The sequence below is a fragment of the Canis aureus genome, chromosome 19 (assembly GCF_053574225.1).
Source record: "Canis aureus isolate CA01 chromosome 19, VMU_Caureus_v.1.0, whole genome shotgun sequence".
Classification (NCBI taxonomy): Eukaryota; Metazoa; Chordata; class Mammalia; order Carnivora; family Canidae; genus Canis; species Canis aureus.
This window is the reverse complement of record NC_135629.1, coordinates 17,842,703-18,131,060: the sequence shown is the minus strand read 5'-3', so window position 1 is coordinate 18,131,060 and position 288,358 is coordinate 17,842,703. Positions and strand designations below refer to the sequence as shown.

The window sequence follows — 288,358 nt, the reverse complement described above, 5'->3', positions numbered from 1 at the left end:
AGCACTGGCTTGCAGTTAAAAGAGCCTGATCTAACCCACTTGCTGGCTGTGTGAACTTGGATAAGAAAGTGTTTGAGTCTATAAAATGGAGTTAAATCTATCTATCCTGACTCCATCAGAGAGTTGCATTGAGAATCAAATGAATTAACAGGTGGATTGCTATGTAAAATGAGCAGCATGATGCAAAGATGAAGCATTACCAGGAGGGACAAGGGATATGGAAACTGTGCCTATCACCAGGGCCCAGGCATGTCTCAACATGACTCCTGAGTGGTGGGGCAGTTCTCCCAGGAGTCGTTTGCATAAGAGACCTGGCGCCTGCTTGAATAGAAGTCATAATAAGAGGAGACTGGAGCGGGCATGACATTCTGGAGCCAGTTAAAAACCAAAACAAAACAAATCATCAACCAAAAAACAAAACAAAACAAAACCAGTTTTGCTCATTGGAAAAAGCAAATGATTGTGAAACCAGTGCAGGAGCTGTCCTTAGATTTCTTTTCTGGCTCCACCTCTTTGACCTCTTGTACGAGTCACATGGAAAGAAGGAAGGGGAACTCTCAGGAAAAACTTGTAGATCTGGGATGCATGGGTGGCTCAGCAGTTGAGTATCTGCCTTTGGCTCAGGGCGTGATCCCGGGTCCTGGGATAGAGTCCCACATCGGGCTCCCTGCAGGAGCCTGCTTCTCCCTCCACCTATGTCTCTGCTTCTCTGTGTGTGTGTGTGTCTCTCATGAATAAATAAATAAAATCTTAAAAAAAGAAAAAGAAAACTCATAGATCCAAGAAATATTTGGAGAAACAGCAGCTCTTGGAGACAATTTATACAGAGTGAAACTCTTTTTTTTTTTTTTTTTTTAATTTTTTTATTTATTTATGATAGAGAGAGAGAGAGAGAGAGACATAGGCAGAGGGAGAAGCAGGCTCCATGCACCGGGAGCCCGACATGGGACTCGATCCCGGGTCTCCAGGATCGCGCCCTGGGCCAAAGGCAGGCGCTAAACCGCTGCACCACCCAGGGATCCCCAGAGTGAAACTCTTACAGAGGGGAGAGGCATTCTTTCTACATGCTGTGACAAAACATCATTTACCTTTGACAATTCAGATGCTACAATTCATTATTGACAGCATTGCAGACATTCCGAGGACGTTACTAAGATAGTGGTAAGTGTCTGTGCAAGACCCTGGCAGCCACCAAACATATTTGGTGTAGCACAGTTCCCATTTAGGGGGGTTGCCTAAGTAACTTCCACGTATGTAGGATAGCCCTGACACCCAGGTCGGGGCCATCTGTGGCTATGTCTTTGCTATATGAGCCTCTTCTTCCTTCTTGTGTCTGTTACCTAGGTTTGCTATCTGATTCAGGCAGATAGTAAGATTTGCTTTCCTTTAAAATTACATATAAACTAATGTAAAATATTGAAGAGACAGATTGAAGGTCACCAAAACTTCCTCACCTAATTATCTGGGTTCTAGAGAGAGTCCAGAGACTTGGTCCTGAAATTCTCTGGATATGCTTCAGTTCTTGCTTTTACTGAAGCTGCTTTGTTCAGTGATTTCTTTTGATTCCCAAAACAATGTTAGAACTCTTTTAATAAATTCCATCAAAAAGAACTAATTTCTGTTGTTTCAAACCAAAAGAGGCTTAATTAATAATCATGGAAAGAAAATATTGGAGATGATAGGGTTTGAACTTTAGCAAGTGAGGGGAAAAGTTAGTGTATTATGAGTTATTTGATCAAACAGTATTCTGGATGCTTCTGTGAAGTTGTGTTTTTTTTGGATGAGATTAACATTTAAAACGGTGAACTTGGGATCCCTGGGTGGCGCAGCGGTTTGGCGCCTGCCTTTGGCCTGGGCACGATCCTGGAGACCCGGGATCGAATCCCACGTCGGGCTCCTGGTGCATGGAGCCTGCTTCTCCCTCTGCCTGTGTCTCTGCCTCTCTCTCTCTCTCTCTCTCTCTGTGACTATCATAAATAAATAAAAAATTAAAAAATAAATAAAAAATAAAACGGTGAACTTTGAGTAAAGCAGGCTGCCCTCCCTAATGTGAGTGGGCCTTGTCTAGTCAGGGGAAGACCTGAAGAGAACAAAGACTGACCTCTCTGAGCAGAAAGGAATTCTGCTATCAGAACACCTTTGGACTCAGACTGTAGCTTTTCTGTGAGTCTCCAACTCCTTCCTGGGTCTCCAGCTGGCAGTCTATCCCACAGACTTTGGACTTTGTTTTTTTTTTTTGTTTTTTTTAATTTTTATTTATTTACGATAGTCACAGAGAGAGAGAGAGGCAGAGACACAGGCAGAGGGAGAAGCAGGCTCCATGCACCAGGGAACCCGACGTGGGATTCGATCCGGGGTCTCCAGGATCACGCCCTGGGCCAAAGGCAGGCGCCAAACCGCTGCACCACCCAGGGATCCCTGGACTTTGAACCCTACAATCACATAAAGCAATTCCTTAAAATAAAATGATCTTTACACACATCTTGTTGGTTCTGTTTTCTGAAGAACACTGACTAATATGTGCACTGGCACCTATCTATATAGCAGACAGATGTAAATTTTTTATTAATGGATGTATGCCTATATTGGTTTCCTATTTCTGCTGTAATAAATCACAAGTTTATTAGTTTATTATTATTGTTATTATTATTTAAGTTTATTGGTTTAAAACAACATAAATGTGTTATCTTACTGCTCTGGAGGTCAGAAGTCTAAGATGGGTTAGCAGGGCTGTGTTTCTTCTGGAAGCTCTAGGGAAGAATATGTTTCCTTGATGTTCTAGCTTCTAGAAGCTGCTTGCATCCCTTGGTTCATGGCTTCTTTCTGGAATCACTCCAACCTTACCTCTGTCACCAAGTCTCCTTTGATTCTGACCCTCCAGCCTGCTTCTTATAAAGGCTCTGTGATTACATTGGACTTACATGGATAATCCAAGCCAATCTCCTCAGTTCGAGATCTTTTTTTTCTTTTTTAAAGATTTTATTTATTTATTCATGAGAGACAAGAGAGAGAGCTAGAGCCAGAGACATAGGCAGAGGGAGAAGCAGGCTCCATGTAGGGAGCCTGATGTGGGACTCGATCCCAGGACTCCAGAATCACACCCTGAGCCAAAGGCAGACACTCAACTGCTGAGCCACCCAGGGGTCCCTCAGTTCAAGATCTTTAACTTCAACGTGTTTACAAAGTCCCTTGTGCCATGTAAGATAACATTCACAGGTACTGGGGATTGGGACATGGCCATCTTTGGTGGGGGAGAAATAATATTTTGCTTTCCATAGTGCCACAGATGGAAATGTGGTCCTACAAGGATGTTATAACTCAGGTAAAGATTAAGAACAATATGTCTGTCTCTCTCTGTATCTGTCTCTATCTCTGTCTCTGTCTCTCTGTGTCTCATGAATAAATAAATAAAATCTTTTTTTTTTTTAAAGAACAATTTTTCTGGGAGCCAAAAGAGAGATGATCCATTGATTTCTTTGTCTATATGGATCTCCAAAAGTTGGATACAAAAGCCTCTTCTCTCCAAACTTGGAATAGAAGAAGTAGAAAAACCAATCAAAAGAGAGAAGGTATGTCACCAAGAATATAAGAATGCTTACTGATTACTGGTTATAAGTGCATAAACACTAGAGATGAAGTCCTTATTCATGTAGAAATTAAATTCCTTGTGAAGGAGAGAAAATAAGCATACAACAAATTGAGATACATTTTGACTCAAGCTTTACTGGAGCATCTGTTGAGTGGATGACATAGCATAGGCATTGCAGAGACTGTGATGACAAGGTGGAGATCAAACCCTCCCTCAATGATAAAAGTTTAGTAAAAGAATGAATTCAAAAGACCAAGAACAGTCATGGTGGTTGGGTCTTGTTACACACAAGAAAGAACAAATCATGTCCAGTACACATTGGTAAAGAGGCTTACATCAGTGCTCACCAGAGAAATATAAATTAGCTTTATGACTTTTTTTCACAAAACTGGAAAAAATAAAAGACTGGTAGTAAAAATTAACAACGTGGTGAGGCTGCCTGAAAGACTATCTCAGTCATTAACTGCATGAAAAAGAGATATCAAACCTTATATAGGCAGAGCTGTAGGAAAGCAAGTACTTTCCATTTTTGTTGGGGGGTTGGAACTTGGTATTATTCTTCAGGAAAAAAAAAAAAAGTGTTTCTTTATCTCTTAAAACTAAAGATGTGCATTAGCATGGCCCAGCCAGAACACATCTAAATGTAAAGGAAAATTACAGAAGTGTACAAATAGGTAAGTTCAAAAGGTTCACTGCAATATTGTTTATACCAGTGGAGACAAATCAGATGAAATTTAAATGCCTCTTAACAAACTGTTTCTTAAATGGACTATCCATATCCAAATAACAAATATTCCTAATGAGAAGCAGTAGGTAGATTTATGTGTACTGACATACACAGATGTTAAAAACGCATTGATAAGTGAAAATGTATTGCAAAGATTTATGCACAATATAATTTATGTCTGAAAAAAAAATTTATGTCTGAAATCTCTACAAACTGAGCTATATAGTCCTTACCTACATATATAAGTAGGACAGCATAACTATTGGTGAGAGTCAAAGAGGGCATTCACTTTACCTGTATTGTTTGATTATTATAAAATGATATTGTATTAATGTAACATTTGTATAATTAAAAAAATAAAACAATGACAAAAATAAAAAGGAGTCAGCTCAGTAAAAACAAGGACTTACTGTGCTGTATGGCTGCACATTCTCATCAAAGCTTTGTGCCTTGGATAAGCCCCAAATTCTCTTGATCATTTAGTGCTTCTCATATTGACATGAAAATCAGATATTTTTTCAGACAAAAGGCAGTAGAACATCTTTGAAATGCAAAGCAACATAACAGTGCAATACTTAAGGGTTTTATTCAACTGCAAGGTCAATATAAATCAACACCATGATAAGGCTTCCTGCAAAGCTATCTCCATCATTAACTGCATTAAAAGAGACATTGAATCTTGAACAAGGGAAGAAACAACCCATCTCTTCTCTATGCTGCTCACACTCTACCTGGAGTATTATGTCCAGGTATGTATGCATTTGAAGCATGTGCAAAGAAAGAAAGCATAACCGTTAAAGGGCTTGAAAAGATGAACTGTGGGGAATAGTAAAATGAATGGGGAATTATTTAACTGGGAGTAAAGGATACTCAAACGATATATGATGGTTGATTTTAAACATTTTAAGACTGCTGCACAAAGGACAAAAGGAGCTCATTCTGTTTTCATGCAAAGTACAGAAAATAATAATTGCTATTTTACAAGATACCACCATGTGTATGTCTTCTCAACCCTGTGAGTTATTACTGTCCTATTTGACAGCTGTGGCAGAGAACAATAGAATTCGTGTTTCCCTTTGCTGTAGTGTTATCTCTAAAAAGTGACTGCCCGTAGGGGCTATATTTCCTAGCCCTAGCTGAAGTTAGATGTAGCCCTATGACTGGGCTCTCTAGTCAGTGAAGCAATAGTGAAAGAAACAGAAGCCACTTCTATACATCATCACGTACACGCACACACAGACACAATCTCCTATGTGTGTGCTTCTGTGTGCTTTTCCCCTCTGGCTAGCTGTAATAAAGAGTTACAAAACAACCTTAGAAACTAATGATAGGGCACCTGGGTGGCTCATGATTGAGCGTCTGCCTTTGACTCAGGTGGTGATCCCCTGGGATCCTGGGATCGAGTCCCACATCAGGTTCCCTGTGGGGAGTCTGCTTTGCCCTTTACCTTTGTCTCTGCCCCTCTCTCTGTGTCTCTCATGAATAAACAAATAAGATCTTTAAAAAAAAATTATGATAATTATGATGTAGTCTCCATCAGCCTAGGTCCCTGACTGACCACGTGTAGAAGTGTTTCAAGAACTTGTTTATTAAAAAAAAAAAAAAAGAACTTGTTTATTCATCCTGTACTGTTATCTAGTAAGAATTCAATTTCTTTTTTTTTTTTTTTTAAGAATTCAATTTCTAATGAGTTTGAGCCATTATACACTTTGAGGTCTATTATTGGAGTAGTTCTTCTTCTTCATTCATTGGACTCAGAAAGTGAAACTTAACAGATAAGTGCAGAGTCCAAAAATAAACTATCAAGTCATTCAATAAGACTTGAATCTAAGCCACCTCATTCTTAATCCAAATCTTTTCCTCTTTTATCATTCTACCAGGCAACTGAACCAGAATTAATGGTATAAATGAAAGGGATAGAGATTACAGCTCAAGATAGAAGACATCTGCAACAGACCTATTCTTGCATTTCTTTAAGAGGCAGTATGTACTCCATCTCAGGAGGTGTTCAAAAGGGAGCATTAGAATAAAAAATCAAACCATGATAAGTGTCAGAGCTTGATGATTTAATGTTTTTTGCAACCTGAGATTCCATGATTCAGTGCACACTTGAAGCACTCAAATGATATTTATTATACAAACACTGTACACTCAGCAGCAATTTGGGAGCCCTGTGGTCTCCTTAACAAGGTATAATAGGAAAGCTAGGAACTGAGCCAGAAACAAAGAGTGAATAAGAACATTAACTGGAACAAGTTTCAATAATTTTTTTTCTTTTTTAAAAAATTGTATTTATTTATTCATGAGAGACACAGAGAGAAAGGCAGAGACACAGGCAGAGGGAGAAGCAAGCTCCCCATGGGGAGCCTGATACAGGACTCGATCCCAGGACCTCGGGATCATGACATGAGCCAAAGGCAGACGCTCAACCACTGAGCCCCAGACATCCCTCCAATAAATTTTTCATTTGGAAAGGTTTGTAAGATTGAGAGTGATAAAGAAATTCATTATAGACACATAGATTATTCTTTGAGCAAATGAAGTTCTTAGATAATTTGCTGACAATAGAAGAATTTACAGAAATCTAAAAACCCATGCTTCTGACCATTTGTCCTTCTTACTGAGATGAGGGCCATAGTCAGAGAACCATGAGTAAGGGGTAAACATTAGTTGATACTGGTGAGGGTAATATAGGAATCAGGGCTTCAGGAAGCAGATAATGATTTTAAGTCTGAGTGGCTTTACTGTAAAAAAGTCAACAAGTTCTTGTAATACTTAAAGGGTTAGGTTTGAAGCAAAGTCATTTGTGCATACAGCCTCCCCACCTTCAGCAAAGCTGAAATGGCAGCTACTTCCTGTCCAGCATTTTATTCACTAAGGGGAAAAAAAGGAATAGAAGAGAAAGCAAGGAGGGTATTCAAGTTGGTATGAGATAAACTTGGCTGACGTCCGGGTGACAACCCTAATGTTTTGTCCTTAAAACCTTACTGGCATTTGTCTCAAACTCCCCAATTAAGAGACAGATGAAAAAAGTAAGTTATTCATCTTAGTGCTTACTACATAAAACTCAAGGTGATTTGTTCATTTGTCAAATACTTTTCAGTCCTTTACAATATGTCAGACAGTGATCTGGGGAAGCAATAATAAACAGAAGAAAACTCAACAATCACTAACCTCATAGCTCTTACATTCCAGTAGAAGAGAGAATTGAATAAAAGATGTGTGATAGTAATTAGGTGCATAAGAAGAGCTTAAATCAGGACATGTTGGAGGAAATTTTAGTAAAAGTAGTCACGAAATGCCTTAATGAGACTGGAAATTTTGAGCAAGTTCTGAAGGAAGTGAAGTAGTAGGCAGACAGATGGTTCAGGAAGTTAATTTTAAGTTAGAGGAGACAGGTGCCAAGGTCCTAAGCTGTCCCTGGCATCGACGAGCTGACATGGTTGGAATACAAGGCAGTACAGAGAAGAGATGAGGCTATTATACTAGAAAGATAACAAGAGTCAGAACAAGTAGAACCTTGAGATAATACTAAGAACTTTTAGTCTGCAGGGGATCCCTGGGTGGCTCAGCGGTTTAGTGCCTGCTTTCGGCCAGGGTGTGATCCTGGAGTCCCAGGATCGAGTCCTGTGTCGGGCTCCCTGTATGGAGCCTGCTTCTCCCTCTGCCTGTGTCTCTGCCTCTCTCTCTCTCTCTCTCTCTCTCTCTCTCTCTGTATCTCTCATGAATAAATAAATAAAATCTTTAAAAAAAAATAAAAAAAAGAACTTTTAGTCTGCAATGAGAACGCTGGAGGAGCTTAAGCAAAGGGTTGATAGACTCTGACTTACTTTTTAAGGAGATCACTCTCATTACTGGACCAAACAGACTTGGCCACAGTGGAAGCAGAGAGATCAATTAGATTACTGTAAGAATCTGAGTGTAGTAGTTTGGTTCAGGAGGGTGGTTGTAGGAGCAGTGAAAGGGGGATGAATTTTGGATATGTTCTGAAGTTAGAATTGAGAGCATTTGCTGATTAGACTGAATATGGAGTGTAAGACAAAGAAAAGAGTTAAGATACCAAAGTTTGGGGCCTGAAACAAAAGAATAGATATTAACCAAGGGGAAAAACCCTGTTGAAAAAGAAATTTTGACAGGGAGAAAAGGAGTCTGAGAAAACTAAAGAGCTCAGTTTTAGTTACATTCATATTGGGGTCACCTTTTAAGTATTCAAGTGGGGGTGACAAATAGGTAATAGGATGTACAAATGCAAATTCCAGATGAAAGATTGTGAAGGTGATAGAAATTGAGAAGATGTCAGCACAGATAAATATTCAAAAGGATGTTACTGGGTGAGATCATCTAGGAGTGACTGTAGATTGCAAAGACAGAAGTGGCCCTAAGATTGCATGCTGGACTCTTCCAAAATGCAGAAGCTGGAAACGAAGAAGAGCCAATCTAAGAGATTGAGATTAAGTGATTAGAAAGGTAGGAGGCAAGTTAGAAAAGTAAGATGTCTTGAAGCTTTTCAGGAGATAGATCAGTTGTGGCAAATAATAGGTAGACTGTGAGGGGACCTTGGGTTAGTAACTGAGAGGTCATTGTCAGCCTTCAGAGGCCAGTGATAGTGGAGCAGTGGTATAAAAAAACTGATTGTAGTAGTGGCAAGAGTGATGGATGTAGAATAATTGGTCACATGGCATATCACTATCTTTTCAAGGGTAGAAAAGAAATTAGGTGATAGTTTCAGGGGAAAGGGAGGTCCAGGGAGAGAATTTTCTTTAGCATTGGATAAAGGGCAACATATCTGTATGACTGAGGGAATGGTCCTGCAGATATTTCCAAAATTGTTTTAAAACTGAGACAGGAGAATTGCCAGGGCAACCTGAGAGAGCAGAATAGAAAGAAAGAGGTCTAGATTTAGTGTATAAAGTAGGAAATTAAACATTGGTAAGGGGGATCCCTGGGTGGCTCAGTGGTTTGGCGCCTGCCTCCAGCTCAGGGTGTGATCCTGGAGTCCTGGGATTGAGTCCCACATCCGGCTCCCTGCATGAAGCCTGCTTCTCCCTCTGCCTGTGTTTCTGCCTCTCTCTGTGTGTTTCTCATGAATAAATAAATAAAATCTTTAAAAAACAAAACAAAACAAAACAAAACAAAAACAAAACATTGGTAAGGACCCTGAATAGTCCATCCTTACTAATAGGAGATAAAGTAAGTGCATGACCCAACTGTATGAATGTGGGAAAGTATGATGGGTACTGTTTATAGAATTTCTACTGTGATTGTTTCAATTTTCTAATAAACTAGGAAGCAAGGTCAGTGGTTGAGAGTGACGATGGGGAGAATATAATGGAATTTTGAGAAAGGAATGTGGAGGCCAAGAAAATTAAGGCCATTCCACTTTAAGTTCAGCGTTAGCACAAGTACAGCCATCCCAGGCCCCTGTGAAGAAGAGCTGAACTTTACCTTACTTCAGTTAGAGTAAAAAAAAACAGCTTACAGCTTAACGTCCTAGAAAGCCCCATATTAGAATAAAAACAGAGCCCAAGCCAGTGGCAGGAAGCCCCTATTAGAATAAGAACAGAGCTCAATGCCCTTGAAGGCCCCATATCAAAATGTAAACAGAACTTGAGGAATTGCTCCACCCCTTCTGGAGGTCCCCTAGACCAGCCCTTAAAACTAAGCTGAAAAAAAAAACAAAAAACAAAAAAACAAAACAAACAAACAAACAAACAAACAAACAAAAAACTAAGCTGAAACCCACCTCGGGGTCCAAGTCCCTGCTCTGCTGTGTCAGGTATACTTGGACTCAAGCTCGAGCTTGTAAATAAACCCTCGTGTGTTTGCATCGGTGTCGGCTCCTTGGTGGTTTCTCGGATTCGCAATCTTGGGCACAACAAGGAAAGGATTTGTAATTATCATTGGGCATTTCCTTCTTAATATGCCAAAAACGTTACTATCTAGGAGTCTACTAGAAATGCAGAATCTCAGATTCCACTACACACCAAAAAAAAAAATAGAATAGACATCTTAACAAGAGTCTCCAGGCGATTTTATTTTTGCCCATTAAAGTTTGAGAGGCGCTGATTAGAGGCTAAGAAAAAAAAGGACTAAGGGTATATACTATGCTTGACTGGCGGCAATAAAGGCCACCTTAAGGTTACTGATCTTAAAATGAGATCAATCAGGATATTTTGTGTGTTCTCCATCTAAGTTCAGCAGGTGTGATGGAGGCATTCAGTACATAATGAGATGATTTTAACCAGGGATATGGTTTTGTCAAGACATCAGAGAGGTGACATACTTGCAAGGGAATGATTATAATAATAGACTAACTCTAAAGGATTATAGTTACTGACCATGAAATTTGAGTGGAATATAGCAGGAAAAGAAGACTTAGGAGGCAGGGAAGAACAATGATAAATTGGTGGATTGATGCATTAGATATTCTGGAGGGATTGAAATATTATTAGAGCTTAGAGACTACAAGGAGAGAACTGAAAAATAAAATGGAATGTCATGCCATTATTAGTAAGTAACATGGCCGAGCATATGGCAGTGATTTAGAGTACCTGAGATAAAATGTAGGACAAAATCACTAGAGCAGAGAAGGTCAAGAAATTAGGAGGGCATTGGAAAGATCATCTGTGTGGCTACAGAAATGATCAAGAATTATCATATCAGTAGTGTCAAAGAAAGTAAAGTGTACCAGGAGAAAGGTTTTCTAAAGAAAGATGGAGGATAGCCTAGTGGATGGAAAATAAGAAGGAATGTTCAGAAAAGAATGGTCTTGAAGTGGCATTGCAGAGTAGTAAGACATCTATTGTGCCTCAAAATGTCTTGATAGGAAAATTGTAGGAGAAAAACAAAGCACTCCTTGAAAGTGTTTCAGGAAAAGTAGTGCCATCAGAAGAGAACAGACTTTTGAGCAGGAAGAAGCAAATATTTGCTGATGAGACTAAGAATATATGTCTGCTGCTGACTGACCTGGAGCTCCACGGAAGTGTCTTAGGAGATGGGGTGAGAGAGATAAGAGTCACAACAGGCAGTGGGGATAGAGTCTGGAGGATGAGCAAAAATGTGAAAATCCTGAACATCCCATGATGGTCAACCTAAACCCAGCAAGAGGCATGATGATTAGCCCCAGTGGTCTCAAGACGGAGGGAAAACGAGATTGCTAGCATTGAAGAGAGAGAATGCTAAAGGGGGCCATTGCCAGAAGGAAGAATTCTGGAGTTCCCACTTGACTCATGTCATTGGAAGCAAGATGTCCTGCTGCAGGATAGCCTTCATCTGAGATTTTGGGCACCTGCCTGGCCCCTACTGGAGCCCAAAGGAGAGTGGACCCTCTTTGGATCTATGCGTATAGCAGCCTACAAGGATCACGCTCATAGCAATAGTGTGTTTGACTCAGCTCTAACAAATTGGCAGAACATCAGGAAGAAAAATGGACTATCAAAAAGAGATATACCAAAATAAACTCATTATAATAGGAAAAAATTGCTGTACTTGGCAAGACTGTTGGTCAGTATGCTGAAAAGGAGCAGAACAATCCATTATAACAGTTTGTTATGCCTTGCCAGCTGCCTTGTTTTTGCCATTTGTTTAGCTTTACTTTTGACACCTGCCTTGTTAATTAGTTGTTGTGACACTGTTGACTCCGATATCAAAATGGACCTAAACTTTGTGATTAAAGCTGAGCCTCATGGGATTTTTTTTCTTTGCTTTTTAGTCAATCTCAGACAAAAGTCTCCGTTTCCTAGACACTCTCAGGAGAGCTTTAGAGTTTTCAGGATGCTAGGATGGAAAACAAAAAAACAAAACAAAACAAAAAATATTAGAGATGTGGAGGCCGAGAAAATTAAGGCCATTCCACTTTAAGTTCAGCGTTAGCACAAGTACAGCCATCCCAGGCCCCTGTGAAGAAGAGCTGAACTTTACCTTACTTCAGTTAGAGTAAAAAAAACAACTTACAGCTTAACGTCCTAGAAAGCCCCATATTAGAATAAAAACAGAGCCCAAGCCAGTGGCAGGAAGCCCCTATTAGAATAAGAACAGAGCTCAATGCCCTTGAAGGCCCCATATCAGAATGTAAACAGAACTTGAGGAATTGCTCCACCCCTTCTGGAAGTCCCCTAGACCAGTCCTTAAAACTAAGCTGAAACCCACCTCGGGGTCCAAGTCCCTGCTCTGCTGTGTTGGGTATACTTGGACCCAAGCTTGAGCTTGTAAATAAACCCTCATGTGTTTGCATCGGTGTCGGCTCCTTGGTGGTTTCTGGGATTCGCAATCTTGGGCACAAGAAGAGAGGGGTATCTCTAATGGAGGAGCAAAATAGAATGTGAAAGCCTTTCTCCTTTTTCTGTTTCTCTGAGACCTGAAACAACTATCTTTATGACCTTAAGTATGATCCTATAGGTCAAAAAGCTTTCTAACTCCTTCAAATTATCCCTTCATCAGACTGTCAGAACTTCTGTGGATACTTAGAATTCAAACAAAAAACCCCCAAAAAACTAGCAAACAGTTCCATCATCTATGCTTAAATCTCAGTGGAACTCTATAACTCCTTTCCTGGGAGCACAATTCATGTTTTTAAAGTTCAGCTTACATTTCATGTTGAAAAATTGGAACAAACACAATGCAGTTCTTTACGACCATATAAAATTGAAGGACCAAAGAGAACAGTGTGCATTTCAAAGTGTTTGATACAGTGTTTGATCATAACCTGAGGGAATCAGCGCACCTTTAAAAAAAACTCTTGGGGCTCCTCATGCAGCAAATTCAATCATTTGATAATCTAGTCAACCACAGTTCTATTGTACATTTACCATGTGCTGTGCTCATCTGAAGGAACTAAACCAGCTCTTAAAGAGTGGTCTGTAGGAGTAAAACCTAATCTGTTTGGAAAAGTCTGTATAAAAAAATAATATATCTCATCAACTATGTATTTTCCAGGTGTCTTTAAGGACATAATTATCAAGTTAAAAATATGTAGTTATCATTTGTGCATCAAAATAATAATGCCATACAATGAGATGAAGAGATTCACATTTGTCATGGAAAATTTAGCAGATGACAATATTAGAATTATTACTCACGTGTTATGAGGGATTCTGCCCAAATCTAGTTTAAGTGAAAATAATAATAATAAACAGTAAAAGGATATATTGGCTCATGAAAGTGAGAAATTCAGAAGTATTACAACCATAGCCTGATTCCAAAACTGAAGACCCTTTTTCTCTTCTTTAACTTTTCCGACAATCTTCACTGTTGTCTTCTCCTCATTCTCCCTAACCACAGGTAGGTTCCTCCCAGGAGACCTCAGAAGAGAGCTCTGGGAGTTCCTGGCTTATATCACTATAACTAAACAACACTAAGGAAAAGGAAGAGCTTCCTTTCCCTCAAACTCCTCGCTGACATCTATACACCATTCTCTGGAACGGCTCTGATTATACCTGCATGAGGTATGTCCTCAATATTAGGCAAATTGCTTTTCCCAAGAGGAAAAATTGGTTAAGCCAAGGTCCCTGTAGCCAGGAATGTGCAATGGATGGTGACTGACATTATGCAGTGGTAGTGCCCTCAAAGAAGTAATGCAGGGGAGAACATAAAACAACACATGAGCACTATAAGCAATATGGCTGGAAGGACTGAAGCAACCCAGTTCTCCAAGATATAAATTAATTGTGGTACAGCTAAACAAAAACGCCCTATGCCGATATTAGAATCACTTTATCTAACAATATGTCCCATCATAGAAAATATTCCCAATGGATGGTTATATTGAAAAGGTAGCTTACTGAACAATAAATGTAATATGATCCTATTTGGATAACATTTTAGACTTACATGACGAGAAAGGTGTATTTTATGTATGCAGAGAAACAATACTATAAGGAAATACACTAGAATGTTAACTGGACCATCTTTGGGAGGTGAGGTTATAGAGATATTTTATTCTTATTTTCACATAATTGTATTGGTTGCTTTTTCCATAACAAAATACTTCACTTATGAACTCAAAGGAAAAAAGAACTATCAATGTTAAAATGCAAACCTAGGAGTTTGGGCTTATTTCCAAAAGAAAATATTGCTCTGATAGAACCCTTGCAACAATTTTTCACGGACATGCAAGATGAGTACATGTCAGATTCTCCTGAGGCTGAATCACAATTCATTCATAGGCTCTGATCTGAGCCCTGAGAAATCTTATTTTCAATTTGACTCCCCACATATTTCAGAATGGCAGGATAAGATGAAAGAAGGATTAGAGGCATATCTAAAAATTGGCTTTAGTCAGGCAAGTTAGACCTTTTTACATTGTAATTCTCATTTTGAACTGCAAGACATTTTGGGGAGAATGCCCTTAACACAAAAACAAGATGTTTTTATTGTTATATTAGAGTCCCAATTTCAGCAAAATACAATGCATACAATAAAAAAATAGATGGAGAAGACAAAACAAAAACAATATTCAGAGTAGTTCTAGCACTGATTAAGGATTAATGTTCTCTCTGGGGTCTGAAGTCATCTTTTTAGAGTAAATAGTTGTCAAGACAGGTGACATAAAATCATATATTCTTTTTTATCATGTTGTATAAATGTTAAAGTTTTGATATTGTGGAATGATGCTGAAAATCTCCATTAGGTGTTAATAGATGTACACACATTAGTCCTGAGTGGGCCCAAATCTGTTATAGAGAAGAGGGATATTATCATTCACTTGACACATATTTATTGGCTACCTACAAAAAAGACGTACTCATCTAGCCACCAAAAGTACAATAGTGGCCAGGAAGCAAAATCGCTCTTCTCTCGAGGCTTATACAATAAACACACCAAACAAAAAAATTTGATAAATACATAATGTAACAGGATTTAATGATAAATGCTATGAAGACCAAAAAAGTAGTCAACAGGAATAGAAATTGAAAGAAGGCAGATTTTATTTTATTTTAGTTTTTTGGTAAAGATTTATTTATTTATTCAAGAGAAACACAGAGAGAGAGGCAGAGACATAGGCAGAGGGAGAAGCAGGTTCCCTGCAGGGAGCCTGGTGGGGGGCTCCATCCCAAACCGGGGATCACACCCTGAGCTGTAGGTAGATGCTCAACTGCTGAGCCACCCAGGCATCCCCAAGAAGGTATATTTTAAATGGAGAAGACAGGAAAGGACACTGTGAGGATGTGACATTTAGGTAGATACTTTTTTTTTTTTTTTTAAGATAGAGACTTAAATAAGGGAGTGGACTATGAGACTATCTGGAGGAAAAGCAGTCCAGGGAGGAGAACAACAAGTCTAAGGGATCTGAGGCATGGCCAAGCTTTCCATACTTGAGGACGACCAAAAATGCCAGGGTGAGGGGAAAAGAAAAATGAAGGAGAATGGTCAGAAGGAAGTCAGAACACGTAGGGCTTTGCCATTCAATGGTAAGGACTTTCGGCTTTATTCTGAGTGTGTAGGGAAGATATTAGATGATATCGTGCAAAGAAGTGATGTGATAAAATTATATTTCTCAAAATTGCACTGCAGCCAGGTGGAGAACTAGGGAACATAGAGGGGATGCAGAAGGATACAGAAAGACTAATCAGGAGATTCAGGAGTTCAGGTGATAAATCATGGTAGCTTAGTGTAGAATAGTAACAGTAAAGATCCTGAGTAATAAAACTTTAAAGATAGACTTGAGAGAACTTGCTAATATACTCCATGTGGAGTATGAGGAAAAGTTAAGGTCAGTGATAACTACTAGCATCTGAGTCCACAACCAGTGTTCTAAGTGCTCTACATGTATTCATAAACATAATCTTCATCACAACCTTATGAGTTGTGACTGTGATCGTCATCCTCATTGGACAAATGAGGAGTGTAAGGCAGAGAAAGGTTAATAACTTGCTGAGGCCACATTACTAGTACTTACAAAAGGCAGAATTTATTTTTTTTTTTTCTTTTTTATTTATTTATGATAGTCACACACAGAGAGAGAGAGAGGCAGAGACACACAGGCAGAGGGAGAAGCAGGCTCCATGCACCGGGAGCCAACATGGGATTCGATCCCGGGTCTCCAGGATCGTGCCCTGGGCCAAAGGCAGGCGCCAAACCGCTGCGCCACCCAGGGATCCCACAAAAGGCAGAATTTAAAGCCAGATTCCTGGCCCCAGAGTCATCATCTTGCCTTCCACCCTGTTCTGAGATGCCTGTTAAAGATCAAGTGGCAATATGAAGTAAACAGTTGCGTATACGAATGCAAAGCTCAGCAGAGAGGTTGAGATTGATGACAGAAAATTATGAATCATTAGAATGTAAATAATAACCAAAACCATAGGACAGGATGAAATCTCCTAGAGCAGAGGTTGGAAAACATGTTCTGTAAAGGACTAGATAGCAAATATTTTCGGCTTTGCTGGCCAGACTGACTATCACGAGTACTCATTCTACTATTGTAGCTTGGAAGGTCAGGGACAATAGTATGTGAACGGGTGTGGCTGTATTCCAGTACAACTCTCTCTGCAGAAACTGGGAGCAAGGGCAGATTCAGCTTCTGGTCTTAGTCTGCCATCCTGGTCCTGGGAGAAAGTGAAAGGGGCTTAGGATTTGCCCCATTACTGAGAAGAAGAGCCTGCAAGAAAAAAAAAAAAAAAAAAAAAATCAGTGAAGGAGACTGAAGAGGGGAGGTGACAGAAACCGGAAGAGAACCTGGAGAAACAGACGAGGAAGTTCCCTGGGAGCCAAAAGGAGAAAAGATATGGATTACAAGAAGCCAAAAGAGTGTGGCCAGAGGGTTGAATCACAGAATCAGAGAGGCAGAAAGGACTTGGGTGATTTGCTCAAAGATCCTGATTTTTATAGAGGAGAAAACTGAAGCTCATTGGAGGGAGGGAATGATTTGCTCAAAGTCACTTAGAGATTACAACACATTTCCTAAGGCATCCACTTTAACAGATAATACGGAGTTTAGTTCAGATAAAACAGAAATTTTCCCAACAACACTACCACCCCGTATGAGCACCCCAGTTTTGTTCAATGAATATTTGTTGCACACTTACTATACATCTCGAAGTGTATCTGACCTTGCAGTCACACACCTAAAAGATTCACAGTCTACCCTCAAGTCACTTGTATTCTAAAAGCAAGAGAATATATATGGAAAAGGGAACATTTATTCAGTAACTTAAGGTAAGATTTCTGGGAAAGGTTAGCCAGGTGCTATGGACTGATTTGTGTCCCCCCCAAAATTCTTTATGTTGAAGCCCTACCCTCCAATGTGATATTTGCAGATGGTGCTTTTGATAATTAAGTGAGATGAAGTCATAAGGATGATGAGATTAGTGGCTTTATAAAAAGTAGAGAGATTGCTCTCTCTCTCTCTCACCCATATGAAGACACAGGGAGATGGTGGTTCCCTGCAAGACAAGAAGACTCCCACCAGGAAACAGCTGGCACCTTGAACGTAGACGTCCAGCCTCTAGAACTTCGAGAAATAAATGTCTGTTGTGTAAGCCACCCAATCTGTGGTATTTTTATACTGTATCCCAAGCTGACTAATACACCAAAAATGCTCCGAGAACACAGGATAGGAAAGCCTAATTTTATCTGGGCATCAGAGACATTTCCTAGAGGAGGGGATATCTGCAATGCTTCTTCCAGATTGTATTAGTGTCCCTCAAATATGTTTTTTTTTTTTTTTAACCTAAGTCAGCTCCTACTTATGAGACATGCTCCATTTTCTTTTAAGATTTTTATTTATTTATTCATGAGAAACACACATAGAGAAAAAGGCACAGACAGAGGCAGAGGGAGAAGCAGGCTCCATGTAAGGAGCCTGATGTGGGACTCGATCCCAGGTTCCAGGATCATGCCCTAGGCTGAAGGCAGCGCTAAACCACTGAGCCACCTGGGATGCCCCTCAAATATGTTTATGTATTCTCTAGTCTGTTCTTCACCACACACACACTCTCCTGTAATTAAGTGACCTTGGTTATGTATTCATCCATTCCCCAGCGCCATCTTCCTACAAGTTCCTTAAAGCCAGAGGGCCATATTGTTTGTAGCCACCTTTCTAAAGTCACTATTCAACAAATTATAACTCAATTAATGAGTGAAGGCATAAGCGAATGACTCAATGATGAAATGGAGCATTGTTTGGAGATATTTACTCAAAGAAAGAGTAATTTTAATACAGGCAAAGGAAACAGTTTAAGGAAATGCATGGACATAGGATACGACATGGCTCATGTAGGAAGTGACAGGTAGACCTGAATGCCTTTTTCCTTTTTTTTTTTTTAATAAAGACAAGTGTTCAGATTTATTTGGAAATTCACTGTTTCTAATGGCACTACAGTGCCGTAGTTACATACTGAAAGTCATCTTTCCACAATACTGGGTGTGGCACACAGATTGTGTACCTTCCCACTCTCCCTGTACTCTCGTCTGGACCTCTTTTCAATGAGTTTCTGTACAATTAGGCCCTCTTACTCTGAATGGCTAATTGTACAGACTGGAAAAAAAATTCAAATCATCTAAAACATACTGTTAAAAGCAGCAACTTAAACAAAAAAAAAAAAAAAGGCTTTAAATAGGTCACATTACAAACAATACCACCAGAAAGGTACAAAGTTGGGGTCTGAGAAATATTTACAGAGTGCTTATTATGTATCAAGTAGTATTCTAAGTTATTTACTATATCAACTTCTTTAATGCCCTATAACAACCTTTTAAAGATAAGCAGTATTATAATCCCATTTACAGAAAAGGAAACTGAAGTACAAAGGTGTTGAGAAACTTGCTCAAGACTGCGCAACCAGTGAGTAGCAAAGTGGGATGGGAACTCAGTCTCTTGAGTCCCCTCTATATAGAGGGGACTATATAGATGAGGCTTGAGAGAGAGGCAGTGACCACACTCCTCGGGCCCTATAAGATCATGCCAAGGAACTTGAATTTTATTTTTTATACTTATTTATTTACTTACATATTTACTTATTTAAGAGAGACATGAATTGGGGGAGGAGAGTGGGAGTAGAGAGAGAGGGATAAATAGATCCCCGGCTGAGCACAGAGCCCAATGTCAAGCTCCATCGATCCCATGACCCTGAGATCATGACCTGAACTGAAACCAAGAGTCAGATGCCGAACCGACTAAGCCACTCAGGTGTCCAGGAACTTTCATTTTCGAACATAGAATACTGGAAGCTGTTCAGTTGTGAGAGCCACTTGGTCAGCTTTCAATTCATTAAAGAGAGATTTGAGAAGTGTAAGACTGAAGGTGTGATATTTCTTTTGAGAAATTTGGGAAACTGGGAATTATAAATGAGGAGACAGATTTCAGAAATACTTATAGGGTAAAAGTGACAGGGCTTTGTGCCCAAGGAGAGTGAAGAGTATAGCAATAGAATGCATCCAGGACTATACTGGGAATGATAACTTAGGTGACTGGGTGGACAATAAGGTCATTAACCCAGACAGGGAAACTAGGAAGAAAAGGTAGTAAAGAAGAATATGATACATTTAGATTTGCTTGTGTTAATTTGGAGGTGCCTTGGGACATTCTCATGCAGATGGCCAAAAGGCAGTTGATCTAGAAGTCTGAGATTCACTGAAGAGGTCTCTGCTAGAACTAAAAAGTTAAGAGTCATCAGCATGGGGATCCCTGGGTGGTGCAGCGGTTTGGCGCCTGCCTTTGGCCCAGGGTGCGATCCTGGAGACCCCGGGATCGAATCCCACGTCGGGCTCCCGGTGCATGGAGCCTGCTTCTCCCTCTGCCTGTCTCTGCCTCTCTCTCTCTCTCTCTCTCTGTGACTATCATAAAAAAAAAAAAAAAAAAAAAAAAAAAGAGTCATCAGCATGTAGGTAATAGTTAAACCATGAGAGCAATGAGATTGTTTTTGTCAAATTTATGTGCATGAATATTACCTGTCAGTGCACACACAACTTTGGAAGCTCAATTATTAAAAATTCTTCCACTGGGGCCTGCCCAGTTAGCTGAATCTGCAAAATATGTTACAAGATGCCAAAGTAGCTCTATTGCTTTCGGCCTCTAAATGTGTCTTCAAAGACCTCAAAAGGGACTAAGTAAGAGTCTCTCTTTATATATGTCCCCAGAAAAAAATTTTAAATTAATAAATTAAATTAAAAGAAAAATAAACAGCAATCCCTTCTCTCTCCCAAACACAGATGATGTTCAGATAGAGGATGAATTCTGATTGATTTCCAGTACTCTACTGCAGAATTTTTTTCTACCATGTACAAATATAGGTTGCTTCAGTTTGCCTCATCTCTTTATCTTTCATTGTCCCTTATAAAAACTTTACATTGGAATTCACATTAGGAGAGACCCTTGAGGAGTTTCTTATAAGGGTGGACTTAATTAATGTTTCCAGTTGTGTGGGACTTTCCATGCTCCAGGTAGTGAGGATGGATTTAGTAACCAGGAGCCAGACTGTCTTCATCCTTTCAAGCTTAACAGCTCTTCATCACAGCTTAGGAAAGTTAAATTTGGGTGAAAATGCAGAGTGTGTGTGTATGTTTAAAGTCTTTACCACTGTACCATGACTCACTTCTTTTTCAGCCATTTTCAAAATTAAATGTTCCAATCAATTCCTGGATAGTATATTTAGAACAAGGTACATGTGTACTCACAGAGACAGGGTACCAAATCTGGAAAGGAGGATGTGGAAATTTGCATTCTACAGTGTTGATCACATGGCTTTACTCCATTCCAGGGGCAAGAGGGCTGAGGCAGCAGAGAGGCTGAATCACATTGATAGATGTCTACCCTGAGGTTTAATACTCTTTAAAAATCATGCTCAATTTCTAGAAGGGCTTCTCAGAGTAAAAGAAGATGGGGTTTCAAAATCAAAAGATGTGTCTAAAGCCCAATGGAATGCTGAATTACAAGTGATTTTGAGTAAATCATTTAACCATTTGCAATCCCTGTATTGATTTTAGGAAACCATGAAGAGCACGACACTCCAGCTTTACATGCTACAGAATCTCTTAACTCTTGCTGCATAGCAAATCATGCCCAAATTCAGGGGCTTAAAAAAGCAATTATTTATTTTTATAGTGTGCCATTGCAGATCAGCTGAGGGCTCTGCTTAGGTTTGGTTTGGTTGGGAGAGCTTTGTGGGATATTTCTGCTCCATCCTTCTCCTAGAACCAACAGGCTAGTCTAGGAATGTCCTCTGCATGGTGGTAACTGAAGCCTAAAGGCAGAACCAAAAACCTATAAGGTATCCTGACGACCCTAGGCACAGATTATGCATATATGCCCTCCAGCCTGATTGTGTTGGCCAAAGGAAGCAACATGGGTCAAGTCAGAACCACTGCAGGGCCACATACCCAAAACATTCAGACTGGCATGCATACCAGGAAGGGTGGATAATTGGGCCATTCATTCTATCACATTTAGGATAATAGTTAAAATATAAAAGTACTTTGTTAATCTTGAAAGACGGTGTGAATATTGTGTACTATAATTGACCCAATTTCAAAGAAGTGTAATTAATCAGATTCATATATTTATCTTTTACCCAAACTTTCAGCAAACAAATAATACTCTAATTTTTAAAATCTATACTCTGTAGTTATCTGTTCATAATTAACTATATCAGGAGCAGGATACATAGTCTTTCATCATCATTATCATAACACCTTGAATTGATATAAAACAATAACAAAAATCCTCGGTATTTTTTTAAAGATTTTATTTATTTATTCATAGACACACATAGAGAGAGGCAGAGACACACAGAGAGAAGCAGGCTCCATGCAGGGAGCCCAATGTGGGACTCGATCCCAGGTCTCCAGGATCACACCCCAGGCTGCAGGCGGCGCCAAACCGCTGCACCACCAGAGCTGCCCCAAAAATCCTCGGTATTAAACAAAAAGTTTTGTGTCTTTTAAAAGGCCAAGACAAGGTTGTCAAAGGATATACAAAAACAATATCAGTATCTTCTGTGTCTGTTAGTAAATTACCTATTTGACACTCATTCCTAAAGAAATATCACCTTTTTAAACCCACTTTTTAAAGGCAGAGGATCATTGATACTTTCTTTCCCACTCTAATCTCAGAGGTGATCAGTGAAATCCTCTCCACTTTGGCATTCCAGGATCATTCCATAGACAGACTTGCATATGTGCATCATCCTGGTTAAACACCACTCAGAAACAAGTACACTTGCCTATATAGCCTTTAGCTGCAGAAAGAGTTATCTCTCCATCCACAAATTCTGGTGAAAGAATAGGTGTCATAGACAGAAACAGGTTGGGCATTTCTAAAGATAGTTAGAGAGAGGTTAAGCAGCACTCAAATTTCTATTGCTATTTGCAGCTTGTTTATCCAGCTTCAGGGCTAACTAAATGTGTAATTTTTTTTTTTCATTAAAGAAACAAGCAGTAATTCAATCAGAATTTCTTTATTTTTGAATCTTTAAATTCTCTTCCTATTCTCTCAGCTTGCTTTTCTGAGGGCTAAGGGATGGATATGGGTAGTTTTACCACCCCCATACCATCCAATTCCATTTGAAGATGGTCTTGGAAACCAGCCAGATTGCATTGTTATCCTTCTGTCAATTACAAATGTGCCAGACACCCAAAGCATTGGGGAGGAAGTGCAATTATTAGTAGTTACCCAAGAGAATATGCCCAATGTCATCCCTGACTTGCCAGGCGACCTTTAGAAAATCAGATGTGTAAAAGAGGGATGATAAATTGTTCTGTAGGCCAATCATGCAAATGAGCAGAAACACCAAAGATGGAAAGAAATTAGGGCAAAAAGAATTCCAAAGAAACCAATTTTTTGTTCATAACAGAATTGTCTTCTAATACAAAGGGAAGCTAGTCCAAATAATGGCTAAAGTCCTTCCCCAGATACTAGTAATAATTTACCACTCTACTCCCATTCATGTTTGTTAATCCCAAATGCCTTTCTCCTGCCAAATACCCATGTCTCTAACACCCAGTCTTTCATTTTTTGGTGAAGCACTAATGGTTTCGTAAAATAAGTTCTAAAATCCCTGATCCCATTGCCAGAAAGTCATTTGTTTTATCTTGGATGTAGAGCTGTGGGGATCAGAGTGAGAACAGACATGAGAGTGCAGACAAATCCATTTATAGTATATGTCTATGGTGATAACAACTCCTCTGATCTGATTGGGGTCCTCAATTGAAGATCTATTTTCAGAACAGGTGTTAAAAAGGGGGATTTTTTTTTTTAATCACTAGAGGATTTACTTTCTCAAAGTCTATGCTAATAAGAGATACTTTGAAAAAAGAGAGAGAGAAAGATGCTTTGAGCTATCAAAAGAGTTGAGAAATAAGAAAACCAACATGGAGTGCTGAATATATATAGAACACTTTCTTAGGCACCCTATGTATGTATTATTTAATAAGTACCAAAATCACTTAGTAATTAAATTCAAATAAGAAATAAAGGGCACTGGTTATAAATCTCTACCATGGACAGAGGCAATCTGGGCCTCATTGTACATTGTTCTCAAAGAGTCTTAAACTGCTTTTTAAAAAGTATGTGAAATATTGGCCATTATCTGGAATTATATATATCATTCATGGTACCAAACCTTTATCCTTCATATATGTATACTGGAACGCTGCAATTCAGTTCTGAAAGTAACCAATTGAAGTTAACATCAGATAACCAGGTTGAAGGGCATGGTCTCCAATAAGACTGCCTTCAGTTAAGATGCCAGCAGTGAAGTTGGAGGTTCCCAGGCCACTGCTTTTGATCAACTGGCTACAGAACTGGGAAGTTCCCACGACCTCCACTCATGTTCAATAATTCACTAGAATGACTCAGAACTCAGGAAAGCGTTTTCAACTACAGTTTCATTATAAAGACTACAAATCAGGACCAGCCAACTGAAGCCAACTGACACATAGGGTGAGGTCTGGAAGGATCCCAAATGCAGACTTCCGAGCCCTCCTCCCATGGAATCAGGGCACAGCACTCTCTCAGCACATTGATGTGTTCATCAACCAAGAAGTTCTGCCAAGCTTTTGTGACCAGGGCTCATACTGGGGCTTTGTTATATAGGGTTGATAGAATCATTGGCCATCTAGGTGAACTCATCCTGCAACCCCCCACTTTGATGCCTTCCTGTAGGTCAAGCTGGCTCAAAGCCCCTAAGCACAAGCTTGGTGTATAGCCCTATCCCACCCTTGGGGTCACTCCAACTACCATCTTAAAATAATTGAATAATGCGGCTCAAAATGTGGTTTGCAGATCACTTGCATTGGAATTACATGGTTATCTTGGTAAATGTGTTGCTAAATGAATCTACTCCCTGAAATTCTTGTTCAGTAGATTGAGCTGGAGCTCAGAACACTTCTTTTCAACATATTTTTCAGCAATTTGTATATCTATAAAAACAGAAGTTGTGCCTTAAATCCCATATTGGTAATTACCCATAGAAACAGTGGCACGAAAACTAAATTGCCCAGGTTGGAAAAAATCTGAATATGCAACAGTTATTGATTCCAAAGCAGAATAGGCATGAATGTGGTCATTTTCTTAAAGGGCATTACTTCAGTTGTGAAGATCATAGAGCACTGAGTAATGCTGCCTCTGATTCTTACTAGATGTAAAATGTTGAGTTTTTAAGCTTTCTGAACCCTAACTTTATCTTCCATATATTAAGAATAGAAATGCCTAATTTACAGCATATTTTTAAAAATCACTGAGACAGGGGCATCTGGCTGGTTCAGTTGGTAGAGCATGCAACTCTTGATCTCAGGGTTGAGAGTTAAAGCCCCGTGTTGGGCATAAAGCTTACTTAATCAAAAATCAATCAATCAATAAAAATAAAATAAAAATTTATAAGCTAATATATGTATAACATGTAACACAGTGTCTAATAAAAAGTAGCTTAGGAACTGACAAGAGTTTGATAGTGAGATTTTAGACGGGTAGAACACAAAGCCGGTAGCCCCAGTGGCTCAGCGGTTTAGCGCTGCCTTCAGCCCAGGGCGTGATCCTGGAGACCTGGGATTGAGTCCCACACTGGGCTCCCTGCATGGAGCCTGCTTCTCCCTCTGCCTCTCTCTCTCTCTCTGTGTCTCTCATGAATAAATAAATAAAATCTTTAAACACACATGCACACACACACAAAGCCAGCAGACTGACCTCAGACCAGAAGAATAAAATAAAATCAGAAGGTGTCTCATCACTTTTAAAAAATTAATTATTTTACTTTTTTTTTAGAGTAGTGTTTGCCCATAAATGCTTTATTTTAGAAACTACTTATCTGTGGCAAACTGGAGATGTTTTAACTTTCACATCCATTATGAGTTAATTTTTTAAAAGGAAAGAATTTAGCATGCCTGCCCTAAATCACCTGAGGGCTTTTATCCTTCGAGTACCATAACGATTCAACCTTCCTGTCTTTCTGTTTTAGTAGACTCCTCTTATATTATTTTATATTCATTCCCTATGAAGATGCGCATCACCTGGGTCAAAGGTCACATCTTGGTACTTCGCATTGCATTTTATAGCACTCATAACCCTGTACTGCAAAATCTCTTTCTTTTAGTTACTCTCACTGAGCTTCCTGAGACAGGGGCATTGTCTATTCATGTTTAAATCCTCAGCACATATTACAGTGTTTGACACATAGTAGATACATAATAAATATGTATTAAATGAATGAATACATTAAGAATGCAGGGTGTTCTAAGAAACATGTAGTCTGCACTGTGTTCTGAGCTGAGGAGGGGACTCCATTAGGAAGCTGTATTTTAAGACAAAGTAGGAATGAGAAGAGTTTCCCTTTTTCATCGTGTGAGCTTTCATCCTTTCAGAATTAACCTTTTTCCAAGAGTAATGATCTAAACCTATAGTGAGAACTTGATATAATTCACTTTTTTTTCTACCCTAAGAATTAGCACTTTTATGTTTTTTGTTTTTTTTTTTAAATTTTTATTTATTTATGATAGTCACAGAGAGAGAGAGAGGCAGAGACACAGGCAGAGGGAGAAGCAGGCTCCATGCACCGGGAGCCCGACGTGGGATTCGATCCCGGGTCTCCAGGATCGCGCCCTGGGCCAAAGGCAGGCGCCAAACTGCTGCGCCACCCAGGGATCCCAGAATTAGCACTTTTAAATTCACAGATCTGCCCAGCACTTTTACACGAGCTGGTAATACAAAGATAATGAGCCCAATAGACAGAAATCACTCCCCTCCTGGTTCTATCGCTGTAGAAACAAAGGAACAAAAAAACCAACATTGTATTTTTTTGGAAGATTTTTATGTATTTATTTGAGAGAGAAAGAGAGACAGAGATGGCGACAGAGAGCATAAATGGGGAGGAGAGGGAGAAGCAGCTCCCTGCAGAGAGCCCCTTTCGATGAGGGGCTCAATCCCAAGACTCATGACCCAAGCAGAAGGCAGATGCTCAACTGCCTGAGCCACCCAGGCACCCCTCAATATTGTATCTTGTAACAGCTCGGCCTTCTCTGCCTTAATCCCAACCTCTCTCTCTCTCTGTTTTTCCTGGTAGTTAAAAACATCGATTATGTCTGCTAGTCATTCTCAATATCTGGACCTTTTACATAAAAAACAAGTGAAGAAAAAATCAGCACCAGAAGAGAAAATATTGAGTAGGCTTTGTTTAAATCTGTGCAAAAACCTCAGGTTTTGTTATAATATAAAAGCCACTGATGTAAAGCTTGTTTGATTTGCTGAGCAGGAACACAACAGGAAAATTCCTTGAGCAGGGAAAACAGCTGGTTTGCCAAATCTGCACATTTGGCTGTACAACTGGCTGTATTGGTAGCTTCAGGGTATCAATATTTTTTCCTGACAATTTACCTGCTGCTCCAGCCCAAGGTGTCTGAAATGAAGTCTTTGCATGTACACAGTTGGGAAAAACAAAAAAAACAAACAAAAAAACCCCACCTTGGCTCGTAACCCTGGTTGGAACTCTGCTTTGAAAAAGAAAGTCACACTGATCCATGGTAATGTGATAAGGTTGTGCCTTTTCAGCACGGATTTGCTATGCAAGGCACATTGTTTTATCTGGAGTTATGTAAAACACAGTGTCAGTAATCCATATTGTTTGTCTTAATACCGTTATTCGCATTACGGTATCATGCCTACCTTAGCCTCTTTGTAATCTGGAACCCAATACACACATTAAGACAGAGATAACTGGAGGAACACGATTTTACACAAATTGTGCTGTGCTGGCATGGAGTTGCCTCTCCTTCACTCAGACAAAGCATTTTAATTCCCTGGGTTGTGTTTTCTTTCTTTCTTTTTTTTTTTAAGAAAAAAAAAAAAGATCATTTTCTTGGATCTCCAAATTTCCAACTGTTTGAAAGACAGATTTCATTGAACTAATTAAAATTTCTTTGTGGCTAATCACTTCGGGGGCTCAGTTAACTTCTGGAGAATATTTAAATATAATTTAAATTTTATCTGATTTCACTCTAAAATAGAATTAAATAAGCACATTTGAAGCCAAATATGAGAACAATATATGGTGTCATAGGGCCACTTTCCATTTTGTTAAACAGTTGATTTTCCACATTATCCTTAGGTTCCAGGGTACAATTTGTAAATACATCTCAGTGAGATATAAAATGAGCTAGAAAACAACTGAATTTTATAGAAATTCTCTAGGGTGGTAAAAAATCTATGACATCCATTAAAATTCAGTGATTGTAAAAACAATCAGAATTATTATAACTATCTTTAAATTGGGAGAAAAACAGATCTTACTCTGAGAGATTCCATACGAAAGATTTTATCATTTTTTTGCAAAAATTGAAACAACCCAAGACTTACAGAAAAAATTATGAGTACAGTAACAGAGAACTTTTTCTGAATCACTTGAGAATAAATTGCAGAGGCTATGCAATAGTATCACCTAGTAACACAGAAAAAAAAGACATTCCCTTACATCATCACAATATATCCATCAAAAGCAGGAAATTAGAATTGATACATAGCTGCCATCTCATCCTTAGATCCCATTCAAATTTCACCAACTGTTTCATTAATGTCCTTTATAGCCATGAATCCAGTTAAAGAATTAAAAGCCACATTTGAGTGTGATTTACGTGCTCTTGAGTTTGGAGTAGTCTGTCCAAATTTCCTTCAGTTCATGACCTTGACACTTTTGAAGATCACAGGCCAGGTATTTTAGAAACTGTCTCTCAATTTGAGTTTGTGTGATATTCCTCATGATTAGATTTAGGTGATGCATCTTTAGCAGGAATGTGATCAGAGCTAAGCTGTGTTCTTTTCATCGCATCCATACATAGCACATGATTTCTATTTGTCTCATTCTATTTGTTCATTCTAACCACTTGATTAAGATGATGTCTGCTAGATTTCTCTAATGTAAAGTTATACCTTTTCTCTTTGTAATTACTATTTTTATTGTGAGGTACTTAGACATTGTATTAATAGCCTGTTCTCATAAAACTTTCAATTAATTCATTTGCTTATATCTGTAAAAGGGGCTCATGGTTTCCTATTTTACTCAGCAGCATACAATTAGTTGCTGGTTTATTTACTTTGATGCTCTATTGTCCCATTCTGCTAGGGAGAATTCCTTCTAGCTGGCTTCTAAACCCTTTGGGCATTTCTTTTTTTCAGTGCTTTCATGTCTTCTGGCATAATAAGATGTTCCATGGTCATGGTGAACTTTATTTCCATCCTTCAGCCATGAAATCAGGTATTTCTCTAAGGAGCCCCAGAATGGTATTTAGAAGCCAATATCTGGGCACTAAAAGTGCTTATTTCTATTGGTGAGTCACTATTTCCAGGACCTTTAATGAACAGAACCAGGCAGTATACATATGTATACACACAGTACATTCATAATTATATTTATATTTATTTCCGTATCTACCGTATATACATTGAAAACCATGAGCTCATACCTGCAGTTTTAATCTAACACTAAAGAGTTCAATCTAGTTTTCCTTTTTTCCCTTATTTATATCTCCCTTTCTCTTATAATGAGAAATCTAGCTCCTGTTGTTTTAAGTTTACTTACTTGATCAATTCTCTGTATGTAACTAATGTCCTGTCTCAGCCAGCACCCTGTCCCCCAGATGAATGCTCTTCTCCATCCCCTGGGACTGAGACACCCCATACTTGGCATCCTTTATGTTAACACCCTCATTACCTCAAGTGGGCCCCCATACTCCTGCCAGTCTACCCTACTGTATTAATGCCTTCCTTACCCCAATAAGGCTCCAATGTACTCCAGAGTGTAACTAGCCGCTATTCTACTTTCCTTGCCATCCCCCTCTGGGTCTCTCTGGTCCCCTTCCAGTTTTGGTACACACACTTACTTTGTTCTACTCTACCAAAGCCTTTAAAGATTGAACTGTTCTAGAAGAGAGAGAAAAAAAAGGAGGAGGGAAGAGAAAGACAAGAAAAAGAGGAAGAGAAAGTGCTAAAACATCTTTTGAAATTCCAATTTATCTCTTGTTATATATTTACAGTATACAACACAATGTCAACTTGTATTTGTGTTCAAAACTTGTCATGTATAAAACTTCTATAATCTCATGTTTTTCTATATGTCCCTGAAAAATGACAGTAATGAGTATTGAACTTACTCTGATTGCTCTTATTTTTCCGGCTCAGCGTCAAAAAGTCATTCAAATGGTAGAGAGCAAGGAACATTTTAATAATAATAATAATAATAATAATAATAATAATAATATGTTGAAGGGCACTAGAGTAAGGCTAAGCTTATTTAAGGATACAACGATTTCTATAGTTCACATTGATATCTATCTCACAAATATTAGGAAACAGGTCTTCATTTTTCAATATAGGCTGGTAGTCATATGTAAAGAATAAGTAGTAATAATTAAAAGGAAACAGATTCAGCCATAACTTATAGCAATTTGATTTATTTCTAATGCACATTAGCAATCTGTCACATCAGAAAAAGCTATAACATTACAGAGTGGATCATACAGTATATTATATTATGGAATTTTACTTATTAGAGCTTTGAAACTATTAAGAACACTTCTCGATCAGCACTTTTTATTTTTGCAAAGATCTTTGGGGTGTGTGTGTGTGTGTGTGTTTCCCGTGAAGTGAATCTATTTCAATATTTAATCACTGTTAGAATTTAGCAGGTATAGAAGATTTATGATCTTATCTCATTTCTTTATATTTACAGAATTTTTTTTTCTTTTATGAGTGCCCTGGCTGAACAAAAGGGAAGAATAATAAAATCCAAAGTGGAGAGGTACTATCTTTTTTTAGTTTTCCTAGAGAGTTGGGTTATTTTAGGAGGAAATTAGATTCTAATATGATTAGTGTCAAGTTCATATCACTTCAAAAAGTGTTTATTATATATCAATTGTAACTATTCCTCACACACTTGGGTTTTTGATTTATGACTTCATTTTATTGGGTTTGGAGACCCTTACAAAACATGCAATTAGAAGACTGAAGCTTAAATCCCTAGACCTTCTTTCTAATGTTTTTATTCCAATTTAAAACCAGCACACAAAAGATCTCTGTTCTTTCACAAACAAGGAGAAATAATGACTTAAGATGAGTGTATTGAAAATGTGTTCATAGAATTAAAATGCTGGCAAGATTTTCCTCCCTTTCAATGCACTTTGGCAAGTTTAAAGAATTCCCCAGTCATTGAGAGCATTCAGTCACTTCTGGGTTTGTTCTGTCCCCCTCACAACTCACTGAGCTGCTTGTGGATTCATCAGCCATATCTCATTATAGCCCTAATGGGCCAGAGTATAACTAAAGAAGTGGCAAAATAGTATTTGATGAATGTCAATATTTCTCCCAAGCCACTGAAAAAATAGTCTATTAATGCACATTTCCTATACACTACCTCACTACTGTTCCAATTCAAAGTGTTGTCATTTTATTTATTTTTAAAAAGATTTTATTGATTTATTCATGAGAGACAGAAAGAGAGAGGCAGAGACACAGGCAAAGGGAGAAGCAAGCCCTATGCAGGAAGCCTGTTGTGGAGCTCGATCCGGGGACCCCAGGATCACGCCCCAAGCCAAATGCAGATGCTCAACTGCTGAGCCATCCAGGTGCCCCTGCACTGTCATTTTAAAACGAAGAACTTAAATGTGTTTTGGTTCCTCTTCTTCAGTCTCCCCAAATCTTCTGAACTCATGGAAAATATTTAGCCACACTGCAGACTTCATTTAGTATTTGTATTCTTGGTATATTGGTGTCTAAGAAATGAAACGCTATCAATGCCTTGTAAAACACGAGGGTTTTGCTAATCTGTAGCAGTGGGAAGGATTTGAGATGAGGAAGATTGGGTGTGCTGTACTTGGTGGATGTAAATTCTGGTCATTTTCTGCTGGGACATCCCAGGGCCTGATTTTCCTAGCAATGTTCCCCTCTTCCCATTTCTGTGCTCTCTCAGGACCCAGGGAGAAATCAAGCCTTATTTGCAATCTTTCTTATCTCTTCCATCAAACACTTGTTTAAATTCATGAGCACAATGACCCATTATCTTTGGACACTGTTTTCTAAAGCTATGGACAGGTATGCCCTGAGGATGTGCTAATGGATGTTAATGGATGAATGGATGATACTCTATTAACCGGGTTAGGTGCAAAGTGACCCTGCCTTAAATGTAAGAAGGGACACAAATAGTGGGCATTTCAGGCCAGGTAGACCTAGAAGGCCAGCACTTAGAAAATAAGATACTCCTATTAACTCAACTGCTCTGCTAGCAATGAAAGCCAGTCCAAGGAGAAAATACTTCTCTACCCCCAAACTAACCATTTGTGGGGGGGGAGGGGTGGGGGTAAAATTGTGGTAAAATACACACAACATAGAATTTATAATCTCAGCTATTTTTATGTGTACAGTTCAGAGATACTCTGTACGTTCCTGTTGCACCATTCACTTCCAAAACTCTTTTTACCTTGCAATGCTAAAACTCAAAAATGAAGTTTTCTTGTTGAACGGAAGATATGATCATGCTCTCAGCTGGCGCACAACCCCTTCTAGAGTTCAAGTCCTGGCTCTCCACTTTTGCTAACTGAGTGGCTTTGAACAAATAACTCCACCCTTTTGTGCCTCAATTTTCACACCCACAAGATGTGGAGTCATGAGATAACTTGTATAAGGATAATGTCAGAAACTATTATTTTTAGTGATAGAACAATGATTTAACAAATAAGGGAGAGGGTAGAGGGGATGCTAGAATAAGACTGCCTGATTTAAATTCTCATTCAACCACTACAATAGGTAAAGTGTTGGTAAATTTACTTACCTCTGCAGTGCTTCAGTTTCTTAATCTGTAAAACTAGAATTATTATAATACCTACTTCATAGGTTTACGGGGAGATTAAGAAAGCATATATAAAGATGTTTGACGTCAGGGCACCTGGGTAGCTTAGTTGGTTATGCATCTAACTCTTAATTTTGGCTCAGGTCATGATCTCAGGGTTGTGAGATGGAGTCCTGCATCAGTCTCTGTGATAGCACGGAGCTGGCTTATGATTGTCTCTCTCCCTTTCCCTCTGCCCACCACCCTCTCTCTCCCTCACATGTTCTCTCTCTCTCTCTCTGTCCCTCTCTAAAAAAAGAAAACACTTGACATCATCTGCCCCATAGTAGGAGCTCAATGAACATTAGGTATAACAGTAGAAACATTTTTAATCAAATAATACTACTATACTTCAGTAATCAATGTCCCTGAGCAGGTAAAAGAGAAATAATAATGTCTGTCTACTGCATTACTCTGTCTTTTAGCTCATGCTTTTTTGTTTCTTTATTTTTTAAAGCAAAAACAAATCAAACAAATAACTTTTTAAATGTAAAAGTTCGTTACAACAAAAGCAACTTTGGTGAAGAAAAATACACGTGAAATCCTTCCAAACACATTAATTTCAGAATTGGTTCTGAAAGGGCCAATTGTAAGTCGTTTTTCTACATGTGTCGTGTTCACAGGTGGTAAATGTGGCTTTAATCAAAAAAGGACCACATGCAAAGCACTATGGATTCTCTGCCAGAATGAGTTTGTATGGCCATAGTAATAGCTGAAGTAATAGCTTTAAATTTTGTTAAAGTATTTAAATAAGGAGGTCATTATAGTGAGTTGGCTGTAATGCCTTGCTAACCTATGTATGCTAACCAAAATCTAAACCAGAGTTGGTGCAATCAAATCCAAGAAAATAAAACTTAAGAGCAGCAAGTCAGAAAATGTCAATTCAAACAAGGCAAATTATTTGCTAACAACAATCAAATAATTGCTTTTCTTTTCTTTAGCGTCTTTTCTATAAAAGCCTCGCTCCTCGCTTCTGTTGGTGGAGCGCTCCAAATCACCTTTGGTTTGCTACTGTCCCTATTCGAACTGATAGATGCTCAAGCAAACTCTTGAAAAATTTAATGTGCCTCAGAGTATCTTTTAACTGTTCTCACACCTTGTTCGAAAGCAATGTTTCTCACAATTGATGGGCCAAAGGATATTTCTGTTTCCTGAAAGTAAATTATGACCAAAAGATAGGACTTTAAATGGAATATCTACCATTGACATGAACCAAAATTTTATTTTTTAATTTTAAGTTCATTTGAATGGTAGGATAGAAAAAGGCAGTCTTGCAATCTTAAGAATTTTTACTTTTATATAAAATATCCTTTTGGGGATCCCTGGGTGGCGCAGCAGTTTGGCGCCTGCCTTTGGCCCAGGGCGCGATCCTGGAGACCCGGGATCGAATCCCACATCGGGCTCCCGGTGCATGGAGCCTGCTTCTCCCTCTGCCTGTGTCTCTGCCTCTCTCTCTCTCTGTGACTATCATAAATAAATAAAAATTAAAAAAAATATATCCTTGGGATCGCTGGGTGGCGCAGCCGTTTGGCGCCTGCCTTTGGCCCAGGGCGCGATCCTGGAGACCCGGGATCGAATCCCACGTTGGGCTCCCGGTGCATGGAGCTTGCTTCTCCCTCTGCCTGTGTCTCTGCCTCTCTCTCTCTCTCTCTTTCTCTCTCTCTGTGTGTGTGTGACTATCATAAATAAATAAAATTAAAAAAATATATATATATCCTTTTGGACACAGGAAAGTAAAAGATAAAGTCCTATTGACTCTTCAAATTTATTTTACTTAGTATTCATTAGTCATTTATAACGAACTAGATACCATGTTAGGTACTTTACTTGCATTAATTTAATTATCATAACAACTCTGGTGTAGGATCCATTATTATTCCCATTTTACAGATGAGGAAACTAAGGAATCCAAATCCAAGTATTAAATACCTTGCCTAAGGGCGCCCATGAAACAAAATCAGACAGTCTGTATCCAGAGTATTGTTATGCTATATTACTTTTCACTGTTAAAGTTGGGATATGTTGAGAAAATAAATTTTCTGTTGTCCTTCATGATTTTCTTCTCTTATTTTTTCTAGCTGAACACACACTGTTCCTTTAAGAGTTATGTGCATGTGTGTATGGGTATAAAATTTATAGCTTGTGACAATAATGTTGTCTATTTGCTGTTCAATGGTATGTGAAATCAGCTGGTTGTTGTGGTCTAGTAACTAAGACACAGGTGCTCACATTACAAATAAATAGTGGCACAGATTTAATGGACATTAAGTTAGCAGGCACTGGGAAGAGGGAAAGGAAGGTGAGGACACCATAAATTGAATACGTTCACCCTTAGCAGCGGTCTCTGTTGTCTGGAGACATGGATTAGTGGAATAGGTTACTCTTCTTTTTGCTTTATGAAAGATTGCCTTTGTGGCTTTCTTTTTAAATTCTTAATTTTAAGAACTTTTTAAGGTTTACATCAAAATTGATAGGAGGGTACAGAAATATCCCTATATGTCTCCTATCCTCACACATGCATGGCCTCCCTGTTATCAACTTCCCCCACCAGAATGATGATCTTTTTTTTTTTTTTTAAACCAAGGATGAACCTACATTGACACATCATAATCAAAGTCCATGGTTTACCTTAGAGTTCACTCTTGATATTTATATTCCATGGGTTTGGACAAATTTAAAATAACACATATCCATAAGTACCTTTCATAGAGAGTATTTTCACTGTCCTAAACATCTATGCTCTGTCTATTTACCTCTCCTTTCCTTCTCCCAACTCCTACCAATTGCTGATCTTTTTACTCTCTCCATAGTTTTGTTCCTTTTTTTTTTTCATAGTTTTGTTCTTTTCCAGAATGTCACGTAGTTGGAATCATAAAACATCTAGCCTCCATACTGGTTTTTCTTTCACTTGGTAATATGTCTGCTTGTGGCTTGCTAGCTCTTTTCATTTTAGTGCTGAATAATATTCCATTGTCTGGATGTACCCAAGTTTATTTTTCCATTCACCTACTAAAGGATATCTTGGTTGTTTCCAAGTTTTGGTAATTATGAATGATGCTGCTATAAACATCCATGTGCAGGTTTGTGGGTGGACATAGGTTTACAAGTCCTTTAAGTAAATACTAAGGTGTGTGATTGCTGGATCGTATGACAAGAGTATGTTTAGTTTTGTAAGAAACCTCCAAATTGTTTTCCATTCTGTATCTTTCTTGATATGTAACTGTAATTATGCAACAATATGTCCCTATCTCAGAAATAAAAAGAATAGCAAGGTAGAGATGGAGGATTGAATAGCATCTCTTAGAAACTATTAGTGTCTGATTAGTTCTGAACAGAAAAATTTGTGAGGTCCTTCCCATGGGTGTCCAATATCTGTCTACTGCCTCATGCCAATCAGTATGACTCTGACAGATTAAAAATAAAAGCCTCTGTTTGACAAGGAAACTAAAGATGGTGAAGGTATATTGGCAAGCTACACCATTTCAATCTATGGGTTAATTCTGAAATTCTCTTATCATCAATGTAAATTTTTTCTTCTATAAATCTCTACATACAAAGAAAGGGCAACAGGAAGGAAACAGCCTTCTTAGAGTAATTTCTTAGCATTGCTCAAGTCTGTGCAAGAATGTAAACTATCACTTTTGTGAAATGTCTTCTAATATATTCAAATGAGTTCTTCCAAATCCTCATGTTCTTTCTGAGCTGATTTAGTTGCACACTGCTCCTGGGAAAAACCAGGAGGAGGGTTTGTGAACCGCATACATCTGTAATCCAAATGATAGCAATTTAGTGTGAAATGTTTGACAAATATTGGCAGGCTGATTATTTACAAAAAGCTATTACTGCTTTTGGATCAAAAGGGGACAATTTATTAATTAAATTGGAAGACAAAGGCTTCATTAGTCTGCTATTATTAAAATGTGAGAAACCACCTGTTTTTCCTGCATTTTAATCTCCTCCAAGGTTCTCATTAAGAATAACAAAAGCATTGTAATCAAGCTACAACAAAAGGGAATTGGCTAGTTCTATACGTGCCTTATAAATGATCAAATACTCACTATAAAAGAAGTGTGAAGGTTTAATTCATGATGCTATTTACCTACTTACATGCAAGAATTCATTAGTTAAAAAAACTAATTTTCAAAAGCCATCATTTGTCTCTATTTTTAATCCAATGACTAGATAGTATTATGAAAACAGCTAATACTTATTAATAAGCACAAAGGACATGGCATGTAAAAGCTTGACAGGAATAAATTCATTTAATCATCAAACAACTGTATTTGAGGAGCACTACTATTACCCCCACTTTTACAGATGATAAAACTAAGGCACATGGTAATTAAGTAACTTGCCCTAGGTCGCATGGAAATAATTCTCAGAAAAGGGCTTAGAACCACTCTTACTGTAAACCTCACTCTTTATTTTTTTTTTCTAAATAAATTTAGTTTGTTTTAATTTGAATATAGTCGACACACAATGATACACTAGTTTCAGGTATACAATGCTATGCTCACCACAGGGTACCTACCACCTGTCACCATACAATGGTATTACAATATCACTGACTGCAATCTCTATACCATGTCTATCATTCCTGTGGCTTATTTTTTCCATAACTGGAAGTCACTATCTCTCTCTCCCCTTCATCTATTTTGCCCATCCCCTTCCCTCTGGCAACCATCAGGTTGTTCTCTGTATTTAAAGGTCTGATTCTGCTTTTTGTTTGTTTATTCATTTGTTTTTTGATTTTGTTTGTTTTAGATTCCACATCTGAGTGAAATTATATGGTATTTGTCTTTCTCAGTCTGACTTATTGCACTTGGCATTATACCCTCCAGGTCCATCCAGGTTGTCACAAATAGCATGATCTCATCCTTTTTAAATGCTGCATAATATGTATAAAACACATCTTCCTTATTCATTCAACTATTGATGAACACTTAAGTTGCTTGCATATATTATTGTAAATGCTGTGATGAGTGTTTTTGGTTTCTTTGGGTAAATGCCCAGTAGTGGAATTATTGGATTATATGATATTTCTATTTTAATTTTTGAGGAAACTCCATACTGTTTTCTCCAGTGGCTGTACCAATTTACATTCTCACCAGCAAGGCAGGAAGATTTCTTTTTCTCTACAGCCTCAACTATAATTGTTATTTATTGTCTTTTTGATTTTAGCCATTCTGACAGACATAAGGTGATATGTCATTGCGGTTTTGATTTGCATTTCCCTCATGATTACTGATATTGAACATCTTTTCATGTGTCTTTTGGCCATCTGCATATCTTCTTTAGGAAAATGTCTATTAAGATCTGCTTATTCTTTAATCAGATTGTTTCATTTTTTGGTGTTGCATTGTATTAGTTCGTTACTTTTTTTTGGATTTTAACCCCATGTCAGATGTATCATTTGCAAATATCTTCTTCCGTTTAGTAGATTGCCTTTTTATTTTCCTGATGGATTCTTTCACCTTGCAAGAGGTTTTTATTTTGATGTAGTTCTAATAGTTTATTTTAGATTTTGTTTCCCTTGCCTTAGAAGACATATCTAGAAAAATATTGTTACCACTGAGATCACAGGAGTTACTGCTTGTGTTCTCTTCTAGGATTTATATTGTTTCAGTGTTCCAGGTCTCACATTTAGGTCTTTAATACATTTGGAACTTATTTTTGTATATGGTGTGGAAAGGTCCAGTTTCATTCTTTTGCATGTAATTGTCCAGTTTTCCCAGCACCATTTATTAGGGATACTATCTTTTCCTCACTCTATATTCTTGCCTCCTTTGTCTTAGATTTACTGACCATATAAATGTGGATTTATTTATAGGTTTTCTATTCTCTTCCATTGATCTATGTGTCTATTTTTGTGCTGCTACCTTACTGTTTTGATTACTACAGCTTTATAGTATATCTTGAAGTTTGGAATAATGATACCTTCAGTTTTGTTTTTTCTTGCTTAAGATTGCTTTGGCTGTTTGGGATTCTAAGCTTTCACTCTTGACTTCAAGCAAAATGTGCTGCATTCAACAAATATCTAATAAGCTCAATTACTATTTTCTCAACATGGAATGGGTAATAGCAGTCATTAAATTCATTATTCAGAACTCTGTTTAGACCTCTTCTGTCAACAGAATAATTTGCTTTTTTAAATCCATAGAACTATATTTTATTAGGTTATTTCCTGTTCAATGACTTCCTGGAGACCTAACAGGGAAAACAATAGAATTTTATAAGAATATTTAAGTTTCACAATGTTTGGGATAGTACAGAGTAGATATTGAGTTGGCCCATTTATTATTTTTCCCTGAACACCCATTTTTTAAGAAGACATTGGTCTCCTTTAAGCAAACAATTAGAATATAATTCAAGAAAAATTATAGTAAAGCACTATCAGCAATATTCTAAAGAAACAATATCATATTGGGGAGATACCTTAGAAATGAGCTGTCTAGGGATCCCTGGGTGGCTCAGCGGTTTAGTGCCCGCCTTTGGCCCAGGGAGTGATCCTGGAGTCCTGGTATCGAGTCCCACATCAGGCTCCCTGCACGGAGCCTGCTTCTCCCTCTGCCTGTGTCTCTGCCTCTCTCTCTCTCTCTGTGTCTCTCATGAATGAATAAATAAAATCTTAAAAAAAAAATGAGCTGTCTAGCACTTTTTATGCTACATTTAATCTCTAATACCTTTGACAAACTCATTTAGTCAATGGAAGCACTTCCCCCTAGTATAGCCATTCCTTCTTTGAATAGTTATAATTATTTTAAAGTACCCTTTAAATGAAACCAAACACCCCACCTGTTAGTTTCTACCTGTGATGGAGAAGCTCTGAGATGGTCTCCATGATCCCATATTCATATTTTTAAAAAAATATTTTATTTATTTATTCATGAGAGACACAAAGAAAGAGGCAAAGACAAGCAGAGGGAGAAGCAAGCTCCCCATGGGGAGCCTGATGTGAGACTCAAACCCAGGACCTCGAAGATCATGATCTAAGTCAAAGGTAGATGCTCAACCACTGAGACAGCAAGACACCACTCCCATATTCATATCCTTGTGTAATTTCACCCCTCTGGTGTGGATGAAACCTGTAACTTGTAACCAAAAGAATCCAGCAAAGGTGATGCGATGACCCTTCTGTAGTTGTGTTATTTAGGATTGTAACATCTGTCTTGCTAGTACATTCTCTTCCTTACTGACATTGAGAAGCAAGTTGCCATGTTGTAGGCTGCCCTATGGAGCCGGCCACGTGGTGGCCTTTACCAATAGCCCAAAATAAACCAAAGGCTGAAAGGAACCCAGTTTTGCCAATAAACACAAGAGCAGGGAAGCAGATCCTTCCCTTTTGAGATTGAAATGAGATGACATTCCTGGCCAGCAACTTCACTGTAGGTTGTAAGAGACCCAGAGTGGAGGGTCTTTTTAAGCTATGCCCTGATTCCTGACTCACAGAATCTGTGAGATAATAAGTGTGTGTTGTCTTTTGCCACTAAATTTATTGTAATATTGTTATGCAGCAATAAATAACAAACTACACAACCTGGCTTGAATGATAATTCTCCTAAAGAGGCTTCATGAAAAATAATAAAAGTATATTAGTATTATTAGTTTTACTACAATAACTACAGAGACTGCCCTTTACTGATTACCTACTATGTACCAGACACATTTGTTTTACTAGGTTCATCACATAAGTTATCTCATTTATCTTCATAACAGCCTTAAAATAAAAGCTTTATTATTTTTAAATAATTTAATACTCCGAGGCTCAGAAGACACAGAAACTGACCCCAGATCACACAGCTTGTATGTGAAGGAACTCACTCAAGGTCAAGGAGCACTGACTTTATCACTGTGGCACCCTTCTTCCTGTTTCATTTGGTAAGGGAACAACAATAACAAACAGTTATTTAATGTTTGTTAACATTTTTCTCTACGGCAGACAGCAGACATGGTTCTAGGACCCAGGTGGCTGTTGTCATATCATAGTCATGAGACAATACTATATATTTGGATTTGGATGGCTTATTTTTCACTTTTCCCATCCCCTCATCTAGTCTTTATCAACTATAAACTAAGCATTCCTAAATCTTCACCAATTTTTACCATTTTACATATAATGTGTTTTTGAATTAGTTTTACTTTCCTTTGCTGTCTTCTCATTGTTTTCCAGTTTTTATTTTTTATATCTCATTTGTAATGTGGAATCTTAATGAACATATAAAATGGAAATACTGTTTGCCAAACTAATAGAAATAAAAGAACTTGACCAAACATAATGAGAATCATTTCCCTTTTTAAAAATTGACATATCAAGTTGACAATGCAAGTAAAGAAAGTGAATATGAAAAATATGATATGCTTCATAACATTAATAGATGTAACTAGTTTTTTAAAAGATTTTATTTATTCTTTCATGAGAGACACACAGAGAGAGGCAGAGACATAGGCAGAGGAAGAAGCAGGCTCCCCCTGAGGAGTCTGATGTAGGACTCAATCCCAGGACCCCAGAATCATGACCTGAGCCAAAGGCAGATGCTCAACTATTGAGCCACACAAGATCCCCCATATCTAGATATTTTTAACTCTAAAAAAGAGACATAACACATAATGTTAAACACATGAAACAGTAGCTTAAAAATGCTCTTGTGTTAGGTATAAAGTAAAAATCTCAATATAGTCTCCAAAGCAGAAATTACATAGCCTAGATAATTGAATCAAGAGGTAATAAAACTGGGGCTTATGTGGGTAAGTCAGTTAAGTGTCTGTCTTCAGTTCAGGTCATGATCCTGGAGTCCTGGGACAGAGCCCCATATGGCTCTCTCTCCTTAGCAGGGAGTCTGCTTCTTCTCCCTCTGCATCTTCCCTGGCTGGTACTCTCTGGCTCTTCTTCTCTTTCTCAAATAAATAAGTAAAATCTTAAAAAAAAAAGAGAGACAACAATTGAGAAGTAAAGAATAGCCAAATATCATGCCTTGAAAGATACAAGTACATACTTCTAAGTAAGTCTTAAAGAGAAGATTAAATAATATGTTTACTTATTTATAGATTAAATAAATATGTACACATATATATATATTTCATCAACAAAGTAGGAGAACAGCAAAGAAAACCCGAATAAGGGAGTGAGGATGCGTTAATAAATTTAAAAGCATAAATTAATTACACTAAATGAAATGGGATGCCCCAAAAAGAATATGAGAGAGACACCAGCTGAACATTGACAGGGACAAATACCCATCTAGCTACTGAATTTGCTGGTGCTATTGGTCATATTTTTGTAAGATGTCAGAATATTACTCTCTTATATCTCGTACACAAAAGCAAGCACAGTGACCACTCAATTACTACTTCTTGCGTTATTTTAATATCAGTATATGAGGAAAGCTTAGAAAACAAGTGTTCTTTGTGTTAATGACTTTTAAACCCTAGGGATTTCAGTTGTTAAAGACATTTCTTCATTATCAGCCATGAAAATTAGCATTCAGAAAGAATTTTGAAAACCAATTATTTTTAACTTTGATGGTTACGAATTGGAAAATGAATTTTTAAAAATCGTTGTTCTAAAAATGTTTCCACGAAATACACTGGTGACAGTAAATACTTCCATGATTCTATCTCCTTTCTCAAAATGTCTTCCTTTGAGCCTTTTTTCTTCCTATAGAGACATTTTACTTTAACATGAAAGCCATATTGTGTCTCATCTAGAATATTTGCAGATGATTGTCTTCATTTATCAGGAAGCACATATTTAAGTAGTTTGCAGTATTTCAGTTTTCCTTGTGAAGCAGGAATATTCATCATACTAGTTAAGGTTTATATTACCCTGTAGCAAAGTAATTTATCATATCCCTACATCAGCAACTTCTTTGATTATTAAAATTCTCTTGCAGAGGTACACTTAGGAGCATACCAAGATGCTGTCTAATGAATTTTCTTTATTATTTGACCTGAAGTGCAGGAAAAAGATATATTAAGACATATGATTTGGAAACAGTGATAGAAGATGCAGAAGCAGATTAATTAAGTTAGTATCTGGAAATAGCTTACCAGAGTTTAACACACTGCATATGTCATGCAAACAACCCTTGGGAAGCATTTGCTAGTGAATCATTTTCCCTCCTTTAGATATGATTTTTATTTTCCAAATTTGGGCTGCTCTAACATGGTAGTTTTGTGAAGCTTCAGAATCATTAGTTCAATTTTGAATAGTAATTATAATTAAAAGGATCTATAGTTGTTTCAAGTTACTAATGACCACTTTCTTTTTTTTTTTTTTAATTTTTTTTTTTTAATTTATTTATGATAGTCACACAGAGAGAGAGAGGCAGAGACACAGGCAGAGGGAGAAGCAGGCTCCATGCACCGGGAGCCTGACGTGGGACTCGATCCCGGGTCTCCAGGATCGCGCCCTGGGCCAAAGGCAGGCGCCAAACCGCTGCGCCACCCAGGGATCCCCTAATGACCACTTTCTTCCAAGTTGTTCCCCCATACTTCCATGAATATTTACTCAGCTTTCTTCTGTTTGTCTGACATTGCTGGATTCTTTCAGAGATGTCAAAGAAGTTTATACAGTGCTTCTGGCTTCAAGGAGTTTGCAATCTAGTGGGAGGGGGAAGATATGCCCTTGTAATCCAGAAGATAACCATATAAAAAATTAAGTAATTAAATAGCAAAATATAACCAATTGGGAAGTCAAGAAAAGAAGTATCAGAGAATGCAAAATATCTTTTGCCCACAGAGCCCCTGTCAAGTAACCTAAACAATAAACAGAAGCAGTAGAAGTGAGGGAAGTGGCAGGAAGGGGAGGGGAGGATGTATGGACATCTGTAAAAAAAAAATGGGGGCTAGAAGGGGTGCCTGGGTGGCTCAGTCAATTAAGTGTCTGACTCTTGATCTCGGCTAAAATCTTGATCTCATGGTCATGAGTTTGAGACCCATGTTGGTTCCACAACTGGGCGGGGAGCCTACTTAAAACGGAAAAAAAAAAAAAAAAAAAAAAAAGGAGGATGATGGCTGTAAGTGTGTGTAAGGCTAGCTCTTGGCCACTGGAGTTTTATCTCTGTTTTCACTATCCTTTGTACTCATGGAGTCACTACAACTAAGTGGTTGCACAAATGATTGTGCATTTCCATATCAACAAAAATGTCTTACCGTTTAAGAGCAGTGGTTATCAATTTTTGCTGCATACAAGATTACCTGGGAAGTTTTTAAAAATTCTAATGACTAGTATATATCCCTTATCAATCATATAAGAAACTTTGGGGGTAAGGCCTGACTATCAGTATTGAAAGCTTTCAAGATGATTCCAGTATGCAAGCAAGTGAAAGGACAGATAATTTAGACTAGTGATACTCAAACTGTGCTGTGCATTAAAATCACCTTGAGAGCTTTTAAAACCCCAAATGCTCAGGTCATGCCCTGTATCTATTTATTGCTGCATAACAACCCATTCTAGAACTTAGTGTCTTAAAATGAAAACCATATTTGTTTGCTATTCCAGCTGAGTTCACCCGTCTGGTTCCTCTGCTCCTCTCACCTGGGGTCACTCATGTAGTCATCTGGCTGAATGACTATATATGGCCTCATTAACATGCCTGGTTGGCAAATCATCAGAGAAGTACACCTCATTTTCCCTCCACATCTCCTCTCTCATAGCCTAGTTTGGATTTGTTTGTATGATCTCAGGTTTCTGAAAGTTGCCAAAAAGAGCAAGAACCAATGTGCAAGGCTTTTCAAATCACTGCTGAAATCATGTTTCCTAACTACCTATTGGACAAAACAAGTCATATGATAAATCTGGATTTTAAGGTTGGAAGAGTAAACTCCACTGCTTCATTTGTAGAATAGTAAATGGTTCTGCACTGGGAGGGGAAACCCAGTGGATGTGGACCATTGCAGCCTTTTTGAGAACAATCTACTATACTTCCTACTCCAACTGAATTATAATTTCTGGGTATGAACACGGACAGTGATATTTTAAGAACCATTTTAGTTACCTTTAATTTGCAATTAAGTTGAGGATCAGTGATTTTGACTAGTGCTTCTCAAACTTCAGTGTGCATCAGAATCACCTGGAAAACTTGTTAAACTACAAATTAGTGAACCACATCTCCAGAGATACTGATTCAGTACCTCTGTAGTGGGGACTGACTCTGCAGTTTTAGCAAGCTTCCACACAAGGGTGATGGTACAAGTCCTGTGTGTACAGGTGGAGTAACATTAATTTAAATAATGGTGAAAATTAACTCTGTGTGTATATTAATATTTTATGTGTGTGTGTGTAATGTGGATTTTACTTATTTGGTTGGATCTATGTTCCCAGTTTGTCATTTCTACTATAAGTTGGAACAGTTGGACTTCCCACACCATAGTTTGGGACCAATCATGCTCAATAGTAAGGGGAAGAATAAGAAGTCCAAACTTGACAGATGAACGGATAAAGTAGATGTAAAACATATACACATATATATATAGTGGATGGAACTGGAGGGTATTATGCTGAGTGAAATAAGTCAATCAGAGAAAGACAATTATCATATGGTTTCATTCATATGTGGAATATAAGAAATAGTGAAAGGGACCATAAGGGAAGGGGGGGCAAACTGAATGGGGAAAAAATAGAGAGGAAAATAAACCATGAAAGACTCCTGACTCTGGGAAACAAAGGGTTGCAGAAGGGGAGATGGGTGGGGGGTGGTAGCTAGATGACAAGCACTAAGGAGGGCACTTGATAAGATGTTTTACTATATGTTGGCAAATTGAATATAAATAACATAATAACATAAAAATAATTTTAAAAAAGAAGTTCAAAGTCAGTAGCTCAAAGTTGAGCGTCATGTAAGCCTTGCTATCATTCCTACTATAATCTCTTGCCTGTTGCTTATAACTCACTGCCCAAGTCGCTTCCCCTTTATTTCACCGTTTTGGATCCTGCACTGAAGATTTCTTATTTTTAGTACACTTGATCCTTTACCTCTGTCTCCAGCCTGGAAATTGGGATCTTGTCTTGTTCCCCAAGTTCATTCAAAGAACTAAGACTTCTTAGTTATTCATGGAGTTCTTCCTGCTTTCTGCTACTAAATTCATACATGTAAACTTCATATTGTACAAACTTCATATTATATTTGTCGTTTGGGTTTCTTTCACACTTGCTGATTATCTCTCTCTGTGCTGGTTATTTTATGTTGGCTATTCCTAGACTCATACTCATCTCTCTGCTCTGTGCCTGTCTAGGGAGGATGATTGCTTATGCAAGCATCACCTCGGCTGGTTTCCGGTACACCCGTGTTCTCAGAGTAGAATCCCTACCCAAGAAGCGTCACTGTCACACGGGAACTTTTTGGTTAGCACTGACAGTTTCAGGCCCCCCATCAAAGGCTGGTAAATCAGGAACTCTGGAGGTGGAGTCCAGCCATCTCTATTTTATCAAGCCTTTCAGATGATTCTGATGCATGTTAACACTTGAGGACCACTGCAATAGGGTTTGGCTAGTGGCCAGTACTGTCAGGAAATCTATAGGCAGAATGGTAGGCTTTTTATTTTCTACATTTACTTCTTGTCCTAAGCCATATTTTTTGGCAAAGGCTGCATACCTCCATAATTACAATGCTCGTCTTGTCTGGTGTTGTTGCGTGGTTGTATCCCACGCTGTTCTTCAACAATGTCACTCCTCCTCTTCCTACTTCAAACCTATGTGTGCTAATAGCATCTTGGCTGTTGCTAGGCTTTAGGTCTGAACATCCAGTGTCCTTTCCACTAATCTCATCTGAACATTGGTAAATAGTTCCTTCCTTAAATCATCTGATTGGCTTCTGTTTCCTACTGGGATCCCTGCAGCCTGTAGAGTTCTCCTTCCTAGCCTTCCAACCTGAAGCCATCTCACCAAAGCCCTAGACCCCAAACCTTGACAGGTACTGGAACTGCAATAGATACCATTTACTTGAAGATTTAGTTTTAGAAAGTCAGTATCAAGAGCAGAAAGGCATTACAGTTTGTGGTATCTAGGGCCCTTCCTAGAGTTCCTGAAATTAAACACACAGGCAACTTCTCTGTTGCCACACACACAGTTATATACATATATTTGTGTATACACAATGTGTGTAAAGTGCATAATTGTGCATGCCAAAAGAAAGAACAAAAATATTCTTCTGGCAAAATAAGAAATGAAACCCTGAAAATCTCCTGGCAGCTGCTTCAGAGGTCAGAATACATTTGTCAAAGAAACAATAAAATCTGGTTTGGAGAACACTTCTGTTTGGAGGGGAGAAAAGTGAAATTTAGTAAGAATGTGAACTAGATCATAAACCCAACTGAATGTTAATGCAGATGATCTGTGTCCAAGGTCACTAGTCTCGCTTCCTCAGCATTGTTTGTACTTGGTTATTTGCTTGTGTCTCGGCCCATCCAAGCTGCTATAACAAAAGTCCACAGACTGGAGAGCTTATAAAAGAGAAATTTCTTTTTCACAGTTCTAGAGGCTGGGAGTCTGAGATCCAGGTGCCAGTATGGTTAACTGAGGGCCTCCTTCTGGGTCACAGACTTTTTCTGTTGTATCCTCATGTAGTCGAAGGGGCAAACTCTCTGGTGTCTCTTTTATAAGGGCATTAATCCCACTTATGAGGGTCCAACCTCATGACCTCGTCGCTTCCCAAAGGCCCCACTTCCTAACATCACCACTTTGGGCATTAGGTTTTCAACATATGAATTTTAGGAAAACACATATATTCAATGTATAGTAGTTTATTTCGTTTTTAATCTCTTCTGTATGAAAGCATGCAGAGCTGGTTAAATGTAATAATAAACATTCACACAGCAGATTATCTTTCCCAAGGCATGTCATCAGAGAGTGGCAAAATGAATGTGGCGCCATATGTAGAGAATAGTCTTAAACATACTCAAATTAACTATAAACCTGATCTTAGCTGAGGATCAAGATAAGAAAGTGCTATAGATAGAAACTGCGCCTTGTAAATTCTCTATCATCAAAGTAGACAAGACATTTTCCACCTTAAAAAAAAAAGGTTTTTTCCACCTAAAAGCAGCAACAATCCTTGTTGTGATGTCTCCTAAAAATATGGGATGAATTTGTTGCAATTATGAATCTCATTTCATAGATGAGGAATCTGAGAGCAGGTAAGGAAAGTCGTAGTAGCAAACATTTAGCAGAAATACACAGGGAAAAAAATTATTATCAACTTATCAAGGAATAATATCTCTGATAGGCTTGCCTGTATTTTTCCAGAACAATCTGTATGTTTTTGGGTTTTGGTTTAATTTACCAGGATCTTTATTTTAGTTTTACTCTGCAGGGATCCCTGGGTGGCGCAGTGGTTTAGCGCCTGCCTTTGGCCCAGGGCGCGATCCTGGAGACCCGGGATCGAATCCCATATCGGGCTCCCGGTGCATGGAGCTTGCTTCTCCCTCTGCCTATGTCTCTGCCTCTCTCTCTCTCTCTCTCTGTGTGTGACTATCATAAAAATAAAAAAAAAAAAAAAAAAAAAATTAGTTTTACTCTGCAAAAGTTTCTTATAAGAGTGTTCTTTTTTAAAAATATATTTTTATTGTAATAGAAAACACATGATACAAAATTTACCATCTTAACTATTTTAACTCTATAGCTCAGTAATGTTAAGTATATTAACATTGTTGTATAATCAATTTCTAGAATTATCTTATCTTACAAAACTGAAATTCTATACTCAGTAAACATTCTTCTCTCCCACTATGATTTTAAGCACATATTTTAATTCATATTATTTTTAATTCATATTTTGTGTTCTTAAATAACCCACCAAAATTAGAGTTGATTTTTAAGTAAATATTTCTCTCTACTAAGATACATTTACTTTATAAATATTTTTTAAACTTGAACTCTGCGAGACTCCGTGTCTACAATGGTGAGCAAAGCAGATGCATTGCATTCCTTCTCATGATGGGGCAAAATCTGTGATACAGTGATGATAAGAACATAAAAAATTACTGACATAACAGTATAAATAATAATGAAAAATAACAATTCCATAAATCACAGGGTTTGTTTTCTCAAGAGACATTATGAAATTATGCCTCTTAAATGCTGAAACTTATAATTGAACATATTAAGGACAGATTTTGCCCATCCATTTTAATAGCTCTTGCCGGCTTTAGAGACCTGGTCCCATATGACTCCCCAATCTGCACAATCACCAGCTGCCTTTGGCAGTTCCACTTTGCAAAGCTATGGAATTTAGGTTCTAACTGGGGCCAGATTGAGTTGAATTGCAGGCAGACATCATCTCTGCACAGGTATCTGATGGAGCCCAAGAATATCTACACAATCCTGAAATGACTCACCTATTTATTATCAAAGGCCTCTAGAGCTTCTCATATCACCATGGATAATGATTACCTTGCTTCTCCAGACTACACCTCATCTGCCTATTAAAAAGAAGAAAAAACAAAACAAACCCACAAAAAGCAATAAAACCCAGTCTTGAGATGTGTAAGAGCTTAAGATACTGGAGTGAGAACAGGTTACCATGTAGATCTCACAATTACCAAGTGTGTGACAATGGACAAATTGTTTAACCTCAGTTTCCCAAACTACATGTATAAGGTAGTTCATAGAAGTGAAGATCTTCAAATAATTCCTGAAGCACTACCTAAGTCTTGTAAGCATTATATAAATCTTCATTCCTGGAAGCTCAGTCACTTGGTGAACTAGATAGTAATTTGTAGCTGGCACCCGGCTATGACTCACCATATTCCCCAATTCCAGTGCATGCCTACCTACACTCTCTTCATAAGCCTAAGTTTACAAAGCTGTACATTCCACCGGGATGAAATTATACCAAGTAGAAAGAAAAAGCTCTTAGCCAGTAAAAGCATCCTTGAGACCAAAGAGTTATAAGCAGATAAGGCCAGATGCCCTCTTTAAGCCAGATCATTGTCACAGAAACCGCTCTAGAGACAACCCAGTTACCAAGCTCACAATGTTTCTTACCTATTCTTCTTCTAGTTACCCTAGGTACCTTGCAAGAAAGTTCTTGTGCTTTGCCCCTTTTATCACTTTCCAAAGCTTTGTTCACTGAATGATAGGAGCTACCAGATGATTTCTTCTGGACCTAGGCATAGTGTTCATGATTCTCATCTACTATGGATAATCTCCAACCTTTCTTTCAATTAAAGTTCCTTTAATTTTAGTAATTCTTCTTATAGCAAAAGGCTGTCACATTGCCTGTGACTTCTGTATATACATGTTAATAGCATTTGTGTCTTTGAACTGAATTTAAAAGCCATATCCTCTAAAAGCCTGTGTTAACTCTACCTCTAGCTTGGCTAGGTTTGGTTATTATGCTTTTCTATAGCTATCACTCTGCCTCTTCGTGGTTACACTGAACATATTTGCATTATTTATTCTACTCTGTCTTCTCTATTAGAATCTAAACTACACAAAGATACCAAGTTTGCTGATTTTATGGAACTTCTTTGTGCTGAGGACAACTCTAGCCTTGGTCATATTTGTCAGGAACTAAATCATGCCTTATTTTTTTTTTAAGATTTTATTTATTTATTAATGAGAGACAGAGACAGAGAGAGAAAGGCACAGACACAGGCAGAGGGAGAAGCACGCTTCATGCAGGGAGCCCGATGTGGGACTTGATTCCGGGTCTCCAGGATCACGCCCTGGGCTGAAGGCAGACGCTCAATCGCTGAGCCACCCAGGCATCCCATGCCTTAATTTTTATAAAATGTCAGTATCCTCAATTCTCCTAATTATTTTTTCTTGTGATTTTTATTAGTTCTTAATGTTCATAACCCTTATCTCTAGATTAATTATATAAGGCAGTCCAGACTGTGGTTAATTTTTGAAGAAATATGAACTGAATTCAGGTAACTCTTATAGAAAGTTACCTGGAAAAGGTCCAGTGGTTTTGCTATTACACTGTAATCTCTGTTAAACATCTTACTCTCTCCATTATGGGAAATTTACTTTGGCAGAATCCAAACAGAATGAACATAAATCCTAATGAAATATGTTCATGGGACTCATTAGTCCAGCTCCTTTGCCTCACTTAAATATATGGTGCCTGTTAATTCCTACTAGATTTTTTCACAGTCTTAAAGGTATCTGTGGACTCTTAATTTAAACTATATACTATATTCGTTATATACCATCTTTAAAATTCCTTGAGGTTTATGCCCTGGAGTTAAATAGAACATTTTTACAAGGCAATGATTTCTACAAAGACATGATTTTTTAAAACATTTTTCCCCCTCTTTTATGAGCTTTTTAGAAAATTAGAAATAAGAGGATTATTATTGTTGTTGTCCTTGGTGAGTTATCCACAACATTGTTTTATAAAATTATTCTCTTTTTTATTAAAAATAAAAACATCAATGATAGCAACTGCAAGTAGCCTTTACTGAGCACTGACTAAATGTCTAGGCTTTATTTGAGTTTTATATATGTTTTTAAAAGATTTATTTTTTGTTTTAGGGAGAGAGCATGAGCAGAGGGGCAGAGAGAGTGAGAGAGAGAGAGAGAGAATCCCAAGCGGACTCTGTGCTGAGCATGGAGCCTGATGTGGGCTCAATCTCAGACTCTGAGATCAGGACCTGAGCTGAAACTAAGAGTTGGATGCTCAACCACCTGTGCCATTCAAGCACCCAGAGATTTTATGTTCGAATCTCATAATTCTGTTGAGTATACATTATTGTTATTATTTATATATGAAGAAATTGAGCTACATACAAGGAAAATTCACTCAATATGAATTAGTTGGTAAATGAACAAAGGAGAATTGGTCTCCTTCAGGGCTACTATATAGGTATTTCTTAAAAGTTCCCTTAGGCATTCTAATATCAGCCTATGTATCAGTTATCTCTTGCTGCATAATGAATTACCCTAAAACTTAGCAAATTAAAACAACAAATATTATTATCTTGCATGCTTAGATCATGAATCTAGGTACAGCCAAACTGGATACCTCTGGCACAGGTTCTGGCAACTTTGGTACCAGATAACTTTTTCTTTTTTTTCTTTATAAGAAAGACTGAGTACTCCACACTGCACAGTAATTCCTCCCAGGGTTTTAACTTTGTTTTATTTTCAAAACCAGGTCCAATGAGCTTTCTGAACAGCTTGTGTAGCTACAGAGAAACCAGCTTCCTTCAGAGAGCAGTGCTTTTGGTGGGGAGGAGGAAATCCCTTCATACTTGAACATTTTCTAATTGCTTATTTATTGTATTCTGGGGTATGGTGTTAGTACAGAGAAGCCATCACCTCAGATGGCAGCTTTTAAAAGATTTTTCTTTTCCTCAACACCATGATTCCTTTAACAACATGTTTCCAGCATTCCCAGGTAGGCCAAGATGTCCTACAGAAAAACCTTGGGTTAGACCTACAGGGGGTCTGGCTGGTGTTAACAGAAGGGAGGGCAGAGCTGGTTCAGCTGGCCATGGAGAAGGCTGACTTGGCTGGTATGGTACAGAGAAGCCAGCTTGTTTACATGCTTATTCCATGACTGCTTGCCCTAAGCAGAAAGTGCCTTTCAGGATCTATTTTTGGCAGTTTATTACATATGGCTTGTTCTCAATTCCAACAGTTTAATGAAGATCTAAATAAAATGCTAGGTTTTACCTTAAAAAAAAAAAAAAAAGAAGACTCTACTTGGGGTGTCAGTTTGGGCTGCAGTCCTCTCCAGGTTTACCTGGGGAAAGATCTGCTTCTGAGTCCACTCACATGGTTGTTGGGTAGCCTCAGTCCCTGTGGGTTTGTGGCCAGACATCAGTGTTTTTGCCACTTGAGCCCCTCCGAAGAGCAGTTCACAATATGATCACCTCCTTTAGAGCAAGTGAGCAAGAGAGCAAGAAAAAGTACTCCATATGAAAGCCACAGTTATATGTAACCTAATCTTGGAAGTGACATCCCATCACTTTTAATATATTCTGTTCTTGAGAAGCAAACCACTAAGTCTAACTCACTCTCAAGGGGAGGAGATTACAAAAAGATTTGAATACCAGGAAGTGAAGATTTGAGGGAAACCTTAGGGATTGCCTACCACAGCCAGGAATGAGAACTGGCTTAAATAAAGAGGGCTTTTTCCTTTTCACATAACAAGAAACTAGAAAGAGGTTTAGTAGCTAAAAATTTTCAGGGCTGCCAAGAAAGCTGAATGCCAATCATCTATTGGCATTTGATAGGAACAAGATGACAGAAGAAGGAAAATCTATGCCAGCTATGCCTCTCCTTTTTATTAAGGAAGCAAATATCTTCTTGTATCTTCCTACAAGACATTTGTTTGTGTCACTTGGGCTCTGTTAAACAGAGGTGCAAGGGCGTGGTGGATATTTACCTTCAACCTTGGTGTAAGAGTAGCAAGGGAGCCTGGAGTTGTGTATAGCTTTTCAGTACCCGTCAACAGTGTGTATAAGCAGTGCATATGTTTCTTTGTTTTTTTGTTTTTTTGTTTTTTTTGCATATGTTGCTTTGTATGTTACTCTTCACTGTATACCAATTTAAGTTTGTAAATTGAAGTATGAACTAATGCTAGTAAGATAAATGTAATATAAAAACAAATCTGGAGTTCATTATTTCCCATAGCTTCAAATGTATCATAGAATACTCTTGAACCAGAGAGTAGCAAACACCTTTGATTAGCTGGAAGAGCTCTAGTCAAGTTCCTGTCCCTGAATTTACAGGAAATCCCTCAGACCTTCATTTTGTTTTATTTATGACTTTTTATTTCACAATCCTAACAGATTTAATGTTTAACTCATTCCACAGCTTGAAAATACGTTCATTTCAGTTTTCCCCCAACAGATAATCTCAATATTTTAGCATTTTAAAAAAGGGCCTTTCTCGTCTGGTCACAACCTTTGTCTGTGGCCTTACTCTTCACAGTTTCTTCTATATACTCTTCTCTCTGGCAATCCACGTGTTCTGAGCATAATATCTTCTTCTTGACCTTCCTGCTCCCTCTCTGCCTGTAGTGTCCTTCTTGACTCATCTTTCAAGGTCTACATCACATCAAACAATCTCAGATATCTACAGGGAGAGGGAAACAATGTAAATGAGAGGAGTGTGCTGGTGGATGCATATTAAACACATAGAAATAACACTTGCAACAAGAGATATGTTCTATCCCTCTTTTTAATATTTCTTCTATTCTTGGTTATTCTTTTAGACAAAAGAATTTTGATAGAAACACAATAATCACTCCAGGTTCATAACTGCCATGCAGGATATGGCTACAGTACTGTCATACCTTCTATTTCCTTTTTACATTTTTTCAGGAGCAGTGAGAAATCCATAATTTAATATGAGGCATCCCATTTTAAAACCAAGGTGTATGAATTTACTTATTTGCTCATTTAATTATTTCAAAGGAAAAAGAGAACATTCTTCATGCCATGTTAAATACATCTGCAGTCCGGAGGCAGACTGCTGATTGCTAGTTTGCAAGCTTATGTCAAAATAACTTCCTTTTTGGAGTCTTTCCTAGATGCCCAAACTAGCTTCTTCCCCTCACTCCAGGAATGGCAGGCTGACCTTCAAAATAACATTTGGTATACTATTCTACACCTGTGCTCTATATGTAAGTCTTTACCAGGACTGTGATATTTGAGGTCTGAGTCTCCACATTTTGATTGAATTCCCAGCATAGCACTTGTAGTTCATCTCATAGATGATACCTTGTAAATGCCTGATGTAGTAATGCATCTCGAATGAATAAATGAGTCTAATAAAAACATGTAGTTGATGTGGAAAGGATATGGTCTAGTTAAAGGACAAATAGGCTTTGGTCTAGCCCCAAAATACTTGGAGGAGAAATTTCCTGAATGGACTTCTTGGACAGAAGCATTGGATAGTAGCCCAAGAATCATGCATTTCGCATGTATGTGTTGAAAAACCATGATTCATCATGCACTCTTCTTTTCACTGGAAATTCAGAGAACAACAGAAAAAAAAATTCAGTGAGAAGGGACAGATAAATAAAAGTGAAAAATAAAGCAAGTCATGTTTTTAAGTGTTATCCTGTGTTTTGCAGGGAAAGGAAATGAAGGGATGGAGGGATATGTTAGTGAGAATCTGATGAATGGAGTTGTGTACAGATTTAAGTAGGCTAATCAGATTTAGTCTCTGTGAAAAGGGGAACATTTGAGTGAAAACCTGAAAGAAATGAGAGCCATGAAAGTGGATATCTGGGGGAACAGTGATCCAGCAGATGGAATACTGAGTTCAAATTCTGAGGCAAGAGTCTACCTATTCAAAGAATAGCAAGGTAGCTGGGGTGGGAGCAGGGGGAAGAGAAGGCAATATGGAGGAAGTGATATTAGACACATAACGGCAATAGAAGAATGAAGATCTCTTAGAACATTATAAGCATTTTGTGATAACTTTAACTCCAAGGTAGATGGAAGAAGAGAAGAGCTACATGATCTGACATGCTTTTTGTTTTTGTATTTGTTTTTGTTTTCTGACATTTTTTTTTCTGACATGTTTGGGCTTTTTCTAGTGGTTCTATTGGATTTGACTGAATAGGAACAAGAGAGGAGGATGGTCACTTAGACTTTGAGGTAATGCAGGCAAACAAAGTTTGCACCAGTGCTATGGTCACAGAGGTAAAGAGGCTAATAGACAACTTGGTTGTCAACCTTCTTATGTTATTCACATAAGACAAATCTTGTTGTTGAGTAATTGGGTCACAACATGACCTACCAGCTCAGTCCAAGTATATCTTCTCTGGATCCTTCTAATTTCAGTACAACCAAAATGAAAATGAAATCGCTTAATTACTGTTTATTCCCCCAACATTTCAGCACAATGTCTAGGACATATATATTGGATGGATGGATGGATGGATGGATGGATGCATAATCTGATTGACTTAGAAATTAAGCATTACTCATCTTGCTATTTCTCACCATTCAGTGCAATTTGTATTCTTGGAGGCATGAATGAGAACAATCGCAAGTGCTGATTGTTGCAAATGTGCTGCTGTAAAGCTGGGCTACAAAGACAGCCATTTTGTCCTGTCTGGTGATAAATAGGCATAGTTTGAGTAATGGCAATTAGAGCCAGAATTCAACTGGTGAGTCACAGCTAACACCACTTGAGTGAACTGATGGATTGTAATCATGACTATTTCTCATTTGGAAGCCTGGGGACTTAATGCTTTTGTTTGCCTGTGTTTTCTCCCTGGCACAGTCTGCGAGCCAGGGAATGAAAAGATTATTATCTTTAACCAACACCTCATATTATTTGCTTTTCATGAAGCTCTTCACATTTTCATATCAAGAAAGCTGAAAATGATTTATATATACCTAAAAGTAACTCACCGACAATTTTGCAATGTTGTCTTTAAAAAAATAACATGCAGACCTTTTCTAAAAAGTAGTCTTGTAATAACTTCATAAAGCAAGAATGTACTAGTTCTTTCTCTTCCAAAATTAAACTGAAGCCAGTGTCTCTATCTTGATGAAAATGATTTTATATACACTCAGATAAAATGTTTTCTTAAGGGGCTAAAACGAGATTCTATCATAAATCTTGAAACTTTATAAATTTTGTCAATACTGGACCACCCAATTGAAGAACAATGTCTTTTTTTTAGGCGTTCCTTATAAATGTTATCTCTTCATTTTCCTATAAACAGTGGTGTGTTTTGCTGTCAAGCAACTTAAATGTATATTTTTTTATAGGTCTTGGGGTCATTATTAAAATTAGGATGATAAACAGCAAAGGTAGTCAATGTGGATAAACCTTAGAAGAAACCTTAGGAACAAAGGGAGAAGAAAATAATGTGCATCTGCTGATAGGAAAGATACTGCTGAATACTGATTAGGAAAGTGGTCTGGGAGTTGTTGGAGAAAACCTCTAAAGCATGCAGCTTAATGTACAGCTGCATTGAAAGGGCAAGGAGAATGCTAGATCATATGGCTGGGGAAAGACAATATAAATCAGATTTGGCATCATTAGTCTAAACTCAAGTGCTAATGTCATCTAAAGAATTGTTCCCTACTTTGCTCCTGGTCAAGAGAGGTGCAAAACAATGCATTTGCTACTGAAATGGTGTAGTAAAGAGGCAGCTACAGGAATGTAGTGGTCTGAGGTTGGCAAGTCAGGGGGGAAAAAAAAGATTCACAGCCCTGCTGGTAACTGCAAACTAAGATGGGTGTTGCTGCCCTTTCTCTACAGATGGGCCATTGGGAGTTAAATAAACAAGAGATATCATGGAGTTCATATTAAACTAAACCCGAAGCCACTTAAGCCAGACTCAACCCCCAAACCCTCAGATTTCTACCCTTTCCAGTTTATCCAATCTTTCTCCAGAGGATACTTTGCTGCCTCCCTTGACGAGTAGTTCTCTTTGTTCAGTTTTCTTTCTTTCTTTCTTCTTTGATTTATTTACCTCTTCTCTTATTGGTTTGTTATGAGAACTAAGATAATAAGTATTTTAAAAACTAACACAATTCAAAAAAAAAAAAAAAAACTAACACAATTCCAGGTACGTATTAAATGCCCATTATTCAAACCACTACCCATTCTTACCTTTTCTTTTTTTTTTTTTTTAATTTTTATTTATTTATGATAGTCACAGAGAGAGAGAGAGAGGCAGAGACATAGGCAGAGGGAGAAGCAGGCTCCATGCACCGGGAGCCTGATGTGGGATTCGATCCTGGGTCTCCAGGATCGCGCCCTGGGCCAAAGGCAGGCGCCAAACCGCTGCGCCACCCAGGGATCCCTCTTACCTTTTCTTTATCTCATTTCAGTCCCTTTAACTCTGGCCATCCCTCCAGTGTATTGTAGTACAGAAACAAAATATCAGAGCTGAAAGCCTCTACTGATAATGTGTACATCTGTACATCTGTAAGATGTAAAAACTGAGTCTCAGGGAAAACATAATGAGCCCAAAATCTCACAGTTGGTGTTTCTATGAGGACTTCTCTCCCATTTTCCATAATGGGCCAACTTGAATCCTTAGTTTAGGTTTGGTGCACAGGAGATAAAGACACTAGGTTCTCTCAAATCTGTTTTTGAAGTGTTTTTTCCTATGCATCATGCCATCATGCTCTCCATCCCCATCCTGCCACCATATCAACATCATGATTAGATCATTGCAATATCTTCTTAGCTCATTTCTTGATTCTTCTCTCTCTGCAAATCTATCTTACTCACCATGGAAAGTCACACTTACAGAGCCATGCCACTTCTGTTGCTCCAATCCTTCATGAGTGCCCACTCGACATTCACATAAATCAGACTCCTTTGCATCATTCTGAATACTTATCATCAATGACTACTTCTCTTCCTGTTACCCTTCTTCTCCAACACATCCCTCAATGCTAGATATCTCACTGTTCTCAGTGTATAATAAATAAGCTACAATTGTGCCCATTTATATGCATGTGCTTAAGTGTTTCTGCCACTAGATTATGTTATATTTATTATAGTATAGTACATCACACTATGTTATATATATATATTATTATATATTATATTTCTTCCTTATCTTTTTTACATATTCATCCTCAATCCAAGGTAATATGGAATTGAGAAACTGAAGGAAAGTTCCAGAAAACCCCAGGAAGTTATGTATTTATAGATACAAGCATGTATGTACTTGTAAACAAGCACATTAGCATTTTTTCTCTAAACTATTATTCCAAAAGTAATATCCTTAAACATTTTGTAAGTAAAAACTTCATGTGAGGGTAAGTTCAAAACAAAACAAAAATCAAAGGAATTCTTATCTCTGAAATTTCCCTACTTGCAGGATCAGTTCTTTGTTATTAAAAAAATGGATTTATCTAACTTGATAAATAAGAGTTGGCTGTTACTAATACCTGATATCCTCTCTGTGCTTGCAAATTGATTTTTTAATGACTTGGTGCAAAATTTCTTTGAAGCTTTCTGGTAACATTAACGTTTTCACCTTTGCAAATTTGAGTTGATGATGCCAGAAAATGCTGCAGACAACAGGACACAGAGTAAAAAATACAGTCCTTGGACTGTTTGTCTTACTCATATAGAGCCTGAACTATCAACAGGTCACCCAAGATCTCCCTTTCTGGGGTCTGTGGCCCATAAGCTCTTCTTAGTGTCTTCCTAGTGTGTTTATAGTTTTCAGATATTGTGCAAAATATCACCGTGCTAGATAGAGTCCTAGAGGATGCATTCGATATCAATGTACCTAACACATGTAGGCAAATTTAAAGTGATCTTTAAAATATTGATAATATTGGCAAGGAGGATGGCTACAAGGTGAGACATGCCATGAGGCCTCAGGTGCCTCCACTGCCAACTGTGAGCAAGCAGTTGGTGTGGGGGGCAGCCTGGTGCAGTACTCTGACTGCAGTTGTGTCGTGTTGTTATGATTCTGTCTTCTACCAACCTGGTTACTGGAATCCCCAGTAGTAAAGTAAAATTTTCAAGGCTTTCCAGCACAGATGATGACTACATTGACCTTGAGTTTAAGAAAAACATTCATGGGGTCACATATGAGGTATAGTACTATTTTTGATTGACGTCTTTCTCATCATAGGCTGCCTCCTGCTAGCTGGCTATCTCAAAAAAGGGTGGTGGGCGGTAGGGGCAGACCAGGGTCCTTCAGTCCTGATCACTGGCATCCTGGTGTTCCTGCCAGAATTGTACCACCTGCATATCTCCTACTATGCATCCAAAGGCTACTGGGGTTACTCCTACCAATGACATTCCAGATTTTGATGACTAGTTCCCACCCTCAAGCCTGAGGAGATGAGTCACAGATTGGACTGAGCCCAGCTTTAAGATATTGAGAAGAAACTGTGACTAAGAGCTAAAGATTTCTGCCATTTGCAGATGTTAAACAAAAAATGGCCAGATTTTATGAGTCTAACCCCAAGATGTCAACTGAGCTTACAATCACAAATTAACTAATCAGGACATGCTCTATTTTTCATCTCCTTGCCCTGGCAAAAGCTGACAAGCTTTTCCACGTGCATATGTATCTTGGAAGAGTAGCGGTGTTAATGGTATGGGAAAGCCAGAGGTTATTCTGTAGCAGAAAGTATTAATACTACCACCCTTTTCATAGTTGAGCATTTTTTAAGTAATCCTCATTATCAGTGTGTTCTGGTGGCAAATGGAAGAATTCAGTATGCCAAATTTCATGTTACTGATAATTTGTTTTGAAGACATCTAAGTGTTTTACCCCTACACTCATCTCTAATTTTGTATTCTAGTAGAAGGACTTGGCAAAATCATATATGTGAGGGTGCATCTGTAACATTTCTTACCTGCTTTCTTATTAACAGCAGCCAGGACTTTATTTAAACCCCAGAGCAAATTGCCAAAAGGTAAACACTTTCTCCATTCACCAGTCATTGGTCAGCTTTGATTTGTTCCACCAGCAAATTGGCCAGCATATAATTTGGGTCATTCTGGTCTTTGTAGATTGAGATGTGCTATATAGCATGCTTTAAGTACTGGACTTTGGGCTGTTTCCTAAGGAACAAAAAATGTAGATAAGTGATAAGTGGTAATTATTTAGAGATTATAAACCCACTATTAGCACCTTGTATTTGATGTCCTTCTAGGGAAGATTGCAAGACCTGTCCTTGATCTCTACAGGATTAGGCTGCCTTAGTTTGATTTTGTTTTGTAGCTTGCAAAAAGTGACATATTCAAAAGAAATTAAAATTCTAAAATCTAAAAAATAAAATAAAATATTGATCATATTAAAGTTATTATTGGGGCACCTGGGTAGCTCAGTTGGTTAAGTGTCCGACTCTTGATCTCAGCTCAGGTCTTGATCTCAGCGTCGTGAATTCAAGCCCCACATTGGCTTCACACTGGGCATAGAGCCTACTTTAAAAAAATTAAAAATACAAATAAATAATAAAAAATAAATTCACGACTGACTTCTTCCTATGCAAAGACAGAGACAGTTTCACTTCACCTGAAAATAAAATTTAAAGGTATAATTTTTTAAACTTGTAAAATCCTCACGTGCTATAAAGTATACTCTGGGATAGTGTGCTAAAATAGCAGATCATTCTGCCTTTGAATGTGAACTACAACTTATTCTTGAAGTTCACTGCATGGGATACTCTCTTTCTAAGTTTTTTCTTGCCAAGTGACATGACCTTGAATTGTTCCCAGCTCCAACCTTGTAAAGAAAAAGGGACTAACTGATACCAAATGAACTCTGCAGTGATAAACTATTAGATACCTTTTGAAAATTCAAAGGATGGTTCTTAACATTTTACCTGACACTGAAGGAGGCATGCCACAATCTGCAAGTAGACCTTTTGGTCTTTAAACAGTAGCTATGAAATAATATATACATATCATTCCTACCAACTTAGCAAAATGTATTTTTATTTTGATATATGATGGTACTTTCTGGGCTTGTATTTCACACTGGACTGTAGCAATATCACTGGGATTTTATTGTGTGTTCATTAATGTTATTTATAACTAATGTTGGGATTATATTTTGAATTTATGGTAGAATATGACTGTACATTTTCTGGAATTGGAATTACAAATTACAAATTGGAATTACAAATGACAAATTTACAAGGCAATATTAAAGAATTATTTAAATATGTAAGATATAAAGAATCCTGATAGTTCATGGTGTATTTTTTTTTCTGAAGTAAATTAAGTAAATTCTATTGATGTCATATTTTATTCAGGAATTAAAGCCATCTGTGAGAGAGTATCATAGAGTCTGATGTCCTGGACTGAATCCAGGCTCAGTAATTTTATACTTATGTTACCTTACATGAGTTACATATTTTAACTCAGCTTCAGTTACTTCTTCTAGATAGTGTGCGAAATGTAAGTATCTGCCAGGTTGGTTAAATATGCTGCACATAATAGGTTCTCAATAAAATTGGCTACTATAATTGTTTTATTGTTATTGGTTTTTTTCTATTGCATGCAAACTCTCAACCTTGTTATTCTTCATTTGCACTTTGTTTCTACTCATTTGCTTATAATTCTGCATTTTTTACTTATTGGTTCCTAGTCTATTTGCTTATAACTCCTTAAATCTAGAGTAAAATTACATTCCTAAATTTTTATGCCTTTCTTGCAAGGTTTTACGTATAATACTCAATGATTTGTTGAATTCAAATTTAGCCATTGACATTTAGATGTGGATCATAACCTGATTCAATTGTCAACCTGTAAAGGACTGGTAGTTTTAGCACATTTTCCTCTTTCAAGAATATTACACATTTCCCTTGGTCATGAGGGTGAAATTTGAACTGGGCTGCCTTACATTTTTTTTTTTTTTTGGGCTGCCTTACATTTTGATTATGTTAGGAATTTAGGCAAATCAGGTCAATTAGAGATTTTCAAATTTTCTAATGGATTTTTCTAAGAAAATATTTTTCTTCCCTCATTTGTAAAATATGAAGAATAATACACCACTTCATAACATTCTTTTGATGAGGAATGAATATTAAAGAACTTAAAAATGTCTCAACATAAATTGTTTTCAGTAAATATAGCCGAATACCAGCTATTATTATTATTGTTATTACTATTGGTATCACCTTTTTCCAGGATTGCTAAGATGGTAGGTTATGCATCTGTAGCTTCAGAGACCATCTTGCTCATCACACAGGGAATGTCTAAACAAAAAAGCAAAAGCAAGCAAAGTAATTTCTTGGGGGTGAAGAAAGAGATAGTGGCCAAAGCTGACTACTTGAGTCCATTGATCCAACCATGCCAGAATGCCAAGATACTCTATTGGAATTCCAAAAAAATGAGCCAGTAAATTTCCTTTAAAAAAATTATGTGAGCTTTGTGTTTTCTCATTGTCATCAAAAGGATATTAAATGATATTTCCACTAAACCCTGTAGGCATCAAATGAGTAATTTTCTGGCAAATTTGATTAATTTGAAAGACAAACTTGATATGCAAGACTGGATCTTCTCTCTTTCACACAAACGCACACACACAAGCATATATGCAAGATTTCTTTTGCCTGCAATATCCAGATAATCTCTTCAGTTAAATACTTGACTCTATCTGGATAACCATAATGAAGTAAGAATGGAAATGAGGCTGAGATAGATGAAAATTTAGGATCATTACCATTGTTCCACCTAATTAGGAGACAGAATGACCAATGAAGACCTGCAGCTACTATCATCATGACTTGATATTCTGGATGTTCACATTCAGTGTAAACAAAGAAAACAGAAGCTTAAAAAACAAAACAAAACATACCAAACCAAAACCAAAACAAAAAGCATATGGGACTTAGATAAAGAATTACAGGCCTTGGGGTGCTTGGCTGTCTCAGTCCGTAAAACATGGGACTCTTGATCTTGGGGTTATGGGATTGTGAGTTCAAACTCACACTTAAAAAAAAAAAAAAAAATTAAATCCTTAATATCCCTGGTCCTAGTCTAAGTATGAGGAAGTAACTGGTCTGAGGGCATAAAATGGTGATTTGTATCTTCTGCATATTGCATAACTTGGGTCATTAAACAATTGAAAAAAAAACAAAACCCTTCATTTTTACTTTAGTTACTTGGAAATTTCAAAATTAATTAAGCCAAGGTAAGCTATGTTCAGAAGTTTCCTAAGCCAACAATTTTCTTAATAACTTCTACATGAATGCTGCTATATTTTAATTTGCATTTATGTTGGATTTATGGCCACTCAAGGTGAAAACAGATGATTGACCATTAGGTAATTTTCACGTAAACAATACCCATATTTTTTATTAGCATTCATATACTTTACAGTTCTTTAGTTCAAAGCTAATTTTATGAGATAAAGGTCTTTAAACAGGAATATTTCTATTCTGCACCATTTCTCAATAATATTTTACTCATACATATTCATGTAATGCCAAAAATTTCTTTGCTAAACATTTCTCTATGTAATATTTGGATATAGTCTGTAATCTGCTCAATAATAATCTGCTACATTGTAATCTGTAATAGCTGATACTGTAGAAAAGCTAATACTTATCAATATACCAGCTGATTTTTCTCCAAAATTACAAAGAATTTAAGTCAGTATTACAAATTGACATATGAAGTAAATAAGGAGCTACTTTTTCCTAGTAAGTCTTATTGTGTGTGTGTGTGTGTGTATGCATGTGACTAGAATCATTTGGAAGGTGGTATGAAATATCACCTTGAATTAATTCTTTCACATATTCACAAATCAGCATGAAAAATGTTTCCAATTATTTGTGAAAAACCAGTCTGCATTTAGCTTGCGGATGCCAGGCTAGCATATTTCTGAAAACATGCAGGAGCTTTTGTTTTTCGTTGCTTTCTTCCACTGATTCCCCTCTGTCTCCTTTTTATGCTGTTGTTATTCATTTCTGCTTTTTTCCTCAGGTTGCTTCTCTCTCTTTTTCTCTCGCACTATATCATTTTCTCTTAAGACAGTTGGTGGCATTTGAAGACAGAATTTAACTATTAGCACAATCTTGCCTTTGCATGGCCACCTTTCCCCCAAGGAACTGGCTTTCCTTTGAAATTGGCTTTAGATCTGACAAGGCTTCGGCAGTTTCACATTACTGCTAGCCCAATAGAGAAAATGAAGCCAAGAAATTTGATCAGGTTATCCTAGGGCAAAAGAAAAGGTTGGTTTGGGGAAATGCTTAATTTCCATGATCCAGCAGGGATTTATAAACTGATTCTCCTGAGGAAATCAGAATCTGGTTTTCCATTTATCCAACCAGCTTTTCCGAATTACCAGCTCTAGGTGGTTTTAAAGATAAGGAATTGGAATGGATTCTGAATGTCGAATTCAATTCCTGATATGAGATTATCTTAAAACATGGGTCAGAGCAGCAAGCCCCCTCACCTCATTCTCCCCACCTCAACTACCACCACCAAACACTCTGTATCTTTCTGAGGTTTTTAGTAGATTTCCACTAGAAAAATCTTGGAAGTAACTTAAACACTTCAGAGTAAGAGACTATGTTAGCCAAAGTCAAGAAACAGACACTAGGTTAATTGAGAAAGGATTTTCAAAATGTTATTTTCTTTCTATCTTGTGTCTTTTATTTTTTCTTGTTTCATAAGGGGAATGGTGAACAACAGGCTGTTTCTTTAAGCAATAAGGAGAAAATAAATCTGCACCTTTCCTTACATCATTAAGCATAAGATGAACTATTATGCATAGACTCTTGGGGGTTGTTACTGTCTTTGAAAATGATCAACATTCACCACCATGATTTTTCTGTTCTGTGTTTTTTAATGTTATATATCTGATGAGTAATAGATTCAAGAGTAAATAATTTAATTTAGTAAAGGAATTAGATGTGTTACGCTGTGTCCATTGTCTTGCATTCTTATGACCTTTTAATACAAATTTGAGTTACATGTGGAAAATTGGAAGCAACATCTCTTTCTTCATTTGCACAGAACCAATTTAAATTTGTCATTCTCGTGTCCTCAATGCAGCAAAGGAGCTTGCCTTTTGCATTACTCAGGCTATAAAGGCAAATGTGGGGGTGTCGCATCAAATGCAGGTGAAGAGGAGGATGCTAATTAAGAACCATCATTCAATGTCATTTCTACATTAGATTAAGAAAAATCCATTAGAACACTCTATCTTATTTTTCTCGAGAGGTCATGATCCAAGCTACTAACCTCATCAAAACAAACAGCCATAATCACTCTTTATCCACTTCGCCACCATTCAAGCTAAATTTAGGTCTCATTTGCCTTTCACCAACATGTTTTCTAAATGCATTGCAAGCATTTCTTCATTCTGAAGAACTTACCACAACAGCCCCATACATCTTTGCCCAAATGCATTTTTGTCAAACTAAGACAGTTCATTGGAAATGTAAGGATTTTCTCTTTGGGCCCAGAGACTAATTTTCCTTCTATAGACTGCCTAGAATACACCTGAGGAAAAGAAGTTTTATGGATGGAGTCTTTAGCTCTTGTTAACTTGCTAAGAACACCATGGAAAAAGTGAGATTCAACTGTATTCATGCAGATATAATTTTGTTGTTTCAACTAAATCAATCTGGATAATCATTTCAATTTTTTTGTTGTTACTACATTGATCTTAAAATTAGTCTTTCACGAGAGGCATCCCCTTAAGCACAGGTCACCACCTCACTGTGTAATTTCCTACTGAACTCAGAAAATATATTACTAATTAATGATTCAGACTTAATAGTAATATTGATTTAGAAATGATGCTATTTCTAAGTAAAGTGAAGTTCAGAGTACAATTAACAGGATCATTTACAAAGGAAAACTGTTTGAATATTGTGTGCTAAAATTTGGTATGAATTATTTAGATGACTACCTCTGTTATTTACTTTACTTGGTGTAGATACAGTCTAAATCATGGCATTAAAATGAATGGCCAGGATTTTTAAATGAATAAATAAGTGTATAATGCTTCAGATACTTAGTTTAGATGACTTCAAGTTCCTAATTTCATATATATATAGTTTTTAATTTTATATTTATGTAACTATATATATAGACATATATACATACATATCTATATGTATATATAGAGATATATATAGTCAAACATGAATGGGTAATTTATATAATTGGTGGCTATAGTACTTTATTTAATTTGTTCACAGCAGAACAAATTTTGATAGTCATATGTGTCCAACATATCCTATGCAAGGGGAGAGAAATGATTAAGAGTGAAATATATATATATATATATATATATATATATATATATATATATATCTCGAGTGGAACTTATACAGACTTCAATATTGGATAATTTTTCCTGTCTTTTTTTTCAGTAAATGGCTATTCATCATAATATGTGAGCATGATAGTCTTCTTGGATAAAGTCGTTAATAGTTACCATTTCTCCACTTGATTTGTGCATCATTTTGTGTAGTATATTATATACACATGCACCACACACTAGGTAGTCGACACGATGTGTGCTACAAAGAGGACTGAAACATGATTCTATCAATTGAAGATGAGCTGATGCTGACAACATGCAGAGACCAAGGTGAAACTGCATCATATACTGTCTGCTGGCGGCTGACAGAATTGATGTGCTTCTGTTTTGTGAAATGTCTTTGACTACATCCATGAAGTCCATAAGTGAAATGTTCACAAAGAGACAAGTTTCTATGCAAATATGCAGAGGTTATATACTGAATATTTAAAATCCCTAGAATCAGCAGACAGGCTCTGATTCAAGTGTGTCCTTTCTACTTTTTAGGTGTTGACTTTTGAGGAAGATATTCAATTCTTTAAGATTTTTTTTTCATCTGTAAATGAGGTATTTGTAGATATTAAGGATGAATTTGAATATTAAATGAGGTAGTATGTGTCATACATTTAACAGTACCTAACATAATAATCATTACAATAATGACAATACAAAATAGAATACAACTAGCATGAATGAAATCCAAGTTGCTGTGGAAGTTCAGGTGGGAATTTCCATGGAATACCTTGGGAGATCAGAAGCATTCTAGTGGAGAGCTAAAAGGTACCCTGACTGAAGATTGATCAATATGACAGCACAGGTGTTCCAGAAGCAGTGAGTGGAGAAATTAAATGCTGAGTGAGTGTTAGGAAAACCAGATGTGATTTGGGGGACTATGAGTGGAGAAATTAAATGCTGAGTGAGTGTTAGGAAAACCAGATGTGATTTGGGGGACTAAATGTGGTCAAATTTGAATGAAAGCAAGTATTAGGAAAGAAGACTACAAACATCAGTTTAAAACACAATCTTCTAGGCTCTTGAATGACAGGCCTAAAGCTATGATCTTTATTTTATAGATCAGTTGAAAGACTGTTGATTTTCAAAAAGTTGGTGGGATGGATTGGAGATGGAGAGAAGTACATACAGGAGGACAATTTAAAAGACAGTTACTAAAGCCTAGACTAAAAGCATGAGGTGACAGGCTAGGTGGTGATAGAAGTGGGGATGAAGAGACAGAAATGAAAGATAAGTCTGGAATAAACTTAATCAGACATGGCCAATAGGTGAGGCGATGCAAAGGAAAATATCAAGGGTGAAAGAAAGACTGGATGATTCTTGGTGCCAATTATGGGCTGAATTCATATTTTGAAACTTTAAACCCACTACCACAGAATGTGACTATATTTGGAGGTAGGACTTTTAAAGAGGTCATTAGGGGGATCCCTGGGTGGCTCAGCTGTTTAGGGCCTGCCTTCAGCCCAGGGCGTGATCCTGGAGTCTTGGGATTGAGTCCCACGTCGGGCTCCTTGCATGGAGTCTGCTTCTCCCTCTGCCTGTGCCTTTGCCTCTCTCTCTCATGAATAAATAAATAAAATCTTAAAAAAAAAAAAAAAAAAAAAAAGGAAAGAAACCAAACTCTCAACACATTAATTTGGGACTTCCCGCCTCCAGTACTGTGAGACAACAAATTTTTGTTGTTTAAGCCACCCAATCTGTTGTGTTTTGTTGTGGTAGCCTTAGCAAACTAATACAATGTCACTCACAGAAATAGAGAAAATAGAAGTAGAGCATATTTAGGTAAATGTAGATAATTACTATAAGCAGGGGCATCTCCATATGACTCATGCTTTACATATTAAAATATTTAATAACTATTTTCTTATGATACGAGTTATATTATAAAGGTTAAAACATAATGCTATCAATTTATTTTGGGAAGAAACTTATAGACTGAATTTGTTAGAGTAATTAATGCTGGCTAATACAACAAAACTTTCTTCTTCCAGTAGCTTCACAGAATAAAAATCTGTTCCTTGTTCACATAAAATCACTATAAATGTTCCAGGTTGTATTTCTCTTCTCTAAGAGTAAATCCAGAGAGTGTAGCCCCTTCCCTCTTATGGCACTATTTTCTCCTTTTCTTCCAGTCACATGGGTAGGAAGAGAGAAAACTTGAAAGATTGTGTTATGTCCATCCTTGGAAGCGGTATATATTTCTGACTCCAATATTCCATTGGCCAGAAGTCAGTTACAGGATTCCACCCAGATGCAAGGGATCCTGGGAAATGTGGTCTAGCTGTGTGCCAAGAAACAAGAGGAGAATAGAATATTAACACTTGTAGTCTTTGTGGACGGCTGACCAAACTTTTAGTTTGCAAACTTATGTATAATGGGGAGAGGGAAAGAATAGCTAATGTGATACACATTTCTATCAGGGTAATTCACAAGACCATCTGAATTTGGGAATTTACTCTTAACAATGTATATATTTGCTGGCAGCCTCAAAAACTCCAGGACCGGAGTTGAGGAACTTTTTCTGTATGAAGCCAGACAACAAATATTTCAGGCACTGAATACCATATAGTTTCTGTTGAAACTACACAAATCTGTCATTGTAGCTTTAAAGCAGGCACAGAAAACATGTAAATGAATATACATGATTATGTTCCAATAAAACTTTGTTTATAAAACAAGTAGCAGACCAGATTTGGCCTGCAGGCCATGGTTTGTGAACAATTCATACAGCAGATTAGGTAATCTGTCGTTTGCAAGAATTTCAGTCTTATGCTTAGCTAACTGTATATAGGAAGTGAGCCTAGCTGACTGCCCAGCAGTAACATAAAAACGGGCTTTTCTGTGCTCTAACTTGCCTATATTTTTTAAAGACTTTATTTATTTATTGGAGAGTGAGAATGAGAAAGATCACAGAGGGAGAAGCAGACTCTCCACTGAGCAGAGAGCCGGATGCAGGGCTCCATCGCAGGACCTAAGAACGTGACCTGAGCTGAAGGCAGATGCTTAACCAACTGAGCCATCCAGGTGCCCTAAGGGCTATTTTTTCTTGATTTCAGTATTCCTTCAGTCCCAAAGAATCTTATGTTCACCCTTATTTTCAGCTATCATCTCCATTTTGTCCATTTCTATTGGCCTATCTCCTTCACATTGTAAATGCCATCTGGGGGTATGGCTGTTGCTTCCAGTACATTTTTCAGATCTTCCAAATCGTATACTGAAGCATGTGTGAATCAGATGCAAATTCCAGTCCCTTATCTTTCGCTCTCTCGCCATATGCCTCAGCATTTCACTTTGTCTCCTAGAGGCCCAGTTTCTTCATACTTAAAGTTGGAATAATCACAGTATCAAACTCAGGATTTTTTTTGTGTTGTTTTTTTCCCCCTGTATAGATTAAATGAGTTAATCTATATAGACTACTAAATTCACTGTTTGGTACCTGGTAAAAGCTTGAAAATAGTTGATTAACATCTTAATTTCCTTCAATAATCCCATTCATAATACAATATGATTTCTAAAACTTTAATTCTCCCAAAATTCCACCAAAATCTAAAATTACTTTTTATTGAGGGGGGTTTCCTAAAGCCCTTTTATTTACTTGATATTGTAAAACATCATTTTCCTCCCATACTTTTCTGCTAAATGTTCATGGAATTGTACATTTCTGTTTGTCTCTTATTTTTTGACACTTTACTCTTCATATAATTTGAGAGTTTTCTTCTTCTGACTTCTAAAATATGATGGTAGATGTGGCTAATTCCTATTCCTTGTCTACCCACATTGATACCCTTGAGGATCCTTTCATAGCAGCAACTCTCCACAACCTCCAGAAAAACATAAAACAAAACTCTTTATTTCAATGCCTTAAAATCCCACATTTGCCACTTTGTGAACCTGTGATATTTTCATGAGCATATCATAGCATGTCCAAACCTATGACATGGTCTGGAATTTGACTCATGTTTCTTACTTACCACCATTGCTTTAGCTTTCTAGGCTTCAATTGTTTAAAAATTATTTATTTATTCAGGAGACACAGAGAGAGAGAGAGAGAGAGAGAGAGAGAGAGGCAGAGACACAGGCAGAGGGAGAAGCAGGCTCCTTGCAGGGAGCCCAACATGGGACTCAATCCTGCGTCTCCAGGATCAGGCCCTGGGCTCTAGGCTGCGCTAAACCACTGAGCCACCTGGGCTGCCCTAGGCTTCAAATTTTAAGTCACATTCTACTCTCCTGCTTCTTTTTCTGTCACATTTACTCAGTTCTCAAATCCTGGCCTTCTCTCAAAGTACCCTTTTTTCCCCCAACTTCTTTAGAAAAATCTCAGATCTTATCTCTGAATTCATTTGTGCCCTCAGTGTCTCTCCATTGCTTCTTCTATGTGTCTATCCATGTATTTATATAACAATCATTAAGGCTCTACTATGGTGCCAAGTAGTTTTTAGTCTTTGTTCTGAGGCACACACAAAATACCAGTCCCTTCCTAGCTTTTTAGAATACATGCTCTCATGGGGGACACTAGGACAATAATCATGGGTATATACTATGGAATCAAACTTCTGTTAAAATCTTGAATTCATCACTTCCTATAACTTTAGACAATTTAACTTAATCTTTCTATGACTCATTTTCTCATCTGCCAAATGTGGATTATAATAGTACATACTTGATAGAATCTTTGTGAGTATAAATTAAGTGGTGGTACATGCAAGCCTTAACATTGTGCAAAACATGTATAATGTTAGCCTTTATTATTGTCACTATCATTATTAATAAAAACTGAAAGCAAAATTGCTGCAACAAGGCTTCACATGTTTAGAGCCAAGATGAATCATCTAGAGTTACAGCAATTCAGAGAAATTGGAGTGAGTCATCTGGAGTTACAGTGATTCAGGGAAACTGGGCTTTTCCAGAGCCAGTCTATTGAATACCCTGATGCAAACACAAGCCTGGTGTTTGTGAGTGTTGATGGTAAGACTGAAAATGGTAGGTAATGTCCTCTAATAATAAACTAAGACACATGGACTTTCTCCCGTTCACTATGTGGAGACATTTTAGCTTTTTGAATGAGGAAATATGCAATATGATGGAATCAGTGTTTTATTAAATTAAATTAATTTATTTGAATCAGTGTTTTAAAACAACTTGAAGTCTTATAATGATTCCCTTATTCCTGTATCCATGTCTAACCTGCCCTCTATTAAGGCCAATTATATAATTTTTCCCATTTATATGTTGCATTGTCCCAAGTGGAATAAGGGTTCTTATTTTTAGTATATAATAAGTATTCAGCAAATACTTGATTGTTTATTGAAATATAACTTTTCTGATCAAAGCAAATGATTTAGGAATGTCTGGATCACTTCATTTTATGAGGATATATTCATGTTGTCACTTTATTCCATGGCAACATTCTGTACCATTAAATCAAGGCTAATTTAAAATGATGTGGTGCTTTGTCATAAGACAACAAGACTATAGATAATCAGCCAATTCATCTCCACTACTGTGAAACTAAAGTACAAAATCAATTGATTAAGATTCTGAGATAGTCTTCATAATGATTAAGAACTTGATTATTCTACTGGATTCCGCTTATATCTAAACATCACTACTGTGTTTTCCATTGTGAGAATAAATCATTTAATTTAAGTGAAAACATCTTATTTGGCTCTAATTTGGCGATTTTGTTGTTTTGATGAAATACTGTATTTATAAAGGCCAAGGAGATATTTAAAATCGTTTACCTCTCAGAATAAATATTTGTTTCATAACTTGGCTAGCTACTAAGCCAAGTCCACATTTATACTGGGCCTTAATGAAATGGTATTTGAAAGAATTGGACTGTAATTGTACCGATGCATGAGGAACAACAAATCAGCTTTAGGGGTTGTATTTTACTGGTATGAGTTGTATGTGCCAGTAATAGGAAAGATCACTTAATTTTTGAAAGTTTGGCATTGGCCTGGCAGATTGTTGAGGATCCCACCTGTGCTCTCCTCAGAGCAGGACGTTCTACTTCTATTCATTTTCTCAGTATCCTGCAAGCAGTACAGTTATCAGAGCTATGTTTGAGATGAAAGGGATCCCTATTATGGCTCATACTGAAAATCTCCACTGGATACCACTCTGGTAAGGATTAGGCTGTTATGAAGGCACTGAATCATTCCAACTTCAGATACAGAAAGGAAATATTGCTTCCTTATGGTATTCAGGAAGGTCTTTGCTATTTTCAACTTAACTGCTTTCATCATTGAGGACATTTAAAACATATTAAAGTTCCATTTATTCCAAATATTGGAAAATTAATTATACTGGTTCAGTGAGAGGTGTCATGTTTCATGTTTATCATATGCAGATTCTGTATGTATATACATATGTATATATATATGTATTGGATGATTCAGGTGACATCAAAGGCTATCCTCTTCTCTAAGAGAATTTAAGTGAACAATGGTATCATTAATACAATTTTGTCTGATTCTTCACTTGCAGCGCCCAAGAAATGCTTAAAGTCTGAGGTTCACAAAATTCATCTGGTTGTCAATTGCATGTGTGTGCATGTTATCCAATTCCCTTTTTAAACTCTTAATGATCTTTTTAAGTTTACCACTTTGACTCCAGAACACCACATATTTTTATTGGCAGGGCTATTTCTCAGGGAATGTGAAATAAAGGTATAGAAATTTGTTTTCTGGATGAAGCATTCTTTAGTATGCATGATGCGATTTTTCCCCCTCTTCTCTCTCTCCAATACATCTGTTTATTTAGGGAGGCAATGCTTGCTCATGTTTTAGTCTTGTTATTTTTCTGACTTTATTATGCACCATAGTTGCCCCATTTAACAACACTTTCTATATATTTTACTGAAGTTCAATCTCTTGGGAATCAAGAGCAAAAATAAAGTCATCCATCTCCAACAAATATACAAGATTACACCTACTGACAGTAGTAAGTACAAAATTGGTGATGCTTTCCACGAATGGAATTTCATTTAACTACCAATTCCCAAGCAGGCCAAGAGTATGAACAAAACCAGTCACTATTTCAGAGAATGTACTGCATTTTCCTTCTTTGAGATAATTCTAACAAAAGGCTGTTTCACCTTACATCTTAGATCACATGATGGTGAGAAAACTCTATAACTTAAAGGATAGGAGTTTATTACCGTAAGTATAAAATAGAACAAAACATTGGGCTTCTACAGCATTTTACGGGAAAACCTATTCTGACCCTTCTATAAACAATCCCTTTGGTAAAGTCCCCATTTTATGTTGGTTTGCTCTGTCATCAGTGTAGAGTTATAGCTTGAATAAATTCTTCTTGAGGGTTTGAAGGTTGGCATGGGAATGCCTTTCTTTTCTCGATCTTATAATGAATGTGTGTAATTCGTCAAGTGTGGAACATATGCCTTGCTTTATTCACAGACTTTTGGAGAAGTTAATTGTTAGTTATCACCTTCAAAATCTGATGCCAGATTTTGATATTTCAATAAGTTGAGTAAGAATTAGTAAGTAAACCTTTGCATTTTATTCCTAGTAAATACATTAATTTATTATCAAAATGAAATTTATTTCAATAGCATTTTAAGTTTTTCAAAGCTTATTATTATGCTTCATTAAATATCTTGGTGAGCATTTTAGATTTTCATTATCTCTAAATTTGGGAGTGGATATGTAAATTAAAGACAAAATTAAGTTGCCAGATAATATCAATTTATAAGAAACTTTATTTGCATTTTATTTGAGTAACATTTAATGGAAAATTGTTTTCTCTTTGTACATTAGATTTTTGGTATTTTTGGTCATGTTAAAAATCATACTATCCTCCAAATTTTTACTTCATAAAGAAAAATGTTTAGGACTACAAAATAAACTCACTTTTATTTATTCTACCTTATTGTCTCTCTCTCTTTTTTTTTTTTTTTTCTTATTCTCTCTTTTAACTGCAGTGTTGACACTTGTCAATGCCTTGAAAACTCACTAAAATGCATTGTGGATTCTGCTTTTCCTATTTCTGGTCATTAAGTCATTATGAAAAATTTAAAATATCATCTTTCTTCTGTTTGTGATATTCAACTGTTGCATAATAGAACAGATATGATATTGGATGGAATACTATAAGATAAACCTTTTCTTGATTCATAGTAATTGTTTCTGGTACTCATATAATCATTAGTCTCATTTTGAGAATAAAAAACGAGCTACCCTCAAATGTATTTTCATAGGATAAAGTGAAGAAAACATGTTTGATGTACAAGAGTTATTGTTAATTACCTTGTGTATAAGATATTTATCAGTTAATCAGTCCTAGCTGTTTTCACCAAAAACAGTTTTCCTCTGGGCACGCGTAATAGAAAAACTATATTATGCTGGGCAGAGAGTTGCTTTGTACTTCCTCTTAAGCAATTCATTCAAATTTAGATAAATTTCAAGTTCTTTTATTTTATTTTTAAGCGGACTAGCTATATTTATTCCACTTTGTTTTCAGATGCAAATGGTTAAGTATTCTGCATTCTAATCAGTAAAGAGCCTGGTGACTAAATCATAATTTAATGATCTCTTCCTAGAAAGATAGTGATGCAAAATTTAGATCTGAAAAGAGGATTCTCATTTTTATCTAATTGGGCTGATCCTTCTGCAAAATCTCTGCAGGCTTCTATAGTTGTACTAATAATGAAACACTAGATGAAACTGACATAATGAAATATGCTATATTTTACTCAGGAAATATAGATTATTAAAACATATCTTCATATGTGAAATGACATTTCTGTGCATGTCATAATGTTCACCTTTTCCACTGAATTAGAGGAATTGTCAGTTTTAATGGATGCAAGAGCTAGGTCTTTTTTGATTTAAACATTCTTAAATACTTTGAGTAAATTGAAAGAAAAATATTTTTTTATATTTACCCACCTACTTCTCATTTTCAGGGCTCTTTATTTCTTTCTAAAGATCTGAGTTTGAAAAAAAAAAAAAAGAAAAAAGATTTGAGTTTGATCTGGTATCATTTCTCCTCAGTTTTAAGAACTACTTTTAGCATTTCTTATAGTGCAGCTCTGATGGCAATAACCCTATTTAGTTTCTTTTATCTGGACCGATGCCTATTTTGCCTTCATACTTAAAGGATATTTTCACTGGATCCAGATTTCTAGGTTGTTTTCTTTTTTTCTATCAGCATTTTAAAATTGCTATTCACCTGTATGTAATGTGCTGTTTTACTCTCTGTCATCTTTTTAGGTTTTCCTCTTATCTTTGTCTTTTTAACAACTTGATTATTGTGCACTGAGGTAGCTCACTTTGTATTTATCCTGCTGAAAATTTGCTGAATCTTTGAATCTCTAAGTGTCTGGCTTTCACCACATTTGGTAAATTTTCTGGCATTATTTCTTTGAATATATTTTTATGTCCCATCTCCCTCTTCTGTTGAGATGTCAATTACCCAGATATTAAATATTTTGAGGCTGTATTCATTTTTCTGCCTCTAATCTTCTCTCTTTCTCTCATGCTGGAAAATTTATATTGATTTAGCTTCAAAACTACTGACTCTTTTCTCTGTCATCTCTATAAACTGCTATGAAGCCAACTGAAATTTTAAAGATTATTTTTGATCTTGTATCTTTTTCAAATCTAGAATTTCCATTTTGTTCTTTTTTTAGAGATGCTGTCTCTCTGCTTTGGTTTCCTAATTTTATATTCGTTGTGGTAATATTTTAATTCCATGAGTATAATTACAATTGTGCTTTATATTCCTTGTCCATTATGTCCAATGCGAGGATCATCTCAGGGTTGATCTCCTTGTCTCTTCTTTGAGTGAAGATCACATATATTTTATCATATGTTGAACCATCTTGGATTGTTTTCGGAGTACTATACAGATTCTGGATTCTGCTATGTTCTCCCACTAACATCAATTTTTATTTTTCTTACCAGGCAGTTAATGTAGCTAAGATCAAACTATAGTCTCCCTTGTAGAGGATGGTTTACATCTCAATTCAGTTCTTTTGGAACCTCAGCAGAGCTGTTTGAAGACTGTCCTATTAATGCATATTTCAAAGCTTAGCTGAAGATTGAGCATCATTAAAACAGAATCCGGGCCTCCCTCTCCCTGGCACGCTCTTCTATGGAATTCCTCCTCTTATTTTTCAGTTGGTCTGATTGTGCAAAATCTGTTATCTGTTTCTTTAAGACTGTAAGTCTGAAACTTTTCTTTCCCTCTTTTACCCACTAAGCATGGACAGACTGGGTCCTGCCCTTCAACTACAACTTGTAAATTTATTAAATTAACTACAACCAGTTAATTTATCCAGTGCTGTTTCCTTCTCCAAGTATCTACCCTCTCCAGTATCTGCCTGTTGGGGGTCACTACACAGTGCTTTCAGGTATTATATTTTGTCTATACTTTATAGTTTTTACCTGCAGGAGGATTAATTCTGAAAGAAACCATTACTAGAAGTCTACAACTTTACATTGGAAAGAATTACAAATCCTTATGCTCATTAACTACTTTATTCTTCTTCAGATAAATGTATCAGAATATTTTAGACCCTGGAATATTTCACATTATCATCATTAAATTTTCTCTTTTACTCATATTTGAGACGCCAAAATCTTAATTTTAGGAAACTTTTAAGATGGCTTCTATATGCATGATAAAAAATTTTGCAGAGTGTTTCATATTTATATTTGCATGGATATACTGAGCTATAGGAAATAGAATATGAGCTGATAAACACTATATATGGGCAATATAAGTGTTGTAAAACTCATGCCTGGTGATGTGTCCTTAAATGTTTTATTATGAGCTACCAAATAACTACCTGAGTGAGGTCTATGTTGAAAAAGGCAGTGGCAGCTGGGTCTCAGGTTCCTGGTCTACTAGGTCGGTCTTGGGCACAGCTGGGGTGGTCCATGACAAGTGGCCTCCATGCAAGGAGGGCTCTGCTGGCATGTGGAAGGCCTTCACCCACTTCATAATGCTCCCTGGTGTGGGAGTGTGCATGCTGAAGTTTTTCCTGAAGTCACACCAGGGAGAGTAGAAAAAACCAAAGTTCACTGTCTACCCCCATCTCCACATCAGGTTCAAGCCCTTTACCTGGGGACATGGTAATTGTACTCTATTCTATAACTGTGAATCCACTTCCCACTGGCTATCAAGATGAATAAAGAGAACCTGGGCCTAACTACCCAGTAGGGACCACAGCACTATTTTGGACCATGACTCTGCACACAGAGTAGAAAAGTATATGGGATTTTAAGCTCACCTTCCTTACTTGTATCAAATGATGACCAGTATATTGATCTTCCATCCCTTGCATGGCAGGAGATGGCTTAAGTAAATAACTTAGATTGGTCCATGGGAAAGAAAAAACAAAAACAAACAAAAAATACCAAAGAACTACCTGCGTGAGAAACTGGCAGAAGATAAAGGAACGAATGCCTATAAGAGAAGGCAAATATTTCTTGTCAATACAAGCAGGAGATTCAGAACCTTTGCAATGTAATTATTGTACTATAGTATGGAGGTGGGGGTTTTTTGTTTTGTATTTGTTTTTGTCTTTGTTTTTGTTTTTGTGGTATAGGGTTTAAATGACTTATTGGGTTTATCTGTATATGAATATGGTAAATATTCTGAAAAACAGCATGGAAAAATATATTGCTAAAAATACTAATAATAAAAAATAGATTGGTAGGTCTTATTTAACTCCTGAAAGACAATAAATCCAATGCAATGCCTAAAAACAATCGAGTTTGTGAAAGAGGATTTTTACCTCCGTTTTGACCTTAGTCTGTACTTTCTAACAGATTAAATTCTTTTTTCTAGCTAATCTTTTAACTCAAGCAAAAGACCTGGTGGGGAAAGTATCCCACGATGGGAAACAAAACTACCCCCCACACAATAATGACTGTCCTGAGCAAGACCCCACATGATTTACCCTGAGACAATGATCTATCCGACATTTACTGCTCACCTGCAAGTATGCACTGACCTTTGTTCTGCATTTTCCTTATATAAACCTAGAAGTATTTTCAGCACGTTGAAGACAGTCTTGGAGACATTACTTCACTGTCATCCTGGTGTTGGCTTCACTAAAATAACTTCTTTCGTGTTTCACCACCCCTTGTCTCTCTGCCTTTGAATTTTGTCAGTGGTGAGTGACTGATCCTGGTTTGTTTGGGACCCCTGGAACTAGGTGCTTTTGCACCCGTGGGCCCCAGTTACATCTTACCCAGATTATATATCTGAGTTTGTGTTAACACAGTATATGACATATTAGCAATTTGTGATTTAAGTGCATGTCTGCTAATTTATTTTGTGGGAAAAGTCAATTGAGAACATGAATTATGGCCCCTAATCATTGCATAGAAAGGACTATTTATTCCATCGTTCTTTTTATAACTGCTAAAAATATGTCCCCAAAGAATGTACCTTTATATTGTAATTAAAAAAGAAAAAATTGGAACGCCTGGGTGGCTCAGCGGTTGGGCTCCTGCCTTTGGCTCAGGTCGTGATCCTGGGATCCGGGATCAGGTCCCACATCGGGCTCCCTGCAAGGAGCCTGCTTCTCCCTCTGCCTAAGAATCTGCCTCTCTCTCACTCAGTCTGTGTCTCTCATGAATAAATAAGTAAATCTTAAAAAAAATAAAAATAAAAATAAATAAAAAAGAAAAAAATAAAGTCTGTATGCATTGTCTAGACTTACGCCACACTTTAAGAATGCAAGGATGGCAAATACCCAGCATACGAGAAGCATTTCTTCTGTCATATCAATGACAAACATCGTTAATAATCACTTTGTCTTTTCCAGCTGAACTCAGATACAAGATTGGAATCCCTCAGTCACGGTATTTCAAAGAGTCACTACCAATCAGATGAGTTATTTCATGAAAGAAAGACTTTTTGTCATGCACATCCCTTTTATTAAAGAAACTATCCATAGGGAATAATCTTATCTAGGAATCTATAGTGAATAAAAAGGATTTTGGGGGCAGCCCTGGTGGCGCAGCGGTTTAGCGCCGCCTGCAGCCCAGGGCATGATCCCGGAGACCCTGGATCGAGTCCCATGTCAGGCTCTCTGCATGGAGCCTGCTTCTCCCTCTGCCTATGTCTCTGCCTCTCTCTCTCTCTCTCTGTGTCTCTATGAATAAATAAATAAAATCTTAAAAAAAATGATTTTGGGAGGTGCCTGGGTGGCTCCATCTGTTAAGCAGCCAACTTTTGGCTCAGGTCATGATCTCAGGATCCTGGGATCAAGCCCCACATTGGGCTCCATGCTCAGTGGGTAGTCTGCTTCAGGAGTCTCTCTCTCCCTCTGCCCCTCCCCCTACTCACACACACACTCTCTCTCTGAAATAAATAAATAAATAAATCTTTAAAAAAATGATTTTGATGTTAGGAAACTAACTCAAACTATTTTGCTCTTGCTCTAATAGTTTTTCACTCACTTAGCTACATAGTTAAGATGTATTTCAGTTTTAGCTTTTAATAAACAATAAGCTTTCATCTATTTGAAGACCTAAGTTTTCAATTAACTGTCAAGTACAGTCTTCTTTTCTTTTCCCTGTGGTGTGTTTTTTTTTTTTTTCTCTAAGTGGTGATAAGCAGCCACCTTCTCCTATCTTACATCAAGCTTCCTGAGCAATTCTGTGTTATTTCCTAATAATTCAAGCATACATCCCAGGTAGGTCTTTCATTAGCTTGTCTTGAGTCTGTTGCTTTTCTTTGCTCTAATCACCATAGATGAAAAGATGAGGAATATGGATTTTATACCTGTGTCACATATCTGGACCTGTGGTAAATAAGAAGTATTGGCAGCAGCCTCAACTCAGCCACATAAACCTAGGAGATATTATTTCCTAGGATTAGTTGAGCTATATGAATGTCTATAAATGCTGGGCCAGCAAAAACAATGGATACTTACTATATCATCCATTCTTATTTTTCTTGACTATTTTGAAATTGTTCTGGTGACACAGATTACTTAGGGAAAAGACTAAATATTTACAATAAAAAGACCTCAAAAGACACTGGCTCAAAGAATAGGGAAGTTCGTTTTTTCATGGTAGTATGTGGGCTATAGTTCCTAGACTCATGAGGCACTCATGAGGGACTCAGGATAATGGGGGTTCTTTTGTCAGCTTCAACATGAATATTTCATTATTATAGGCTCACTAGAAGGAAATAGAAGAATGAATCTAGATTACCTTTAAGAAGATGACCTAGTCGTTGTTAATAGCATTTCTCCTCATGTCTCTTAGGTGAGAACCTAGCCATGGGGCCAATCTTGGTCACAAGGGTGAATGTGAAATGTAGTCTCTCTCTCTCTCTCTCTTTTAGTGAGAGTAAAGGAAAGTTGAGTGATAGTACAAAGAGAGAGAGGACACAAGAGGTTGCCCTGAAATGTAGTCTTTAGGTAGGTGGCTATGTGGCCAGGAAGGAAAAAAAAAAAAAAAAAAAAAAAAAAAAAAAAGAACATATTTGTGGGATGAGGGGGTCAGGACAAGGAGGGAAGCAACCAGCAGCCTGCCATAAGCTCTTATATTAAGGATACCCACTGAGTTTCTCCTTTCTCTCTACCAAATTTTCTTTATTCTAAGAGTGTGAAAACCAATTTCCAAAATCAATTGGACAAAATAGAAGAAAATCAACTAAGACCTTCATTTTGGCTATTTGTCTCTGTAAAGATCAGCCCTTATTCTTCTACTATCATTCACCATCTCACTATTTAACATTTATCTTGTTTGCTATGGCAAAATTGGAATAAATACAACTATCTTTCAAGATGGCAGTGTCCTGTCATATTCTAAAATCATACAAGAATATCTATATATTAATTATTAACAAGATTAAGTATATATATATGAATTCTAGGCATATATATATATATATATATATATATATATATATGAATTCTAGACCACTAACCTGGAAATCTTGAGAAAAAAAAATTTTAAATATTTTATTTATTTATTCATGAAAGACACATAGAGAGAGAGGCAGAAACATAGGCAGAGAAGTCGGCTCCCTGTGGGGAGCATGCTTTAGGACTTGATCCCAGAACCCTGTGATCACAACCTGAGCCAAAAGCAGATGCTCAACCACTGAGTCACCCAGATGCCCCTTGAGAAAATTTCTGAACCTTGCCCTTCTCAACTATAAAAGGAAGCTATTGGAAAATATGCTGCCTGAGGTACTTTCCAGATTGAAAAGATTTTGTATCATGTTGGATATAGAGAGATTTAAATGAAATTCCCATCCTCCAAAACTAGGAAGACTTTTCCCAACAAATGGATTCATACTCTAAAACTGTTCTCGGTCCACTGAGATAAGACTTCACTGCACAGGACTTTGGAGCAAACCACCAACAGGAGGGTAAGGTAGTTATAATGAGCATTTGAGCATTTCTGTTTAGAGGGCAAGAAATCTTCTTGATCTTTAGAAGTGATCAACAAATGCCTTAAAGCATGAGATTTGATAACAGTATGATCATAGCTACATAAGTATATTGTTATTAATGTCTGTAAATTACCTAGCCCTTTAAAAAATCCAGTGAAAATATGTGGTTCTGTGACCTGCTAAGGCTGAATCACATGTATTAATGATCCATGGGGTGAAGTACAAGACGTTACCTTTTTATTTGTCCCCAAATGATTGCCCTTTGATTTTTAATACATGTCCTTTTGTTCTTGTATTAAAGGACAAGTTAAAGGAGTATCGACACAAAGTTTACTCTGCAGAATTAATATGATCTTCTTTAGCTTTCTTAGTATCTAAGCTGAAGGTAGCTGCTATGTACTTCCAAGGTTGCCTTTGAGGACTTACCTCTCAGTGGAACATGCTGCTTTACTTTAGGACAGTAGTTGGCCAGAAAATCCCCATGGATCTGTGACTATTCAGAACTGCTAGACTGAAATGCCATTTCGAAAACTACAGCTCTTCCGCTGAACAATTTTTCTAGGAACATTGCCATATCACTAGCTACCCAGCTTTGCCAAAAGGCAATACTCCTCCAATGGTCCTGGCTCTGGGAATGATACCAAATGATGGTTCAAGCTGGGGATAGGCAGTAAATCAGCAGTAAAAGCTGAAAAATACCCCAGCTCTTAATACCTTTTCTTTTTTTTCCAGATGACTGGCCTATCTCTCTCACCTTCTGCTTCTATTCATGAAAGACCTCCTTTCTCCCCTTCATTTGTGGTCTAATAGTCATATTTTCATTTTACATGGCCTTCCTCAATTGTGAGAGATAAATTCACACCTTTCAAAGCTAATGCAACCAAATTTCCATGTGACTTGTAAGAAATCTAGTCTTTCTTTAGCACTCCCGTGCAACTGTGTGATGCCTGATAGATTAGGATTATTTGTTGAGTGGGAACTGAGTCTGAACAAAGTGTCAGACAGGAGGATGGGAGCCAAGGGAGGGTTTCAAAGCAGCAGCAGAAGGCAGTTTCACTGAATCTCCACTCTGGTTGAAGGCTGCCTTCTGGTCTCGGGTTCCAGCCTTCCAGGAATCTGAGGGAATGAGCTGTTTTAAGTTCTTTGGGTCAAGAAAGGCTGCATTTGTGGCCTGCCTTTGGAAATGTATTTAAAAAAGAAAAAAAGAACCTATCCCTGGAGGTAACATCTATGATGTGTTGGAAGTGGAAATTTATGAAGTTTGGATGTGGAAATTTAAGTCATTTGCTTCTATTTTGCATTTCTTTAAAAAGACCTCCTTAGCTGGCTAATTTTTTTTTCTTTTAAATACTGTTTTCCTATCTTGGTTAATCATTTGTATTCCTTCCTCCCTTCCTTCTTCCCTTCTTTCCCTTCTTCCTTTTTTCCTTATCTTCTTTTCCTTTCTCCCTCGCTTAAAATTTATTTGCCTCGAGTAAAGCATATCATGTATGTATAGACTTAATGGCTGCCTCTACTAAGTTTTGGACTTATTTTTGGGCTATTATTTCCTCATTTATATGCAGTGTCAGAGACTCAGAAATATGCTATTTTCCTTTCAAGAAAATTTGTATTTAAGAACTGACCCTTCATCTTTTTGTTTCAGATATGATGCCTTGGTATTCCTTGATATATTTTTGGATATTTGATTTTAAAAGAAGCAGCTAGTCTTGTTTGTTGTATTTTCTACTGTACCCTAGCACCTTGAACAATGACTGATAAATACTAGGATCTCTCTCCCTCTCTCTTTCTCTATATAGCTATAGGTATCTATATATCTTTACGACATGATCTATATCATCTCCTCACAATAATCCTAATGTCAAAAAACAAATCACAGAGAAAAGAAGAGTTGTATATGGAGGAGAAGAGTATTCTATCGGTCTGGCCAGGATTGAGTTCTGAGTCTTTTGGTCAGAGAATGTTTACCCAGAAGGTGGTCAACTTCTGAGTTCAACTCAGCTTTGTGTCTCCTTTACCTTGGAAATGTTTCCTTATATTTTCCCTGTTGGAATTTCATTCAATATCCTATCTTTGTTTCTACTTTAGAAAACATTCCGTGTGAATAATGATGCCTCGGGCAAAGAAATTACTCTAGCAGTACAATTTAAACTCAGGACTAATCCTGCCCTCACTTGCATTTGCAATTTGCAATGCAGTCAGTAAGAATTTAGCCCACACATGAACTGACAGAGTCATGGCTCCAAAGTTAGCAATTATTAAAGTTTAAAAGTCCACTAATTCATTTTCAAAATATTTTATTCAGTTGCTTCTGAAGCAGAATTCTGAATTGCCTTTCCTCTATCGGCTACTATAGTAGTATCCAACTCTGAGGGAAGCTCACAGCTCTAAATGTCCTCATTGTTCAATGCACAGAAGAGAACAAAACCAGACAGTAAAGTCAATTTTACTGCTTTAGAGGAGTAAAAATTGGAAGTCAATGATTCTCTTACCATCAAAGAGAACTTAAATTCAACAGAATTTTTTAAAGTGGCATTGTGTGAAAAATTTGGAAAATATCACGGTGTGAAAAAAAAAAAAAAGAAACGGAAAAAGAAAGGAGTGTATAAATAACTTAGTCTGCAAAAGCCTGTAACTTTCCCTCATTAATTTTGGAATCGTAAAATAAAATTTACATGTTTCGGTGGAATTGATCAAGCATCAGAAATGGCCTTTTGTAAGTGGAAATAAGCACACAGGGCTTTCTTCTACCCTATAATAGTGAATCAATACAAAATAAATAGGAAAAACTTTATGGAACAATGTGGTGAAATTGCAGATCCTAAGTATTAAGACAAAATTTAAAAAAAGGTTAACAGTGGAAGGTGCCCAAATTTATGTAGGCAATGATCTGTTAGCTTATCGTAGCAGCATCTTTTGTAAAGAGCAAGCCTCATCACACCTATAAATAAGGAAGGAAAGCAAAAAGGGTATTTTTAATAGGTACATGGTACCACACCCTTCCAACAGGCAGCGATGGAGGAAAACCAGACCGGCGACCCGTGTCTGGAATACGTACTGAGTGAAACCATAGGGAGGGGCAGGTGTTGTTTCTTTTCTTTCCTTTTTTTTTTTTTTTTTAAATTCGGTTTTGCAGATTAAAGGGACAGCCATCCTACCTCTTTTGACCATAGATGTTGAAAATGACGAGTGAAGTTTTGGCTTCGTCCCTTGCTTTTTCACCGTGAAATAAGTCTTAAGCCTGTAGCGCTCTCTCTCCCTCTCTCCCTCCCTCTCTCTCTCTCTCTCTCTGTGTCCCAAGGGAGTGTGCAAAGGGAGGGAAAATCAGCCGCGTGGGTGAGGGCGGGGCGCAGAAGCGAGGACGGGCGCAGAGGCGCTGGCCAGCCTCGGCCCGGAGGGCGTGGATCCGGGCTCAGCCAGCAGGTCCCGCGCGCTCGCGGCCACTGCCCGGGGCGGGAGGGGCCCGGGGGTCTCCGCCGGCCAGAAACTCCCTTGGGTCCGCCCGGAGCCGCTGGACACCGCACGTGCGTCCCCGGGCGCCAGCCAGCGAGGGGAGAAGTTTCCCGGAGGGAAGGTGGGCGCAGCTCGGCGGGCGCAGACGGCTCAGGGGTGCCTGGGTGGGGGTCACTGTGCACCTGCTCTGCTAGCCCCGCGGGTTCCCCCCGCAGCCGGGCAGCCAACTCGCGGGGCGTGAGGCACGGCGGGTTGGGGCTTTGCCGGTGGGAGGGGTCAGCTCCCCGGACAGGCGGGGGTGCGCAACAGGGCCCCATCCTTGCCTAAAGCGGGGGGTAGTCCGAGGTCTCTCAACCCCAACCCGGTAAGAGACACCCCCGTTCCCAGCCCCGCCCTCTGGTGGCTGAGGCCGGATTCGAACCCAGCGCCGGGTCCGCGGGATACAGTGAAGCGGCTCCACGAATCCCCCAGCTCCCACTCTCTCCGCCTGCTGACGGGTAGGTCAACCCTCTGCCTTTGCTCCAGCCTCCCCCCGCCCCACCCCCGCGCAGCGCCCCCGACCCCCTGGGGAGCACCCCAGACCGGCCCGGGGATTGCAGCCCTCTCTCCAGTAGGGCGTCCGAGGTTGGCCTGGGTTTGGGGTCAGCCCTGATGGCGCCCCTCCCCGCCCGTGACCATCTCTTGGGTCGTAGCGCTCCGTTTCCCTCCGCACCGCACCCCGCCCCCGTCTCGCTCCCATTCCCGGGGGAAGATTCCAGGTGCTGGTTGGGGTTCTGCGCTCGCCGCCGCCAGCTCGAAAAGGGAGGCTCCGAGGACCGCAGGGTTGGGGCGGGGGCAGCAAGAAAACGGGGAGGTTCAGGAGTTCCCCGGTGTGTGTGTGTGTGTGGGGGGGGGGGTAGGGGCCAGGCCGGGGGCGTGGTTGCCATGGCTCCTTGGTAGCAGAGCTGGGGGAGCTAGAGATGCCAGTCACGGATGGTCCCTTCTCCTTTGTGCCTCTCTCTCTCTCTCTCTTTCTCTCTCTCTCTTTTTTGAGTGAGAGTGTGCGTGGGGAGGGAGAAAGTGATTAATTTGGAGAGCAGGGATTGGAGCCTGGCGGCTGGGAGGCTGGGGAACGCCGGCCCCTGGACTCCTACCCGCTCGCTCGCCGTGAGAGCCGCACTTTCTGAGTCGGGGCCGGGGCTGAGGAATTCCTGCGAGGACCCCGGGGCAGAAGACGCCGCCGTGGCGCGGGCGCAGGTACCCACGCCCCGGAGCCGCGCCTTGGGGCGAGCGCGGGCAGGCGGGCCCGGGAGGTGATGGAGGCGAGCGGCGGGGGGCAGGTGTCTAGTGGCGCGGCGGGGGCGGGGGGGGGCTCGCGGCTCAGCCCTCAGCCAGGGGCCTGGGGCTCAGCCCCGCCCTTGGGGACCTCGGAGGGGCCCCCGGGGCCGGCAAGTGGCCACCTGGGCACGCGCGTGCGCGGCGGCGCGCCCTCCGGAACGCCCGCGGTGGGGGCGGGGGGGCACTTGTGCGCGTGCGCGCGGAGGTGGGCAACCGGGGAGCCACCTGGCCTCCCGCCAGGCCCACAGTCTCCCGCGGCGCCCAGGTGGGTCCCGGCTCCAGCTCCAGCGTCTCTGTGATGTGTGATTTTTGGACGTGCCATTTAACTGCTCCGTGCCTCGGTTTCCCCTTTTCAATACTAACGATAGTATCAGTTACACTTTGCTCATTGGGCTTTTGCAGGACTGGAATGAGATAATGCAAGAAGACAGTTGAGCTTCGTGTTTAATGCTTAATAAATAAACCCCCCTAAATTAGTTATGGTTGCTGATGGCGTTACTGTTACTATTAATTGATCCTCAATTTAATTAGATACGGTGCATTCTCATTTCTCCGCACCTTTATAGAAGGCAAAATACCGTGTTTCCTAATTTGGGAGAATATGGGTGGGTATTGAATATTACTGCCCCGTACAACTCCTACAGAGCTCTGGTTTGCAGCAGATCGGAAGATATAAAATGACCAATAGTTGGTCACGTTGGCTTGTCAGTAAATGGATGCAGAGAGAAGCTTAGAAAGCTATTTGGGAAAACTTTTAGTAACAAGGGGGCAAAAAAAAAAAAACCAAAACGAGTTTATTCTACAGCTTTGTGTGTAAGACTAGGTCCTCTTTCACAGGCTGAGGTTGCAGTTAGGTTTGTCTTAATTTCAGTATCTAGTGATGGGCCACTCTATGGCTTTCATGATTCAACTTGGTTCTGGAGTCTGGTGTATAACCCAGCTTTCCATTTTATGGCCTTAAGTGCTGTGGTGGATTTATCTGTAGTAAAGGCAGAGAGTATAGAGTATAATCATTCCTTGCAAGCTCCTGGATATTGTCAGTGAATAAATGAAGAAAAATAGTTATTTCTTGGCAAGTGTGAGTACTGGCTATGGCAGTTCATTAAAAATCTCTTTCTGGGCATGTTTTTACCCACATCACTGCAGAGGAGTAGGACTATGATGATTAATACATGTTTTTCAGATTGTTCTCTGTTGTATCTATACTTATGGGTCTTTTAAAGAAAAGACTGCCGATGTTTATTGCTACCTCATGGTTTTATTAGGTGCTCCAACTTATCTGGTGATGAGCAAAACATCCCATGGGCCTAATTGTAAGAATGACAAGATTTGATATTGCACATTATATATTTATTACCTTTAAGCTAATTAATTTCATTTACTGGATTGGTTTTAAATACAGTTTAGAAATATCACTTGCTTATTAAAATATAGGCGTGTCTTGTTGGATCTGAGGCAACTAAAACTGGACATGTGTCCCCATCACAAAGTTCCCTAAGACTTTTACAAAATAGACCTGACCTCGGAAAATATTTGCTGGATAAAATATAGCTTACTTTTGAAGATTTTGAAGATAGGTTGTTTGACCAAAAATTACTTTGTTGAAATAATTAGACTGGTTCATTTTTTTTTTAAATGGAGGATTAAATAAGGATAATGATCAAGACTGATTTGTGATTCTGCTAGGGGTTTTGGGGGTTTTTATTGTTGTTTGTTTGTTTTAATCTCATAAAGGAAAATTAAGTGATAGAGGGGGCTGGATGGCATCGTATTTGAAGGAATGAGTGTCAGGAAGCCCAAGGAATATCAATTCAGATAGTAGAGTATTGCTTTAAGTTTGACTTTTGCATGACAACACCCCCTTCTTCACAGTGAATATGTCATCTTTAAAAGGTACCTTGAGGAATTAGTGTGACAGCTTGCCTGAAATTCATATGATCATTTACATATTGTTTCCCAGGAGCATTGGCATTAAATGTTTCATTTGTTGGAAATTACTTTGCACTTTGATTTATGACCGCCTACAGTGCCATGGAGTCTAATGCATTTGAGAAACAAAAATTTAGCTTTTTACCATTTTGTATTTTCCCCCGAAAATCTAAGCAGTAATGCACATGGAAAGCTTAAGTTAGGCCAAAGACAAAGGGTGACATAGAAAACCATGACAGATCTGGAGGTATTGAGTCCTGAATTTGGGGAGCTAATTGACATGCAACGATATAAGCTAGAGGAGGAAGTTGTCTCTATACTAAGACTGTTTTCAATGATGTGCTGTATTATCTGATTTAATCAGCGTTGCTTGTTATTTTTTCAAACCGAGACCGAGAATACTATATTTTCAATTATGAACATTTTGATTACAGCTTCATTGTAACTAACTAATTCAGTCTGAAGAGAATGCAATTATTATGGTGATTTACATACAATATGCTAAGTTAACACAGCTAATGAGTGAAAGCATAATATTCTTTCTATTCATTCCTGGAAAAATATTGTGCTAAGCATTCTTTTAAGGAAAGGATTACATTATTCGCCAGTATTTTATGTCTACCTACAAGTAGAATTGGCATTGAGCCATTTTCTCTGCTATTGAAGTAAAATCTCTCATGTTTTGGTGACCATGCCTCTCCCCCTCTTTGGGATGCCAGGGAGAATGGAAACAATTCCCAATTTAATTAGATATGGTGCTTTCTCCTTTCTCTACATCTTTATTGGAGGAAAGATTCTGTATTTTCTAATTTTGGAGGCTGGTTAACACCTTAAACATTACTAATTACTGCAGTTTATTTTATGTGTGTCGCAATAGTGTAGTTAGTTAATTATAGCTTTCTCATTAGCACCATGTAGAGAATAATGAATTAACACATCCCTTTGATCGAAAGAACATCTAAGTTTATCTTCTGAGAATAAAAGTGTTATTGTGTTACCGAAAGTCACTATAATTTTCCCAAGAAACAAATTGGTTGGAATTCTCTAGCACTGGGATAGGAAGCTTGATGAATGAGTTGGATTGATCACAAACAAGAGGGAGTAGAGCTGTGGTTGCTTGGCAACCTAACATTATTCTGCAATTTCTTCTGGTATATTTATCCAGTAAACTAGAAAATTCTGTTTTGTTAACGAATGTTTTTAGTCAGTGCACAAATAGACCATAACTAATTGAGATTTTATGTATTGTGGATAAAAAATGATTCTGCTTACCTTCCTATTGTGTTTAGATAATACAAATACAAAGAAAATGCATATTCTGTTTTCAATTTTTGAAATTTTCTGTGAAAAAAGTATTATTTTCATTTTTATAATAGCTTGTTTATCTCTTTGAAAATGAAATTATTAGGAATACGTATGTGTGTTTATGTGTATATTTATACACAATTTTTCAGTAAGAATCAGAGATAGAGTTTGAACTGAGATGAATTCTTCAAAAATTGTAGTTTGCTGGTTAAACTGAAAATAGAGGTAAATTTAAGAAGGCATAAATATCCAATCCAAATGATGCTGCCAGATGATGGTAATAATAAATGTGTTGAATTTGGCAACTATATAAATGTACTCTCTTCTTTAAACAGAATTTCCTTTCCTGGTGATCTTAACTGTTCTCTCTTCTGATGTTTGGGTACATCTCATTTTCTCCATAGTTGCAAAGTAGGAGCTAAGCAAAACCATCAGCTGCCCATCTTCTAATCCAACTTTCCCTAACTCTAGGGACTACACAGTACCCCTTTCCTATGCAGCCTGTGAATTTTAGTGCTCATCAAAATTCCTTTCTCATATCTTAACATTCTTGGGGACACACGTTCCATTTTATGTATCTCATAAACCTTATATTGTCTGGCACAGTGGGAAACAAACTGGTGCACTGGCTATAGTAATCAGGCTGCCTGGGTTCAAGATCAAAGTCGACTAACTCCTTGGTATGTGACCTTGGCTAAGTCATTTTAATCCAACGCTGATTTCTTCTGTGGAATGGAGGTTGATATCCATGCCAGCTTGTATGCATTATTGTGAGCATAATATGAGGCAATCTTTATAGACAGCTTAGTAGAACTTACTGAGCACTCAATAAATTCTGGCTTTTAATTACAGTAATTATCTATGTATTCCATATTCAGTATATGAATGTATAAAGATAGATAGATGTGTGTGTGTATCCCTTTGTATGTGAATAAGTGTGAACTGTCATCATGGCACAGTTGAATGGAAAATTGTTGATACCTACATCAATTATACACACATATACTCACAGTGATTGTTACACATATTTGAAAGATCCTAAGAGTACTCGTTCTCAGGATTGACTGACATGAGAATCACCTGGAGAGATTCTTAAAACTACCAACTCAGATGATTAATAATCATAATCCCTGGGGATGGTGACTAAGAAAGACTTTGGGTTTTTTGGAAGCTTTGGTGAGAATAATGCACTGGAGGGTTGAGTACCACCAACTTAGGTTGGGGTAGTCTTTAAGGTCATGTTGGCCTAAGGTACTGACTTGCAGTTACCTCGGTGTCATGAAACGTGGTTGGAATAGAAAAAAAAAAAAAAAAAAAAAAAAAAAGCTTCAGCAAACCCCTGAGGTTTTTCTTACTAATCCCTCTGGTTTAAAAAGCATTTTAGTCTCTGAAGAGCTCAAATGCACTTTTCATTTACTGTGTATGATTTCATTTCTCAGCCAAATGTCTCTGTGAAGATGGTAGGCAAGAAGTCATTATCCTGATTTTGCAGATGAATGGAGTGAGCCATACTGGAATTAAATAATTTGATTAGATTCATACATTTAGAACAGATCCAGATTCCTGTGACTTTCGAGTCCGGATGTTTCTCTGTTTTGCCTTGAGATTTCAAATGAGAGAGAATTATTTTTTTAGGACTAAATAATTGTGTAAGAAAAGTTGTATAGATGTGAATTTCCATCTTTCTTGTAATTTCTTTCTTGTAATCAGGCACTGCAATGAAAAACAGATTTTTTTTTTTCTTCTAAAGAAGAGGCAGCATAGTCTAGGTAGGATCTAAACTAACGTCCTTTGGACTGAACCTAGCCTACATAGGTGTTTTATTTGGCCCAAGGAATGTTTAAGAAGTATTTCAGCCAATATTTAAAAACGAAGGATTTAAATAAATAAATAAATAAATAAATACCAAGGATTTCACATAAAAATTCATATTTCTTACTTATGTTTAAAAACTTGATATTCTCACAATATTGAACCTGAGTGTTCAGAGTGCCATTGGCTGAACGTGAAGAACATGTCCCCTTGGCAGTCTTCAAGGACCCAGAGTTTTGTGTCTTCTCTGAGTAACACTTGGTCTCCTCTTGCTTTTATTTTTTAAGCTTACTCAAAGAGACAATTGAAGGGAGTTTCGAGAAGGGACCACATCTTTTTGGGCAGGCTGAAGAGCTGTTACTGCCCCTCATCCAGTAGGACAGTAGGTAAGAGAAGTTACTGAGGAGGTGAGAGCAGCAGCTCCCGGAAAGGCTGCCAGCCAGGACCTGTAGTCAAGTGGCAGATGCAGATCTTCTGCTCCTTCCTTAGAGTGGCCAAAGTAACCAGGAGTCAGATGGCAGGGGAGCCTGGTAGAAGATGGTATGCAGAGATTGACTCCCTCTGCCCACAGTAGGTTGGAAGACTGTGGAGAACAGATTGGAATCTGGTAGGTTAATGAAGAATACCTAGCACACCTGGAGCCTTAAAATTTATGGAACACAAGCAAAGAGGAAGGAGAACCTTTGAATTGCCAAATGTGGAACAAAATGGAAAATCATTAAATTTGTATTCAGGGTCCTCTTCTACTTTGCTTTGTCATTCTCTATCATTCTCTTCTTTCATTGCCCTAGGTGGGCATGTCCCCATTCAGAGGTGGTTTCAGCTGCAGTCTCCAAACTTCCAGACAATTTTGTATGTTCTTCTTTTTTTTTTTTTTTTAAATTTTTATTTATTTATGATAGTCACAGAGAGAGAGAGAGGCAGAGACGCAGGCAGAGGGAGAAGCAGGCTCCATGCACCGGGAGCCTGATGTGGGATTCGATCCCGGGTCTCCAGGATCGCGCCCTGGGCCAAAGGCAGGCGCCAAACCGCTGCGCCACCCAGGGATCCCAATTTTGTATGTTCTTCTATATAATATCCTCTTTCCAAGATGAGAGCCGATGGCAGAGTCTGAAGGAAAAGGCATATTAAAGCCACTGTGGTAACAGGTTTGCATTTTTAGCAGATGCTCTTCCCTAACAAAAGCTTTTGCTGTAAGGGGTAAATCTGATGCCAGAGATTGCAGATGTTATGCCTGCAAAGTGGAGATGCCCTCAAATAACAACAGTCTTAACAGCTTAAAGTCACTGTAACCTGGACATTTGAATCTCTGGAGGGATCTCCCTCTTTGGTGTAGTGGTAGCAGGGTGAAGGATGAAGCAATAATCAGAGATGCATGGGTAGCACAGTGTTATGAGGCATCTGTGTTCCCTGGGGCTATGGGATGTAATCCACAGTGTAATGGAAGGTAAGTGGGTAAGAAAAATGTGGTGATTTTTGATCATTTGATGCAGTTAGAGTTGATTGTGAATTGTTTATTATTACATCGAAGACCTTTGCTAAAGAATGTAAAGTGATAGAATCGGCTTACTATAGAATGTTTTGTGGGATCCCTGGGTGGCGCAGCGGTTTAGCGCCTGCCTTTGGCCCAGGGCGTGATCCTGGAGACCCAGGATTGAATCCCACATCGGGCTCCCAGTGCTTGGAGCCTGCTTCTCCCTCTGCCTGTGTCTCTGCCTCTCTCTCTCTCTCTGTGACTATCATAAATAAAAAATAAAATACTTTGTATCCTCATTTCCCATGATTGATGCAAAGGATAATGTAATTAAAAAAAAAATTGTTTTGTGTGCTGAGGTGTTCAAAGGAAAAAACACACCTCATACATGCAAGATTTCATGGTGCAGACCTTTTTTTGACACACTCAACACTACATTTCCATCCATTCAGGTTACTTTTCAAGATTTCTATTTAAAAAATTGTAATGCCTTGCATTATTTGGATGCTTTCAGCATTTTGGAGATTTTTTTTTTTTTTTCCATATCAGCTTTGTTTGCCTTTTACAGTGACATGATGAACAAAAAGGGACAAGTTGTTAGGCCATTTTATAGATGAAAAACAAGCAAGGTCTAATAGTGAAATCAAAATTTAAGGCTCAGATATCCTGTTTGTGATCTAGTTCATGGCCCACACTACTGCTTTTAGATTTTATTTATTTATTTATTTATTTATTTATTTATTTATTTATGAGAGAGGGAGAGGACAGTGGGAGTGATGGTGAGAGTGAGAGAGAGTCCTAAGCTGACTCTGTACTGAGCGCAGAGCCCAGAGTGGGGCTTGATCCCATGACCTGAGCTGAAACCAAGTCAGCCACCTAACTGACTGTATCACCCAGGTGCCCCTAGATTTTCTTATTTAAAGCAAAACAAATATATTATAGTTGATGAAATTTTATTTTATTATTTTTTAAAGGTTTGATTTATTTATTCATGAGAGAGAGAGAGAGAGAGAGAGAGAGGCAGAGACATAGGCAGAGGGAGAAGCAGGCTCCATGTAGGGAGCCCGACGCAGGAATCGAACCCAGGACTCCAGGATCATGCCCTGGGCTGAAGGCAGGTGTTAAACTGCTGAGCCACCCAGGGATCCCTATAGTTGATGAAATTTTAAAAATCAGAGTTAATGTGTATACTGAAGGATGTAATGAGTCTAGGGGAAATATTGAAAATGTTACCAGTTATATATTTCCAAGGCTGAATGTAGCCCTGCCCAAAGTTAGGGAGATGTGATTTTTCTTTTTTTTCTTTTTAAAGATTTTATTTATTTATTTATTTATTTATTTATTTATTTATTTATTCATTCATTCATTCATTCATTCATGAGAGAGACACAGAGAGGCAGAGACACAGGCAGAGGGAAAAGCAGGCTCCATGCCTGCATGGAGCCTGATGTGGGACTCGATCCCGGGACTGCAGGATCATGCCTTGGGCTGAAGGGAGGCGCTCAGCCACTGAGCCACCCAGGCGTCCCTGATGTGATTTTTCCATAGCTTCTGTAATTGTACAGTATTGATCGATGGTTTGATTGATTGATTGTAGGTCCTATGAGATGTTGACCAGTCATTGAAAGAGCTTTTACTGAATAATTATTTTATATGAGAGACAGGACTAAGGCTGTGCCAGGCTGATACTTATATTATTTACTGACTATTTGATATATTTTGCACTCTCTGCATCAGTGATTTGTGTAGTGCTATTGTTATAATACCTGTTTTAAGCTGGATGACATAGACATAGGGGGCTTTTTGTGCAAGGTCATCTTGTTTGGCTTAGAAGTGGCAGAGCTAGGACTTACCAGGACTCACACTGAGAAGTAAAGTAAAATCTGAGTTCCTGTCCCAAATCCCTAAATGCTACCCTTTGAGTCTCTCATACAACTTCAGCACCCTGTGTCAATTCAGGGTGCTATAACAAAGTACCAGAGCGGAGTGGCTTAGAAACAACAGATTTATTTCCTATAGTTCTGGAGACTGGAAGTCTGAGATCAGGGTGCCAGCATGATCTGCTTGTGAGGCCTCCTTCTGGGTTGACTTTTCTTTGTATCTTCACAACAAGAATGGCAGAAGGAGCACCAGAGAGGTATGTGGGGTCTCTCTTCTCAGGGAACTAATCCCATTCATGAGGGCTTCACCCCATGACTTAATTATCTACCAAAGGCCATAGCTCCAAATATCATCACGTTGGAATTTGGGTCCCAATGTATGAATTTTGGGGGAGACTCAAACATTTAGTCCTTTGCACATTCTTTCTCTTCTGTATTGGACTTAATTTCCCAGGTGTGCAGCATCCATCAGTGCCCCGTTGATTAGCAGGATTCTCTAACTATAGTCTTCATCAAGGCCTCGTACTTGTCCCTGTTGTTTATCCAGATTTACCTGTTCTGTGTCTCATTATCTCAGTTAAACATGTAGAAAAGTAGATATAAAGGATTCCTTTTAAGGTATTACATGAAAATGCATACTTATCCCAGGAATGGCAGCATTTTTTTTAAAAGATTTTATTTACTTATTTATTCATGAGAAATACAGAGATAGGCAGAGACACAGGCAGAGGGAGAAGCAGGCTCCCTTTGGAGAGCCTGATGCAGGACTTGATCCCAGGACCCTGGAATCACACCCTGAGCCAAAGGCAGATGCTTAACCACTGAACCACCCAGGTGCCCCAAAATGGTAGCATTTAAAAAGACTGTTTAAAAGCCTTAATGCAAAGGATTAATGGTGAGGGACTTCCATGTGGGAAGTACATTGGGAGAGGAGGACATTTGTGTTCTCTCCGAAATCTTGTCATGAAAGCATACTGTCCTATCCTGTCCCTCGGCACCAGTGTATGTAAAATTCAACCTTTACCCTCCCCAAAGCTTTCACTTGCCTTCATTACCATTTCTTATTTCTTGGCAGATATGTTCCTGATGCTGTCGTATCAGTATGCATGGGTTTCCCTCACGTCTGGGTGTTATATATAACCAATTGCATTACACGGTTGGCATTTCCACAAAGGTGTGAGTATCTGCCACCCCAGATTAAGATAGAAATAGTTGGCAATGACAGATGTCATATGCCAGCCTGACTGTTCTTGAAAATGACATCTATCGTCATGATGGCACTATCTTTATTAACAGCTGTCAATTAAGATAAGGCTTTGAAGAAAAAAAAAATCAATGCAATTCTAGGCATGGCCAGTATGGTCTTTGATGTTTTGGTTTGGGGTATTTAGAATCAAGTATTACTGTTATCTTTTAATATGCAAAATATAAGTAGCATTCTCAGATGCTGAGGAATTCCAACCCTTTTTCTAGAACAGAGGCAAAAATGTTTGCTTTCTACTTTGGCTAGACAGCCGATCCCCTTTCCGTGGTTCTTATGGAATGGATTTGCTATAGGACTTTTATGTGGCCCATGTCTGCTTCTTTAGAGTACAGTACTTGGCTTCTCAAGAAATACATTTGTTTTGGTGTTATAAATCCAGAGACTTTCTAAAACCTGTTCTGTAAAATGCATCTGATGACACTGTGGAGAATTCATTTATTAGATTAAAATATTTCAGATGTTATACAATGGGCAGAAATTGAAAACATTGCCCACAGTGGTAAGCAAACAAACAAAAATAATAACAATTTTAAAATCTACAGAGTACATCAGAATGGATAATAGACTATTTGGATTACTTATTATTGTGCACTAATTTGAGATGTATACTATTTTCCGTAAAGGAGTTCTGAATGAACGAATAAAAATAGAAAACCCAAATAAATATGTTTAAATTTGACCTTGATTCCATTTTGCTTTGCAACCTCTAGCAATTAATTCTCAGTGGGGATAGATTTCAAAGGGTCGCAACAGATCACGTTTTCCATGCATAGAAGCTTCTGCATGTAATTGATTTGGGCTGAATTTTTTAACACAGTTGACTTGCTTGAAATAATACTAAAGGACCACCATTGAGCAATTCGGATACAACCCCTGTATGCCTTTGTGAATCAGGTTCAGATAAACAGGATTTGACCTTAACCACTAACCCCTCAAAGAAGGACTGGCAGTCATCACAGTGAATGCCATCCAATTATGTATAAAAATTGATATGAGTCCTCTCTTCCTGCGGAGATGGCAGCCATCTTCCACTTGGCATCATGGCTGCCCTCAGACCTTTGGTGAAGCCCAAGAACCAAGAAATTTATCTAGCACCAACCAGACCAGTAATGCAAAATTAAGCACAACTGGCCAAAACCCAGGGGCATTGACAAGAAGATGCACAGAACATTCAAGGGCCAGATCTTGATGCCCAGCGCTGACTGTGGTAGGAACAAGGAAACAAAGCACATGCTGCCCAGTGATTTCCAGAAGTTCCTAGTCCACAGCTCCAGGGAGCTTGAAGGACTGCTGCGGTGCGACAAATCTTATCGTGCAGAGATTGCTCACAATGTCTCCTCCAAGAACCTCAAAGCCGTTGTGGAAAGAGCTGGCCATCGGAATCTCCAATCTCAGTGCCAGGCCTCACAGTAAAGAAAATGAATAGACAGATAGCTTCTGAGCATATTGTAGTTGTTTTAATAAAAATCATAAAACTACAAAAAAAAAAAAGATATGAGTTGTTTGAATTGGAAATTGACCTCTATCCCCAAAACCTACTTTTGAAAACTTGGTTACTACCTCTATTTTCCTGTTTCACCAGCTGTAAACTAAGGATAGAAACATTTACCACTGCCTCCCAGTGGCAGTTGGAGGATTAATGACCTAATATTTGTAAAGTGCTTTGAAGATAAAAGTGCCAGCTATTATTATTACTAATAAACCATTTTTCTCCAGTGTAATTTTGGACAGCAGCCATTAAAAACTCATTACTGTATTTAACAGTAAAACAATCTGCTACAGCCTTGTATTTACTGCCTCAATTAAGCATGCATTCCACTTCCTTTGCCCCTCAAAATTCAGAGCTGATGAGGAGGGATAGAAAGGTGTGTGTCATCATTTCCCAAGTTCATTTAAATAATGGGTTTAACAGACTGGATGCTTATAGTGGAGAGTAGTTTGATTGTTTCTGCTGAAAACTAGACTATGTCCTTAATGGGAGGCTAATGTGGCTACTACACATTTGCTTCTGTGTTCTATGAAGGGAATGGAATGACCAGTTCTAGATTTTTATTCAACTGGATTTACTTCACATTTACTGCCTTTGAAGATTGTATTCCAGTGTCTTTATAGTTCAGGCTGGCTCCATCAATGACACAAGTTTATGTGGGTGGTTGTATGGTGTTTTATGTACATGTTTAAACTGGGGCAGGTGTGCACTGTTTAGAACTCATGCTAAACATGAAGTAGAAAACAGAAGGAATTATTTCAGCCACTTCCAGTCCACAAATATTAAAATATGAAAGTGAAGGTCTTGAATAAATCTGTAATTAATGTGGTGTTATAAATCCTAATTTATTTTTATTTAAGTAGATGTCCCTAAATAATCCGTGATACAGGTAGCATAGATATTTCTCACCTGTTTCCAAAACAGGTTTCCCCTTATGCTATTTTACTACTGCAAATAACAGTAAAAATTATAAAATAAATCAATGGCTGTAATCAGAACAAGTAAATCTGAAGTCAATTCACTAGCTACCTCCAGTCTCTAAATCCTAAACCAGTATCTAAAAGTTGAACAAAAGAGTCCACATAGCAATGTGAATTCATTGAATTCACTGTGAGCATTTTGGTATGGAAAGATCTTCCTCATCCAGTGACTGCTCACTCTTAATTTAGAACCATTCTAATAAGCATAACTGTTTTATTTTAGTGGATGACTGAGTATAAACTGCAAGTTAGAACAGACGATGGAAAATTTGCAGATTTGTTCACAGACAAAAGAAATTATAGCTAGCATCTCTTCAGCAAGGGAAGAGAATGGAAAGGCTAGAAAGAGACAACTCAGAAATCATGATGACCTATGGGTGGTCCATTAAGAAATTATGAAATAGTTTAAACTAAAAAAGATTTTGGTATTTCGCCCATAGGCATATAGTTCATTAATCTGAAAATCAAGTGAAATCATCTTTCCTGGTGATCTACCTAAGAATGTTACATACAGATACACAACAGCAATATTACAATCCCCAAACCTTTTACAAGATGTCCTTCTAGAAGCAACACATTCATAACTACCCAAGGTGCTATTGTTTGCAGATAAGATTTTGCGGTGCAAGTGTATTGCAGTGTATCTTTTTATTACTATCACTTAGGGAGGCCATGCTTTGTAAATACTATCACCATTCCATTGACTTCTGAAATTGAGCTCGCGCTATTTTCATCATTTATTTTGTTGAATTGTGCATGGGGAATTCACCATATGGCTTTAAACTGTTTAAGACCTCAGTAGGAATGTGTTTTGCATATCAGATTCTTGGGGGAAATACACAAGTCGTGTATCGTTTGGAAGATAAGTACCTGGAGACTTACATGTAGCTAAGAGAGGAAATGATGAAAAATTAGTTTGAATTGTGACTATGTAGCAATTTATGTAAAATGTGAGTAAAGGGGCACTGTTCGGTTATCTGTTGCCACATTACTAATGCATAACTTTAAAACAGCCATTTTATGAAATCTCATGCTTTTGTGTGTCAGGAATTCAGGCAGGGCTAAGATGGATGCTTTCTTCAGCCCCACCTGGTGACAACTAAGGTGACATGGTAGTGTGCAGATTGTAGCTGGGCTGAGCTAGTGTCCCCAGGATAGCTTCATTTGCATGTCTGGTGCTGTGCACATGCAAAAAAGGCTGAACCCAGTAGGTAGGTTGTTGAACTTCTTACATGATGGCTAAGGATTCCAAGAGTCCAATTTAGAATATTGTCAGTTCTCGTAAAGACTAGACCTGGAACAAGTTCAGCGTCCCTTCCACTGTAGTCCAAAGCATAAAACACCAGTCCAGATACAAAAGGAGCATTCGTGCAGCTACCCTGCTGTGCTGGAGGATTCTAGTAGACAGGGAAGGAAGAAATGGACATGCTAATAAAGAGGATTATCAGACCTGCCATGATACCATTTACTCACCATATGACTGATTACAAAGTGGAAGAAAACATGGAACACAGGTAGAACAACCCTGTGCCCCACAGGGACACTCCTTTCTCTTCCTACTTCCTAGATCTCTTGGGCCCAGGAGAACACACGACTTTGAGAAGGGAGTGTGACAGGACAGTGAACTTTGGATAGCCAAAGGCAGCTGTGTGGCGAGGGAGGCTAGAAGGAGAGAATGGACAGCTGAGGACCCTTCAGGCTGAGATTCCGTAGCAGGATGGGTTTTTTGGATGCTCTGTACCTCTCATCCATTTGCATTTATCCTTACTCGACCATGTAACTTGGAAGTGGCTTGGCCTTGGGAGAACTAGGGGTACCCTAGCTGAGTCAGAAGGACCATGGCAAAACTCAAATGCCAGGAAGCAGGAATTGACTACTCAGATTGCACAGGCACCAGTCTTGGGGGCGGTGGGTGGAGGAAAGAGCTTTTTCATGTCCTTCTATTGATCTGTCACAGCCAAAAGCACATAAAGAAGCAGGCTTCTTGCACCAAAATGATGATTGTGCAGTTGGCTTCAGTCTTTCTTTACCTGTAATTTTCAGAAACAGGATTATAAAGGAAGGGGACTGAAGGGGCGGGGTGGGGGGGGATCGAGTACCAACATTATTCTCCTGTCTTCCTGCAGTGTTGTCAAGCACAGAACAAGAAGCAGGTCAAGAATATACAGCAAGGGAGCTGTCCTGGGCTGTTCGTTTTCTCTTCAAATTCTCCCTGGTAATGGATGAAGAACAACCGCTGCCATGTCTGATAGGGGTTCAGTCTGTGTTCTCATTGCCTCTACTTCTCTATTTCCTCACACCTTCCCATCCTATTCTTCTGTGGCATGCCATTTTTCTCTTTGTGCTTGGGAACCATACGCACTATCATTCTTATTCCTCTGTTACATTTTCCCACCCTTCTGATAAACAGGAGTAGATGTTTTTCTCCTGCAGTCTTGCAAAACGCATGTGCAGAGTATTGCACTCTATGTTTCATATTTCAAAACTAATTCAGCAGGCAGAATGCCATATATGTAACCCTAAAATGCTCTGTTGTGGCAAATTTAATTCTATAATGGTAATGCTGAAAATCACCTTTAAGAGACACACACACATATCATTTAATGTGATGCTTATAAAAACCAGGTGTTAAATAAATGAATAAAATCAATAAAAACTGGGTGTTTAAACAAGGTAGGTATTAATCCTATTCAGGGAGGTTAAGGGAACTCATGGCACCATTTATGTGAGAGTGGAACTGGAAATCAGATTGTCTGATTTGGTCTTAAGTTGTTTAATGGCAAACCATTTAGCAGTTGATAAAATGTTCCCTTGTTCAGAAAACTTACATTTACAGAATAGATTTCATTTTTAGGTGATACAACCTATAAACCCATATTAAAAACTGTTGAGACTGTTGAAACACAAGCAATCCTCAGATTTTTTCCCCCATGGTTTCTTTTGTTAGAGCAAAATACATTTTTACTATAGCAGAGAGCACTTTTTGGGTAGTTTTGTTTTAGCAATTGTCCATCTTCTGTCTTATGCATCCTTTCTTGACTTTTAAGTGACCACAAAGCCTGTTCTAACGTTCTCTTTGACACACTGAAATTTATTTCTCATGAGCCATTCTGGATAATTCTTTGTTCAGTCTTTTAATCACTAGATCACTGCAACCTTCCCCTTACTGGATTTCTGCTTTTTGTAACCACTCTTATCTACTAAGGTCTAAATGTCACTGTTAAAATCCCTTTTCTCACTTGTCACTTTGACCATGATGTCATTTACTTCCCGAAAATTTCCCCTGGCTCTCCATTGCTTTGCAGGCCAAGTAACTGTCACACTTCGTTTCCACATTCAGCCAGATTCAGCCTTCATTATTCCCTTCTACTTTCCTGTATCCTTAGAGACCCTCTCCTTTTACTCAACTGCTGGCTGTTCCAGCCTTCTTAGAGCTCCTGTCTTCTCAGACACATTTCCTGCTGTTCTTTCTTCTTAAAACAACTGGTCACTCGATCATCTTCTATTTTCTAAGACTCCCCCAAATACAACATCTTCATTATTTTTTTTCATAATGTACTTACATTTTAATAGCACATTAAAAAAAAAGTTTTGCTGTAAAATGGAGGTTTTATTTCATTTCTGTGAATGAAACACTAGCGTCAGTGAGAAACAATGAAAGGTAACTACAAACATAATACAATGAAAACAGTCTAAGATCATTAATACTAGCTGGATACTATTAGCTGCCGAAGGCTCCAGTTTGAAGTCCTGCTTCCTGTCTCCCTCTATAAAATAAATAGCAAGATTAGTAAAGTTAAAGTGTTGTTAGTGATATATTAGGACCTACCTGAGACTTCCACTTTTTGTTTACAGTGAGAAGGACTGCAAGAAAACTCAAAGGGGTTGTTGACTTAGGTCATGCCCAAAGTACTTCCTAAGATGATCGCGGTACTAAGAATAGTGCTCTAGGACATGCAGCCCAACTTCAAGGGATGAAGACATCCTTTAGAAAAACTCATCACACTTCTCTGCCTTTGTCCTATTAAGTTCCTGCATTTAGTCCTTAAATGAAAATTTGTGAAGTTCTTGCTGTGTGAAAATCATTATACTAGCTGGATAAAGTCCAAGATGAATTAGACACAGAATGGCCTGAAGATGCTTACAGCTACCACCAAACACATGCCGATCGATTGATCGATTAATCTATCTATCTATGCATTTTCTGGGCCTGACAGTCCTGAAGTATTCTAAACCTCCAGTTTAATTAAGGTACTCAAGGGGCACCAGGTTGCTCAGTTGGTTAAGCATCTGCCTTCAGCTTGGGTCATGATCTCAGGGTCCTGGGATCAAGCCCATTATTGTCATCGGGCTCCCTGCTCATCAGGGAGTCTGCTTCTCCCTCTTCCTTCCTCTGCTCCTCCTCACCACTTGTACTCTCTCTCTTTCTCTCTTAAATAAATAAATAAATAAATAAAATCTTTTTAAAAATGAGATAAAATTGTCAGGAAAGAGGTAGAATTTGAATGTCAAGGAAGAAATTCCATTGCAATTACCATTTTCTCTGAAGCAAAATAAACATGCAAGCCCTATTTAATGAGCGATTAATTTTTAGCACTATTTATCACACTGTAGGTTAGTGCTGTTAAACTTCTTGGGTGATAAAATGTGATTTGATTACTTTTCTCAAGTTCCAAAATGCTTTTCCACAAATTGTAAAATAGGAGCCCTTCCTAATATGGTGTGGGCTTAGAGAAAGCCAAATCTAGGTGAAAGATGGGAAGCCAACCTAATTCCTACTTGATTGATAAGTCAGGAAGTGTGGACATCCAGAGCCATCATAAGGATGTTTGAGTTCTATGACCTTGGAAGGTGCTTTCCAATTCTGAGATGGCCAGGAAATCAGATGTCTCCAGCAGAAAAACACAGCACCTTTTGTGTTTTTCAGGTGAGTTAATTTCTTCTTTATGTCTCAGAGTACTGCTGACTCTGTGTTCTGTGGTCCCTTTCTAGGACCTGGTTCTCAGTTCTAGAAGCTTAGATAATGCAGATAAGGCTACTGTGTGTTTGGTTCTCTACACTTAATATGCTTGTGAAATGAAAAGAAGAAAAAAAAAGGTAAAATAATGATAAGGTCATTAAATACTAAGAATTAACCATGAAATACCAGGATTTTCTTATTTGTTGTGTATGTTTGTATAATATTTACACATTTTTTCAAGTGAAAATATTTTGTGCCTTTTTTTTTCTTAGAGACATTGAAGTCATGTGCTACATTATCAATGTCACTATTTTTTTTTTTTTAGTTTTATCTTATTTTATTTTATTTATTTAAAAAAATGTCAAGCTGTATTTATTTAGGTAATCTCTATACCAAGTGTGGGGCTTGAACTCATGACCCTGAGATCAAGAGTCACATGCTCTTCCATCTGAACTATCTGGGCACTCCTTTTTTTGGGGGGATATCACTTTCTTATTGGCCATCACATAACAATTGACTTGTTAAATCTTTTTATACATTGCATTTTAATTACATCAGTAATTTATTTAAAAAATAGGAAAATTAATATCCACAGTATTGATTGATTGATAATGGATATTCTTGCTTCTGATAGCACCTTGAATAATGCATCCCTCTCTTGATTACTGTAGATATTTCATTAATACCTAGAAAATACGGAAAATAGAGCTTCTTAAAGTTCAATAGGAAGAACTTGTGTGTTAGTAGAGTTGATAAACATTAGTTGCAGGGATGTGAAATATTCTAGCTTTATCTTCTGAACTTATTCCTTGCACATATTAATCATGTGCACGTAATAAATAATACTGACAAGGCATAATTTTGAGACCATAAAATTGAGAATTTGAACACATAGCATATGTGGGCATACACATACATATACATAACTGCTCTTTGGTAAATCTACATAACCTTACTTATGCTGAATTCACTCTCAGGCTCTGCTTTCTCATCAAGCATTTATCAGCAAAATGGAAACCTCTGAAAACTGTCATGGATTTGCTTATACTGCTATATGTTCAGTGCAAAAAGTGACTTTTATTTCTTGGCCACATACTAGGTGACTAATTATAAAACTGTATTGTGCATTGAAGCACATCTCTCAAAAGCTTTACAATCTGACTTTTGACAAGGATGCCATTGCCATCTGTTGAATGATATGATAGTGAAATTTACTTGAGGTGACCATTTTATGAATTATGAATTTTTTTTTACTTTCAGCATTTCCACTCATTTTTTTTTTTTTATTTGTTGGTTCCATGAATCAGTCAGTGTCATCAAATTTGTCAACTGCCATTCTAAAAGCTTTGGAAATTGGTATGATGAAAGTCTTTAGAGATATTTTAAACCCAAGAATGTGGGATCTGAGACCTGCCTGCCCAGATATGGCGGAAAATGTAAACAAAAATGATGTTTTGTTAAAAAAAAAAATGATGTTTTGGGATGCCTGATTGGTTTAGCGATTGGGTACCTGCTTTCAGCCCAGGGCGTGATCCTGGAGACCTGGGATCGAGTCCCACATCAGGCTCCCTGCATGGAGCCTGCTTCTCCCTCTGCCTGTGTCTCTGCCTCTCTCTTTCTATCTCTCATGGATAAATAAATAAAATCTTTAAAAAAACCAAAAATGATGTTTAAAAAAGCACTACTGTAGTTTAGAGGAACAATACTAATCAGAAAATATTTAAAAACTCAGCCACCTGACTGGCTCAGCCAGTGGAGCATGTGACTCTTGATCTTGGGGTTGTGAATTCATGTTGGGTGTAGAGATTATTTAAAAACAAAATTTTTAAAATACATGCATACATACATACCAATGTCTGATGATACAATTTGAATTGAGGTATTGTGGGGAAAATATTACTAGAATTTAAAGTTTTGGCTCTTTGAAAATATATGGCAGAATAATTCTAGATACTACAGTTGTTTGTTGTTGTTTTTTTTTTTTTTTGCTTTGTTTTCTTTTGATTTCTTGTGAATCCAAAGCCAACTTTCCTATATGACAGTTGAAAAGAATCTTCTTACTTCTTGTGTATTCTTTTTAATGTGGTCAGGAGAAGGATTAAAATGAATACTCTCTTTCATAAAGCAATTGGGAATTAATTCTGAAATAATGTACCGGAGAATGCTCTTATGAGTGAAAGAATAGCCTTGGAACCCTAAGATAGTCAACATATACCAGACCTGTCTATAAAAAAACCCATAAAATAGTTTGTGCTTATATATATATATATATTAAAGATTTTATTTATTTGCTCATGAGAGCGAGTACAGAGAGAGAGAGAGAGAGAGAAAGGCTGAGACACAGGCAGAGGGAGAAGCAGGCTTCTCACAGGGAGCCCAATGCGGGACTCGATCCTGGGACTCTGGGATCTCGCCCTGAGCTGAAGATGGCTCTAAACCACTGAGCCACCCGGGCTGCCCTAGTTTGTGTTTATAGATATCTTGTATAAGATGTGGATTTATCAGAAGTATTTGAATTTCATACTTCCCTATGATTGCTACCTAACCATAGATATTGGCAATATATTTGGGAAGCTTGTTTCCTCCTTAGGTTTAAGATGCCATTGGACGCTCTAAGAGCCTTGTGGAGGTGACCTTTAACATTGTCAAAGTGGAACATACATTTGGGAAAGGGCTGCTACATATGGCCTTTCACACCCAAAGAGCTAGCCTTTTCCCGTTTGCTAGCATTTTTCTAATTTGACAGTGGTTCCTGAATGCCACACCCAGACTTTCTTTCTTTAGCAATGTTGATTTATGAAAATGCTCTGATAGAGGCTCAAAAGCTAACACCAAATTCAGCAGTGCAGAAAGCCTCCAAATCATATTCTTCTTTTTTGTCAATATTTTCACTAGGGCAATGTAAGATATTAAATCACCTGGAATTAGTTATGTGCCATTTCAGCAGCCTTTTGTGCTCAATCTACTACAAGCTGTTTGTGCTGATTAGCAGTTTAAAAGTCTGCAGAGGAAGGGAATTTTCAGTAGGTTCTTTTCTTTTTCCTCTTTAGTCCTGTGTTCACTGGGGAAGGAATTACCCTCTGTGCAACTCCTGAATAATTTGGTTGACCAGATTCATGCTGGAAAAGAACAGTATCAGAAAAAATTTACCTACGTGTCTGTAGCTGTGCTTCCAGATACAAAACAGAAGAGCCAGTGGCTCCACGTGAAGTGTGTGTGTGTGTGTGTGTGTGTGTGTGTAGCTCTGATTCCAAGGAATCATTCATTCATTCATCAAATATTTATCGAGCTGTTTAGAAATCCCAGGCACTGTGCTAAGCACTAAGATGAAGACAAATTCCCTGCCTTCCGGAGTTTACCATTACTGAGAATGTCAGCCAAGAAATAAGTAAACAAAATCATTACAGGAAAGAAACAAAGGGCTATGAGAGAGAAAAATGAAAGAATTTACTTTTAGAAAGGGTTTTCTGAGAAGGTGACTTTCAAGGCAAGCCAGAAAGGGAAGAAGGCAAACAGGAAGAAAGCCAGAAGAGCAGGGTTCCAGGCGGAGGGGCAGCAAGCGGAAAGGCACTGTGGAAGACAGGGATTTGGCATGGTCTGGTGCTGACAGAAGGCTAGAACCTGGAGCGTAGGAAGCTTGGGAGAGATTGGCACAGGAAAGATTAGGGCAGATCTTGTGAGGCCTTACAGGTCACAGATGAGAATATGAATTTAAATTGCCATATAGGAACTTCAAAGGAATCCAAGCAGTTAAAGCAAGTTGATCTGATTTATGTTTGTAAAAAAAAATCACTTTAGCTGTTGTGTGAAGAGTGGATTGCAACAGGGAGCAGGATCAGTTGCTATTCCACATGGGGAATGAGTACAACTCGGACTTGAGCTAGGGTGCGATAAAGGGGATTTGTGAGACTGTTTATTGTACTTTTAATAAGATGATATGGGTGGTTTGGGGATTGTTGTGAGAAATAGCACACAGCCCTTGAAGGCAGAAACCCATGTAGGAAACAACCACAGAACATGGAGTTGTGAGACAAGGAGGTTTGAGATATGTGTTTCCATGCTGCCTGCTAGCAGAGGGGTTTGGATGAGCCCCAGGAGGGCTCAGGGCTGGAGTGAATGACATTTAGTGAGCTTCTGGTCTGAAGGAGGGCATGCACTGCTGAAAGAATATGATACACTGCACTGGGGGAACCTGCTCATTAATTCTTATAGCAGTTTTGTGTTGGGTATAGAAGATGAAAGACATTTTCCATTCAATTATTGATCACAGGCATGATATGTGTTGATTAAAATGGCAAGATAATTGTATCAAATAGAATTTGATTACGTTTTTTTCCCTAGCTGTATTTTAACATGTATTTGTTTACCCAGATAAGTAGAGAACACAGTACCCAGCTCCCCCTTTCCAAGGAAGGAACCAACCTATCATTAAAAGGGTTATTGAATAGCAAGTAAATTATGTTGATTTTATTTTTTAAATTTAATTTTTAAAAGATTTTATTTATTTGAGAGAGAGCGAGAGCAATGAGAGGAACAGAGGGCGAGGGAGAAGCAGACTCTCCGCTGAGCAGGGAGCTGTTGTGGGGCTCAGTCTCCCGACTCCAGGATCATGATCAGAGCTGGAGGCAGATGATTAACTGACTTATTCACCCAGGTGCCCCAATTACGTTGTTTTTAACCCAAATTCCCACCCTATTTTTTGTCATATACATTAATAATATGAAATGCTTCTAAATGTGTTCTTTTAGGAGGATTAAAGTTTAGCCTTTGAATGTTTATTTTCATATTTATGTGGAAAAGATATAATCTATTAGTTATGCAGTTAATGACAGAGAACAAAGAATAATTTTTAAATTTTAAGAAAAAAGACAACACAATGGAAAAACAAGCAAAAAGAAAGAACACATTTTAGAAAAAAGAAACTCAGGTGGCCAAAAATACATGTAAAGATACTCAACCTCATAATAATTAGGTCAGTGCAAATTAAAATCTGAGTGAAAATAAATTGTAGTTCATCCACATCATGGAATGCTACTCAGCAATTACAAAGAATGGACCATATGCAATAGCATGAATGATTCTCAAAAGCATCATGCTGAGTAAAAGAAGCCAAACACAAAAGGTCAAATACTGTGTTTCATTTATTAGGATATTCTGGAAAAGGTAAACTGGAGAGACAGAAATAAAATCACTGATTTCAAAAAAAAAAAAATCACTGATTTCAGGGACTAGTGGGTGGGGTTGGGAGCTGAAGTGATGGAATATTTTATAACTTGATTGTAGTCATTTTTTTTAATGTCTTATTTGTTTGAGAGAGAACCCAAACAGTGGAAATGGCAGAGGCTGAAGGAGAAAAGCAGGCTTTTCTGGGCAGGGAGCCTTATGTGGAGCTCGATCCCAGGATCTCAGAATCATAATCTGAGCTAAAGGCAGATGCTTAACCAACTGAGCCACCCAGGTGCCCCGGTTGTAGTCATGTTTAAACAACTCTATACTTTTGTTAATACTGGATTGTACATTTTACATTTGTTAATTTTATTGTATATAAATTATATCTTAGTGAAGCTAAGTTGAAAGCATTGAGGATCTGTGTAATTGGGCTACATATTGGGCTGTAACAGTGAAAATATCTAGGACTAAAAAAAAAAGAAAATATCTAGGACTGAATGTTGTAAAGATATCAGGAAATGGGAGCATTCATACTCTGCTGGTGTGAGTAAAAAGTATCAGAACCCCCTTTGGGAGAAGGAATTCACAGTAGCTAGGAAGATTAAAAACATTTATACCCTGGGATACCTCAGCTGTTCTGCACCTGCATGATTACCCAAGAGGAGTACTCACACATGTGCTCAAGTGGAACTATGCTACCAGGGAGGAAGAATGGCCTCTACTATTTAAGGTCTTTCTAAAAGCTGGGCTAAAAATCAAGTTGATAGGGGCGCCTGAATGGCTCAGTGGTTGTGCCTCTGGCTTTGGCGCAGATTGTGATCCCAGGGTCATTGGATCAAGTCCTGTATTCAGGCTCCTCACAGGGAGCCTACTTTTTCCTCTATGTTTCTCATGAATAAATAAAATCTTTCAAAAAAAAAAAAAGAGAATCAAATTGGCAAAAGACAGAGAATAATAGGGAAATCAGATTTAATTTCATATACATGAGAAATCCACACAAACATGGAAATAGCAAAGTGAGACATATATGTCCTTCTGACTAAGGAGAAGGGGTTAGGGGTCCACGACTTCAGAGGGAATGCATGCAGTCCTCAGGAAGATGAAAAAGAATAAATGCTTAGAAAACTGTTCTGAGCCACTCAATAACAGTGGACCTAGAGAACTTTGATCAAACAGACCATGCTAGTTTCCCCCTTGTCTATTATAATAATTCAAACATAATGTAGTTATCTATGATGATAGCTCTCTTCTTGGACCAGATCCTCTATCTGATTTATTCTTAGGTAGTTGAGGGAAATAAAGATCTTTTCCTGAATCTGCTGGGGTTTGACTGCTTTAATTTTTTTTTATTTTAACGATTTTATTTATTTATTCATGAGAGACAGAGAGACAGAGAGAGAGAGGCAGAGACACAGGCAGGGGAGAAGCAGGCTCCATGCAGGGAGCCTGAAGTGGGACTCAATCCCAGGTCGCCAGGATCATGCCCTGGGCTGAAGGCAGCGCTAAACCGCGGAGCCACCCAGGCTGCCTGGTTTGACTGCTTTTAACTCGAAAATAATCCTCATACCAAAGTGGTCCCTCCTAGGGCAGCCTGCCTTTATCCCCTACAATACAAGCATCTTCTGTGCAACCATTTGTTTTCTTTGTTTTTTTTAGTAGGCTCTCCTCCCGATGTGGGGCTTGAACTCATGACCCCAAGATCAAGAATTGCATGCTGTCCTGATTGAGCCAGCCAAGTGCTCCTTTGTGCAACCATTTGTAGGAATTAAAAAATGGAAACAACCTACATGTCTATCAAGAGGGGATAAATAGCTTGAAAAATATAAAATATTTAATATATGCCTGTTGACTTCTAGAGAGCAGTTCAAGTGAACTAAAGATGAATGTAGATTTTGAAAACAGTTTATGTGAAATAAAAAGCAAGTGTCAGAATGATAACTTGTATATGATGCTGTTAAAAAAATAAAACTCACCTGAGTAAGTCTTTAAAATCTTATGGGCATGGGATCCCTGGGTGGCGCAGCGGTTAAGCACCTGCCTTTGGCCCAGGGCGTGATCCTGGAGACCCGGGATCGAATCCCACGTCAGGCTCCCGGTGCATGGAGCCTGCTTCTCCCTCTGCCTATGTCTCTGCCTCTCTCTCTGTGTGTGTGTGACTATCATAAATAAATAAAAATTAAAAAAAAAAAGATAAAAATAAAATCTAATGGGCTTTATTCAATGATTCTTGACTCAGGCAGTATCCCATCTAGCAAATAATGAAAGACTTCTAGAGGCAGAAAGGAACACATACAAGGAGTAGTAGTAGCAAAAAGTGAATTATTTCAGGGAAGGTCATTTTCCTTTAGAAGGCAGTAGGAGGTCTATTTGGCAGATTACCTCAAGAGTGCTGATCAGATAATTCTTTTTTTTAATTAATTAATTAATTAATTAATTAATTAATTTATGATAGTCACAGAGAGAGAGGGGCAGAGACATAGGCAGAGGGAGAAGCAGGCTCCACGCACCGAGAGCCCGATGTGGGATTCGATCCCGGGTCTCCAGGATCACGCCCTGGGCCAGAGGCAGGCGCCAAACCGCTGCGCTACCCAGGGATCCCGATCAGATAATTCTTGATTGGTGTAAGATTCCATTTTTGGGACAGACTAAGTTAAATCTTGGTGTGTTTAGACTCAACATAAGCAACTCCATTTGGGGCCTATTGTCTCAGTGTTAACAATATCAATTATGTGACTTAAAAAATACTCGTGCAACATTATATTATCTTTGTAGAATAGTATAAAAATGTGTTGCTTACACATTAAATTAAATATATTGGTTCTTTGTAGAAGTAAAGGGTAATGGATTTAGAAGAGAAATTTAAGGAGCTTTCAATTTAATTTCTTGTATTTTCTTTATTTAAACAGTGATTTTTGGGGAGGCCTGACTAGTTCACTTCGTAAAGCATGTGACTCTGTGATCTCTGGGTTGTGAGTGTGAGCCTCTTATTGGGTGTAAAGCCTACTGAAAAAATAAATAAGTAGGGGATCCCTGGGTGGTTCAGTGGTTTAGTGCCTGACTTTGGCCCAGGGTGTGATCCTGGAGTCCTGGGATCAAGTCCCTCATCGGGATGCCTGCATGGAGCCTGCTTCTCCCTCTGCCTGTGTCTCTGCCTCTCTCTCTCTCTCTGTGTCTCTCATGAATAAATAAATAAAATCTTTAAAAAAATAAGTAAAAATAAAAAGTGAATTCTAAGGCAAATATGATAAAATGTTAATATTTAAAAATTCTAAATGGCAATTATATAAAAAATTTTAATTATATTTTCTGTATCTACATTTCTTTATAAAATAAAACCACTCCTAAGCTACATTGCAAAATTATGAACATAAATTATGTGTTTTTTGATCCTCAAGTGTAAACATTATCACTGAAGATAGGTAAGTAAGATGGTCTTAGCTCTTTACTGCAATATAGGCCTATCAGAGTGTTAAAGGTAACAGACCCTAACCTCATTCAAAGGTTAACTTGTAGGACAGCCCCAGTGGCCCAGCGGTTTAGCGCTGCCTGCAGCCCGGGATGTGATCCTGGAGACCCAGGATCGAGTCCCACATGGGGCTCCCTGCATGGAGCCTGTTTCTCCCTCTGCCTGTGTCTCTGCCGCTCTCTCTTTGAATAAATAAATAAAATCTTAAAAAAAAAAACAAAGGTTAACTTGCTTAGATCTAAGAGAAATCTCATGCCTTTCATTTTTAATTTCATGGTAGTTGTGAAAGACTGGACAAAAAGTCAACTCAATCTTCACAAGAGTAGAGATAAACCACATAGTCACACTTCAGTACTTAACATCCATTCAAAGATTTATTTATGTATGAGTAGTACTTGGTATATCAGGTAATCTTCCCAAGGATTATGTTGATTCTGTAAGTGTGCTTACCATTGGAATATAGATGAGCACACCATTGAAGAGTGAGTTTAAATTGTGTTTAATATTAAGTTAATGAGACTGAAGATACTAAACTTATGCAAGATACTAGTCTAGTGTACCTAAATATTTATTTATTTATTTAATTTATGAAAATATTTTATGTGCTCAATAATGATATGACTACATATGTGACAAATCTTATTTAAAAATTTAGGTTTCTATAAGAAGCAGCATAATTTTAACTTAGGTATATGAATATAATATTATTTCATCTCCTTGCAAAATAATTAGAAGGCATCATATATTATGTATGAACCTAAGAAGTACCAAAAATTGGCTCCCAAAATCAAAATCTAAGTTCTTATCTACACACATCTGCGTTACTCAACCTGTATTAATTTCCTGTTGTTGCTGTCAACAATTACCACCAGGTTAGTGGCTTAAAATAACACAAACTTGTTTTCTTGCAGTTCTGAATGTTAGAACTCCAAAATCTATGTGTCAGCAGAGCTATTTTCCTTTAGAGCTTCTAGGGGGAGAATCTGTTTCTTTGCCTGGGTTTTAGAGAATCCACCTTCATGCCTCAGTTTATGGCCCTATTCTTCATCTACAAAGGCAACAGTGTAGCATCTTCCAATTTTTCTTTCTCTGCTCTGCCTTTGTTACCTGTTCTGACTCGCACCCTCTGTCTTCTTCCTACAAGGAATCTATGATTATATTAGACCCATTCACATAATCTGGGATAATCTCTTAGTCTCAAGGTCCTTAATGTAATCACATCTGCTAAATCCCATTTACCATGTAAGGCAACATTCTCACAGGTTCCGGGGATTAGGATGTAGGTATTTTGTGAAGCCATTATTCAAACAATTACAACACCCTTTAAACTATTTTCTGGTGAAATATGCATGAAATTAAATGAACTTTTGGCAAAAAGTTTTGGTCCATCAACACATTTTGGTGATCACTGTATAACATAGTGATACTTAAGTGTTATGGGAATGCAAATCTGCATTATGATGTTAATATTATACAGTAAACCTCTGTAAGTATTGGCCCATAGAGCTAAAATAACTTTTGTAGGGACACTATACTATCTTTTGTTTTTAAAGGAGTAGTCTATTTAGAATGTGGTATTTTTGTACTGTAACTACATTGTATCATGGATAATGAATAGGACATATCTCAGAAGATTGTTGCAATTACTAAATGAGTTATTTTTAAAACTGTTAAAATGGTGACTGGCATGTAGCTTTTGCTAAATATATGCTTGTGGCATTTGTTAATATTACTAGATTCACTGAATTATCAAAAATCCTATTGGCTACATTAAGTAATAAAATTTAATGAAAGAGAAAAGTGCAAAAAATGGATTAAAATAACTCAAAAGGACTGTGTGAGGTACTAATTAACTAGAGGATTAAGATCATAAACCCTTTATTCTTTCAATAAGCAGTATTGGGCACTTAAGATACCCCATTGTCTATTAACTTCAGGAACAATGGTGAGCAACTGGAGTGGTACTTACCATTAGCCTACAGTCTAACTCAGGAAGATTGTTAACAGAGGAATAATAAGAATTGGGATGGAAGTTGTACAGGGTATCAAATTGTCTTTTATTCGATTCTTAGAGTTAAGCCAAATTTGACATTTTTAGAAATCTGAAAATGAATGTAAGAAATTTGCCCAGTAGACGGAGTCTAAATTAATTCTTAAAGCATATCTTTTTTTTTTTTTTCGTTTGTAAGAAGCTCATAAAGCCAAAGTGAAAGCTGGCTCAAATATAAAACAGTTCAGTTCCTTATGCACCTGCACACACTGATAGTCCCACACTCACACAAACATACATATTTTTTGCCACCACCATTATCTGGAAACTCAGCAGTGATTGTGCTTCTCTTGATATCTAAAATCAAGAGAGTGATTGTGAAATAGGTAATGAGGGAGATAAATAGTACTTTTATGCCCTTTCTTAAAGTGGAAATATTTCTATGACTTGTTAGAGAAAAAAAAAATTACCTTATAGTACTAGTAGTTTTTCTTTCCCCTCATTTTCCAAAATGTTTCCTCCTTTCCCCAGTGTTTAGTAGACAATCCAGTACAAGTAGGTACTTTCTGATAGATTTCACATAGGAGAGTTTTGAAAACATAACAAGAAGGGTGTCTTAGTCCTTGTCCAAAATATTTTCTTGTTGAAAATAGAGAAAATTTTTGTGAAAGCTGAAATGTATGTCAGTTTAATTCATGCCTATCATTTCAGGTAAATAATTTCACCAGGAATTCTTCATTAGTAAAATCAGTGTTTATGGGGATGCTTGGGTGGCTCGGTGGTTGAGCTTCTGCCTTTGGCTCCGGACATGATTCCAGGATCTGGGATCAAGTCCCATGTCTGGCTCCCTGCAGGGAGCCTGCTTCCCCCATTGCCTGTGTCTCTGCCTCTCTCTGTGCATCTCTCATGAATAAATAAATAAAATCTTTAAAAAAAAATCAGTGTTTATGTCACACAAGAAAGTAGCACATGTAGTTATTACCAGGGTTGAGAATATATAAATGTTCTTTATCTCCTCCTACCCATGCCCACCTTACTTTTACTTTAATAACCACTACATATGAATGTCCGTCTATTAAATCAAAGCAGGAAGTTGTCTTGTAACTCATTTTAAAAAATATTTTTTCTGTCTCACTTTTTACAGAAAAGTTATATGAGAAGGAAATGGGGAAACAGGAAATGATGTATTAGTCCCTCAAAGGTAGACCTGGAGCTCGTGTCCAGAATAGCACTGTGTGTGCAATAGTGAGCCATGCTCCCAGGACTGACTGGGAGAATATTATGCTTCTGAGCTAAGTGAAGAAAAACAAACAAAACCCCTGTCTTTTCTCTAACATTCTTAATTGCTTTATATGGAAATAAAGACCAAAAAGTTCACATCACTTTGAAATGTAGTAGGTGATAATATGAATGGAGAGAGGAAACAAAAGGCATGAATTGAAATCAAAAGCTTTCAGAAGCAGAGTGAATTGTGGTGACAATAGCATGTGTGGACACGGACTACAGTTACCATATAGACAAATCACACCAGAAATGTCAGCTTGTTTTCTAGTGTTTAGGGGCTTTCCAGCCTTTTAGACACACTGTTCTCCTTTGCGCATCTACATTGTTTTCTCCCTTGAGTTTTTTTTTTTTTTTTTTTGGTCTCACTGTCTACTTTTTACTATTTGTCTACTATTGATACCTGCACTCATTATTTTGGGCTTCCCGTTAGTGATTTTATTGCAGTATCTGCATTTTGTCATATTTGCTTCCAGCAATGAGGCAAAGGGAAGGAAACCAGCCAGTGCTCATCAGGGGAAGTTGTGGGCTCAGGTTGAGGTTCTTTCAGCAAATCATACTGGGTCAAGGAAGATGATTGACGGGACTTCTTATTTTCTCTCTTAGATTTATTGCAGCTAATGCCCTGATGTATCTATCCATCTATCAATTGATAGATTGATCTAAGCCGTGCATCTATTTATTTTGGCATGCAGCTTTGCAATCAAGATAAACAATGCCTGAACGGATTTGATAAATCAAGACTGCTATTAAGATGAAAGAATCAGGACTCAGAAGAAGTTGAGACCAAGTTTAATGATGTTTTTGGAATGTGTAGTTTTAATAATGATATGCTTTCTTCAAAGGAATTTCAATTCAACTAAGTATGTAATGAAAGCACAGAGGAGTGTTTGAAGAATCATTTAGTCTCCATCTAGGTGGCATGCTTTTGGATGGAATTACATACAATCTAAGAATTGAAAAAAAAAAAAAGGCCCTTGAAGACTTACCACAATCACTTAAAAAATATGTATGTCTGTGTGTGTGTGTGTGTATATACTATATATATATATATAAATATATATGCAACATATATTTATTTATCTTTATATATCTTATGTATCATATATATTATATTTATCTCATGTGTATATATATATATATATAGAGAGAGAGAGAGAGAGAGAGAATATGTGAGCTGGGGTAGGGCATAGAGGAAGAGGGAGAGAGAACCTTAAGCATGTTCCACCGTTAGCACTGAGCCCATTATGGGGCTCCACCTCATGATCCTGAGATCATGATCTGAGCCAAAATTCAGAGTCAGGCACTTTACCAACTGAACCACCTAGGCATCCCACCAGAAAAATATTTCAACTATGTTTCTGTTTAAATTGTGCATAATTGTCTATTTAGATGTTTAATATTCAGTGGGATACCTACACATGAATAAGACATTTTTACATATACTAAGTTGTATAAATATATGTACCTGTGTAACAGGGACAGTATTTTTAAAATGATCATACCTAAATAGTTGTCTTATTTCTATTTATTTTTGTAGTGGAATTAAGCGGATTATAATTTACATAACTAAATGCACATGGGACTCCATATCTTCACATAGTATATTGTGTGGTAATACAATTTTAGACTGGCTCATTAGCCCTGTGAGGCCCGGTGATACAGTATAGCAATAGATTGCTATCAAAGCCAAGAGGAAGATAAGGTGGCATCTTTTACATGGAGAGCTCTAAATCCTCTATTACTTTGAAATCACCTCAGTAGCATATTTTAAAATCAAGATAGGCTGCCTTTCTGGTTCCCGATGATTGTTTTAATGGTGGATTTGACCATATGTGTATCAGATATGGAAAGTAATGTCCATTAAATGGAGTAAAAATGTTCTTTTAGAGAGGAAAAAAAAGTGATTTAAATTTTTAGATTCTCATGGGATCTCATTAAAGTTCTCTTTCTTTAATAGATTGTGCAGCCTAATAGTTATCAGGAATCCTGCAGTGCACATGGCTGATAGGTTAGTTTACACAGGATTAATTGTGTAATTTTGCGTCCAACCAGCACAGTGAACATTGATTTTTGTATTAGTCCCATGTGTTGTTGGTAAGAGAGATTCTGCTTTCTATTTTAAGGTAGTGTAACATTTCACTTTTTATTAATTATAATTTCTACCGACATGTTTTATGCCTGATATAATTTATTATAAGTTTTTCCTAATTTTTTTTCCAATTGCTATGTCCTTCAGAAACTTCATAATTTTGAGCACTGATGTGAAACAAAGTGGCAGGAGAAAATGCCTTTCACAAAACATTTTCTGACTGGCCAATTTCCCCACGCCTCCATCCATAAGTTGCCCAAATCTTTCCTTAGAATAGAGAAGCAATTCAGGCAATTCAGTTGCATCTATTCCAGCTATACTGTGAATGATTCATGCGAGAAGTAACCTGAGGATATTACATTTCTCAAAGCCAAAAATGTGAGTGTACAAAGACAAGCAGGCTACTCAGAACAGAGTCTAGTTTCTAGAAAATGTAGATCTCTAGAACCTCATATTTCCTGAAATATTTGTCTATACGGAACAAATAGAGAAAAGGGTTTTTTGCTTGAATTTTCCAGGTAATCAGGTCAGCTCTTTAACTACTACAGTTTACCCACCCTTTGTGGGTATGAAATGCCTATTAGGATTTCAGTGGGATCATTATAGCTGGATTCAAAATATGCATTGTTGAGAAAACAGAAAGTGATGTTGATTGCATGCAATTTAGGCCTTAATCCTTACACTTTTCTTGTCTTGAACTTGCAAATCAATTACCTGCCTAGGCCATAGCTACTACCCCCATCCAAGACTCCATTAGATAAAATTTTCCTCCCTTCATATCACTGTGGTTCCTCCAATAAAAGGAGTTGAACACCTCTTAGTTTTTGCTGCTTTTGTTTTGTTTTGCTTTGCTTTGGGTGGATCCTCCCTCTCCCTTCTCCCCCACCGGGAGTTTCTGCAGCATTATAAAGGCCCAATAAGGAGCTGTACAAAGTGAGTACTTAAAGTGTGTGCTGAGTGACCAACCGGCCCCTCCTGGAAGAACCCTCTTAAACACTGTTACCAGAACTTCAAAAAGGGGCTTGCTGCTGAAGGATCAAAGGATCTCTTGTATAATAAATTTGGAGCATTCACTCTAAAATGAAGAGAATAAAATGTCTTTTAAGCTCCTGTATGATGCCCGGATTATGTGGAGAGACTAAGGAAGTGGTGGTTCTCTCAGGCTTTTGTGTCATGTTAAACAGAAATAGATGAAAGCAAACGCTTAAAACTGACAAAATCCTGAGTAGGGAAGCTCTGGTCCACAGCTCCTTCACTGGTTCATAACAAACCACCAGCTGATGATTTGCAAAAAAAGAAAAGAAAGAAAGAAAGAAAGAAAGAAAGAAAGAAAGAAAGAAAGAAGGAAGGAAGGAAAGAAAAAAGAAAAGAGAAAGGATAAAGATTTCCTTTCTTAGTGAAGGACTGAGTTTGTTTTGTGTCATTTTAAACTATGCACCTTCACAAAGTATATACACCACTTGTTTTTTTGACATAGAAATCAGGTCTTGACATCGTTGAGAAAGGACTGGAATTGGAATCACAATACTGGGTTCTACACTTGACCTTTGTCACTTGCTGTGAGTGATATTCAAGAAGTAACTTAACCCGCTACATTTTATTTTCCCTCCTTTTTACATGAATCTAACAAATTAACACAAACTTGTTTTAAGGATTAAATGAAACAAATCTTTGTTAGAGTGTTATAAAAAGTAAGGTTTTATATTAAAATATAGGTAGTTTGCAATAAAATTCAATTAGACAATTAGAACTGATTATAGTTCTCAGTTTTGAGGATGAATATTCATTTTTATATTGAATAGTTCCAGTAATCCAGATCAGAGGTAATTTTTGAAACCATTGTAATTCTGTTCAATACAGCATATGCATGAAGATGTGTGTATGCTTCTGGATAGAGTCCTTAGCTTTCTCCAGATTCTCAAATGCATCAGTGACCTTCATGGGGGTAAGAACCCCTTACCTAGGTAAATCATCACCAATTTCCATTTTGCATTAATTGCTAGCACTGGTACTGTAGAATTGGGTACCTGAAGAGTGAGTTTTATTTATTGGTTTATATTTAAGAGTTTTTGTCTAATGGAAATTCTACTGGGGAAGAAAATCAATGCAGATTGCAGATCTGAATAACTTTCCCCAATATTTTTAAAAAATATATTTTTGTTATTTCCCATAATTAAGGCAGATACTTTTTTTCTTTCCTCACCATCACCACCACCACTACCACCACCGTCTATTCCTCTTTTGCTTGAAATGTGTAGATAATTGCAGATGCACATTTATGGAAAACTGAAATAGACCTACCCCACAGGTGAACTTCTACATTTTATGAAATAGGACTGCATTAAATATAATATTTTTCTAAATGTTGACTTTTAGTATCTAAAAACATTTTTAATTAAAATTTTCAACTCGCAGTGTATCTTTAATTTTTTATTCTCTATCACCTCAAATGTATCTCATCACAAATGTGTTGGTGTCATCCTCAACTATTCTTTCAACTTACCTAACCCATTAGGAATTGTATTTTAATAAATACTTTCCAAAGTGTCACTAATGATATTCTACTCTTTATGTCAAAAATTTTTGAATCTCGTTATATTTCTGATTGACTTTCTTGGCAGGAGTGAAAGACCTGGTAACCTCTACTGGCTGACCAGAAAGTTATGCTTAGAATTCACATACTCATCTCTATAACCAAGAGTAATTGGCATCTATCCTGTACTGAACTCATTGGTGGAGGCACTGGAGAGTCATGGTCTCAGCCCACATATTGGCAGGATGTTGCAAATTATTAATTTGGTCTTGGGAGTAACACCATTATGTTTGTATATCATTCCATTTGCACACAGTTTCCTAGAGCTCTTCTTACAGTATCAATTTGATCCACATTAAAGATATTTTGAGAGTTGTCATTGAATTTGCATATTGTGTTCTGCATTACCTTTAATAGGAATTAGCATTTTATTGTAGTAAGTTAGAAGTTAAATAGTTAACACTTAGAGTCTATCAATAACTAGCCTCCTTCAATTTTTAGACATCTTATTACATCTTTTTGAAGCAGTTTTAGATTCTTTTAAGTTTATTTTTTAGTCATCTCTCTACCCAGTGTGGAGCTCGAACTTACAACGCCAAGATCAGGAGTTGGTATTCTTCTGACTGAGGCAGCCAGATGCCTCTAGATTTTTTTTTAGTTATTGAGTAACTTAGTCATGTTCTGCTGCTTACCTATTTATTTTCATAGTTTTACAAATTAGGTTTTGTACTTAGATTTTTTTTTATACAACAAACTCCATTTACTAGTGAGTGTATATAAAATAATGGTTATGTTAGACATTATCTATGTTTAATTAAAATGTTTTATTTTTTAGCTTTATTGAGGTATAATTGACATATAAAAATTGTGTATATTTGAAGTGTGCAGTATGATTTTGTTTACGTATACATTGCCAATGACTACCACAACCAAGCTAATTAACATATTCACCACCCCACGTAGTTACATTGTGTGTGTGTGTGTGGTAGAAATATTTAGGATCTACTCTCCTAGCAAATTTCAAGTACACAATAAAGTATTATTAACTGTAGTCACCATGCTGTACATTAGCTTCCCAGAACTTAATCATTTTATAACTGAAATTTTGCACTCTTTGACCAGCATCTCCTTATAAGCACCTCCACCCAAGTCCCTGGCAGCCAGCACTCTACTCTATGCGTCTGTAAATTTGACTTTTTCAGATTCCACATATAAATGAGATTACAGTATTTGTCCTTTATTTCTTATTTATTTATTTATTTTTGTCCTTTAATGTCTGACTTATTTCAATAGCATAACATCCTCTGGGTTCATCCATGTTGTTGCAAATGGCAGCATTTCCTTATTTCTCTCTCTTTTTTAAAGATTTTATTTATTTATTCATGAGAGACACAGAGAGAGAGGCAGAGACACAGACGGAGAGAGAAGCAGACTCCATGCAGGGAGCCTGATGTGGGACTCCATCCAGGGACTCTGGGATCATGCCCTGAGCCAGAGGCAGTCCCTCAACTGCTGAGCCACCCATGCATCTGTCATTTCTTTCTTTTTTATGGCTGAATCATATTTCAGTGTGTGTGTGTGTGTGTGTGCGACACTTAGGTAGTTTAGAGCTTGCTTATTGTGAATAATGCCTCAATTAACATAGGAATGCACATATTGCTTTGACATACTGATTTCATTGACATTATCTCTGTTATGTGGTTTACCATTTATAAAATCTTATTGCCACTCTGTGAAGGTGATGAGGCAGATTTTGTTAGCACCAATTAAAAAAAAGGAAGATGCAGAAGTTCAATGGTTGTGACCTACTCAAGGATACAGCTAGTGAGTACCACAGTTGGTGTTTGTGTTCCCTATCATTTAACTTTACATCATATCTAGAATTTTCTGAGCTATTTTACTCCCTTCTCCACTCAAAGACCTTCTCTGAAAGGAACTAAGGAACACTTAAAATTCCTCCTCTAAGGTAAAGGGCTCAACTCAACTGATTTTGTCTAAGATGTTGAGTTGAGCCCTTTACCTTAGAGGAAGAATTTTTCTCTTCTCACTTCTTTTCTCCCCTTTTTCTTTACTTCCCAATGAACCAAGACATCCAGCATCCTTGGAAACCTGAGTTTTATGAGAAATACAAAAATATGAACTGGAATTACCATCCTGACACATGAGTTTCCTACTAAAAATCCACAATAGTCTTCTGTTCCAAGATGAAATTTAATTATCTAGTCATGACACCCAAGGCTCTTCACACTGTCATTGTAATCCAACTTTTCAGCCTCCTGTCTGTTTTACCTGCTCTCAGCCCCCATGTTCAGCCTCTGAAACTTCACATATCTTATTGACTATGTCCTGATTTCCTAGGCTTCTCAGTTTCTCTCCAGATATTCCATAGTGAGTCCCCCCACCATGAATGCCATTCTTTATAGCTTCATCAACTGAGCCCCATTTATTTACCTAGCTCAAATAATTGTGCAGCTTTATTTATGCATGTTTATTTTGATGCAAAAAATAACTCATGATCATTAAAAAATATTTATTAAATTAGATCATCTTTAATCTCTCCTTGTCTCTTCTAGTGTTAACTTCCCATTAAGTTGTAGATACATATTTTTTGGGGGGCAAAACTGAGCTCATATTCCATCCAAAATTTTGTAGTGCTTTGTTTCATCTAATTCTGTAACATAAGACATTTCTCTCAGCATGTGATATTCCTCAAAAATACAGTTTTCTGGGCAGCCCGGGTGGCTCAACGGTTTAGCGCCACCTTCAGCCCAGGGCCTGATCCTGTAGACTGGGGATCGACTCCCACATCAGGCTCCCTGCATGGAGCCTGCTTCTCCCTCTGCCCCTTTCTCTCTCTTTCTCTGTCTCTACTCTCTGTGTCTCTCATGAGTAAATAAATAAAATCTTAAAAAAAAAATAAAATACAGTTTTTTGATCTACAAAGTCATCTAATACACAGTCTATTCTAGGTACTTAATTATTTCTCTATTACTGAGCATTTAGATTGTTACCAAAATTTTATTGTTATAAATAAAATGATTTTACATTAATGTTTGAGCATATATCAATATGTTATCTAAACACAAGGAAGTTTTCTATTTATGCGAAGATTGGCTTAAGCAGAAGAACATAAAATGGTGTGTTAGATTTTTCAATAAGGTAAAATGTTTATAATGTTATATGAAGATACACAGTATATGATGTTTACCTATTTATTTTTTTTTTACCTATTTGTATGTATATGTGCATATGTGAGTATAACAGTAGCTGAATATTGATATATTAACTGGGGGGAATGCACTTAGTTTTTGACAGATGATTTTTATTTTATTGTATATATGCATATGTGTTTGTGTGTATTTACACATACATACATACATATGTGTGTATGTATGTACATAACTTTGTATTTTACTAGATCTCTACAGTGGACATTTATTACTCTTAAAATAAAGAAAAAAAAGAAAGAAAGGAAACAAAAACATAACCCACAAGTTATCCACCTTAACCAACTCCCATGTCCTTCGGAGCCTTTCCAACATGAAATCATAGGTTAAAAAAATGAGTTTCTCATGGCTGGCATGTAAAATCACTTGAAAATTATTTGTATCCTAAAAAAAAAATTAAAAAAAAAAAAAAAAAAAAAGGGATCCCTGGGTGGCGCAGCGGTTTAGCGCCTGCCTTTGGCCCAGGGCGTGATCCTGGAGACCCGGGATCGAATCCCACGTCGGGCTCCCGGTGCATGGAGCCTGCTTCTCCCTCTGCCTGTGTCTCTGCCTCTCTCTCTCTCTCTCACTGTGTGCCTATCATAAACAAAAAATAAAAAAAAAATTTAAAAAAAAAAAAAAAAAAAAAAAAAGAAAATTATTTGTATCCTAAAGTTCACTATGGTGTGAGACCTTAAATAACTATCAATACTAAAATACAGACAGTACTGAAAAATATTGGGAATGTGGATAGAGTACTAAAACTTAGTTTTCTTTTGAGGGAGAGTATAGCCCTAGGTGTGCTTTGGGGATGATGAGGGGGAAGCAGAGATTCTGAGCCTCATAGGCCAATGGTGCAAGAACAGTGGGGGCTGATCAGGGGTTGAAAGCTGTTTGAGCAAATACTCTGACCAAAGCAACAGGTGGAATGGCTCAAGCAGGAAATTGGGAATAATATCCTGGGATTGGATTTGTTTAGACAAGTTCCTATTCAGGGACATAGGGCTCTCCATTCATGGGTGTGCCTTGACCACAGTGCCGGACTCCAGAGCAGTCAAGTAATGAATACTTTGAGTGAATGAACAAAGATGCCCTTGTATAATGCTTTCAGAAAGTCCTAATAATAGCGATATTGACTTGTTTTCATACTTAAATGTGCCTGAAAGACTTTCAGGCTAGTTTTCATATATACTTTAGTATGACTTTTAATGACTTGGAATTTCATTCTTTAGTCATGACTGAAAATATATGTGCTCACTAGGCTTGCAGCCCTAAAGAACAATAGTCTGGTTTGAAAATGTTCTATGGCTATGACAATACCTTTGGTAGTATTTGAGACTATCATGATTATAAGGCTGTATCCTGGAGAAATGGTTTTGTAATTATGTAAATTCTTTGTGCTTCAGTTGCCTTATCATTAAAATGAGGAACTTAAAAGCAAAAAGTGAAGTGCCTGTCTCATAGGGTTGTAAGGATAAAATGAATTCATATAATACAAAACAGAACAGTGTGTGACATACAGCAAGCCCCACATAAATTATCCTATTATCATTACTGAATGAGCCTGACCTTGGTATTAACTTGACCACAACCACCTGACTTGATCAGTCTTTAGTCAAAGGAGCTTTGCTTTTCTTATATATGAGATTATTATCCCATACATTTTGGATCATATACAAAAGCAAAGTGCTCCTCCGTCAATTGTGTTCAGAATTGCAGATTTGTTAGTGACATTTGTACTTCCTAGGGAGACAATCTACAATTGTAGTAGAAAGTAATATAAAATCAGAGCTAGATCCTGTTTGAGATCCAAAAGATTATTCAATTTCTTAACATAAAACATTGACATTTTTGCTTATTACTTTCAAAACCATTTCAAACATGGTTTCATTTGATATAGTATAATTGACAGAATTGAGAAAATAAACAATGCCTCTCTTCAGCATACAGCAAGATGACAAACAGGGAATGGGTAAGGTCCATAAAAGGCACTTCGGCCTCTGACATATAGGACTATTAAATTGTATGATTGGGAAAAATAGCAGCTTCTTCCTTGGTGTCATGGAGGTCTAATCCAAGCTTTGTGATTTGACTAGGTAATGTGGTTGAATCTTGGATTCCAGGATGGTTCCGCTACCTTCGTGTTCATGGTTGGAAGATGGCAGGTGGTGCCATGAGGGTCCTGTGCCTTGTAAATGTGGCATGTGACCTCTCTTCCTGCTCTACCACCCTGGTATAAGGAAGCTTCTTCTCTGAGAGGGATTCTTGTAGGGGATCCTTTTTTTTTTTTTCCACATAAACCTTTTGTTTTATTTATTTTTTTAAAAATTTTATTTATTTATTTATTTATTTATTTATTTATTTATTTATTTATTTATGAGAGACAGAGAGAGAGAAAGAGAGAGAGGCAGAGACATAGGCAGAGGGAGGAGCAGGCTCCACGCAGGGAGCCTGACGTGGGACTCGATCCCGAGACCCTGGGATCACATCCTGAGCAGAAGGCAGGTGCTAAACCTCTGAGCCACCCAGGGATCCCCAAACCTTTTGTTTTAATAAATAAGACATATTCATGGCTTAGGTTTTAAATCACATTTAAATCACATTTAAATCACCCCACCAGCTCTTCCCTCAGGCAGGTAGGATTCCTGAACAATTTGGACATCAACATCTTTTTTGGTGGCAGTTTTGTACACAGGAATCACTTTTGGCACTGCAGCCTTTACCAGAGGGAAATCCTGTTTCCCGCAACAAACCATCATTCTAGGCTCCAGCAGTTGGTACAAACCCTGGAGGACCAGTCCATCCAGCAGCACTTGGTACAGTCCATCCAGCAGCACTTGGTACCTGGCTGTATCTTTTACCACATTGCTGAGTCTCCTTTTTGCTTAATTTAGTAGGTCTATAATAAGGTCATCTCTTGCTCCTTGCATGATTCATCAAATTAGACATCTGAATTTTCTTCTGCTGCTCAATTTGCTTTTCTTTCTTCTCATAGTATTCCATAATCTTCAGTCTTTGGGTTTGCACAAGACGACCTTTCTCAATGTTGAACCCTTCCTCTGCCTTCGCATCTATTTCCTCTGCTTTCTCATTGGCTTCTTGTTCAATAAAAGCCATCATATGCTTAATCTGCTTCTGCACGTCAGCATCACTGAGGGCCATGGCCAAAGCTGTGCTAGGCCAGAAGGCCACTGGCTCGAGCTTAGCCTGGAAGGCGGCGGGGGAAAGCAGGAAAAGAAAATCCTGTGGGGGTTTTGGCTCCCTTTGGTTTATCTTGTAGGGTATCCTGTAGGGTATCAGTCATGTTGATCCTTACCTCTCAGATAGCAACAGAATAAATCCTGGCCACATTTGATTGCAGAGAAAACGAGGAGTTGCATAATTTCCCCCAAGGTGACACAGCCAGGAAGTAGCAGAGCTCATTCATTTAAATAATTATTGACCACCTGCTGTGTGCTACATGCTGGACTGGCTCAAAACCCCAAAGTTCCTGAGTGTAATTGATAGCATTGGTCAGATCCAGGTCATTGTAGGTCAGCCATCCATAGAGTAGGGAAGGGTTCTTGACAGGTGTTCTCCACAATGTTCTCAAATGGTGGAGTCTCAAATACTCTGAAAGTAGGATATAAACCCTGCTTTCTGTTTATAAACTTTGAGTGTGCTTGCCAAAAATAGGTCACGATGTTTCTGGAAGCTAGGCTTAGTAATATAATTCTATTGTATATGATTTACTCTCAATTTATTTCTGAGGAATCTCTCCTCTTTCAAGTTATAAAAGTCCAAGATTATAGAAAACATAACTATAGTCACCTCTCGTGTATCTTTCAAGATTTTATTCATTTTGATCTATCTGTTCTGTGTATTTATCTTTCCACAGTATAGATTTCTTTTTTTAAAAATATTTTATTTATTTATTCATGAGAGACACAGAGAGAGAGAGAGAGAGGTGGAGACACAGGCAGAGGGAGAAGCAGGCTCCATGCAGGGAGCCCGACGTGGGACTCGATCCAGGGTCTCCAAGATCAGGCCCCGGGCCAAAGGCAGGCACTAAACCACTGAGCCACTGGGGCTGCCCCACAGTATAGATTTCTAATCGTTTAATCTTGTATAAAAATTTGTGATGCCAGCCTTTCAAATATTTTGTCATTTTCTTTCTCTCTTCAGCTCCATTATTAGAGCAATATTTTCCTGTAATCATACACTTTTTAAAATTATTTATTTATTTATTTATTTGAAAGAGAGAGAATATGCATGTAACACACATCTGCTGGGAAGAGGGAGAGTGAGAGAGAGAATCTCAAGCAGAGTCCCTACAGAGCATGGAGCCCAACACAAGGCTCCATCCCAGGACCCTGAGATCCTGACCTGAGCCAAAATCAAGAGTTGGCTGCTTAACCAACTGAGCCACCCAGTCACCCCTCTCCTGTAATTATAAACTTTTAAGGCAAAAAGAAATTATAAAAAAAACCAATTATTATAATTTTCATATTGTAAATGAGGCTCCTGAGACCAAAATTGGTTAAGAAACTTGCTGTTAATAAGCAAAATTAATGATAGAGCTAGCAATAAAATTCAGATGGTCTTCTGACTTGCCCTGGAATATTCTTTCTAAATTTCTTCACATGATGCTATTAGGCTCCTTTCAACAGTTGGTTGTATGACTTTTAAAAATAGTAGGAGATTGAGAAAAGGACTACATGGTAGTTCTATCTCTAACTCAAGGTATATTATATGAATGATGGAATAAGGAAGTCTGGCTAGTGTACATTAAGCTATGGGCTTCCAGTTACATGGACATGTTCACATCATGGCTGTGCCACTCATTCTCATTGTGATCTTGTTTTTTTTTTTTTTTTTTTCTCATTGTGATATTGTACAGGCACCTAAATCTATTTGAATTCTTTGCATCTTTTATAAAATTAGGGTCAGTAGTACCTTAATTAGAGGGCACTTGTGAATAACAGATAAATTGTTTAGTGCAACATGCAGCACAAATTATGTCTTCAATTAATGTTAGAAGAAAAATCATATATGACCTTTAGCAGGGGGTCAGCAATTGTTTTTGAGTAAACACATACTGAAACTAGTGATCAGAAATAGAGACTATTTTCTTCAGAGTATTCTTTCAAATATATTAAAAGGAACAAATTCAATATTTTCCCAAATTTTTTATTTAAATTCTAGTTAACATGTAGTGCAAAATTCAACATTTTCATATTGCTTATATAAGGTTTTGCTTATAAATAATTTCCCAAAGCAACTTTTCTATTGATCATAGTTTTCCCAATAGTCATTTTATTGTGCATCATTTTATGTTAAGCATATTGAAGAATTTCTGTTGTGTGCTCATTTTTATTGTGGTACCAGCTTGTATTCTAGGGAATATTATATACATCATATATCATTTTCTTTTTAAAAGATATTATATTCATTTAAAAAAAATTGAATTGAGCATCTTGTACACATTTTGAGTGTAAAGACTTCAGTAATTTGAATCAAGAACTCATTCCTGCCAGGCAAATGCTAGTTGATGACAGAAAGAGAGATATTTTCTCTCCCATTTTTTTAAGAGTATTGACCCAAATATTGGCAGAAAGCTGAGGTGCTCTCATTCTGTTTTTAAAATCACTAAAAAATTTCTACTGTTTGAAGATTCATTGATATTAGGTACATTTTTAAAATAAAATAAAACAAAAACAAAAAATAGCCACTCTTGATTCCAAATACATATACTTCACATAGACAGACAAACACACAACACAAACATATCAAATAGGTATTTTCACTCAATGTGCATTTATTAAGCAACCAGTATTTGACAATTTGACAGCCACTGTGCTTGAGTCCCAGGGATGCAAAAATTTAAGATTTGTTTTTCCTTGGCCTTAAGGAACTTACAAGCTTGCAAAAAAACATTATTAAAGAAATCCTTTCCTGTCTTGTGAGAATAAGACATATAACTGCTCACACATGCAGCTTATATAGCAGTTGTCAAGTTTCCTATGTCACCATTGGGGTGATGTGGTTTCTTCCTGTTGGCTGAGTTTGAGTGATGTCTGATCAAGTAAGTGCTCTTCCTGGCCTTGTTGACTGCTTCTGGTTGGTAATGTTGATGGATCTGCGCTGCCCCTCCGGTTACTGAACACCTTCTAGATCCTGATCCTGAACTAAGCATTTTATACGTGTTACTCCTTATCCTTCAAACCTATCCTGCAAGGTAGATACCATTATCCCTTATTTACCAATGACACTGTGACATATTATCTCTAAATAATTCTTATGCAGCCAACTTTTCCTCCAGGATTGGAAAAGATCACTACTTCCTTTGCTAAGCACCTACTGAAGTCATAGGTTTGCTTTTAGGGGCCACATTGTGTGAAAAATATTATTTTCAAATGCTAAATAACCTGAGCATAAGATGTCTGTATTAGGAAGGCCTGAGGACCTGAGTTTACCTCATTCTGAACAGCTGCTGTAGGTGTGCTGTACATTGAGTGGACAAGTCTCACACGCCTTTAATACCTCTTGCTTTTGAGCAAGTTTCGTTTCTCCCTCTAGTGTGCTTTCTCTCACCTTCTGTGTTTTGTTTCCTTAAGTGAGTCTAGTTTCATTCAATATACCTACACTACGTATTTATGTTTTTTTCACTCATGATTCTTTCTTCACCCAGCAAAAAAGCAAACAACAAACAAGGACCCAAAGGCCCATTTTGCTTTAATATACTTCAAAATTCTTTAGATTTTCCTGTTAGTATTTCTATTATTCCTCCCTTTGCATTTGGTAGGTATATTTATTCAGATCTCTTAAGTAAAGAAGACTTGGGGACTTTGGAAGAAGAAACAACTACACACTAAGAATAGAAAATAAGATATTGGTATCTGTATCAGTGATGGTGGAAGAAAGGGTAAAGGCTTATAGATTAAATAATTCAAAGGATTATATACCCTGATAAATACCATAGAAGTAAAATGAGAAAGACATTTTCTTGGACTACTGTATTCTTGTGTGTGTGTGTGCATACCCTTATCATTAAAAATGTTTGAGCCTGTATCTCCAGTGTGTGTGTGTGTGTGTGTATACATATATATATATATATCCCAATTGTATAGATACATAGTATGCTAAATATTACTATAAGAAAACAGAAAACAAGAATTAGAATAAGATTATTTTAAAATAATGTGTATACACATATGTACATATAGGTATTGTGATATCAACATAAAAGTTTTAGTATATATTATAATTTCAAATATATGTATAATTGTTGCATTCTAAAGGTTTGTCCATGTAGCCCATTTTAGAGATCATACCTACAACATGAAGTAATGAAAGACCTAATAATAAGTAATCCTTTATATATACACCAATGCCATACACACACACACACACACACACACACACACACACAGTTGCAAAGAACTGGATTAGTTGCAAAGAACTTATATCCATGATTAATGGCAATGCTTTCTCAACCAAAGTTGAATGAAGCAGATGAGAGCTCAGCAGGCATATGCTGCTGCTGTGAGCATACAAATAAGTTTGATCAGTAGCTACAGTCTTCATGCCTAATGCCAAACAGTCTTGAAAATGCTAAGCAAGAGTGTGGATAATTCAGCATGGGCACTGGTCCCTGTTGTCATGGATGTTATTGACAGTGTTAAGAAGATGGGAGCCACTAGAAAGAGCCACCTGTGGTAGGTATATGACATGGATGGGTTTTGGAGAGATGTCTCAGAGAGATTTAATATTGGAACTATCAAAGTGGCTCACTGACTATAGAATGTACCTGACTTGTGACATTCTTTATCACTGGGATAAATAGAGGACATCTTTTTTTTTAAGATTTTATTTATTCATGAGAAACACACAGAGAGAGAGACAGAGACATAGAGGGAGAAGCAGGCTCTTTGCAGGGAGCCCGATGTGGGAATCAATCCCCTGACCCAGAATCTCACCCTGAGCTGAAGGCAGTTGCTCAACCGCTGAGCCACCCAGGCATCCTAATAGAGGATATCCTATATCACATCGTTTAAGTTCAGCTTCAGTCAATAGGGCAGGACATCAGCAGATTCCATTTGGAATCAACATGCAAATATTTCATTTCTTCTTGTCCCTGTTGAATGACTGTTGTAACACATTGAAGATGCTGGACACAACAAAAAGATGGAAATTTTCTGTGCTCCTCCAGTTTGGTCAATCTCTTCTATTAGTCTGTAGAACTCAATAAACACAGAAATACTCTAGCAATGTGTACCATGGATCCACTGATTGGGAGCCATATTAAATGTTTTATGCATTGTTAGTCTTCCATAAACAATCCTGTGTGTTATGATAATACAGAATAATAATGGTGTCAAAAGTAGGCCTAAAGGGTTTGAAATGAGGCCACTAAACAAAAAGTATATTGGGCACAGTCTGTGCAGTGTGTCACTTGGTCAATTGGACAGCAGTAGGGACTATTTTTATATATGCCAGGGTAAAATTTGTTCTTCAGTGTATTGGTGTGAAGTTCTCTGGAAGGCATTGCAATCTGTTTATAACTTTTTGGCAACAGCTTTTGGAATAAGGCCAAAGATACTGTCAAATAATGCAAAGAAACGGAAATGAATTGCTTGAATATTTTAACCATTCTTCTCTTTCCTAGGGCCAAAAAATGTAGTTTTATAACTATCTTTAGTTAGTAATGTCTACGAGAATGAGTTAGACTTACTAGATGGAATTTAGCTCATCTGAATTATGCTCATGAAGTTATGACAACTGGTATGCAAAACCAGTTCTTTGACTTTTTTTGACTATCCTTATGCTCAACAGAAAATCTTAGCTCTTCAAAGGTGTACTTATGGGACAGCATCTGAAAAAAAAAGGCTTATAAGCAATCTTTGAGGGATTGGGAGCCAATCCTCAAATTATCCAAGAATTAACAGTAAAAGGATTGTGTATATTGGTTGAAATTCTCTTTCTTTCTTTTCTTTCTTTCTTTCTTTCTTTCTCTCTCTCTCTTTCTCTTTCTTTCTTTCTTTCTTTCTTTCTTTCTTTCTTTTTCTTCTTTTCTTCTTTCTTCCTTTCTCCTTTCTTTTCTTTTTAAGAGGGGAGCCTTGGAAGTAGAGCGAGGTGAGAGCTAGTCTCTTGAATTGAAGGCTTATGTTAACTGTGTAATTCATAGAGTTCTGGTCTTAGAGAGTGCTTCCTGAGAGAGCTCTCATCAGTTCGGTCTATACTGTTTTATGCTGACACATTGGTCACAGCCTCAGACAAAAGCAAGTGGATATTGTAAAGAACAGTTCATAGAGGACTGCCAAGTAGAAATTCCTACAAACTGTGGTCTGTTGCAAAATACTTGGATTTGTGAGAGAAGACATGTCAATAATTTTTTCACTGAGAAGTATAATTATGTGGCTGTTTTCTGTGAGTCTGCCCTCTCTGCTTCATTTATTCATAGATAGGAATCTATAGGATGTTTTCTATAGTAACAGAACAATGTTATGATTTAGGAATTTGGGGATTTGGGGGGGAGAGTGGAGAGAAAGAAAAATTAAACCCATATTTTTTACCAGGGAAAAGATAAACATGAATTTAAAAGTGTTTTTAAATTTTTTAAGATTTATTTTAGAAAGATAGAAAGCGTGCATGTGTGCAAGTGGGAGGCAGCAGGGGAGGAGAGGGAGTAGGAGAGAGAGGATCCTCAGCTGACTCCCAGCTAAGCATGGAACCCTATGCAGGGCTCACTCTCACAACCCTGAGATCATGACCTGAGCCAAAATTAAGAGTCAGCCACTTAACTGACTGAGCCACCCAGGTGCCCCTAAAAGTGTTTTGTTAGATGAAAATTGTCTCCATAACTATAACTTTCAAATCTATCTCCAGGTGCTGTAAACTACAAACAATGATCCCATCTTAATACTGCAGACGTATCGTAGTAGAACTAAGAGGAACTTAACTTACTGGTAAGAATATTTTTCTTAATTATTTGCCTTAAGCATTTTTGAAAGCATTTAATCATTGCAATGCATGGTAGAAGAGTGTAGCCAGAGGGAGTGACACAAAGAATAGACCAGATATATGACATGTAAAGATGGTAGTGGTTGTTAAGTTTCATTAAAATGCCGGCTTATTTTTGAAAGGACAAAATTCTTAACTAAAAAATACTTTTCTGTTAGCTGACCTTTTGGCATATTTGAAGGTTGCATCCTGGTATTTATCCAAACATCATTTTTTTATAGAATATTAATTTCAACATTGGGATCTGAGAAGGTTGGCTTCTTAAGAGTTTTAGTGAGAAAACCTGTGTTTTCACTGGTCAAACAGAGCTCACCCCTTTATGGTCTGAAGGGCTTTCAGCTTCAGTAACTGTCCCTTGGATTTGGATCAATGTGAAATCTGACCTGAATCCTCCTTTGGAGTTTTTTCAAATTCTTTGTGCAGTACCAGGCTGAATAGTAACTAATTTCAAAGAGCTTGGAAGAGTGAGAAAAATCCACTTTCCAGGGCCAGACACACAGTGATGTGGTTATGGGGAAGCTATTTCAGCCCTTTTAAACCTCTATTTCCTAGTTCATAAAATTGAAATAATAATAATTGTAATTGCCTATAGATACAGGTTAAGTTGGATTATTTTGATAAACTTATTAGCGCTGTGAGTAGTCCATAACATTGTTTGATAAATGTTAACAATTAATATCGTTATTAGTTTTTATTTTTTTTATTATTATTTTTTTAATTTTTATTTATTTATGATAGTCACAGAGAGAGAGAGAGAGAGAGGCAGAGACACAGGCAGAGGGAGAAGCAGGCTCCATGCACCGGGAGCCTGACGTGGGATTCGATCCCGGGTCTCCAGGATCGCGCCCTGGGCCAAAGGCAGGCGCCAAACCGCTGCGCCACCCAGGGATCCCTCGTTATTAGTTTTTAAAGACAAAGTGATTTAAGAAAAAAGTGGTATCTTTTCCCCAATTATTGGGGGAAAGGACTCAGAATCAAGGTGTTTCATCCCTTTCCACTTTATTTTCAACTGCTTCTTCATTATTTTATAGTTACTAAGATCCTAGTTTATAACCAGCATATAGAAAGATTCTGCATACACCAGGTAGTATCTTAGTTCTTCAGGAGTACATAGTTTGTTGGTAATGAAATGTGCTCTTGAGAAACTAACAATAATATTATTTTTTATTGTCTTTGAGAATAAGTGAGGAAATCGTATGTATGTGTGTTTTGAATAAATTTGGTCTCTTTGTCTCATGTACTGGAGTGGCATTGTTCCTCTACCATATTTAGATCCTTCCTTTGGAGCTGGCTTCAAGAGGGCTATCCTGCACAGGGTTTCCGATTCTGTTTACAGGTCTACTGGATGATTAAAAAGCATCTGTGACATACACTCATATTCTTGGAGAAAACCCTTCCTGAAATCTAATTAATCAAATCCTTTGATGATTACTGGTAATGAGGGGTACGTTTATTGTGTTAAAACACTGTATGATCTCTACCTAAATAAATTTCTAATTTATAAGAAACCTTATGTAAATCATTTCAGAAATTAAAGGATGAAATACAATGTCCAGGGTATTAAATTTTTAGAAAGTTGTTATCACACTACCATGGGAAACCTTAATTGTGGTTGTATCATGATGATGTCTTAATAATTGTGTCTTTTGACATCCTGAAAATGGTTGGCAGCCTGCAAAACAGCTATTCATTAAAAACAATTCACCCTTCCCTCTATTTTATTGAAATATGTTCATTTCCTTGTTTTCCTTGATGAATGATCACATTATTACTTAGTTCTACAAAATCAGTTCTCTTGCCATCAGTTTTCATTGTAGTGCTTGAGAAATTTAGCTTTTGTGTCTTCCAGGAAGTATTTATGAAATCATAGTCCTTGGACATGTCTTCTCTCCCCCTGCACAGACATTCAAGTATCAATTTTCTTTTGAAAAATTTTTATTTGGAGTCCCTCCCCTTCCAGAGACCCTCTCAAAAATTAAAAAAAAAAAAGTAGTGAAATGATTTCCAAGGCCCTGATTAGACTATAATATATGAGTTCTAATTTTGCTCTTTTTGCTGTTTTCTAACACCCAGATTTATCTGAACTGGTTCACAGCCCAATCTGTGTTTAAGTGTTAGAAATTTTATGAGCTTGAGTTTGTACACAGCAGATTAAGTCCACCTATACATTTCAATTGTTATCATATCTATGTATAATTTATCTAAAGATGATATTATCCATACATCTTAACAGAAGCCTTAAGTAGTTGAATGACAGAGACTATATTTTTGCAGTAGAAGGTCACATAAAATATATGGGCTTTGTTAAATATGGTGTGTCATCTTGGGTCACCTGCTGAGACTGGTTGATGGTACTTATCTCTACACACCGCTCCTCCTACTGATTTATGGGCTCAGGTGGGTCCTATTATATCAAAGACTAGGCTGCATGCCCTGGGAAATAAGGGAGAGTAGTATTTTAATTTAAGTCCTAGCAAAGTGCTATTATGTGAGAGAAGATTAGAGCTGCCTCCTCTTGCTGGCCTGTGAAGTTTTCATAAAGGTGTTGATTATTTTCCAGTGACGTCCAGATCCACTGTCAGAGACCACTCACATGTTCAGTTATGTCACGACTTGGCTCCTATACTCTGTAGAGGACAAGATATAATGACCTTTTGTTTTTGAAATGTTCTCAGTGCAATGTGCCATATACACTGCATATGATGGTGAATTTTTTGTGTCAGCTTAACGAGGGCTAAGGGATGCCCAGACAGCTGGTAAAATATTATTTCTGGGTGTGTCTGTGAATCTGTTTCCAGAAGACATTATTAGCATTTGAATTGGTAGATTGAATAGAGAAGATCTCCCTCACCAATTTCTGTGGGCATCATCCAATTCATTGAGGGACCTGAATAGAACAAAAAAAAGCAGAAGTGTGGATCTATTTGTTCTGTATTTGAGCTGGGATGCCCATATTCTGTCCAATATTGGTTCCCAAGCCTTTGGAATTATACTGAATTGCACCACTGGCTTTGCTGGTTCTCCGGATTGTAGACAGCAGATCATGGGATTTTTCAGCTTTCATAATATCATATGAGCCAACTCCTACAATAAATCTCTTTATATTTATCTGTATATCCTGTTCATTGCGTTTCTCTGGAAATCCTATTACCCTGCACAAGCGCAGCTTACTTGGCTGATCCTACCTCTTTCTTGTTTTGTGTTTATATGCCCTCAACTCAATTGCAATTAATTGTTCACATATCTGTCTTATGAATATGTCTTTGAGGGCAATGCCCAGTTCAAATACCTACTTTTACTGTCAACCCTGAGTGTAGAACCTAGCACACACTAGATGCTTTATAAAGATGGGGGCAGAAAGAAAAAAGAATGAAGGGAGGGGAACATTATCCTGAGAGATCACTCCTTGGAAACTTTCTATGCTAAATTCCAGGGTTGCTTTTCTAGGTTCTATAATCCAGACAATATTCTTAGGAGTTTCTAGTCTCAAACTTGGTTTCATTTTTTTTTTTAAAGATTTTATTTATTTATTTGAGGAAGAATGAGAGAGAGATAATGCACAGAGGGAGAGGGAGAAGCAGACTCCCCACTGAGCAGGGACCCTCCCCCCACCCCCAGCCCAACACGGGGCTCCATTCCAGGACCCTGGGATAACAACCCAAGCCGAAGGCAGACACCCAAGCACCCCTAAACATGATTTCTGATGAATTTTAATTTTCCCTTAACTCTTATCTCTCTGATATCCCTACCTGGTCTGTTATTAGCATATAACTAATTCACTTCAGGACAATTAGGAAGTAGAAGTAAAAGCAGGGAAATCTCTCTCAAGAAAGCCTAAGTGGTGGGGCGCCTGAGTGGCTCAGTTGGTTAAGCATCTAACTCTTGATTTTGGGACAGGTCATTATCTTAGGGTCATGAAATCAAGTCCCAGTTTGGGCATCTCAGCATGATTGATCTTATCTCTCCCTCTCCTTCTGCCCCTCCCCCCTGTTTGCACTCTCTCTTAATTAATTAATTAATTAAATCTTAGGGGAAAAAAAAAAAAAAGAAAGCCTAAGTGGAAGATAAGTAAAATCAACCTCCTCAGAAAAAGTTCTTCTTCTTTTGCATAATTGTTAATTTTTCAGCATCTTTTGAAATGAGATATTCAAAAGTAATAAGATTTCTTTAGATGCTAGAATATTTTGCATTAATAATTTTCATATTTCAAAATGATGATACTAAACAGTATCCTGTTTCTTTTCCTTTTATCCCTTTCTTTTCAATGATATAAGCACATCAGAACTAACTCTGTGCCCTTGTCCAGAATTAATCATTCCTATCCATATTTGATGTTTACACCTTTTAAATATTTATGGGTTGTTGTGTTCCTTTATTGTTGTTTACCCACTCTGGGACATTTAAAAGCCTTACATTTCCTCCTTAGCCAAGCACTCCATTCCCTTCATCATTCTCTTGGCTGTTCTTTGGACCACCTCCAATTTGCATACATAATTTTGGTATTGAGGTGCCAAAAATACGTTTGTTTCAACTGGAGTCTTATTGGATTTGCTTTCACTCAAATTATGTACACAAATAAATGTGATCTCTAAGCCATGAAAACTCAGTAAGGACTCCAAAGAGAAGCTAGGATATATAGACATGCTGTTAAAATACTATAGGAAGATTTTAAGTGAATGAGGAAATGGCATCTCAAAATCAAATGATCAGGAATGAGCAGTGTGTGAAAAATTCTGTTTGTAAGTCCAGGTCTGTGTTGTTTTGCAGATTTTTGTTGTAACTGCCCGTCTGTTGTTTTTTAAGACTATAGTAGGGTTAGATTCAGTCTTACAGCCATTTCCTAATTAAAAAACATAGTATCTTTTTAAAAAAGATTTTATGTATTTATCTGACAGAAAGAGAGAAAGGGAGAGAGCACAAGCCAGGGGGCAAGGGTAGAGGGAAAGAGGGAAGCAGGCTCTGCTCCCCACTGAGCAGAGAGACCAATGTGGGGCTCTGATCCTAGGACCCTGGGATCATGACCTGAGCTGAAAGCAGATGCTTAACTATCTGAGCCACCCAGGTGTCCCCATTTCCTAATTTTTTAATTTATTTTTTCTTTCTTGGTAATTTCAGAAGGCAGAGTCCTTTATCAGTAGGAAAACAGTTGCTATTTCATTGCAGAGAGAAGACTGAAGTAAAATAACCATTAAAATATTCAAGGCAAAGAGACACTGAAACCCAGGGAAACTTGTGTGATTTTTTAAAATAAATGGATACTTTGAATCCTATATTGTTATTTAAAAGGACTTTTCAAGTAGCAATGTGACGCACTGCACAAATAAGATATCAATGGAATTATATAGCACAACCAAATAAATGACTTACAGTGAAATCCACTGAGGAGAGGAAATTGTGTTTTCTCAACAAAATGCCATTTTTGCCCTAAGGCATTTCATATTGGGGGAAAATATCCTGTATAACATTGACACAAATCATAGGCATCTCCCGTAAACAGCATTTTTTATTGAACTGCACACATGTGCGAAAATTTGAGGCCTTAGAGAAGAAACAAACCAATGAAATACATCACTGCTATCACCACCTGAAACTAGGGAGGGCGACAGGAGCAGACACATTTCAGAGCCTAGTGATGAAGCAGGGAATTAAGAAGTAAATCAAAGCTTCTGATCAAAGGCTAATTTAGTCTGGCATAAATGATCCTACAGTGGAAGGAAGCCTCATGCACAGAGATCAAAGATTAGTGCCACTACACACGCCACAACATTCTCTGCAAAGGGGCAAGAGAAAGCACGAGAAGGAAGGGGAAAGAAGAAATACATCAAAGCATTCTAAGAATCCCGTGCAATATAATCTCCCTTTCTCAGTACAGCATGCATTATTTTGAAAAATGAAAATGAATCTGGCTCATTTTTTATGGTATGTTTGTGTTCTACTTTTGAAATAGTGAGTAGCTGCTACTGTTCCATGTGTAAATTGACAGTGAAAGTAAAATAAATCTTATCAATTGCTTTTCCATTATCTAATAAAAGATGCTTCATTCATTTGTAGGAATTAGACATTTTTTACAGCATTCATTCATTCAACAATTACTTTTGTTTAACTGTTGAAAGCCAGTTGAGGATACAGTAGCAAACTAAAACAGACACAGTTTTTACTCTCATGAAGCTTACAATCCACTAAGGTAAGCAGATATTAATCAGGTTATTATGCAAACAAATGTAAAATTGTTGCTCTGAGACCTAGAAAGGAGTCAAAGATAGATTTGGCCTATGGTTAGAGAGTGATTCTTTGAGGAATTGGTGTCTGATCAGACGTAGAAAGTAAACTGGGAAAGAAGGTAAGGTAAGAAGGATGCATTTTGTTAGAGAACTTTATTAATGTGCTTTCATTTATCTGCGGGGGTGGGGGGTGTTGCTGGTGATGGCAGTGGAGAGTCAGTCCAGCTACGGTGCTGAGAATAGTGCTTAAATATTACTGCTTAAAAAAATGGATTTTAGTGCCAAAAGAATTTGAGTTCTAGCCCTAATTCAACATCTCAGTTGAATATTTTTGACATATTAGTCAACGTTTCTGAACCTCAGCTGCTGATCATAATCCTTGTCTCAGAATTGTCTTAATAAATGTTAGCTATCATCACCATCATCGTCGTTGTCGTCATCATCATCACCACTACCGTTCTTACCTGGGGGATTAGCACAGATTTGTGGTATGATTTTAGGCATATCATTTCATTACTTTGAGTTTCAACTTCATACTTCCATAAAAAGGGGGATGTTGGATTAAATGGCTTAAAGATTCCTTCTTGGTCTAAATATCCAAGATTTCCCATGCAAATCTACAGCTGGAAATTTCAGTCCATATATGGGAAGCTTATAACCTGGCCGGTTAGGAAAATTAGACTTTGTTTAAAAGCAGACTTTTTTAAAAAAATTCAATTAACATACAGTGTATTATTAGTTTCAGAGGTAGAGGTCGGTAATTCATCAGTCTTATATAATACACTTAGTGCTCATTACATCACATGCCCTTCTTAATGTCCATCACCCAGTTACCCCATCCCTCTGACACCCCTCCATCCCTAGCAGCTCTCAGGTTGTTTCATATGATTAAGAGTCTCTGATGGTCTCTCTCTCTGATTTCATCTTGTTTTATTTTTTCCCTCCCTTCCTCTATGATCTTGTTTTTTTTTTTTTTTTTTAATTGGAGTTCAATTTGCCAACATTTAGCATAACACCCAGTGCTCATCCCACCAAGTGCCCTCCTCAGTGCCCATCACCCAGTCACCCCAACCCCCTACCCACCTCCCTTTCCATTACCCCTTGTTCATTTCCCAGAGTTAGGTGTGTCTCATGTTTTGTCACCCTCACTGATATTTTCACTCATTTTCTCTCCTTTCCCTTTATTCCCTTTCACTAATTTTTATATTCCCCAAATGAAGGAGACCATATAATGTTTGTCCTTTTCTGATTGACTTATTTCACTTACCATAATACCCTCCAGTTCCATCCACGTTGAAGCAAATGGTGGGTATTTGTCGTTTCTAATGGCTGAGTAATAGTCCATTGTATACATAGACCACTTCTTCTTTATATGATCCAGTTTTGTTTCTTAGATTCCACATGAGTGAATTCATATGATAATCATCTTTCTTTGATTGAATTATTTCACTTAGCGTAATACCCTCTAGTTCCATCCACATCATTACAAATGGCAAGATTTTTTTTTTCTTTTCTTTCTAAGGGCTGAGTAGTATTTTATTTTATATATATATATATAATAAAAAATATATATATTTATATATAAATATATATATACCACATCTTTTTTATCTGCTCATCTGTCAGTGGACATCTAAGCTCTTTCCATAGTTTGGCTTTTGTGGACATTGCTGCTATGAACATTGGCATGCAGATGCCCCTTCAGATCCCTACATTTGTACCTTTGAGGTAAATACCTAGCAGTGACAATTGCTGGGTCATAGGTAGCTCTATTTTCAACTTTTTGAGGAACCTCCATACTGTTCTCCAGAGTGGCTGTACCAGCTTGCATTCCCACCAACAGTGTACGAGGGTTCCCCCTTCTCTGCATCCTTGCCAACATCTGTCATTTCCTGACTTGTTAATTTTAGCCATTCTGAATGGTGTGAGGTGGTATCTTATTGTGGTTTTGATTTGTATTGTGGAAGTAGACTTTGAAAGGAAACACAATCCCACTTTTTAGCAACTTTACTTACATTTCTTTAATACACATTTTAGAAATTTCTATTATCTTAGATTAAATGTTATAGCACACATTTCTTCTGCTAAAAGGCCTTTAAAGTGTTTCGGTGGGACATTTAATTTCCCATTACGGCTGGTTTCTCAAATCATTCCCTTTGTAATTGTCACATTTTTACAGTCCTATTTAAAATGAATTTAGTTTTCCAACTAAAAATATCAAGCTGAGTTGGAAATTGAAACCCAAGGACTGTAAAATCAAATGATAAAAAATGAGGCTTCAAGCCAAAGTTTTCAACCATCACATCTAGATAGACCACTAGGAAACTGTTCTTTTTATCTTATTAAATGCATAAGAGTACTTCTAAAGTTATTTTGGTCAAATGAAATTTCATAACATTTTTAAATCTAGAAAGGGGAAAATGGTTTATTCTATACCTTGTTAATTATTAAAATCTGTAAATATTTGGCTTGATTGGGGTATCTTCTTGAGTGAAGGCACTAAAATTACAATTCTTTCAGCTCTTTACAAAGTTTACTTTTGACTATATTTTGTTAAATATTTAATTTTTTGTAGCATCACAGATACGTATTTTTTTCCATGTAGTATTTTAAAACTTCATTGCTGTGCTTTGATTGATAAACAGTCTGTTTTCATGTTTATATCTTTACCCTTAAGGGATACATATTAAATGCATTAACTAAGTAGCCCAGATGCTACTGTATCTACAAGTTAGAGAACTGAGATGTTAACTGACTCAAGGTCAACTACATATTTATTGAATGAGAATTACATTTTCTACCTCCCAACTTTTGGAGTAGTACATACTTCACAGTACCTCACTGATTTTCAAATGTTCTCTAAGACCCTACTCAATTGAATGGAAGCATGCAAACCCTGACATGAATCAGATCTGGTTAAATTGGTCAATCATTATCTGATTGGCCTCAATGATTGTAGCATTAAATAGTATTTCACGTTGATTTCCCTTGCTATTTTTTCTTACAATATTTCCCATTTAGTCAGCCTCTGTATTGATATGCTTTTCATTTGTGAGTGTCCAATTATGCCTTCATGTTGGATGGAAGACTGATTAGCATGCATTAATTAAGGTAATGAAATAATTATACTTATTATGATATAACTATATAGTAACCACCATTAGTATGACCTAATTATCTAGTGGTTATGAGCATGTGGTTTGGATATCTGATTAAAGTGAGCTTGAATTTGACCTTCAGTATGTACTATTAATGTGTGCTCATGCAAGTTAATCTCCTTGAGCCTTAGTTTTTTCATCAGTAAAGAGATGATAGTACTTAGAGTTTGTTTTTTAATAGATAAGTTATTTAACTTATTATATTTTATACATGATAAAAGCTCCATAGTTATTACTAACATTAATTTTATTGCCCTAGTCATAAGGAGACACACACACACACACTCACACACATAAAATTATGAGACAGTCATGTTCCCATAGCACCACAGTTTTAGAGGTGGGAAGGTAATGCAAATTTGGTCGTAATGAGTTCTTCGCTGAGGATTTATTAAACTCAAGCTGGAATAACAAGCTGGTCACAACAAATAATGCTGTATATAAGCAAGACAGAAACAATAGTAAAGCAAGACAGCATTGATGGTGTTTGGATTCCAGAGTCCAGAGGTCCCTGGGGCTAATTCTTTCACTGGCTTTTCTCTAGTTTTTGTTTATAGGCCAATAAATTCCACTTAATTAAGTTAGTTTGTTTTGGATTTTTGTGACCCACTAATGGAATCCGATAATGTAGTATCTTAAGGAACACATTTCTTCATCCTTCAGTTAACATTTAATATTCCCAAAAATGTCTTATTACTTATTTATTTACATGCTTATTTTCTCTCTTCCCATTACTAAAATGTAAGCTCTGTTTGGACAAGAACTTGCAACAGTTTTCCTCAGGTAGTAGAAAATCCCTACCACCTAACAGGCACTCAGTAAATAGGTGAGTGAATGGATGAAGGGAGAAAGGAAGGAATAGTCTTTAAAAAAAGATGCTTCATGATCAAAATGGCACCCATATCCTTTCCCAAGTAGATTAGGTAAAGATGGATATTTAACATGTATTGAGAACTTTACATTGAGCTAGTCATCATGTTAGATATTGTACACCTTTTAAGATTATTAGTATCCTCCCCATTTTACAAATGAGGAAATAGAGGGACAGTGAGATAAAGCTACAGTGGTAGATTCTGTAATGCCCTGCCCTAATCAGCCTTTGAGAACCAGTTGCTCTCCATCCTGCTTGGAGTGCTGCCAGCAACCAGCCCTTACATGTCACCTCCCGACCCATTAGGCTGCCTCAGCTGAAGAGAGTACTCCCTTGCTCAAGGTCATGTCTCCTTTCCAGGGCAGCCCATATCTAAGGCCTCATGTGGAGGACAAAGGCCCAACTCAGGACAGCTCTAAGGATCATGCCCACTCCAGAACTCCCTGTAAGGTAGGCTGAGGCCTATCTTCAGCCTGTATTACAGCACCACTTCTCACTTCATCCAGTTCACCTTCCTTCATATTGTTCACTATGCTTTCATTTCTAATCTCTCATTAATAGACCAGAGTCTGCTTTTCAGGAAAACCAGCCTGCTGTGGTGACTTGTGAAGCTCTCTGCCCCAGCTAGTGAGGAGGCCTCTTTGAGGAGATAGAGCGGGCTTAGAGCTGCACTTGCTAGAAGAAGTTTATCTCTAAGTCTGAGTGGAGGAAGGGCTAGGCTAGGCATTCTCTAGGATCTTAAAGATGACAATTTTAGCTGGAACACAGGGAGCTGGGAGGGAGGAGGCTTGAGAAGGTAGTGGGCACCTGACCATGCAGGGCTGTGTAAAGCATGCAAAGAAGTTAGACTTTTATTTTTAATTGTTTATGTCCTTCTTTATACTCATGCACCAGGATCTGCCTACTACTGTCTCTAGCTACAATGAATCTGCCCTTTGGGGCCCATTTCTGCCCTATGAAATTTTACTAGAATTTAATTTTTCTTTCAGAATGCTATTTATAGACTCATTTTTTTTAGACTCTTTCATTTTTAACCTTCTCACTGGCTTCCTACTGTAATTACAGTCTCAAAAAGCAGTTGTTTTCTGGGAAAAAAGGATGTTTTGAGCTACTCATTGTGACTTAGTTGTCTCTAGTTTAAAACTTTCTTTAGCCACTTGAACAGACTTGATTCCAGTTGTTTTGATTCAAAGGCAACAGGGAAGATTTCCTAGAGATTCATGTGATTATAGAAACCTTTTCAGAAATTTTCAGTGATCATGGTTTATACCACATTGATTTACAGTGTGGGGTCATTCAAGTGGCCCTTGGAATTCAGTAACTTCTAGGTCACAGAGAAGCACAGATGAGCACCATACCATCTTTGTGTTTGGTAACTGATAGGTTGTGTGTGTGTGTGTGTGTGTGTGTGTGTGAGTGAGAGATACAGGCATAACACACACACACACACAGACACATACACACACTACACTATCTTGGTATACTGTCTGGATGAGGTCTAAATGCTAAGGGTTGGGCAGCCCTGGTGGTGCAGCGGTTTAGTGCTGCCTACAGCCCGGGGTGTGATCCTGGGGACCCGGGATTGAGTTCCGCATCGGGATCCCTGAGTGGAGCCTGCTTTTCCCTCTCTGCCTGTGTCTCTGCCTCTCTCTCTCTCTGTGTCTCTCATGAATAAATAAATAAAATCTTTAAAAAAATAAATGCTAAGGGTTTTCATCTATTTGAAACAAATATCAATGCTTGGAAGAAGCAGTGTGGTATCTGCAGTGTGGAAGATACAGAGATTAAATGGGTCATATGTGTACTGCAGGCCTTATTTTCCTGCCTTATTTTTCCCCAGTGTATCTTGACAACTTAGAACAATGGTTCTCACCTTTGACTGCTTATAATAATTACCTGTGGCACTTTTTAGATCTAAGGTTCTCTGGGAAGATCATCTAAAACTGTAGCTAGAGCCCACATAGCTGTTTTGGTGGTGGTGGTGTGGTGGTTTTTCTTTTCAGCTTATACCTGTGATTCTTTTGGACAGCCAGGGTTGAGAAGCATTGGTCTGTTCTAATATCTACATGTTCTCATTTCCAAAAGAACAGTGAATTATCTAGAATTCTACAGCAACCATTCAATAATACTTTTGCTTTGCTGCTTTCTTTGGGCTGCTGCTTAGAACCAAGCACATGTTAAACAAAGAAAGAGGGTTCTGGGCCTCTGTATGTGTCTCTGTATGCATCACGGAGAAAAGCAAACATCAAAGAGAAGCAGTATTCATGAATGCAATTTAAAAATACAGAAGAACTGAGACGCCTGGGTGGCTCAGTGGTTAAGTGTCTGCCTTCAGCTCAGGGCATGATCCTGGGGTCCCAAGATCAAGTCCCGCATTGGGCTCCCTGCATGGAGCCTGCTTCTCCCTCTGCTTGTGTCTCTGCCTCTCTCTCTGTGTCTCTCATAAATAAATAAATAAATAAATAAATAAATAAATAAATAAATAATTAAAAAAAATACAGTAGAACTTTGATAAGTATTCTCTACCCTAGCTTTTTATTAAACTTCCGAATCAACGTATATCACTCCTAGAGCATGTAAATCCACCCATAGCACAGAAAAGGAGAACTGCTTCTTTTGAGTGGTGTACAGTTGTTGCACAACTCTGAGCGGTAACTTCACACAGAATACAAATGAATGGTATTCCCTAGAGCGGTACAGTGCGGCAGTCTGCCTTTAAATGTAGGGAAGAAGGCATCAGAGCAGTGATTTTCAACCAAGGGTGATTCTGTCCTTCCGGGGATATCTAGAGAACATTTTTGGTTGTTGTCACGACTGGGATGGGGCTGGGGGAAGTGAGATTGTTGCTATGGACATCTAGTGATTACAGTCCCATTTTAAGTGCACAGGACAGTTTCCTACAAAACAAGAATTATCCTTCTCAAAATGTCCATCATAACTGAGGTTAAGAAACCCTGGCCTATTTGTACTAGCTATCTTGCCCTCCATGATACTGTGTACATTTGGAAGTAAGGGCAGGAACCTTGTCTCTCTCTCTCTCTCTCTTTTTTTTTTTTTTGCTTTGTGTTTCCAGTATCTAGAACAGTACATGGTACACAGTAGTTGCTGAGTATCTTTTTTGGATGACTGAATGAGTGAACTGTTTGAACTGGACAACCTTGTATTGCTGCCCTAGAATCTAGGCAAATGGGAACTACATTAGGAACGAGTCCTGCCTAATTCTGTGGTTGTTCTAACGTGGAAATTCCAGTTCAAGGGGAGCCTCATAGGTAGGTGATTAAAGATGTCTCCATGGATTTCCTGTGGTGCCTGCCATTCTTTGGTTTATTTTTCCTTGAAGTTTGGCCCACCTGGGTAATTTCAGTGGCTTGAGGCTTCATGTCACTTGCAACATGGGGATACTAACTTTGATCAGTATATCCCAAATTATGGAATACTACTGATGGGATAGAAGATGACCAGAGGTAATCTAAGATTAAATATGATTAAATAATAGACTTAATGTGAACCAAACAGTTTTTTCTTTTAAATTTTCTTCTGGTACTTCAGATTAAGTCAAAGGTTAGTTTTGTGCTAGCATAATTTTACATATTTTTAACACTTTTTACCATCTCTTTTTCATAAAAGAATCCAGACCTCAAAATCCAGGAGTCCACTGGCCACAATATCTCTTTAGAACTTACTTGGTTAGGTTTCAAGTGTGTTTATTCTCATGTAAAATGATGCTGATTTTCCATTTAGAGTAGTGAGAGAACCAGTGAAGACATTTTAATTTAAATAGGAAAATTAATTAAAAATACACACAAGTAATGCATTCTTATGGAGCACATCATGAACATATCATTTGAATGAGTTGAGATACATTGGAGTTGTTTATTTCATTAATTGTGGTATCTTGGTAAAGATGGAATCTTGGAAACACTTGCCTGGGTGGCTCTGAAAGAGGCAGCTTGCTCTGGGGATGTGTTGACAGATTAGTGGGGGCCATGTGGGAGATGATAAGGGATGCTAGAAGGGGGAAGCCCCACGGGAGGGAGAAAGCCCTGAAAAGACATGTGGAACCCTTGTAAAGGCCACCTGCCTCTGGTCACAGCATTCCTTTCCTCCCACATGGCTGACTGTCCAGGCAACATCAACGTCACTTCTGGTTTGAGAGGCCTCTGGGAGTGAGAGAGAGTATTGTTTCATAGGGGAAATCAATCATGCTATTATGAGTCATGGAACAAGAATCGTGCGTCACAGGTTTCCTTAGTAAACCTCAGTGGCCCTTTGATGCCACTGTGCTTTTGGGTCTTGAAGACCTTTGCATCCCTCCCCCCATGTGTGGTCACCAACTTCTACTTCTTCTTTTCTAATAAGGGGTCTTCCTCCTGAGGCTTTTGAGTCCATATTTGTATAATTGCAAACCTGGAATTAGGGATTTACATCTGTTTCTCTCACTTCTGCCTTGTGGGACCACAGACAACAAAAATCTCATCCTTTTCCTACAACCTTCAGACGTGTGAAGAGTGATTTTATGTCTCATGTGCATCATCTGTTTTCTAGTAAGAAACATCCTCAGCTCTTTCAACTTTTCTATCCATGAGATAGTGCTTCCTCCTCCCATCTTGGGAGCTTGCCTCTGAACAAGCTCACTTCGTCTGAATCAATTTTAAATCAAAGCCTGACCTGGACACAACTTATCAGGAGTTTCTTGAATGGAATAAAACAAAGTGTTACAACCGCATTCTTTATTCTAGGTACCTACCTCTTTTACCTAGGATCACCAACTTTTTGGCAATTTCTTCACATTGTTTATTAACAAACTCTTTATACTAGTTATTACAAACTTTCTTTGTTTTAAATTTTTGGCAACAGCTTTCTAATAAAAATGTTTGATTTATGTTGTGTGGTGGCTGGGGGGCGGATGGAAAGGGCGGGGATAGGAATTGCAGGCACATACGAGTAAACTGCTAAGTACCAAGAGAAATGGGAAATTTGAAAACGTGAAATATCTGATACCAAGTTCAAGCTGCAAAGCAAGGCACGGTTATTATTTTTCCTTAGCCCATTTAGAGAGAGTATTTCTCTAGGTTTGGTCTCTGAGTCACTTATATTAGCAGCATCTTATCAGAGAGGCCACCATACTCTCTCGTCCATCATTGCTTGACAAGTTGCTCTACCCTATTTGATTTCTATTCATAGCTCTTATCACTACCTATATTTTATATATTTTTATTTATGGGTTAAAACAATTTATGAAACCAGGGACTTTGTTTTTTTCACTACTGTATGCATACTACTTAGCACGCAGCATAATAAATGAATAACTGAATAAATAAAAGAATAATTTGGGATGTTGATTACATATGCAGATTCCTAGACCCCCCGCTGTACCCACTAAATTAGTATTTCTGACAGTGGGGCCCAGGACTGTAGGGATTCATCTCTGTTCTAAAATTTTAACATGGCTCTTTTTGCATAAGTGCACACCAATGTTCAGTACACCAAAACCAAAAACAAAGTATGAAGAGCACATTTTTGAAATACTGTAAACTGCCCATCTACCTTTACATTCTTAAAAGAAGACATGTGTGGGATGCCTGGGTGGCTCAGTGGTTGAGCATCTGCCTTTGGCTCAGGGCGTGATCCCCGGGTCCCGGGATCAAGTCCTGCATCAGGCTTCCTGCATAGAACGTACTTCTCCCTCTGCCTGTGTCTCTGCCTCTCTCTCTCTCTCTCTCTCTCTCTGTGCTTTCATGAATAAATAAATAAAATCTTAAAAAAATAAAAAAGACGTGTATATCAAGGCATAAGTATTTAGATCTTAGAATTTAAGGCATTTGCACATTAGTGACCAGTTAAGGATCACTATAAAATGCTGTTTTGACTATGATGCCATCATAGCTTGTGCATTCACTCCCACTTCCTAAATCCTGTTCCATTGCCATTATGACAGCAGAGATGTGTATATACATGGGAACTAGCAGACTACTTACTGTAGCTTACTAGACAAGACCCCAGCAGATCATTTTAAAAAGTTACCTCACTGACAAAGTGGGGCTACAGTTTGTGAAACTTGTTCAAAATGCTGATCTCAGAAATTCAATGCATAGTAGGAAGAAAAAATCTACATAAAGCCTTTCCATGGAAGGAGAAATTCTTATTTTCCTATAAACTTCATTACTAATAAAATAAGGGATAAGAGCAATAGGAAAAAATAAGATTAGGAAAGCCAAAATGGTTTTTAAATTAAATTATTCTTCTCAGACTTTTCTATGAGACATCAGCAGCTCTGCAACCACCAGTTTATTGGAAGTCAGCCTAGTTTTTTAGTTTGAGACAGTTTGAGAGGCCATTCTGTCTGCCCCATATTTTACTTATTAAATTAATTATACTTAATTTGTTTTTCAGAAGTAAAGGAGGATCATCAGAATGATGAGCTAAGCTGTTAAATTCCACGATTGGTTGGTCACTTAGTTTCGCCCCTCAGCTAGCTGGACATGGGTACACTCTATGTTTTTACCTTTGATCATTGTACAAAAAGAAAGTCCAATATTACATAAGATAAGCATAATGAAAAAAATTGTCTCCGAAATTACTCAGTGCAGCTGTCCACTGAAACACTGTCTGTTTACATGGTGTTTATATAATTCTTACCTTCAAGTAAACTATTGGGCCTTAAGAGAAGGAGGGAGAAAGAGAAGCGGGGAGAAAGACAGAGGAAGGAGAGGAAAGTAAGTAGGAAGGGAAGGAGAAAAAGGGAAAGAAGGAGAGAATGAGAAAGAAGAAGAAGAATGCTATATTTAAAAAATGGTATTATTTTTCCTTCATGAAACATCATGCAATAGGAAAGGCCAGTCACTACTAAAAGTAAGCATTGAACTGGGGTTAAAAAATCATATTCCATCCTTGAATTTCATATTCACTACCTGTGTGTCCTCAAAAGTTCACAAATTTATTGATTTCTTACTTGTAAAATATATGATTTGGAGGTCAGTGATATTGAAGAAACATTCCAGCCTTAAAGTGGTATAGCTCTTTGATTTTTAATATATCTGTCAAATTTGGAACACAACAAATAGAATATTTAAAAATATAAGTCACAAAGTTAAGAGTTGGCTATAAAAGAGCTAAATCAGTATTTATGAGGAGAAAAGAACTTTGAATAAAGTGATAATTGTGAAGTACAATTATTGCTGGACTAAAATTCAATCTTTAATATTTTCTTAAGAAATTAAGAAATATATGTTAATACATTCTTTAAGTCAGCAATTTAGTTTGAGAGTTTTAACAGCTTGAGTATATTCACAGCCATGATCTATGGTAGATATGGGGCTGGTATCACACATTTAAATGCAAAGGAGTGAGGCATCAGAAGAAATACAAGGTAATAGGGAGTGGTGGAGACTGGAGCACCGGAAAGAATAGTCTCTTCTAAAGAGACTACTCAGCTCATTGCCAAGTGCTAAAGCAGGACTGTCCTGTCAGACTTTCTATATATTTTTTAAAAGGACAGAAACCTGAATTTTATTGTTAAAATTCCTTATGTTTGAGAAATGGAAGCTGGTGTGCCTGAGTGGCTCAGTTGGTTAAGCATCTGACTCTTGATATCTGCTTAGGTCGTGATCTCAGGGTCATGTGATAGAGCCCCCACGTTGGGTTCTGTGCTGGGCATGGAGCCTGCTTGAGATTTTCTTTCTCTCCTTCTCCCCCATCCCATGCTCACACTGTCTCTTTGTCTCTCTCTCACATTCTCTGAAAGAAAGAGAGAAAAAAAGAGAAAAAGAGAAAAAGGAAAGAAAAGAAAGAGAAAGAAAGGGAAAGAGAAGCTAATAGGGCGCTCGGCTGGCTCACTCAGAAGAACATGGGGCTCTTGATCTCGCTGTTATGAGCCCAAGCCCCATGTGGGGTGTACAGATTACTTAAATAAATAAATAAACAGGAAGAAAGGAAGAAAGGGAGGTAGGGAGGAAAGCTAATTTAAACCTCCACAAAAACCACTGTGCGAGCTACATAAAACATACCTATGAGCAGTTTGTCGCCTTTGGTTCTAGGGTCTTTGGAGGTGCCTTCTACTCATTCAGCTACCAGGTAAACTACAGTCAGTTGTCAAACCGTAATGACAAAGTTTTAATGATCTCATTTGGATATTTAAATATTGGCCTTCCCTGAGGAATTCAGAATGGCTGAAACATGAAGATAAGTGTCATGCAAAGTGAAGGAAGTTTGGAGAATAAATGTTTTTGTCGATTTCACTGTTAAATGAGTTGCTCCCAAGCAGAATCCAGAAGCCCCAGTACCAAAGCTCCTTGGAACAGGAATGAGCTGTTCCATTAACCTGCTTCTGTCCACTCTAGTGCCCTGAGACTAATGGTAATTCATCAAATGAACTCCTAGCCATCTGAAAGAGCTAATTCAGACTCATCCCCAGGGTGGTATTGATGCATTAAGAGGTTATGGCTCTTGAAGTAGTTAATAAAAAAAAAAAGTGTAATAGACTTGCTGAATACTTCACTGGAAATTTCTCATTTATCCCATGATGATTCTGAATTTTGCCAGCTACTTCTTTGTACCATTGTGTCATCTTTCTTTTTTGTTATTTTGTTTTCTTTTAAGGAAGAATAATGTTAGAGAAAGGAAATGTTCATTTGTTACTGGAAACTTCCAATAATAGGATGTACTACATAGCACATCATAAGAGGTCCCTTGCCTCCAACTTGCATTTGTCACTGCTCCAAATCACTCACATATCTATGTATTTGTTTTTCTCTCTAGCCAAGATTTATTCACATAACTGGTTTATTGAGTCCATTTTCTCAAGGATGAGAATTATATTACATTTTTGATTTATGCATGTGTTTGCTTTTCTGCATCTTTTAAATGTTTGCTGCCCTTGGAACATATAGAGAACATGCACCACATTTGTATTGGCTTAGTGGATGTTGAAAGAGTGATTTTAATGATGCCACATATTTTTTCCTTTGTTCTTAGCTACACACAATCATGTAAGGTACATCTTTTGAATGGATCCATATGCACTGCTAGATGGTGGTAACACAAAGTGCTAATATTGATTTGAAAAGAATGAGCTTTTCTTACGTGTTTCTTCCCAAGCAACCAGCTTATCTAAGATAGATAATATCAATAGGCTGCACTATCAGTGCCTTAGGATAGACTTGCAAAAATATCCCACAGTTTTTTATTTTAGTTTTTTCTCCCTTGGGTGCTTTGCTCTAGTTCTGTCATTCAGACTTAACTATAAGGATAACCAATTAGTAGTTAAATGAGTTGAATGAGTCTTTTTATGTACTCTATTCAAATGGCACTAAATTCATTGCCACATGAATAGGACAAGAATTATTTCTTTATGTACTTTTAAAACAAGCCTACACAGTAAATGATACCGTTCATAACCCTTGCCTTTATTGCTCTTTACTATACCCTGGGAATCATTCTGAAAATGAACTTGTAGAGCTCCTATTTGTATTGCAGTAGAAGAAAGAACTCAGTACTAATAAGAATGTATAGTTTTTCAAATATACAGGAAGGGAAAAGTAGTCTTGAAAACAGTATTTGAATGGAACAACAATGAGAATGCTTGCTGGCAATTTACATCTTTAATAATGCAGGCATATCAAAATAACAAATGTTCCTGGCCTGTATCATTTGTGCATGGTATAGATGTATGCTATGGACCTAATACGTGCTGTACATTAAGATTGCCAAGGTAAATTCTCACTTCCTGTCTGAGATACTCAGACTCAGGGGCTATTTGGGAAGCTCAAAGTCAGTGGTCATTATTTAACTCTCAGAATGAATGATCCTTGGTCTTTTAACAAGGGACACTGATTAATAAAATAGTCTTGGGTTGTAGGAAAAATGTGTCATTCTGGGAAACAAAGACTTCTGTCTCTTTTCGTACAGGACCATTTGCAAAAAAGAGCAGAATGCTAAGTGAAATACACGTCTACAACTCTGTATAGACATTCCTTTCCAGTCATTGCTTCCTGGTCAGCAATCCTAACCACTTTGAAAGGCCTTTAGTTTGGATTTTAGGAAAGAACTACAAGGGAGATACAGCTTTTGGTAGTTGTTATTTAGTAATTTGCTACTAATGACATCATGCCATGTAATGGAAGCATAATATCTAATGTTCACTCTTGCTACTGCTACTACTACTGTTGCTGCTGCTGCTTCTATGACAGCTATTTTCTGGATTCATTTACCTTGTGCCAAGAACTGTGTTTTTCTCTTATTTGCATAATAAACAATTATTTAATTGACCAGTGGTTTATATATATTTTATATGTATATATAAATGTATATATATGTGTGTGTGAAAATGAAAATATGAGAACATGAAATATTCATGAAAATATGAGACTCACAGGCAGTCAGGTAATTAAGGCTTGTATACCACCTTGAGTTGAGAAGGGAGTAGGGTTCCAGACTTCAAAAGGGAGGAAGACAATTCACGGGAAGATGAGAAGAACAAATGTTTGGCAAATAGATGTTTGCCCTGCCATGCAGGTAAGTCTTTCTGATATTAAAAGTGTCTCTGATAATAGCTCTGTCTTCCTGGTATAGACCGTCTATCTAAATTCTTTTAAGCATGGGGGCCCCTGGGTGGCTGTAAGGGTTAAGTGTCTGCCTTTGGCTCAGGTAATGATCTCAGGGTCCTGGATGGATCCCCATGTGGGGGCTTTCTCTGCTCAGCAGGCAGTCTGCTTCTACTCTCCCTCTACCCCCTCCCCTTGTGGGCGTGCCTGTGCACATGGGCTCTCTCTCTCTCTCTCTCTCAAATAAACAAATACAATCTTTAAAAAAAAAAAAAGAAAAGTTCTTTTAGGCAGCAGTTAAGAGAGAGGCAAAAAACTTTTCCTGAGGCTGCTGGGTCTTAATGGCATTTAGCTCAAAATAATCCACATGCCAACATGGTACATTTTAGGATAGTACAGGCTACTGCCCCTCAGTGGCAACCTATGTGATAGAGACTGTGTGATGTTCCTGCATCAGGAGGTTAGGATGAGATAAAGCTTTATTATCATTTAGAACAAGTAAGGTAGGGCAGCCCTGGTGGTACAGCGGGGCAGCCCTGGTGGTGCAGCGGTTTAGCACCACCTGCAGCCCAGGGCATGATCCTGGAGACCCTGGATCGAGTCCCACATCAGGCTCTCTGCATGGAGCCTGCTTCTCCCTCTGCCCGTGTCTCTGCCTCTCATTCTGTCTCTGTGTGTCTCTATGAATAAATAAATAAAATCTTAAAAAAGAAAAAAGAGTTAAGTAGAGGGCAGCCCAGGTGGCCTAGTGGTTTAGTGCCACCTTCAGCCCAGGGCCTGATCCTGGAGAGTCCCACTCTGGGCTCCCTGCATGGAGCCTGCTTTTCCCTCTGCCTGTGTCTCTGCCTCTCTCTCTCTCTCTCTCTCTCTGTCTCTCATGAATAAATAAATAAATTCTTAAAAAAAAAAAAAACAAGTAAGGTAAGAGCCATTGGGATAGTCTTTGAAACCATGTGAGCTAGATGTAGATTCTTTAACCTGTCAGGTGGGCATGGAGGTGCTCTAAATCAGTAAGTCAATGCCTCCAGAGTTTTAGTTTAAAACTAAGTATGTATTTAAAACAATAGGTATTAAAGCAATAGTTATTAATCCGAGTTGTTCTCTAATTATTTTAGGATTTAGTGGTATCAAATTTATACCCCCCCCCACCAAATTCATATGCTGAAGTTTAATCCCCAGTGTGATAATATTTGAAAGTGGGGATTCTGGGAGATGATTAAGTCCTAAGGTGGGGGAGCCCCCATAAATGAGATTAGTGTCCTTACAAGAAAGACATTAGAGAGCTCTCTTGCCCTTTCTGCCACGTGCGGAAACAGCAAAAAGACAGCTCTCTGTGAACCAGGAAGCCAGTTCTTACCAGACACTTCCATCTGCTTGTGCCTTGATCTTGGGCTGCCCAGCCTCCAGAACTGTGAGAAGTAAATTTCTGTGGCTTATAAGACATCTACTCTATGGTACTTTGTTATAGCAGCCTAAGCAGACTAAGACATCCAGGAGAGGATCTCACCCTTCCCCTACTTGAAATGGTAGGAACTGAGTCTACTGGGACCTATCTGATCACAAAGCATGTGTGAGCAGCCCCATAGCATTCACCTGAATAATTTGTCCTTATTATTTTTCATATTAGTACATCTGGTTCCTTGCATTCATTCCTGTGTTAATTCCAGTATGTATCTTGTATTTTACAGCTAAGGACCCTGTGCTCTGTTTACTTTGTGTTCTTCCAGTGTATATGGCAAGATTCAAATAAATGGCTATTGACTAACTGAACAACCAAGTGATACCATTTTTGTTAAGGCCATTTTACTTGGCAGCAAGATCTCTTTTTGAAATTACACTGAGAAGGACTATCTTGCCACCATTATTTCCCTGGTGATCTCTGGGCACCGAATATAATGAGAATTTGTTTCCTTGCCCTGGTAGCAACTTCCTTTGCATAAGATCTAAATTAACCATTGTGAGGTGATTTAGGCCTTAGGGCGAGTTGGGATTATTCATTTTCCTCTATTTTATGTTCATATTTTAGTTCGTTTTTACTTCTTCTTAATATTGCGTACACCTCTTAAGAAATTTTTAGTTATTGAGATGTTTCTGGTGGCCGATATTACCTTAAAATCATGAAAATTTTTTTGTTATTATTTTGCAAGAAAGTTAAAACTGAAAGCAAGATCTGTAAAATCTCTTTTTTTGAGGATCTAAAATTACCTTATCCATTGTATCTCATGATCATTATCAGTTTAGCATTAAACACCTAATTAAACACTTCCATGTATGTCAGAGTCAAGGTTGGGATCATGCTGATTTCCTTTGTTATACTGTTACATAAAACTCAAGAAAAATGCTGAATGTTATATAGCTTTTGGTAACAAATATCCTCCCTATGATTTGAGTTATCTTGTTAAGAAAATATATTTAAAATGTAAATTATTTCTGAGAAACAATTAAAAGCAAATTGAGTACTTTTTTTGGAGAAAATGTAAGAGTTATCATAGAAGTGGATTTGCCTTGCTACTGTCATTTTTGGGCATGAGTTTGATTAAATCTGTTGTCGGTCAATTCTGAAATGATATCTTTCCTATGAAAAACCTTGCTTCAGTTTTCTATCACAGCTCGTAGCTTATTGAATTCCTATTTGTTGTCTTATCACATTGTATGTTTACTCACGCTTTGAATGTGTTTTGCCCTAGCATATGTTCAGTAGATATAATCTTTTGCATGAAAAAAGCAGGTTTCTCAAGCTTCCATATTATATTAATTTCAAATGGTGAGGAAAATAATTTGGAATAATAAAGCATAAGATTTTATGGAAGATCTAGTGGTGACATGAAAAATACATTAAGAAATGACGACTACCTTGTGCCGTCAGTACTTACTTTGAATTCAGTTCCATAGTTAATGATTCCATTATTATATGAACTATGTTCATATAGGTTCCTTTTCTTTTACCTTAAGATTATTAGACATGCCATAAACATAAGTTGCAAAATTTAATAATTATATAATTAGAGGCAGCCATAAATCTTACAGTGTCATTTAGCACACCAAAAACAATTAAAAAACAATCTTTGGAATTAGATTTGAATTTAAATTTTGTGTCTGTTATTGGTAGTTGGTTTTAGGAAACCGTTCATGCTACCCCTTTTGTCATGCTCTCAGATTTAGGGTCTGAAGACAAGAAACTGATTCAGGTGGTGGCCAAAGTATTAGCTTAATTTAGACTTCTTTCCTAATGATGAGTGTTAAAAGGATGTTAAGTGGGACTTCGTATTTCAATTATTGTTGAGGCCAAATGGCTAATTAGAATTCACAGCTGAAAACAGATTAGCCCAGTTAATCTTTAGTAAGAGAGAAATAAAGTGCTAGTAAAGAGAGAAATAAAATTTTAGGGCTAGAATCTTCCTCAGAGTTTTCCTAAGAGCCAAAAGAAGCCAAAGTTCCCCAATATCACCAGCTCTCCTGCCTGTGTACAGAGAAGAATTTGGAGGCAGGAAGATGAGAGTGAAATTGAAATTGTGCAAATTGTGCTTTGTTTGTGATAAGAGGGGCTCCGCTCCCTCTGTAGCACTCTAACTTTTGCAAAGCCACGTGCCAAATCAAGGGGTCCAATGTCATCATTTGAACAGCTTGATGTGCCTGAGAGATGTCTTCCCTGTTTGGTTACCTGAATCAGTGGTGGACTTCCTGGTCTGTACCTGTGCCGATGTGGGCAGGGCAGGAGACGTTTGTGGAGATGTCATAGGATGGGCCAGTAGAGCAGTGCCTACTTTTACCTTTGGGCCCAGCAAGGGTGCGTGAATGTCCCATAGATCAAGTAGACCTGGTGGTAAGTGGCTGGGTTTGAGCGGTCTTGAGGGTACCTTACCTTAGGTGGTTGCTAAGAGTACTTTGACACCACAGGCAGGAGGCTCAGATCTGGAGTGGTGGAAAGGGGGAGGGGTGGGAGTGGAGGTGGAAGGGCCTGAGACTGGTGCAGGGGCTGACCCAACACACGATCAGGCTAGAATTGACAGTTATAATTCCAAGATGCTGTAGAAAGAGGAAGAATACAAGAGGAAACTGCATTCCTCTCCTCATTTAATAATCCCCATCTAGCCTTAGTTCTGGCCAGAAATGAGGAGGGAGCATTTTGAATCAGCCTGAATTTTAGTGATAAAAAGTGACATGAAGCTTATGGAATGACAAGATATCATAGAGTGACAGGAAAGGGGAATTTGGCAAAATCGTGTTGAAAGCAGCGTTTGAGGGGAAAAATGGAATCATTTCAGGCTAATGCTCCACCTGAGGTGAGGATCTTTGATCAACCAATTTCAGCTAGATTGTAGAACTCCATGAGGCCTCCCATCTTATTTTCTCCGAATGTTGACCCTTCTGTCCACTAATTATTTCTTGTCAGTCCTAAGCAGTGAGGTTGTCAGGGAGATTACACAAACCTGCTCGATACATTTAACACATAGGAAATTCTCATGAGATGAAATGAGGGGAAATTTGTGAAGATGGAGAAAAACTGTCAACAATTTTTAATTTTGAATGGACATTGGCATCAATAGGAAGCCAGGGATGCAGAGCTGCAAAAGCTGATGTATTCATGCTAAGCTGTGGAAACCAGGAAATGTGCGATATGGTTATCTGACAAATAGATTCAGAGGAGCAATGGAGAGAAGAAAAGGAAATCGAAGTGAACATTGATGAATGTGGGGAGGATTATTGTACTTGAGCATGCATCCTGATTTCCTTTTAATACACATGCTGTGTTTGAAGCCCTCTTATGAAAAGTCATCTTTCATGTTAAGTTGAGATCATGTTTTGGTGACATTTCTACTTGGTAGTCATATCTCTAGCTATTAAAAATAGCATTGTGATAAAACAGTTTTGATATGTGCTGACTGAAGTCATATGGTAGATGTTTTCTGCAGTGTAGCAGGATTTTAACAGAATTGGGTAAATGAAATTTTTATACTCCTGAGTAACATGCATGTAAATAGTTTTAGCAATAGCTATGAATACAGGAAGTTCTTATATCCATTAATTGTTTTAAATTTTTCATTGTTTTGATGCTTTACCATAATATTGCTACTGTTATTTAACACGTTTCATTTAACCAAGCATATGTAAGCACTACCAAAAATATGAGGGAAATTATTTATCCTTTTGAAAGTCTTAGAGTGCATCTACATTTCTGTTATAGTTGTTGCTATAATTCTTTTATTATCTAGTTCTTTGCGAGGTTTGCACAGACTCTTCCATACCCTTCCAAGTCTTAGGGTACTGACAGATGTATTTCCAATTCTTAATTTGTTTGTTTTTATTCTTATCAACGCACTGTTCTTTGTCATTTCTGAACGGGCTTTATGATCTTCCAAGTGTTGGGTTTAGTAATATGCGCAATTCTAGTTCATAAATCTCAAGCCTTCTTTCATTATCCTTTTCGTTTTTTTTTTAGATCTTTTTTTTAATTTTTTAAATTTATTTATGATAGTCACACACACACACACACACACAGAGAGAGAGAGAGGCAGAGACATAGGCAGAGGGAGAAGCAGGCTCCATGCACCGGGAGCCTGATGTGGGATTCGATCCCAGGTCTCCAGGATCGCGCCCTGGGCCAAAGGCCGGCACTAAACCGCTGCGCCACCCAGGGATCCCCTTTTCGTTTTTTTTAAATAATTACCCTTTTCCTCTTTTCTCTCAGAGACATTTTAAAAACACAGGCTTCTTTTGTTACAAGGCAATATTTTTTTTTCCGTTCTGTGGAAATATGGAAGATAAATTGGACATAGATTCTTCCCTCATGTAGCTTATATAGTGAGCGCATTAGTCATGGCACTTTCAATGTCAGGTAGCTCTAGGCAAAAGAGAATTTTAGGTCTCACAACTAGAAAGACTATGGAGTTATTTATTGTGGAAATAAATTACAAGATCAGGTAAGAGTTTATATTGAAATGGTTCAAAGCAGCAATCAACACATGTTGTAGCATAAGTTCCAAAGATGACTGACTGCTGGTCTCCTACTCCCAACTTGATCCATCCTGTTATTCGTTCCATCATCCTTATATCCATTACTTGTTGAATTCCAATAATTGTCAGGCATTTGGTGCTGGGGAGATAGAGATGAGTAAGACAAGGTTCTGTCTTTGTAGGAGTTACAGTCTAATATCAGGAGGTAACAAACAGCCAAGTCAATAAAGAGGTAATGAGGTGCCAGGTGGTGATACTTCCTATTAAGTAAAAGTGAGGACATGGGCCACTGTTACACAGGCTAGTTGAGGAAAGCCTCGCTGAAGTGGTGACATTGGACCAGAGATTTGAATGAAGGGTAGCTCTGTGAATATCTGGAAAGGAGCCAGTCAAATGTAGGGAGCAGTAGGTTCAAAGCTAAAGGAAAGCAGAAGCTTAGCAAATATTGTAGTAGCAGAGAGGAATTTATAGTTTTGTGCTTTTTTATCTTAGTTTTTTTTTAGTTTTGTTTTTGTTTTACTGGGTATAAAATAGCTAGAATTTGCTCACTGGGTTTTTCATGACCGATAAAGAAGTTTGCCCCTCCTGTGACCATGTTACTGCACCCTCTGAAAGTGGTTACTTTGCATGACCCTGGCCAAGGGAGAGTTTCTCATCCAGGAACCTAAATCAATGTGCTTTAGTTTAGCTGTCTTTTTTCCACAAATGTTTAAGCTCTTTAATTTCTTAGAGATAATTGTCATTCCCAAACTTAACTATTTCCCTCTTAGCCTCTGTTATCTCCTGTTTTTTTAAAAAAATATTTTATTTGTTTATTTGAGAGAGAGAGAGAATGTGCAGTGCACATTTCCTCATTCTTCCTCTCCTGGGAGAGAAAGAGGGAAAGAATCCCAAGCAGACTCCTTACTGAGTGAATTGCTGTGGAGCTCTGACAGCATGACCTGATCCAAACCAAGAGTTGGATACTTAACTGAGTCACTCAGGTGCCCCTGTTATCTCTTTTAATGTTATTCGGGAGCTGGGTTCTCTAGACTTTTATTGTTTTGCCATTAAGTGTCACCAATATTGGTTTGTAGGTAAATTCAGCATATTCACATTCTTCCCTGTCTATTCCTTCTCCCATTGCTTCTGTGGATAGAAAAAAAAAATTACATATGTTATGAAATTATCAGATCCCTAAGATTGAGGTCAAGCTTGTATTCTATCATAATAACTCTTTTAAAAAATTAGCCATATGTGGTCAGTGACTACCATATCGTAAAGAGCAAATCTAGAAAGAGTATGATATCACATACAATTTCTTTTTTTTTCAACTTATTTATTTATGATAGTCACAGAGAGAGAGAGAGAGAGAGAGAGAGAGAGGCAGAGACACAGGCAGAGGGAGAAGCAGGCTCCATGCACCAGGAGCCCGATGTGGGATTCGATCTCCAGGTCTCCAGGATCGTGCCCTGGGCCAAAGGCAGGCGCCAAACCGCTACGCCACCCAGGGATCCCCCCTCACATACAATTTCTAAACCCTGTAAAACATTTTGCATTCACACACACACATTTATGTTAATATTAAAACATATTACTATTTCAGTATAAGTATGTTTCCTAAGATAAACCATCCTCAAATTAGGACATTCAAAACTATTAAGCCAACTAGAACTGTCTTTATTTTATTTTTTTTAAGATTTTATTTATTTATTCATGATAGTCACACAGAGAGAGAGAGAGGCAGAGACAAAGGCAGAGAGAGAAGCAGGCTCCATGCAGGGAGCCCGATGTGGGACTCGATCCTGGGTCTCCAGGATCGCGCCCTGGACCAAAGGCAAGTGCTAAACCGCTGCGCCACCCAGGGATCCCTAAAACTGTCTTTAAAGAGAATAAATGTGCCCACTACCCAGACAGGTTAAATAAGAAAAGATATGTCTTTCAAGTTAATCTATTACAATCTTCTAAGCCCAGATACTGCACTAGAATTTTCTGGTATATTGTTTGGTACAATTTTTTACTCTAGTGTGAGATGGATTGATGTTTATGTTACCAGTAGTTCCCTTGCATCATAAGCAGCACATTGGTTTCTCCCAGCATGATTTTCAAAATTTTTTTATGATTTTCAAAATTTAAGTAGAATAATTTTGACCATTTTCAGAAACAGCTAAGACATCTGCAATTGAAAATTGCTTCCCACAGTTTATGAAGGACAAGATAATATTCTGCCTTAATCAATGCACATTTTTTCTTTGTTTCTTTTATTTATATGAGGATTTACCCAATTGAAAATGTACAAGAGATATTATTAATGCTCTATTGAATTTTTATGCTTTCCATATATAAACCACTGTGATCTTTGCAGTGTCTTCATTTATCATTCTGGTGGACCATATTGCTTACCCTCAACATTTTTATGAAATAAGAAGCAATATGGGATCCCTGGGTGGCGCAGTGGTTTGGCGCCTGCCTTTGGCCCAGGGCGTGATCCTGGAGACCCTGGATCGAATCCCACGTCGGGCTCCCGGTGCATGGAGCCTGCTTCTCCCTCTGCCTGTGTCTCTGCCTCTCTCTCTCTCTCTCTATGACTCATAAATAAATAAAAATTAAAAAAATATATATATATAAAAAAAAGAAATAAGAAGCAATATCTTCCTTTTCTTTTTTCTTTAAAGATTTTATTTATCCATAGACACAGAGAGAGAGAGGCAGAGACACAGGCAGAGGGAGAAGCAGGCTCCATGCAGGGACCCCGACGTGGGACTCAATCCCAGGTCTCCAGGATCACACCCTGGGCTGCAGGCGGCGCCAAACCGCTGCGCCACCGGGGCTGCCCAATATCTTCCTTTTCTAACTAAGCAATATAGACAGTAAATTCTGTTAGCATGGACTCTAGCCTGGTCCTGTTCACCACTGTATCTTCAGTGCCTAGCATGGCAGCAGGCTTATAGTAGGTGCTTAAGTCTTACAACAGTGGGTTGGAATTATTCTACCAATTTACTAATGATGAAACTGCCCCTGAGATTGGAGAGGGTGTGGGGATCAGTGACTGCCCAAGTTTACATAGCTATTAAGTTGTGGGGCTGGCCAAGCTCTTTATCATTGTGTGACTCATTATCTAGTATCATACTAACATATTATGGATATATGATTCTATACAAATGATTTGTTATTTAAACTTTCTTGTCACTGGTCAGATTTCCATTGTCAGGTTGAAAAATAAATCTATAATCTGCAGGACAGAAGCAAATGTCCTACTTGTTTTCCGGTTATATATAGGTGCTTTTTAACTTCTGTATTATTTCTGTTGATGTGTATTGATGGCAATAGTGGTTTATGAAAAAAATCATCTCTAAAAAAAACCATATCTTATGAATTGTGTTAGTTGCTATGTAGAATGACAAAATTTTGCCACCATAGTGAAATATTTGGTACTTTGCTGCAGAGAGAACTAGCAGATGGTTTCTTTGATGTCATGAGCAGGGAACATTGGCACTTACAGACCAGGTGTATTGCCTTTTTCAAATACTCTAATTTTTTATGTATTCATGAAAATATTGAATAGAAATTTGATAAGCTTACTACCATTCTGTAATGAATAATCTTTATTTGCTGTAATTGAAAAAAAGGCCATTACTGTTATTCAAAAGCATAGTTTAGTCGGGGTGGGGGGGCGCATCTGGGAGCCTCAGTTGGTTAAGTGTCTGCCTTTAGCTCAGCTCAGGTTCCTGGGATGGAGCCCCACGTCAGACTCCCTGCCGAGCTTCTCCCACTCCCTCTGCATTTCCCTTTGGCTCATACACTCACTCTCTCAAACATTTTTTTTAAAGGATAGTTCCTAATCTGAAAAGAACACTAGTATAGAGATAAACTCATGTAAAAGGAAACATGTAAAATATAAACACAGTGAGCAATTATAAGGATACTATTAATTGAATGTATTTATTGTATTCCAGGCAGTTTTCTAAGTATTTTATGTAATTCTTTTGTTTTTAAAAGATTTTATTTATTTATTCATGAGAGACACACAGAGAGAGAGAGGCAGAGACACAGGCAGAGGGAGAAGCAGGCTCCATGCAGGGAGCCCGACGTGGGACTTGATCCCGGGTCCCCAGGATCAGGCCCTGGGCCGAAGGCAACACTAAACCACTGAGCCACCTGGGCTGCCCTATACCATTCTTTTAAACAATATTTAAAATGAATAATTACATTTCCATTGACATGACTACTGTTATAAACTTTCCTCCACTAATCTAAAGTGTTGTGAAGGTAAAGATTATGTGTCTTTAATTCACCACTGTTTTTAACATATATAGTATATATGATGTTTATACTTCATAGATACTCAAGAAAATACGTTGAATTAAATATATTGAGTTTTGAAGGCTGAAGTCATCAAAATACTAATATTTTTATAGCCTTCCTTCAGAAATTTCCTAGGATGCTGGGGGTAGAAAAGGGCAGAGTTTAGCTTGCTTAGAAGACACGTGAGTTTTATAAGGTTGATGGTGTCGTTACAACTACTGGAATCTAGTGACTACATTTTCTTTGACCATGAGTTTTAAATAAGATAATAGCAAGAAGAATGGAAGTCCCAAGGGAAACCTCATGATTAGAAAGGTTGTTGTACAGTGATCTGGAAAGGACTTCTAAAGCATCATGGCATGGAGGTTAATGATTATGGACTCTGGTCCAATTCCAGAGTATCCCACATATCAGCTGTAGACTTGTTAAAATGACTTATCATCTTTGTACCTGCATTATCTCATCTCAAAGTTGAAGATATTAATAGTACCTACCTTATAGGGTTGCTATTATTAAGATTAAATGAGTTACTTATAAAGTTCCTAGAATATTGCTTGGCACATGCTATTTGTTATATACTGTTGGTTACATACATAGTCATTTTAGGAAATCGCTTACTATATATGCTAATTGTTTACTGATCTTAAAGAATGTTTTGAACATCTGCTTGGAAATTTAAGGGTATTATTTGGTAGTTAAGATATTCACAGTCCTAGAAATAAATGATAATGTCATGTGCTAGGATCATAAAGGAATTCTGGGGAAAATTTATATTAAAAAAGCAAAATAAAGAATCAGGAGCTAGCAACTAGTGCCCAGATTGTGAAACCAGAGTTAATGGTCTATATCTGTATACACACATAACATTAATACACTTAATTTGTCTGTTGGCAGAAGAACATAACATTGAATCCCATGTAATTTCTGGTTCTCTACCACATTTATAGTCACATGTTCCTTTTATCCTTTTCAGGACTAACAATTGCTTGCATTTCAAGCTGTAATCACTGTACTTGTGTTTTATTTCTCTTACCTTATACTTTGAAAATTATGCAAAAAAAGTGGCATTCATAACTTGCATGTTGTTTTTATAATTAGGAATTCAAAGAAAATAAATACCATGTTTACATGACTTTATTTCTGAATGCTAAATTTGCCTATTCTCCCTTTTCTCTCTTTGCTCATTTCCTCCTATTATCTTTGACGTGACATTTGGAATTGATATAGAAAAGGCAATTAACTCAGAAGTCAGTAAAGTAAGCTGGTGACATATTTATTTATTATATGATGCAAATGTTTTGCTTTGCTCTTTTAACATCATCTTTTCTATAACAAAGAGTCTTACGGTTACTGTTTCCAGATTTTACATTTTTGCATGTAACCTAATTATAAGATTTAATTACAGAATGAATGTTTGTGTTTTATTTTGCATGGCACGGCTGTTGTGTGTGTGTGCGCGTGTGCGTGCCTGTGCACACGTGATGTGAAAAGGCATGGTTGCTCCAGTACTTCCTCAGCTCATGACTGAAACTCTTGTTCTAATTCAAGGAAGAAATAAAGAGCTCTTCAAAATTATAATAATGGATACTTTATTCATCTTCTCTGTGGAAATTAGTCCAGGAAGCAAATTAAAATTACAAGAGTATCCAAAACGGAATTATTTTTTGCTTAACTGCTACTTATTTGAGCCCCACCCTCTATAATTTTAACTTTCTACACATTTTCTTGGGAGATGATTTGTCTTATGGCCCTTAGGAGATCCCACTGAAATCATTTACTAGATGTCGCAGTTCCTCCCACAATCCCCACTGTGCTAAGTGGCAACTATTCTGGAAGCTGTCATGTCTGGAAAATACCATGATGCCACGAGTTAATTTCATACCTGTCATGCGATCTTTGCATGAGATCCCAGGGGGCTTTTCAGTGTGTCACAGTACTGCAAGCCATTCGTTAGTTCCTTTCAAAGCAATGACCCATGGCCAAGAGATCTTGTCGCAACACATGGCGACACCTGTCACCAGTTTTTGTGATTGGCATAAAATTAACCTGTTTTACTCATTGATTTGCTGCTTTTTAAATAATATCCATAAATAAGATGAGAAGAAATTGTATTTGGAAGCAATTTATTGCCACTTTCAAGAAGCATAATGGTAGATTTGGGATACTGGATCTAATGAATAGACAGACCATTTCCTTGCAGAGGTACACACACAGTTATTCAAACAAGGTCATATTCTATGAAGTTCTGAATGGCAGTCTGCAAATTTAAGATTAATGTTTCAGTATTTGAACTTCATCAAGGATTGGAATAAAGCAAGAAATGATATTATTTTGAATCTTGTTGTAGAAGAAAAATGCAGGAAGCTTGGGTTTCAGATATGTGTTTGCCCTGGTTTTCAATGGTTTCACGCACCTTGAGAGTCCTCTGATTTCTCTCTACATTTTTCATGCCCAGATCTTACTATTGTTATGGAAGCATGCATAAAATGGACCTGTAGAATAACAACATTTAGAATTATGACAGATATCTGAGAAAACTAGATTAATGATGTTTAGCCTTTAGATCCTTAGCAATTTATCAGTTACTTTTAAGGATAAGACAGAGAAGAAAATAGGCAACCACTTATCTGTGCCTTTCCACCTCACTGAAACAGTAAAACCCTTCTGATAAAATTATTTTATCTACAGAGAAAGTATCTGGTTCTGTGCATTACCATATTTTTTATCTTCTTACATCTTTAACTTCTCAAAAGGTATAGCTGGTGTCTTTCCCTCTTCTTGATTAAGTTAAATGCTGCTTAGATTCTGAGAGTTTGATATCCAAATACAATAAAGAACAAAGATGAATTTTAGTCATTTTCTCCCTTTTTTTTTTTTTTTCTCTTTACCAATTCTCAAGACTAAATGGCGTTCTCCAATTTGGATCGGTTGCTCTGTATTCTGGAGTAATCAATTTTTCCTGGCATTTCTTAAATGGTCTTTATTATTCAGTGAATTCCCTTTGAAAGTATAAACATTAGTCCTTGTTGTATGGCCTTAGAAATTGATGGCTGCTGTTCTCAAAGGATGGTGGACTTGGGATGATTGAAAGTGCAGAGCAAAGAGCTGAACTAAAACAATGGAATCAGAGGAAGATGGTACTAAAGACAAAGAGAGAAGAGCACAGCAATTGTAAAATAATCTGAAGTAGGGATTGGGGATTTAAAGCCTGCTTAGACTTGATTAATAGATGCTGTAAAAATGAAATGCTGAGCCAAGGGGAAAAAATGCACTTGAAAAGTCCCTTGAAAATGTGTTAATGCCTTTACTTGGCAAGCATTTTTTTTTTCCCCCATACTGAGTATAAAATCATTGCATGAAAATATAGATTTTTTTCCCACATTGGCTATTGTTATTTTTTTAAGTGCTTATTATGGTTATGTTGGGATAAAATCAGGTTTCTGCTAGACAAAAAGAAAAAAAAAAGGTCTATACTGATACTATGTTGGTCATAAGGCAGATCTTTGATAAGTCAAGGTAAAGATAAAATGTAAAAATATAAAACACATGTTTAAAATGTTATTGGTAAACTAACGGTATTTATTTTATTTTTTTAAAAGATTTTATTTATTTATTCACGAAAGACAGAGAGAGAGAGAGAGAGAGAGAGAAGCAGAGACACAGGCAGAGGGAGAAGCAGGCTCCATGCGGAAAGCCTGATGTGGGACTTGATTCTGGGTCTTCAGGATCACCCCCTGGCCTGAAGGCAGCGCTAAACCGCTGAGCTACCTGGGCTGCCCTAAAGGTATTTATTTTAAAGCCAAAAACAGTGATGGCAGTTTATACCTAAAAGTGTGGGAGATTTTTCAGGGGATTTTCAAGAGACTGTGATGTTGGTATGGCTGGTATCTAAATTATTTTCCAACAAAATTTGTCAAGAAAATTGAAAAGCATTCTTAAAAAAAAAAAAAAGAGCAATTTGTGACAAATAATTTTATTATTAAGAGCAAACTGAGGACCTATAAAATAATTTAGGTAAGCTTTAAAATACTGAAACATTTTTATTACTGATGAAGCTGATTCATAGCTACTTCTTGTATTTTTACTACATGTAAGCAGGATCTGACAAAGACACCTGAATCTGTTTAAAGGCAAGCATTTAAGAATGGGCACTGGAGTCAATAGTCAGGAGGCTGTGCCACCATAAACATCATCTTGACTACAATCAAATCATTTTTTTTTTTGATATGAGGAGTCAGTGAAGGGTAAAGAGATGAATTAGAACTTCTGTTTGTTGGTTGGATACGTAAACTTAATAAATAATCTTTTCTTACGCGTACTAGAATGGAAACCCTTCCTCCCTGGTTTTATGAGTTAACTATTAGCAAGTACCCCTATCAACACACACACACACACACACACACACACACACACACTATTGGCTAGGTAAGTTTCTAATTAACAGTATCACAATCTCTATCCAGTTGTTCTTATCTGGGTTGCTTTTGCACATCCCCTCCAATACCTGACAATGTATAGAGATATTTTTGGTTGTCATGACTTGGGGGATGGGGTGCCACTGGCCTGTCCTGGATAGACGTCAGTGTTCCTCCGAAAAATCCTACAAGGCACAGAATGTCTTCTCACGACAAAAATTTATTTGATCTAAAATTTGAATACTGTTCACGGTATTTTTTTGGATGAGATTAACTTTTAGATTACTGGACTTTGAGAAAAGCAGATCTCCCTCTGTGATATGGGTGGGCCTCATCCTATCAGTAGAGGCCCTAACAGAAGAGTATGACCTCCCCAGGGGAAGAAGAAATATTCGAGCAGATGGCCTTGGAATCAAATTGTCATTCTAGGGCAGCCCCGGTGGCGCAGCGCTTTAGCGCTGTCTGCAGCCCAGGGCGTGATCCTGGAGACCCTGGATTGAGTCCCACGCTGGGCTCCCTGCATGGAGCCTGCTTCTCCCTCTGCCTGTGTCTCTGCCTCTCTCTCTCTGTCTCTATGAATAAATAAATAAAATCTTTAAAAACAAAAGAATTAAAAAAAAATTGTCATTCTGCACTGATTTTCCAGCCTGCTAGTCAACCTGCTGTTGTTTCTGTGGAGAATTTTTTTTTTTAAGATTTTGTTTATTTATTCATGAGAGACACACACACACACACACACACACACACACACACACAGAGGTAGAGACACAGGCAGAGGGAGAAGCAGGCTCCATGCAGGGAGCCCAATGTGGGACTCCATCCTGAAACTCCAGGACCACACCCTGGGCCAAAGACAGGCACTAAACTGCTGAGCCATCCAGGGATCCCCTCTTTGGAGAATTCTTACTAATAAAGGTCTGTTTCATCTTGGTGCAGTGACCCTGAGGCTTTTATATTCAGTAATTCCTGGGCCCTCCCACAGAAGTCCATGGACATTTTTGGACCTGTCCATGCCTTCCATTTCCTTGTTGATCTTCTGCATAGTTCTCTCCATTATTGCAAAGGAAATCTTGGTCTTCAACTATTATTGTTGAGTTGCCTATCTCTCCCTTCAATTTTGTCAGTTTTTGTCTTGGTAGTTGGGGGCTTTGTTTTTAGGTATATTTATGTTTGTAAATCATTATATACTCCTGACTGACTGTTTACCATTATAAAACATCCCTTGAAAAAAAAAATAAAAATAAAACATCCCTTGTTGTCTCTAGTAACATTTTTTTTCTTAAAGTCTATTTTGTCTAATGGTAGGATAGCCACCCCAGATCTGTTTTGGTTGCTTTTTCCAAGGCATATGTATTTTTTCCATCCTTTTACTTTCACCCTATAACATCATCTTTGAACCCTAAGTTTTTCACTTCTAGACAGCATGTAGTTGGATCATTTTATTTAAACTATTCTGGGAATCTCTCCTTTTATTTAGAGTATTAAATCCACTTACATTTAATGTAATTATTGGTATGGAGGAATTGACATCTATTACTTTGCTGTTTTTTCTATATGTCTACATTTTTGTTTTTCTATTTTTCTATTACTGTCTGCTTTGAATATGTTATCCCACTGAAAAATATAGAAGACTTTATGGATTTGCATGTCATCCTTATACAGGGGCTATGGTATTCTTCTCTGAATCATTCCAATTTAAGTATATGTGCTGGTAAAGCAAGCACTTTGGATGCCTCCTTACTACAGTAGAAATGAAAAAGACTTGGAGGAAGCAACCTCTCTTCTTTCAATATAATTCCTACCTTTGCTACTTCTCACTTACTTCATGGAACATGCTATATAGAATGCAGCATCTCTCTAAGGAAACAGAAGATCTTTATTTTCTGTCCAGTGATCTAAGTATAAGCCCCACTCTTTGGGCCTCTGATTGTTTTGTAACAGCATCTACTCAAACTCTCTTTGAATTTCTGTTTTATTCTTCCTTACATACTACAGAACCATTCCTTCCACATAGTTAACACAGATCTCACTTGAACAGTAATTTTCATTTATGAGAATGAGACACATGCCTTTCATTTGAAGGAAGGCATTATAATATTTATTTTGTGACACACTTAACTAAACACTGGTGACTAGGTCTTACTTATAGCCTTCTATTCACAAATGTCATTAGCATTAAGGAGGGCATGTGATGTAATGAGAACTGGGTGTTATATACAACTGATGAATCACTGAATTCTACTTTTTTAAAGATTTTATTTATTTATTCATGAGAGATGCACTGAGAGAGGCAGAGACACAGGCAGGGGGAGAAGCAGGCCCCTCGCAGGGAGCCTGATGCAGGATTCAATCCCTGGACCCTGGGATCACGCCTTGGGCAAAAGACAGATGCTCAACTGCTGAGCCACCCAGGCATCCCTGAATTCTACTTCTGAAACTAATAATATACTATATGTTAATTAATTGAATTTCAATTTTAGAAAGTTATTAGCATTTAATTCCAAAATTACCATATAGTTTCTACCCATTGTTAATTGTATCTTATTACACAGTCCAATATTTTATTATTTAAAAAGAACAAAATCTGTGGATACATGATTAGATGATAGCAAGAGTATAAGTTTCTTGCAATTAAGCCATCACATGGTTTTAGTCTTACACAGTGCTGGGGTTACTTTCTATTCATGTATGTGTATATATGTCTATTAAGTCCATTAATCTCTCCTTTCATCTATCATCTATCTATCAGTCTAGCCAGCCAACCATCTATTAGTCAATCTGTTTGTAATCCATTCAGAACATGTATTTTTCTTCACAGGAATTCAATATTAGCATGTGGTAGTTGTGTAATATGTAATATGTATTAAATACATATAAGGAGTAAACAATAGTAGAAAGCATTGCCATTATTAAATGTTAGGCTCAGTAATTTTTTTTTCCTTGCACACTATCTTGTGCAATGTTAGGTCTTTAGTGCAGCATCCCTGACCTCCCAGTAGATATCTATATTACCCTCCCAGTTGTGACAACCACAAAACATAGTCTGTGAAAACCGTTTCACAGTCTAGATACTGTGAAATACCCTGTGGAGGGAACATCCCTTTCTCCCTCATCCAGTGGAGGATTCCTGGTAGAAAGGCATTTTCCTTCCTTCTTTTATCATAATATGCATATTCATGAAAATCACTTTTTAACAATGACTGATGATGGGCTATTTCTTTGATGAATTAATGTATCTACATCTGTGTTTTCCAGGTATTCATTCACTCTCTCACTCATTGATTCATCTAATATCATTCAGTAAGCACTTATTATATACCTCACTAGGAGTGAGGCTACATTAGGGAAATAGAAGTCCCTGTCCTTACAGGGCTTACCAACTTTGGGAAGAACCAGATGGTGGGGTGGATGGGGGGTGGAGAAAGAACAAATAACTAAACAAAAGATAACACTGACAAGTGTTTTGTTGATAATCAAGCACGAAAGTGTGAGGGAATGACTGGGGCTACACTGGATTAGTACTCTAGCAAGGACTCTAAGGTGGCATTCAATGTGAGCACCAAAGCAAAGAAGTGAATGGATTATTCATATTGCTTATTTTTTGTGGCACACAAACTTTGTTAGGAGTATAAAGAGATGAGGAATTTCTGGCATATTGACGTACTTATCTATATATGTGAACAACATTGAAGTGCTTGTGTGGGAATCTTTAGAAACTGTTCCATACTACTTGCAAAACCTTAGTCCCACCAAGGTAATACTGTTCACTGCTTTAAGGATCCTGAAAAGTGGACCATAAAAACAAAATGAAATGTGAGGTATACAGAATATATATCTGTAAATATCCCATGTGTCAAGAATGAGTAATTATTAAAAGAACGCAACTAATATCATTTCTACCTTCATAATATACCACTGAGGAGTTGGAAATAACCAGAGAAAGTTACTCAAAGGAAAGTCCTGATCTGATATATTTAAAATAAAGAAGAGAAATGATGTTTATCTTTACAATGGCACCTCTCAGGGCACTGGGATGGCTTAGTCAGTTTAATGTCCAACTCTTGGTTTTGGCTCAGATCATGATCTCATGCGTCTTGAGATCAAGCCCCACTTCAGGCTCTGTGCTTAATGCAGAGTATGACTGAGATTCTCTCCCTCACTCTAATAGGTATAATAGGTATATAGGTATGCTTGCCCACTCTCCCTCTCTCTCTCTCTCTCTCTCTCTCAAATAAATTAAAAAAAAAAAAAAGAATGGATCCTCTCTACCTTCAGTAGATTCAAAGCCATTACTCAGACCTTTCCAACTTTTCTATACATTTAAATTGGATTGAGATACCCATTTTAAGGTGGACATAATAATAGATAAGTTGATTTGCATTATGGATAATTATATGCCTTTGTGGTAATGGGGGGGGGGCTAACCCTATAAACTTCTGAGTATGTAGATTCATTTATAATTTCATTGGTAGTAGATAATTAAATTAAATATAAAATACAGCAGGACGCATACTGTCATTCTTTGACCAGTCATAATAATAGTTTGATTTTTATGCTCATGGATGTTTTCTGTATAAATAGAAATCCCTGAGTAAACCATTTGGCATATGCTTGCATTTTAAAAGCAGACTTACCTACTGGAAGTAAAAGGCTGTTTGCAAGCATGATTGAAATATTAATTAGAATAATGGTTTCATTATCAGATCTTCACCTTTTATGCTAGATGCTGGATCAAGTCAAAACCTCAGCTGCAAGTCATGCATCTTGATGAAAGGCATAATTCTGTAAAGGAAAGAGATGAATTACAAAATAAGGTAGTCCTCATTTGATGAAGACATCATTAAAGCTGAGTGGCTTGGGCATTTCAGTGAACTTTGAAGAAGTACCACCATTTTCTCTACAAATATCATTGACCTTTAAAAAGTAGTGTCACCAGAGAAACCAAAGTATATTTTTATACTGCTATTAAGTAATTGAGTGCAAAATTCAGTACAATCAGAAGAGTACAGGGAGCCAGAGAAGGTGATCATTTCAATTCTTTTCTTCATTTTCCTTTCTAACATGGTCATGGTAGTAGAAAATCTCAAAGGTGCCAACTGTGCTCTGGAGTGCAAGCCTGACTCCCCCACAGCTATGTAATCTTAGACAAGTTATTTACATCCTGCCTGTTTACTCAGCTGTAAAATGTAGATAATAACCCTTGTCTTCTATGGTTGTTGTGAGGAATAAATGCAATAGTATATGTAACTTACATATAACATAGCCATTGCTTGATAAACAATGGCTTTATTATTAGCAATGTTTATTTCCTCCAAAAGTGGTTTTAAAACAATGACAACAACAGAAATCCCAGGATCTTTCCTTGCTTCTGTAGTCACTACTAATTATATATGTGACTCTCTGCATTAGTGCTTGAGGTAGGAAAGGAAAACAGTTGCCGTGAGAGGGGAGCTAAGTTTTGGGTCTCATGGTGCTTTCATTAAGTTCTCCCCAGTAACATTGTCTCTGGTAGGTTTTTCCTTCCATTTTCATAACTGAAAATAATTAGAATAAACAACAAAAAAATTTTTTTAAAAATTTATGATAGGCACACAGTGAGAGAGAGAGAGAGAGAGAGGCAGAGACACAGGCAGAGGGAGAAGCAGGCTCCATGCACCGGGAGCCTGACGTGGGATTCGGTCCCGGGTCTCCAGGATGGGGCCCTGGGTCAAAGGCAGGTGCTAAACCGCTGCGCCACCCAGGGATCCCCAACAACAAAATTTATAGTGAAGATAATTTATAGAGTTATTTGCTTCCTTTTTCATAATTTTGGTTCCAAATTAGATATTTCCATCAAAGGAAGGCCTTCCTGAGCCCCGTTTGTGAGATAGCCATGCACACCCAACGCTGGATCATAGTACCCAGTTGGTCTTCTGCTTGGCACTTACCACAACCACTTTTTTTTTTTTTTTGTCTTTTCTCTCTCCCATAACTGAAATGTAAATTTTAAAGGTCATTGATAAAGTCTATCTCACTCATCACTCTGGCTCTGGCTAGCTATCTGCCAGGCACATATAGACACTCAGTTTATGGTAGATGTTGATGATCTTCTTTTCCTTCAAACCATAATTCTCCCCTGGCAAACTTACATCTTGAATTGCCTTCTCATTTTCTCTTGTATATACTTGTGCAAGTTGCTAAAGGCATGTGTTGTAGTAATTTGTTGCAATGGAAATGTGTTTCGGAGGTGAGGGAGCCATCTCTTTGTGATCTTAGAATCAATCCTAAAATTTCACCTACAGAGATTATAAGTGCCAATCTTTGATTTGATATAATTAACCCTTTACATTTTATTGATTACATGTGGAATTAACTGGATTTCTTATTGAGCCTTTATTGGTGTTCTTTAGTAAGTTTAAAAAACAAACAAATTTGGATTCTTTTTTTTTTTTTTTTAACAAATTTGGATTCTAATTGGAATTATCTCCTCCTCAGTATACAGGACAAAACAAACTTTTGGTTTGTTATTGTGCCCAAGTCAATACATTTAATACAATTTAGTATATTTTCCACCAGAAAGTTGGTTACTTCTTCAAGTTTAAACCTTCATTTTCCATTAAAGGGTGATGGTTTATCTAGTATCTCCTTTCCCTAAGTCCCATCATCTTGTCTTGGAAATTTTAAGTGCCAAAAGGATGTAGGATTTACATACACAATTTACATACATATACACATACACAGTTTATGATACAGCCATAAGGTAATTAGCAATTGGTTACAGTTTGTTGCTAATGAGGTCAAGGGTACAGATTTAAGGTTCCTCTATTTTTTGGCCCAGTTCCATTTCTACAGATTTTACCCTGACCCCTGGCCTGCTGTTTCACAAATGCTGTTTGTCACTGGGGGGCCATGTAGGAGGATGTGAGTGATTCCCTGCCAACCCCACACTTCTACTGGTTAAGGCTTTCAGCATTTTCCTGACAAATGGCATGCATGTGTTCTGTTTTAACTTTGTATTCTCCTTATGTCAGGCTTTGTCCACAGGAATGGACATTAAAAATTTTTTTTTAAATCAACAGGACCAGGAACAGCATCTTTAGATAGAGAAAACAGCTTATCATTCAACATGGCTAGAGTCAAGCTTGATTGTGAGATTGATAAGTATTTAATCAGGTTTACTACATTTCATCCTTTTCAAAACCTTTAATCACTATCTCTTCCATCAGAAAACAGATCAAATGACACAGTGAGGTGTGATCTAGGGGAAAATGTGTGAATTAGAAGCTTAGGATTCAAGCAAAACAAACAAACAAAAACCTCAAAAAACACAAATAGATAAATGATAGATAGACATTTATTTTTGCTTTATTTTTTTAGTCTTCTCTAAGAAAACACTATTCTTTCTTTATTTTTTATTAAGATTTTATTTATTCATGAGAGAAACAGAGAGAGAGAGAGAGAGAGACTGGCAGAGACACAGGCAGAGGGAGAAGCAGGCTCCATGCAGGAAGCCTGGCGTGGGACTCTGATTCTGGGTCTCCAGGATCATGCACTGGGCTGAAGGCGGTGCTAAACCGCTGAGCCACCCGGGGTTCCCATATTCTTCCTTTAAAAGGGAGTTTTGGAACAAATGCATATATAGTACTTTGGGGATTAAAAATGCACTTGCTGCAAAACTTGTTTCTTTTTTTCCTAAAGACATGAAAACTTAGTATCCTGCTTAATTCTGTAAATGTACTTATTAAGAATGCTATTTAATATTTGAATTTTTTTGTTTAATATTTTACAGATTAAGATAAGTGGTTTTATTCTGAAACTCATTCAGAATATAAGAGATGTTATGAAATCCAACTAAAAACCAAAACACTGGCAGCTGATTCTCATTATTCGTGGTAGTTATATTCTATAAAGTTGTCACAAATACAAAGTGAATGTTGAACCCTGGCTCCTAGGGGAAATACAAAGTTAGGTTTCTGTTAGCTCCTGGGCACAACGTTTTAGTCAAGTAATCAATTCATAACCTTGTTTTAAGTATGGTTTTGTTTAATGACACCTTATTTAGTAAATACTGTTTTATTCATTAACATCGGACTTGGTGCCAACAACACTATAACTCATTTCTGAATAAGACTCAGTGTAACTATTTTCCCCACAAGACATATCACAACCTTCTTGGACTTGGGAACACCAGGCAGAGCTTCAGCAATATGCTTTCAAACAGCAAACCTTTGGGATGCCTGCGGGGCTCAGCGGTTGAGCATATCTGCCTTTGGCCCAGGGTGTGATCCAGGGGTCCCAGGATCGAGTCCCACGTCAGGCTCCCTGCATGGAGCCTGCTTCTCCCTCTGCCTATGTCTCTGTCTCTGTCTCTCTCTCTTTATCTCTCATGAATAAATAAATAAAATCTCTTAAAAAATACAATAAAACAGCTTGCTGTTTATTTATTTATTTATTTTTAGAGATTTTATTTATTTATTTGAGAGAGAGAGAGAGCACAAGCAGGGAGGAGGGGCAAAGGGAGAGGGAGAAACAGGCTCCCCACTAAGCAGGGAGCCCTCTGTGGGGCTCCATTCCGGGACCCTGGGGTCATGACCTGAGCCAGAAAGGCAGCTGCTTAACCCACTGAGCCACCCAGGCACCCCAAACAAGCCATTTTAAATAACAAAATCACCAGTGAAAAGCATAAAAATAAGAAAAATAAAATAGGCCATGAAAAGGGCACTCAAGTACAATATGAGAATTGGAAGAAGATGGAAAATCGTCCTGTTCAACTTCAACTGAAACAGATGTGCTAGGTAACTTGAATTTTCCTGTACTCTGTACATGTTTGTACATGACCTTAAAAGTGCCATGAGTACTGATTCAGGGGGAACAAGTTAACTTTAGCAACTAGGTAAATTTATACATATAGCATCTGCAAATAATGAGGGCCAGCTGTACAAGTATTTTAAGTTAGAAAAGAAAATTAGTTGCTCTTAGTCACTTAATGAGTAAATTATCAAAGACCTTGGTTTAGTATTTCCTTTCTTCTCTTGATTTCTAAGTGGTTTATTTCAGTGTCAAATTCTAATTAGTTATTCCTAATATAATTGGGGAAGGAGCCATGCCCTCCAGATTCTCTACTTCCAGCCGCTGGCTTGTACCTGGAATATAGTAGGCATTCAGTTAAATCTTTTCAAGGATTGTATGGACCCCTTCCCTCATTTGTAAGGGGAATTTTGTGGAATCACTGTGAACTTCAAATGCCACTAAGATGAGTACAGCTGTAAGCACACACAAAAATGTTAGCTATGATGATAGTTGTAATTATTTTTAATAACAGTAATTCTCATTTGTATTAATTTATAGATGACATTTATATGGTTTAATGCATTAATATAGGATTTTTCATAAGAGGAGAATTGCGTGTTTAATACATGTTTAAAATATAATAATGAACTAGTGACTCTCTTAAGGCAAGGGCAAAAGAAAAGATTTGTTAACAAATGAAACTGTTAATTTTGAAGTTAGCAAAGACAAATGAGTTTTGAATAGCTTCATCCCCTGGAAATATAAAATGTAAGCTTTTAACAGTATAAGGAAATAACTAATGCTATTTCCTTATTTTTATGGATATGTTTACCTTCATCTTTTCATTTTATGCGGTCACTTGCAAAATAAATTGAATAAGTAAACTATACAGTTTTCCTCATGTTGATTTTGGTTTTGTTTTTTATTCTTTGTTCCTCAGAGGGAATTAAATACCCAGCAGTGGAAAGAAGCCCTACCGTGTGGCCATACAGTTGGTTTTCTTGTAACAGCAGTTTTAAGACCATCAATATAAACTTACAATAAAAATAATCTGGTTCATATAAGCAGTCTTATGTGAGAAAAAATTCTGAACATTGATAAATGCAATTACTAACGTATAATTACTCTTCAAATAAGAAAATTTTAAAGAACACCTTTTTCCTCCTTTTAGAAATTTTGACTGATCCATATTTGTACTGGCTGCCTTAGAAGTGTTTGGTCTGTGCTTTTTCAAAATGATTGTCAGCAAACATAATGAGCCTTGGACCCATCCAATAGCTTTGCTAACATATGTCTGCAGCAGGACTTTTAACATCCTGCTGACTGTGCTGGTCCTGTGGAGCCTCACAGCAGGAAAGTTGTCTTTTGCAGCTCAGCTTATGAATATAACCTTTACATGTTTGGAAATACTCCTTCTGAGGCAGGATTTATACTCATGCCTTGAATCCAAGTGCTTATTTTGATATCAGTGTTAAACAGAAGAAGGAAGAGCTGACAGTGATTCACCTTGCACTTATCATTATGTTAAAACTATCTGTTATCAATGTCTCATTCTCTATTGCATTTGCCACTGTGTATAAGCTCTGGAAATGATAAAGGCGTTCCTTACAAATTCACATTCCAGAAATGCTGACTCTGTATTTTAAGTGCTGGAAACATATCTAAGTGGCAGACATATCATTTTTATTAAAAGTGCTTTAAGTCAGGACCATAAAGGTTGTTGTGGTAGTGCAAACAGGGCAGCTGTTGCTTGAATGGGGGTCTAATCTTTTAGACACTGAGGGACTATCTGTGGTAAGTGCACATATTGAATCACAAAGCTTTGCTTGCCTTTACTGAAGACTTATTTAATTTGCTATTTTACTTGTGGAGATCAAGAGTCAGCTTGTATAAGCATTTAGTATATCCTTTTAAAATAATTATTTTCTAAGTATAAAATTATTACATGAGAAACACTGTCTACAGCACCACAGTGGAAATTAATATAGCCAACATAATTAGTAAGTTGGATTCCCCAAGCCCCAGGAGGTAAATCTTGTTAGGGGGGAAAAATTAATGTTCTTATCTAAATGAAGTACCAATGCTTCTTAATGATTATTATCAACCTGATTTGTGGGCTTATAGTAAGACCAAATAAATGTTTATTGATTGCATTTGGATATAAATATATAGATACAGCACAGTACTTCAGATTAGTTTAGAAAGTAAATAATTGAAAAAGAAAGTAAATAATTTTACTTCCTTTAAACAATGAACTATTATACAGTTGTTAATGTTTAGAAATGGTGAGGTAGAAACTATAAAAGAAAACTTGACTGGCTGGGAAAGAAATAGATTGTATTTTCAACCAGTTGGATCCTTCCCTGTTTTTCTGAAAAAACAAAACAAAACAAAAACAACAACAACAACAACAAAAAAAAAACAAATGTAAAACAAACCAACCCCCCCCCCCCATAAATGTGGAATATTTATTCAGAAATCAAAGGTCAAACAGAATGTGTTCTAATGTTTGTTGAGATGCTGGTGAATTTCCTACATCTTTCACTCTTGTGCTGCTGTCAAAGGTTACAAATGATTCTGAGCCACTATGACTTGAAGATGTCATTGAATATATTTACGTGTGTTACATTATGCTTCCTGATGCTAATATGGGGAAAGGCTATAAAAGAATTAACAATAATGGTTGGAATCAAGCAGGCTATTTTTTATCTTAACTATAAATATAAATTAATCAGAACTCATATTACATAATATTTATTTGTAGGAGCTTAGAAAAACAAACTAGGGTTACATTTTGAGTGATATTTGAAAAATAATGACCGTGTACAAAAGACAATTTGTTGTTGAAAATGGCACATTTTCATTCTTTTATATGGCTGAATAATATTCCAGGGAGAGAAAGAGAGAGAGAGAGAGTATGTGTGTGCGTGTACTACAATTTATTTCATTCATTGATATATAGTTGGGGTGCTTCTGTGTCTTGGCCATTGTAAATAACACTGCAGTGAACAAGGGGGTACATATATTATTCTTTTTTCTGAAAACAAAATTATTATACTAGCAAAAGTACACCACAGTGAAAACTAACATAATCATCATAATTACTAAGTTGGATTCACCACATCCCAGGATGGAATGTATTTTTACCTTCAGAAGTGAAGTTAACCAGAATTAAGCTTTCAGACTACTCACTGTGAAAATGCATGACAATATATGCCTAATTGGAGTAAAATTACAAGTCATTAATTTATTCATTTTTACTGATTTAATAAACATTTATAGAATGCTTGCTGTGTGCCACTGTCATGCCGTTCTAAGATATTTTAGATTACGTATTATTGTAATTATACTTATTAAAATGATAATTTATAGATAAATGGAACTTTGGCTTTTTTTCTCCTTCTAGTCCTCTCTCCCTTTTTTTTCTCTCCCTCCCTCTTTTCTTACTCTTTTCTTTCCTTTTCTCTTTCCTTTTCTTCCCATCTGTCTCTCTCTCTCTTTCTTTCTTTCTTTTTTCTTTCGTGTTTGCCATAAATATGATTCCACCAATTCATTTCTGTTGATAAGACACAATTTGCCTTCCAATCCCCATTCTGCATCTATCAGAGTGGAGAAACAAAGCTGGACTTCAACACATATTTGGGGAGGGTCTATTAAAATAATAAGGAGCTAAAGGTCCATGCAGAATTCCTTTCCTTACATAAACAATTACCACACCAAGAAGGTTAGAGAAGGCAAAGAGCAAACAGCATTTAATTTGCGAGAGTTTCTACTACTGCAAAAGTGCAAAAGGAGCAGCTGCTTAAACATCACTTGCCCTTTGACTAATGGGCAAAAGCACTAAATGGGACTTATGTGGGTAAAAGTTAAACAAAAGTAATACCACCATCACCACGACTACTATCAAAAACCATATTAAAAAGTAGCTTGAAGTTATAATAAGAGATTATGGATGCAGAATTTTCTATTGTTTTGTTCCTTGAAAGTGTGAGTGTAGAAAAATAGTTTCCCTCTACTCTCCTAGGTTCTTGATTGAAAAGCCCTGTAATAAAAGACAGATTAACAGGAGAAAAAAACAAACATAAGTTTAATAACCTGTATACCTTCTATATATATGTGAGATACCTCAGGAAAACTGAATAACTCTCCCAAATAGCTCAAGCCATCACCTTAAATACCTTCTTTCAGCTAAAGCAAAAGAAGATGTTGGGGGGAAGGGGATGCCTGTTTGGAAGTTTACCAGGAAAAACACAGTAAACAAAGGTCAGGTTGTTATGTAGATTTAAGTTGTTGCCTTCATATTGATAAGAGCTTCTAGACTTAGAGTCCTCCCCCTCTTCCTGGTACAGCCAAAACGACACCCTTACAAATGGAGATTTCCCTTATAAATGTAAATGTCTGTTACAAAAGGATAACTCCAAGTTTCTCATTTGCCTGCTGTTTCTTAAAGATAATAAGCCTAAAATAATCCTTAGGCCACTGAGGCATATTAGCTGGCAAATTCTACTTCTCTTCAAAAGTAATTTTTTTTTTCCTGTTCTGAATCATCCACTTCTAGCAGGGTCCCTAAATAAAAATGTAAAGGGAAATGTTAGTCCTATTCTAAAACAATGAAAAATAAATTATCTGCCTTTAAATGTGCAGTTTGAATTGGAAGTATTATAATGTCAATGAAGCACAATTTGCTGTGCAAATGAAAAAGGCTGATAAAGCAAAGCAATGACTTTGGCTTTTCTTCTGTACTTCCTTTACTATTAATTATTTGCTACTTACCAAATATCAGGCCACTTATCTAGTGAATGAAGTATGTTCTGTTCCATTGATCCCAGGCTTATGTTTTAAGAAATGATTGTAGATTGGTCATAAAATCATCACTAACTCTTAATTCTCATTTGATTTGAGTTTAGAAGATGGAGCCATATCATGTCTCCTTCCTGGGGGAGGGTAGGAATCAGAATCACAGTACAACTCTCCCCAAGGAAATACTCCTCTAATTTCCATTCAACATTTCATCTCTTTTTTTTAAAAGTCTTTGATTTGGGAAGGAGTTTCGCCTCTTTTTGGTGAATGCTGAGATTTATGTAGCATATTATTTGGAATTTATTTCTTGAGCTTCTGTTGTCTCAGCTGAAATTTCTACTTTAATATCCCATTATGCAATCAATTACTTAATTGATAAATACTTACCTGTTTTTTTCCAAATTGGAAATTATTCCTGGCCTATCACTGAGTTACGCTCTGTACTCAAATATACAGATTTTTGTATCTTTTATAGATATTGCAAGTGACCAAAACTTAAGTACTTAATACTAAATTCAGAATTCATTTCATCATATATGAAAACTATGTGAAAATATGGGTGGACCTGGCCTTAGAGATACCTAATACTAGGACTCACATGCTTTTAACCTCTCTCATACCCATCTCTGCTTCTCTTTGTGTGACTCAGGCCTGAGGACCTAAGAGCACCTGGCTCCAGAGGTCCCAAACAGACAAACTCCGTCATGCACCACTGACAAAATTCAAAGGCAGAGAGACAAGTAAGTGGTGGTGAAGCAAGAAAGGGATTATTTTAGTGAAACCAACACTGGGAAGACAGTTGGACTAATGTGTTAAAGGCTGTCTCCAAGGTGCTGAAAGTACTTCTAGATTTGTTAAGGAAAATGTGGGTGAAAGGTCGGTGGATACTGCAGCTGGGTCGTAAAGATCAGGTTAATCATTGTTTTGAGGTCAATCATGTAGGTAACTCAACAAAGGGTAGTTTGGGTTCCCATCATGGAATGATTTTCTCTCGGGTTTTGCCAGATTTAAACAAGAAGCTGGAAAGAAGAACTTAGAACATACAGACTGAGGTCAAAATGGAAGTGGTTAAAGTCCTCTTTCATTTGTGTACATTTCTTTTCTTTCTTTTTTTCCTTTTCTCTTTTCTTATCTTCTCCCTTCTTTTCTCATTTACTTCTCTGTGAGTGTAGAACCATGGTCATTGGTAGTTTCTGACTCATTCTTTCATAGATTCATGACCACAAAGGAAAAGAAGGTATAGAAATTCTTAGGGAATTGTTTTCACTGCCCACCCTTGAGTCACAGGTTCATCTCTTACACCTGTCACAGTAACCTGAAGAGGTCAGAGAGTCTAAGTGCTTTTTTAGACTATGAGCACACACCTGGGACAAAATCTGTTAGAACCTATTAAAAAAAATGAGAAGAGGTGGACATATAATAAAAATATATAATATTATTAGACATAAAAATATTATTAGACATAATGGTTGTCTATCCTGTCAAGAACAAAATACAGATAATACAGACTTAAATTAGAGCAGAGCAGTTAAACCAATGTACATGAGATCTCTTTTTACATTTCTTGAAATACATATGTGTATAATTACAACAGTAGAATTGATAGTGAATTCAGGGGAATATGGTGAAGTGATAGGAAGCATGTAGAGGAGAAAATGTGTATTAGAGAAAAATGAAAAGATATGTGGGAATCTGGAAATTAATATGTAAGACATGGATTGGAAAGGTACCAAGTGAAAGGACTATAACCGAGTCCTAGTTAGAGGATGGGGAAATAAATATGAGGTAGAGAGACAGAGATAATGAGATAAAAGAATCAAAGCATGACATGAGTACAAGAAGAGAGGAAGAAAAAAAATTAAAAAAAAGAAGAGAGGAAGAGAAGAGATCAGAAAAGTGTAATTTGTGGTAAGAAAATTAAAGTGATATTACTATCATTATTATAATACTATTAATGTTATATTTGCATTTGCTTTTTTTTTTTTTTTTTTTTTTTTTGCCATGTAGAACATTTTGGCTTTATAAGGAGGCATATTGTAATTTGAGAATTGTGAGTAAAATTAATTTTAGATTTGTAAGTGCCTTTCAATATGGTATGAACAAATAAAATAACAATTCTCAAAGAATAGTGCTATTTTCAGCCAATGGAAGGAAGGCATCATATATTTTGAAACCATACAATACTTCAAACGTTGTGGTGAGAGAACAAAGCCATCCAATAATGCATGAATGATCTGTATTATGGAAGTCCTTGTTCTGATGGAACACTTCAAATACCATTTGGCTGTCATTTCTCCCTGGTTTGCTTTATATCCCATGGAGATGATCTGACCTTAAGCTTTTGTTAGCTTCAAAGAGAGCTCCATTCTTGCCTCATCTCTGCGGGACTGGAGAAACAGACCCTTGGCTAACAACAGGAATCAAATTGATTGTAATATTGTGAATTCTTTACTCTGATGCAGGAAATGTTATCTGGGCCATCTCTGTGGTTTAGTGTTTATAGGGTTGCATTAGAGTTCAAAATACAAATCAACTCTTGGGATACCTGGGTGGCTCAGCAGTTGAGCATCTGCCTTCAGCTCAGGGCATGATCCCGGGGTCCAGGGATCAAGTCCCACATCGGGCTCCCTGCAAGGAGCCTGCTTCTCCCTCTGCCTGTGTCTCTGCCTCTCTCTCTCTCTATGTCTCTCATGAAAAAATAAATAAAATCTTAAAAAAAATACAAATCAACTCTGTAGATCTGGTATAGGTATAAGGTCCAGAGGTAGAGTATATTAGATGGCTCCTTGACAGTTACCTGTGATTATGTTAGTAAACCTCCTGAGTGGACTTGTTACTTCCATTTCAATGTATATAACTTGTCTTCTTTGCTATTTTCAGTAGTTATAATTCTGGAAAGGGAGACTATATCAATAATATAATTATCAATATATAATTCTGGAAAGGGACAACATATGAATGTCCATCAGATATATCCAATGAGGGACACCTGAGTGCCTCAGTGGTTGAGCATCTACCTTTGGCTCAGGTCATGATCCCGGGGTCCTGGGATTGAGTATCACATCAGGCTCCCTACAGGGAGCCTGCTTCTCCCTCTGCCTATGTTTCTGCCTTTCTCTCTGTGTTTCTCATGAATAAATAAAGAAATAAAATCTTAAAAGAAAAGATATATCCAATGAGGTCTAACTCGGAATTTCAGCCCATTATGTTAAATAGACATTAAAAAATGTGTTCTTTTAAGAAATACCTATTGGAGGCTGAGGTAATACAATGGGTCAAATTATTACAAACAAAATTAAACTCCAGCAAAAAATAACATTACAAACAGACTCCTGTAAATTAAGAATCTGACCAAATATCTAGATTTGCTAAAATTTTAATCATGAGGCACAGGAAGCCCTATAAAACTGGTCCCAATGCATGGTCTGACAAGAGAGGACCTGAGAATTTTATTCACTGGAGGTCAAGAATGTCTTCCTGTTTTTCCTGTGCCATATGATTACCTAAAGGAGAAGTCCTTGAATTCCGGTGAATGAAGCTTCCAAGTTCTTTCTTGCTGCATCAGAGCATGTGCTGGGCCCATTTTTACAGAGGAGATCTGTAAGTGATGTGTGACATTTTCATTATTTGCACAAATGGAGTTTAGATTATAAAAATCTCAATTTTATATTCAGATAATTGCATAACTTCTCCAAATCACCATGCCCCATAAACCATAGATTCCAAATTTGTTTGCCATAGACAAAGCTAGACAGTCAACATTTCATAAAAAAAGAACTTTCCCGTCAGTCAGTGCCATTACCTTACATTTCAGGAGGAGTGGTACCTTGATAAAGGGATAGAATGAATGGCAGTCTTGCTGGATAACCATATTTTTTCTACATGTTTTCTTGGTGATGTGGATGCAGAGAGTAGTTAAAAAAATCCCTTGCCCTCGGGCAACCCCAGGGGCTTAGTGGTTTAGCGCTGCCTAAAGCCCAGGCGTGATCCTGGAGACCTGGGATCGAGTCCCAGGTCGGGCTCCTTGCATGGGGCCTGCTTCTCTCTCTGCCTCTGTCTTTGTCTCTAATAAATAAATAAAATCTTTCCAAAAAAAAAAAAAATCCCTTGCCCTCACATATTTTTTTATAGTCTAAGGAGAGGAACACAAAATCAATACCACAGATCATGAATCTGAAACTATGAGCATGGTACATGGCACATAAGTCTCTTCATAGATGGTAATATTTAAAAAAATAGTATTTTCAAGGCAATAGTGAAGCTATAACATAGTTTAATATTATGAGAAAGGTAAAATCTTAGTATATAATATAATCGGTACAAGTTTCAAGTTTATCCATTCTGCTGACATTTACCAAACAATTGTTCATGTGTGAGATACTACATAAGGATAAGTAAGAGGGAACATTCCTGCATCCTGTGAGCTTTCAGTCTTGGAGGAGACACAGCTAGGTAAACAAATAATACACTGTAGCATCATGTTAAGTGAAATAAGTTAGAGAAAGACAAATGCTGTTCCAACCTTTGTGTGTATATTCTCACGTACATGTGGAACCTAAAAAAGCCTAAACTCAGAGATCCAGTAGAATAGTGATTACCAGGGGTTGGGGATGGAGGCAATGGGGAGATATTGGTCAAGTGTTCCAAACTGGAAAAAAACAAACAATATAACCCAAACCCTGTGATATTAGAAGGCTTCTTAAGGAAGTAAAACTGGGGGAAAAAATAAAAAAATAAAAATAAAAGAAGTAAAATTGGGTTGAGACCTGAAACATAAAAAAGTTATCTAGGCAAAAAGCGAAGGGAGTGAACAGTGCTTTCGATTGAGGGAAATCATGTGGCAAGAGATAGTGAAGAGTTTGAGGGCAGTTATGAGCAAGGAGGAGAGAGAGGGAGACGTGCGCAGGGCCAAGACCATTCAGAATTTGTGGGACATAGAACGTTTTTGATTTGTATTCTAAAAGTAGTGAGATGCTGTCAGGGAAGAAAAACCTACCTTGCCCTTTAAGGCCCTTCTAACTGGACTAAGAATCAAATTGACATGAGACAGATTAATAGGACAAAGTCCAATTTAATTTTGTGAGTATGGAGAATCCACAGAAATGTGCAAATTCCAAACAAAATGAGGCAAAATGAGGTATATACCTTATTCTGATCTAAGAAGAGGTCTGAGACCTTAAAGGGAATGAATGCAATCCTCAAGAAGATGAAAACGAGTAAATATTTGGTAAAGAAATGTTTGTGAGCCATTCAGAAACAATGGACACAGAGGACTTTGACCAAGACTCTGCCCTTGTCTACTGTACCAAGTTCATATCATAATGCAGTTATCAATGATAGCTCTCTTCTTGGAGCAAGTCCTCTATCTAGATTAGGTAGTCAAGTGGAGAGGTAAAGAGCTTTTCCTGAATCGACTGGGGTTTGGTTGCTTTTTAACATAAAATAATCTTCATTTCAAAGTGGCTCATCTTAGAGTGGCCTGCCCTTGGCTCTTACAGTGCCTTTGACACTTTCCTTTTTATTTATTTATTTTTTTAAAGAATATATTTATGTATTTGAGAGAGAAAGAGAGAGAGCATGCATGAGCCGGGGGAGGGGCAGAAAGAGAGGGAAAAACAGACTCTCTGCTCATCAGGAAGCCTAACATGAGGCTTGATCCCAGGATTGCAGGATCATAACCTCAGCAGCTACTTAACTGACTGAGTCACCCAGGCACCCCTGAAGATTTTCCTTTTTAAAAGATTATTGGCCTAGATCTTCTTTACCTATGTTAACCTTAAAATAAAACTGCTAGTTATTTTTTAAAAAGCTTTCGTTTATTTATTCATGAGAGAGAGAGAGGCAGAGGGAGAAGCAGGCTTCATGCAGGGAGCCGGATGTGGGACCTGTTCCCTGGACTCCAGGATCATGCCCTGAGCTGAAGGCAAACGCTCAACCGCTGAGCCAGCCAGGTGTCCCAAAACTGTTAGTTATTTTACCAGCAAAAGATGAACTTACTCAGGGACATGGGATCCCTGGGCGGCTTAACGGTTTAGTGCCTGCCTTTGGCCCAGGGCATGATCTTGGAGTCCCGGGATCCAGTCCTGCATCGGGCTCCCTGCAAGGAGCTTGCTTCTCCCTCTGCCTGTGTCTCTGCCTCTCTCTCTCTTTCTCTCTGTGTCTCTCATGAATAAATAAATAAAATCTTAAAAAAAAAAAAAAAAAGTTGAACTTACTCAGGAGGAGCAGAGAATGGCCCTCCAGTAAAACCAAGCGATGGCAAAACCATAGTCTGAGGAACAAAGGAAAGGAAGGCTTTTTTATGTAAGAAAAGGGGAGCTGGAAAAAAAAAAAGAAAAAAGAAAAGGGGAGCTGGGAAGGCTGTTATAATCAAAAAGTCCATTGGAGTAAACTGGAAGTTTAAAGTATAGTGGTTTTTAATTAGCTAAGTTATGATTGTTTCTTGTTGGCTACACTATTGCCAGCCTTTCTTCCTCCTGCTGAGAGAGTAAATCCAAGTGTGCACCCAAGTGTGCAAAGTCTGTCTCAATTGGGTCTGCAATTGACAAAAAATGACAGGACATGAGAGTTCCCCCTGCCAAACCTCTTGACTTATTTCTAGTGGGGCTTCCCTTTATTAATTTTCACACCTAGATAATACAGCCCAGATAGGGAGTGCTGAGGAACCAGATCATGAACAGATGGGATTCATCATCTCCCTGGAGGATGTGTGTTAGGAATGGGCTGAGCCTCAAGAAGGCCTCTGCATAGCTTTTCCTTCATGCACAAATACACATGGCTTGCTTGGTCTCCAGACCACTTTTTTTGGTATCACCTATTGCTTCAGATGGCGACGACTCATCTCTGGAGAATTTTTTTTTTTAAATCAAGAGAATGCAAAAACAAACAAACAAACAAACACTTTTTTCCTGCTTAAGAGAATTCATAGCCAACCTCCTACTGGCAATTCAAACCTGATAAACAAGCAAAAGTGACTTGTTAGAACCAGCAGTTACCTTTTGAGTACCATTATCCTCCATGGAATGATTCAACACTTAATGGAGGTGATTTTTGTTTGCTCAGAGAAGGGATTCTTCTGCAATTACATAGCACTTTGCTGAGACTCAGCCTTGTCTAGTTAAAAGTATAAGGAACAAAATGCAAAATTCTTGCTGTGAAAATCACTTCTTCTAAAGAAGTGCTTCATTGCCGTAAAATAGTTGTCATTGCTATGCTTCTACTTTTTGGAAATTGCCTTCCTGCCTGGGGATCTTCTTCCAAAAAGAAATCACTTTGGGTGACTGGGTGGCAGTTTTTATTTATCAAATTATTCTATAATACATTGTACTGTAATTACACCTGGTCATGGATTCACTTTACTTCCTTTTTGACTCTGTTGGCTATATTGAATTCAGGTTGCCTGACAAACCACAATATTTATGAAAACAGTATATATGCAGCTGTCATTTATTAATAGTATTTTAGTAGCAAAGAATGATAGTTTGAGTTCTCTCATTTAGGAGAAGGAGCTCTAGAACAAGGAACAAGTACCGAGGGGCTAAAAAGTCACTTGTAGTTCACATGAAGTTTGATCCAAACACATAACCCTTTTTTGGGGGGTCACTGTCACTTATTAGTGACTCCAGATATATCAATGAACATAGTAGTGTCTTTAGAATTATAAAATATAATGTAAAAGAAAATTGTTCCAGAGTGAATATTCTTTGTACTCAGGGCAATAAATTTTAAGCAAACAAAATTTAGTTTAGGAAATTTAAAGATCAAATTGGTTTTATTTAATGATTCATGAATGGGGCGACATCCCATCTACCAAGTAGAAAGGAGCTCTGAAATGCCGTACAAAATGGTAACCTCAGGCAGAAGAGTGCAGGAACAAGGGAAAAGTGGATGGATCTCATCTATGTGGTTTAGAATGGGTCTATCAGGCCAATTGCCTCACTACTGCTGACCAGGAATTTCCAAAATAACTGCTTTAAGATTACAATCCTGGAAGAGATTGAAACTACAGTTTTGTTAGGTATTAAGTCTTTTTTTGTTGATGTGAGGCTTAGTCCAAGTGACTCCATTTTGGTACTTAAAAAAAAGTCAGGATAAATGAATTAATGGTGAAATGTTGATGAACTTAAGAACATTCATAACACTGGCAGTGATCTCCATCCAAATTGTAATTGTATAGCCAGATAAGTTTGAAATCTTTCACAGTTATCTTTCTTTCTTTTTTTCTTTAATGATTTTATTTATTTATTCATGAGAGACAGAGAGAGAGAGAGAGAGAAAGAGAGGCAGAGACACAGGCAGAGGGAGAAGCAGGCTCCATGCAGGGTGCCCCACACGGGACTCTATCCCAGATCTTCAGGATCATGCTCTTGGGCTGAAGGTGGCGCTAAACCACTGAGCCACCTGGGCTGCTCAATAGTTTTCTTTCAATGATTTTTTCCTCAGCTGAAATTAGAATGACTAATAAATTCTGTCTTTCCCAGGAAGAGCCCCATAAACCTTACCTGCTCAATGAATATCACTCTGTAAGTTGCCTTTTTACTTAACAGAATATCATACATATATGGTAGCATTTATGTAGTAATGATAAATTGTACACTGTATTATATATTATATATATTTCTACAGAAAAGTTTCTGGACTTGTTATCCAGAGTGCGAAGGAAGAGGGGAAATGTGTAATCTTTAATTATTGTTTTTAATTAACAAGCTAAATTATAATTAAAGTTCTATATAGTAATAAGTTTCATTACTTTCCTTTGGACTTTTACAGGGATGTGTTTTTATTATAAAATAAAAACTAATTTAAAAATGGTATGTGATAAAAATTTAGTACAATTTCTAAAAAAATAAGTGTGTATCGGAATCAAAAGTCACGGGCACTGGGTGACTCAGTTGGTTAAGCATCTGCCTTTGGCTCCTGTCATGATCCCAGGGTCTTGGGATTGAGCCCCATATCAGGCTCCCTGCTTGGCAAGGAGTCTGCTTCTCTGTCTCCCTGCTGCTCCTCCTGCTTGTGCACGCTCTCTCTGTCTCTCTGTGTGTGTCAGGTAAATAAATAAAATCTTTTAAAAAAGGAATCAGAAGTTGTAAGATTATTTTCTACTGTTAACACATGAATTTAGGTAAGCTGTATAACTTTACCCCAGAAAATTGTATCCAACTGGTTATTATACAAATAAAAGAAGACAGTTCAGAATGACATATAAGGCTGATTCTGCTTTCTTATTCTTATTTCCTATTCATGGGAAACAAGTACGAGATCTGAACAGTTTAGCATCTAGGTCATTGGTTTAGGATTTTGCATTAATTCATCTCATAAAAGTATAAGGATGATCAATCAACTTTGTCAGGTCTAATGCCATCATCAAAGTGATGATGAGCTAAAGGAAATTATAAGCTATTTATAAATTTCTCTTTACTACCTAGAAATATCACTTTGTATTTTATGATTTTAAAGGAATAGGATTGCTTTTTAGGATTTGTATAGTGTCAAGCTTAAAATTTCTAACATTCTGAGGTATTCATGTATCAATTAGATTATTTATAACAAAACTGCTTATGCCTTTCTTTTGAGTTTGAGTAAAGACATACCACTTGGACAATACTTAGACTGCAATTATGCATGAATTCTATTTCTTTCATATGCCCTATATTTCATTGATTACAGTTGATTTCCTTCATTATGTTTCACCTTAAAGTTTTGAATTGATGAGAGATATTTTTATAAACTCCAAATTTCAAAGGAAAAAAGAAGTCTGAAATTTAGTATACAACCTTTAGCATTTTTAACTGATAAATTGCTTTGGATTTTGCCTCAAAGACTGAAAAAGAAAATGTGAGGATGAAACAGAAGAACTTAAAAAAAATAGTAAATGGTTGTAAAATAGTATAATGATAGAAATAAAAAATGAGATACCCCAAACCTTGAACTGGTTATCTTCATAATACAGCTTTGTCTTCCCTGAAGGAATACATCAGTGTCTCTGGTTCATGTGTTTAATATTCACTAGAAATCGTTAATGATGCTGGCCCTCCTAGTTATGATAAGATCCTTAAGTGCCTATGATGATTAAAGAAAAATAAAACCACACTCAAGGACCATCCAGTACCAATTGTTGAGAGAGAGAGCAAGAGAGCAAGAGAGCGAGAGAGAGCATGTGTGTAGGTTGGGAGCGGGCAGCGGGCTAGGGAGAGAACAAATCCCAAGCAGGCTTCATAGTTTGCATGGAGACCATCTCGGGGCTTGATCTCACCACCCTGAGATCATGAACTGAGCCAAAATCAAGAATCAGACTCTTAATGACTAAGCCCCCCAGGCGCCCCAATGACTAGGTTTAAGGTTAATGGTGTGTCACTTTTTCAGATTTAAAAAGTTATCTTTTATGAGACAAGGCCTCCAAACAGGAGTTTATATGGCATGTAATGATTTCTTGATGTTTATTGGATCACAACCTAATCTCATTTGTTCATTTTTTTCCATCATTAGGTGCTTTTTGTAAATATTGGTAGTTTCTAAGACTCAGAGGAAGATGAACATTTATTTATTTTATTTTATTTTATTTTATTTTTAGTTTTTTAAAAATATTTTATTTATTTATTCATGAGAGACACAGAGAGAGAGACAGAGACAGAGACACAGGCAGAGGGAGAAGCAGGCTTCATGCAGGGAGCCCGACGTGGGACTCAATCCCGGGTCTACAGGATCACGCCCCGGGCCAAAGGCAGATGCTCAACCACTGAGCCACCCGGGCTACCCCCGAATATGAACAATTTAGTTCTTGCTCATAACCCAGCTACAGGTGTTATCTGACAAGGGTAGTCTTAGGCTGACGTTCCCCTAGATGAACAAAAATTTAGTAGCCATTAAGTGTACACATGTGCTTATACACATGTGGGTGCACACACATGCAGACAGTATACACACATTTATACTCTATTCTTTCAGCTCACTGGAGTCCCAGACATTAAAATGTTGAGGTTCTGTGATAGAACTCTGTAAGAAAGTTTCTCTAGTGGCAGATGTGGTGTTCTAGCTACAGGATTCACTATCCTTCCAACCGGAATCAGGAAAAAAACAATAAAAAAAAGTCTCATGTGTGAATGAGTGGAATCCTAAGCCTAGATTTGCAATGGAAGTGTCTGTAGGTGTAGGGCTTGCTTGATTATTATACCCTATTCATGAAAGGGTATTTGCGTGTGAACAAACATTTTTAGTGAATCCACCTATATACTGGATACCACTGGTTTGTCTGTGAAAAATTCTTCTAACATTAACAAGCCACCTGATATTTTGAAACATAAAGATAGCTGAAGCACTTGAGGTAGCTGGTTCTGCTACATTTAATGGGAAGTTTAGCAAAGTCCTAATTAAAACCTTTCAAATATTACCTAACCACACTATGTGGTGGAATAAAATTCAGTCACACCTACATAACTCACACAGTTTATGATGTAAGTATTCTAAAGTAAATTTTAGAAAATGTAATGCTTTGCTTCCATTGGCACTTGTTGGAACCACTAAAACCTGTGAATATAGCTGGCTTCAAATAGACACTGATAAAATTAATGAGATTTATTGAAAGTTTTTTTTCTGTTATCCTTCATTATTGCAACTAGCCTAGCAATATTCAGATCAATGTTTTACATATTCAGACCAACATTTTCTTTAATAAGTATGGCAGAAAATTTAATTTCTGAGTTATCTTTGGGTGAACAAGGGGAAAAGTGTTTTTTTTTTTTTGGAAAAGTGGTTTTTAAAGTTTTATTTACTTTCTACATTTTTGCAGAGTATATTCTTTTGTGAACATATGTATGAAATTCATATATTCAGAAAAATTTAGCAAGTATCTCATATATTTTAGGCAGGCACAGTAAGGGTAAATAAGATCTGGATCCTGCCTCAGGAAGTGGACAGTCTCTTACATATATGTGTATAAGCAGGTGCAAAAACAACTCTTGAGCCCTCATTTTAGTGTTATAATTACTGTGTGCTCATTAAAAGCATTTGGTTAATAGAGAAAAGTGGAAAACTTCATTAAAATCACCCCAAACTTAGGTATATTTTAAAAATGAGTTTTCTATTTTTTTAAAACTTAATTGTTATTTTGATTTGTATATAGAATTCTCTCACCGGTCATAATGGCTAAAATTAACAACTTAGGAAACAACATGCACTGGCAAGGATGTGGGAAAAGGGGAACCTTCTTATACTGTTGATGAGAATGCAAGCTGGTGCAGCTACTCTGGAAAACAGTGTGGAGGTTCCTCAAGAAGTTAAAAATAGACCCTATGACCCAGCAATTGTACTACTGGTTATTTACCCTAAAGATACAGATGTAGTGACACAACGGACACCTGCATCCCAGGGTTCATAGCAGCAATGTCCACAATAGCCAAACTGTGGTAGGAGCCATGATGTACATTGACAGATGAAAGGAGATATATATATATATACACACACAAAGCCATCAAAAAAATTAAATCTTGCCATTTGCAATGACATGGATGAAACTAGGGGGTATTAGGTTAAGTGAAATAAGTCAGAGAAAGGCAGTTATCATATGACCTCACTTGTATGTGGAATTTAAGAAACAAAACAGGATTTTAGGGGAAGAGAGGGAAAAATAAAACAAGATGAAATCAGAGAGGGAGACAAACCATAAGAGACTCTTAATCATAAGAAACAAACTGAGGGTGCTGGAGGGGAGGGGAGTGGGGGGACGGGGTAACTGGGTGATGGACATTAAGGAGGGCATGTGATGTAATGAGCACTGGGTTATTATATTAAGACTAATGAATCACTTCTACCTCTGAAACTAATAATAAATTATATGTTAATTAATTGAATTGAAATTTAAAAAATGACATGGCCTTAAAAATTTTACATGAGGTCAAATTAAAAAAAAAGTAGTTGTTGTAAACAAACATTATATATAATTTATTATGCTTTTTAAAAAAATTCCAAATTTCTTGCTTTTAATTTTTATCATTGATTTCCAAACTCAATGAAACATTTTCACATGTGTTTGTATTACTGGTCTATTAAAAAGGAATAAAGAAAAGAGCTTTTAATTTGTCTGGAAGTACTCCATTTCCTTTTTGAATTTTTTTATACTGAGCCAAGTTGAAATATATAAGGAATAAATAAAGAGGAAGTAAATAGAGGGAATATTACTTAATGACAGGAGAAAAGTAGAGAATGAGAAAAGAAATTCTACAAATTGAGCTTTGATCTAATTGCCAGCTGGATATCAATAGTTTATTTGTCAAAACTGTTCACAATCTTCTGTAATTATAGGTATTATGAAGTGGGGCTGGGAACAAGAAAAAGAAAAAGGATCCAAGAGGATGCTTTCTGTAAGAACTCATTTCCTGAAGTTAATCTTTGATTATACTTCAGAAATCTCTTATAGTCTCTTTCTCCCATATATTGCAGTTCTTAAGTTTTAGACAGTTTGTTGTTTGATAATTTTAGATGAGAATGTAATCCATGAATCCTTTCTTTCAAATTAGAAGTGATGGGCCCTTCCTGGTTGAGACAATTTTGAATGGTAAAGTTTTAGATTATTTAGTCTCAGGATTTTTTTTATCCCTGAAAATAATGTTCCATTAGAGTATTTTAACTTATTTTCCTAGGAAATATTCATTAAGATCTGATGGAATTAATCAGTAGAAAATTTTCCATAATTGCTTCATATATTTCTTATTTGATTAATTTGATGTATTTTATTATAGTTTTATTCTGATGGTCAATACACATCTTTAAATCTTGAAAATTATTTTTTTTCCAAATAGTTATCATTATAATAATTAAGAACAGTGATTCCAGAAACAGATTCCATTGTTTCTAGATTGACTTCCATTCCATTTAAGTTCAACTCAACATTTTATTTGTAAGACTTTGGGCATTTTGTGTCCCAGTTTCCCTATATTTAAATGGATCTCAATTGTTATGATATTAAACCTACATCATGAAGATGTGAGAATTAAACAAATTTTTCACAATGAAAAGCAATTATGGCACATAGAAATAGCTCAATAAATGTTAAAGGCTGATAACTATCACTGTTGATATTTCAGTTGTTATTTGTTGATGATGACTCATAAAGAAGTTTCTTCCACATGTGAATTTTGGTAAAAGTTACACACACACAAACACACAGAGAATTTCATAGTCAGAAAAGTTTATGAAATCCTAAATTAAGTAAATTTGTCTGCCTTTATATGCTAGTGTGCACTGAAAATTTTTCAAAGCTGCATAGAATAGTGTGTATAGCCTATCCCTGGCTTATTGACCACACAGCCTTTTTTAACTTACAGTTGAGTAGTGGAGACCCTTCAGGTAGGGCACTTCTTCATTGGGCAGGACTGTGCTGAACACTCGGGGTCATTTAGGGTCTCTGGTTCCTGCATTCCTGCATAGCAAATGCTAGTAGCACTCTCTAGACATTAAGACAACACAAACTGCCCCCACATAATACAAACATCAGCTATGGGGAGAGATACTACCCTCGTTGGGATCCAGTGGTTTGGGGGAATGCAAACAGGTTTTGCTTTCTTGTTAACTGGTCATCTGGAGTTCTCTAAGAATGAAGCTGATGGAATGCTTTTGGTGACCAAAAACTCCATAAAAGATTTGAAAGGTGATTAAACAGATTTATATATATGTAAAAATTAACTTCACGTAAATTTTGTGTGTTTTGTACATCTGTGTTTTCCTCAATTAAAAAAAAATTCCTTGGATGACCATCATTGGTATGTAAGGTGTGTTAGAAATGATTCAGAATTTGCCTTATATGTTGGGATGTGAGATCATTTTCTTCATCCCTGCAGTCAAGTGATCTTGAGTTTTGGTGTGTTTTTTTCTTTCTTTCTTTCTCTCCATTATAAAATAATTCGAATTAGATGTCATTGCAGCTTGCTACTTGGTAAGAATTTAAGATTCATAGGTAAATGAAGGGCAAAACAAACAAAATATTGATTATATTCAGTTATATTCCTATCAGAGCTCAACCACACTATATTGTGCTATTTAGTTAAATAAATGGTATTATTAATAATATTACTTTATCCAACATAATTATTAATTAAAGCTGACATTTTCCCAATAAAATCAATTTGCTTATAATAAAAATCTACATTTCTTTGATCTTCTGCAGGGAGGATAAATTAACACTCTAAGCAATTCTTTTGTCTTGTCACTTGGTGACATGAAACAGAGTTTTAATGGATATGGCCATAACATACAATATTTCCTTTGTTTTCAGAGGGAAAAGCCATTAACAGTTATTTCAGGATTACTGTGTTTATGACACTTGTAAATTGATTTATGGTATTAGCCAAGTAGACGATTGAACAAAAGCCTTTGAATTTCTTTGTGTTTATCCTTTCTCAGTTTCCAGGTGTTGAGTGATTCAGATCACACTTCAGGCTTATGGAAATGTGCTGGACTTCCTCCCCATAAGACCTAATTCTTGAATCAAGGGAATAGTTTACACTAGCTTGACAATCGCATGAAAAGGAGTTTTATAAAGGGACAGCCGAGGTCAGAGGGAAGTGAAGGTGACATCTATCCCATCATGAAAATGTCAAATAGCCTTATATAAGACACTTGCTCTTTGCAGCTTAGTGATTCTTAAGTCCTTTTAGTGTGAAGAGAAAATAAAATTTAAACAATTTCAAGTTATAGCACTGTCCCAGACTATTACACAAATCCATTGAGTTATTTTTAAAACTACAATTTGGATGTCAGTGTCATAATATATCCTTTCCTGCTGACTATAATAAAAGTTGCTGATCTATTTCAAGCTTCCTGAGTAGAAAAATGTTGTTTAATGATTTAGCACGCATGAAGTTAATTCCAATCTCTAGAATTCATAGTGGCTGAAACAACTTAATGCTGTTTCTTACTGAACAGGAATGTCAACACAGCACTTTTTGGGGGGCTGTTTACATTCCATGCCTTCTTTAGAAATGGCAGATGGCCTGTCGCTGACATGGCTACTTTGTGTAAGCTGCTGCCATGGAAATGAGAGTTTTAAAAATAGTGATCCTAAGAGTTGCTTTTTTTTTTTTTTTCTTTAGAGTTGCCTTGTTATATTTTCTCTTGAGAAATTTGACTTCAAAATGTTTGTGAATAATTATTGACAGAAGATGCCAAGGGTGTGAAAAATATCACTAAGATGAAATTTACTATCCCAGACTATCTACCTTTTTAAGCTGCTTTTGGTCCGTTCACTACACCATCAAATTTTATTCTTTTTACAGTAAAGTAATACTCTCTTTATTTTTGAATTCAGAAATAATGTATTTGTGGTAATCTACAAATTACTTAAAGGGAAAAAAAAGATTTGTAATACAATGAAACCATTAGAAAACCATAGTGTCAAATGTTTTGAGTCACTATGACAGCATTACTGTCAAGTATAAAAAACAAGTGGTTATTAGGAATGATTATTATCCAGAATATATCAACAATAGCAGGAGACCTTTACACTTACTTTAAAATAATGTGTGTTTCTGTTCGATTTAGAGGCACAGCATGTATACATAAATATAAATAATAGTCCAAAGTGACTGTGTACTCTTACCGTATTTTATGCTTTTTTGCCTTTCTGTACTCTATTAATGGAATTTAACAGAATCTAATGAAAACATTGTATAAAATCAGTGAATTAAGTATCAAAGCATGCCATCCAGAGGATGTACTATGGCTACCCAGGTGTAAGTAATTACTGTAAGTTGGGCTTATATTTCTTCCAAAAACATAAAGGAACAAATATTGCATTTAATTATGGACTTGTGCTGGATATGTAGAACACATACACTTTACATTCAAAGGGACCTCAAATTTTCTGAATATAGTTTAAACAGAAGAGGTCTGATAGCATGGTAGCCTTAAGAGAGACCTTCTGTTTTTTATTAAAGGTATACCAGGAGGTGCTGTCCACCTTTTGCTAAAGGAGTCTCCTTATCATACTGGATTATTTAGGCTTTTTTCTGATTTCAGCAGACTGAATTGCTACATTATAAATGTCTTTCTTATGAAAATGTTCAAACATAACTGAAGATACAGACGGTAGTATAAAGAATCTCCATATGTATCTATTATACAGCTACCACAATTATCAATATGGTAGGAATGCTTTTATTCTTTTCTTCCTATATCATTTAGCTATTTCTACATTTCGAATCATACTAAAGCAGATTGCTTTAACACAAGAAACATTTACTGTTGTTCCTAAGTCTACTGTGTTTTTAGGTGCATAGAGTAGGAAAAATATCTTTTCTCCTTCTATCCTTCTAGGTTCTTAGCTGGGTCTCTGTAGCAGAAGATAGGATGGTGTGAGAAAACCATACAAATCTATTTAATGTAAGTTTTATGTGACACAGTAGTCTTCAGAAGGAAATGAAGACCCGAAGAAGCATTTTTATGCTGGATTTTATGAAGAGCAGAAAGTTGTGGAAAATGTAATAGAACAAAAGGGGCCTGGGCTAAGTTTACTCAGCATGGAAACCCTAGAAAGACCTGCTTTTTTGGATGCATCTCAGTGTCCTTCCATCTTCAGAGATAAGAATGCTCCTTATCTCTGGTCTAAGGAAAGCATCTATCACAGGAGGATTTTAGACCTACTTCAGAAGAAGGTCAGGGTCCTTCTAGTGCCTGCCATTTCTAAAATTTCCCCAGCTTAACATATATCATATACCATGGCATGGTGTTTGGGGGTGGTGACCCTGAAACTTGTCAGATGGTTCTGCTGATTCTAAGCAGTCTGGACTAATGTGGGTCAGGCTGGCTCTTACGCCTGTGTTCAGCTGGCAGGTTGTCTGGGACTGGCTCTTCTAGAATGGCTGCCCTTTAATGTTTGGTGGTTGCTTGCCTACTGGATTATAGGCGGTGATGAAGTAATGTCTCTCATCTTTCAGCAGGCTAGCTGAGTGAAAACTGAGCAGGGTTTTAGAAAGAGAAAGAGAGACAGAGAGCAAAAATGTGCAATTCTTGAGGCCTAAGCTCAGACATCATTTTGTTGATCAAAGTCCAGCCAGATTCCAGAAGTGAGGAAATTGCTTCTTAGTGGGAGAACCTGTAAAGTTATATGCAAAGCACATGGAGACAAAGAGGTGAGAAGAAGTGAAGACTTTTGTCATCAATCTACACATCCCCCACCTTTAAAAAAATAGAGTATTTTAAAACAGTATCATTTCACCACTAAATAGTGAACTAGCTTTTATTTTTCATTGGATTCTGTAACTATATTAGAATACGTACAAATTAACCATATTCTTTTGATCAGAATATTATTACTGGAGGCTTTACTCTACTTATTTATCAGTAACAACAAAATCATCATCACTGTCACTATTAGTAGTAAATTTCATTTCTTCTTCTGTGCTAACCATGCATTACCTCACTTAACCTTCTTAAGTGCACTATAGGACTGAACTACTCTATTCCTTTGTAGAAATGAGCAAGAGAGGTTGGATAAACTTCCCAAGGCCGCATGGTAGTAAGTGATGGCTTTGAACTTATGATATTCTGTCTTATTTTTCATGTTCTTATGCGTTATGTATCACTGTCTTCTGTTCGCTGACCTGTGGGCTCTAGCATCTTTGCATGTACTTGGAAGTCCAGGTAAAATAGATGAAGGATAAGCCAACTCTCTTTTCTATTTCTTAAAGCAGAAGATGAATTTAAGTTAAGGGAATACATTGTTTCTAGACTTACTCCAGCAGAGCTATTTTCAAAACATCAGAGGGATCTTTGAGGTCATTTTATAGTATTAGTGATATATGCATATTAGACAATATTATTTGGGAGAATAACATACATGCCTGTCCATGTTTCTGTTGTGTCTCAGAAGCAGTGTGTTCCTAATCCTTACCATACTATCACACTAGACAAGCTAAGGCTTGGGTCAATTGGAAAGGGTCAATTGTATATGATACTATCTGTTTTCTTTTGAGTTAGATGTCACAGATGGTTTTCTTCTTTCCAAGGATGAGCTAGGATAGAAGGAAGATTAAATCCATGAAAATTCATTGATTCTTTTTTTAATCTGAGTTAATGTCATTAACATAAGCAATCAGACATCAGCTTTATGTGACTAGGTCTCAAAATATTTTAGTGTTATTTTGTACTTGCCTTGCTGTCATTTCCATCCTAAGTTCCGATAATTGCTTTTATCTTTGAGGTCTGGTGTGAGGCATTATATTCGTATTCTTTGAAGAAAGATAAATGGGAATATAATTTTATTGCTACCTTACTGTTGCAAAACAGAATTACTAAACAGTATGCCCTTTTGCATTCTGACAATGAAATTATGACTGACATTCCCTTTTTAATATGAAAGCTATTTTGGAGCTATCAACATCACCTAATGGAGTCTTGCTTGCAAGGAGTCACATTTTAACTTCCAGTGACTTTTATGTAACAGCCTCCTAACATATAAGTCTCAGGTAAATTGAAGCTAATCCCTGCAGGAGAATAGGTCAGACATAGAATTAACCATTCCATATTCTGGAAACTGTTGGTGTCATCAATGTTATGTCTCTTAATTTATAACCTTATTTTAAGCCAGGGGTTCAATGTGGCATCCTTTTATGGGAAAGAATTTCTCTCATCAAGACCATGTAGTTAAGACCATTAAATTCCTAAGTCAGATCATCACTATTGAACAATTCATGTCTGCAAGCTATTTTACTATGGCAATTGTAGTAACCATTGAATCACTAGCCTAAATCAAGAGATTAATTTTAATTGAGTCTGTAGTCACTTACTGAGCTATCTAGTGTTTGTATTTTCTATTTCACTATAGTTTGATGTATGAATCTGGAAATATGGTCACCTAAAAGCATCGTATTTTTCAAAGTCTTTCTCCTAACAAATAGAAGACAGGATCATTAAACAAATTTATGAAATGCCCTTAAAGAAATCAGTATTAAATATCAATGGGACAGAATATTAAGTAATAGATTACAGGTAAAGGATGACATATAACTATAAATAATGAATTGAAATGACTATTATCAAAGTGTTTCAAGAACAGAGAAGGGGAACTCCTAGGTGGTTCAGTTGGTTAAGCATCTGCCTTTGGCTCAGGTGATGATCTCAGGGTCCTGGGATCAAGCCTTGCCTCAGCCTCGCTGTTCAGCAGAGAATCTGCTTCTCCCTCTCTACCCCTCCTGGCTCGTGTCTTTTTCTCTTTCTTTCTCTCTCTCAAATGAAATAAATAAAATCTTTAAAAGAGAGAAAGAGAAGGAAAAAGAAAGTTCAAAGGAAAGATATTAATATTTTCTTCTGATTTTTCATCTTAGAATTCTCTTTATGGTTCAGTATCTCCCAACTGTGTATAAATGTGCAAAATTCAATTACTGTAGTTAAGCAATGTTCTGATTTTTATAAGTAATTTTTCCACACTTTGTTTTGTTGATTCGAATAATTTATTTTATCAAGAAAATATGTGTCAACGCAATGGTACATTTGAAAATATTTTTAATTACCAACGTAAGTTATTTTTCATTTAGGGAAATTTTCTAAGCCACACAAAGATAATTTTTTCCCAATTCCCATTTTTTATAGATGAGTCAATTGAGATCAGAGAAAGCAGAGTAAAGCCATTGCTCTAATTCAACATTTTGTGGGGGAAGAAGCAGGGAATGGGATTATTTTTCTTTATGATCCATACAGAACTTTTCTCAAAATAAAATATAAATAGCATTTTTGTCTCTTTATATTCTCAATATTATAAAAAATAGCAGAACAGCAGGCTTAGTTACTATTTTTAAATGTATAGTATTTTATACATATATGAAAAATGCCAAAGCATAATCTCTCCAAATAAAAGTTGAAGTTCAGAGTATATGAACTTAAAGTATATGTCATTTTGTTTTTCTTTCTTTTTTTCTTTCTTTTTTTTTTTTTTTAGTTTCCAGGTGTACTACGTTCTTCTCAGCTTTAAACCAAAAGTAGGAGGAGACATTACAATTTATTCTTCCTGAGTTGCCTCCATCCTGAAGAGCAATGGAGATGCTGTTGGGTGGAAGAGGATTAATCTTATCTCTAATTTGTTTCCTGTTAAAATTCTCCACAGCCATGGAAATACCACTTTCAGGTAAAAATGACAGCATTTAATACCTACTTTATGGAATTTCATATATGTGTTTTAATTTTTAAGTAGAATACTTGTAGATTGAGGATGTGATTTTTCTACCATATTTCTATTTATTTTCCAGCAGTCTATCATCAGAATTCATGATTGCCTTTTAAAAAATGTGGATGTCTTCTATTTGACTACTTGCTATAATTATTTTGCAGCTCAGGCTTTTTGCCTCTTATGCAAACTGAACATATAACAGGAAACATGACCTATAGATCAGGTGTTTTGCCATATAAAATATTCTTCAGTATTACCAACAGCTGTTACTTTTATGTACTTCATTGGCTTATTTTATGAAGTGTTATGATTCAGAAATTAATAGTTTAAACCAATTATGATAAAAAGGAACTGAATAATTTTGTATCTTTTTCAAAATGATTGTATATTTAAGAATGAAAACAATGAATTAAGAAAATATTAAAAAACCATTATTATACAACTGAAATATAAGATAACTATTCTGAAAATCTAAGCATTCCATAGCATGAGTTTATATCAAGAGGCTATTCAATGGTTTGATGGAAGTATATATCTTTACATACCTAAAAAATAACAGACAAAAAATGATACATTTACAAATGCAGTTTATGTAATACTGCACCAGCTTTGTAATGTAGATTTGGAGAATTTGTGTTATAAGGAGAGGGGATGTAAAATACCCTTGAAACGTTATTTAGATATTTTTTTCCATATGCTTCCTCTATTATCCCTGCTGTCTTTATCATATGTAATTTGGAAACTTATAATACAAGAGGCATTGCTTGTTTATTTGAATCTTAGCACTGGAAATGACCTTTGCACATTATCTAGGCTCTAGACAATTAGACTTGAGCTTAGCAAGTTAAATAAACATTAAGAGAAGTGCTAACTCTGAACTTAAATAATTCTTCTGAAGTACTTTATCTGAATGTGAATAGAAAAGGCAGTTAAGTCTCTGACTATATAGTATAATGTGTTTTTAAGCCATTATTCTGAGGGCCACCTTAAATTACTTCACATAGCAGTTTCACATCATACACTTTGGGCAGCCCTGCCCTTTAGTTCAGCCCTAAGTGAGAATCCCTTTCCATTGTCCTTGACAGATAGTCATGTTACTCTTTGAATATTTTTACTTCTTAAGGAATTCTATCTTATTTGTAGATGTACAGATTTAAAGTTCTCTTTAAATCAAGCTGAAATCTCCTAGCCTACCCACAATATAGATCAACCTAGTTGTAGACATTCAGGTCAAGAGCTGGAAATAATTCATCTTCAGTAGATTCTTTTGGTTTGAGTGTGCAGTACCAAATTAAGAGCAAAGTTCTTGGTGATACTTGTGGAAAAGGGGCTAATAATCTTACATTCCCCCTCCCATAGCAACAAAGATGCACTGGGATTCCTGATCTGATTCCTGACCATATTCTCTTAGAATATACGTTTTCTTTCCATCTTTTCTCATTTAGGTCATCAGTGGTAAAGAATTTGAAAGTTTATATTAATCCATGGCACACATTTTTATTCTGGCTGTCTCAATTACTTATGTACTTTCATGCTGCAATGTCCTTAGACAACAATTGTTATGAAATATTAATGACATGTTTTCAGAACAACTGAATATTATCCATTTATTTCAGTACTCTGGAGCACTCACTAGCAAATGCAACTAAGGCAGGTATCCAATTTGAATGTCAAGGAGTCTGGTGTGTTAGTAATTGGCCTAATTATGGAGGAAAAGATTTATAATGTAGAATATATATTCTTATAAACACTCAAAGGTTATTAGTTCCATTCCCTGAGTAATTAGTTATTGCCGAGACTTTACAACCTTAGCAAATTTAAGGAAGAGTAATGTTCTAATAAACAAGTTGTTCACAAGTTATTAGCTGATATCCTAGGGACTGTTGCTATTGTGCATTATCCTTCACCTTTTATAACTGTAATAAAATTTAAATAACATGAATTTGCAATAAGCTCAAGACTTGCTGTACTTAGAAATGTAGATATCAGAAATAAGGTAAATGTGCATGAAGGTATGGATGTGTTCTATGCATGTTCTTAAAGTGTTTGTGAATATCCCATGGATAAAGACTGAACTTGGACTAATGTACCTAAACTAGGAAAACTCAATGATCAGATTCATCAAGCCAATTTTTTTTTTAGAATTGGAAAGAGCTTTAAGTTACTATTCTGGCTATCAATGCTTAAAATGTGACCATGGACCTCTCAGGGTCCATGAAACAGTATTTTTTTTCTAAATGATTATTATATGTTACAAAATTATACATGGTTAAAAAGAAGCCATGGATAGGAGCACCTAGCTGGCTTAGTTGGTAGAGCAACTCTTGATTTCAGGATTGAGTTTGAGCCCTGCATTGCATGGTAATGATTACTTAAAGAAATTATTTATTTTATGTCTTAAAAAAGATTTTATTTATTCATAAGAAATACCGAGAGAAAGGCAGAGACATAAGCAGAGGGAGAAGCAGGCTCTCTGTGGGGAACCCGATGTGGGTCTGGATCCCAAGACCTCAGGATCACGCCCTGAGCCAAAAGCAGATGCTCAACCACTGAGCCCCCCAGGTGCCCCAAAATAAGATCTTTAAAAATAACACTATGGGTAAAACATTTTAGTAAAATAGAATATGAAAAATTCATTGATATGATTTCAGATTCCAAACTGTAATAAAGAAACTACTGCTATTATAGTTTGAGAAACTACCACTTGTTGAGTTTTGGTGTATCATCAGAAAGGATGATAAAATATCTCACCCTTTTTCAAATACATACCTGTGTAAAGCTAGATTTTCTTCATATATTTAAGAAGAACAACTTTTGGAACAGATTAAATGTGTAGATGTGAGAATCCAGCTGCCTTCTATGAAGATATTAGAAATTTGCTATGATGTAAAAAAATGCCACTGTTCTCATATTTTGTGTTCTTGATAAAATAGATATTTTAACAAAGAAGGCTATTTAAAATGGATTAATACATGTTTTTTGAAGGTTTCTCAGTTTTTGCACAATTCAATTAAAAAATGGGTGGAAGACATGAACATTCTCCAAAGACTTAGAGATGGCCAACAGACACATAAAACAGTGCTCAACATCACTAATTATTGGGGAAATGCAAATTAAAACCACAATGAGTTATCACTTCATATCTGTCAGAATGGCTAAAATTCAAAACTGAAGAAACAACACATGTTGGCTGCGGAGAAAAAAGAACCCTTGTATGCGATTGTTGGGAATGCAACCTTATGCAGCCACTGTGGAAAACAGTATGGAGTTTCCTCAAAAAAGTCAAAAATATAATTACTATATGATCCAGCAACTCCACTATTGGGTATTTACCCAAAAAGTACAATAACACTAATTAGAAAAGATATATGCACCCCTGTGTTTATTGCTGCCAAATTATGGAAACACCCCAAAGTGTCCATTGATAGGTGAATGAAGAATTTATGTATATATATTGTATACACACACACACATATACACAATAGTATATTATTCAGCCAAAAAGAGTGAAATCTTGCCATTTATAATGACATAGATGGTTCTAGAGGTTATAGGCTAAGTGAAAGAAGTCAATCAGAGAAAAACAAATACCATATGATATCACACATATGTAGAATTTAAGAAAGAAAACAAAGAAAAAAAGAGACAAACCAAAACATAGACTCTTAACCATAGAGAACAAATGAATGGTTACCAGATGAGTGGTGGGTGGGGGGATGAGTAAAATAGATGAAGAGAATTAAGAGTACACTTATCACGAACACTGAGTATTGCAAAGAATTGTTGAATCATTATATTGTACACCTGAAACTAATAAGCACTGTATGTTGACTACACTGGCATAAAAAACATGACCCAAGGGCAAACCTCAAAAATTAATTAATAAAATACATTTTTCAAAGACAAAGTCAGATTTGTTCTGTAATTTTCACTTTTTTATAGTTCTTTTATGTATCAATATAGAGAGCATGTTTCAAGTGTTTCTATTATGGCTAAATTAAACTCACCTAGTTTTTGTAGATCATATTCTTTAAATACATATTTTGATATTTAGTTCAGCAGGTTCCAACAATTGTAAAACAGTCAAAAGTGCAAGTTGCCTTTCCCTTTGATGAATATTTTCAAATTGAATGTGAAGCTAAAGGAAATCCAGAACCAACGTGAGTATTCTTTCAAATGAAATAATTGTTTAAATATATGTAATCTTTTAAAAATTTCTTTGTACTCTATTATAAGCTTGTGGAACTATAAATCTTGAAGGTTAAGACTTGCCAAAAGAATGATAGCATGTTAGCAATGTTAATGAAAATAAAGTTTGGTTATTTTCCATATGTTCTTCTACAGGTCGAAATTATTTTTATCATAAAATAGATTGCCTTATGTTAAATACTTAGCATAGGTTTTGGCACTGTGGAAATATTCAATAATTCCTTACATTACAAGTGAACAACATAGCCAAAACCCAGAAGATCCTTAGTTCTACTTAATGAAAGTTAGCATTTGTTAATCCAAAATTTAATACATTGATAAATGACATTCAATACATATGTATTATTTCAGGTCTAAAATGTGACACATATTTTTAATGTGACACATATCTTATTCAGTGAATAGGTTATTAGTTGATATTTTTAAAATTATCATAGAAATATTTAGTCATCCTGAATGCTATCTGTATGATATTTTGTTATCTAGTATTTTACTAATTAAATAATTGTTACTGGGGTGATCACGATCAGTGATGAAGTATTTTCAAAATTCTTCCAATACTTTGGAAGGGAGAAAGAAATGTGTGTGCATTGGGAATGAGGAGAAAGAAGCTGTAGGGAGAAGTCTAGATTTTAATGTAGGTGATCCTAAAATGGGCAGCTAAGCTACATACTTGTACTGATTCACTTAATTCTTTTATATTTACTAAGAAGATATATATTTAATGAAAATTAATTACTTGGAATTTTACTGTGGCTGACATTATTGCTTGATAATTTGATATTTTAAAAATCATTCTTTAAAAAAATAAAAAATCACCCTTAGTGAATCATGTTAATGATTCATGTTTAACATGTTGACATGTTAAATTATCAATATTATCTGTATTTTACCAAATGGAATATGTTGAGTTAGTATATATAAATGTGGATAGAATTATAAGAAGAAGATTTAGTCAATTATTATGGCTGGATCAATAATATATATATTAATAGTAATGAACTGAATTATTATATCAAAAGATAATACCCTACAATCATCAGGGATGATTAATGATCAAAAATATCTCTTATGTCTGTAACCAGTACAAATTTAATTATGAAATAACTGCTAGCATTTACAATAAATTCAGAAAAAAAGATAGAATGCCTTCTGGTATCACTGTTACTTATTTTAGTAGAGCCATGTCCAATATAATTATGTAAGAAAATAAAATCTATATATATATGAGAAAATATGATTAATATGATGATGATGATGATTATTATTATATAATTTGTTATTCTGTCCACTATGCAAAAACAAGATTTGATAAATACAAAGGGTTACATTGAAGTTGTTGATTATAAATTAATTTAAAAATTAAAAAATAAATTCAATAAAACGTAATTGGATGGCCATATAGGCAGTTAGAAAATAATTGGGAATCAAGAAGAAGAAAATATCCCATCATAATAGCAAGAGGAAAAAAGTCCTCAGTCTTACCAATTAGTATTAGCAACATCAACAAAAACAGTGTCAGATACTATGTAACAAGAACTATGTAGTATTTAAATCGGGGGTGGTGTTTATAAAATTCTACCTAGAATCAGGAAAGAAGATTTAAATGAATGAAAAGACATAACATATTGCCAAGTGGAAATGTTTAATTCTGTATAGGTGAATTGATCCCAGTCAACATACTGGAATTTGAAAGAATAGATTCTCTGTGTTCTTTGTAAGTAAAGCTGATACAATATAAAACACATGGAAAGAGAAGACAAAAGAAATAGTGTGAGGGGAAGGCAGGCATGTTCCTAACAAAAATATGTGTCCCATAAAGGTTTGTTATTCCTGGTGAAATAATGTTCAGTTTAGTATAAGAATATGGTGTCCTAACACATTCCACAATTTTCATTGATAATTCATATATGAAATGCTGAATAAAATCAAATTGGAAAGTCATTACTGGATTGATAAGATTTTTTTTAAATGCTTTTTACAGCCTCATTCACAGAAATGATATGGTGGCATACTGGGGTGGGAATTTAACTACACGTATTTTTTTCTGTAATACAATTCTGCAACATTTATCAACATCTATAAAAATTTTCTTATGTTATTGGTCTATCAGTCTTACTTTTAATAGCTTGATCTAATGAAATATTTGGATAAGTACCAAAAAATAAATATGTTAAGGTTGTTTACCACAATTTGTTTGTAAAAGGGGAAAAATGCAAATCATTAAGTAACTTAAACAATAATCATATGACAGAAGATAATGTTGTCATAGAAACTGTCTTTAGTAGCATTGTAACAATTGGAAAAACTCAATTTTCAAAATTTTATATTTTTTTGTGATCTCAAATCCATTATTGTCTAAAAATGTAGGTAGGAAATATGACCACATTTAATAGTTCTTGTTTGTTTTATAATTTTGAACAAGCTCTTCACATACATACATGATGTGATGACATGTTATATGTTTTTAGATTTAGTAATCTTCAAAGTATTAGTAAAATACCTTTCCAATTAAAAAAGTTAAAAAACTTAGAACAGAACCTATCTTCAATTTGTTTTCTCCGTTATTACAGTTTCTTTATGGCTTGGTCTTAGTTCAGTGTGCTATAACAAAAATGGCACAGACTTGGTGGTTTAAACAACAAATGTACATTTGTCACACAGTTCTGGAGGTTGGGCTGACCAAGATCAAGGCCCGGGTTGATTTGGTGTCTGATGAGGAGGACCTGTTTCCTGGTTCATAGACAGCTGTTTTCTGCCTGTAACTTAACATGGCAGAAAAGGACAAAAATGCTCTCCTTCATGAGGATGCTAACCCCATTCGTGGGAACCCCACCCTCCTGATCTGATCACCTCCCCAGTTCTACACCTCCAGCTAATCTTACTTTAGGGATTGGGCTTCAACATATGAATTCGAAGGAGACATGAACATTCAGTCTGTAACAACTTGTAAGCTTTCTCAGACTCTACTGAGACTTTTTTGTCTATTATATAGTCAATTAAAAATATAGTTTTTTACCATCAAATGTCTTGGTTTTGTCAAAAATGACATTTTTGTTGTGCATTTTGTTGTCACCGCTTTAAAATTAAGAGATACATTCTGATTTTTCAGGGTTGTTGACTTGAGTTTTATCTTACAGGTTTGCATGGACTAAGGATGACAAGCCTTTTGATCTCTCTGACTCTCGGATAATTGTGTCTAACAACTCAGGAACCTTTAAGATCCCAAATGAGGGGCACATATCTCACTTTCAAGGGAAATATCGCTGCTTTGCTTCTAATAAACTGGGAGTTGCTATGTCAGAAGAAATAGAATTTATAGTTCCAAGTAAGTGTTGCAATGGAGATTTCACTCTACAGATGTTTCAGGGTTGAGCACAATAATGACACATTCTTATGTTAATTACCAGCTTATATATGCCTTATATTTCACTTATAAGTGAAATTATCCTGTAGATCTTGATATTTAAAAGTGGATGATTTTTTAAAAAGATTTATTTATTTGTTTGAGAGAGAGAGAGCGAGAGAGAGAGAGTGAGAGCTTAAGTGAGAGGATTGGCAGAAGAAGAGAATATCAAGTAGACTCCAGACTGTGTGGAGCCCAACTAGAAGACTGATCTCATGACCCTGTGTTCATACCCTGAGCTGAAACCAAGAGTCAGATGCTCAACTGAACCACCCAGGCACCTCAAAAGTGAATGATCTTTGAAAGCTACCTAATTTTGCTGTGTTTCAGTATTCTTATATCTAACATAGGGTGGAGAGGGGAAACCAGCATCTGCTTTGCCTTATAGGATGAGAATTAAGTTAAATACATTGGTTGGATGTGGCTAAATTATAGTTCAGTAACAAGTATTTTCCAGGCCCCTGTGTTTGTTCCCTGATCACGCAGTTGACTTTGGGCCTGGCAGCTTTGCAGGACAGATGTTCTGTTCCCTATGCAGCCTCTTAGAGGTCCAGGCTGATGAAGATGGCATCATCTTGTAGCTGTAGCATGCATGTAGCAACTGATGCCACATGGGTCAGAGTTTGAGGCAGAGAGCATGAAAAATTACTTCCAACAAGAAACTGTACAGGCAATTTCTACTCATAGTTTGTTTTGTGGGGGCAAAGCAAATTGTGTGTAGCCCTACTTAACTTCAGTAATACGAAGGCCCATTAGGAGAGGAGAACCAGCAATTAGTATATATTAGCAATGTTTTCCATAAATAATCATGGAAAACTATAAATGATTTACTGTGAAGGGTGTTTTTTATCAGTAACTATGATGAAGATTAAGAGAATTCCTCATTAGCATATATTGCCTGTGTAGCATGGGATCTCTGGTGACCAGATTCCACTTTTGGTCTCTTATTTTCCCTAATCTTAACATATCCAGGATTACATGACTAACTAAAATCTTTACTGAGTAAATTCTTATGTAGAACACTGCCAACAGCTTCTCTTTGGTAATTTCTTCCTGTATACTTGTAGACACTGGAGAGTCTCAAAGTCACAGACCTTCCAGGATGTGGATGCTTTATGCTGGGGGTGGCTGGGGCCGGTCAGTATATACACAAATCTTAGAAAAACACATACTGAAAAATATGTGTGTCTTATCCTAAAAATTGGGACAGGTAACTGGAGTGAAATTACAATATAAAATTCTCACATTATTCTAGGAGAGAGAAGATAGATCAAATTTAGAGTATTACAAGTAAAGTCTGCATCTTAAGATTCATAAAGCAATTACATTAAAAGTGTAGAATAAGAGATGAATGATTAACAGACTGTGTTGTTTGAGGGAGAAAAAGAAAAAAAGTAAGAAATGTGAGAAAAAGAAAGAAAAAAACTATGCAAATACAAATATATGATTAATTGAAGATGAAAGTAAATAGACTAAATGCTTCAAGTGTTTTTTGTTTTGTTTTGTTTTTTGAGAAAGATATAAATTGTTTACTGCATAACACATCTAAATCATAAAGCTACAGAATTGTTGAGACTAAACAATGGAAAAGATGTTCTAGATAAATGAGATTCAGAGCAAAATAGGAATATCTGAATTAATTATCAGTCAAAACAATTTATTTTTAAAAGGCTTCTTGAAGATTAATTCCCTAGGCATATGTAATATTGAAATATATAAAACAAAAATAAATTACAAGTGGAAGTGGACACATCTATCATAATAATGAGAGATATTAACAAATGTATTTCATATTTTGGTAGTTTAAGCAGAGAAAACAACTGTAGGTCTGTGGAAGATTTAAAGAACCTACATATAAGGTCCATTTAATGAACATATAGAGAACATTGTACCTAAACCTGCAGAATGCTTTTTTTTCAATACTTGATGACATGTTAGCTATGAAGTAAATATGACCCAAGGGCATTTAAATTAGAAATCAATAATAAAAACAAAATTAGAGAAGTCTTATATCCTTGAAAATTAATAAATAGATGTCTAAGTAACTCATAGGTCAAATAAGAAATGGCAAAAGAAAATAGAACATTATTTTGAAGTGACAGTAGTTGAAATTCTACATAACAGAACATGCTTGAAGCAGGTAAAGCATTATTTAGAGGGATATTTTTCATCCTAGAAACATACAATAGAAAATGAGAAATGATGAAAATTAATGATCTAAGCTTTTTAGGTAACATGCTTTTAAGATGAAAATGCATGAGCTGGGATGCCTGAGTGGTTTAGCAGTTGAGCTCCTGTCTTTGGCTTGGAGCGTGGTCCCGGTCCCGGAATGGAGTCCCACATCGGGCTCCCAGGGAGGAGCCTGCTTATCCTTCTATGTCTCTCATGAATTAAAAAAAAGAAATAAATAACTCTAAAAAATAAAAAAAAAAAAAGAAAATGCATGAGCTAACTTAAGGTAACATGATAAATTCAAAAGAGATTGAAGGGATAAAATAATAACAGAAGCAGAAAATAAATCCAACAAGCAGATGTGAAACCTTTGTAGTTGAAAAATACACACATTTATTGAAAAATATTTTAAAAGATCTAGATAAATAGAAAAAATATCTTTTTCTTGAATTTGAAGACTCAGTAAAGTTAAAATGCCAAGTCTCCAAGACTTGATATATAGAATAATTGAAATCCAAATCTTTAATTTGTTTTTGATCTGTTTGTGGAATGTAACCAGCTGATTCACAATATATTTGAGGAGCAGAGGGCAGAATTTGGTAGAAACTTCCTTATCAGATGACAAGGCTCAATGTAAAACTTTAGTAATTAAGCCACTATGGCTTTACACAGGGTTAGATAGATAGAACAGCATAGAGAAGCCAGAAACAAACCCTTGTTCATATGAAAGCACTATGGAAACACTAGTGTAGATTCCTTCCCCTCTCTTGCTCCTTCACTCTCTCTCTTTTCCTCCCTCTTTCTCTCTTCTTCTCTTTCCCTCCCTCCTTCCCTCTGCCTGTCTGCCTTCCTTCCTTCCTTCCAAACAAAATGGGGTGGAACAACTGATTGTCCATGTAAAGACACATTTATTTGGAGTCTTATACCACATAATATAAAAAAAAATCCATTTCAAGTGGATTGAACTTTGAAAGGCAAAAAATGTTTTTTAAAAATTAGAAAATGGGAGTGCCCGGGTGGCTCAGTCCTTTAAGCATCTGCCTTCAGCTCAGGTCATGATCCCAGAGTTTCAGGGTTGAGCTTCCTTATATCAGACTCCTTGCTCAATGGGGAGTCAGCTTCTCCTTCTGTCTGCTACTCTCCCTGTTTGTGCTCTCTGTCAAAAAATAAATAAAATCTTTTTTTAAAAATTAGAAAATGATTTGAACAGTGTATTTATAGTAGAGAAGTTTTCTTAAATAAGACATATTGATGCTCTGTTAAGGAAATCACTAAGGATTGTTTCACTACATTTGATTTTTAGAGCGCTTTTTATCAAAAGACCTCAGGAAGAAGAGATAAGCTACAACCTAGAGGGGAAAAAAATCATTGCCAATGACTGTAACTAAAAATAATGTTATGCTCTGGGAAATTAACAAGGGGTAATGGAAGGGGAAGTGGGCAAGGGGATAGAGTGACTGGGTGACGGGCACTGATGGGGGCACCTGCTGGGATGAGCACTGGGTGTTATACTATATGTTGGCAAATCGAACTCCAATAAAAAATATACTAAAATATTTTTAAAAATAAAAATTTATGTATTTATAAATAATTTTATAAGAAAATAATAAAGAATAATTTTATAAGAAAAAAGTGAAGTGGCAAAAGATATAAACTTGTTCCTCAGACTGGAATGGCCAGTGAGAATGTGCTCAACATCATTAGTAATCAGAAATAGATTAACTATAGCCCCAAATACTAAAAGCACTTATTTTCACAAAATTGGGAAATACTATGAAGTGTTAGGTGGGAATGTGCAACTACTATAATATGTATCTACCACTGTGGCAGGTGTACTTTTCTATCTGGTCTGTGGAAAATATTTTTCATTGCCTCCTTAACTGGGGATGCTCTCACCTGTAACCTAGCTATTCCATTTCCTTCATCATGCATGTGTGCCACTGATCCATGTCCATCAGGCGTATTTGTGGTACCATTGCTTTAATTAAAAGTATATTGGGAAAAACATGCGTCTATCCATGGTAAGAATGAATAAATCTATTGTGGTATAGTCATACAAAAAATGTTACTCAGCAGTGGAAGTCGATGAATCCTAGGAATTTGTTGAACAATAAAAACAAATCTTGGAAGAATACATACAGTATGATTTTATTAATACAGGTTCAAATATGTAAAGATAAACTATTTAGGGGTAAGGTTGTATGTGGTAAAATTATAATGAAAACTATTATAAAAAACAAGAGTGATGGAAACAAAATTAAGGATAATAGTTACTACTAATGGAATGAGGGGATGGATTTTGCAGCAGACAGAAAGGTAATAGTGATACTATATTTTTTGTATAATGGGTGGTAGATAAAAGAGTGCTGTATCTCTTTGTTTCTTTTTATTTTTTACAAATGGCCTTGTTATATATGCAAAATTAACAAGTAACATACTTATTTGTCTGAATTAGATATACTGGGTTATAAAATAAGACATTATAGTATGGTAATGGATAAAGTATTGACATATAAACTTGGAAACTGGACTCAGGAATTTAGGTTTGAAGTGATATTCACTAGGAGATGTTCATGAATTCAGGATCAGAAAGCATTACCATGAAATTTGTGGTCGTGATCATAAAACTAGACAGATATAATTATCCATATATATAGTTTATTTTATAAAACTATATATTGTAGTCTAACTATAACCATATAATCTACCATCTAATTAACTAAAAGAACTGAAATAAGATACGTATGTGAGAGAGCAATATTAAAAATCTGTTGTAGAAGGCAAGGCATTAGCGTGATCCCTAACCTGAACTCTGATGGTTGCTATGGAGACACAAAGGAAAAGGCAGTAGCTTTGCAGAGAAGCAAATGGCACATGTTAGTAGAAGATTCTGCAATTAAAGGGTTTTAAAAAATATTTTCTCTCATTATCTAAGCAGACCAAGTAAAGGGGTGAACAATGTGAGGATAATTCTGGCCTGAATCTGCTAGCATTGCAGTGAAGAGATGAGAGTTACATGTGAGCTATGTAGTAGGTAATTACCCTGTTTTTCTGCTGCTGTAGAAAAGAGCAAAATAAATTAGGTTTCTTATGCATCATTTCCAGTCTCTCCTGAAATTACTTCATCATCTAACAGCTTCCTGCAATCATTTCTATGTTGAATAAGACTGCTACCCTAGTTCTTAGGGGTTTGTAAATCAGAGACTGTTTAAAGCTTCCTACAACCTTTATCAATCGATTCTTTTCTTAAGCTATAGAGAATCTATTCTTCTTCTACATCGATAGAAAATTTGTGATTAGAATTTTAGAGTTTCATCTGATTTCTTAAAGTTTTCATTAGACCAGCCTTAATGGCTTTAGGCACCTAAGTTTTCACCTGAGGACAATAACTGAAAATCCTGTTATTACTCCCTACAAATGGAAACCTTTATACCCAATGTTCAGCTTTCTGCTTTCAATAAGACTGCAGTTGAGTTTGCTAGGAAATGAAAGAGTAAAAGAAACACCAACCAAACAAACAAAATGTACTGTTTTCAAACATGGAAAAAAATCATTTAACTAAATGGATTTTCCACAATATGGCGTGGAGAGTTAGTGAATTATTCAACAAATCTTTATTAAGCTCCTCTCATGTGCCAGCCACTTTTCTAGTAATTTGAGAGATAGCAGTGAACAAAACAAAGACTGTCCTAAAAAAATTTCTATCCCGTGAATGTGGCAAGTGAGTTTGGGGAGCAGGGAGGTCTTTCTAGCCTTCATTTTGACAACCATCAGCAGAGTTAAAATGATGATATAAATGATTCTGTTTGGGCTATTCAGTACTGCCTGTCCTTCCGAGCACAAATCAGCCTTTTCCACTTAGCATCCCTACTCTGTTTCAGCCTGTAGTGATTTTTCTTTCTGAAATTTTAAACCAACTTTTTGAGGCATCATATAGATATAAATTTTATCAGTTTTGAATATAATATCAGTGAGTTTCTAAAATAAATTTTTAGTATGACCATCATCAAAATTTAATATTAGGACATTTTCATCATCCTCCAAAGATTCCTTATCCCCATTTGTAGGTACTCTCTCTTCCCATCCCCATTAGCCTCAGACAGTCACAAATCTGCTTTCTGACTCAGTAATTTTTTTCTGAACATTTCAAATAAATGGAATCATACCATGATTTTTTCCATCTATCTCCTTTCACCTAGCGAGTTTTTGTAATTTATTCATGTTTTAGCATATATCAGTAATTTGCTCCTTCTTATAGCTAAATAATATTATATCATATGGATGCACCACTCTTTGTTTATCCATTCACGACCAGTGGATGTCCATTTGGACTGTTTCCAACTTTTGGCTGTTACAAATAGTGCTATCAGGAAATCCATATGTAAATTCTCTAGAGTTTTTTTTGAAATATTTAGTTATATACTATTTGGGAGTCTTCTGGTTGTCATGTGTACTAACTGTGATGCTTAAGAATGGTAAAGATGTGCTATGCTATTCTCCCTTCCTTGCATGCTTCCAGATGCTGCTTTGAATCCATATTATCAGTGACTGATTTATTGATTCATAGACCAAAGAATAAAAGAATGAATAAGAGTACCAAAAGCAATTTCCACACACTATTAAAATAATCTAGGAAATGGCAGGCTTAGGGATGCAATCCTCTATATACAGCCTTAATGGAAACCAATTAGAATTTCTGGTCTGCTGGGTTCTACATTTGTATAGTTTCCTCAGATTCCTCAGGACAATTCCCTTAAGACATACTCTGGCTATTTACTGCTCAGATTTGGGAGGGGTAGGATAGCAGAAGCAGAATCTGGTAGCATATGCTAATTTTGTTTACTCATATATGCAAATTAACTAAAGAAGATCAATTTGTTAGTGTTGATATTAGTGTTGGGAGTACAAGTTTGAGTTTTACAGGTTTAATTAAGACTGAGGATTTTCCTCTCATCTGTCAGATTGTGTGAATGACTAGAATGAAATGGGCTGGATTGGGTGTCCTTCCTTAGCGTGAATTCATTACGAGCTTATACACTGAAAGGCAATGTTATTTTTCTGTAGTCCTAAATGGATTAATAGGGTACTCTACAGGAAATGGAAATCAATTAAATTTCTTTACAGATGGAAACTAGACTTGGTGATGATACAACATGTGAGCTCAGTGGCATACATTCATGATAATGTTGTCAGACTGTAAGCAGTTCCCCAAACACATTCAGTGGAAATGTAAGGAACGCAAAAAGCTCACCAGTCCAGTGTTGTAAATAGAGAGATAAGTCAAAATAGATAAAGTTCTGTGGCATGGGAAGATTTGCCCAATAATGGGGAAGGGTATCATTAAACCATAGTTTCTATATGAAAAAAACATACTGTTTCTTCCTTCTGGCCTCCTCTGTAAAAGCTAATTCCAGATATTTACATAAAATTACAGAAGTTGTTACAGTGTAAACTACAAGAAAAATTAGAAGGTGCAGCAGAAGAACGTTCTATGCCCTTTGCCCGTCTTGTCTCTATATGGTGATACCATGGGTATACTGGGTATACCATGCGAAGTGAAAATACTTGAATAATAGCCAACATATATTGAGTGAGTTTTAAGTGCCCCATGCTATTTAATTGATTTATATGAAAAGGTTTATTTAAACTTTGACACAAATCAGTAAATGAGGTGTCCTTACAGTTTGAGTAATGAAATGGAAGCATATTAAGTAACAGGTTCAGATCACATAATAAGTGATGAAACCTGATTTCATCCTCAAGCAGCTGGCTCCAGGTTTTATGTGTATAACCCTGATGCCATACAGTGCTGCCTGTACTTTGATAATTCAGGTAATACATCCTCTAAATGAGCTGAGATATATTGTACTTTTTTGTTGGAAATACCTTGGCAATAGACTTGTTAGTGGTTAAGTTGCCTGTACCTTTTTCATTTAAGTGGTTTAGTTGGCACTATTTGTATTAAGTTAAATTATCCTGATGTTATTTCATGACTACCCTTCACTATTAAGCATATTGGCATGGTAAGACTCTACAACTTAGGTTTTATAATATCCTTGCCCTTGAGAAACTTCTAATCTAGTGAGACTTTTGAGGAGTCTAGAGTGATGGTTTCAGAGGACTCTAGGATCCCAGAAAAAAGTAAATGGGGACACAGAAGGGGAAAAATACTGATCTGAAGCTACATAGCCAGTTAGTTTTAGTGCCTGGGCCAGAACCTAGTTTATACTGTACTATAAATACAAAATATATTTTTTAGGAGTCATTTGCATTTCAAGTACAAAAATGTTACTTTTTCAATATCTTAGGTTAAAAGAATTGAATGGTGACTTTCAAAACTCATTGTCAGTCAGCATTTCAACTTGCAGAGGTACTAGAAATTTTATATTTGCTGTTTTACTTTATATTGATGGTTCCAGTAAGAAGACTGCTATCCATCTAACTGGTTTCTGAAAGAGTTTTTTCATGCTGGATTCTGGCTGGATTTTTAGAAACTTATGCCATTGGAGTTGTTACTACAAATTTGTCTACAACACTAAATAATAACTGTGAAAGCCTATTGGAGAATAGTAAAAAAAAAAAAGATGAGTATTATCAATTACTTGATTTCCTAATGCAGATAGATAGGTAGGGAGATTATACATAAAGGAAACTGACTCCATGTAGACTTGGTTATTATGGGATTTCCAAACATTCTTAAACTTTTGCTTAGGTAGATACTGATGGACAAGTGGATTCTGATTTCTTTGTGGAAAGGCCATGTCATGGTCAAGTCCAGCGTTAGTTAAACATAATTAAGTGATTGTGTTTTTACTGTTGATGGAAAATTCATTTAAAATATGTTGGCAAGCTAAAGCAATGTAGTTACCTTACACAAAAGAAAGATGAATGTTTACAATTCACTTTTAAAAGTATTGCATCTGTTCAAACTCAACAATGCTAATGTTTATCACTAGAGAAACACAATTAGCCAAAGTCATTGGCTGGAGTTATTTTTAAATGGAGTCATTTCTTTATTTGAATTAAGATAAACTTTATGCCTGCTGTTGAGTTACAGTAATTAAATTCCACATTTATCTGTCGCCATTAAATTGTTCACTTTCTAGCATGGAATCAGACTTACTAAATAGTTTCAAAGTCAAAGAAGACCATAAAAAAATACTGACAAATTAATGTCTTTTATAAATCTATTTCAGACCTTAAATTATTAAACATATAAATATCCTTCCCTTGTTTCCTGATATTCATTTAATCTTTGGTCAAACACTATTCCAAAGATTGATGGTATGTGATAAAGGGTTTGATAGAGTTATAAATTTTATTTTATTTATTTTTATTATTGATGCCTTGGAAGTCAGTTGAATTACATATTTACGTCTTTGGAATTAGAATTTTATAATCCAGATTTAATTAATGCATGGATGATAGTGCTTCACTGGCAGTACTATCTGTTTGAATCATTAGATCTTTCTGAATACTCTGAGGGGGCAGCTCTCCAATTAAGGCTTTATATATCTTATTAATTAGCTACTTTACAATAGATATCACCCAGGGAACTATGTATTCCTATAAGACATTGTAAAGTTTGCTTGTTATAAAACAGGATTACAGGCTCCTTTCTTTGTCTGTTCTACGTTTCTCTCCTCTGTTGCCTCTTGTATCTGAGTATAAACAGATTCAGTAGCTATCCAACACCACTGTTAGCTTCAATACCAAAGAACATGGGGCTTCAATTATAGCAAGTTACACTAAAAAAGTGATTTGAATTTAGAGCTTTGGGCACATAACAGTTTTGTAAGGTTCTGCACAATACTTTCAATGAGGTATACTTTGTACAAAATGATTTGTATAGCATTTGTTCTCAGTCAAAGCTAAGGCATTACCAAATAGGTGGCATTGATATTTTATCTATAAGATCTTACCATAGTGAATGCCCTAAACTTGCTTTTTTTCCAGTCTTTTGGTGGAAATTTCATGCTACCTGGAGCGAAAGCCTGATTCCAAGATATTTGCCATTTCAAATATGTTTCCAGCCTTGCCAAGAGAAATCTGCTTCAATGGATTGGCAAAGAGGGAATCCACTGAGGACTGTGACATTACTGAAGCCTGCCTTCTAAGTTGGCAAAGGCACTGTGTATAACCCACTGTCCTTGCAGTGCTAAGCCTTGAAGGGTCCTTGAATTTAGACAAAAAGCAATGCATTGTAACTAGCTGGTGCATCGATAAGAGAAATGTCAGCAAATTCCTTCAACCACTAAGGAATTGGGGTCAGGGTTGAGGGTCAAGAGAACAAATACATCCGAAATGCACAAAGCTCCTCAAGAAGAATTTGATAATAAATGAGTATATATCTTTAGACTTCCAAGAATAATGATAATCTTTTGTGAACCACCATTTAGGAATGAAATGCAAAGATAGAATACCCCATAATAAATTCCTTCAAGCCAGCAATAAATACCTTAAGGTCCTCATCTTCTATAAGAGCCTCAGTAATTCTATCACTCAAAGTCCCCTAATAAAATCTAAACATATCAATAGAGTGTTAAAGCAGAATACATTTTGGATATTCTTTTTTTTTTTTTTTTTAAGATTTTATTCATTTACTCATGAGAGGCACAGGGAGAGAGAGAGAGGCAGAGACACAGGCAGAAGGAGAAGCAGGCTCCATGCAGGGAGCCCGACATGGGATTCCATTCTGGGTGTCCAGGATCAGGCCCTGGGCTGAAGGCGGCGCTAAACCGCTGAGCCACCAGAAGTGCCCCATTTTGAATATTCTTAAAACTACCTTGTAAATAATTTCATAAAATAATCACACATTTATGCTGGATTTCAAATTCTGCATATTGTGACTTATATTCCTATTGCAATTGTGTTGCTTTTTTAGGAAAGTGTCTCCAGCATGGGAAACAATATGTTAAAATATTGCAAAGTCTCCTTTCCTTCATCAATTCCATTTCATTTGAAATTTCATTTCCTGGGAGTGATTCCAATGTGGAAGTTTCTCTTAGAAACTTAAACTGATCATGTTTGTCTTTTCATTGTTATTTGTACCATTTTCCTTCTGTGGGCTTTGAATTTTAATTTAGCTTGGTTATATTTTGAATGGAATATTTGCCCATCACATTCAAGTCTCCACAATAAAGCCAGAGACAGAGAAGATATATCTGCCTAGAAAATAAATCACAGTGTTTGAAGAAAAAAATATATGATATCTATCAGAATTTAAACTCACTTTTTATCTCCATGTAGAGAAACATGAACAAGCATATTGTTCCCAATCAATGTAACACAGCAAAAATATTTGTTGTCTACATTTGTAAAATGTAGGAGCACTTTTACTTATCTATTTTTTAAAGATTTTATTTATTTATTCATGAGAGACACAGAGAGAGGTAGAGACATAGGCAGAGAGAGAAGCAGGCTCCCTGAGGGGAGCTGAATATGGGACTTGATACAAGGATTCTAGGATCACGACTTAAGCTGAAGGCAGACACTCAACCACTGAGCAACTCAGGTGTCACTGTTGGAGCACTTTGAAAATTACATAAGGTTGTACCCTAGACTCTTAACAATATTTTCTTCTGCAGGGGAGATATGAAAACCAAGATTTGGGGCATTGAATTTATTAAAAATACTCTATTTTTAAAAAAGAAGGTTTTAATATATTACTTGTAACATTAAAAGTTAATTTTTAAAATATTGTCCCAAATTATTTTTTATACTAGATGTTCCAAAATTCCCAAAAGAAAAAATTGACCCTCTTGAAGTGGAGGAGGGAGATCCAATTGTCCTCCAATGCAACCCTCCCAAAGGTCTTCCACCTTTACACATTTACTGGATGAATATTGGTAAGTAACATTCTGTTCCATCGATAGGATTTTAATTTCATGCATCATGTCAGATAGCATAGGTGAACAAAGATTAAAAAATAATGTAAGATTATGAAAGTGGAAAAAAAGAAAAACATTATCAATATGGAATAAGTTTTAACTATCCTGTTAAGGATATATGTGAAAACACTAGAAAACTCTTAAATATATCTCTTGATTTTATCATATCTGAAAGAGAGAAGCTATTGATGTGGTAAAGTATGTCTATGAAAAAAATACTTTCTATATTCCAAATAACTTAATTTTGGGATATTATGTCAAAGTTGAGGATGGCCTGGGTCTGTGTTGCTAGCTTTATATTTCTATTTTAATAATGCTCTACCTGCTACATACAGTGACCCACCGAGAAACTAGCATTAACCTTTGTGTTTAATTCACCAAAAAAAAATTTATTAACTCTCGAGTTGAAATTCCAGCTTCTTATAAAATCCTGGCATGTGCCTTCACAATGTGTCGTAAATGTTTTCTCACTGTGGCCCGTGGAGAAAATGATAATATTTGTGCAATACTTGGAAGAAACTGAAAGAAACTATTCTTGGCTGCAGCCAGACATTCCAGACTCCAATCACCCTAGAACTCTCCAGATTGCATCGAGGAAAGACAGATTAGTATCTCAAGCACAACTTTTGGGTAGATCTGTTTGATTGGACCAATTGAACCAGTTTTCAGATAAGCCATTACAGAAGCAGAGGCTTCGATGGCAAGGAGAGGTAGATTGTAGAGCTGGTTGTCCACCAGTGGACTTCTTTGGTTAATGGTGGAAAGCATGCTCCCAGGGGGTTTGTTGTTTTATTGTTTTGTTTTTACTTCTCACTCATTGTTTTTATTGTAAGACCAGATTTGTGAGGAATAGGAAGAGCAAGCATGAAAAAGAAAATGAAGTGAAATAATAGGGAAGAAAGGAAAATGGAGAAGGAGGATGAGGCACAATAAAGGACCATTGCCCCTATTAATGACAAGATCTTTCTTTCCAGAATTAGAACACATTGAACAAGATGAAAGAGTATACATGAGTCAAAAGGGAGATCTGTACTTTGCAAATGTGGAAGAAAAAGACAGTCGGAATGATTACTGTTGTTTTGCCGCATTCCCAAGATTGAGGACTATTGTGCAGAAAATGCCAATGAAACTCACAGTTAACAGTTGTAAGTCCAAATAATTTATCGTTCCATTGTGAATGCTGAATACAAATGTGCCTGTAATTTCATTCTGGCTGAAGCCAGTTAAAGCTGGGTTGATATTTTCCACCATTGTTTAGTTCAACTCTAGAGACTTCATCCAGATGAAAGAGACATCTGCAGCTGCAGATCTACAGTAGCTCTGCCTCTCGGAGCCAGAAAATCAAATCTCAATTCACAGCACAAATATATATTTCATTTGACGTCTTCAGGATCTGGTCCTTTGCAGTGGGTGAAATACACAGCAATATTCTGGGGTTTCTGAAACGAGTCTCAGGCTTTGATGCATTGTGATCTTGAGTAACCAGCATGCTGCAAATGTGGAAGAAAATCAGAGTCAAAAATAAAAAGAATGACTATTACAATTTTTATCACATCAAGCTTTGTTGTCCTTCCCAAATTGGCAAAGTTATTTGAATTGCTTCTCTTCCCAACTTGATTCTGCAGATGCCAGTCTGGGTTCCCAAATGGGAAAAAGTCATTAGTGGGAGAAAGAACCGTAAGATTCAAAGGGCAGAGATAATCCCCAACAGTTCACTGACTGAAAAATTGGCTCCAGTAGAGTTGGAAGTTGGCATTACCATTCCATTGTCTAATTTGGTTCATGGTTTTTTCCATTGTTATGTGTAGATACACTATGCCAGGGCTTCACTATAGCATCCCTTTTAGCAGCCTCAATTCTCTTTAACAAAGCTGTAATGTATGTTCACTTGACCTGGATTCATCTGTGGTAGTTCAAGATTAAGTTCATTAGAATTTTTTTCCAATATATCCTCTAAGATGATGTTCTAGTGAAGCATGGTTATATCTCATTTTGTAATCTTTCTAAGAGAAAACTGTGACTTTTCATTCATTATTGATATCAGCATCTACCATTATGTTTGTGAGTTTTTTCTTTCATTTTTTTTATTTCAGTAAGGCATGCTAATGACTCAAGTTCATCCACAGAAATTGGTTCCAAGGGTAAGTTGATCACATGACGAGTGTTAGCATTTATTTTTACCTCTAGTAGCTCATTGTCATCTCAGAATTTAAATTTTTCCTTTAATACTTTCATTAGCATATTAAAATACTAATATTTCTGTAATGGAAAACTCCTTAGCATAGAGGTTTCTATTATCCCCTCCTTCCTTATACTTAAGCAAAGAGTGATATTATAAATTCATCACTATGTAAATGTATAACTATAACTATAATATAATTCATATAGATAAATATACATACACTCACATACATTATGCATATTTTTAATTGAGTAATTATTTTGCATCTCCCAAAATGTCTGTCATTGTCGGGTGACATTTTGATGGATAGCTGTTATGTGCAGAAAGAAAAAAGAAATGGTTGTGTATCAACAGAAGTAGAGAAACACTAGACTTAAGAAAGTGAAGTGGTTATTTTCTAGTAAGACTTCTCAGAATACTGAACATGGGACTGTCCATTGTGACTTTGAGAAAGAATACAGTCTGCAACATTTTCCAAACTCATTTGTCTGTGAAATGCTTCATTCCCCCCCCCAACAGAACATCTACTAGAACTAGTGTTTAATGGAAGATGCCTGAGTAAACCTGAGTTATATAGTAAGCTAGTTTTCCACGCTGAGAAGAACCCTTTACTTGAATGCAACACATGTCCTTTATATCACTGGGACGAGTGGTTTAATCTAGATAACTGATATACATACTGGCAACATCACAAGGGCTGGATCGGGGTCTTTTTTGCTTGCGCCCTCTGTTTGACGGTAGACTGATTATACATCCCCAACTTCATTACCATTGAGGTCAATAACCCAGTCATGTATGTTATATTTTTTACCATTCAGTAAAAATAATTGCATCAAGTGTATGTTCAACAATTATTTTTCAATAAACATACTTGTAAGGACCAGAGCACGTGTACCTTGCTACCTATGCCTTTCATTTCTCTACTCTGAATGTCAGCTGTTTACACTTTCCATATTATGTCAAATCACATCCACATTGGATGGAAAAAAACAATCTGAGTGAACATTTGGAAATATTGTTAAAATTTACATTGAAAAATCAAATTGTCATTTGCCGTTGTATTTGAAAAGTATTCTTGAGAAAGTAACAAATGGAACATTTCAACATGTAGTTAGTGAGAGTGCTCCCTAATCATTCCCTAAAACAGTGTTTTTCTTTGAGGAGCTAAGAATATAAATAGAGGCACTTCACAGAACTTGATACCTTCATAAGTACATGGTGTCCACTACACACTTCCTGCATCAGAATTTCTGGGAGCAAGGCCTTGGAAATTAGATGTATCATAACAAGAATCTTATCAAATACTTAGGTACATTAAATTAAATAAAAATACATATACAGCCATCAAACATGGCTAGGTATGATTCAAGCGTAGACTATAAATCATGGGCTATCAGTTAACTTTTAAGGGTCTTCATCAAGAAACCAATTATCTTGAACTTCTGAAATTTGAAGATGTGGTGTAAGTCATAACCTTCTTAAAACTTGGTGCTACCTTAAGTTAATGCATCTGAGGGATGACCCATGCTTCATGGTAAGAATGGAGACTATTTAAGTGGTAATATATTAAAAAATATATCTACGTATAGATACAGAGGTACAATATGTTTAAGTATGTTTTAAGGAAGATTGAGTGCCACAAGATTTTGTTTGGAACACTCTTTGTTTGGAACAAATATGGGACTTTTTTTTCTGTATTATAGCAAATTCGATCAAGCAAAGAAAACCCAGACTGCTATTGCCTCCTGTTGAAAGTGGCAGTGAGTCTACAGTCACCATCCTCAAAGGGGACACCCTGCTGCTTGAGTGTTTTGCCGAAGGCCTGTGAGTAACTTGACCCCTATTCATGACTTTGTCCATCCATTTCTGTAAAGAAGAATGCATCAGTTAAGCAGTTAATCCTCTGTACACGTTTTTAAATGATTTCTTTAAAAAAAAATTCTGTTACTACATTTCTGGAGAAAGTAATTTACACTTGACTTCTACAGACTTCAGGCTGTGACTGAGATTGATTTATAATTAGATTGCTCTGTCAGTTTGTGATAGTGTGAATGGAGGTGACAATGACAACATTCTCCTTACCTAAGTCAGTGGGGAGATGCCATCCTTGGAGCCCAAGGTTGTTAGTTGTCAGCCTCTTACTGTTGGTGCTCGGTTTTTGTCTCTCTGCTCTCACATTTTGCCCCACTCTTTCTTGTTGAGCTATGAGCTCTGATTCCTTTTCAGCTTCCAATGAGCCTTATTTATCTATTATTCCACCCTGCTGACCTTTCCATACAAGGAGGCCCCGACCATGTATTTTTTTAAAGATTTTATTTATTTATTTATTCATGAGAGAACACACACACACAGAGACACACACACACACAGAGAGAGAGAGAGAGGGAGAGAGAGAGAGAGAGGCAGAGACACAGGCAGAGGGAGAAGCAGGCTCCATGCAAGAAACCCGATGCAGGACTAGATCCCAGGACTCCGGGATCAGGCCCTGAGCTGAAGGCAGACACTCAACCATTGAGCCACCCAGGTGTCTCTGGACCATGTAATTTTAGAGAGCTTCACCTAATTATATAACTAACTCAACATTTTCATATCTGAAAAATCAATGCATATTACCAAAACCTCCAAAAAAAATACTAAGGAAATTTCACTTGATCATCTCTTGAAAATTGTTATGTTTGTTGAATAAGTATTTAAGTCTATGCAAATAAGGGCCATCTTTATTTATTTATTTATTTATTTATTTATTTTTAAAATTTTTTTTAAAGATTTATTTATTAGAGAGAGGCAGAGACACAGGCAGAGGGAGAAGCAGGCTCTATGCAGGGAGCCCGACATGGGACTCGATCCTGGGTCTCCAGGATCAGGCCCTGGGCTGAAGGCGGCGCTAAACCGCCTAGCCACCTGGGCTGCCTGGGCCATCTTATTTAATTCTTAGTCATGAAAGGTTGCCTCTTCCCTGCCACCATCCCTATATGTTTACCACCACCACATATCCTTTGCCATTACCATTGGGAATATCATGGCAAAATACATTCCACCATCCCAATACCCGAGTTTACATAATTAGCTTGGAGGCTAAGGGCTTCTTATAGCTGGGTGCCTGGTTAGTGAAGAAGAATTTGAAATGTTAAAAATTGTATTCATTCATAATTCAGCATATATTCTCAATGAGTGATTTTAAGTTGGTTTTTGAAGAAAAAGAGTCAATTTTAATGGTTTTGCAACCCCTAAGCTTTGCAAATGTCTCTTTCCATCTAGCAAAAATATACACGTTGCAGGGCACTTGGGTGGCTCAGTTGGTTAAGCACCCAACTTGTGATTTTGGCTCAAGTCATGATCTCAGGGTCATGAGATTGAGCCAGCATCATACAGCTCCCCTCTAATTAGGGAGTATGCTTGGGATTTTCTCTCTCTCCCTCATCCTCCACCCCTCCCCTTGCTTGCTTTCTCTCTCTCAAATCATAAATAAATCTTTTTAAAAAAAGATACAGTTTCCTTACTTGCTTGAAATTGCCAAAGTGTATTTGATGTTAATTAGTTAGATGTTCTTTATGATAATGGCTTCTGTTGGGAAAGTTTGATCTCTGTATTATGTGAGAAGATGAAAGCCTCAGGTTCAGTTGAATCATGATGATAACCACCTGCTCTGTCGTTCTTATTTATAAGTGTTTACAGTAGTAGCAATTCAGTTCTTTCAGGATTCATCACTATTCTTGGTTGACTCTTTGGGCAGTCTGAACATTTCAGTGATTCTTTTTTCTTTTCCCCACACATGCCTTAAATTACCTCTTAAGTTAGCTGGGAACTGCATGGATTTTCAAAATAACAGAAATGTTCTCGTGAGCTTTTTTATAAAATGCAGTGTCATGAAGCAATATATAAAAAGGAAGAGGACGTAAATATCTGTTGTTCTTGGGATGGAATGATTCCTGATGGATTGTTAGAGTTTTCACCTGAACTGATTTCTTCTTACACTGGGTTTGTGTTGAGTAATCTATCTTACCTGGTCCTCTTTAAGATTTTACATATAAAATTTTTAGAGTTCTTTAGAAATTGTTTTCTAAGAAGTTTTAAGCCATAAATATTCTGTAGTAACAAAAGTCATTATAACCTGGATGTTGTACTCTTCATTATGTGTTAGGCACTGTAATTTGTACTTTGCATGCATTAGCTCATTTTACCCTCACCACATGTCAGGGCTATCATTATTCCCATTTGCAGGTTAGGTAAGTAAAACCCAGAGGCTTGGATTCACTTCTTCAAACTCAGTGTAAAGTGGAGCTGGAATTCAATCCTGTCTTCCTCCAGACCTAAACTACCTCTAAATTTAACGATTTCAGTATATTTCAACCAAATGAACTGTTTTGTTCAGTTAAGGGAGGTAGGGGGTTGGGGGGGAGCAAAGATTGGTATTGTTTCTGAATCTGAAGAAGTAGACTGTAGTAGATATTTCAGTAAATGGTTAGTCATAATGAGTATGTTGATACTATTAATTAAAACAGGAAATACTAAACAGAGTTTCTATTCTATAGATTCTGTGAACAAGGCAGAAATTTTGAATCATTAAAATGACACTGTGAATCTCATTCAGAAGAAGATGCAGTGAGTGAAAAGTGCACATTAATGTGCCAGTTCATACTCACCCCCACCCTGTAAAATCTTCATTAGGATTAGAGGGGGATAGTGTCACTTCCCTCTTTTGATTATTGGGCTAAAACTATTTTGTCTCTCTCTTTCCTTTGTGTTTTGTAAAGTCATGAGTTTAAGCTAGGTATGATTCTGTTGCAAGATGTTACATTCTAAAAATGTAGGAAGTATATAAGGAAGTATACAAACAAAAATTGGCTGGACAAGGACCTGAACAAAAATTTGAGATTATGAGGTAGTGTATTTAATATTTGTATATTAAAAGGGATTAAGCAGTATATTTTCCCTCAAAATTTCATTACTCAAATACTGTTAGTAAATATACCTTAATTTTTTTTAAAAATGGAAAGAAAAAATTTGACAAGAATATAACTAGACATTCTTGGAATGGGATATGTACGTCCTAAGTAAATTAGGTCTCATGTTCACCTGATACTAATAGGTAATCATTTTATTGTTTCTTCAGGGGATAGGTAGAGAGGATTAGACTAGTTTTCAAGGCCTGGCCAAAGGGAAAAAAAAAAATCCTACGAAAAGTGAGATGCTTGCACTATTAAAGCCTGGACTCATGGAAAAACTGATTTGGAGGAACCGAGGTCCAGAGCAGCCTGTAATTTGGCAAACTGCCATTTTGACAGATGGTGTAGAAAGCAAGCAGTTAGGAGACTTGAGCCCTGCATCCTGTTAGGTGGTGTGCTCAGGAGCCGGCAGCTAATATCCTCTCACAGCTGCCTGTCTGAGCATCATTTTTGTTTCCCACAGAAGTGTGCCCTGTGCTTGCAGGCTGGTCAGATATAAAGTAGTGGTTCCCAATCTATAAGGCAGTTAAGCACTCAAGCCTTGAGTGGACAAGGGGAAGAGAGCAAATCTGTGTAAATTAAAGGATCTGCAGCTTTACCTCCAGTATATTTATTTGCATAATAATGGAATTATTTTACCTGTTGCCTTATCAATACAAACAATCTGAGATAATTGACAGAAACAACCTGAGGTAATCGTTCAGTTATCAACTAGTAGCTAATTAATTTGGCTACAAGCATATATTCCAAGAATACACAGGAAGGAAAAGGAGATGGAAAAAAACACAAAATTCACAAATAAAATAGAACACAGTGGTAAAAAGAACAAGTTTAGTGTTAGGCAGACTTAAGTTTTAACATGTCATTTATTACCCTACTGACATTAAGCACAAGAACTAACTTCTTGGAGCCTCAGAATCCTCATTGGTAAAGTGATGATAATAATGTCTGTCTTTGGAATATATCAGTTTCTTGTAGCTATTAATAATAAAAATAGAGTGAGGAAGAAAAAGCAGCATCAATAAAAATAGCAAAATAAAGTTTATTACATCCATATAGCCAACTGAAGAGGAGAAAACAAATTATCAGTTAAAATCAGCCATCAGTGCTTTCCATATAATTTTTAAAAAGGTTTTATTTGTTTATTTTAGAGAGAGAGAGGGAGAGAGACACAGGTGGTAGGGGTACGTAGAGAGAGAGAATCTCAAGTAGACTTCCTGCTAAGTGTGGAGCCCAACAGGAGGCTTGATCCCACAACCTGAGATCATGACCTGAGCTGAAACCAAGAGTTGGACACTCAACCAACTGAGCCACTCAGATACCCCTCCACGTAGTTTTTCAATCACAAGAGTCATAGAAAGTACCCATCCTTCATTTGTCTAGTTTTCCTGTACTGGGATTTTTCTTAAACCCAGCTGGGTTGATTCCCACTCCCATTTTCCTCTCTAAGGTGGAGAAAGTTATTCTTTTAATGTGTGACAAGTTTTAAGTTTTATTTTCATTTTGTTTTGTTTTTGTTTTTTTCTTTGTTTTAATTAGGTGATCTCATCCTTCTAAACAAGGTAGATGTGGTTCATTCCCTCTTTCCTCTGCTCCCCAACAGAGGCAGAAAGCCATCTGGGTAGCTGTGTCTGTGCAGAACCCACCTTGCCCTAAATCAGGCTGTTCCTAGATCCGGCCAGCACATTTGGGTGTCATGTCTTAGCCACGTTCGCCACTATCAGCTTTATTAGGATTAAGAGGCTTCCCTCTGCTTTCTGTTGTGTCCTACTTTATCTTGTTTTTAAACTCATACAGGGAGGAGGGCACTTATTATTAGCCACTTCAAATAACCCACAAGGAGATTTAACACTTGAAATATGTCTTGTATACATTAAAAATTTAAAAACTATCTTGTGATATTTCTGTGGGTCCAATTATCTATCTACCCTTTTACCTAGGCACACCTATTCAGCTATTACAAGTAGTTAGTCCTCTTAGTAGAAAAAACATGATTTCCACAGAAGATTTCCACAGAAGCAGATTATTAAAGGGGCTTTCAGTAAAGGAGATCTGATCCAATCTGATATTCACCATTGAGGGTGGTGTGCAGGTCTGTGCACTGGGAAGACTAAATTTTATTTACCGCAGCTCCAAGTGCATACATAAAAGCAATGTGTTAAGGGATATGTCCTATAAGTCTCTTTGAATTTAGTTTTGCACTTTAAAAAATGTTTATCATTCATTATTGTTTTGTAGACCAACTCCACAGGTTGATTGGAACAAAATAGGTGGTGATTTACCAAAAGGAAGAGAAACAAAAGAAAATTATGGCAAGACTTTGAAGATAGAGAATGTCTCCTACCGGGACAGAGGGAATTATCGCTGTACAGCCAACAATTTCTTAGGATCAACCACTCATGATTTTCACGTTATAGTAGAAGGTACATTCCCCATGTTGATTTATTTTTCTTCTATTAAAAAAAAAAAGGTGACTTGCTGTATGTAGTAGACCTACACTTCTAAAGCATATACGTTAAAACAGGTAAGCCATTTAAACTTAATTTTAGAGTGGGTACTGGGTTATATTATACTTCAATAAACCAGATTTGTCATTTATACCACAAAACCTTATAAAAGGAACAAGTGGTAAGAAAAGATCTCATGTCAGAGATTAGACACGGATGACTTCAACATAATTTGTATTATAATAAACGTATGATGCTGCATAATATTAAATCATAGAAGAAGTAAGCATCACAAAAGAAGGAATAATTATCATGAGTATTATCATGAGCTTGTTTCCCAAGCCTACATTAACTTGCTGTGTCTTTGATCAATTTACTTTACCTTTCTGTACCTCAGTTTCTTCCTCAAAGAAATGAGGGTGTTGGACAAATTATCTTAGTTCTCTCCTAGATACATTTTTTTTTTTTTGGTCCATATCTTGGGTTCACATGATCTTCATTCAATATGTCACTTGTGAGGAAAGAGTAGACTAGGTGCTATAAATACTAATTTTCTATCCAAATATGCAAAATACACATTATATTCAAGTCATCTCTGTACACCCAAGCCTTTTCATCAATAGAAGATTAGCTATTATATCTTGTATTCACAGAAATAAGTAGGCCATGATGTCATCATTAAAAAAAAAATCTAGGTATCACACAAGGTCATTATTGGAGGTATACCTGCCCTGCAAGTAAAGGTTATCCAGGCATCTCATGAATCTGATTGATGCAGACGTTTTCTGTGGGTCTGATTATATTGAGGTCTCCTATCTATGGTTTGGTTGGGTGTATTGATCAAATTAATGGATTGATTACTGCATTTGTACTTATTTAGTAATGTGCGAGCTTAACTAGGGAAAAGAATGGTCTTTTCCAAGGTCCCATTTAGTGAACTGATACTCTAGGGTTTCTATTTATATTCCAATAAAGTTTACCTCTTAAGCCTTCTGTTTGTGTAAGGAACACCTAAGCGAAAGTCTGACTTTTAATTAATGGGAAAAGAAAAATGAAGACTCAGACACAAATTCCACTTACAAGTAAATGTCGATGTAATTGTTTCAGCCATGCTGCAGTTTGGAATAACACTGCGTTTCCAAGACCTCGCCCACCACGTATATGATTAGTTAAGTAGTTAGAAGAACAGAAAACCAAAGATGAGAATATCATTTTCCTTGATTCAAAAGAAGCAAAACCTAGTTAGGAGAGAAATATTACTCATATCACCAATATTATGCATAAATATCAACAGCCAAAAGTGATATATTCCTCTGACTTTAAATTATTCACAAAGGAATTCGGAGAGGAAGGGTTTGAGAGGTTTACATATGTATTTTTCGTCATTATTTGATGCTGCTGTATAATTCGACTACACCATGCAACAGGGATATTTTTCTGTAAACTTTTACCCCCTTGCCCCAGTGCAAACACATCCCCACAAACCAGACATGTCTAATTGTTAACTGATCCAAGTTGCTGACTATTAGAAATCCTTCCAGATGGCTGGAACATTGCTACGGTAGCTGAATATTTTAACAATCTGGCCACGGTTTTCTTGACTGTAAGACTGAAGCTTTCAAAAGAATTGCAAGGGTTGCAAGAAAAAAAAAAAAAAAAGAAAAATCAAGGATGTAAACTTAATTATGCAATTTAAAATGTTGACTGTAGGACTCCAAAGGAATATAGGTTTCCTGAAGGTATTGTCCTCACTATTCATAAAACAGCTATTAGCACTATTGAGATGTAAATTATGTTTTTATTAGGAACATTTAATCTTTTCTTCTTAATGAGAAGCTACTAAATGTGCCCTCAGTTGTATGTTTTAGGAGTTTCTCTTCACACATACAAGTGAAAAGCAAACTGGGCCCAAGAAGTCAGTTTTTCTTTTTCTTTTTTTTCCTGGGAACACAGTTTCTAATTTACTGGCATAAAGTTATACTTAATATTTCCTTTTTTTTTGATATTTTTAATTTTACTTAAATTCAATTAGTTAACATATAAATATTATTGGTTTCAGAGGTAGAGATCCATGATTCATCAGTCTTATATAACATCCAGTGCTCATTCTATCGCGTTCCCTCCTTAATACCTGTCACTCAGTTACCCTGCCCCACCCACCCAAACTCCCGTCCAGCGACCTTCAGTTTGTTTCCTATGATTAAGAATCTCTTAAAAAAAAGAAAAAGAAAAAAAAGAATTTCTTATGATTTGTCTCCTCTGATTCCAGTTTTTCTTTTTTTTAAGTGTGAAAGCAGTAAATATAACCCTCATTAATGCATAAGCTTACTTTTATTCAATTGTCTTCTGCTTTCCTGCACCTTCTTCCCCTTTTCTGTCTCTTGTTTAGAAACTCAAATAACAAGGAATACCATATGATCACAGAGCAATGCTACTATGAAATTTGAAAATTAAGTCCATTCTGAAAACACTCATTTGTGTTTAAGTAAAAGCATGTTATATTCTCTATGTGATATTTCTTTCTTATTACTAAGCACAGTCAAATTCTGTAATTTAAGTTACAGCATCCTAAATATGAAAACCATGTGCATTTTCAAATTCTGTAATACATGTAAGCAAAATAGCCAGGATGTCTTGACTAAGCACAGCTATCCTTTCTAGGTGTCTATGATATAAATAATATACATTCAATAAGGAATTATATTAAAATAGCATCTAAAATATTCTAATTCCAAAAACCAAAATATAACCACAATCACATTTCAGCTAATTATTTAAAAATTAACTCCCACCAACAGCATTCATGTAGTAAACTTTTGAATCATTTAAGACTTTTGAATTTTAATATGCTAGTAAAATATTTATATGTAATTATATGCCCATAATTGTCTTGTAGTTTAAAAAGATATCATGAACTCAAATGCAATTCATTGATATACTTAAGAAAGCTTCATTTTCAAATAATCTGTTATTTCTAAAAAGTTACAAGTAAATCCAAGTTTGATGAACCTAACAATTTTGATTTAATAGAATATAGATATTTAGCATGCATCTATTACTAGAAAATAGCCTTTGTGTTGTTTTAGAGGTACCAAATTTCCTATTTTATTTCATTTTCCTTCCAGTGATAAATGTCTCTAATTAACTTGCTTATCATATTCTAAATGTTCAGTAATTTGCATCTCACTTTTAAACAGCATAGAGAAATTATTTTTTTATTACAATTATGACAAAATGAGTAAAGTTTCAAGGTAAGTAGTTTTCATCAGTTACCATATATGTTAGGTTAATAGATAAAAGAATGGGATTCAGTGATAAAGTTGTCTCTCAGAATTTTGCATTTTAGCCATTTTTTTTTCCCTTTCTCTTGAGCTTTTTTTCATCCTTTCCACGAGATCTTACCCTTCAGGAGTAGAGTTACATGCTCTAAGCTTTGGAAAAAATTGTTGTTCTCTGTTCCTGCCTGTCCCTAGCCTAAGTTCACTTACCAAAACTATCCTGATCCATATCCTGTTTTCAGGCTCCCAGTATGTTCTTTTGTAAACAAAGTAGCAGGTAGATAAATATGTTCAACCAAGACATGAAATTATGAGATAGTGAGTTACTAGAAGTCAGTGAGTGCCTCTATCTATGGTTCCTTCTTTACTCCCCATGCCTTTCTCACTGGAGTCTTGGGGATCAGTCATTTCAACTCAACTCATATTACTCCACCTGTGTCTGATCTCATATAAGGAGATGATGTAAGGAAGAGTAAGTTTCGGCCTTGGCTCTTTATTTGTCTGAGAAGCATAAAAACAAATGTCCAGGCGTTGTGTGTGTGTGTGTGTGTGTGTGTGTGTGTGTATATAGTTTATCCATAAGGGCTAAGGGCAAGTTTAATGATGATTCCTAGTGAATATACAAAATCTCTTGATATCAACCTCCAGTGGATAGAGTTGGCAAAGGTTGGATTTAGAAGCACAAAGTGAAAGTTGGTAAATTGATATGGCCCTGGTTTCTATCAGTGGCCCAAATTAATAAAATAGTAATTAACTAGGAATAACATCACATTTACATTGGAGTCTCAGTTCTGTTCACTTTACAGGTCTGCAGATTACATGGAATGGCAAGAACACAGAATGGGGCTTTTTTTCTTGTTGACACTGAGCAAGTTAGATGGCATCTCCGAGGCTCAGTCCTTGGTCTGCAAGGAGAGAGTTGAATGGGGTGATAACTTAAGCTTAATGCAGATACTTAGCAGTTAATAAATTTTGTAAGATGAGAATAGAAATAAAATCCTGATTTTATTATGCATGTATATTTAGAAAAATGTCATTATCACATGATCTATTTTATTATTTTTATTAAGATATCATTGATAACATATTAATTTCAGGTATACAACATAATAATTCAATATTTGTATGTATTGCAAAATGATCACCAGATTAAGTCTAGTTAATATCCATGGCCACATAGTGACAAATGTTTTTTTTTTTTCTTATGAGAACTTTTAAGATCTACTCTCTTAACAACTTTCAAATATGCAATACAGAATTATTGACTATAGTCAACATGCTGTACATTATATCCCTATGATTTATGATTTTACATTTAATTTTTGCTCTGAAAGCAGTTTACTGAAAAACAATAGTGTACTATAGTAAACATGGAAATTTTCATGTTCATGGAACTTTTCTTTCTAACTCAACTGCTTAATTTGATTGTTGTTGTGTGAAAAGAGAAAAAAAGTAACAATAACATCAGAAATGTGCGTATACATGCACATATACACATATCTCAGAGTCCTATGTAGTTTATAATTTGGACGATTGCATTTTAACCTAAACGACTAAATATTTACAGACTGTAGATTATTAATACACATATTTAATTTAAGATTTAGTAACTAAACTCCCATTCTATGGAAAAATTACTAGGGCACTTGAATTTGCCAGGGTTATTTGTATATTTTTGTATATTTGTATATTTGTACCTTTTCTTGGTGAATTTTTAAGCATTTTCTTTTCACATAATCCTTTGTTTCCCATTTTCTTAAAAAAAAGCAGTTTAAATGACATTTTTTTCATTTTACACATATGTGTATCTTTAAAAGAGTTTCTCTTTTGGCAAAAATGGAAATCCAAAAATGTCTTGAGGGAAATAACCAAGCAACACTTGATGGGAATTATTACCTGCAGATATTGTGCAATTTTCTTGGAATCAAATTATCCAAACCATCCACACTTTAATCTAAATCTTTTATTCACTCCTGACATTGTAATATACTTAGGGTGACAAGATATGGGAGTAATATTTGCACTAAAGACAAATGTCTCATTCTGTACTGAAACACCATTTAGAATTATAATATTGGAACATTAGGACATGTAAAGATGCAAGTAATTTAAATACATTTTTTCCTCCATTGTTTTGAGAACATGAAGCTAAATGTTGTTTTTAGGCTTCCTTCTCCCCACCTTATAAAAAATAATCTTTAGGAAAATAATGTTTCCCAAAATTTTAAGGTAAATAAGTAGATATAGAGATATATAAATGCCACAAAGTTACTAATTAAGAAATATTTAAAATAAATGCTGAACCTCTTAATTTCATTAAAAAATTCTCAAAATGTATTTATCAAGTATCAGTCTTTTTAGGTGTATTGCTGCAGCTTGAAAATAAGCTGTAGCCAGCACTAAATAAACATAACCATCTGCTTATCCCTCCTTCATTTTCTGTTAATGAGATAGATATGTGTGTTTCTGAATAAAGTGATTGTATATATGTTTATTTTATTATACATGCTAAGAGTCCAAATTAGATCACACACACACACTCACACACACCCTATATATAACACAAAAACAGTGCCCACCTTGCCTTATAGAACAAGTAGGAAAAGAGCTAAGGGAAACACTTATTGTGTCTGCCATCTGCTGGTGCAGTATAGAAATACAGGCCTTAACATTTTTGGAACTTCTGACATGGATAAAATTACTCATAATCTTCATTTTACTTCCAGAGCCTCCTCACTGGACGAAGAAGCCTCAGAGTGGTGTGTATAGCACCGGAAGCAGTGGTATCTTGTTATGTGAGGCAGAAGGAGAACCTGAACCCACAATCAAGTGGAGAGTCAATGGCTCTCCAATTGACAGTGAGTGAAAACACCACTTGTGATAGATGCAGTGCTGAAGGCAGTGGTGTGCAAGGACACTTGATGTTCAGACACCTGGTTTTATGTAAAATGCATTTGGGAAGTGGCTGGACAATCAGGACAGATCCAGCCAAGAAATCCAGAATTGCATCTTTCTAAGCAGTTCGATTTATGCTTAGATTTATGGGAAAGCCATAAATGATATTTGTATTTGTTGGGTCATTACATTAATTGTATATAAAAATATGGTTAAAAAATAAAGCAACTGAATGAGAAAGAGAATCCAGGGAAGAATTCTCTTTCTCCCTGAGAAGAAATAGGTGCAGCAACCTAGTGGTTGAGAGTGTGGGTTGGAAGGTAGGACTTACCATAGACCCAGGCAGCAGAGACCCTAGCCCTGAGTTCTGCTCTTTATAAGGACCTGCTCTGGCATGCCTGCCCCCATTATTTGAGAAATTCATAGGTCTGATGAGACCTGTAGAGCTTGGGCCCATGCCCCTTACCCCTGGCTCCCTACATGTTCTCAACAGAGCTCTAAAAGTACCCCAAACTAGAAAAATCTCTGTCTAGTCAACTGTGAGCCCTCCCAAATGGGCTGAGCATGGAAGGATCAGGATGCACAAAGGCTGAGGCTGATTTTCCCTACTCTGCCATGTTCCAGCACAGAACTCTGAGAAGTCCAAAAATCCTCAATTTTAATGTAGAGGTCTGGTCATTTTGAATGTTTTTGTGAAAGTAGGGTAAAACAAATTTTATTTGTTGACAGATTAGCTTAATTTTGAGCATTTACATTATTGTTGGTTTACATTTACATTATATGTTGGTTTCATAAGTCTCTTTTGTCCTGAACCCACTCATGTCAAGGATAGACATGCTAGTGGTCCATAGACTTAAGGTTCCATCTAGGCTATGCCACCTTCTCAGGTGTATGATCTTGATCTGTTTACTAAATCTCCCAAAGCTTTACTTTTTTAACAGCACAAGGGAGCTAATGGTAGTTGGTTGAGATTGAATGAGGTAAATGTGGTCAACCACCCAGAATAGAGGCTTATCTGTAGAACACTGTGGTAGTTTACAAACTCTGGGGTGAGAATGCTGATGTTTGCATCTAGGCTCTCCCATTTACTAGTTGTGTGATTGGGCCTGTTAATGACTCTTTTAAAACCTGCTTCATCAGTGAAATGGGAGGAAGAATTATACCAACTCTTGGGTTATTATGTAAGTTAAAGAAAACACCATGCAGAGAATGCTCAAGACAGTCCTAAATTATTGTTTATTATTATTGTCACATAGCAAGCATTCAGGAAACCTTAGCCCGCATTATTGATATCCTCAATTTTGAAGGTTTTTTTGTCATCTCTTTAGAGAGCAGACTAAGAAATGAAAGATGAGTTTTCAGGTAGATCCAAAGGAAATGAAAACAATTGTTGTTTATAAAGAATGTTAAGGACGCTAAAATAAGGAATGAAGATTCTCTGAAACATAAAATCATAAAATTGTATATCTGAATGGCACCTGGCAGTTTATGAAGGACATTCGCATATTGCTTTGAATCCCCAAATGAACATTTTTAATGCAGGTACGATTATTCATATTTAACAGATTGATTCTTTCAGTAATATTTATTGAATGCCTTCTTTGTGCCAGACATTGACTGGCCTTATTGCATGGGAGGTAGCAGTGAATAAAATGAACCCAGTAGGGAGAGTCAATCAATAGGCGAATAAGCACATAAACCTGTGCTGTAGTGTGGTAAATGAAAAATAGCTGAGTAAGGGCTTAGTATAATGAAGTTCAGGACCTAGAGTTACTATTTGATTTTAAGATAATAATAGTAAGCTTCTCGCAGTAATTTACTTTTAAGTAGAATACCTGAAGGAGGTGAGGGAGGTAGCCATGTAAATATGTGTGGAAGAGCTTTCAAGGTAGACAGGTCAGTGAGTGCAAGAACCCTGGGCTATGTTTGGAGTGTTGATGTCAAGCAAGGAGTCCAGTGTGGTTGAAGCTGAGTGAGTTGGCAGTGCTAGACACACGATCAATCAGCAGGTGCAGGGCCACATTATCTATAAAGGTGAAAGTCAGACTGGAGACTTGGGATTTTATTGTAAATAAGACGGGCAGCGCTTGGAGATTTTGGAGCAGAAGAATGACATGATATAACCTATTAACAAGGATCTTCTGACCTCTGAATGGGGAATCAACTGAATGACTGCTTCTACTACTTCTATTACTTCTACTTCTACTACTGCTAAAAGCCACCTGGAAGACCTGGGAACCTAGGTCTACGTTGGTAGTGGTAATGATTAGGTTCTGGATGTATTCTCAAAGTAGAGCCATAGGTTTGTTCATGGATAAGGAGATGTGAAAATAAACTTACAAAAGAGAGCACAGCTGAATCATGGCAGGTGTAGAACCAAAGCCATATCCCTGGAGTCTGAGCTCAGTGTTCCTTCCACAGCTCTTGACCATAGCTCTCCTTGCTCCCCTGCAGATGGATTGTAGACATTCATAGGTTGGGATGTTTGATGACAGTAGGCTGACTAAAGGTTCTGAAGTCTTTCTCTGAGCTTGTAGTTTTAGCAACTCCATTTCCATTCTATGTAATATTTATATATCTGATTCAGTCCTTTGCAGCCTTAAAGAACTTCAAAGAGCAACTCATCCTGAGCATTCTGAAGAGATAAACTCCCCTACAGGATTGTATTAATTTTCTGCTGTTTGCTATCAAATTATCACTAATTTAGTGGCTTAAAACTGTCTACATTAATTATTTTACAATTCTATGTGTTAAAAGTGCAACCAAGCCTCTTTGGGCTGGGCTGAAATCAGGGTGTCAGCCATGCTGTGTTCCTTTCTGGAGGGAGTAGGATGGACCCCTTTCCGTGTCTTTTCCAGTTCCTAGAGAGCCCACATTCCTTGGCATATGACTCTCCATCTTCAAAGTCAACATCATTGCATATTTGACCATTCTTTCCTAGTCCCATCTCCCTTCCACTAACCATAGCCAGGGAAGGTTCTCTGATATTAAGGAGCCTGTGATTACATTAGGTCCACTTAGATAATCTAGGATAATCCCTCCATCTCAAGGTCCTTAACTTTAATCACCTCAACAACGTCCCTTTTGCCATGGAAGGTAAAATATGTTCTAGTGGTAGAGATTAGAACATGGGTATCTATTGGGGGCCTACCACAGAGATCTTCTATGAATAAAATGCCACCCAACATAAATGGTTTTCAGACATTTCAGGAAATATTTACTGACTACCTCCTCTGTGCCTGAAAAGCAGGCACTGGAGACCAGTGTACAACGTGCAGACAAGGTCCTGCCTATATGGAGCTCACAGTCAGGTGTAAAAATATGTTCATTTTTGACTGTGAGAAGAAAAAAAGTATAGGGAAAATCTTCTATTGTATTTTATTTTTTAAAATCTTCTATTTTAATAAGTGGTACTCAGTGTTTTCTATAAACCAAAACTTAGTATAGTCACTGTTTTGTATAATAGAGATACAAGAAATAAATAAAAAAAAATAAGAAAAAAATAGTTTTATTGGTAATCTTGTAATGTCATTTTTTAAAGGATTTTATTTATTTTTTTCGTTTGTTTGCTTGTCTTTAGAAAGAGACAGTGTGAGCAGGGAGAGGCAGAGAGAAAAGGAAAGAGAATCTTAAGTAGGCTCCACACTCAGTGCAGAGCCCAATGTGGGGCTCTACCTCAAGACCCCAAGATCATGACATGAGCCAAAATCAAGAGTCACTCAACTGATTGGGCCACCCAGGTGCCCCTTGTAATGTCATTTAAACTAAAAACTTTAACATTTGTGCCCCTCACTGGACATTCCTGGCTAATATATTTCCTTTACACTGCTTGGTTGTATTGTCATAGCAAGGCCACAAGGTTTGGCATATGGCCAAATGCTGTGGCATGTGTCATTCACTTCTCCAAAATCCAGTACCTCCTTCCACAATAGACATATTACTACTGATCTAGCAGGTTCTGAGCAGCATTAATGAGACAACACATGTGCCACTTCCAACAGAGTTCTCTGGCCCTTAATAAATGCACCAGAAATGTTAGATTTTCTCATTTCCCAAATATATTTCCAGAATTATACCTGAATCAGGAGTAAGCTCAGATTTATTGCCAAAAAGTAGAAAATCTAGTCCTTGATCTCAAGAAGGGTTTACTCTTAGCGTGAAAACAAAATATATGAGCTGTTAAATAGCAAAGCAAGAAAATTGAAATGAATGGTATAGATCAGAAAATTGAACAAGGGCAGAGAAATCAAATAGAGGAACAAAATTGTCAAATGGGGAACACAGGAGCCAGTGTTGGTGGATTGGGGGGATCACTCCATGATGATCATGTCATTTGTGTTGGCAGTATCAGGACCTAAATTTATGAGAATAAGTGAGGTTTAGTTCTAGTGTGACTTGAATGCTGAAAAGAAAATCTGAAATTTTATTTATGGGTGTGAAAAGGGAAAGGCAGTGAGCTAGACATCAACAAATATTTTAGCAATAAATATTAATTTGAAGAAAGATTGAAGTTGGAGAAGGGTCTGGAAAGAAAAACCCATGGTTGATGAAAAGAAATTCTACAAATTTGCTTCAGTGAACTATTATTCACCCTAAACTGGTCTTAAAATATAAATACTGTGTGACACATTTAATAAATGGTATATAAATATTTTATGTCCTATTTTTTATCAAACTGACATTCTTTAATCTCTTGCAGAAAATCCATTTGCTGGTGATGTTGTCTCCCCCGGGGAAATCAGTTTTACCAACCTACAACCCAATCACACTGCTGTGTACCAATGTGAAGCTTCAAATGTCCACGGTACTATCCTTGCCAATGCCAATATTGATGTTGTAGGTAAGCAGACTGTTTATCTTCTGTTTCCTAAAGGAAGATGTTCAAGGTCATATACACAAGTAGATTGAATTCCAGATAGGTAAAACATGGGGGGAACATCCAAGTACCTTTCACCTAACATTTGGGCATTAGCCTTCATAGTAAAACTATGCCTTCTTTTTTATTTGTTTATTTATTTACTTATTTATTTGAGAGAGAGAGAGAGAGAGTGAGCAAAAGTGCATGAGCGGTGGAGTGCAGAGGGGCAGAGGGAGAGGGAGAGAGAGAATCTCAAGCAGGCTCCACACTCAGCATGGAGCCCCCTGTGGGCTCAATCTTAAAACCCTGAGATCATGACCTGAGCTAATATCAAGAGTTGGACGCTTAACCAACTGAGCCACCCAGGTACCCCTAAAATTATACTTTCAAAAATGTATTGAATTTGGATATTTTTCTACTTCAAGAATATGTACCGCAATATTCAGCTGTCTCTTGTTTTTGTTAATATGACTAGGATATAGAAACATCTAGGGTGTGCATATTATGTTTTACACGAACATTTACAGTTGTATTTATGTTATTTTCAAACAGATGTTCGTCCACTGATACAAACAGAAGATGAAGAGCACTATGCTACGGTGGTTGGGTACAGCGCTTTCCTACACTGCGAGTTCTTTGCTTCACCTGACCCAGTGGTGTCCTGGTAAGCCAGTACCAGGTTTTCTTAAAAGAATGTCAGTGGTAGATTTCACCTGTGTCTTCATCCATCATTTGACAGGCTGTTGTTATATGTAGCCAAGACCTCTGAGAAATAAGGTAGCAAATTTGATTACCTACCTCTTCCAGAACTGTTGACTAGATATGTGGAATTTTCTCTCATGAGGAGATTAGGGAGAGCCATTTCTGCTTACAAAGGAAAGCAAAGAACTGAAGTTGATTACTAAGACAATTTTATAGATAAATTTGGGTTTTCATTATGAGTGGATCGAAAGTCATATATTGCAGTTGACCCTTGGACATTGTGGAGGTCAGGGCTGATCCCCCATGCAATTGAAAATCAACGTATATTTCTTTTGTCTCTCCCTAAACTAACTACTAATAGCCTACAGGTGACCAGAAACCTTACCTATCATAAACAGTTGATTAACACACATTTGGTATGTTATCTGTATCATATACTGTATTCTTAAAACAATAGCTAACGTTTTCTTAAATGTTTTTCTGTATTTCTAGGCCACACAGGTTATGAGTTCTTTTAAGTTGTTGCATATTTCCAAAAATTTCTTGGATATATTTATTGAAAACAATTCATATGTAGTTGGACCCACACAGTTCAAACCCATGTTGTTCATACTTAACTATACTTTCTTGTTGTTTGGGGTCTTTTCTAAATAATAATCTAAGCATGCATTCGATTCCAAACATATATGCTTAAAACTTTTCCAACATGTATTTTGAATTTAATTTCAATGTATCAGTTGGTGTAGTAAGTCCAGATGCCTTGTGTGGATCTGCCATATTTGTTACTTCACCAGAAAAACTCAGATGAACTATTCTTAAGTAAGTCTGCTGTGATTCTGCAGGGCCAAAATTAGAGTGACAAGTGAGAGCCAGGGTCACGCAAGTGCAGGGTTAGATCCTGTCTTTATTTAAAAATAGGATATTTTGCTCATTGTGGATTTTTTTGTGTTTTTATTTTTAAAAATACTCTGTTAAAATAGTATTTATCTTGAGCCCTGAGATTTTTTGGCAATCCTTACATTTTGTCTCGGAGGCAAGAGCCTTGCTGGCGTTACCCTAGTCCCAGCTCTGAAAAATCCTATGTGAACAGCAGCCAGAGTTTACCCTTTGAATTTTTTTTTTTTTTTTTCTCCAGCAGAGCCTCTTATTGTGAAATGTACCGGGTAAATCAAGCTTTGGCAGCAAAAGCTTAGAAAATGGATGAATGTGAGAAAATGACTCACATTGGTTGATCAGGGCAAATGTAATCCATGTCCACAGGACAGGAACTACTTCCTGGCCTATAATATTTCTGAATGACCAATGTTCCCCCAGGAAGGCAGGAGGTTCAGAAGGTTCATTATCTCTTTCAATTACTAGCTTTCCCATTTGGTACCCTGAAGCAATCATTAGCTAAAGAGTTCACCATCAGTATACCAGATAATATTTATTAAGCTGTGAGGATAGATGCAAAAACGGCTCTTGTAGCTACGAGAAATACAGCAGAAGCATAGAGCATGGACCGAGATTTCCTCTAGCCACAATCTATTTGGGTAGATAAGATAAACACCAAGGCTAGGACCCATTCTGGGAGAACTATAAGCCCCAATGGAACATTTCATAAGGTCTATGGAGCTCCTGAAGAAAGGGGGAGCCTGAATGCCATCAGCAACCAACTTCAGAAAGAGGATACAATTCTTTCACTTCTTAAATGGATTTATGCTTTCTGTGTTCATAGGCAGAAGGTGGATGAAGCGAAACCCCTTGAAGGCAGACGGTACCATATTCATGAAAATGGCACACTGCAGATCAATAAAACCACAGAAGATGATGCTGGCTCATACTCTTGTTGGGTAGAAAACGCTAAGGGAAAAACCGCAGTCACAGCCAACTTGGATATTAGAAGTATTTTTATTTTGTTTTTACTTTGCATGAATTTTCACATGGGTTCAGTTTGTCTTCATTTTCCCAAATGACACAATATGATCTAAGTTTCAGGGTCCGTTAAAGATTTTAGATCGTATTTCAAACCTCCCAGGTTGTGTTCCATTGAAAAGACCATCACAAAAATTATAGGATGTGCTGACAATGTGTTCATGGCTTTTTACAATTTTAAGAGGGACTTGGGTATTTTGGGGGATGGCTGGGAATGATTTAAAATGCTCTATTTGGGGATATTTCCGTAACTGTATTTTATTTCAATAACAAACTCAACATAGTGTCAGCAGCAGTCAATTCTGTGAGCTAAAAATTTCACAAACCCTTTAAAGTTCAGCTTCATAAAGACTAGGGCATTATAGGACAGGAGATTTTTTTTTTTGTCTTCTTTTTACATCATAAACAGCTTTGTTATTTTTTTCTCTCCTCAGAACAAAGTTCTGGGTTTCACTAATATTTTGATTTTAAAATTTCTCTGAGAATCCTTTTCAGGAAAACATAATAGAGAGACCCTACAGTAAGTGCAGAGAGGATCTATGTTACTGGTGACCTGTCATTATCATAGCCTACTAGTACTACTACTGAGATGACAAGTGTGTTTGTTTAATCACCATTTTCATGGATATACTGATATTTCTCTCCTCTTCACACATACTCTCCCTTCCTTGTTTTTCTTCTGTCTTATATTCTTTTACAGTATTTGTTTCTTTCTGTACCTTAAGTTATCCAACACGCCAAACCTATGGACTGCATTTTTTAAAGTACATAAATATTCTCTTAACTCTCATGTCTGCCTGCACATTTATGTGTCATATACAATTTTCAAAATGCCATTGTGAAGTCCGTGAAGATGATTCTTTTTATACTTTATAAAATCAACCTATATCAAAGTTTAGCAATTCAGATTCAAAGTCAAAGGGGGAAGTCTGGAATCCAAATGAACCTTAACATTCCTATTGCCCTACTCAGTTCTTGGCCCAGAGTGGACCTCAGAACTGCCATTTGACAAAGAGATGGACAAGGTCATGAACTTTTCATCTGCTGTGAACACCTACTTTATGTGTAAGACATATAGAAATGTTATCAGTGAAGGATAAGAACACAATTGTTGCATATAAAAAAGAAACATTGAAAGTAGAATGGATTAAGAAGTTATATAGTACAGTGTTTGAAGGAAAGAGCTTTGGTCTCTACCAAATTTAGGTTCAGATTCCAGCTCAAACCCCTTGTTGGTTAGGACACAGTATTACTTAATTTCATTTTAGCCCTATATTCTCTATAAGGTGAAAATACTAATATTTGTAGAATTATAATTATAAAGTATGTGACTGTGAGCTTCTTAGCAGAGGTCCTGGTCAATAGGATAAGTGCTTTATTAAGTGGTATCTGTTATTATTAGGGAGACATCTGGTTTTAAATTTAGAGATAGGAGTAGATGTTTAATAATTCACTTATAATTAATTCAATTAAATAATCTTCAAGATTCAGGCCTGGGATACTGAATGATCAATTTTTTTATTACTTTCAATTTTTAATCTGTTCATGGAGTGACATGTAGATAGTGAATATTAAAATGTCTTGTGGAATTGGAGGTCAGCTCATGAGATTTGGTCTCTGAGAGGGTCACCAAATGGCATAGCAGGGTAAATAAAGTATATCTACCCTTAATATGGCCTCTAAGAGTAAGGATCCTATGTTCTGAAATAGTCATACTGAGCAAACACTTTTAAGACAGCCAAAGACGATTCTTTTTATTTGAATGGAAATTAAATTTTATTTATTTGATATATTTTAATTTGAAGCTAAATTTTCCAACTTTACTAATTTACTTTTATAATATCACTTACCATATCTCATTCAACAAGAAATCCAACAAATATATGTTGAGTGCTTGCGGTGTATAGGGTCCTTTCTGGGCTGTGGGGATACTTCATGTAAAAAAGAAAAAAAATAGACACAGCCTCTTCTTCATGAAGCTTATGTTCTAATTCCCACTTTCATGTTAATAAATCACATATACATGGGCTTTACAATTTAACCTCTGGCTCCTGAATTATTAATAAACACATTAATAGAAAGTCAATTAATTCCCCCCGCTCCTTACAGTGGTTTGATCACAGGGCCAGAAGTACTAGAAAGAAATTATATTTTTCTCAATATCTAGAGACATTTGTTTGCTCCCACTCTTCTTATTCCTTTTGCCTAAGAAGTAGTAAGGGGGAATTTCTAAGATATTAATTAGTACTTCCAACCTAATTTCTCAGAGGTCCAGGCCTGATGGAAAGAACATAGTAATGAAATATGATATTAAGAAATTATAGTGCAACAAGCATTGCATGAAGATATGACTATTCCATCGACAATTTGGGTTGATTAAATTGCAGACCCTTGATTGCAGAATAAGCTGTGATTTATGCTTCTAACTAGTCTCTATGTTTGGTAAAAACAGATGCTACAAAACTTCAAGTTTCTCCCAAGAATCCTCGTGTCCCCAAATTGCATACACTTGAATTACATTGTGAAAGCACATGTGACCCACATTTGAGGCATAGTTTGAAGTTGTCCTGGAGTAAAAATGGAGAAGCCTTTGAAATTAATGCCACAGAGGATGGCAGGTAGGAAAAGTATTATGCTATGTCATCATGTTTGCTTGGGATGAACACCTAGCACTTGAAAAAAAATAGTTGTAAAAGTATTTGCACTGAATTAAAAATACAAAAAGTGATTAATACATTTCAGTCTTTAAGGCAGGATTTAAAAGGTGGTACAAAGCACTGTTTCAGTTTTCTCTTGCATGGTTATCTTCTTTTTGCTGCTGACTTTTTACAGAATGTGTATCATCCTGTTAGTACATGAAACAGAGCCTACTCCAGGTATGTGAGGCATATCTGCTCACATGGCCCCAGAGGAGAGCCTGCCTATCACCCTTTTACATCCCAAACTCAGATGAGTCTGTATCATGAATAGACAGAACCTGAGTCATACCTACTGTCCTTCTAGTTAGAAAGCTTTGGCAACTACACTTTTAAGCCTCCTCATCTCTGTATGGAGAATACAGAAAAAAAATACAGAAGAGAGAAGGTAGAAGGAAGTGTGAAAAGAAGCTGAATAGCATTAGACAGTATTAAGTACATCAAAGAAAAAGAATCAGTATTTACTGAATGCTTACGCTATTTTTTGAAAACGTACAGAGGTTAGCTCTCCTGTCTTTTGCATTGTGACTAGTAGGAGTTAGACCGTCCTTAGCCAAATCTCTCCTCTAGTTTTATGTTGTTATTCATCATTCTGAAAAAGTAAATCTGAAGGTAGGACATGCATTGCTTGGTGAGACTGTGACAGGGTGATAATTAAGAGCATGGACTTGAGTCCAATGGCCTGGATTTAACTCTCAACGTGATCACTTATCTTGTCTATGATGTTAGACAAGCTGCTTACCTTCTCTGTACCTTAATTTTACACTCCTAAGACACCTTCATAGGGTTATTATGAGTTAATATACCAAGAGCTCAAAAAATACTAAGTCCTCAGTCCAATTTAGGTCTCATGATTTGTACTAATTTCTCCAAATTTTTAATGGCTTATCTCATTTCTCTTATCTGTGTGGACCCTATGGTATGTTTGTGTGTGTGTGCACGCCATGTGTGTGCTTGCACCACCTCTATACAGAGGCATTGGTTTCGGCTTGGTACTGAATTTATTCCATCTTATCCCTTTTATATACATAAGAGTTTGTGGAAAGGGACATATGTATTACAACCAGTTGTCACTGAAACGTGAAGAGATTAATTATGGCCCTAAAAGACTACACATTGTAACAAAGATCTTCACCCTTTGGTTAGTTCTTAGTTGATTTATCAACTGCTCAGATCTCTCCATATCCTCCCTCTTTTGTCACTACTGCCTAGTTGCCTTAGGTCTTGCATATGGTCTCTGGGCTACAGCCAAAAAGCGAATCAGACTGGTGCCTAGTTGGTGATATGACCTGTATATTTAGGCCCTGATCCCAGAAACTCCAAACATCCTCTGTGTGGCCCAGTTGAATAGTTTCTGTAGGATACTGAGGCTGACACTCAAATGAGCCTCTGGCTATCTTAGTAAACTAAGCAAGTGATACTTGCAAGTGCAAGTTTTCCTTAGGGTAGGGGTGAGGAACAGCAATCTTACCCTCTCTTAGAAGAGATCTCAGGAGTTGGGAAGTCTGGGAATAATTCTTGCTGCTGGGGTTGACTGAGGTCCAGAGCTAAGATCACAGGAATCTGCTAAATTTCTAGGGAACCATTAGTAAGCTCCCATCTCTCACCTCCTGCTGGTACACCTTCTTATTGGTAGGTAGGGTGGGGGCCAGAGGCTTTTACATAGGAAGAGTTTTAGTGAGTTTTACATCAGAGATGTCAATTATATAAGAGTTTCTCTCCCTTTCTGCAAGGACACTATTTATTTTGACTAAATAGCCAACTGTTGTAAATATATTTCAAATTTAGTGGAACTGAATTTTCCTAAAAGTGCTTAAATAGTCAAGTTGACAATACATAGGGGTAGGGTAAAAAGGTATAATTTATAGTAAAGAAATTTTCATGTACTCAACCGGATTACAAATTGGCAAAATAGAACAAATGATAAAAAGCTAGTGGCAAAGAATTTGCAAAAATAGAGGTACTAGTCTGCCCTCTGCTGTTCAAATAAATCACAGTGTAGTTATTATCAGATCTATTGAATGTGCATCCTATTTGTGAAGTAAAGGTGTGGAGAAAAAGGACTCTTGTCAAGAAGACAGATTATCAGACTCCAGGTCAGACAGTCTGGCTCTGCTATCTGGAGTGTGATTCAGGAATGTCTCTTTGTAAGAAGCACCCCAGCTGATCCTATGTAGGGGATTCCCTTAAACCAGAAGAATTATCCAAATGTGCCTTAACTCTTATAATGTATAGTACAGTCTTTAGAAACACCAGGCAGCACAGTTCTATCACTGACCCATGCATCATGGATGGTTGCACTTGGTATTTAAAACAAAGCTAAACAAACTGTTAGCTTTCTTGGCTGTATAGATAGTTGTGTATGCTCAAGTAGCACTTCATCTCCAGTTTCAACCATGGTACCCCCTCATAAAATTTCCATTATGTAAAGCTGTGTTTTGTTTCCTTTTTTTAAAAATTCTTTCTTGAATATTTTTTCCTATGGGGAATATAATTTTTGGATATGTGTTTCTGTTGTTTTCATCCTCATCATACTCTCTTTTTTTTTTTTTTTTTACTGGTAGGATTATTATCGATGGAGCTAATTTGACTATATCTAATGTCACCTCAGAGGACCAAGGTATTTACTCCTGTTCGGCTCAAACGGCTCTGGATAGTGTTACTGATGTAACTCAAGTATCTGTTCTCGGTAAGTGCGCTAATGAAAAATCTCTGTTCATCTCTTTCCCATTATGGATTAAATTCCATTGTTCTTGGACCATTAAATCAACAATTATTTGAGCCCCTGCACATAGACTGTTTGTTTGAATTTTTCATTTAAATAGTTACTCCACTTTTAAACGCTCTCTTCTCTTCTGGCTTTAAAGAAATTAATTAATGCTTAATTTCTTTTCCTGCATGGGTAATGTTGCCAGTAGCTGTGGGAGGTAGGCGATGTATTAGCAGAACGAAAACTAGAGCATGCTTCAGTTGTCAGGGCACCTGAGCTGCCCTTTCCTAGCACGTGGAGAAATAGAGCTAAGGAATGGAGGTGGGTTAGCATGGGGGGAGCAGGTGAGGCGTCCTGTGGGGGTGGTTCAGTGCTCATGTTCTAAACCAGAGGCACGGATGAAATTCTCAGCATTTGAGGAAGGGCGCGAAGGAACCTCAAGAGTTCTGCAAAGGAATGCCTTTGATTTTTTTTTAATGATAATGCTAATGAGAAAATAATGTCATACTTCACTAGTGTAATCAATGTAATCAACATGGTTAGCCCTGCAATCACTCTTGTTTAATGTGCTTAGACCATCCTGGAGCATCTCTAAGGCCACTATTAGCTCTTGAACCATCTCCTAGACCATCTCTCCTCCGGTTTCCTTGCCAGATTCACTCTCCACAAGCTATCTGATATGGAAACCTGGCCAATGTGGGCAACATCAACAAACCGCTTACTCTCAAACTTCCATTTGATTGAGCCAGTGGGGAGCCTGGCAGTAGAGGAGGATGCGTGTGGTGTGTTTATTCTCCATATTCCCTCCTGACAGGCTGTGTACAAAGTCATTGATTTCTCCCAGGGAGGCTCTCTTCACAAAATCCTCTCTGATAAGATTCTATTAACTGCTCCTTCCACCCTCAACCCCAGAAATTCTGCCAATGATCTTTTGAAAGAGGTTTTTGTTTGTTTGTTTTGTTTTTAAACTCTTGGTACGATCCAAATTGTGTAAACTATTTAATTTCTGCTGGGACCCTGACTGGTATATTTTTTAAATAGTTTTCTCTTATAATAACCTTGTCTCCATGGACACCATTTAGTCTCTCTTTTAGTTTTCTGATAGTTTGATTTTGCCTAAATTCCTTTATTAAATTGTAGATTAATCATTATTGTTAACAGGCATTTGTATCTTTAGCTCTCTGGTTGCTGGGATCCACAGGTAGGTTGCTAACAGAGGGTACAGACTGAAAGGAAATAATTCCATTTCTTTGGAGGTAGGATGTGAAAAATGAGTAAACAGGCTGGAGCTCTTCAAGTGAAGCAAATGGCCACTGTATTTCAAGGAAAATAAATGACCACCGTGTTCAAGTGAAGCAAATGGTCACCAGACTGGGTTCTTTACACACATTTACACACGCGTGCATGCGCGCACAAGGAGATTCCCAGGTAGTAGAGGGTATCAACTTGGTTCAGTAGAATTGTACCTTTGGGTGAGATGTATAGCCTTAGGAATTCAGCTGCTTCAATGGACTACAAGCAGGAAGGTTCAACCCTCTAATAATTATTTCACTAGTAACTCATCAAATAAAGTAATAGAGCTTCAGATAATGTAGAGTTTATCCCAGGCAGCACAAGTATAGGGGTAAGTCTAGGATCCATGGACTTTGTCCCTAAGTATTTTGAGCCATGGAGCCAAGCAAAGGGATTGGACACCTTACCACTTGGTACAAGCTGTCAAATTTCCTTGTAAAATTTAATATTTCAGTCTTGGTGATTAGGCTACCATCTTCTAGAACCATTAAATTTTGACAATTTTAAAGAAATAGTTGCTATAATTATATGTAATATTCACATGTGAAGTTCTTTTTTACCAGTTTTTTTAAGAATAAAAATAAATTAATTTAAAAATATTCTGTGACACATAGTTCATCTTCTTAACCAATTCTTGCAGCTTATCTTCTAATTTTTTAGGCCAACCCCAGTCTTAAGAACCGCTATCTCACTAATGGACAATAATAAATATATCCCTGTGTAGTTTCTTTTAAAAATGGCTTTTCCCCGGAAAACAATTTTTGCAAACATGTGCTTGACTGACTTCAATTCCAAGTAACTATCCTTGACATAACTACCTTTTAAGAGTATCAGTCTTTTAAGTAGCAACTGCAGCCCATCAGTTCTAGTTCCATATGATTCTGAGAGCAGATTTTAATGTCAGATGCCACAGGCTGTATTGGTTCCTTCAGGTAACTTTAAAAATAAGTGATCTGTTTGTAAGTGCTGAAGACAAATGTAAATTCTCTGAGCTCACAGATGTGAAAACAGTTGAGGAAATCATTTCTTATTTAAGGCCCTAAAGTTTTTTTTTTTAATTTTTAATTTAAATTCAATTTGCCAGCATATAGTATAATACCCAGTGCTTGGGATCCCTGGGTGGCGCAGCGGTTTAGCGCCTGCCTTTGGCCCAGGGCGCGATCCTGGAGACCCGGGATCAAATTCCACGTCGGGCTCCCGGTGCATGGAGCCTGCTTCTCCCTCTGCCTGTGTCTCTGCCTCTCTCTCTCTCTCTCTGTGTGTGACTAACATAAAAAAAAACAAAAAACAAAAAACAAAAAATACCCAGTGCTCATCCTATCAAGTGCCCTTCTTAAAGCCCGTCACCCAGTTATCCCATCCGCCTACTCACCTCCCTTTCTGCAACCCTTTGTTTCCCAGAGTTAGGTGCTCTTAGGTGCTCTCATGGTTTGTCTTTCTCTCTAATTTTTCACCAGTTTTCCTCCTTTCCCTTATAATCCCTTTTGCTATTTCTTATATTTCACATAAGTTTTATGCACTGGCAGTGACCACATCTTAAAAATAAGTCTCTTTTGAATCAAAAATATATTTATTTTTTTTTTTGCCAATGTAAATTTCCAGCATGGATGATAGATGTTGTTTCCCACTTGGAGAATAAAGAGCCCTGGGAAGGCCCAATGAGATATTATTTGTCTCCTCTGAGAAAAGATAAATGTCCTGAATACAAGAGAGAATTCAAACCAAATTTTGGAAGTAAAGACCATTAGGGATAAGTTTTATTTCTTTCTTTATTTTGTTTTACCGTTGCTTTGATTTTAATAAAAATTTCCATGGAATTTAACACTCTTAAAGTCATTACCTACTCTTAGCATCCAGAATATCTAAAGAACTTACAAAACTCAACAACCAAAAATGAATAATCCACTTAAAAATGAGCAGAAGACACAAATATACATTTTTCCAAAGAAGACATGCAGTTGGCCAACAGACAAATGAAAGGATGTTCAACATCACTTATCAGGGAAATGCAAATCAAAACCACAATGAGATATCACCTCATATCTGTCAGAGTGGCTAAAAATGTTAACTAACTGGAATTCAAATAAAAACTTAAAAAAAAATGTTATCACCTACTCAATTTTCTAGTTTCTGACATAAGATTTATCAGCACCATTTTTTTCCTCTTCCCAAATAAACTGCCTTCCTACTCTTTTTCAGAACTCTAAGCCAAGAGTGTAGAAGTTGCTATAATATACTGAGAATTCATTGTTAGAAATTATAATAAAAATCCAGAGCATGCAGAAAAGAAACTGAGTTCATGTTCTTTATCTTATTTTCCTACAGTCAGAGGACCTAATTTTATTACCTTAATATGTTAATTACATGCATGATTAAAGTGATAATATACTTTTCACTTATTCATTTAATCACAAAACATTTATATGCAAAGCACTGTGCGTGATGCAAATGTTAATAAAATGTAGTCCCTATTCTTAAAGATCTGTCATATACAGGAAATGAATCAGGCATATAAATAAGCATATGAGCTGAAAGATACTGATCCACTTGAGATAGATAATGTTTCTCAAAATTGTGCCTAATTATTACCCAGGGCAATTGTTTAGAAATGCAGATTCCTGGGCCCCACTCCATTAGTATGCCAGAGAGGATAGGGCCCAGAAATAAATCCTCAATTTTTAAAAAAAGATTTATTTATTTATTTATTTATTTTTGAGAGAGAAAGAGAGAGAGAGAGAGAGAAAGTAGGGGGAAGGGCAAAGGAGAGGGAGACTCCAAGCTGAGCATGGAGCCCTAGCTCAATCTCACTATCCTGAGATCACAACCTGAGCCGAAACCAAGTCAGCTGCCCAAATGACTGCACCACCCATGTTCTACTCCTAAAAGAATTTTGATAAGCATGGTTAAAGATGCCCTTTGAGAACTGGAATCAGAGTAGAGGAAGAGAATACTTACAGGAGAGAGTAGATGTTCAGAAAGCTATACTTGAAATAGAACCAGAAAGGCTGCTGAAATGTGGACAATTGGGCATGGAGACCAGGGCCCAGAGAGAAAGGGGGATGGTACTGGGCCTCAGTGAGGAAATTAGGTAGACAAAGGCATGGTGTGCATTCTCCTTACCTTTATTTTTTTATTATTACTTAGATGTTCCGGATCCACCAGAAAACCTACACTTGTCTGAAAGACAAAACAGGAGTGTTCGGCTGACATGGGAAGCTGGAGATGACCACAATAGCCATATTAGCGGTAGGGAGGACTTGGGATAACTATGTTTCTTATACTCTTGAGTCAAAATTAATATTAAAGCCTTTTAAAAAAAATACAATTCCTAGATTATCCTTTTTAAAACATTCTTTAAAACTTTTTGTACTGTGTGTGTTAGTATAACTTAAACATACTAAATCCTTTCTAATGTTTTTATATGCTTCTATTGCCAGAGTATATTGTTGAATTTGAAGGAAACAAAGAAGAACCTGGAAGATGGGAAGAATTGACTAGGGTCCAAGGAAAAGAAACAACAGTTATGTTATCCTTGGCTCCATATGTGAGATACCAGTTCAGGGTCATAGCTGTAAATGAAGTAGGGAGAAGCCAACCTAGCCAGCCATCAGACCATCATGAGACACCTCCAGCAGGTATGTGGCTTCTCACACCAGGTTTCTGAAAAAAATATTTTAGTTTTGCTTCATCTTTCAACATCTTTAAAAAAATTGATAGTATGGTGTAGGATTTTAGATTTCTCCTAATATAGCACCTGAAAAGTTCTGTGAATTGACAGCACACAAATAGTCAAAGTACATCAGATTCATAAGTCGTATACAAATGTTTGATAGAGAGCAGGAAATAACAGGGAGGTATATGAGCAAACATTACTTTGTGTGATTTGTGATAACTAAATATGTTTAACAGATATCGAGTAGGTTATAAACTGAGGTTCAATATATAGAAGGTCAGCTTTCTCCTTTTATTTTTCTATTTCAACTTCCCAAAATAAAACACTTTATTCATTGTAGGCACCTTGTTAACACTTTAAAATATTTAATGTCATTAATTTTTTACATTTAGTATATTTGTTGTCTCTCAATATCTAAATAGATATCTGATATCTAAATTTCCAGGATTTTTTTTCATCTCAAGAATTATAATACTAAAATTTGTGTTACTTTAATTGTCATTGGTCAACAATGTGGTCATAGCATGGTATTTTTTTTTCCTCTCGGGCAAAATAAATAGGCTAGGGTATAATTTCCTTTTTGGATTGAGGAAAAAACAAGAAGGGATCGTAAATGAATCAGATACTTGTGTGACTGAAGTGTAAGTTGCACTTGGCGCTAAAACCATGCTTAGTCCTTTCTTATTACATGGATTCATTTGAATATATTTCATGAGCACATTACCTGCTATTACCTATTTGTTGTCCCTAACAGTTGGCTGTTGAAATTAATACGTGATGTTTAATTTTATTAGCTTAGAGGCAGATATTCACAACACACATTTCTAACAATAATTCTAATAGAAAAAGGAAAGCAGATTTAAAATTAAGATACATATTTAAAAGTAGGTTTAGGTTTTTTAAAAATACAGCTTGAAAAATTTAAAGAGCAGGTTTAAAATGAAGATATCTAAAATAAATCATCTACTTTCCACTGAATAATAATTGTATCACTTCAAGCAAATGATTTTACTCCTTTAAATAAATTATATATTTAAAACCTGCCTTATGTGAGGTCATGGATGTGTTAACTAGCCTTATGATGGTAATCATTTTATAATATATATAAACATAAATATAAATATAACAGATAAATATAAAATATGTATCTATATAATGGAGATATATATATATATATACATACAGATATGCATACATATGAAATTATTACATTGCATACCTTAAACTTACACAGTGTATATGTCAATTATATCTCAATAAACCTGGGGAAAAAATAACTGCGTTAATAAGTCCTCTTACAAACCAGGCCAGAGAGAAATAAATACAATCAAAGTTCTTTAAAAATCTGATTTAAAAGGGAGGTGGGATGATATGCTGATTTGCCTATGGACCATAAAATTTGAAAAAGTAATTTTAATACTTATGATTTTTCAGCTCCCGACAAGAATCCACAAAACATAAGGGTTCAAGCCTCTCAACCCAAGGAAATGATTATAAAATGGGAGGTGTGTATTCTTTAATGTGTTATACACTACTCTGTGTTCTTTTTTTCTTTTAGGTCTATATGCTAAGTGTAATGATAGAGAAATATTTTTTAAGAACAAAGATATAAGACATATGTTTTATAAAAATATTTCAGTTGTATATCTCATAGGTCATTGGGATTAGAATGTTGTGAGATAGAATTAAACACTGGTAAATAATGTAAGGAGGGTTATGCAGGCTAATTTAGTTGCAATCCATTATCAAAAGTTTCAGATTCCTATTATTTTTATAGCTAATATTCTAAATCCTCTCTTGTTCAAAAATACCAAAAAGTTTCCTAAATGTTAGTACATGGTCTAATAAATTTTGCATATCAAAAGGATGTCTGCCAAACAATAGCCACTAGTTAAGCACTATTAAGCATTTTGTATACTCTTTCTGAGAATACCCTTGTCATTAACACTTTTTTTCTAGATATAGAAACTGAGGTCAGGATGATGGGCAGTTTTGCCGGTCACCATACCATTGGAATACCACTAGAAATCAACAAACCTGCATAGATATCTTTGGACTTCAAATTGCACTTTTCACCCCTTTACATATTTCTATTAAAGATTATAAAATAGACTTTTGTCTTTGAATTTTGTGTAAAATTTTACATCTGCTCAGAGGACTTTCATTGTTTTGATTATCATTTCTAAGTTACTTCTGTAACAGTAGATAACATTTCCCCATCTCTGTTTGGACATATTCATGAACAAATTATTTAACCTACTTGAAAGCAGATTAGCATTCAGACATTCTGATTAATAATATACTTCTCACATTAAATTCATTGAATTTTATGTAAATGTAGAACATTTTTTAATGTACACTGGAATGTACTAATTTACTTCTAAACCTCTTTCCCAATATGATTTTGGGAAAAATTTTAAGATGTATTTAGTTTGAATTTTAAATCAATATTTCTATATCAAAACTAACCCATTGGGATGCCTGGGTGGCTCAGTGGTTCAGGTCATGATCTTGGGGTCCAGGATCAAGTCCCGCATTGGGCTCCCTGCATGGAGCCTGCTTCTCCTTCTGCCTATGTCTCTGCCTCTCTCTCTGTGTCTCTCATGAATAAATAAGTAAAATCTTTAAAACAAACCAAAGCAAAACAAAAAACTAACCCATTATTCCTATTTCAGTGAAATTAAGTTTTGCAAATTTAAAATTTGAAAAAAAATTGGTAATGACAGAATCGAAGTATGTTTAAGAATATTATTTCTTTCCTTGAATCGGTGGCCGTACATATTTGCTACCACACTGTCTTCATAATTACTTAATTTGTATTCTTAAATTATGGTAATATTTTAAACTTGTAGAATATGTCTTTTTCTCTCTTAAGTTCCATAGCAATTTCCATAAGATAGATGACATAACTGGTTAGATGAAAATAATAGTGTGTAATTATCAGGTCAGTTCCTCAGAAGCACACCATGTTCAACATCAGCTCAATAATCCTCACCAGCCTTCTGAAGGGCAACAGTAGCTAGAGTATCAACCGTACAGTTCATATAGAGACGCTGGGAGTCTCATTTTAATGACCTTACCCAGATGTCATGCACTATGTCAGTGATGAAAAGAGGACTCCCACCCACACCTCTGCTTTTGCTCCTCTGGTCTGCTATCTTTGTTGGGGGCCTATTTAAAAAGTTGCTATTGGTTTTGTTGCCAGTTGTCTGAAAACCAAATACAAAATACTCCTTCTGTTTCTTCAGGGGTCTAGACACCAAAGAGCATGGTAGTTTAGATAAGATTTTTCTTAAAAAGTGTTAAATATGGTGGCAGTTTATTTTAAAATTTGCCAAAGAACTTTATCAAATGTAGTTATTTTCCTTGGAACAAAGGAACAAATGGATAATTTTATTTGTACTCATTTATTGTTAGTGGAGGCTGAAGGAAATTGTAATTCCAGATTGCAGTATGAAACTAAAAGCTTGTGGCCTGAGTCATCTGGGCACTGCTAAAGCCCCTGGTGAATTTATATCCTTATGGTAGTAAAAATTATCTTGGTTGCAAAACTTAGAATGCAGAGTATAAACAATGATTGTGAAATCTCAGGAAGGTTTTGTTTTATTTTCATTTATTTTACCGTAGCTGATTTAAATATTTACCTTGGCATTGGCTTGAACTTGAAATCATTTTGCTGATACAGCACTAGTTTCAACTTAATTCCAACTAATCCATCTAAAGAGTATTTTAGTAACTTAGACTGACTCAAGATGCATTGCAAATTCTGTAAGAAAACACTGTATATGACACTAATTCATTAATATATTCATTAATGTATTATTTTATTCATTTTTTGAGAGAGCAAGCATACAAGCAGTGGGAGAAGGGGCAGAGGGAGATAGAGAATCTTAGACTGGTTTCATGTCCCCAGCACAGAGCCCAATGCGGGGCTTGATCTCACAATCCTGAGATCATGACCTGAGCCAAAATCAAGAGTTTGACACTTAACCACGCTTCACCACACTTACCGACTAAGCCACCCAGGCACCCTCATATATATGGCATAATTAAATCTCTCATATATACAGACAAAATTACTGTTTATATAAGCAAACATTATAATCTAGGGCTAACGTCACAGTTTTTATGTATTCTATATAATTGATTCATTTAAATGCATATTCCTATTTTTGAAACGAAACAAGTGGTTTAAATCACCTTAATGCTTTCTTTTTTAAATTAAAGTACTGCTTGATTAAAAAAAAACTAGAGTGGAAGTAACCAATTCCCTCTAGTAGAAATTCCTCCACTAAATTTTCCTATACAGAAAAATACAGTGGAAGCTGGGGATGGGATTGGGTGGGGGCACTCTCTTTTAAAGAAGTAGTCAAGAAGCTGGGAAATTATTTTATTAGAGAGAAGAGCTACATCTTTTAGGCACAAATGTATAAACATGCATATTATTGAGAAATATAGATTTACTCGATCTCTCTCTTCTCTTAGAAGGCAGGTGGAAAAGATGGATAGAGTCACGTGGAAAGAGTTCTGACTGAAAAGTCATGGATATGAAATCCCTTTCACAACTTACAACATGTCTTTTTTATATCTTCCAGTTTTTTGAGAGTGAAAAAGTAGAGTATAGAGGAAAATGTAGACAAAAACAAAAATCCTCTGTGGAATTTCTTAGTAAAATTCTTTCATGTGTGAACAGTGAGACTCAAGGGAATAATCAAGGCATCTAAATTGTGGGCTTCTTATGACTTAGGGATGTGAGGAACTAACTTTCAAACTTGTACTTAGAGAATGACAAAAATTTTCACAAGTATTTCAAAACCGAAGAGGGGGATTTAAAATCTTCCAAACACCATCCCTCTATTGCAGTGTTTCTTATTGCCATTTAGAGTGGTTTGCCACTATCTCTGAGTCAATGTATTCATGATCACACTAGATGAGACTTGCCTTCTGTCTTAGCCTTTGAAATCCATGGAGCAGAATGGACCTGGACTGGAGTACAGGGTGACCTGGAAGCCACAGGGAGCCCCTGTGGAATGGGAAGAAGAAACAGTCACAAACCACACCTTGAGAGTGATGACACCTACTGTCTATGCTCCTTATGATGTCCAAGTCCAAGCCATCAATCATCTTGGCTCTGGCCCTGAGCCTCAGTCAGTGATTCTCTATTCTGGAGAAGACTGTAAGTGATGCACTTGAAACTGCTAAGCACTCCAAGAGCAATTTCTTTCAAGTATACATTGCATTTCTGTTGATGATCATTTTTGAGCAACTACTGCATGCAAAGAGGATGTACTAGCTGTGGGAAATAAAAAGAAATTTAACACGTGGTTCCTACTCTTAAGGTTGACAGCAGGATGGCCAATCACTATAAAGTGGTAAGGAATTATGTTAGTTTTAATTTTATTCAGTTTCCCAGTAAAGCTATTTCTTAAAAAAAAAAAAAAAGAAAACTATTTCTATATTAAAAAATCAAAGGCCGGTACTCATCACTGCAATTAGTTAAGCAGCATAACTGTCATAAGGTTTCTGGTTACATTTGTCCTTACTTGTCAAAGACTTCCCAACAGCCTCCTGCTGTCATGCCCTGGCCTCAGTTGTAGGTCTGGAACCTTCCTTTTTTTTTTGGTCTAGAACCTTCCTAATGCAGACAAGATACAGACCAAGATTTGTCTATAGAATTACACAGACTCATACACACACAAACACACACACACACACACACACACACACACACACACACACACTGTTTTGAGGTATTAGTGATATGCCCATTATTAGACTCTTATCCCATAAGAACTATTACAAATAGATTATTAAAGGAAGGAAATATGCTGTATTCCATGTCACTACACAGGAGTTATTCTCATTGTTTTTCCCATATCCAAAGGAATATTTTGATCCAAGAATGGAAAAAGGTTAAGAATCTGAAATTCTCAACCTCCTTATTCATCAACTATCTAAATTTTTCTACCCAAATAAAATTACACAGGGCATATTACTGTGAGTTGAGATATTATTAATCTTGGCTGCTCTGCATTTGGTACATTCTTTTGCAGTTAGATCCCCTGTAGAATGGGGATAATAATACCACTTTTTAGGGTTGTTCTAAGGATTATGTGAGCCAGTCCCTCAGAACAGTGCCTACACACAGCATATGCTCAGTTAATGTTAGCTGCTGTTATTAATAGATTGATCAAACTCTCAAGTAATTATAGTTACATTATTTAGTTCATTTGCTTCTAAAGGCAAGTTACCCACAGTATGTTTCACTGGCCCTTGGCTACAGTTCCATTGCCCGGACTATATCCACCTGGAGAGCTGCATTTCTCAGTGTGGTGCAAGCTATCCTCTTCTAGAAACCTCTTTGGGCTCTGAGAACTCCTCTGTAATGAGAAACTCTCTTGGTTACATTTGGAATTGATTTCAAAAGAGTGCTTTGCTCAGATTAAGCAATAGGAAAAAAAATCACCTTTGAAAATGATCCTAATAATCACATTTGGGGGTTATTGAAAGCTCATCGTTTTTATGTACTTAACAGATCCTGATACAGCTCCAGTGATCCATGGGGTGGACGTTATAAACAGCACATTAGTTAAAGTTACCTGGTCAACGATTCCAAAGGACAGAGTACACGGACATCTGAAAGGCTACCAGGTTTTTATCATAGATTTTCTTGTTGTTGCTGCATTAATATCTTAAATACAAATAAGAACTGATCTCAGAAGAAGCTAGAAGAGAATCTGCCACTGTGATTGATCTGTTACAGGGTTTCTTTCTATTTCCTTTACAGATAAATTGGTGGAAAACAAAAAGTCTGTTAGATGGAAGAACACATCCCAAAGAAGTAAACATTCTGAGATTTTCAGGACAAAGAAACTATGGAATGGTTCCTTCTCTGGATGCCTTTAGTGAATTTCACTTAACAGTCTTAGCCTATAATTCCAAAGGAGCTGGTCCAGAGAGTGAGCCTTATATATTTCAAACACCAGAAGGAGGTAAGAATAATAGTGAAGAATAATGCCAAATTAAACATTTCCCTTCTTATTAGCAGTTAATTAATATTTACTTCATATGAGTTAGCTTCTCAATTTCTATGAAAAACTGGAATCTAATGGAGCTTTTTTTTAAAGAAATTTACCAATTTATGGGTATGTCTTCTTGGTCTTTTGCTTTCTAGTACCTGAACAACCAGCTTTTCTCAAAGTCATCAAAGTTGATAAAGACACTGCCACTTTAACCTGGGGACTGCCTAAGAAATTGAATGGAAACCTAACTGGCTATCTATTACAGTATCAGATAAGTAAGTAGAAATTTGAATTGGATCCACCTATTTATTTTTAAAGGTTTATTTGTTTATTTGTTTATTTGAGAGAGAGAGAGAGAGAGAGAACAAGAGAGAGAGAGAAAGAGAGAATGAGCAGGAGAGGCAGAGGGAAAGGGAGAGAGAATCCCAAGCAGACTCCACACCAAGCATGGAGCTCAATGTGGAGTTTGATCCTATGACCCATGAGATCACAACCTGAGCCGAAACCAAGAGTCAAATGCTTAACCAGCTGAGTCACCTAGGCATCCCTGGATCTACTATTAATATTTCATTTTCTATTGAGTATTTGATTTGCTATGCTGAGAATCTAATGATCACAGTTTATAAGCTGGCATATTTCCTTACAACAAAGGGGTCTGTAAACCGGCTTGCAGACCAAATCCAGCCTGCTGCTTGTTTTCATTAAAAGGCCACACATGTTATTTACATTTGTCTATAGCTGTCTTCTCACTACAGTGGCCTAGTTGAGTAGCTGTGACAGAGACTCTGTGGCTTACAAAGGCTGAAATATTTATAATCTAGTTCTTTTTAAAAGGATGGTTTGCCAATCCCTGTTTTAGAAGAAAAGTCAGTAGGTACCAGAAGACATGTGTTTGATTCTTATATATAAGAGGCCTTGAAAATTAAGAAACACGCCAAAGAAAAGAGTAGATAAATGATGTAACAGTGATTCAAAGCGTGCATAACTTCCACACTACATTGCCTCTTTTGTCTCCAGCAAGTGCTTCTAGTCTCAACCCTAAATGTACTTCTGCTTATAGAATCCTCTATGGTTAGCCCACTGGTGTAGGCAGGTTGCTTCGAGAGCATTAAAGAGTTGTCTTTGGACCATTACTTGGAATGGACTTTGCTTTGTGCTGCTGTGCCATTTGGTTGAAAATAACATGTTTAGGGAAAATCAGGTCATTTTTCATCATAGTGCCTTCCATGTCTAACAGTCTTCACATCTAGGCATCATCTCAAAATGGAAATTAGGGAACTAAAACCATAGAAAGTTTTAGACTTTGAGGACATGAGTTCCAAACAACAGAAACATTAGGGCTATGCTGCTTGCCAAAGCCACCCTGATGTGCTACTCTGCCTCCAGGTAGTTCAGAGCTTGTCACAATTCAGGTTATGTATGAGTTTTAGCTTCTGATGGCTTGTTCTGAGTTGGGCCATATGATTAAATAGATACAGGCATAATCCCAATAGAGGTGGCATTTTAGCATTTTTTGAGTGTTTGCTATGTAGCAGGATCAGTACTAAGTGCTCGCCCTATATTTTTTCATTAAAATAGAAAAGCTAGGAGGGATGTATTTTCACTATTTCATGGATGTGAGAATTGAGGCATACAGAATTTACTTACCTAGAGCCATGCAGTAAAGTAAGTATTAAGCAAGATTCAAACCTAAATCAGTTTTATTCTCCATGCTGAGCTCTTAAGCCTACAGTATTCCATGAAGTGGTTTTCAAATATGTAGAAAGCACTGAAGAAATATTTGAAGACTCTTTAAATGTTAATTTGTTTGGTAAGCTGATTTATCTTTATCCTAATAGTAAAGAAACTTAGCATTAATTAAATTCCAACCTTTGTGTTGATCTGTATGTAAGATTTAAATTTATTTTAAAAACAAGTTCTTAGAATATAGAGAGAAAAGTCTGGGAAATAACAACTGCAGTGATTATTGTACTGCTTAATATATGCATAATATATGGATTTTTAAATGAAATCATATAATCATATACTTACTTTGCTTTCTATTAAGTGATTGAAATATTTTTAGGTAGTTTATCTCTTTTTTTAAGATTTAAAATTTTTTTTTTTTGAGAGTGAGCACATAAGAGTACGAGAGAGAGAGAGAGAACATGAGCAGGGCGGGAGGGTCAGAGGGAGAGGGAGAAGCAGACTCCCTGCTGGGCAGAGAGCCCAGCATGGGGCTAGAACCCAGGGCCCTGGGATCAAGACCTGAGCTGATGGCAGATGCTTAACCGACTGAGCCACCCAGGCACCCCAATAATCTATCTCTCTTTTGTTGCTTGGTATATTCTAAATAGTTGTTGAGTATGTGTATGTGTATTTCTCTCAATTTATAAATTATTATAGTTTTTCAGTTGACTTTGTGGTATTTTATAGGAATGCTCTCAAATCTATAAAGAGTGGTCTTCCTTCCTTCCTTTCTTTCTTTCTTTCTTTCTTTCTTTCTTTCTTTCTTTCTTTCTTTCTTTCTTCTTTCTTTCTTTCTTTCTTTCTTCCTTCTTTCCTTCCTTCCTTCCTTCCTTCCTTCCTTCCTTCCTTCCTTCTTTTTAAAAGTTTTTATTTATTTGAGAGAGAGAGAGAGAAAGAGTGAGAGAGAGCATGAGTAGAGTGAGGGGCAGAGGGAGAAGCAGACTCCCTATTGAGCAAGGAGCCTGATGCGGGGCTTGATCCTGGGACTGTAGGATCATAACCTGAGCTGAACGCAGATGCTTAACTGACTGCACCACCCAGGTGCCCCAAGAGTGATATATCTTTCTAATTTTCTAATTTCCAACATTTGGATCATTTGTTCATTTTTCATTTGTGATGTAATTGCATTATATAGACCAAGGAAGGCATTTTTATGTGAGTGTGTGTGTGTGTATAATAAAACTATATATATATATATATAACTATATATATATATATATAGTTTTTCAGCTGTATGATATATTAGATTGAGAGTCAAGAGGATTTATTCTAGCCCTTCCCTTGTCACTAAAAGTTGTACAGTTTTGAGACATGTTTCATTTCTTGGACTATTCTTATGGTAATCTTACAATATGTTGTGCTCTTGCACAAATCCCGTGATTTTGCTGGTTGCAAGTTCATTGAAAGGCACTGTCTAATTTATCTTTTTTTCTGATTAGTACCTGCCATAGTGCTTAATATATAGTAGATATATTAAAATATGTAATGCATTAATTAGTTTATTGATCCTACATATAATAAGTAGTTATTTGGTGCCTCATATTAAATCAGAAACCATAGAAGACACAAATTGTTGTCCAAACTTATTACACTAAAAGATTTAAAGTGCTGGGGCACCTGGGTGGCTCAGTGGTTGAACATCTGCCTTTGGCTCAGGGTGTGGTCCTGGGGTCCTGGGAGCAAGTCCTACATTGGTCTCCCAGCGGGGAGCCTGCTTCTCCCTCTGCTTGTGTCTCTGTCTTTCTCTCTGTATCTCTCATAAATGAATAAATGAAATTTTAAAAGAAGATAAAAAGTGCTTAAATGAAGGATACAATGAAAACATAATATGGGGAAAAGTCCATCAGTTTTAATAGGTGATGGCATAGTGATTAAGAGCATGGGCTCTGGAGTGGAAAAACTATAGTTAGGATTCAAATTTTGGTTGGCCATTTACTGGCTCTAAATCTAGACAGAGTGTTTATTCTTGCTAGACTTCAATTTTCCCATGTATGCTATTGTACTAAAATTCCATTTATGTCATAGAACTGAAGAAATTGATGGCAATGAATAATTAAGACAGTACCTTGCATACCACAAGCATACACAGAATCAAAAGTAAGGGCCAATGTAACTTGAATTGCTAAGGGTATGAAATCTGAAGCACTGTTGTTCATGTTTATTTCTTTAGTAAATGACACCTATGAACTTGGAGAACTAAATGATATCAACATAACCACTCCATCAAAGCCCAGCTGGCGTCTCTCAAACCTCAATGCAACTACCAAGTACAAATTCTACTTGAGGGCTTGCACTTCGAAGGGCTGTGGAAAACCAATCACAGAAGAAAGCTCCACGTTAGGAGAAGGGAGTAAGTGCAGGGTGCTCTCGCCTGCTGTTTTTCTAAACCGCTCTGAAGGGATTTTACCATACTAGTCGCTGTAAATTAGAAATGACTGTGATCTCAATCTGTCTGACCTTTTGTTCTTCATTGATATAGATACAGAATTTATTTCTCTTGTTTGTAAAGTTCACGTTGACTCAATTTATGGATTACTACACAACAGCAATGAAACTATAGCCTCAGTGTATAGAAGGTCAGGAACTATAATTTTACTTAATTAAAATTGGAGTACATAAGGTCATGAAGTTATTCATAAGGTTCCTAGAGGGATATTTTTCTTTTGGAAATGTTTTCACATGGAAAAAATATTTGCTTCTTGCCCTGGTAGACATTTTATAACAATAATCTAATACATTTCACTTCCATGTCTTGACTCCATACTGGCTTGGAGATGGCCCATCAATCTCTGGTTTAGTTCGTATAATTCTCCAAATTCATCTGCATTTCTCTGTGTTTTTTTTTTTCAAACCTAGACCGATTTTCCTTCCCCAAATTTTTTGACAATTATGATTTTAGCAGTGTTCTTGCTCAACTTAAAAGGAGAGAAATTAAGAAGGTAGAGCCTAAAAAGGTAAATGAATCAGAGGAACCGCTGCACACACTCATAAGTTAAAAAAAAAAGGAGGGCTTTGTGCTGGATGCAGGTTGATCAGAAGGATATTTGAGGAAGGGGACAAGGAAAAGTGAGATGGCAGGAAGGCAAATCAAATCATTTGCTTATCTTGTACTATATGTCAAACACTGCTCTGGATGTGTTTCCATATTTTAGATTAGAAAAAAGAATCAATGGCAAAAGAAAGTAGTAATGAGAAAAACTAAGTCGTCACTCATAAAATATTATTATAAAATATATTCAAGTGTATGTGAATCACTGTAAAATCAGTGTTTGTGTGCGAATGGATATGCTCTGATCTTTATTGTTTGTTTTTCCTTATTGTCCTTCCTGTATCTACATAATGAAGAATTTCTGTAGTCCTCAAATACCCTAAATACTCAAAACTCCCTTTTATGGGAAAACTATGTATATTCAAAGAGTTTCTCCCAAGAAACCCACAAATTACTCCCAAGAACAAATGAGGCACCAAGTGAGATGAAGAACTCATTTACCTACTCAAAAGAGAGATTTAAAGATGATGATTGAAAACTTTTTAGTAACTACAAGAATCTTATTTCTCAAGAGTTCAAAGTGGCATCAGGTGTTCGATACAAAGAAAAGAAGTTAGAATAGTAGCAATGTAAATATAGAACTTACCTTTTTTTCAAAACAGAGTTTGAGGCATGGAGAGGGTTTCTATTTTGTTAGAACCAAGACCATAATATGCATGAGAAAGGCTAATCCCATTATTGCTAATTTGGAGCTGATAAGAAAAAAATATTCACAAAATTCTCTTACAATAGTAGTAGCTACCATATATGTATATGGAAGTATTTAGAAAATCTGGGTTTAGTCACTTTAGTGTTTGAAAAAATGTTTTTAGCAGATGAGAAATGCTGTTTGTGTAATTTGATAAATGATGCTGCATCTTCTTTGCAAATTAAAGATGCAGCTAATGTGCTTGAGTGTCTTACAGCATATTTCTTCACTGCCCTGTGTCTCAGTAATTTGAAACTGTTCCTTACTAGTATGTTTGTGTTCTTTTTCAGGATTCTGCATTTTCAGCTTCTGCCCCTTTCCCACTTGACACTGATTTCTCTTCTGTAGGCATATCTCGCTGTATTTACAGGAAAGAAACTATAATCTCTTTTGCCACTGGATTTCAGCAATGATCTTTGAGAAAGGAAAAATATATATTCCACTAAGGAGATAGATCTTGATATCACAAGACACTCTAACTTTTGTGCAAATTGGAATCTATTTCTGTGTGTCTTTCTTCTCTTTGCTCTGCCTGAATGGCACTCTTTAAGGTCATCTGGCATTTATTCAGAGAACAGGATTTGATACACAAGCTTTTTTTTTTTTTTTTTTTTTCTCTCTGATTGTTTTTAGTTGTCACTCTGATTTTTAGGTGGCTCACATTCCATAGTAAAGGGTGGGGGAGATGATGGAGCTAATAAAAAATATTTGTGTCATTGCCAGTGTGGACAAAACACTTGATTTGCTCTATTTTTCAAAAGCTTGCACTACTTAATGTTATACTAATATTTCTGTTTTTCAAAGTCAAAACTAATTGTATTCTATTTCAGTGGTGCTCAATCTTAAAGGCTTTGCTCAACTAATATAACTGGCTATATTTCTCCCATGGTAACATTTTTTAATGAAGCCCTTTTGTTACCAGTAATTATATCATCAATTTCTAGTCTAGGGTTGAAAGTTATAATCAAATGATAATGTGTGACATATACCCATTTGAAACAGGGTTTTGTAACTTTTAATATTCTCAACATGGCATGTATTATTTTATTTTCAGTGTAAATTATTAACATTTTATGGCTTACATTTATTATGTTGAATTGATTCTTAGCAAAACTATGGATCAAATACAAAAATATTTTACAGATTTTGTTGCAACATCAGAAATTAAATGTATATTTAATTACACTTGACTTATTTGTATCTGCTACTATGAGATTCTAGAGTTAATATATTGGCATATTCATGTTTCTTTTTTAAAGTATTAATGTCTCATAACATTTTAAAAATCTCAGTGCATTTTATTTAAATGTGCCTCGAAACCTGTACTTAATTTACCTATAAACCTGCTTATATTTCTACAAATTTCAAGTATTTAATATATGACCATATTATGATACTTTTCCATCAATATTTGTAGGGAAGACCAAGGCAAAAAAAAAAGTAAAATATATTTAAAATTATAATGATATTTGCTTTCAAAAATAAGCTAAAATGGCCACGTTCAGCTTCCTGCTGGGTCTGTAAAAGTTCAAATTGCACAAAATGACATTGCATAATTTTTGAAGCTGTGTTTGGTTTTTAACCATTCATATGACTGAGCAGATTTATAGTATCATTTCATCAAGAAGTACATCATCTTTAAAGGACATGAAATAAGTTCATTTCATTTCCGCAATTTCAGTATATTAAGAAAGAAAATCTTGAAATGTTGCTTTTCTTGATGTCCTGATAATTCAAAAACTATATGAGGAAAAATATGCTACAAATGGCTCTCCTCTCAAATAACATTATTTATTTTATTTTATTTTATTTTATTTACTTTTCATGTCCTGCTTTTCAATGATTACAATTTATATGATTTAACTGTGTACATTTCTTAGGTAAAAGTATCGGGAAGATATCAGAAGGAGTTAATCTTACTCAAAAGACTCACTCAGTAGAGGTATTTGAGCCGGGAGCGGAACATATAGTTCGCCTATTGACTAAGAATTGGGTTGATAACAATAGCATTTTTGAAGATGTAATTGAGACAAGAGGGAGAGGTGAGACATGAGATTGTATTGGGGGCATTCTTAGACAATAAATCTATGTTTTGTAGATTATTTAATTTTACATACTTCTTGTATTAAAGAAAAATACATAGTACATTATAAAGATAATAGTTTCAGTTTGTTTTGGCTTAGCATTTTAAAATTATCAAAATGAAAAATGTTCCACAAGGATCCAACATATCCCTTATTGTTTTTACCAGAGTAGTTGACTAAAAAAAACAAAACAAAACAAAACAAAAAAACTCCTGTCAATTAACACATGTTAATAACAAAAACTAAAAAGAAAAACAAAAGAAAACCCACAGAATCTCCATGGACATCTGCATATAACCAAGGCAGCTTGTGCTTTTGCTTGCTTGTGCTGCTTCTGTATTTAACTTGATCTGCCTCCACTATCCCTTGGTTTTCATTCTCAGAGTCAAATGCAACTTGAGGAGCCCTTTCTAAATAAAGAAGGAATGATCTATCAGTATTCTTCCAACGAAATGTCCTTTAAATCACATTGCCTCTAGGGTCACTGAAATGAAAAATAAAACTGATACTATTCTGTATGTTTAAAAATTATGTTTCATTTTCCCAAAAGGGGCATAATCCCCAAAACTATTTCCAGCATTCAATGTGTGACTTCTCTTCGTATAACAGAATACGCTGGTTTATATGATGACATCTCCACTCAAGGCTGGTTTATTGGATTGATGTGTGCGATTGCTCTTCTCACACTAATATTGTTAACTGTTTGCTTTGTCAAGAGGAACAGAGGTGGAAAGTACTCAGGTAAAGCTGTTTCTTAATATAGTAATATACTTTCACTTTATTAAATGGTATTTTCTAGGAGGCAGTCTTCAGAAACATCTTTTGTTTTTTAAATTACACATTTAAGTTAAATTTATGTGAGCACAATAGACATGCAATGAATGTACTGAGAGGAAAAAGAATTCTATATTAGCTAACTAAAGGATTTGTGGTCTGGAATATTATTTCCAGGTGGCTACTTGTTTTCTACTTTCTAGTACTTAAATAGTCTCTAATGAGGCTTATAATACTTCCAAGTTTCTATTTTTCTGTCTGTAAAATATCAGAGATGTGAAGAACACTAATCACTAAACCACACATGCATATTTTAACATCTTAAGAGGAAAGGACATATTTACAGCATGGCTTGTCATGCATTTGTGATCCAGAGAATATTTGCACTAGTACATTCTAACAGTACTGGCTCCACTAGTCAGCTTTGCTAGAGTCAACCATTGCTGGGAGTGCATTTATTACCATGACATATATTAGATACACTGTCTCCTGAGTTAATGTACTTAAAATGTAAATAAAAATCATCATAGTTAGTATAACGGTTGGCTTTAATTGAATTCAATTTCCTAATTTATTTTATCTCTTTTAGATATACATATTGTGTTTTTGCTATTATTGTTGTTATTGCCTAGTGTTCAGGATGCTTTTATATAAGGGGAAAGATTTAGATCCCACTGCTATTAGTTTGATGATGTTCAGATTAGTGAGAAATTCTTTTACTGGCTTATTATTCATTCATCGAGTATTTATTGGGAACCTATATGTATTTTGAACAAAAAAAGCATAATTTCTAAATTTTTATAACATCTATGCAATTTATGCATGGAAATTTATGCAGTCGTAGATCTCATTTTTTTTTCATTTTTTTTTCCTATAAGGACTGAATTATTATGAATTAGATTTTCAATTATTAATGAATGTCCTAGTTAATTAACTGGAAAATTTAAAAACATGCAGCATTTCCTTTTCAGTATCCCCAACAAACAGTCACTTGTGAAGTGTGGCCCTATTGAAATTCTAATGATGGAAAAGAAAAAATGCCAGCATTTCACATTGTAGGACAAGTAAAAGAATCTCTTATGTCTCTGTAAGAAGTAGTAAAAGATGCCATGAAAAAGGATTGTTACAGGGTTCCTGGGTTCTTGCCTCACAGAGTCAAAGAATGAATCTTGCAGTCACAAATGGGTGAAGTGAAAATTTATGAAGTGAAGAGGAAAGCAGAAAGGAAGGAAAAAAGCACTCTAGAGTGAGAAGTGTCTGAATGGGTTGCCACTTAGGGCTTTTACTGGCAGTCTTTTATTGAGAACTGACTGGGAAGCTCATGGCCTTCAGACTCTTGTGGCAGCTTGGTTTGATCCCTTATCTCTTGTTTGGCTCTGTCCCGGTGTCTCCATGTGCCAGGAATAGTTTTGGAGCCTGCTCAGGGGAGTCAGGGGCCTCCTATCTCTCCTGCCTAGACTTTCATTCCTTCCCTACTCATGGGACAGGATCTGTGGGCAGAAAGAGCTGTACTGGGATTGTGAGGAGTGACTGATTAAATATTTTTTAATTGGTGGGGGTGAGGGATAGCTCAGTTCTCCAAGGAATCTGAAAGCAAGGCTCTCAGAACCATGAGGGGCCAGCTACTGCTAAGATAAATTTACTTTGAAACATGAAGGCACTAGGGCAGCCACATGTTCCTTGTAGAGGGTCACTCTCTGCATGTTTCAGGGATCTATCAGCGGGGCTGCAAGCTGTAAAAAGATTTTAACGTAAGCTACATTTCTTTTGCCTTTGTTTCCCACATCAGGAAAACATTTTTGAGTTTTCCTAGTAAAGTGAAACAAAAGAGCCTCCTTGTCCTATGTCCCACCCACTCTGGAATAAATCAAATTTAAAATGTCACTACAGACTTGAATATTCTGATTATTGAGGCAATTATGAGTAAGAGAGAGACCAGAACAACCAAGGAGTTGACTCTTAATCACTTTGGCTTTAGTGATATATATATCTGGTGTGAACCTGTGACATCTTCAAAAAGTTTTGGATAGTAAAATGTGTACCTAGTAATTTGGTCTCCATTGAGAAACCATACCTAAGTGTGACTCTTGCAGTAAGATTTATTACCCACACAATACTGACTAGCCACACGAAGATTTGCAATATGCTGTAATTTTGATGATAAATCGGGAGAATCCAGGAGATCCTTTTCCCTTTTTTCCTTAAAGAGGTAACCGATGGGTTGTAGATACAATCACAAAAAACAAACCAAAGCAAAAAACGAAAACAAAAACAAAAAACAACCCACACTTAGTAGTATCAAAAAATTGGAGGAATGCTGTTCTCATTGATTATCCATCTTTAACACCATTAATATATCTTTAAAAATTATTTATATCACTTTCACTGCTATTTGTTTTTCAGTGAAAGAAAAGGAAGATCTGCATCCAGATCCAGAAGTTCAGTCCGTAAAAGATGAAACCTTTGGTGAATACAGGTAAACAGTGTTCCATTTTAAAACATATCAAAACATGTATTCATCAGATTATAAGCTTAAAAATACAAAAACAAACAAGTATTTATTCTTAAAATAAAGATTACACTACTCTATTATAATACATTTTTAAGGAATAGTTTATAAAAATAGGGCCTACTTAAGAAATAGCAACCGACCTCTGGGTGCAAGGATGTGTGTAACTATACTCTAGGTAGATGTGTGCGTGCTAGGAGACTTTTCTTAAAGCTCTGTGTGCTATGCAAAGTACACAATTTCACTATTTTTATTTAAAGTATCTATTTGGAGTATTAAAACATCTTGAAGTCCTCAGCATGGACATCATGAACCCAGGTTGAATACATAAACATGTATTCTCTGCACCTACTGTGTAGACATACAAAGGTGAATAGGTTTCAGATCCTGTCCTCAAGAGGAACTTAGTCTGCAGAGGAAAAAACTTATCTCTGCAAATCACTACAATTAGATAAAGAGAATAAGAGAGCATAAAGGGGAAGGGATGCTGATAAAGGATCAAACAAAGAGCTTAGATAGGCTTTGAAGAACCAAATGGGTTGTGTAACTGTTAACGACTGTATGGAGCATGGCCAGACTTAAGATAGGGAAGTGTGCCATACCCGACCTGGGAGAAATTGCGAGGTATCTGGTATGAGGGAGGTAGCTCTGGAGGTTATGTTCAATATCCCATTCTCCTTGTTTTTGCTCACCATCTTCCCCCTTCCACTACCCTCTCCATTTCTTAGCCCTTCCTGTTTGGGATGTCCATGTTTTCCATCAGGTCCTATGCATATTGCAGCCAAGAAAGTTTGCAATACCTGGGCTTATACAGCCTTTAGCACCCAGGAGGCCAGAATTCATATTGGAAAAGAGACCTGATTGACGCTGACTGGCCCATCTCTGGATCCATTACTATAATTAGTGACTTGGAGCAGCATTATATTAGCTGTCCTGAATTAACTGATGTGCATCAGAGCCTCATTATAGGCTCTACTTTGCTCTATATTAATTCTTCTTTTTTTCCACTGGTTAAAAGCTCTTTTAATATTTCTTTACTAATCATGTTAAGTTCTTTCCAGAATAAGGATCATTGAAGAAGAAGAAAGGAGAAAGGGAAGAGAGGGAGGGAGATAAGGAAAAAGGAAAGAAAGGAGACTGGGAGAGAGAGATACTTATAACTTCACGAATTTACAAATTGTAGCTGAACTTCTATGAGGCAGAAATCATTAGGGGCTTTGGCAACTGTTTAAAATATATTTGAAAGACAGATATTAATAGTTCAGTTTTATAGGCAAGAAAACTATGATAATGCCTTGTTCAAAAACTCATTCCCTCAGACTCTGCTGCCTCTTTAAAAAGATAAAAATAAGCCCCTGCTCTATTTCACCTGGCATCCCATTAATATAATTATCAATAGCTTAATTAAATTTATTTAATACCTTAATGTTTTCCATCATCTTTTCCCAAAACTACATGTTCATCCAGAAAATTATCTAGTCTCCAAGCTATCCCAGGATACAGTTTTACTGGATGCTGCTCTCACGCATGACATAAATTGTCACTTTTCCAGCTTCTGGCAATAGTTTTTTCACTACTTGTTGCCTGGTCTCTAAACTAATGCCACATTTTTGTTTTTGTTTTTGTAACTGTAAGCATCCCACTTCTGGAACCAATTACTGTAGGAATCAGGATAGCCTGGGTTATGCTGCTGTCAAAAACAGCTCCGAAATCTTTTTCTTTCTCGAACTATGTGTCCAACACAGATGGCTCTGTTCTTCTTGATCATTTAGGAGCACTGGCTGGTAAATGAGCATCTGGGATCACCACAGCAGAGGAAATAGAACATAGCAAATTGAGCACTGGCTCTAGGGTGACACGTGCTACCTTTGTTCACTTTTCTTGGGCCAAAGGAAGTCATATAAAAATGTGTAACTCAGGAAAGTCAGGGAAGTGCCACGCTGCTCTGCTCCCAGAGAACCGAGAGATGGACCTATTTGATGAACAACACTGATTACCAAATTATACAATGCTAATCACATTCTAGTCATGCATTTTTTTGATCAAATTCTTCTTTTTTCAAATTGTATAAAAACATTTAATTTGGTGTACAGCTTTATAGTGTGATAGTAGTTAGTACTTAAAAAAAATACAGATCCAGAAATTTAGAAGACCATATCATTTTATAGACATTTTACTAACTCAAGAGTCATTTTTGTTGCAGAATAAAACCCAAGCTATATATTTAGCATACTTGTAGTATTTCTGTTCTAAAAATGCCAGCCAACTTTTAAAAAATTCAACAAACTTGAGTTTATAAACTATATTAAAGGAAGTTCTTCAGTTACCAGAAAAAAGAATTTGACTGATTAATCAAACGAGAAATTTGGGGAAGGATTTAGCAGTATGTACAGGATCAAAGGTAAAGACAAAAGATCAAGACTCGATGACTGTGAGTCTTAAAAGTTCATGAAATCAAAGGGAGTAAAATTATCCTCTATGTATGTTAGCATATTGAGTGTCTGTATGTCTCAAAACTCCCAATTTTAAAGGGAGGCTGAAGTATCGTGAATAATAGAAAAGAGTTTCTCAATTACTCAGTATGACACAAATTGGTTATTACTTTTTAAACATTTATTTGTGAAGGGGTCATTTAGGGTTTATATGTCTGCACTGCTAATGTGAATGTCTTGAAATTTATAAGACCTATTAACACTTATGAATGCATCTTGTTTTCTGTGAATATCCCATATTAGATTTTGTTGAACTATTCTTTGTTTTGTAGTGACAGTGATGAAAAACCTCTCAAAGGTAGCCTTCGATCCCTTACCAGGGAAATGCAGGCCACAGAAAGCGCTGACAGCTTAGTCCAGTATGGAGAAGGTGACCATGGTCTGTTCAATGAAGATGGATCATTTATTGGCGCTTATGCTGGATCTAAGGAGAAAGGATCTGTTGAAAGCAATGGAAGTTCTACGGCAACGTTTCCACTCCGAGCGTAAATGTATCACATGTAAACAACATCAGTGGTTCACACCAACCTTCCATATTTATCTGTTCAAGGGAGCAAGAACTTTGACATAGGAATAGAAATGTATTGACAAAAGATTTCATCCAGAATTCGAACATCTTGCAGTTATGTTGAGAAAAATAGCACTGCCTTGAAAAAATAAAATACCAAGCACTACAGGCCTATATTGTTTTTTGTTTTGTTTTGTTTTGTTTTTCAGGTGCTGAAAATTCAGAACACAAAACAAATCCTGTATTTAGATTCACCTCAACTGAATCCAAAGTATCCATTCTGTGTACTCCATTTTTGCCTGATTTTACTGTTCACTGTGTTTGCATAGTTGTTGCTACCTTGTGGGTTTTTCTCTGTGTGCACATTTGTATTCAGTCTCTGAGAACTGTCTTAGTGACTTTGCTTCACAACAGGTAAAAAGATGGTAAGCAAACTGGTTATTTAAAATGTAAAGAAGGATATGAATGTCTTATTAAAGCAGTTCATTAAATCTATACAGTCTTAAATCTATTATTTAAATTTTTAGTAGCAGGAGTCTTAGGTGAACAGTCAGCTAGTATTTATTGAGCACCTAACTATTTGCCCAGAGATGGTCATGTTTAAATAGAATTCTAACTTTTTCAGTTTCAACATGAATTTTTTTATGTCTATCAAAACCATCTTTGTTTTTTTGTTTTTTCTTGGACTAAATTCAGCTGCAGAGGAAGTGGTGGTCAGAAGGTTATCTTATGAAAGAATAGGCCAAGGTATCCATGATGCTGGAGTCTAATAGCTATACCTATTTAATATTTCCCATTTCTAAATTGACTGCTTCTACCTTTTTTCTATGTTTATATAATGGTATGCTCGCATATATTTCATGAATGCATTGTACATATTGTGTTAATATTTACACAGTTTAAAATATAGATGTGTTTTATTTTAAAGTGAGAAAAAGAACATTAACAGGCATGTCTGTACAGCTAGAATATATAGTAAGATAACATTTTTCATCGTTCCAGAGCTGCAACCAATAACATGAAGACTTTGTATAAAGCATTTGCATTTTGTTCTTATATTGCTTTTTCCAACAGTCTCAAAATAAAATATCATATAAATATTGAGGGAAATGTTTTCATATTTTTCAAAATAAGTTTTTATTGTTGAGTGTATTCTTACCCCAGCCCCCAAAAGAAAAACTGTTTACAGTAGAAATTTCTATACATATGTTTGCCTTTCACATTTTAGACATCTTCAGAGTGGGATCTCTCTGTTCTATCAAAGTCAGTACAAATTCAGGGAATTCATTTCCTGGCGTGTGGGCTACTAGTCCTTCTAAAATTGTACATGAAAATGGTTTAAAAATATTATGAAGGACTGTGTATGCATGCCAATAAAATTCAGTGTTCAACTTCTCACTTTATGGAAGCATTTGTTAACTTTACCACAAAACTCTTAATTATGTCTGAGTGAAAGTGACTCACAGATTTTACTTTATTTTTTGAACTGTAGCTATCAGTCATATATTGTTAAATCTGGACTTTGATTTATGCAGCCCACTGTGTTTCTTGTGAACCAAAATTAGGAATGTTTTTATAATGGTCAACGCAGTAATCTATATGGAGTATCTGTCATTTTAAACCTTGTGTGTCCTCCAAAATACATAGGCAGCAAAAGAATGTCTTATTTAAAACAATGCGTCATGGGCTCAGGATCTGACCAAACTCCCAGAAGTAAGAGCTTCCCAAGGGGATGGTATCATGGTCCTCACCCTGTGTGAGGATCCACACACCCCTCAGCGCACCTTGAGCTTCATCCCATCTGATTTCTAAAGCACTTTTCTGAAGGAAGAATAATCAAGTTTTGACTTCTCTGGGAGGAGTTTCTGGTACTCAGCTACCGATGAGGCCAAGGTTGGGACTTTTGAGTTTAGTTCTGCTGTTATTCTAGTTCCTCTTCTTTGTCATCAGCCAACAAGGTTTGAAGAGAATCATGAAGGTTGGAAATAATCTCCAAAAAGCATCAGGTGTTGATTTATTATAAGTTTGATAATATTTAAGTTAGAAGTTTATGCATATACTGAAGTGTTTGATTTTCCTAGACCTTGGTGTTTCCCTTTAGCAGACTGAGAAACACAGATGTTCCTGCTCATATTTTCTCAATGACCAAAACTTAACAGATATAAAAAATGACACTGAGTTATGACTGCCTTTTGCTTTTATTCTTCGTACCCTTTCTTAATAGTCTCTGGCTTCTACTGGGAATCTTCAGTGCAGAAGAAATTGGTTCATTACTAATTTTCTCTGTTAACTGTCAATATTATTTTAATGTAATAGGTTGTATATAATCTCAAGGATTTTTGGTGGGGATGAGTTCCTAGAGAACTGTCCAAGGGTTGGGAAAATCTAAGTTCTCTTCCTGGTTCCAGCGCTGATTTTGTACATAAACCTTAGGCACGTTGACCCCTTTGCTTCAGACTGTCTGAACTATAAAGTGCTAATGATGATCTCAGTTACCTTATCTTTGTCACAGGGTGTTCTTTTTTATGAAGAAAAATTTGAAAACAATAAAAGCTAAGATGCCTTTTAACTTCATAAACTAACCTTTAATCGAATGATGTATCAAAAGTCACCCCACACATACCAACTCAACTTTTTTCCTGTGAACACATAAATATATTTTTATAGAAAAACAAATCTACAGGAAAGAAAAATCTACTGTTCAGTGAGCAGTATGATTTGCACATGCCATCAACAATTATTAATCAGAAAACAACTAAGCAGGGTCTTTGCTATACGGAAGTGTTTTTCACTGATTTTGCATGTGTATTTGTAAGAAAATGTGAATTTGGTGGATTATTCTATTGGTATAAAGGCATCTGATATTTTAGATGTACCCATGTTTATAAAAGTGTAAAGCACAATGAAATTATGCTGGAAGTCTCAAATAATATTTTTTCCTATTTTATATTCATGGAAGAGATGAGATAAAGAGAGAACAATAATGAGAAATGTTGGTGTGTTTTTCTAAGCATTTAAAACATAATTGCCAATTGAAGCCCTAAATATGTTTACATGCCATTAAGATATGATTCTTGTAACAATTTTAAATTGATTATAAAGGGATTGGATTTGTAATCTGTGGTAGTATATATTGTAGTGTTCCCATAGTGAAATAAGTAGGGTTGAGCCAAAGCTTACTTTGTTTTGTGTCTTAAATTGTTTGACTACATCATCAAAAGAGATAAAAGGTATGTAGAACTGGTTTACCTGATTACTATTTTTTTTTTGGCTTAGATTAATACTCATAGCAGAACTTTATTAAAATGTGTTTGTGTTGTAGGTGGTGTTTGTATTATGCTTATGGATATGTATGGTTTAAAAATATTTTCATTATACAAGAAATTCAACTTTCCAAATAAAAGTTCAACTTCATGTACTCTAAAAATGTTTGTATTCTTTTGTATCCAGATAAGAAGAATAAGAATTTATATATACACCTCACCTCCAGTGGAATACTTATAAATGAAGTATAAATTAATAAAGTATAAATGACACATAAACAGACATTTTGATTTGAATGACTATACTTACAAATAGACCATTTAATAGTCACATCTACAAAATGTAATATGCCAATAAATTCAGCACTTATGATAAATGTAAAATTAAGATGAATATGTATTCATTTGGTTTTAGAACAATGTAAAAATGTCAATTTTAAAAAATGCCCAGTATATTATAGTTTCAAATAAGGCTAGTGAGTAACTGGGACACCCAATCTATTGAAAATTGTGATCTTTGAAAAGTGTTTTATGTGTAGTAAGCACTTTACATACATTATCACATTTAACCTCTGAAACAATCTTCTGTTTATAGAGTTAAGGCACAACATGGTTAAATAATGTGGTGAGTGTAACCAGCATGGGCTAGAGCTGGAAATTATACCCAGTGCTGTCTGGCTCCAAAACTCAGACACAGAATCTATCTTAGTATATTAGACTGTTATATTAGTATATATATTTTTTATTCTCTCACTCCTCCCCATTAGCTTAGAAATGCTAAAGAAAGGTAAGTTTGAGTTTAATGTGGACTTAGTGATCATGTTTAGAAACTTCTTGGTTTTGAGATATGTGATCAAACATATGAAAGGGGTGGGATGCCTGGGTGGCTCAGCAGCTGAGCGTCTGCCTTCAGCTCAGGGCGTGATCCTGGAGTCCTGGGATCGAGTCCCACGTTGGGCTCCTGCATGGAGCCTGCTTCTCCCTCTACCTAAATCTCTGCCTCTCTCTCTCTCTCTCTTTCTGTCTCTCATGAATAAATGAATAAAATCTTTTTTTTTAAAGGGGAAAACAATATTATATGTATGAAACAACTGAATATGTGTAAACTAAAAAGTAGTAATTGAAGTAATTGGAAATGTGTCACCTGACAATTCTGTCAAGAGGCATCTGAACTTACTGGACCTGGAGTTCTTTGCAGACTCAATCTCCAGTTTCTGTCCTACTCTGCTGCTCCTCAAACATGTCTTACCCAGCAGACTTTGATTGTCACATGCAAACACATGACTTCAAGGTATGTTTAGCCCAGAATTCCCCATATATCTGATGCTTTTCATTTATTGCTTCCTACTTGACTTCTCTTCTCCTAATGTTTGAAGGCTATTTCAAACTCAATGTTTAAAAGGTGAACAAGTAACTTTCCCCTTCCAAATCTGTCCAACGCCCTGCCCCGCCCCTCAACAGGACCGAGAGTTAAGTGATTTTCAGCAATACTATTCATCCAAGTACTCAAGCCATAAACCTATCTTCCTTACCAAGCTTTCTCCCTTTCCCCATGCTCAATCCATGACTAAATTCTGTCGATACTACTGCCTGTGTATCTCCTGGATCTACCCACTACTCTATACTGTGATCATTTGGCTGGACCACTTTCATGCTAACTGGTCTTTCCGTGTCCCATTGGCTCCCTCTCCAAACTTCTGACCAGCCTACAGGCAGGGCAATATTTGAAGTGCGTATTGGTTCATGCTGTGTCCCTATGATGAACCCACTCCCCTTACCGCCCCCTCCACCAATGACTTTCCACTGCTCTGAAGATAATGACAAAAATCTTCAATTAGTCTTCAATGTTCTTCATGGTCAGACCCTTACCAAGCTCCGAATCCCATGATTCATCATTCTCCCCTTCCTCTCTCCAATCCTGTCATAATAATTGTACCAAATACCTCAGATTCTCCAGGCCTCTCTACTGTCAGTTCCCACTGGTGGCACGAGGAGCTCCACACAGACTACTACAGAATAACTGCACACAGAAATTAACAGTAGTGCTCATTATGCACCTCTTGCTGAGAGGCTTTTCGCTTAACACCATGGCATGAGGTGCCAGGAGACCCTGCTTGATGCCTGTTCATACTCAGCATGGAAACATGGAGGAATCAACAGTGGAGCAGATGTTTATCCAATGAGAGAAGGGAGCTAGTGGATAAGTTCCAGCCCTCTCCCATGGCCTCTCTCCACTCTCTTATATTGGATGGCCCCATGGATCAAAGCAGTCATTTGCACATAACAGTGGCCAATCCAATAATGCACCTTCTGTTGGTTCTTCCTGTTTGTCTGCATCACTCTCTTTTCCTCATACCTAATCCTAACTTATTAAGATTGCACAACCTAATAAGTTAATAGCCCGTAGGCTGAGTACTGCAGGCTTGGCTGATAAGGACTCCAGGCCGGCTCTTAATCTTTTGTCAGGTCCAAGTATTTGGCAAATTCCTTCTTGTTAGGAGCCCCTGAAGATTCTTCTTCACAGGATCACTGATTTGCTATCAAGTTTAATGTTGCTTCAGGGAAATCTCCTAAGACTTCCATAACTAGGTCAAATCACTCTATTTTAGTGGGTCATAATATTATGTACCTCTCATTTTTGTGCCAAACACTGTTGCAATTTTGCTCTATTGTATGGTTATTTGATTACTGTCTGTATTTCCCCAATTAGTCTAGAAATTCTATAGGGGAATGAGATGCATCTTCATTTTTACTAGAAATACCAGCCATCTAGTGTAGTGTCTGGCATTCGATGAACATTTATTAAATAGAAGAATGAGAGTCACAAAGAGGAGATGTCCACATAATGACTGCATTTAAGACAATTTGTAGTCCAGATACTGAAAGAAGTCTCCGTCTGCACCCCTAAACAAATTTTTTCCAGTGTTCTTCATCTTAATGACCCACTATCCACTCAGTTACTCAAGCCAAAGCACTTAGAATCATTCTTGGATACATCTTTCTCTTATTGTTCTACATCACCTCCTATCAGTCCTAACTTCAAGATATATATTTAATTTATATATATATGTTTTATTTATGTGTGCAATAAAAAACATATTTATGTATATTTCCCCCTTTTCTCTCCTCATCTCCAATCTATAAAACAATCACAGGGAACTTGATAACATAGAAATCAGATTATAACAATAGTTTCTCAATAAATTTATCTAAAATTCCTAATTCCTAACCAGATGACCATGTAGGAGCTGCCCCGGCCACCTTACTGACTATATCCCATACAGTGTTCCTACCAAGGTTATGCTTAGGCCATTCTACCCATCTCTGTGTTTCTAGAGCCCACTAAAACTGATTCCTGCCTAAAGATACCTGCAATTGCTGTTCTTTCTGCCTGGAATGTTCTCCTAAATCTCATATAAACTGGTTTTTGTTCTAATTAAATGTCACTTCTTCAGAAAAGAAGTTTGTGATTGTCAGCTGTAATGTAGTCAGGTGTTGTTTATGTTATTCCTTTGTATCAATCGTTACCGTATTAATTTATACTCATGTGATTTTTTTTTCCATCCCTGCTCCCACTACTGTGTAAGCCCCTTGAGAACAGCAACCCTGTTTGTCTTCTTCATTGCTCTGACACCCAGAATCGGCCCCAGCATTTAATAGATTCTAAATAAATATTTGTCGGGTAAATGAATGAACTAAAGCACCAAATGGGAAACAAGACAATGAATAATAATATGGGAAAACTAATCTGCTTATTAAAATATAGTGAGCTGAGCTTCATATTTTAAAAATATTCATATACTTAGAATATACTAGACTTATTGGGCTGATCATTTTGAAATATATAGAAATATCAAATCATTATGTTGTACAATTGAAGCTAATAAAATGTTATATGTCAGTTATACCTAAAAAATGCAACTACCTCAACAAAAACACAAAGCTGTATACAGAAGGTCTGATCATAGAAGAAAAAAAAAATTGTTTCAAAGCTGATACCAAGCCCTCCTTTCTTCTGCTTTGAGGAAAGGAAGTTTTTAATCGTTTTGTAAAGCAGTTATGTAACTTAGTAATTCATTTAGTCATTTCAGTTGTAAGAATCAGTACAAATTTCCTTTTGGGTAAACTTCAATAAGTTCCATATCAAGAAGTTAACTGCAGTACTGTATATATTAGGGTAGTTATGATGATTAAAATATTTAAATTGTATGTTTGTAATTCCATGGGGAAGATGTTTATGTTATGAAATGATAAATTACTATGTAGAGTATGAAAGTTAACTATGTTTTAAAACGAATTACAAAATAACATGCCTCTTCCGTGAAATTAAACAGTGGAAGCATATTGCAATTGTACTACTCTAATGAAATCTGTAATGAAAAGACTCAACCACTAGATGGGAGTGTTTCAAAGTAATATAAGCTGTGTGTACAGAAAGCGCCCTATCACCAAGGCGTTTTTTATCTTGGCAGTTTTCAAGATTTAAGCATGAATTACATGTGTATTACTTAGGGATTTTGCACTTCATCCTTCACTTCTAAATTGTGATCTCATTATAATTATTATTGGCCTTCATTAATTCAAGTTTTGTGAGTTATACAGGTCTCTCCTAATTTTGAAAGGATCAGTATTTTTCAAATCTTAACCAAGTGTGATAAATTACAATACTTAGGATAATAAGAAAAGTAGTTTCTTAGTTTAACCTTTTTCTTTCTGGTAGGAACAGATAAAAGTGAACTCTAAATGATTTATATTATTATCTATTTCTAAACAAATTGATATTTCGCAGTTCTTTTCTTTAATAAATGGATAACCCAGGTACAGTGAGTGATAAAATAATTTCTGATGAATACACATGTAGCTAAATATTAATAGTAGTACCCATATATAGGACTACTGTAAAGATAAAAATGAGTTCAAATATGTAAATACCTCTGTGAAAAGTTAGAAAATTAGAAAAAGCTAATTACATATTATGATGTAGTAATTAAATATTTTTATAAAACTACTGTTAACTGAGAAGCGATAGTTATATTCATGTTGATAATTCTGCAATAAAGATAAGGTGTCATTTGAAATAAACTATTTTGTCAAGAAAGGTCATTAGGTGAAATCTGAGTGGACATATAACCAAAGAAGTGTTAATATCTAAGTCAACTTGAACTTCAGTACATAAAAGTTAAATACCTTTCCATAATTAGCACCTCTCAAATTAATAGTCCCAAACTTCAGCAGGCATCAGCATCCCCTGAAGGGCTTGTTACAGCATTAATGCTAGATTCCATCCTTACAGTTCGAGGTTCTGTAGATTTGGGATAGGCCCCAAGACTTTGCATTTTTAAAAAGTTCCCAGATGTGTTGCTTGTCCTGCTGGTTCTGAGATGGCACTTTGAGAACCACCAACCTACAACAAAGCAGAGATTTGAAAACAATCAGTTAAATTTGAGAAAGATTCAAAAAGAATGACATGTTCCTTTAGCTTTCTGGATATTCTTTTCAGAGAAGTAGCATACTGACTTTCAGAATGAAAGGTAATATCATATTACCTTCATGATTTATGCGCTAAAATCCACAACACAGTAATATCTGGTTTCAATGTTTCATAATATCTGACAGATGTTTTATTTTTTAACCCCAAGAAATGCTGGTCTAAGAAAAATTGCTCAACTCCCTGTTGTATTAGATTTTTTTTTCAATTAAGCAAATGAAACAGCTCATCTTGACAGACTCCGAGAAGTTATAAAATGGTTGGAAAATTGCTTCAGCACCCATTATGGTTCTGTGGCAGAGCAATCTCATATTTGCTCCCGGGTTCTCTCCTGATCTGAGTAGAAAGTCCCTCTGCACTGGGATAAGCAACGTAGAACTTTCTTAAACCCTTCAGTACCCTTAATCAGTTCCTACCTCAGTGCATCTGCTATTTCTTTATCCCCCCAGCAGCTGTTGAAGTGCATGCTTATAAGAGATTCATGTAAACCCCTTCTTAATTATCCTACTTCCCAGGATTCTCTGAGCTTCTGTTTCACAAAATCTTTCGGATGTTTCTTGTGTTAATGGGGATACCTAGTGTTCATAGTAATATAAACAAAACATGTAAACTACCATGCCGAATGAAGTAATACAGAACTTTGTTCTCCAGGGAGAAAACACCTATATTACTACTTCTTCCTGAAACTACAACTTATCAGAGAGGAAATATTCATCAATTTCTGGTTTTTCCCTGATGTCAGAAATGAACAACCTAAGTTGTAGCTGTGGCAAGTTCAAATCTGAAACACGTAAAACCAGTGCAATAATATAATAGTAAAATTAAAATTTAAAAAAACAGAACACCATGAGTTCTCATGGAATTGGCAAAAATAAAAAATGATCATAATGTTTAGGGTTGGAAAGAAAAGTAATAAACTGTTTATAACTCCTGCTGGTAAAACAAATTGGTTAAAAAAAAGTTGTTTGGCAATATATATCAAAATGTATCAGAAGCTCTAAAAATATACTCCAGGAATATAATTAAGACCACTGCATTTTCTACAATTTATATTAAATTGTAAGGGGGAAAATATCAATATAATGTGAATTTTAAAAACGGTCACTTTTTAAATAAAGCCTGTTATGAAGATAGCATTTTATAGTAATAGAATGTCAGAACAGAAACCTCTGGAATTCATAAACAGGGAGTCAATACTCTGGCATATATATAAATGGTGTATTCATATGCACATGTATATTTTCTCAGAAAAATGCATAATAACTTAAATCTGATTCTCAAAGTTGATCATATGCACAATTTGGCATTTAAAAGGAGGTCTGGGGAATTCTCTGAAGCCCAGTTTATTCACCATTCTTAGATTGGTTATCCAGTAAATCCCACATTTAATGCAAGAGGAAACTGATGTCTAAAATAAAATAAAGGGTGGCCCAGGTGGCTCAGCGGTTTAACGCCGCCTTCAGCCCAGGGCGGGATCCTGGAGACCTGGGATCAGGGCCCACGTCAGGCTCCCTGCATGGAGCCTGTTTCTCCCTCTGCCTGTGTCTCTGCCTCTCTCTCTCTGTGTCTCTCATGAATAAATAAATAAAATCTTTAAAAAATAAATAAATAAAATAAATTTCTCAAAGGCACTGTGCTAGTTATAATGTATGGTAAAGTGTATGGATACAGCCAAGTTCCCTATCTTATATTTATATTCATATACCTCCATATCTCTCTATATTAATATATATATATCTCCTCCAAAACACATTTTGATGTTTGTGCTTTTATATTTGTCACTGTTCAAATTAAAATCCCTTTGTAGAAAGAAATAAGATATCTAGCTTAATATCATTATTTTATAGAATGAGCCCAGTGCAAGGGACATGCCTAAAGTCATAGTGATGACTATGTAGTGATGAAAGCCTAAAGATAGGTAGCCTCTGATTTTTTAGATAGATGTGCATCCAATATTTCAGATACCAAAGCAGGGCTCCCTCACCTTTTAGTTGTCTGACCTAGCAAGCCTCTTGGGATGTAGTT

The 288,358-nt window shown here is 36.7% G+C and overlaps 1 protein-coding gene, 1 long non-coding RNA gene, 1 other non-coding gene and 2 pseudogenes across 14 annotated transcripts; 2 read left to right on the top strand and 3 right to left on the bottom strand.

The window, feature by feature from the left end:
• Positions 1–53,312: 53,312 nt before the first annotated feature.
• Positions 53,313–86,575, bottom strand: LOC144289699 (uncharacterized). Of its 4 annotated transcripts, none has more exons than XR_013357600.1 (5): positions 86,277–86,575; positions 62,144–62,221; positions 60,335–60,443; positions 59,873–60,080; positions 53,313–53,639 (listed from the first exon to the last, which is right to left on the bottom strand). It is a non-coding gene; the product is annotated as an uncharacterized LOC144289699 (long non-coding RNA). The 4 variants fall into 4 exon arrangements; XR_013357599.1 differs by having other exon boundaries at positions 60,335–60,440; XR_013357598.1 differs by lacking the exon at positions 62,144–62,221.
• On the top strand, positions 58,969–59,328 carry LOC144291195 (transmembrane protein 230 pseudogene; annotated as a pseudogene).
• Positions 85,070–281,009, top strand: CHL1 (cell adhesion molecule L1 like). 9 transcript variants are annotated; one of them, XM_077858040.1, is made up of 30 exons: positions 85,070–85,264; positions 85,531–85,640; positions 133,158–133,237; positions 190,787–190,828; positions 203,230–203,415; positions 207,512–207,617; positions 210,807–210,994; positions 222,970–223,092; positions 224,109–224,279; positions 225,228–225,275; positions 227,020–227,140; positions 232,501–232,685; positions 238,714–238,845; positions 243,582–243,722; positions 244,293–244,404; positions 246,160–246,326; positions 248,809–248,974; positions 251,617–251,741; positions 256,200–256,301; positions 256,493–256,690; positions 258,163–258,233; positions 261,682–261,904; positions 263,264–263,379; positions 263,516–263,720; positions 263,903–264,025; positions 267,649–267,828; positions 271,096–271,257; positions 271,909–272,040; positions 274,477–274,549; positions 277,347–281,009. In XM_077858040.1, the coding sequence occupies exons 5-30, from the start codon at positions 203,325–203,327 to the stop codon at positions 277,561–277,563; spliced, it is 3,678 nt and encodes a 1,225-aa protein (XP_077714166.1). In that variant the 5' UTR covers positions 85,070–85,264; positions 85,531–85,640; positions 133,158–133,237; positions 190,787–190,828; positions 203,230–203,324; the 3' UTR covers positions 277,564–281,009. The 9 variants fall into 9 exon arrangements, with proteins under 9 accessions (XP_077714166.1, XP_077714164.1, XP_077714163.1 ...); XM_077858038.1 differs by lacking the exon at positions 85,531–85,640; XM_077858037.1 differs by lacking the exon at positions 190,787–190,828.
• On the bottom strand, positions 125,894–126,556 carry LOC144291090 (V-type proton ATPase subunit E 1 pseudogene; annotated as a pseudogene).
• Positions 170,355–170,461, bottom strand: LOC144291300 (U6 spliceosomal RNA). The gene has a single exon (XR_013358606.1). It is a non-coding gene; the product is annotated as a U6 spliceosomal RNA (small nuclear RNA).
• Positions 281,010–288,358: the final 7,349 nt, after the last annotated feature.

Excerpts from the sequence above, each read along its gene's own strand:
- CHL1 (XM_077858035.1), top strand. The coding sequence starts at position 203,325 with ATGGAGATGCTGTTGGGTGGAAGAGGATTAATCTTATCTCTAATTTGT. Across the intron at positions 227,141-232,500 it reads GAGTGTTTTGCCGAAGGCCT|ACCAACTCCACAGGTTGATT; the intron begins GTGAGTAACTTG and ends ATTGTTTTGTAG. Across the intron at positions 264,026-267,648 it reads TCTATTACAGTATCAGATAA|TAAATGACACCTATGAACTT; the intron begins GTAAGTAGAAAT and ends TTATTTCTTTAG.